Source organism: Eupeodes corollae, chromosome 1, assembly GCF_945859685.1.
Source record: "Eupeodes corollae chromosome 1, idEupCoro1.1, whole genome shotgun sequence".
Lineage (NCBI taxonomy): Eukaryota > Metazoa > Arthropoda > Insecta > Diptera > Syrphidae > Eupeodes > Eupeodes corollae.
Genome location: NC_079147.1, coordinates 310,717,975 through 311,002,127, shown reverse-complemented (window position 1 = coordinate 311,002,127; position 284,153 = coordinate 310,717,975). Strand labels below are relative to the sequence as shown.

Sequence of the window (284,153 nt, the reverse complement as noted above, 5' to 3'; positions counted from 1 at the left end):
TTCTAAAAATGTGGGTCCAAGACGTTTTTTTTCAGCCTTCCTCTTGCCAGACGCATTTTAACACTTTTTAACAACATTTTTCAACTTAAATCCTTAATAACTTTTTTTCTGCTATCCATAACCAAAAGAATCATATACCAAAATATCAGACGAATTCTCCTGATTCTAAAAATGTGGGTCCAAGACGTTTTGTTTTCAGCCTTCCCCTTGCCAGACGCATTTTAACACTTTTTAAAAACACTTTGTTATTAGTTATTATTAAAAAAAACATCATAAACACTTCATGATTGCAAAAATGTAAGCACTCGAATTTTATAAGTCATACTTTATTATATCGATTATTGATATGAGTATTAAACTTTGTAGAGGTTTTAGTGGTTATTATTCAAAAAGACTTCAATTTTAATATATTAGTGGTAGCTAATAAATTGTAAGGCATGAGTGTTAAGTGTTGTATACACATTGATAATCCAAATCAATGTGGAAAAATTATTTTGTTTAGTGAAACTACCTTAAAAAAATGCCATACTATTCTAAGTTTACGAAAAGCTCTTAAATATAAATTTGCCAATATAAACCTTCCAACTGAAATAGATAGTGTAAGTGGTTATCATAGCAGTTGCTACAGACAATTTACTGCTATTCCAAAGCATTTGGTATCTTTAAATCAAACCATCTCCGAATCATGTAAGTCTTAAAATTTTCCACTATGACCAGTTGTACAAAATAACTAAAATATTTGTTTGAGATTGAACCAGAACACTTTCCAGCAAAGTTTTTTAAAATTCCAAAGTGAAATTCAGTGACCAAAAATGATGGTACATATACCAAACGAAGTTTCGATTGTACAGCCGGTCATTTTCTTTTGGTATTTTCAAAAGCAACTATATATAGATCCTTATTGTTTGTAGCAGTTGACGGCCACGTTTCATTAGAATCCTGCTTTCAAACCTCTGAAAACAACACTATAGAACCAGACACTATAACAGAGGCTTTAATTAATAATTGCATCTTTTGTGATCGTGTTAAGAAATATTTAAAAAAAAAACAAAAAAGAAAATCTTATATTCGGACGAAAATCTACTTTGGAGGATGTTGTTTGTAAGGCTATTTTACTTGAAAACGATTCAGTTTACAAAAAATTAATAAGTAGTTATAAAGACGATGTTTTAAAATACCACAAAACATGCCTTGCTAGTTTTCTGCAAGAAGTTAAAAATCTGGAAAGGGCCTCAAAAATATCCGGATTTACTGAAGCACATAAAAATGCATTTTATTGTGTTTGCGCTTTTCTTGAAGAGCATTTATTGAATTTAAAAGAAGTTCACTCTTTTGAAGACATCGCGGATTTATATAAAGAAAAACTATGCGAAAAAGGAAAGTCATTGACTTATTCAAAAAACTGGTTAAAGAGAAAGATCCTTTCCTATTATAAAGGCAAAATAGTAATACGAAAAATTAGAAGCGAAATACTAGTTTTAGATGCACTTATGGACGACTTCCAAGAAAATATACTTAGCGATAAATTTGCTTCGATAAAATTGCAATCGACTTTGAGGTAGTTATATAAAGAGTTGTCCATTAAGGGCGGGTCGATTTTAAAATTGAATAAAACAAGTTGTATATGAGATATCAATAAGGTTTTATCTTTATTTGAGAGCCCTATCAATGGCATTGTGTGTAATATAACATAGTTTAAATGGCCGTAGCGGCTTCGCTGGGTGGCGCGCATTCGAAAGTTCCAGTTTTCGATGACGTTGGTTCATAAATCAAGCTGAACGCTGTAACTTGCCACGATATTATGTCTTTAGTCACTGATTAAAAGACGATATTTTTACAGAAAGTAAAAGAAACCCCCACAAAGGTGTCAAAATCAACCCGTCCCTATTGGAGAACATGATATTATTATATTGCTCTAAGCTACTTACTTAAGTATCTTCATAGAAATGTTGCCTACAAAATAAGGGAAGAAATTGTCAAATTAGAGAGTACAGCCTTGCCTGATCATGTGTCACTGAAGGCTGTTTTGGAGAATGATGTGAAGATCCCCCAGATGCTTGAAGAATTTGTAAGATGTCTTCTTATAGGCCCGGATCAGCGTTATGGAAAAACTAATGATGTGAATAGAAAGGTTAATTCCCTCTGCAATGACGCAATTTATTCTATTACAAAAGGTTTTGTCAAACCAGGAAAGCACATCCAATTAGGTTTGTATAATTATTGAGGTTACTCAACAGAATTAAGAGTTTGTCATCAAATCAATCATCGTTGTAGTAGTACAAAATATAAAATTATTCTTAACAAAAAACGAAACACACGAAATCAACGTATACAACACATTATGTACAATACATACAGGCAATTAATGAATCACCCCTATTACCGATGTCGAATACGACTTCGAAAAAAACGACACGACACTATCTGTATTCCATAAGTCGTTTTCGATCTTGTACACTCGTTTTGATGTCGTGTGTAAACGTCAAACGACGTTGAATGCAGTCATTCTGCATTCCGTTCGACGAAAGGATACGACGGCGACAAAAAAAAACCTTTATTTGTCTCGTTCAAAAATTCGATCCCGACATAGAAATGGAAGGCCGCAAAACAGTAAGTAACCTGTTAAATGAATTTATTTTGAAAAATTTTATAATTATTAAAACATTTGTTGGACTTGTAGTTGAAATTGACAAACCAAAATCAATTCGAGACGCTCGTCGAGTTGATGGGGAGGAACGTGGAGTTAGCGAGAGGTTTTTTGAAGGGAATTCAAAAAACCGATGTTAAAAAGGAATGGGCTGCGATAGCGGAGCAGCTTAATAGCAAGGGTCCTCCAGTAAGAGACGGAGACGGTTGGCAAAAGGTTTGAATTACTTTTTTTTTTTAATATACATTTTTATAAATGTTTGCTTTATCAGGTTTGGGCCGACATGAAGCACAATGTAAAAAAAAAAATGATACACAATGCGAAAGAATTAAATGCGACTGGAGGAGGTCCAAACAAGCTTAAAATTTTATCTCCACTGGAAGAACAAGTATCAAATTTATTGCATATAGGAAAAGTGGTAAACCCGAGCGGAAACGCTATTGGTATATCGCAGTCCATTTTGCTTCCTAACTCCTTGGCAACTGCCACATCAGTTCCCTCATCATCGCAAACCCACACTGAAGACACATCGATGGAATTTTTGGAATCCATTGTCTTAAATATGGAAGAACCGTTAGTCGGATCTGAAGGTGAAGTTCTGAAGAGGGAAACACAACATCAGAGACCCCAGAATGAGACCCTTGGAAGGAAACGAACTCGAGCTTCTGCGTTTAAACAAGACAGAGCAGAGCTTTTACAAAAGCAAACTGTAGTTCAGGATATTACCTTGAATGGAATCAACGAAAGCCTTGGTAAAATAGAAAAATGTACCAAAGAGATAGAGAGATACTTCAAAAAGTGTTACCGATTAGAGGAGGACAAGGCCAAAAGAGATGCAAAACGTCTCAAAATTCAAGAAGAAAAACTTCTTATATATAAAAGAGAAACGGAAAGAAAAGAAGCGCAAAGAAAAGAAACAAACAAAATAAAAATGATGGACCTGGAAATACGGAAAAAACAAATAGAGATCGCCGAAAAGAAGCTATCTCTTAAATAAATCATCAAGTCCAATCTTATCCAAAGTTTATTTTTGTTATGAAGTTTTTTAGTTTCTGTTTTTTTTTTTTAGCTTTTAGTGAAATGAATTGATTGTTTTTGGTTTTTTTAATGTTTATTTAGTTTTTAATAAAAGAAAATTTATGAATTAACGAATATATTCATTATTTGGTTTCTTATTCTAGCTTCTGTAGTGTTATTGTCACTAAAGTCCTGAATACTGTTTTCGACTTCTACATCGTCTGACAGATTTGTTTCTGTTTCATCTGTTATGTATCCGTAATTGATTGCAATGTTGTGTAAAGCACAGCAAACATTCACAATTTGTGTTCCTTTTTCGGGACTATAATGCAGCTGTCGTGCGCTGAGAAGGCAACGAAACCGATTTTTTAAAATACCAATCGTCCTTTCGACTATATTTCTTGTCAAAGCGTGCTTTAAGTTGAAAACACTTTCAGGGCTTCCTTCTTGCGTGGATCGAAAAGGAGTAATTAAAAAGGGTTCGAGTGGGTATCCTGCATCACCTTTTTGATAAAAAGAGTGTTTTATTTTCAAGATTTATTATCAAAGAATTTCAATTACCTAAAAGCCAACTATTTGTTTCACCACTATTGAAGTTATCTTGCAGCATTCCCCTTACTTCACTTAAGCTCCAAACCATTGCGTCGTGACTAGCTCCTGGTTGTCTTGCATCAACATACCGAATACGCATTTTATGATCGCAAATCTGAATTTTAGAATTAAAAAATTGCTTTTAGAAAAAAGAAAAAAAATACTTACCAACATCGTATTGAGGCTATAGAAACCTTTTCTGTTGTAGTAAGAGTGTTGGAATTCTTTTTTGGGCGTGAATATTCGCACATGTGTGCCATCAATACATCCGATGACACCAGGAAATCCCGTCTTATTAAAAAAGGATAGCTTCGCTTCTGATTTTTCAGCCGGTGTCATTTGGAAGCGAATCCATTTGGGGCAAATATGTCTTTCTATGACATTGATAATTTCTTTTAAAAACTTGCTAACTGTTGGTTGAGCTAATCCCAAATTAAAGTCATTCCCGGCGCCGTGTTGGTAACTTCCTTCAGCTAAAATTCTTAAGGTGACTGCGAGCCTCAATATAATTGGAATTGATGATGAACAATGTCGAATGCTTATTTTATCACTTATTTCATCCAACAAATACTTAAATGCTTCTTTTGTCAGTCTGAAGAACTGCTTGAATCTGTTAAAACGTAAACAATTTTTATTTAAAAGCAACTTTTGGGATAAAAATGTGAACTCACTTTGAATCAGGCAAGTCGAATGGATTTGAGTTGTGCCGTATCTGTTTTCTTCTTATAATAAATTTTTCTTTCAGAATTCTTTCCTCTTCATCTTCACTTTCACTACTTGTGCTGTAATACATTTCGATACTTATCATTTTAATATCCTCTTTATTTAGGTCCCAATAAATCAATAAAACCGCATTCGAGCTCTAAACAATGATTTTTTATTGAAACTTTATTTCAATTTCTTTTGATTTTGACAGATGTTTGTTACTTTTTCATCGTTTTAAAATCTGTTACAAAATCATCGCGTCGAAGAAGTTATGGAATGCCATTTAAAAAACGAGACGACAGTGAAAACGAGAGACGTCGAAAAAACGAGACGACATCGGTAATTGGGGTGATTAAAACATATTATATGAAATCTTCTGATATTTTGGTATATGACTGTTTTGGTTATGGTTAATAGGAAACAAATTATTAAAGGATTTAAGTTGATTCTGTTAAAAAGTGTTAAAATGCGTCTGGCAATGGGAAGGCTGAAAACAAAACGTCTTGGACCCCCATTTTTAGAATCAGGGGAATTTTTCTGATTTTTTGATGTATCATTCATGTGGCTATCATTTCGACCGAAAAAGTTGATTTTCGCGCATTTTGGCGGCCGTCTGGCAAGGGGAAGGCTGAAAGTAAAACGTCTTGGACACACTTTTTTGACACCATGGCACCACCCCCTATTGTTTATATATGCATTTAAGTGGTTATCACTTCGACCCCAAAATCGGAAAAATGACCATTTTCGAACCCCCACCCCCGCCCCCGGCTGAAAAAAAAACCTGCCAGACGGTTGAATTTGGCATAATGTTGCGTATATCTACACATATATGTATATATATTTTGGTTATCACTCCACTCCCAAAATTTGCTGCCGGCTCTTGGTCTATACGTGTGCAATAACTATGCCCAACCACCACTGCAAAGCGTGTCAAAATGAAGACAATGACGATATGGTCCAATGCGACACGTGTGATGACTGGTATCATTACGTATGCGTAGGTGTGAATGACGAAATCAAGGACCACGATTGGAACTGTATTAATTGTCGAACTCCTGCCCCAGAAAAGGCCCAAGATTCCAGTCTTACAGGCATAGGTCAATTCACACCACTAACGTTCGATTCAATGCAACATTCAAACCCTCCACATAACACCTCTGCAGCCCAATCTCAATCGGCAGCCGTTTCAGCTCCACAGGGTGGTTCTACAACCCAATCTCAATCGCATGGTAGGCAATCGGCAGCCGTATCAACTCCACGAATTCAACCCTCCGATTCCATCGACAGTCGTACAACACCTACAAACACGACGTGTTCAAAACGTCGTGACTTATTGCTTCAACAATTGGAGCAAGAAAGGCTTCTGCAAGCTCAACGTGACAAGGAGTACATCCAAAAGAAGTATGCCCTTTTGAAGGAGTTCCAACATAGTGGTGACGACAACAAGATGTTTCAACAAGATTCTACAGTACAACAACAAACAAGCGATAGCACTTCTCTAGCTATGACGAAGCCAAACTCCCTCGTCAATTCTCAGGATACCAGCGGGTGGAACAGCACATTCTACTACAAAGCAAGTGACCAGCCTCTCATGTCAACCAGCCAGCAACATAGTGGTTCAGCACCAACTACAACGGTTAACTCTAGGCCTTATGCGGAGGTTTCCTTCGGCGACAGACCAGCAACAAATCAATTCAACTTTAGCAAATCGAATGAAACGCTAATACCGAATAAGCAGCAACTGGCAGCCAGGCAGCTAATGTCAAAGGAACACATAACCTTCAGTGGACGCATCGAGGAGTGGCCTAGGTTCATCAGCTGGTTCAACAGTACCACAGTGTCGTGCGGGTATACGGACAGTGATAATTTAAGGCGGTTACAACATTGCTTGAAAGACGATGCGTTCAAAACAGTCGGAGTTACACTATTTACGCCGCAACAAGTTCCAACCGCTATGAAGTCCCTTCAAATGCTTTATGGCCGGCCCGAAGCAATCATCGACAGTCTTATTGATCAGATTAGAAAAGAACCAGCACCTCGGATCGAAAAGCTACAATCACTTATACGATTTTCTCTAGCAGTACAAAATGCATGCGCTGTGATGATAGGAAGTGGCTTAAACGACCATCTGTCTAATCCATCACTACTTCGTGAGCTCACCGAAAAGCTACCGCCTCAAATTCGTTTGAACTGGGGAAATTATCGTCGGAACTTAGATTCTGTTAGCCTTTTAACCTTTAGTGAGTGGTTAGAAGACGTCGCACAGTCGGCATCTGAAGTTGCGCCTTTGAATAACATCCGAACAATGAAATCGGAACGCCTCATGCAAAAATCTTCGCTTAATGTTCATCAAGGTTCAGAAGTACAACAATCAACGCATTCACATCCGACACAGCCACAACAGGCGCGGTCAACGGCGGCGGTACAGTCACAGGTGACTCAACCAAAGAAATGCCCAATATGTGATAATGATTGCAAAGCGATCGATAAATGTCAGAAATTCTTGAATCTGAGTCTTAATGAGAAATGGAATGCGATAAATCGATTTTCCATTTGTAGAACTTGTCTTCGCAGACATGGAAAGAACCGCTGTCACCTTTTAAAGGAATGTGGTGTTGATGGGTGTACCTACAAACATCATAGGCTGCTCCATAAAGTGCGCGACACCATAGTTACAAACGGTTCATCCAGGTTGAATTGCTACCACAAATTGGATAACTGTTCGATTTTGTTTCGCATAGTTCCAGTGACATTATTCAATGGTAAGAAGAAGTTAGACGCTTTCGCTTTCCTCGATGATGGCTCATCGATTTCCTTGATTGACGAGGAGCTAGCAAACCAATTGGGAGTGACAGGAGAACTCCAACCGCTGTGCTTAAAGTGGACAGCCAATACACACCGCACTGAAAAGAATTCGAGAGTTATAGACCTTCAAATTTCAGCAAATAGCGCCAGCAAGAAATACAAAATATCCAACTTACATACCGTCAAGTCACTGGAACTACCAAAACAAAGTGTGAAAGCCGAAGAACTAGCTCGACAACACAGCCACCTGAAAGGAATTCCCATCTCAACGTATACAAATGCCAAACCACAAATCCTATTAGGCTTAGACCAATGGAAACTGAGTATCCCACTGCGTTCGCATGAAGGGAAGCCTAACGAACCAGTTGCATCCAAAACACGTTTGGGCTGGACAGTATATGGCCCATGTCCATATCGTCAAAAAACAAACGAACAAATGAAGCAACACGATCTGTCAAAGAACTTTTTAAATTTTCATAGCTGCGATTGCTATGATTTAGAAGATGAAAAACTGAGTACACAATTCAAAAAATTCATGGCGTTTGACTTAGAGGCCACTACAAACAAAAAAATTCTTCGTTCCTCTGACGACGAAAAGGCTATAACGATAATCAAAAACAATGTGAGCAGAAGGCCCGATGGAAACAATTTTGTGGTGCCATTACTGTGGAAGGGAAAGTTGACTCAACTTCCTGATAGCCGTCCAATGGCCGAGCGAAGACTTATACACTTAGAGAAAAAGTTGTCGAATAATCCAAAACTGAGTGAAAATCTAAACGGACAAATAGAAGAGTATTTAAGAAAGCAATACGCACGTAAGTTGAGTAAAGAAGAATTAAGAAAACATTCTTCGCCTGTATGGTATCTGCCAATTTTCCCAGTGGTCAATCACAACAAACCAGACAAGGTCAGATTAGTATGGGATGCAGCCGCGGCAGTGAACGGAGTTTCACTGAATTCAATGTTACTCTCTGGACCGGATATTGTACCTTCTCTCCTATCAGTACTTTTGCGTTTCAGGGAGCGTAAAGTAGCCATATGTGGAGACATAAAAGAAATGTTTCACCAAGTGTGGATACGAGATTCGGACCAGCATGCTCAACGCTTCCTGTGGCGGAATAAAGACACGAAAGAAGTTGAAGAATTCGTAATGCAAGTGATGACATTTGGGTCAACTTGCTCTCCCTTCTGCGCTCAATTTGCAAAAAACACCAATGCCAGGATCTACATTGAAGAATTTCCAAGAGCCGTGAAGGCGATTATAGAAAATCACTATGTGGATGATTATTTAGATAGTGTTAACACAGAACATGAAGCAATTACGCTCGCACAAAATGTTACCTTCATTCATAGACAGGCAGGGTTTGAGATTCGAAATTTTTTGTCAAACTCTAAAAAGGTTCTGAAAAACCTAGGTGAAAGTTCTTCCAACTTTGAAAAGAAAATAAATAGCTGGCATCCTCTATCCCATTCCGAAAAAATACTAGGCATGTGGTGGTCCCCTGTTTCTGATACATTCTCGTTTGCAATTAAAACGAATTTTCTTAAAACCAATATTTCTGATGAAAGTGGTTGGCCAACAAAAAGAGAGTTGCTTAAGGTCCTAATGTCAGTTTTTGATCCACTAGGCTTAATCGCAAACCTTTTGGTCCTGTTGAAGATTTTGCTTCAGGAAGTGTGGAAATCGGCAATTGCGTGGGATGAACAGATTCAACCACAACATTTCGACAAATGGTGTAAATGGACAAAGCTAATTCCTCAAATACAAGCGATTTCTATTGAAAGGCCATACACGAACAAGTTAATAGTGGACAAAGAGCTTACAGTGCAGATGCATGTATTTGTCGATGCGAGCGAAGCAGCTTACGCAGCTGCTGTGTATCTTCGGTTTACAGATGGAAAAGTTGTCGAAGTGACCCTGATAGCTGCCAAGACTAAGGTAGCACCCTTGAAAATCGTGTCAATTCCAAGACTAGAGTTAGAAGCAGCAATTCTGGGAGTGAGGTTGGCAAAAACCATTTCTGAAAATCAAACAATCGAAGTGAACGAAAGATACTTTTGGTCCGACTCGAAAACAGTTCTTAACTGGATTCATTCAGATCATAGAAAATACAAACAGTTTGTCGCCTTTCGTGTAGGCGAGATCCTAGAAGAAACCGAAACCAAAAACTGGAGGTGGATTCCAAGTAAGAGCAATGTAGCTGACGAAGCAACAAAATGGAGGTGCAATCTGGAATTTAGTTCCAAAAGTCGATGGTACAAGGGAGTAAGTTTTCTTTATGAATCCCCTGATGAATGGCCTGGTGAATTCAGAGTCACAGAGACAACGAACGAAGAAATCAGACATGTCAACATACACCACGTATCAAGTTTCGAAAAAATCGTCGACTACACACGATTCAGCACTTGGGAACGAATTTTTCGAGTGATGGGACAGGTTTTTCGCTATGCTAGAAAACTGAAAAGCAAAGTCAAATCTCAATATTCACCTCCATGCCTAACTTCGGTCGATCTTGCTAAGGCTGAGAATTATCTATTTAGACTATGTCAAGCGGAATCCTTCCCTGAAGAAATCTCAGCTCTTAAGTCAAGTGATAAGGAACCGTTCAAAGCTGAAGTCGTCAGAACAAGCTCCATCTATAAACTTTCACCATACCTAGACGAAAACTCGACAATGAGAGTAAAAGGCCGAATTGACGCAGCCTACGGAATACCACTAAACACTAAACGACCAATTATACTACCAAACAATCACTACATAACCGAAATCATCATCTCATCATACCATTACCGATTTTGCCATCAAAATGACGAAACGGTTATAAATGAGCTGAGACAGAAGTACTTTATTCCAAGACTTCGTTCCTTGATATCAAAAATAAAAAAAAATAAATGCCAAACATGTAAAAACCAAAGATGTCTTCCTCAACCACCTAGGATGGGCGATCTACCAGCCGCAAGGCTTCAGCCATTCACCAGACCCTTTTCCTTCATTGGAATGGATTACTTTGGTCCACTATTTGTCACCGTTGGAAGACGCTTGGAGAAACGATGGGGAGTTCTCATCACATGTATGACAGTACGAGCGATCCATATTGAAGTTGCACACTCATTGTCCACAGACTCCTGTATAATGGCTTTGAAGCGATTTATTGCTCGGCGAGGTTGGCCGTTGGAAATTTATAGCGACAACGGGACTAATTTTCGTGGTGCAAGTAACGAATTGAGAGAGGCTATGAAGAGGATCAACGTGGATGAATTGGCAACCAACTTTGTAGGGCCAAACCTGAAGTGGAACTTTATTCCACCGTCTTCACCTCATATGGGCGGTACCTGGGAGAGGCTAGTTAGGTCGGTCAAAAGGACATTGACATTTATAACACCTACAAGAAATCCTTCCGATGAACTCCTGTTGACAATGCTGGCAGAGGTAGAGAGAATTATTAATAATAGGCCTTTGACTTATTTTCCCTTAGATAGTCCAAACGAAGAAGCCTTGACGCCCAACCACTTATTACTGGGTTCTTCAAATGGAGAAAAATCATTTGGAACATTGACTGATGACGGTGTCTTATTGAAGAAGAACTGGTTGACCAGCGGTCAGTATGCTAATCGATTTTGGAGACGGTGGGTCAACGAATATTTGCCAGATCTAACTAGACGTACAAAATGGTTTGCTGTTACGAAGCCCTTACGAGAGGGTGATGTTGTCATAATAGCAGATCCTAACAACCCCCGTAACAGTTGGCCCAAGGGAATCATTCTCCAAACCATACCTGGAAGAGATGGTGAAATAAGAAGCGCAATAGTGAAGACGTCGACTGGTGTCTATACCAGGCCCACCGCAAAGCTTGCTGTACTAGACGTTGGCCGATTTGACGATAGTGGAAAACCAGTTCCAGAAACAGCCTTACCAGGGAGGAGTATTGTCAAATCTGGCAATGCCAATAATAGTAAGCACTGAAAAATATCTATCCGGCGCAGCCATCTTGCTTTTGCACAGAAAAAAGAAAATGTGCAATAACCTCACTAGAAGAAGCTTATAACTAGACGGAGCAAGTTCCCGCGATTATTATGTACATACCTACTTGATAATAAGAAAAATAAAAAGATTGTAAGAAAAAAACCAAATGTAAGTTAAACAAAAATATTATTAAGAAAGCAAACTATAAATGTTATATCTACAGGAAATAAAAGTCACTTATTGAATTAAAAAAAAAAAAAAAGCTATTTGACCTAAGTGGCTTAGTTTTCAATGGAAACAACAATCTTTGAAAACACAAGATTATCAAAAAAACTTGAGGAAGTCTTTTCAGGATGTAGTTGGAAATCCCGTCCATTCCAATTGACTTCTTGGGCTTCAAGTTGTTAATGATCTCAGCTATCTCCTCAGGATTACAGTATTTATGTGTATTTGCTGGTTCATCGGCTTTGCAGTTGTCGTCAAATTGAACTTCAATGTTTGGCTGCTGAATCAACTGGATGGAGGTTTCTACTTCGTTGAGGAAGGCTTGGTCCGTTGATGGTTTTGGAGTTAAACTCTGTTCAAAGTGTTTGGCAAAAGCTTCCACTTTGTCATTCGTTGAAGTTAGCTCGATGTTGTTGCTCATCATGACTTCCGGCAGTGGTTTTCTCCTACCGATGAGGCGGTTTATGTCCTTGAAATCGTTTGTATTTTAGACGGTTATCATATGGAAAGTCTCACGTACAACAGAAAACTTAAAATATAGGTATACATATTTGAACATGAACGGAATAGTTCTGATTAAAAAATAGAATCGCTATCAGAGATTCATACAGAAAAAAACATATTCGTAAAGGAGGGTAATAATAAAGCAGCTTGGAGACGAGCATTTCAAATCAAGTACCCGGTACTTGGTTCTTGAAAATAACTACTTTCACTTTCTTAAGGCACTTTAATTGGGCGCCAATAACTTTTTGAGTACTTTTAATGATTAATATTATATTGCCAAGTGCTTTTGAAATTGTAACAAGCCTTTTAGAATAAGAGATGGGTAGTTAAAAATGTAATTGGATAGCAGGTTTAAAATGTTTAACCTAATGTATTTCAACTGTTGGATATAGCAAAATGAAAAAATGATTCGCTTCTTTAGTTTTCGTTTTCATTGAATTTTTAAAAAATAATTTACATGTTTTGCATCATATTATGCAGTTTAAATATTTAGTACGTATTAATTTAAATTAAAATTAAAAGTATAGGACAAATTTGAAGGATAACAAATTGTTTGTTGATATCGAGAACAAAACAAGAATCTTTTTAAATGTATCAAAGCTGCCAAAATTATAGAAAGATTAAAACTCGAAAAAAATTGCAACTTAATCGTTTTGATTTTAAATAACCTTAAGAACCCAAGGTTCTTTCACTGTGGTGAGATCTCTGGGACACCCTATGTATTTATTTGGGTCATAAAATTAAAACACGATGATTATGGAATATTTGTATTCTTTCATTTATTTTTAAAATTGCATTTATGCACATTTTTCCGTAGTAAAATTTTTAAGATTATACTTCTATAGGTATATATTATTTGTAAAGTTACATAAATACTAAGTATATAAATATAATATAATAAAATAATATACAAAATAGTTCATACGTACATCTGCTGTTCCCAATATTAAAAAATCGTGTATACACGTATTGCTACTGAGTTGCATCAAATATTTACTTTTTTATAGTAATTATACTTCTTGTAAATAATAAAAAAAAGTTTTTGTGTTTCTATCATACATTTGAAATTTTGCACCGGTTGATTAAAAAGAATTGGTGTTTGCTTTAGAATATGCTAAAAATAAATATTATAGTTATGAATAAATTAAAGCGAATAATATCATTATTTTTTGCGGCTACTTCCTTTGGAACAAAATATAATATGTATGTATAAATAATAGTAGGTGAATAATTTTTTGAACTTAAAACATATTAAGATTGGAGTAGCAATCCGTGGCTAGCGAAAATTATGAACGAGTTTATTGTTTTCTAGCGGTCAGCTCTCTTCTCTCTTAGGGCGCAATATGAAGTTTAAATTAAAGTTAGTATTAACAGCGTAATAAACATTTGCGTTCTGCGGCATTACAAGCTCTTTATCTGGGAGAACTTGAGCCAGTGTAAACCGATCAGGATCGCCCTCAAGTCCTAGTTTCACCATTGCATTCCGAATAACGTGAGGAGTGCGTTCATTGTTCCCTAACATTATACTTTTATAAAGCACTATTCCATCAAGTTCAATATTATTAGTCTCATATGTAACTCGAATTATGTAAAAATCGGGAATATTGTTTTTATCACCAGCTGATTGCACCAGCTATTATAGTTATGAATAAATTAAAGCGAATAATATCATTATTTTTTGCGGCTACTTCCTTTGGAACAAAATATAATATGTATGTATAAATAATAGTAGGTGAATAATTTTTTGAACTTAAAACATATTAAGATTGGAGTAGCAATCCGTGGCTAGCGAAAATTATGAACGAGTTTATTGTTTTCTAGCGGTCAGCTCTCTTCTCTCTTAGGGCGCAATATGAAGTTTAAATTAAAGTTAGTATTAACAGCGTAATAAACATTTGCGTTCTGCGGCATTACAAGCTCTTTATCTGGGAGAACTTGAGCCAGTGTAAACCGATCAGGATCGCCCTCAAGTCCTAGTTTCACCATTGCATTCCGAATAACGTGAGGAGTGCGTTCATTGTTCCCTAACATTATACTTTTATAAAGCACTATTCCATCAAGTTCAATATTATTAGTCTCATATGTAACTCGAATTATGTAAAAATCGGGAATATTGTTTTTATCACCAGCTGATTGCACCAGCTGTGCGTTTATCAATGGTACTCCATTACTTTGAGTTTTATCATTTCCCATATATTTTGGGTTAGCTCCCGCAGTCTTTTGCCCTCCAGAATTACTCGAACCAACTGATAGGTTCGAAACACTACTTGATGCGGAGAGTAATGATGTATTTGGTGGTTGAGTATCACGATCTAAAGAATTATGTCTGGAATTTTGCCTCGAAGCCCCAAAACTACTACTTATTTCACAGTAGAACTGGGAACCAGCACCGCTACTAGAATTTGAAGCTATGGAATCAGTCTTACGATGGCCTAATGACGTGGATGTGGTCGAAGTTGACTTTCTTGGTTCTGTTGGTGGTTCTAATTGACATGATAAGGCATGAGCTTCTCGCTCGTCCAGGACTAACATTGAAGCAAACCATCGATCGAAGTTGGGGTCTTCGCGGAGGTTATATGTATTGGCTGCACCCTGCAGCAATTTTATTTGTGCCAAAACTTCGAACTCTTTCCTTTTCTTATCAAAATTGATAAGATTATTTTCTGTTACTCGATCCGGTATAGCGGCATGAATCATCGTCAAATCGGTGAGAAATGTCCCCAAGTATGGAATTGTCCCGTGTGAAGTTTGGGTACTCTATAAAATAATACAATACAATTGTTAATTAATAAGATGCTCTTTATAGGATTTAATAAACACAGTAGATTTACGGATCTATTAGACCTACAAAGATTAATCACTTTGTGTTATCTTCAGTTTTATAATAAAAGCAAATGTTAAATAACTAAAATTTGGACTCATCTTTTTTTGTTCTAGGTCCCAAATTAATAAATAATAAAAGAGGCTGGGATGCAACTCACAATGATAACTTCCCATTCCGTCTATCGATTTGACTTGCTTAAAATTAAAACTTTAACAATATATTCATAATAATATTTTGTGTGAGCAAATAAATTGAAAACCATTCATCAATTTTTTGTTGTTGTTTTCAAAAAAACTGTTTAACTAAAAATGACCAACAATATTATGCAATAGTTTGATTTCAAAATATATATTAATTCACGACATATCGAGAATAGAATATGAATGTTTACCAAATATTGTTACTATTTTTTGTAGAATTTATTTTTTATGAAAAAACTTACGGTTATATTTAGAAAAAAATTCTAAATGGCGAAAACAATATTTTATATAAGATGAAATTATTTTGAAGCCAATACCTTAAAAACAATATGTGAAGCCCAAAATCAATTTTTACCAAGTTTTAGTATTATTTTTAAAACTGTTAATTCAATTTTTCACTAATATGTTCAAAACATATTGTCCCTTCGGTATTTCCCAAAACATGATTGAATGTTGAAAACTATATTTTTCAAATTGCTATGGTAAAAAAAGACAAACTCAAATTTTTTGAGAGTTCTTTCTACATTATTATCTGTATAACAAAATTTATTGAATGGATATAAATGACGAAAAAGCTTCCCGAACTTACGAACATACGGACGTATGAACATGAGCATAAAAACATACGTATGTACACACGTTCGCACAGACATACATATCTATTAAAATCTTTTATTTAGATTCTAGGGACCTTAAAACGTCGAGAAATATCAAAATTTTCAATTTGAAAAATCGGACCGATTATAATAATTTCCTATTGGAAGTTAAAAATAATCTAAAATTCAATGAATTTTTAAGATGAGGTAGAATGAGCGGATTGATAAACATTTATTTTATATTAGGGGCAATACAAAAACCAGCATGGTTGATTTCTTGGAATAAATGCAGGGACCAGATTCTATAAGTTGGAATAAATAACAGACGTTCCTTTTTCAAAAACAAAAATTGTGATACACAATTGTAAAAAATTCTATAATTTATTTTATTTCATGAAGCAAGTCATTCAAAGGTAGTACTAGTGGCATGATGGTTAGTGCGTTGAACTGTGTTCAGTAGGGCTGTGTCCGAACGGGACCGAACTGATATGGTGAAGCAGGAGAACCAGTTTTGGTGGCTTCAATCGGCACTTGATATTGGGTAGTCGGGATGGGGTTTTAAGCCGTGGCCGGCTTACATACTTGTTTTATAGTTTTAGGGTTTAGTTTTAAGTAGAATAGGCATGGTGGCACAAAAAAAAATACACAAAAACAAGTAAAAAAAAACAAAAAAAAACATGGAATATAAAAAAATATTAAAAAAAAAGACAATAAAATATAAAAACAAAAAACGTTAGATTTGCTGCTGTGGTTGTTCTAGTTTTAAGTAGTTTATAGGTAGAATAGGTAGTTTAAGTTAGATTTAAGTTTTATATTAAGGAATTTAGGGTCTTGATATTATTTTTTTTTTTTCAAAATTTTCTAATAAATACAGAAAATAATAAATTTAAATGAAGTAAAATAGATCTAAGGGCCGATAGGTATTAGTAGTTAGTGTTATAGTTTAACTTAGAGTGTCCGTATGGGACCATTAAGTTAGTTGTAAGTTATGGATAATTAGGCTAGTTTTATGAATTTTTGTCTAGCTTTAAGATAGGTTTAAGAATGAATGGTTTTCAACGGACTGTTGCGCCACCTAATTTAGTAAGTCATTCAAAGATGTTCGGTCTTTTTTTTCCCTCTCTGAGCTTTGAATAAGGTTTAGCTTTAGGAAGCTATAACCACGGGATCGATGCCCGTATAAAATTTTCGTTTTTTAAATCATATTAATTAAAAAGCTGGTCTTATCTTAAAAATTTAGACTTTTGGGACGCAAATCATTAAATGATGTACATTCTCATTTGTCTTCATATAGGAATTGATTTCTCAATTTGTGTATATAGACTTTTTAAAGCATAATTGCGATAACTTTATTCACCAGAACTATCATACTCGTGTTAATTTTGTTCAACCACAATGATAGTGGCGATCTTGATTTTGAAATGAATTATCTTATTAATTTATGTACATTGGGGAACCTTTTTTATTTATTGTAATAGCAACGGCAACCGAAGTTCAATTAGACGAACACATATACATATGTAGATACGTACTTGCTTTTGAATAATTTTCTGCAAATGTCTGTCGTGTTCCCCTACGGTATCAGCAAACTTAGCTGTCCCTTCTCTCATAAGAACTTCACGTTGTGCCCACGCATTGTTGTCTTCTGAGAAAATTCTAGCAAGTTCACTAAAAATTTCCATCTAAAAGCAAATTTTGTCTTATGTACTTTTTTTCCGAAGATAGCTATAATATTAGTATAAATTACCTTTTCTTTGGCAAGTACTGTCCAGACTTTTGACAAGCGGTATATAGCATTAGACTGAAGGCCTGAAATAATCGCTTTAAGAGATGAAAAGTTTTTTAAAAGTCTTAACTCCTGTGCAATATCAATCCAGGTGGATATAAATAATGCTCGTTCCTGTAAAGAAGAACAGAATACATCATTTCCTGAGCTACTTTTTTGTGGCATAATTTAACTTACTTGAGGCTTAAGTCTTGGTTCAATTATTATACTGGATATTACTCTAAAAGACACTGCATTAAATTGTGTTACTGTAGCTACAACAGTCTCAGCACCGTTTTTATCCCGCCGGGCCCATGTAGCTCCCAAGCACTGGTGAGGAATCAATCGCTTGAATAGTTCCGAATCCATTCTCGTAAGCTGTTCAGCAAAATGCTTGACATCGATGTGCGGGAAACGATACGCTTGAAGCAAATGACTTGGTCCTCGAAAGGCTGGAGCTAAGCAAAGGCCAGAAAACTGTTCGGCAAAGCTGTTATACTCATGATTTCCAGGCCAAGGTGAGTTTTCCTCCGAAAAAATCATTTGGGCTTGAACACGTAACACTCGTTCCAAACGATGCAATACTTTTACATGAAGATCTGATCTCGGAAGGCGCCTTGAGGCGAAATTTAATATGTGCCTCAAGTTAACTTCATTCCAATCTTCAGGAAAACCATCTAGCCAAACGTGTAATGCTGAGACAAGGGTTCGTTTGTGTTGCTCATACACCGAAACATCATGTTCTCTGTTGTTAGATCCAACTTGAATCTCGTGCTTTCCAGTTAAAGTATCGTATCGTTTGACTAAAAGGTCAAAAACATCTTTTGGTGTTGAAAAAGTTCTATACGTTGACAGAAATACGTTTATGAACGTACTCTCTAGTTCACCGTCATCCGTGGCAAGGGCTTCAACTAATCGGGCTAAAGATGCAGCTTTCACGAAGCGGACTCTTACGGTTTCCCATTCCAAATGAGAAATTTCATCATCCGAGTCCTAAACCGCAAAAAATTAAAATTTTTAAAAAATTGCATTTATATATGTGTACTTGTTGATGTAAAGTTGGAGTAAGGTAGTTTAGATACTTACACTACCGGTGCGTGGTGTTGGCCTATGGTATCGTACTTTTTTAAGGTAAACTGTAAAAACTGCATCCTTTTCACGCTCCTCACCCCAAAGTCGCCACGTGGGCTGCTAAAAAAAATGAATGCATTAAATAAATTTTGTAACCGTACATTTATTAGTTTAAATTATTGTTTCGAGATCAATGAATTCAACAAAAAATATTTTAGCCAAATTTGATCTTATACCGATAAATGATTATTTTTTTAATAACTAATCCCATCTCTAAGTGTCCCAAGTTTAAATGGATAAGTGAGTTTTTAAAGTTTTATCAATACATTAACCCAAACCGAAATCTCCAACGCCACCTGTCAAAGATCTCCTAGCCAAAATCAAAACAAATATGTGCTCGTTTATTTGCGTAGCGAATCATGTAGGGTTTTACTATTTTAGGCACATTTTTTAATCCGTTATTGTTATTTAAAAACCAAACAAATTATTCTAAAAGTAATTGAGAAACTAAAAACATAGATCTGAATTGATTTGTAAATTCATCACAAATTTAATTGAAAAATTACTTCATCATAGCTTTCATAGAGCCCTAAAATAGTAGATTTCTTCACATTTTAAAAGGTGGAATTTATTCCATTTTTGGAGATTTTGTCCTATAATGATCTTGGTTTTTGGAGATTTCCTACGCCTCCCAAATAAAGTTACAAGAGTGACGCCTTATAAAAGTTTAAAACCCCAGTACGATGGGACTTTTATAACTAAAACAAAATCTTTCCTTGTAAGTACATAATATATGGTATTTCTTTAAAATATTCAAAACAATAAAGGTATCAAAAAGAATGTAAGCCATTGAAAATGATTTTCGATTAACAAAAATAGTTACCTTTATATACCACTTCACATTGGAATTCGGATTGGATTCTTTTATATTAAGAGATGAACTCCTAAGGGTTCCGCCAATGCAGTCGCTCAAATATGATAAACCACTCTTAAGATCGTTTTTGAGAACATTTTCTGTTTGATCGGTGTTGTTGCATGATATTTGATTTTGTTGAATATGTTGCGAACATTTTTGGGCTATATGCTTCGTTTTTATTGTCAGAATCTGAATTCTCTCATTAGTACCACAAATCATTGGTCCCTGGTGGATATTGTAAATTCAAAATACCCAAACTATACTTATTTCTTTATTGGGATGACAATACATTAATAGAAACATTAAAATTTATATTAAAATCAACCTATACAATGATATTCTATATCGTACATAAATTTATTTTAAAGGAACTAATGAAAAGAGACATCCATCCCTGATAACAGTACGCGCACACAGGAATGGTTGAGACTTTTAAGTCACTAGGCCCTAGTTCTCAGCGGACTATTGCGCCACCTAATTTATTTTGTTAATTAATGAAAAGAGACGCTTGTTTTAAACTTCTAACTTTATTTCCTTCTAAATAAGGGCTACAGTCATGTTTATTTACTTTCACAAAATGAGAGTGAAGTTCATGGACAAAATATTTTACTCCAAATTATTGGTATTTGTGTGTAAAAGTGATCGAGATGAACAACCATGCCCTGACTTTGTCAAACTAAAATCCAACACAATAAACATTTTTAATATTTCACATGTTGACAATATTGTTGTGTTTAAAGTATTAACGTACTCGGGAACTAGACCCAGCATCAGAATAAATTTATTGACATGAGTAACTGTTTCCAACATTTAATGTTATACTCTCGTAAGAAATAGAACTATATTACTAATCCAGAACATATAATATTCAATGTTCTTTATGAACAGTCAGTATTCAACAAAAAAAACTCTTGATTTGTTGACAATATTGAACTTTAATAAGCAAAATTAATTCTTGACCTTAAAAATGTTTGTTAAAATGTCTAATGAAAGCTGAAGCTATTTGTACACACGATACTTGTTGTGTCACATGCCAACTTTCCACAACGAAATATGTGAGAAATACAATCAAATTTACTTTCTTGAAGACTTTTTGCTCATTTACCACAACTTGCAATTTTTGAGTAAGATCACTTTCATTCTAAGGGTGTGATATAATCTTAGGTGCAATTGTAAATATTAATTATGCTTTTGTTTAATTTTGGTCCAAGCACATCAATAATTGAAAAAGAAAAAAAAAAAACAATTTGTAAATTCCTTAAAACGCATTTTAAATAGTTGTGTATGTAAATCCATTGCGTCAAAAATGGATGTGAATTTCAAAACGAAAATTCCGGTTCTTAAGCAATTTAACAGATGATCGACACAAACTGAGATTTTTCAGGCAAATTAAACTGACTGTCCATAACATTGAAGTCAATAATAATATTTAAATTCAAAAATGCTTAATTCTAGTACAATTTTCAACGTTCCAAATTGTAATGTTTAAGAAAAATATATATAACTGGTATTTTAAAATAACGGAGTGTAATTGACTATGGGAACACAAAAGGATATAAACATAATATTTAACATTCAATAACAAAACTGCGTTTTCAACCGCAAAGAGTTGTAGTAAAATATAATAATACATAAATGGTTAAAAAAGACACTAAATGGAACCCTCATTACCGATGGAAATTTAATAACAATATTAATTTTCAGACATCCAGTTAAACCAAACAAAATTGCAACCGATAATCCAGCTTTTATATAAAAAGAACACTACTTTACATCCCCAAATTTCAATTTAAAATTTAAGTAAAGTTAAAAAAATTAAACTTGTTTCTCTTATTAATTTAATTGAATATAAAAATAATACTTTGAATAAATAAAAATGTTTTTTGAGGACAACAAAAAACAAGTATACGCAACAGTGTACAATGGTTAGCTTGATAGAAAATCACTTTTAGTTTTAATATGCGGTATATTCAAAAGGGGGGAGGACTAACATACATTTTTAACTATGGGAAAAACAACCATAAAATCCCAAAATAAATATAGATTTACTTTATTAATATCTCTTTTGATGTACGTTGCTTTTCATTTGCTATTTTTGCCTAAGTCACTGGTTGTTTATTTTTGAGCGGAAAGTAATAAAGTAAAAAATATAGAATTATTATGGACTATTATAGAAAAACTTTAACTTAATCAGAAAAATAAAACAAGAGCAAAAGACAACTTGATTTAGAAAATATTTATATTAAAAAATTTGAAACAAAGCATGATGATCGGAAAATTGATTTGATTGATTATGGTTATGAGGTTAGGTAAAGGTCTATGTCCTACCTATGCTACTTATTTTATGATACAATAAGAAGAGACAAACTAAATTTGCTTTATTTTTACCAATGGAAAACACCATTATTAAGCAACAAATTTTTGTTTATGATTTGCTTTGAATTTTGTATAAAATGTTTCGTTTTGCATTAGCAGCGTACTTATCGATCACAGTTTCCCAGACAGGTACTTATCTACATATTACCTCGTATCTATGAATCACTTTTTTAAAAAGTCAGTGCAATAAGAATCTTTCTGAACCTTAATTACAGGAGGGTGAGTGTACACACCTACAAGGTAAATAGCACATAAAGAAATATATAACATCTAAAAGTTAATGTATTGCCAAACCTATAAATTAGACAACTTGTTTACAAATCAATCAGTTAATTATTGCTTTTTTATTTACCACCATTCACTTTAAATTATATCCTTCGAAATTTATCCAAATTAATCTTAACATTTATTGTATGCGGTAAGGGCGAAAAATCGATAAAAAACAAAACAATATCTGAGAGTAAAAATTCTTCAAAACATGTATTATTTTAAGATGCTAAGATATTTTTGTATCATCGTCGCGTCGGTGTAAATACTTTTATCTAAACAGAACTATGCAACAGTTGCAATTTACTTTAAAAAAAGAATGAAACAATAAAAAAAATAGTTTAGAATATTAACAACAAAACAACAGTCAATTTGCCCATCCGAAGCACACGCTATGCAATCCGTGAAAGAATATAAATATATGCGCTTAACTTCTATATGTGAACGAGAACTCCCCAAATGTTATGAGTGCTCTGAAAGATTCCCAGAGAATCTCGCAAAGGGCTGACACTTTAGTGCAATACACATGTAGATTGCATTAATCTGCTGCAATAATTTTGTTTCTAAAAACAAATCTTTGTCTTTTAACTATTGCACTTGGTTTCTTGAAAAAAAAATTAAAAATAAGCATTACTTAGCAGGTATTATTGTTATATTGCACAATAAGGAGTGCAATGTGCATCTTATATATGTATATTTTGTTTTATGTAGGCATTAAAGGAGAGTTGGCTTAACTTTCCATTACCGCAGCACGAATTTCGACTCGCGTTTTTTTTTATACGATAGATATGTGTAAATAAATAATAACTATAGCAATTTTAGAGCGAGGAAACATTTATTTCTATTTTTAATTAATTTTTAAAGTTCACTTTTTTACATACAAAACACACAAAAATGGTTGATGTCAAAATCTTCCCTGTTTTTTGTTCAGTGGTGAGATACTTGTTTTTTTTCTTGGTGATTTCTTTTATTTTAGTGCTCAAATGAAAAAGTACTTTGCATATACCCAAACTCGCACCCACCCCAAATCCTATAGTGACCCCAAGCAGGGGGGTTGCAGGGGGGCAGCATGGCCCTACCTTTAAATATAAAAATTATATTTTTTTTATAATTGCATTTTCGTGAAAATCTAATACCAAAAGTTTTTTGGGAAGTGACAACCCTGTTTCGGACTTGCGCGAACAATAAACTATTGTTATAGTATGTTAGCACAGTGACGTGTGCTCTAACAAAACATCGAATAGGTTAGCATCTGAAATGCAAATTGTATTCACAAAAAAACTAAGGCCAGGTAGCACCAAAATCTTAGCAATTCAAAACTATTTCCTTTATTAAATGTTTTACTTATTCAAAATCACAAACAAACATTGTCTTTGCAAAAATCGAAAAAAGTAAAATTTTGCGCCTGAAATATTGTTTTTTTTTTAATAATATAAGAAAAGAACCAATTGGTTCTTTATAAAATATCGCCAACAATTATTTGGACAAAAAATAAAAATAAATACGTTTTATTAATTATTGAAAAAAAAATTGAGATAATGTCATGTTAATTCTTCAAAACTAGATATTTTTTTAATTTTATTTGCTTAATTTCGATTTCAATAAATTTAATTACTAATCCACTGGAAGCCGACTTCTTTGTCATTGGATATATTGTCGTTCTTGTAAGTGACACTAGAGTTTAATTGGTTTTGCTTGATGCACTTTAGAAAATAAAAAGAGCTTAATATGTCAACGAAATTATTTAAAACTATTGGTACTTAGTTATATTTTATAAATTGCATACTTTCAAAGTTTTTAATTTAATCTAAACTTCATCGTTATTCAAACAGACAAAGATTGAAGTAAAATGTTCCAAACTTTAATAAGCAAACGGTTTATTGAAGACTTATTCTATACTTAAATACTTATGTTAGGTATGTATAAGCAAAAAGGTAGGTACATAGTCATATAAATATATCTCACCAAACTTTCAGCTGCATTTTCATTCATTATTAATCCACCGCACTGCCATACAATTCACTTTATCCCATTTTGTGAAACACAAAGTTAAATTTCTTCGATTTTTGTTATGATTGATTACCATTGTAATAGTTGAACAAATAATATAACTCTCTTTAAACTTCATACGTATTTATGTATGTAAATTAAAACAGTAATTCAACTATTTACGTTTCTGTACACAATGCATGATTTTTGAGCAAATGCAGCTGTTTTCTTGTTTTAAACTTATGTAAGTAGTATTTTCAAACTTATTTAAAGCCTACGTCAACATATATATCATAACTTGTAAGCACAATTTTTTAAACAAAATCTCTCCCTTTAATACATGCATGTCATTTCCACATTAAGCTTTTTTAAATTATCACTAATGAGTAGTTTAATCATTAATTATATAAAACTTATGCGAACATTTTGTTTGTTGTACTAAACACTTTCGATCTTAATACGTGAATAATAATTAATAAATAAATCAGAATTTGTTCACATTTTTCTCTACCGGTTTTGTTGTAGAACCTTCAAAAAGAAAAAACTATTCATGTTCATAATTCTGGATCGCGAAAGAAAGTATTCGAATACTTGTGGGCCTATATCTCTGATCAAAGAGAAATTTACTAATTGCTACTATTTATATATTTTTGTACCCGATCCAATCCGAACCCCTCCCTTGAAATATAATTTACTTGTTGTTTGAGTAAACATTTCCTTCAATTAAGAGAGCTGCGCTAAAGAGTTGGTTATTTTTAAAATTAACAATCCCAAATACTAATGGGATATTAAGAGAAACAACATTTCACATTCACAGGCATTAATACTTTTCTCATATAAATTTTTGCCAGCACGATCGCTTTTCACTTTTTTCCGGACTTGGAATTTCGAGATCCTTATTTATATTGAGTTTTGCTTTGTATGATTATTGAAATGAAAATTTTAAAAACTTGGAAGGGTTGATCGAAAAAAGAATACAAAATAAATAATGAAATCATTTAGATCTTCGATACACTACGCTTATAGAGGCTTCCCTTTAATTTAACCAACATCTCTCGAAAACATGTATAAAGTAACTATTTCTATCTGATTTTTAAAATCTCTTTTTTGTAGCTTGGCTTGAAATGAGTTAGGTTAGTTTTTGTAGTTCTTGTCATTGGAGGTTTGACGTTTAAAGATTGAGCTGGGGTTGAGGCAGTGATCTTTATAATATACATTTAATATATAATAGGTATTATAGAGATCAGTGGGTTGAAGTTGAAGTGACTTAAGGTGAGTTTACATATATTACTGTATACATCCTATTTTTTTTTTGGTTAATTTTAAAAAGTTGTGATAAATAGTACTTTTGATTGAAGAATTGGCCTTTGGGTTTCGGAATGAAAACTAGTTTTTGAAATAAAGCATATTCATATTAAGTGAATGGATAGTTTTAAACTTTTGGTAAAACAATAATTTAAAATTTACATTCCTTTAAAATCAACGGAAATTTAAAAAAAAATGCTAATATCATTCATAATTTGTAATAATACGAAACAGTTTATAAGAAATGTAATCCAGAATGGCAGTATTTTTTTATTAGAAACTAAATAGTAGAAGAATAGAAAAAGGAGTAACAGAAAAAAAGTGCGAGCAATTGATATGAAATGTTTGAGATTTAGAAATTTAACTTAAGTATTTTAAAATTGCCGTACTTTATTTTTCAGAAGTTTCTTTAATAAATTTGGATTTTTTTAAATAAGTTTTCACTTAAAAACTAACCAATAGAACAGAATGTTGGCTTTGAAAAAATGTATAATACTTCATTGTAAATATTACCGTTATAAGAAGATTCCGTTTCAATATTGATAAGTTAAGAGTCCTTCTCGGCTATCAATCCATTTCCTTTCCCGTTCAAGAATTGTTTTGTTTTAAAAGAAGGCGAAAAGAATATTTATATTAGTCAGGAGTTCCTCCGCGGTGTAGATATTTACCCCCCTCTTACAACTGACCCCACGTAACTATTTTTTTTCATTTTAAGTATTTAATTTTTTTAAATCCCCTCCTACCTAAACGGAGTGAGATTGACACCCCCCTCCCATAGTACAAAATGCTTGTTTTTAAATACTCTTAAGAAATCCGTTATATTATCTTGTAGCCTGAGTAATCGTACTCTTGCCGTCAAATTTATTGTATTCATTTGATAAATATTTGAAGAATGTTCCCTCCAATCAACTTCGATCAAGTTTGTTTGTTTTCATTCTAAATACGTCAAAAAGCTGTTGAACAATGTTTTTAATTTTGTATTATAAATTTTATTTTAAAATTGTATTTAGAAAAGAAAATTACGAACATCTTAAATATTGAGCATAGCATTTTCAACACTGTTATCTGTGCTATTGGTACTTCATGCTCCTAATTACTTAACATTAACTTCTAGTTAGGCCTACTCAGTTATTGTTACACACTATAGTTTGCATTTTATCTGCTGACAAGGTTCCAATAGCACAAAACTCAATTTGTATTTAAACTGTGTTTGTCATAATTTACTTTTTATTTACACTCAACAAAACTGAACTTCCACCGAATTTTATTTTGTTTTTTTATTGAGAGATTTTTCAACTATTTCATCAAAAAACTTGAATTTTAAAATTATTTTATAATATAATATTTTATGTACGCTACATTTATTTTATTGAATAACTCGTTTTTAAGTTAACAGGGATATAGACGATGTATAAAGTTAAAATGTCCCTAACATTTTGTGTTCTAACATTTATTATAGCCATAATTTGAGTGGTAGGTGTTTCACTTCACTCACAACTATATTGGGATAAGTTAGAAAATTATACTTTTCCTTATTTTATACATATTATACCTATATTTTATTTTCATCGGGTTGTTTTACTAGTCAGAACTAAGTACTAAGTCAGAAAGATGAACAACTAAATCCATCTTAAATATCAAATTGTTAAGCTCATTGTTACTTTAATACTTTTCATAGTATGCTCTAAAAAATCATTTTACAGAATTTCTATATCACCAAGAAAAATCATTTTTTATATGACAGCTACTTTACTTTAAATACAAAATCCATACAATTTTATAAAAATAGACAAAAAGTCTTAATTTAATTATACACGATTGGAAGATCTTCCAATATTGGTTTTAGTTTTTTGCATAACATTTTCACCAATTTTCTATCAACCATGTAAACACCTAATTTTATCTTTGAAAAGTGACAAAAAAATTGGTAGTCAATTTTCGGCAAAAAGCTTTTAAATAGGAAACAATAAAAGTTTACAGTATTTCTAAAACTTCGAAAATCGTTTGTCAAAATAACCAAAAAGAAGTTATACAAAAAAACGTTGAAAAGGATGGGACCCATGGACAAATTTTAGAAGGTATTTATTATTGCCTGCTTTATTATTCAGCTCTATCACAAATTCCATCGCAACTAGAAACTTTTACGAATCCCGAAAAAAATGTTTGCCAAAAACGTTCGTAGTGGAAAATCTTATACAATTTTGCATTACGCTTTTTCGGAATTCCTTAAATTTTTCTATTGTGATCAAATTCATGATAGCCTTGATTGGTTCCCTTTTTTATATTTAATATTTTTATTAATGCTGTTCTTACTTCTAAAATACATTTCATGTTCTCTGTCATCTATGGACAAAATTGTCTTCCACTGACTATATCTTTTAACATGCGACCCTCACTAATAACTTCCCATCTCGTCTATCAATTTGGGTTGCTTAAAAGATTTGTACATTTTCGTGTTTTATTAAAAAAGTTATCAGTTTAATTATTCTTAAAAATTTTAAAATAACTAAAAATATTTTGCATATGATAAAAGAGTTTGATTTCAAAATCTATTTTCGTTAACGAGATTTTTATTCGAAAACCAATTTTTTCCAATTTTAGTAGCATTCCTTAAAAGTTTTTATATCTAATATAAATAAACACAAATTGAATGAATGAAATTAAATTGAAGCTAATGTTTTCTATTATTTACGAGATATCGACAACCGAACATAAAGTTTTACCAATTTTGCGTAATATTTTTTGTAGATTTTAATTTTTTATGAAAAAACTGACTGTTATTTTTTATTAAATTATTGAATATTGAAAACTATATTTCTTATAAAATAAAATTGATATATCTTAAATTTTTGAAAAGATATTTGAGTCGAAAATCTGTTTTTATCAACTTTTATTATTTTTGTACGTATTTATTTCTAGTTTAAATATTGTCGATTTGATTTTTCTCAAAATTTTACCGAATGTTCAAACAATATTTCTTATTATATAAAATAAGTTGGAAGCCAAATCTTAAACTTTTGAAAAGATATTTGAGTCGAAGTTCAATTTTTTACCAACTTAAATTAATGATTTTGTTAGGTTTTTGATTTTTAATAAAAAAAAACTGTCAATTCGATTTTTGCACCTTTTTTAAACTGCTACGGTAGAAAAACCACCCACGCAATTTTTTGAGAGCCCTTTCTGCATTTTCTGCACTATTAATTGCTTAATAAAATGCATTCAAAGTCGATATCTCTTCTGGTTCTTGAGCTATGGAAGACGAAAAAAAAGTCACGAACGTACGGTCTACGAACCTACACAGACAAAGACATCTCTCTAAAAATCTTTTATTTCGACTCTAGGGACCTTGAAACGTCGAGAAATGTCAACACTTTCAATTCGACAAATCGTACCCATTACAATAACTTCCTATAAGAAGTTAATAATTGGAAGATGCAAAATTTTCGGCAATTGTCAGCCGATTTTCAACCACAAAATTGTCTAAAATTTGGATTAAATCCACCAACCGTGTTAATGCATAGTTTTCACCTGATCTTTGACAATTACAACCTTATTTGATGTTATTGGAAGGCTTTTGACAGTTTGGGAAATATTGGAAGATCTTTGGATCCTCTTAACTTGGAACTATATTTTTTCAGAGAAAAAAAGTTACTTTTATTAAACATAGATGATCTGGAGCCTTGAGAGGAGAAATGTATGACTTAAATCATTTTCCTTTAAGTTGATAGTAGCTGCATGTTATTATCAGTTTTAGAACAGGAAAGTTAGTCAAGAAACATGTGGCTTCTATTTTGTGTAAGTGTGAATAGTTCTTCTGAAGAAAATAATATTTTGGTATCTATGCGAATAACTGAAGTTGAAGGCTAGTGAAGTGATGTAAGCAGTTTGAAATGTATGGCAAAACTAACTAACCTGAATAAAGTTGACTGAAAATGAAGTCTCTCGTGTTGTCTGAAGCTCCTTATTCTATTGGGCAGCTTATATTTCACAGATATTTGAGAATGCTTTCAGTCAGATTGGCAAAACAGAAGAATGAAATACATATAAACAGAATTCACAATTCATTCTCACTTTTAACCATTATTTTTTGTCCTCCCTTTTTGAACCATAGAGGAAATATATTATCTAGAGTCCCGACTTAATGGGTTTGCTCTCTTTCGGCCTACAAACTAAATTTAGAGAATTTTGCCCGTTAGCATAAGCATGTGTTAGTTCTCCCGTGCATTTCTTATGGGAAAATCCAGATTCTATGTAGTAGTTATGGGCTTTTGGTGAAGTTTGCACAATTACGGGGGAAAACAATATGAGGTGAACTCAGACGTTCAAAAAAGAAATCCGTTGAATTCAAAAATTGAAAAATTAATGCAATATTTTTAGAAAAATGAATTTTACACATTCTTTTTACTGAAAACTGTGCTAAAAATAATATTTGAATGCTTTTGGCACACAAATTCCATGTATTTTATGGAAAATTTCACTAAAAACAGAAAAAATCGTGCTGAAAGTATAAGCGCACCCTAGAACTGTAATGCGAACGTGGCCCAATTTGAGTAATGTCAAGTTTTGACAAATCAACAGCGAGGTGAGTATTTTGACAATTCTACGAAAATGTAAACAAAAGAAAATTCAGTATCAATAATGCAAATGAAGGTAAAACAAAATATTAATTTATTGAAATAAAAATATATAATGAATTTAATGAATTTAATTTGATCCTCAGATAAAGAAGAAACCAAGGATTACGTTGCAACAATAAAAGTGGAAGTTAAAGCCCCGAGCCAGCAACGCCGACATATTTATTGTGGAGTGAATAGGTACAAATTGAAGGTAAATGTGTTCATATTAATTTTTAACTCAAATTATATGAATATTGTTTTGTTTTCTTTTTTAGTAAAAAATTACACTCCTCAACAAGACTTTGTTCCTGGCAATCAAATCGCTCTATTCTGATGGCTTATATCCTCATTTTAAACCTTGTAGGAATAAGAAGCGGCGACTCCAGCGATGTCGCAGAAGTCTGAAAAGCTTTGCTTTGCAACCTATCCGACATGCTTCACTTGACGAGATGGATATACAAGTCGAGAGTTGTTATAAAGTTAAGGAATCTCTTTACTTGGTGGTCATTTAATTGCAGCGTGTGAAAGCAGTAGCACATTCACGTAATGTGCCACCATCTTTGCAATGCAAAGCACTTCTTTCAGCCAGCTACGGATAGGCGAAAGATCGCAATGTATGCAAGTCCTTCCTGATCATGTAAACAATAGTTAATTTAATCTACAGTCAGTTTTTCAAGACAGTACCTACCACCGAGGATTGGACAATTGATCTGATTCACTATGTTCTTTTTTGCAGAAATGCACATTTTAATATCTTCCTTTTACATTTTTTGGCGAACTCTGTGATGTAGTTGGTGAGGATGTGTTTATAAATAATAAAATAAGAACTACCTTAATTTTCGCTTTTTCTAATTTAAATTGTAGGTCTCTGGAATTCAATTGAAATACCTTCCTTCATTCATGATTTATTGCTTTCAATGCGTCAATATCTTTATTTCAATTCTGCCTCTTGTTACCAACGAAGAAGGAGACAAGTTCGGAAAATCTGCTGGCGATGGTATTTGGCTGGACGAAGAAAAACGTCGCCTTTTTCTATTTATCAGTTCTTTTTGAAAATGCCAGATTCTGAAGTCGTTAAGATTTTTCCAGAGCCTGGACTATCCAATCTTGATCTGGCACTAAAAGCTTAATGATTTACAACAGAGAGTAAGTGAAAAGTGTTATGTTTTTGCTTGAGGTAATTTATTTTATAATTAAAAATCTTCTTTCAGCTGATACGATGAGAATCATCACAGCTGGAGGGTTCTATATCAAGCAATAGCGAACTTAAAACTTCGCACTAACATCACACTAACTCATCAGCACTAACATCACATACCATTTCTATCTATTAGTTCAAAATGTTAAATGTCTCCTTTTTGTTGGCAATGATGAGCATATGGATAAAAACAATTTGTTTAGCTTATATCCATATTCAATTTTACATTAATTGAAAATCATTAATAATAATATTGTATTCTTTTTTTTATAAAAAAAAAATAATTTGAATCATTAAACATGTAGACTTCCTGGTTTGTTAATCATGTTTATATATTTTTTTAAATACAATGAAATTAATTCAAATATGTTTTTAAATTCCATTCGGTACTCAAATTTATAATTAGTGACATAATATACATACATTTAAGGCTTTTTAAGGCTCACTAAATTCATGAAGTAGTTTTTTTTTCCAAAAAAAAATGTGATGATTTCCAAATCTACAATATTTTTTTAATATTTCGCTTAAATTTGTTTCGTACTTTTCATCTTGTAGTACATTGAATAAATAAAAAAATAATGTTGAGAAATGGTGTTCTTCAGTTTGAGCACATGTAGCTAAAATCGAAGTTTAGATTCGTAATCAGCATCAAAAATTATTTCAAACGAACTATTTAAAATTTGTACATTACCATTTGTATATTCTTCAAAATTCACATGATTCCGAATTCAACCCCTGAAGAAAAAAGCACCAACATCTTTGAATTCAAAACAAATTCCTTTATTATTAAAGTAAAGCAAATCATAAATAATTTTGAATAAAAATAATCCTAGTCAGCAAAGAAACAGTAGAATATACAATATATACAAAATTACACTATAGCTCAAAATAAATAAACAAGTTGTTTGAAAAAAAAGATTATTTTCTAGATATACATACATAGAAATAAATTTAGGAACCTAGCTGTAATATACATTTTAAATAAAACCTATAATCTATAATGGAATTGAATTTTAAAAACAAAAAATATACTCAATTACAAACAATTTTGAAAAAAATATAACTTAATTTAAAAACTAGATACGCAACGACGACGTATCATGGATGAGATTCGAAGATATCGTCGAACCAACTGAACGGCATATCGACTTCTTAGCTTCGCTTTGATTTGTAGCTGAAAAAAAACCATCAATTAGTGGTTTTGTTTTGTTGTTAATAAGAAACTTACTGTGAAGTAGTTGTTGGGGTTGACAAATTCCAATCCGATATTTTCACTATATGAAGGTTGCCGGCTCGCGACCATTTGCGCAGCAACTCTTGGAACATCATAAGGGCAGTTTGTAGGGGCATTCTTGTGTCGTTTCCAGTTAATTCTAAACATGGAATTCAGCTTCATTTCGTTAGTCTTCAAGTTTCTTAAAATTGCAGGCAAGTAGTAAATACAAAACTGCTGAGATTGTTTTGTATTTAATTTATTTATAATTTATTTTTTATGGCTTACCAATGACTTGCGACTCCCGTCATTGAGGAGGTACTATACTGTCCCAACAATTTCCTTCTCAACCGGCATTCGTATCACCTACCTCTTCCAGGCGGTGTCAGCCTCAGCGGCTGCAGTAGCCGCTGCACCGCAGTTACACTGATCTTCGCGCGCTTTTGCAATACAAGGGTCCAGGTTGGTACTCCAGCCTAATGACATTGTGTTCGCATTGTTGACACGCAGAGATCGCTTGATCCACAAACACTTCCACTGCGAATAGAGATGGTTTGGTTAATAGGCAGGTTGGCCATGACGCTGCTGAATTTTCTTGACTATAAACAAATTAATTTTCATTATATAAGGAAATCTCAATTGGAAGTTGACTTACTGTTTTTGATGTTAATTTTCTGTGTGAAAATCGATGGATTCAACTCGCCGACATCGTCAGTGGTCGCCGAGAGACTGATCTGAATTTGTTTAACTTAAAGGGGATTCTTGTCAGGCCAGCCCATTTGCCTCCGAATGATTGCCACCGTTAAGCCAGTGCAATCCTTAGTGTTTGAATTGAATTCACTTAATTTACAGTCAAGGCTGAAACTTTTGGGATTGTATTCTTGCTTTTCTTGCGTCTCTGGTAGTACTCTTTACACCTAGAAGATGAGGATTAAGCTAGTTGGCAACGATATGACTGTTTCGATACGTACTTACGAAATTGATCGAAAAGGGCGTTAGCGGTCGACTATTGCATGGCAAAACTTCCTCTTGTACTTGTATCATTGACTTGGTGGTGTTTTTGCTGATGGTTTTTGATGGCGACACCTCCACCGTAAACACCTGCGGCAGCTATGGACATTGAGAACACAATCTGTATCTGTCGTTAAAAACATTAATATTATTTTTTAAGAGAAATATAATATACACAAAACTTGCCTGCAAATCAGCACCTTGTTGCTTTGTCTCCCAGATTTCTTCAAGGAAAATGCTTCCTGCATTATAGTATGTTATTGGCAGCATCTAAAATGAAAAGACAGACCATAAAATAAATCGATTATTGTTGTACCTCCTTCACTTCAATTTGACTTACTTTTTATTTAATTAAGTGAACTTGTATATCCTCTCTTCATTATAAAGATTTTTGGTCTGAAAAATATCAAATTATATTAAAAATCAGAACAATTAATAAATACTTACTCTTAAAATCCGAAACCCATTGTTTTGTTTTGCAAAATTGATTATAATTTTTGACAGGTCACAAAATTTCCATACATTTCTTTATAAGGGAAATCCCACATTTTGCTTTTTTTCACCACTCACATGTATTCACCGATAGGGAATTTGAGAGAGTTCACCTCGAATAAAATTTGAGGGTGTTTCAGGTAGGACGGGTACCGGTCGGGACTCTAGATAATATATTTCCTCTATGTTTTGAACTATGCAATAGAGAATTATTAAGAAATCATAATAGAGAATTCTATTCCCAGATTCCTCACAGCAAAAGAGAGAAATTTGGTTTATATTTCTCAGAACACAGAAATCTCTGAGATCATAAAATTATAAACTGGCAATATCCTAAAACAAAACAAACTAAGCTAAATGTCATTTACGTACAAACAAATTTCGACTTTGAATTAATTTTCGAATATTTTTGGCGCCATCTGTCAAAACCTAAATACTTTATAAGCAGTTTATCTTTATTCGTTTTAAGTTCAATTAATTGTATATTCTTGTATTTTTTGCGTATACTTGATTTTTGAAATTGCACTAAATAAAATGTCTATACCAAATTTGCCTAATTTCTTAGAAGATGAATCTCGTTACTTAAGTCTTTTGCAAAATAATGAGATTTGGCGTAAAGTACCTTTACTCAACTATACTCCTCTGCATGGATTAACAGACCTATCACTCGTGCGATTTCGAGGGATGATACAGGATATGCTAGATCCGGAAATTTATCTGGAAAAGTACCAGGTAATTAGTTCTGAAGGTCAGGGTAGATTTCAAAATGGAAAGTATCGGGACTGTTTAGCACTGCAAGGAAATGAAAAGGCAGATTTTGAATGTAGAGAGAACGTGCAAGCAGAAAGAAGGACTTTATTTGTTGTTTCTGTGCCCGGATTCAATCAATGGGCTTCAACATTTGAGGAATCTAGTTGTAATAACAGTGATTTATCAAAACATGAAGTATCGACTTCTCAGAGAGTTCCAAAACGTTCGATCCCTGAAGAACTAGACTCAGAAATGATGGATGTAAACGACAATTCCAGAGATAACAAATTGAATAAACGGCAGTGTACGGAGAATGAAAATTCGCGGCCTTCAAATGTCAGCACTTCAGTATTATCTGCTGAATATCATTTAAATTCTCCTATTCCTGACCGACCTAGCAAAGCTTGCTTGATAAAACTGTACAGTGACTTTGACAGTCACATCTTAAATTCGATTGTCGATATTGTGGGATTCTTATCCGTAGATCCGGCCCTAGATGCTTCTACAATAACTGACTCTTCCTACGACGAATTTGATAGCTGTGGGGAAAGACAGGCCCAAAACCCTCCGCCTTCACTTATACCACGACTGCATGCAGTCGCTGTGCGAAAGTTGGATCACACTAATCCTTTGCTCGATTCATCAATTTGTGAACCGATATTTTCCAATTTTAGTTTTGAGTCCGTGTACAAAGACCTCAAAATCCTCCTGACTCAATGTTTTTTAGGTGATGACCTTGCAGCTGAATATCTTCTCTTACATCTTATATCGACTGTGTGAGTTTGTTTTGGAGCTATTGCACTTTTTTTCATTTATTACGTTCACTTCCCTTTTTTAATCCTAGATACATCCGTTCTGATCTACACAGTCTGGGTAAATTTGCACTGAACATATGCAATATACCTGCACAGTTGCTACCCATTTACACGAAGCAGCTCTATGATATTTTGGAGCTCTTTATACCAGCCAGTCATTATTTACCAATGACCCTCGATAACATGAATACCCTCCAATTTTTTCCCAAGTAAGTTATATTATATTTATTTACTGAATTTCCAGTTACCTACATAAACAAACAAAGCAGAAAACAAGATAATTCTAATTTACCAAAACCTATTGAAATAAAATGCACGGCTGGATCGCAAGAACTTTCTCATGTATCCAAAGAGTATGTTTAAAAATATTTCTGTATTTTTAAATCTTAAAATAAATGAAAAATAAAATAATCATTTTGCTTGTGCAGCAAAAAAAAATAAATCGGTTCATTAGTTATTAAGAAAACTTAAACAAAAAATAACGGTTCTATGGGGTACTCGTCTGGAACAATTCAAAAATGTGTTTTTTTTTAAAGAAACAAAGTCAATGAAAAACAGTTTAGATAAATTTTATAAAAATCTATCGGTTTGGTTTTGAGAAAATTCGAATTTTCGATTTCAATGAAAAAAATAATACCTAAAGCAAATCGGGGAGGACAGACGGACGTAGTCGGTTCATCCACTTTTTTAAACTTCCCTGCCATGGAAGAAAATCACAATTTTTAAAAAATGTCTCAAGCCCATTTTTGGTTTTAAATTTTGTAAATAATTGCAAACAACGTAAAAATATTTAAATCAATACATTTTGTGGCTGACATATTTACAATACAGAAAGACGTTGATAGATTGTATTGTTTATATTGGAATATATACAAATGTACAATCGTGTCCTTTTCAAGTATAAAATGTCACTTCAAAGATTAACAAGCCGAAAGTCATTTTTGAATTACATTTAACTTTTCATATGCATTTTGAATGTATCATTTCTAGAGCAATATAAGGTAGTTTTTTAGCAACTGTTATAAATTTAGAGATAATTGTGTGCCCTAGTTATTCCCCCGGATTCGTTTGATTGTGGAATAATGTTGTATGAAATGAATTCAACAAAGATTCAAGAAGTAAACGTTTAAATACCTAGATTTGATAAATTAGCCTTTATTACTCGTCGTGCAACAAACTATAGTCCTAACACGAATGCTTGTATTTATTTTACACGTTATGAAAATATGATTAATATATAATAACAGAGAAAGAGTTTTAAATAATATATTTTTTTTTTCGAAATAATGATTTTTATTTATTTTAGTAATTTTATTTTGTGGAGCTTATAGAAATTGATAAATAAATAACTTTTAGGAAAGACTACCAAACTAATAAACTTACATCGGGGATTCTTCAACTGGCTCCGCATACACATTTAGTCTTAGACGAGACTCGGTTGGAACCAGGCAAGTTGGAAAACAACGGAGTACGAGGAATACAGAGTCTAGCACACTTCATTAAAACTCAGCAACTGAAATGTGACTTCCAATATTACGATATAGATTTCAACACAAATATACCAGTGTTGGTATTGAGTGAAGGGAGGAGTATGCTGCCTGTAAGCAATTTTAATCCTTGTTCTCTTTATTTATTAATTTACCTTACAAAAACGGTGTTTTTTATAGAATGATTTCCAAGTTCCCCTGAGCGTTGATAATGATAGAATAAGTTTAATCAGTGAAACTTTGAAAGCAGCAAAACATTATGCTCAGCCTAAGTTGGATGCCATTAGGTGTTACCTCACCGCTGCCAAATTATCTTCGTTCGATATGAATCCAGCAGACAGTGATATGATACAAACGGATTTTGTCGAAATGCGTAAAGCCAATGCTAAAGTTGGTGCAGATGAACTCCACAGACTTCTTGTACTATCGCGGCTATTGGCTATAGCCACTGGCAAAACACAATTCGACACGGAAAGCTGGGATAAAGCAAAGCAAATGGAGGAGACGCGCCTGCGCCGCATAGTGAACATCCACAAATCGACTCAAAATAAATAATTTTGGCTTTATTTTACAAATTTTCTTATATTTAACTTAAACAAAATAAATTATTCTATCCATTTTCACAAATGATTATATTTAAACAGAAAATTATAAATGATATCAGTCACTCCTCAGAAATTGGGGGCAAACTTACTCGTATTCCAATATGTTTTTGTGATAAAACAAAAGATAACTGAAAAGGCATTTTATTTAAATAAATACAGGAGTTACTCATTGCAAGCTTACCCTTCGCTGTCAAGTACTTGATTCAACGTTGCAGTTGTTATAGTGTGATCATCGCACTTGACCCAGGTGTCTTTGTGATGGCGAACATATACAATGTAGTGCCCAGTGTCAATGGTACCTAGGTGGTTTACAACGGCATAAAGGGAGTACCGGTAGTCACCGTAGGGATTATTTTTTTCTGACATGAACGGCTTCATATCGAATTCCGCTGGAAATGAAATGAATGTCGAGATTTTCTTATCAATTACGCTCGAGTGTTCGAATCGTTTGAGATGAAAACTTGCAACACTGGGAAGTGTTCGCAGGGATAATTGCTTTGTTGATTCTTGATAGCTTTTACAAGTAGAACATTTTATTTTAGCAGTGGACCCAAGATGTTCGGCTCTGGTGTAGCGCTCCAGGCAGTCAATAAGACTTTTAGGAGATGTCCCACCTTCCACTTCACCTAGATCCAGTGATATATCCCAAAAAGGATCAATTGTAGTAGACACATTCTTGCAGGCCTGGCACACAACGTCACTCTGCAACATTCCAGTGAAAATCTGGTCGATGATGCATTTGCATTGAGTGGGACATGTTTCGCTAGTACTGTATGTTGGCACTTTGTTTCTCTCATCATTTTTAGAGTTTATGCAATGTAGATGCAAAATTTCTAGTGTTGCGATAAAGAATTCATGGGCATCTTGTTGTTCATATCCGGCTAAGTGCTTGGCATGATTCCATATGAGATGTAGAAAGCGATGTAGAGAAAGTGGTCCCCGGGAACCAGAGTAAAACTCCTGTTGTTAAATAGGCTCTCAACGCTAAATGTTTAACAAAATTTGTATTTTTTCAATCTTACCTGAAATAAGCGTGAAACCTCACAAACCAAACATTTTAATGAAGACTTCAAGTTACATTCATGTCTTTCTGACAAAAAATAATCACTCAAAAGTGGTGTATGGATAAGTGCCTGATTGGTAATATAAAATGATGACACATATTTGAATAAAAAATCGAAACCTACTTGCACTATACAGTTCATAAAACAAGTCGATCCCAGATTCATAAGTCCCCTCAGGCCGATTGTTTGGTTGGCTTTTATCATTCTTCTTCTTGGGTTGTTTAACAAGAGGTTTATTTCTGTGGCATTCGGCTTCCAGCACCTGTATGTGAGACTCTTTTTAAGATCTTTCGCTTCCAGTCGCCGGTTCTTGTCTTGAATTTCTTGGAATCGGTGATCATAAGTGTAGTCTCTACAAGAATTGCAATACACTGCACCATGTGAAAGTTCCAGTGAAAGCGGATGCTTGGAATATTTCGAATGGTCAATAATATGGGTTCCTTTGCAGCCAAAATAAATGCAGTGAAGGCAGGCAAATATCTGCAGCCCAAAACTGCCACATTCAAAGCAGGAACACGATAGAGCCTTCAATTGACAATTTTGTTTTTTACTATTAAAGTTTTTCAATCAAATTATTAATTGAAAGAAACTACCTTTTTGTTTCGAGCGTCCTTGGAAATACATGATGAAAAAAAAGCATCAACAACGCTCAGTGTGTCCAATCCATGTTCTTTAATATAGGATTGAAAGTGTCGACATCCTATATCTGCCATTTTTCTTGAACATATAAGAGTTAATATTTTTATAAATATCAAGAAACCAGAAACAAATGTTTTATCAAAAAAAAAATATAAAATCTACCCTGCTTTGGTTTTAGCTGTCACTGTCAAAAAAATGTAGTTCGAGCATTCAACCCATTTGAGGTCAGTTATAATATTGAGTGCGTTCAACACAGCACAAGAAAAATAAGCATTGCACTTCAAGGATCTGTTAATTTATTTTCTTATTTTACTGGGACATACTTATGCAACTTTGTTGCCGGTAACCATGAGCAACTTAAATTAAAAAAAAAAAACAAATAGTCTAGGCCTTAAAATGTAACTTAATATTCAACTACTCAATCAATAAATTATTGCTGTAAAATAATGAACACCACTAATAACCAGACAAATCTTGGTTTTTAATGAGAGTATCACTGAATGGCAATTCAAATTAAATAACAATAAATATTTTTGACATGTAATACTGCTCTTAATTTAAGAATCTGCCAAAAAAGGACTAATCGTAGTTTTGTCTATCTAGCACGAACAACTTAGTTCCGGATAACTTAAAGTTGCCTATCAAACATAGTGAGCAACAAAGCAAGCTTTCCATTATGAAAAAGATAAATTTTGTAAGGTAAATTAAAATTTTGTGATAAATTTAATAAGAAATGTCTTCTTGACCACGTCAAGAAAGTTTTTAATCGAAAAACTGATAAATATATAAATCATTTAATAAAGTATATCAAAATATAATGCTTTACTTGAAAAATAAAGCCATACCCTTATAAACGTATTCTATTTTAATGGAAAATGGAAACGCCATATTCTCATCTTTTGTTTTGAAGAGATAAAGTTTTGGAGGGTAACAAAAAATGTCTGGTGTGACAATGCAAGCAATTCTTATTGTAACCAAGTTCAACAAGCAACTCAATGGGTTTCCTCTCATTAAAGGCAAATAGTATTGAATCGTGACCAACTTTAATTTACCTAGTCGGCAACTAGCCTTACCGAAAACTATACTTCAAATGGGAGAATAGAAAAACACAAATATAGTGTGTTCGTTTCCTTATGTTCGAAAAAATATTATCTTTTTACTCATGTAACCGCTTGTTAATAAAACTGCAGCCAGTTAATTTTTGACATTTCGAGCCGTTGTTCCCATCTTTGAAGTTCTAGTGCACCTCTTCGTCTTCGCGATCATTCAAATATTCAAATTTAAAGGAAAAATTGTTTTTTTTTTCGATCACTGCCGCGTTCTAATGATTTTCAATTAATAAAGACAGATCGAATAAATTTTTATTCATAATGAATTCCCTAGATCACACGCCCTTGCGCTACAAAAATCGATCATCTATGCAACATTTTTTTAATAAAAATTTAAGTAAAAGCTCCTATGGCCAAAATCAGCATTTGATGTCCCATTCCCATGGCCACCACTCAAGAAGGTTCAGGGAAACAAACAATAGTTACGATGTATTTCCAGTTGTAAAAACCCCGCCAACCAAACGCTTCTCAAAAGTTGTGAATCCATTTGAGGCAGCTCTAACAGAACGCCTGCATTTGCCAATTATCGGAAGGTATTTATTTATCAGCTATGTGTGGTTATTAATACAAAATTTAATAAATTTCAGTCCTACGCTATTCCAACGTCCGCCCACGCCACAACATTCGTCTACTCAATTTGCATGGACCATCGACGACGTGTCTTCATTGCAACCCGCCAATGTGGAACCTCATGAAACACAATTTCACGATTCGCCCGACCCGGAGTTTGAAGCCAAAGCTCAGTCGGCTATTAGTTCGTTCTTCAAAGAGCAACAAATTGTTCCTAGCCCAATTGACTGTCCGTTGCGCAGCCAACGCATTATTCTCTCCGAAACCACTGGCACCACTCCGATCTCCAAGCCAGGACGCCGAATACGTGATAACTTTGCTCAAACAGTCCTTTCCCTTCCACCAACATTACCAAAGGAATTGGAGGCTGCATTGGCTCCGTATTTCATGTTTACTGAGTGCCAGCAGAGCACAAGCAATTTGGCTGATACTTCCATCAGTGCCATTGAATACGATATCCGGGACGCATCTCTAAGACGAAAGTTGTTTGACTACCAGGGCATTTCGTCCATTGAGGATGAAACATTCGCGGGTGTAGAAAGTTGCCAGCTTACTACCAGCAGTCCTCCACCGCAATCCCCGGAAGTCATAAAATCCAAAGCCGCCAAAATTGACGATGCTTTCTTCAAATCAAGACTATCCGATCCCATGGAAAAGAGTTCTTTTGGGTCTCTCTCACCAATTGCCCAAAGCTCTTCGCCTACAGATTTAGAGCCCAGATCACAAATTTGTGTTTCCAAGAATGTGGTTGCGTCGTCATTGCGCCAAACTTTTTTATTCGATAACTATAGATGCCCAAAAATGGAAGATTTTGCTAGTCCCCTTGCCAAGAGGTCGCCCGTATACCTTTTCACAACTCCAGAACGGAGCACGGCTTATCAGGGCTCTTCGCCACCTTATCGAGTGAGTGAAAAGAGCGACTCTGCATTTAGCATTAGGATTAGCGGGCTTCTTGTTGATACAACAAAGAGATCACGTGCATCTGCAGAACTTGACTTATTTGCTGACGAAACGCAAGACATCGACGAAGACGAAATGCAAGTTAGCCAGTTGTCTGCTATAAGCAACATTTCCTCGGAATCTGACACGCCGCGAAGCAAACGACGTTCGGCAAGCAGAAAAAACCTCTCCCAGTCGTTCACAAGCCAGCGCGTTTCGAACGACATCACAAATGAGAGTCTACAAATAGATTCTTTGGAAGTAAATAAGATATATGTTCCAGCACATCAGAGTACCGAAGTAAATACGAAAACCCATTTATCAGCTTCTGGACACTCGGTGCTTTATCGTACTGACAGTGGATTCAATGAGATGACCAATACTAGCAGCACACAATTTGATGGAAAGCCCCACTTTCAACTATCAGGAGAGGAAGAAAAGACTACACATCAGAACGATTGTGATGCTGATGTGAGTATGATTTGCTGCTCAACGCCATCTAAGCACTCCGCCATGCCTTAACGGCGAGAGAAGCGCTAGACATAAGTTATCTTTAGAATAATAACATTTTTGTTGCAATTAGAATAATTTTTATATGAAATAAGTTGCCAACGATTGTAGAGATTTTATTATTGAATTTGAATTGTTATAATGAATTATTGCAATATCTAATTGTGTTTTTACTACTAGCAACAAGTGTCATACGTTTTAATGTTTTTAAGATACAACCACCATTTTATTGATCAATCAATCAGTTTAGGTTGAAGCTACTTAGATACTATATAAATTGAGATTAAATAAGAAAAATACACGAAATATCCGTTTCAAGATTTTCTCATTTCATTATTATTAGAAAGTTCTCACAAAGGGTACATTAATATGAACAAGAGAAAAAAAAATGGCGACGGTTAAAATGACGCCACAGAAAAGGTCGCTTTTCAAAACCAAGAAATTTGGAAGGCGAACAAATATTTTCTATGGAAATTTGGCAATGCGTTAAAATTAATCTTGAATACAGTTCATTATTCTTAAAACGTTGGTGGGAGAATCCCAATGGAGCGTGATCGTTATTTTGAAGAAAAATATTTTTAGTTCTGTAATGTTTTAGGTTTTAAGATTGTTGATTGAAAAATAGACTAAATACAAATACAATGTTCTAACATTCCAGTTCGCTCTTGATAGTCCGGTATTCAAGGTTCACCCTGTTGAGTTCCCTGTGATGGATCCTCTAGAGGCGCTTTCTCAGCCTTTGGAATATTTTTAGTTCTTAAATGTTTTAGGTTTTAAGATTGTTGATTGAAAAATAGACTTAATACAATTTTTAAAAATCTAGCTAATAAGATTATCATAACTAGTACCACCCAGAGGTACAAAGGCGACCATACTAAAATTACATGTAATCAGACCTTAAATTATAATTGAAAAGAAATTATATTTTTTTAATTAAATTTTTGAATTATAAGCTTTGCAAAATACGTCTTAACAAAAAAGTGTGTTTTAAGAAACAAATTTATTTTGTCTTTCTTTTTTTTAATTCATTTTTATTAATTCATTCTTAAAAGCTAGACAAAAATTCATAAAACAAGCCTAATCCATAAATTACAACTAAATTAATGGTCCCATACGGACACTCTACTTAAAACTAATGCCTTTCGGCTCTAAGATCTATTTTACTTCATTTAAATTTTATTTATTTTTGTATTTATTAGAAAATTTAAAAAAAAAATAATATCAATATCCTTTTTTATCTTTACTTACAAACTACTTAAAATAAGGTCCTTAAATAAAACTTAAAACTAACTTAAACTACCTATTCTACCTATAAACTACTTAAAGAAACTTGACCTTAAATTTTGTCTTTCTTTTTGTTTAACATACAAACATTGTAAAGACAACATCGTAAAAGTTTCCGATTTATGATGAAATTTACTAGATTTGAAATGCAAATTTATATAGCTTCGTCTTCTCGTATTGAATTATTTGATTTTATTTTTTTCGGTTTGGAAGATACCAAATATTAAAGACATTTTAGACCATATAAACTTCACTCCTAAATAATGGCGAAACCCTATATTAATGCCCCTGAGAATCTTTAGTTGCAAAGCTACATAAGAAGCACTTGAAATTTGAAGTATTACTATTATGATTAATATAACTACTAGCACAAGCTACCAGAGATTTTAAAAAGAGATTATAAGGCTATTTAGATACAAAATCACAATGCCTAGGGCTATCAGAGCTCGGAAATAATCATCGGCTGATATTATAATCGAAGGAACATAATATGTAAGCACTACGTATAATATTTTTTCAATTATCTTTAAAAAGTCAAATTTTAGTATAAATAAAAGTTACAAAAATGCAAACAGAATATAATTCCGGTAAAATTCACTAAAAACACGAACGACATATGTACACACATTTTCAAATGTATTTTATTTGAATTCTTTCCCTTATGAAATAAGGTTTGTTTAGTTTCTGTTTAAAAAAAACTTATTTAAAACGCAAAGAATTGCAGTTTTTGAATCTACAATTCTATAACTTAAAAACCTTTCCTCGATATTTACATATAACTTTTACAGCGGATTATGGCCTTTGAGAAGACTTTTTTATTCAATTACGCATATGTAAAATGTATGGTAGCGTTCTTATCCTCATAAGTATACAATTATTTTTACTTTCCATCTTATTGTCATTGTTTAAGTCTATTTTGCGTTTTGGCATTGTTGTCGCGCACGTAATGGGTGTAACTTTATGTTATATGTATGTATATAATGATTTCGAAACTATCAAGTCTGATTTAAATGCATGTAAACCTTATATAATTTTGTGGTTTATGAAGGTTAGTGCATCATTGCTTGTTCTAACAGCCACATAAAATGAATTTAAACACTCTTCTCGTTATTTTTATTTGCACGGATATTACCACTACTGAAAGTCTACGGATTAAACGAATTGTTGGTGGTAGAGAAGCAGCTAAGCCGCCACCGGACGATCCAGTTGTTTTCACGAGAGTATACAATAGATATGCGCGAGTAGAAGGGATCCGGAATTCCATAACTGGAGTTTATTCATTTTTAGGACTAAGATTCGCATATCCGCCGGTAGGTGTGAACCGCTTCAGTCGGCCCAGGTATCGGAGGTTAGAAGGTGATATCAATGCCACAAGACACGGGCCACCTTGTCCACAACCACACTACGATAAACCAAATTTCGTGATTGGCAATGAAGATTGTCTTCTCCTTAATATATATACACCACAGATGCCTGACGAAACTACGGGTCTTCCCGTATTTGTATGGATTCATCCAGGGGCATTTCGGTACGGATCTGCAGCCCAATATGATGCCGAACCTATAGCTAAGAGTGGATTGATAATTGTTGCCATTCAATATAGACTCGGGACTTTGGGCATCATTGGCGATGGAAGTAAACAGTTCAATGGAAACCTCGCTATGTTTGATATGGCGGCAGCGTTGAGATGGGTAAAAGAGTACATAGCGTTTTTTGGAGGGGATCCCAGGCAGATAAAACTTATAGGTCACGGATCGGGTGCAGCAAGTGCTATGTTTTTATCTATGTCGCCTCGTAGTGGGTCAGTTACAGGCGTGGTAGCCATGTCAGGATCTGCTCTGTCCCAATATGCTAAGGACGACACACCAGTGCAGTCGCTACAAGAGATTGCTAAAATAAATGAATGCCCCACAACGAATGAAACGGAAGTTGTGTTTTGCCTCAGAAAGGTATAGCCAACAAACTTAAATTCAACAATGCAAAGTTAATAAGTTTGTTTTAATTTTTTCGCAGAAAACTGCCGAAGAAATTGTGTTAAAGGATTCTCAAGCGCAAAAAGATCGTCTGTATGGACGGGCGGTGATTAAAAAATTATCTGGATGCGTTGGATTCAACCCCCACGTAGAGCAGCCGAACGATGAAAGAGGGTTACCAGGAATTACCACGGATCAGCCCGAAGAGTCAATATCAAAAGGAAATTTTTCAAAAATACCCCTCCTGATCGGTGTTGCTAAGCAAGAAACAGCCAATGCCATTAATCTTAACTCTACAAATGATTTGCAGAAATCAGCAGAGAGTATTTTAAATTCTCTTGTTGATACGTTACCAAGCTTAAAATCATTTCTTCGTGTGGATGAATTGACGGAAAATATTATGAAACCGATTTTGCCAGGTGCTGAAAGTCTTAGTTTTGGATTAAAAGATTTACTTAAAGTGCCTGCATCTCTTGACACTCTTCAAATAATTTCCAAGGTACGGGTAGTCTGTTTAAATTTTGTTAAGTTTCTTGTTTTTAAGCACAGAACTTTTTTTTAAAGATCACCAACTTAACAACTGATGTTCTTTTCAACTTGCCTGCCGTATTAACTGCACAAACATGGGCAAAGACATCTTCAGCTTATCTATACAGTTTTGAATACGAAGGTTCCACGTCTAAAGGTGTCAATTTTCTCCGTGGCCTTCCTATTGTTGCTTCGGAAACGAATGTATCGTCTATTGGCCATGGGGATGAACTTGGTTACATTTTCAATGCAAATGATGTTGAGGGCAATCCTCTGCCGAATACAAGCTTAACGAAACCTGAAGATATTCAAGTCCGACACAATTTTATATCTCTTCTAACTAAATTTGCCAAAGCGAATAGTGACGATGAGGCTTCTTTTTTTAAAAGTTTGATCGCTGGAGGCGATGGTACACCTTTTATAAAAATCGATACGAAAATTAAACTTTTTCCAGATTTTAGGGTTTGCGAACTGCTATTGTGGGGTGTTCCGTTGAAGCCATTACAATCAACAACGTGCCAGGATTTTGCAAAAACCATACTTTCGGTGAAAAATGTATTGAGCAATTTTACATCAGATTTCACTGATACGATCCAGTCAGGTCTTGGAAGTGTCGGTAACGCTGGGGGACTGCCAAATGTAGGTGGTTTACTCGGATAAGAAAGCTGTTTTTATAGACCTTTGGTTCTCATTCATCTTAGTATATATTTAAAACAATAACAATTTTTGTTTACAACCAAAAAATATATTTTTGGAAAAAAAAAGTAAAGATATTTGCCTTGAACTTATTTTGTAATTTAAAGGGCATTGGCAAGAGTTTACCAAAGTTTTAAAATTATTCATCAACTCTTCGTAGTTTAAAAGAAAAAATACCGCATTAAATTTGTTTAAAGGAAATAATTATAAAAAAAAAGTATTTTCTACCACTTGCCTTGAAAAAATAAGAGAAACGTTTTATGAACAGTTTACTTCTACCAAAGTTCTTAACTCTCTTATGCATTTGTGTTATTTGGGATCAGATTCGAATTTCTTCGTAATCTGATGTTATACTTTTTCCATAAATGTATGTTTATTTTTATAAATATAAGATATTTATTCAAAATATTCCTATTTGCACAGTGGAATTATTTGATTGAAAAACTTAATTCATGCAAGAAAACTTGGGCAGTAGCAGCTTATCAAAATACGACTTCTCTTTTCAGCTTTGTACCCTTACGAAGGACAGTGGGCACTTTCTTTTTTTACCTCTTCAAGACCTATACTATTAAGTCTATTGTTTCATCATACTTTAAAACTAGTGGAATTTAATCAAAAATCCCTTTTTATTTATTTTGAAAAAATGGTGTTTTAGAAAAGGGCTATTTTATAAAAAGTAAAACGAATAATTCTTCAGGATCACAAGAAAAAACACTTTGCTTTTATTATTTTTTCCAGACAAGGTTCGCATATTTTCAATATTTTACCCTAAGTCCAAACAAGAAACTGATGACAAATTGCTATACCGTTTTTTATTAAGTGTATAGCGTAGTTAAATTATGAAAACCTCACTTTTTAATGCCGTTATCAATTTTTGAATAAAGTGGAAACCTTCGTTTCTGTTATTTTATCCATCACTACATACACAAACCAAAATGTGTGAGATATATTTTTTTCCGAATAGAAGATGATACATATGTATATATGCATGTATATGTAAATAATACTTAATGAAAAGAACGATCGGTATTTTGCTCGTAGAATCAACCGAATTGAAAGCTTAAGACTTCTACATACTTTTATTCTATGGGGACTAGTTTCAAAACCGCTGAAGATCAGAGTTTTTTTTTCAAATTGTATATGTTAAATGTTTTTGTATATTATATATTTGGTTTCCTGTACCTTAAAGTTAAATTTTCTATGTAAATACTTAACGGATCTTGATGATTTATATATTAAACAAAAAGTATCATTTTTGTCAAAAATAGTTTTCATTTGATATATAAAACCTCCAGTTCCATTCGGTACATAAGAAGGCTTTGTGTCTCGTGCGTCGTCATAAAATGCAATTTTTAAGTAGTGATAAACTTTTATTTGGTAGCAATTTCAAATCCGTTGGTCTCACGCCCTACTCCAAATTCACATTTGACATAATCCTTTGTTTCCTTTATTCTAAAATATATAATTTTTCGTTTTAAATTTGGACAGTGACTGAAAAACATTGAACAAAACAAAATATGAACGACAAATAACTCTTATTGGATTCATACTTTTAGGTTGTTTTAAGAGCAATCTCCACAATTTTGATGAGTTTTTGGCGCATGTCTAAGTTACTGTGGTGATGTGGGCTTTTCTAAAGAACAAAATTTTCTAAATATTAACGCAAATAATAATTAATTCTGTAATGTATTTTTATGTATAAAAAAATAATAATGCAATATATTTACAAACAAAAAGAAAACTTTATACCAAAGGTTATGGTTTGATTTTTTTTTTATTTTAGATGTAAATTTATATATAAATGTATTCCTTATACACATATATATTAATTTTTAAATAAAATGTATGAACTTATAAGTGATTTATATACGTTTTTACTTTAATGAGCGCGGGTTGTCGGATTTTGGTTGCATCCATAACTTTACTATTACGATGTTCTTATAATAAAGAGAACAAAAAACTAGACAAATATTATTTTGTTTGCTAAGTTAATGTTACACAAACAAATCTGATATTTTCTCAGAAGAAGGTATGTATTATTATTAAATGTATTATGACTCGCACATTAGAAAATCACGTTGTTGCATTATTATTTTCGGTGTTGTTCTCATGGAAATTGGCTCCGTTTACAATAAAAGATGTACCCAACCCATATAGGTGCCCACAGTATTTAGCGTTGTCAATATTATCCTCGAAAAACATCTACGGAAATAGAAAAAGATAAACAAAACAAATAGGAATATGATTTGAAGATTCGATAAATTAATAATGTATCTCTTTTGATGATGATGGTGCCTTTTTGGAATGAGGTTAGTAATATGGGAATAGAATTGAAAGGCAACAAATGAAAATCAAATTAAAAAAGAAACCAAATTATTGTGTTCATTTTGTTTAATTTAATAAATTCATTATTAATTCCAAAATTTAATGAACAAACAACAATAAGAATGTAGATATAAAAAAAAATAAAACTCAACAATGCAGATGAAAATTTAAAGTTTCATCAGTTCAAACAAAATAAAACTCAAAAACTTCAAAATGAGGATTAAAAGAAAGAAATAAAAATAGTCAACAAAATGAAATGAAGTTAGTTGAAAAAATAAACATAGTACTTTTTCATTTTATGCTTCATAAACAAAAGAATTAAATTCAATTGTACGATCAAGGTATGGTGGGGTGATTTCAATGTTAAAGTTTTTATCATTTGATGATAATTTTTGTACCTCTCGCATTTTAAAGAACGCCATTCCAGTCAAAAGCGCATCAGACCCTGCCTGATGCTGTGGTCCGACGCGACGAAGCTCTAACTGGTCGGCAACTTCTTGAAGGCCACCCTTAAGATTTTTGCACGACTTCATCAGATACTTGATGTCGTAAATGTTCGGAAAATACAGGCGAAGCAGTTCGAAAAATTCACTCTCATCGGCTGGTAAATTCTGGTCTGTTAACAACTTGAGCAGATATCCAAAATCATAGCCAGAATGGAAACATAGCCACTTAATATTGTCAACCAAAACAATTCCCGACGACATCAGCAGTTCGGCAAAGTCCAATGGGTCGATACCGTCTTCTTCGTGCTTCTTGAATTGAATGCCAGAGTTTTGCAGCAGATCAATGGAGTCCTGTGCATACATGTCTTCTCTATAATAGAAGCTTTACTATTAACAAGTTCTGTAGTACTATACTCAATTAGATACTCACGAAAGATTGAATTTGAAATTGAACTGCCATGTCGAATAGCCTGGTGGGGTCTTGCCTTCGTCATCCATAAAAGTCAAGCCAAGTTGAATAATGCGCAGCAAGTCCACATTGCATCTGAGTAACTGGTAATGATAGTCAGCTGTTGACCTGAACTCTCCTACCGGCCGTGCAACAACACCAGGGAACTCTGTGTCCATTGCAACATAGTGATACTTTTGAACCACTTTTCGGATAGTGCGGAATTCATCTTCAAGATTGTGCTTCCAAACGTCTCGGATGCCGCATTCTTCGTTGCTTGGTATACTTACCGTGTGCGAGGAATGTCCACCGCCACCACTTATTGCTGAAGGCATTGCCTATAAAATATACATCAAGAAAGATGGCATGAGGAGGAGTGGCTAGGTATTGATAACTAACTAGTCAACAATAAGCTTTCTAACATTTCGTGCGGGGCAGTGGATATAAATATTTATAAAAAGTTAGTTGTCGTTGTGTTTGAAAAATTGAATTCAAGTTATAATTATGTAGGTATTTAAGAGTATTTGATGGAGTTGAAATAATGATTGATAGCCAATTGGTAAATAATAACAGAATTAACCAAAAAATGCAAGTATCTAGAAAAGGTATAGGTACGAAAACAAAACATCCGAACGTGATTTGGTATGTAGGAGTGGGGCATAAAACTTAAAAAATAATGTTCGTGTAAAATCATTTTGAAAGGGGACCGTAGCGGCAGCGAAAGAACAACAACAAATCAATAGCAATACAAAATATTTACTTACATCAGTTGTTGAATTAGTGGTTACTTCACTGGCTTCAGCCACGGTGCTGTCAGCCGATGTGTATTGAGAGTTTCTTTCTTTTTTGTGATTGAATTTTCTACAAATTCCTAAAGAGGAATTCAAATCAAAGATTTTTTACGCTCTACGCTCTATCAATAGAATCGCGCTTGAAGTGATAGATTTTGTATTATTATTTTAATTATAATATTATATTTCCCAAATATCCAGTTTTGGTTATTGCAGTTAAGCAGTTAGTTTGCTATTAATGCATTTTGTCTTTTAGTCCTGTTGTTTTGTTGTGTTGAAAGATATTACAAAATGCAACATTTTTGAGCAATGTTACGAAGAGAAATGCAAGAGATAAGTAGTTTTCTTTAATTTAAACTTACGAAAAATCAAAGAATAAAGAAGGCATTTATTGTTCTTTTCATTTTTACTTACCCATTTCATAGTTGAGTTGAGTTATTGAAGATGTTTTATTGTATACCTTCTGGGGAATTATTTTATTCCTTTATTTCTGTTCATACAAACGAAACGTAATAGACAAAAAACAAATATTTTGACATGAAGCCACCATAAAATACAAAATTATTTTCCAGAATTTTGTCTTTTTGATAGTTCTCTTTTTTACGGTCTCGGTCAACTTCGACTCGGTGTATTTTTCTGTGTTGATTTTTGTCTCAAGCAGAGCGAAGTTAAAATGTCAGATTGAATTCGCCGCATTCAGCTTGGCGGGATTTGATTGAAGTACATGTCATCTGTCATTCTATATCGCATTGCTTTTCAGCAAAAATTTCATTAGGTCTGTTTAATTGTTCAACAAGGCTGTTCCGAAGCAGAATATACATATTAGAGATATTTAGTCCTATTCGGTGAGATATTTTATTTGTTATTAAGTTTTAAATCCCTATACGATATTAAAAAATCTCTTATGAATTTTGAACTTGGTTTTCTGAATGCCAAATCTATTACGAAATGGTCGAGTTGACTTTCGATCATAGTAGAACGAGTATCCTTCTGATTTTTTTTTACAGTTAGTTAGGACTCTCAATAGAACAGGTTTACAAAAATAAAATTAATAATAATTAAAGGTGAGGAAAAAACGTTTTTTTGTTTTTTAGATTTAACACTACCTTTTTTGCTTTTAGAGCCACTACTATTTTGAATTAATAGTGCGGCGTAGTAACCGAGAGGATTTGGGTTCAAGGTAGGGTATATGCTAAGTTTCTTCTGCATTTGAATACTAGAATCTCTTTTTTGATATCTTTTGTTCTATTTAAAAAGAGCCGACCTTGCATTCAATTAAATTTTCTAAAAAAATCAAGTACGGCAATACTTAAACAAAAAAACAGGGAAGAAATGTCACATTTTTAGTATTCAGCATGAAATGTGCTATGCATCCTAAAAGAATAAAGACAAATTTGTGTGTCTTTTATCAAACGTACACAATTTCGTTAAGTTTGACACAAAAAGGAGTACGAAAACATTACAAAAGAAATCAATTTTTTCTAGTTATGGATATTATATGCATATCTGTATTACTTATTTTGAGTAACAGCTGATTAAGATAACAGATTTAAGGTCTGTTCGGGTATGATTTTCGTTTTCGAAAATTCAACTGCTGAATACGAATTAAATAATATAATTGATGGTGATAATCTTTTACCGTGTTTACAAGGAGAATTGAATCCGAGTTGAATCAGGATTTAGCGCCGTATAGTCCTGGATCGGATCGAAATAGGATTACTCGACCCATTTAAATGGAGTAATTTTAATTCTAACCTGAATTTAATAATAATATTAAAATGTATTTCACGTAGCAGTTCGCACACAAATAAAACCCAAATGTAATTTCGATTCCATTTGAATTCGATTCAGTGCCACCATATACATGGATCGAAATCTCAATTCGATTCCGCGATCTCCTCAATCTGAAGCTTCCTTAAAACAAGCAAGTTTTGTACTGCCTTGGCTTTGTTTTCCTCTTTAGAGTCCTTTAAAAAATGTTTCTATTCTATTCTGGTTAAAAGCGTATTCGTTTAACCATTATTCAAGCCCCCTATCACATAGTTGTTGAACAACTTGTTAACTTTTGTCCACTTTCATGTTTTTTGAGGTTTGAGCATGATGATGTCACCTAAATTGTATCGCTTTCCTAAAAATAAGTTCATTCAAATTTCTACCATGCGATGATAAAAGCCGTTTGCTTCATTACACAAGAACTTTTTAGAGCAAGTGTAAACGAATGATGTGTAGTGCGTGGATAGCTCTTTATGTGTAGATGCTCTCTAACATAGAAATGGATCTTCAATTCTCTGGACATTATCTTTCCTTTCCGAAGGGGATTAACATAGTATTTTTTCAAACACTGCTTTCTTAACTGTTAAAATACAATTTTAAAACTGTTATTTAATCATGGAGATATAGCGAACCGACGCGTCACGACGACGGAGAGTCCGGTGTTTGAACATTATCGCGGTTCCCAGTTCCCAGTGGTTTTTGAGCGGCTATATCCATGTAAATTATATTGTTTAAGAAAACAAGACAACAATTTTTGATGTTTTAAAAGTGAAATTATAGCACGACTACGTAAAACATTTCTTACCGCTTTTTCCATTTTGATAAATATTTAATATTGCAATCTGCTGTACTTTATTTTAGAATTGTAATTAGGAAGTAATAGGTGAGATAAATAGTGGTTGTCTATATGGCGTTAGTACAGTTCTGCATCAGCTATTAGAAAAGTTTTTCTCTTACCTTCTTAGATAAGGTCTCCACAGCCGTTTTTCAAATTTAAACCACAAAGTTGATGTTTCACCCAATAAAAAATATCCAAGCACAAATTTAAAAATTGAGCAACCGAAAAAAATAGATAATGACACTTGAATGATTTATAAACATTAACAAAATAAGATCCAATTAACCTTAATAAATAAAAACTATCTATATAAATTAAAAATACATAATAGCCTGCAACTAACTGTATTCAAACAATCGCTATGCCAGGTTGTATAGTTTTCCCCACGAATTCTTAATATCTCTTAATTTAAAAGCGAATCTCCAATGGAAATAAAAAAGGAAAGTGAGTGAGGTGTTTTGTGTTTATGTTTCCAAGAATACGGAGAGACACTTTGACTAGTCAACAAGGCATTTTGTATGTTCCGACAATCAATTTTTTAATGTCATGCAACCACTAATCACAAAAGTACTGCGCAAAATCTAAAATCTCTTGATGTATTTAAGAGAATAGAAACCCTTTGTATAAATTTTGCCGCTTTACGAAGATATGTACGAAAATAGCACAGAATAGCTAAAAGAAGCAAAGGTGAAACATTTGCTAAAAATCCATAGATACAAACGGATTTGAGTTTTGTGTGAATGGAGAAACCCAAAAACTTTAGGCGTTCAGTACATGAAAACAGTTTTTTAAGTAGTATTTTGTAAATTTTGTACGTTAATGTCTTTTTTAATTTGTGGTTTAATAGTTTATTTAGTTATTTAATTTATTTAATATGCAATTTCTTGTGATAAAGCAATATTTCCATAAAAAGTGATAATAATTCTTCTTGCGCTGCAATAATATATCTTTAAAAATTCCACTGAAAAGTACAACATAAATTCGTATAGTACAGGCCATGGTCATGACAAAACAATAATTTTCCTAAAAAAAAAGTGTAAAAATGTATCATGGAGAGTGAGCTGAAGTGTGCCAAATATTTTAGTTTAAAATGTATGTTTAAATTTTTTAAACTATTAAATGTTTTAATGTAAGTTGCTTCAATTTAATGATTAACTATCCTTTTTATAGTGACTATAGATAAAATTATAATTACAGAACAAAGAGTAGTTTATAAACTAAATGTTTTAAACAATGTGCCTACCGTACATACACACCTAATAATTTGATAGTAATTGAATTTAAAATTTATATCTTAAAAGCTTAATTTCGAGTTAAAAGAAAATAGATAAAATAATACACATCAAATTGTTATGGTATATATTTAGGTATAACAGGATTAATTGTTCATATATAAAGAACATCCTAAATATAAGCAAAAAACGGAGTATGTCAACACCATACTTATATTTAGAATGTATGTATACCGCGAACACTGAAAACAAATATTTCCTCATTCTTACTTTTAGCTTTATTTAAATATATAACATGGGTCCATTTATGTCATCTCATCGACAATTTTCTTCAAAGCAATAAAGCTGGTAAATATTTTTTCCAAAATAACTCCAAGTACTGAGTTGGTAAAGACCTTTAATCTACGCTAACCTTGAGTTTTCGAAATCAATCAAATTATTGTCTTTTTTAACCTTAAAGCAATATCAAAAGATAATTAGATTGGTAGATAATAAGTGCACAGAACATACATCAAAGATACTAAACGATGGAAGCATAAAGTGAGAGTAGAATTTAAGTAATACAAATTCTTGAGTATCTATTCTTTAGTATAGTAAATATAGTAGGCCCCTTCGACTTTCATATTTGAAAAATTCTTTGAAGATACTCGTAATATTATGTTTTTGATAAAGAGTAATTTTGTTTTTATAATTCCATATGGACCATTGCGACGATTGGTGACTTATATGTATATAAGTGGCCTATGGCCTTTTAACGTCACATTATGTAGAAAATGAACGAAAAATAAAAACAATTGGAACTTTTGTTAAATAATTTATTTAAACAGTTGTGCCACCTGACAATCAGCCGGTATTGTTTAGTATTTGATATTTTTAAATTATTTCGATATGATCGTTAGCTACATATCACAAATTTATTTTCAAGAGAGATTATCAAAAACTAGAGAGATTATCAAATACATAATCATCGCCATAAGCAATTGTAGAGAAAGTGAAAACAATTCGAATTGTAAACATTGGATGGTTGCCAAGAAGGTAAAAGCGAAAGGAATAATATTATACAAATTAATTTACAAAAATTATTATTCAATTCATTAAGTACCTACTTATATTCAATTATGTTTATAACTCTTTCACGCACAAACTAAAACTGTTTTTTAATAATATATTTCAATAATATCATACTTAGATAGCTATTGCATCAAAATAAGACGTAAGTCTTTAATTAATACAAACATTTTGTAAACTGTCTAAAAGATAACGGTAAATGTCAAGTAAAGCAGGACATAGAGTAAAACAAGCATGATTTTTTAAACATTTAAATTTTCTTTTTTCGGAAGATAATCTTCTGGTATTATAATTTAAATACAATTTCTGGCATCTCACACCACGACTGCCTCGGACGTAGTCTAATCGGGTTTCCGTTACGTGAAACGATGCACTATACACTTTAACGTTCTGGCCAGCATCATATTTAAAAATTAATAGACCAGTTATTCCATCAACCCATAATGCACACCAAACATTCAGTTTTTGTAAATGAAAAGTGTCTCAACATACACTTGAGAATTATCATCACTCTTATCACTAAAAACTAAATACGGAAGTATGGACTTATCCTATTATACGTATAAACAAAAATTAAGTTTTGATCAATTTGCAAGTGCCATTCAGGCATCAGTATATTCATTTTAAAATGGCAAACCAAACTAAAAATAAATCACTTGACAGCTGAAAAATGGCCTGTTAAAATAGTATTGTTTACTTAAAGTTCTATGCCTTTAAAGTAAACACCCGTTACATCCATACATCTATCCTCTCAAACTAAATCGTTCATATTTACCTACGAGTATAAAAGGGATATCAAAGTAACTTTGTCCGTGTGTTATGCTTTTAAGACAAAGCAGTAGAATCAATTTCATGATTTTTTGTAAAAAGATGGTTATGGAGTCTTTTAGGAAAGAAAGTATTCATCCTGCGTAGAAAAAACCTCTTGCTGGTACATATAATAATTAATTTAATTTAAATAACAGCAATCGAAAATAAAAACTTTTAAAGAATTTAAAAATGTAATAGGTACATAATATTTAAACTTAAGCAAGCAAAACAAAGAAACAAAACATTTTGATTTTTGTACACGAAAATATCATTCGATCTACTATTGAATGAAAGTTTAAAATATTACTTTTTTATATGAAATAGTTTATGTTACGAAGGAAACATATGTTTTATGGGTTTTCTTGGATAACAAGAGTAATCGTTTAATCACAACATAATATCGTAAATCAGCGTTGCCATGATGTGTTATTTTTATTATTAAGTTAAAGTCTAATTGTAAGGCGAGAGTTCGTGCCTTATACATAATAATTATACGATCAAAAATTAATAATTAGTCTTTTCACACAGGTACATACATACCCGCAAAGGGTATGATAGAATGATATAATGGGTATAGTAAAACAAACAATTAGGTGGCGTAACAGTCATTAGTAACCAAGGCCTAGTGACTTACAACTCTCAACCATTCTTAGGTGCGAGTCATTTTAGGGATGGAAAGGACCTACTGTTTTAATGCCGAATCTTATTAGCTAATTTGAGACAGTACCCGTGGAAATACTTTCACGTGGCACAGACAAGAAATCGCCGAAGGGCTCTGGCATGACAGCCCTTTAAACTTTATTTAAATTTTTGTTTGTTTAAATTCATTTTTATTAATGCAAACTTATTAGTTATAAAGAGCTTAAAAATAGAAGAAATGTATTAAACTAGTCTAATTAACCATACCATAAAACTAACTTACTGGTCCGATACAGACAATCTAAGTTAACGTTTAATACTTAATACTTAGATATACTTAGCCCTTAGATTTATTTAACTTCATTTGATTTATTATTTTATATTAGTATGCATATGTGTATATATATATTAGTTTATATGCTATATGCTACGAGTATTTAATATACAATCTTTTTAACAAAAGAAACCTAATTTCTGTAAATATGCATTTTTTATTTATTTTTAGTTCAAGGACATGATTGGTTCCTATTCTGCCTTTGCTTTTTTTTAAAGGAAAATGCAATAAGAAAACCCTTGCATGCATTTTTGGAATATCTCTCTAAACGTTCATCAAAGCTCATCGTCAATTACTATAAAAGCAATGGCCTGCACTTATCGCGGAGAAATAATTTTATTCGAAACTAACTAATTTTATTTCGTGAAATAAAACCTAAATTACAAAAGCTATTGCATTTATCAAATTATATTCGAATCTGCTCTTGATGATATCTATATATTGGAACAATATTTAAAGGCAGAGGTGCATCATAATTATAGTGCTTGTGAGTGAAATGATGCTGAGAAGCTGTGTATGTTTTCGACGTGATAAGCGTCGAAGCTCAAGCTTTGAAGATTCATCTTCGTGTCGATCATCGGAAATAGAAAGAGGAGGGGGAGAAGACGGTGGGGGCCAGCACTCAAGTTCCAGTTTACTTAAACTATTACACTCAAAAGGATGGTATCGGAAGTGGCGTAAGCCTGGAAGAGGCATGAGCATGACCAAACTCGAAAGAAGTGAGTTGCAAATTTTAAGTTCAGTTAAAAGGTTAAATAATGAGTTTAATAAAATCGTCCCTTTCATGTTTAATATTTGTTCTTATATTTTATATGTAGATATGCTATGTACATGTATATACTTATGTTTAGATACACACAATAATGCGACCAATGTTCCAAAATTTAAATGAATCACCCTTACTATGTACGATTGTAGTTTTATAAGAAAAAAGACTTCAAAATGACACAGCTCTAGAAAGCAATTAGTTTTTTTTCGAAAAAAAAAAATACTTAAGGAAAAAAGACACCAACGCGACACAGCTTTCGAAAAAAAGTTTTTTTTTTCGAGAAAGAACTTAAGGTGGCAAAGGCAGGGTTGAACCCACAAGACCTTTTTCATGAATACTTCTTTCGAAAATCAATGAAATTAAAAAGAAACTTCACATACACCCAACCTTGCACACGTCCTCCTAAATCCTTAAGTGTATCCAAGCGGGTGCTTATATTGACATTTATGTAAATAACATACCATCCTCTCTGTTATTGTAATGCCTTTTTATATATTTTAAATTTTCTGAGAAATTAATAAAATTATACTATTCGGTTGTTTTTTTGATTCGAAATCGATCAGAAAAACTCGTTTTGTAGTAAAAAATGCTATTTCTTGTTATCACTACACATTTTCAATGAAGACCAGGTTTTTTCCAATTTACTTCTTATTTCTTTTTAGAAAACTCAATAAATAGTATTTTTTGAATTTGATCATATTTTGCTTGGCGGTTTCTTACGCCAAAAACCATCGCTTACAGATTCTTGTCGTTTTGATAAAACGAAAACAGCAATAAGTTAAAAGAGCGAATATAAATGCCACCTGAAACTGAAGAGCCTTATGTTTGCTAAGGCCCATATTTCACAAAATTGCAAGTTAGTACATTTACAAATTAAATTAAAAACAAAATCATTAAAGAGAAAAGAATTAATTGAGTACTTCATGTTTTTATTTCTATTATGCAAAAAAATGTTGATAACAGCACTAAAAAATATAAAGGTTTTTAAAAGATGATCTTGTGGCAAAAAGGAAGTCGCAAAACATTTTTAAGTAAAAAAATTTATAAAATGTGTGAATTTTACATGATGCAAAGGATACAAATTTATTAGAAAGCTGATATCAAAATTTTAAAATAAACAGAAGCAGTCAAGTCGCTTACAAATATTGAAAGCGATAATTGTGTATGTAATTCTTTAACTAGTATTTGTACCTTATTGTTTTTGAAGAATAAAATTTAAAAGTAGATTTGTTTAAATATCTACAAAACTTGAAAACTTTAATATTAGCTTAAGCTTTCCGATAAAAACACAAAATATTTATTTCGGTGCTACTATGACCTGGATGCAAATACATTTAAAGGTTTGATTGTTAAATATTAACTTTTGGTGAAACGAAAATAATAATGAAATGTCTACAAGTTTCCCTAATTGTAATCAACAAATACAATTTTCTATGCCAAACATTTTGTGAATTATAGAAAATAAATTTTCCACAAATTTGGCAGGAAATATAAAAAAACAATAAAATTTGTAAGTTGGTGAAATAAGCCAGTGAACAACGAACGTGCTTAATGGGTGTTTATTAATTCAATATTCTGACAGCAGTCGCAGTAGAGGTTCTAGTTGCAACTACATCCCTAGTGTCTTCACCTAATAAATTCTCATTACAATTTAGGTTCTGCTATTCTGAAATTTAAATAGCTGGGTGTGTACTGAAAATTATAACTGCTTAGAAACTCTCTGTGGGAAAGCTTATTGAATAATTTACAACACATGATCTTTAAAGCCAAACCAGAGAAACATGGCTATGATATCTACCTAAAAAAAGTAATAAGTATGACTGCACCATCACCATCGCCATCATTATCATTGCTCACTTATTTAACCCCATAAAAAGTGAAAAAAGAAAGTAACACTATTATTGGACTTGGCAAACTGTGAAAACAATTACTCACGCGCCAGTCCAGTCCATTTCCAACATCCTTTCTATGACTATGACGTTATAAAATAAATTGGTCATAATTTTGTTTTGTTTACATTGTTAAAATCTTCTTTCTTTCCTTTTGTTTTTATTTTATTCTGTGAACTTCCACCCTTATTATACGTCATTCCAAAACAGTACAGCAATCGGATGAACTTATTTTACAGTACACACATAATGTAGTTTCTATGCAGCTTGTTTCAATGCCTTTAGGGGTAGACAATAGACTTTTTTGTTGAAAATTTGTATGGCTATTAGTTCGGACGTGGTTTTCATTGTCTTAGCATTCAAAATAAAAGTTTTCTTGCTTAATACAGAAATATTGTTTTGTTTAATGATATAATTGACAGTCTGCCCGTTGTATTTTCTGATTGTGCATTTAAAAGAAGTAATATGGTATTATGAATATATAGGGTTCCTTTTTTAAATTAATACCCTGCTTGATGGATCCTCAGTGTAGTATTATTTCAAAGTTTAAAACAAATTTAAAAATGATGGGTTGTTTGCCAATTAAGCATGAAAAACCTGCCGCGGTTAAAGGTAATTCGTGTTTATAAAATAAAGTTGATTTAATTACGTTGTTTAATTTAAGCCATGAAAGCGGCATTGTTGATCCAGCGTTGGTACCGTCGTTACCTGGCTCGCATGGAAGTTCGACGTCGATACACCTGGACCATATTCCAGAGTATCGAATATGCTGGTGAACAGGATCAAGTAAAGGTAAGATTAATAAATATCAAAGGTATTGTGGTATTCATCTACATGTAACGGTTAATCGGGAATTTAGTTTATAGGTAGGGACTTACAATAAAATAATTTATTGATTTATATCATTTGTATGGCTTCAAAATGTGTTTGTACACATTTTTCTTTAACCTTTAATTTTTTCCACAGAACATGTTTAATTTATTGTATTTTGGTATCGAGTGTTGAACTTGTGAAAAGTGGAATAACCACCTTTAAGAAATGATTATAACAACCTAATTTACTGTTTATGTGTACCACTATTCTTTCTCGTTTAATACGTACGCAGTTGAAATAAAACTGCTGAAATGTTGCACAGAAAACATTACTCAATAAAATCCAAAACAAACAATTAGGTCTTTTTTTTGTTTTTTAATAATCAGCAATTCAATACGCAAAATTTATATTTGTATTATTTTATTAGGTAAATTTTCTATTTCCGAAATGTTTTTACCATCAAATTTGATCTTACTTCGAGTTTGGTTGTGTTGTTTTTTGTCCAGTTTTTGTACATAAGTCTTATTGCAAAATAGTTGTAGTAATTTGCAAGCATTTTGCTTCTGTATTGGAGTCAAATTTTGTTTCGTAATCATAATATGCTCTATTCTATAATATGATGAAATAGGGTCTTACGTTTTTAAGCAATCATTTTCAATGTACGTTATATTGTACCTTATTACGGTACTCGCCCATTTCGATGTTTGGGTACGAGCGTTATTAAGCATGAAAACATAATTAACGCCAGTAAATATGGCGACACGGATTCAAAATTATTGTAATAAAACCCTCTCCAAAAATCCATTGCACAAAACGCGGCGCCGCGTTATCGTATACTCACCCCAGTGGGCGAATTGTATTACATGTGACTTTTTAAGATATGCGTCACTCTGCATCCGGAGATCCATTTTCGATGACGACCAACCTTGTGTTTACTCCACAACATATGTATGTACTATGTATATTGTATATGTCCCGCTTAACAATTAAAGAACCCTGGAATGGCCATATGCCACCTGTTTCTTGCAATAAACAAATCTATTGTATTTTCCTCAATACGTCCGTTTAGGTTTTTGGGTTTGAATGTTACACAACAATAATTGACATGACTTGGACTGTTTCACGATTTTCAATTCAATCAGCCAAAAAAAGTGTTTTTTTTTTTTAAACTTCAACAGCCTTATAGAGACTGCTTGGGCCTTATTATTTGCACCAATAGTAACATTTTACTAATAAAGCAAAATGAACATAAACTAAATAATGTTTATATAGATAAAAAAAAATTGTTGTATCTACAGTATGCTTGCTATTTTTGAAAGAAGCCTTTTTTCTCAGAATTGAGTGTCTAACTTTTCCAAGGTAAAAAACGTCTTAAGTTTAAACGTTAGTTTGTTTAACGAATTCACTAAATAAATAAATAAGCCACAATAGTGTTAGTGACAAATTAAAAGTATAACAATATTTTTAAAAATATTTTCAGAACAAATCGCAACCGAAGCTTAATTTGATTTAGTCCTTCAAAATGTGCTATTTTTCACAAACTTTGAAAATACATAATAAAGTATAAATTTAAAAGCATGAAAGATATTTCCTGACAAAGATTAATCAAAACAGATACATAAATATCTTAAAAATAATTATCATTTCGATGAATGCTTCGTGTTCAAAATGATGACGTCTTTAGCTTAACTTAGAAAAATTATAATTTTAACTATCTTTTCAAAAAATTAATTGCTCTGTGCTTTAGATAAAATAAAATAAAATAAAATAAAATAATAAATAATTATATTATGCAATCTTTATTTATCGAAAGCTTTACAACTTCTTCAATGCACTTCTAACTCATATCCCAGATGCTTCTGGGAGAACATCTGAGTCACAACCAACATCAAGAGCTTCGTCTACTGGTAAGTATAAGAATTAAATATTTGGATTTCGCATGTTCAACCACTTTTTAAGACAATCTAGACGCAAAATATTCGGATGAGTCTGACGATAATGCAGAACAAAATGATGGAAATTCCTCTGAAAAGACTTACCGTGGTCCACACCTAAAATTTCCTCTGGAGAAAAAGGACGTCCATACTTTGATAGATTTGTTTCGTAAGAAAAAAGTAAGTTTGACATAATTTTCTTCATCAAAACAATTTGTTCAATCTTTTGTTTTGTTTAGTATAACCGTTTGCATGCTAAGTATGTAGCTGGAATATTAAGAGAGGCATCGAATAAACTAAAGCGTCTTCCAAATCTAAATCCAGCATCGACCGCTATTTCCAAACAAGTTACAATATGTGGTGATTTGCACGGAAAGTTAGATGACCTTTTGGTAGTTTTTCATAAGGTATAGAACAAAAACAATTTAATTTACCTTAGGTACGTAAAAAAACTTTATTTTATATATATGTAATAATTTGGCAGAACGGTCTTCCTTCAACTGAGAATCCCTACGTTTTCAATGGAGATTTTGTTGATCGTGGCAAAAAAGGGCTAGAGGTTTTTCTTTTGTTGCTGTCGTGTTTCCTTGTCTTCCCTGGTGGTGTTTTTTTAAATCGAGGCAACCACGAGGACACTGTTATGAATGCTAGATACGGATTTATTAAAGAAGTTCAACAAAAGTACAAGGTAAAAAAGTTTTAAAACTAAAATCGTCATGTTATTATAACTTTCTTTTGTTTAAACAATATTTTTTATTCTATAGCATAATTCTGAAAAGCTGTTAAAATTAATTGAAGAAGTTTATCGATGGCTTCCTTTGGGAACGGTTGTTAACAATAGAGTTCTTATCGTTCATGGGGGAATATCCGACACTACTAATTTGGATCTCATTAAAAGCTTAGACAGAGGAAAGGTACATTCATAAATCATAATTGTTCAAAAGTATCCTAGTATCTAAAAATTTGTTTTTAATATTTTTGAATGTCCTGTTTTTTTAGTATGTATCAATTCTTCGACCACCAATTGCTGAAGGTGGTGCTGCTCCTGGTGAAGGTATAGACAAAGTGGAATGGAAGCAGGTGAGTTGAAATTTACTCTTTTAAAAAGCAAGCATTTTTACCTGAGGAGGTCAAACTATGAATAATGATTTAATTAATGTTATAACTTTAATATTTTCGATGCTCCAGCTTCCATTAAGTTTTGAAAAATTAATTAATGTTTGTTCAGTTATGTAAACTTATATTTGTACAATAAACAGTCAAAAGTTAGTAATATGGTTCCGTCAGAGTTACGGAAAATTGCGGTTTACAAGTAAAAATTCTTTTCGCTACCATTGATATTTTCTGCGCCAATTCTGCTGAGGAGCTGTGAAATATATGAACATAGTTCACAATTTTCCGTGCTTCGTTAATTAATTTTGTTTGACGTCTAAAGGCACGTAATTGGCGATGTTTTACTGATTTGTGGAAGTTTGTTACATCCTTTGAGATTAAGTATGTGATAATAGGATTTTTGGCAAGTTTAACTTAAGAACTTACAAAATAAAAATTGTTTATAATATTTTACGTGCCAAGATTCTTGTGTTTTGGATTAGTGTATAGCTTTTCTACCAGTAAATTAGGTTATGATGTTTTGTATATAATATAGTCCTTACATAGCCTTACAATTTGATAGAGACCTGATTATTGCAACTTCTTCGTAATTATTAAATTTATTTGTATTAAGGTGTTCGATATAATGTGGAGTGACCCACAGCATTTGGACGGTTGTGAACCTAACAGTCTTCGAGGTGCCGGAACATATTTTGGACCTGATGTAACACAAACTTTTTTGCAAAAATATAAACTGTCTTTCTTAGTTCGCTCTCATGAATGCAAACCCGATGGACACGAACTCACTCATTCAGGAAAGGCAAGGGACAATTTTATTTCTTTTGCAAAAATCATATATTTACAAGATTATATAATAAAATAATTTAAAATTAAAATATTAACTATCACTAGGTCATAACGATTTTTTCGGCATCAAACTACTATGCTATCGGATCTAATAAAGGGGCTTATCTAAAGCTTAATCCACAACTCGACACACATTTCGTGCAATACACCTCAGCAGCATCGAAAACCCGAAAACTTACTTTCCGCCAAAGAGTTGGCTTAATTGAAAGTTCGGCTTTGCAGGAGTTGGGAGCCAAATTGCTTGACAAACGCCAAGAGCTAGAACGTGAGTTTAAGAAAAGGGATACGAAGGGAACAGGTAAATGAGTTCAACAAACGTAATAAAAAATAATATTTCTTATAAACTGAGGAGCTATAACATATTTGCTCTTTTAATTTTTCAGGCAAGATAAGCCTTTCAAAGTGGTGTGAGGCAATGGAAGAGGCTACTCATTTAGGTTTACCATGGAGGTTGCTTAGAGAAAAACTTGCTCCTTCGACAGTAGATACGAATACTGCGGCATATGTTTCGGGACAAACAACAAACGTTACAGAAATTTGCTATAGAAATACTCTAGAACTGTTGGACACAGATATTATAGTAAGTTATTATGTTGGAATTAAATTTGACTAATTTTAAATTTAACTGAACAACTATACAGAAAACTGCTCAGGCTGGGAGTACATCAGTGGCAGATTCTCTTTACAAGAACAAAAGTAGCCTCGAAGCTATTTTCCGTATTTTAGATAAAGATAATTCAGGTATATTAAATTAAAAGATAGAGTAATGTCCTTAATTGTAAAACAATGATATATTTCATCCATAAGGTTATATATCCCTGGAAGAGTTTGGTGAAGCATGTGATCTTCTTGAACATCATTTACCTGGTACTGATACACGAGAACAATTACTAGAAATGTGCAAAATGATGGATATAAATAAGGACGGTTCGGTAGATTTAAATGAATTCCTAGAAGCATTTAGATTGTGCGAACAAGCTCGACGTGGAGAAGTACCTAGCTCAGTAAACTCACCTTCTGAGGGGAAAACGATAAATATTGTTTGCGATAAAAGTAAGATAGCAAAATAAAATAAGATTAATCCTTTATACCTAAAGAAGAACTATTATAAACTATATAATATTGGAAATTGAGTTAAATCCAATCGGAAAATTAAGTAAATTTGTTTGCAGTAGTCTACAGTTCGGTTGATTTTAAAAGTTCTCAATTCTCAAAATAATTTAAGTGAAATTAATATGAGCTGCCATCAGTCTTCAAATTTTGTTCCATATCTTTCGATTTAAACTCTGCAATTGGAAAATATATTATAGTTATTAGCATATTTTAATTTTAATAAAATTTGTATTTTAACAGATGGTCGAACAGTTAAGGGCCCTCGAATCGCTTCAGAAGATGATGATGGTGATATTGATCCATACGACCACGATTCAAAAATGCTCGTTACTAAATCAAAGCAAAAAGATGCACTGCCTAAGAATAAAAATCGTGCAGACTAAACAAATACTATATTGTCAAAAATACTATAATATATTTTACTAACATACCTAAGAATTTCTTATTATGCTTTATGAATTTACTTAAATAATTTTTTACAATTTGATCTACATGATACACAAAATTTATTTATTTAATTACTTAATCTACGAGTAAAACAATTTTCAGTTACTTATACATGCATATATTTATAATATTATATTTATGTACTTATATTAATTTCAAATATTTATAAAGACTGTGTTATTGTTTTAATTTTAATGTTGCCTATCCGTCCATGGGCATTAATTTTTTATATTGTTCATATAGATAATACAATACCTATAGCTTGAATGATGACAACAACTCTTGTCGTCCGTCGTTAAATTAAGTAAAATAATTTCTATTATGTAAGTTTTAACAGTCAACGATGCTTTAACAGGAAAAAAATTGCAATTGCAAAACACAAGCTTTAATTAATAAATTTAAAACAAAATCTTAAGATAAAACTATCAAAGAAAACATATAAAAAATAAAATTTATGCGTCACCGGTGTACCTATTGAGTATCTGGTTTTTAATGCAATTATCAATATAAAAGGGATCAAATTATTTATTTAATATATTTAGATTAGTTGAAGTATATACAACTTAACCGTAGAGATGTATTTTGCTAAATCAAACCATGAAAGCAATCGTTAAAGAACTTTTTACAAATAAAAAATCTATAGCTTTTCAAGTTGTTTGTTCATGTTCATCATTATTTAACTGAACAACTTCTTTCTATTGAAATACAAGAATAAAACATTTTAGCAGTTTTATTTATACCAATTTAAAATGTACTTATTGTAATTGATGAACAGCAATTATTTTGGTACAAATTTATAACTGTTGTAAAATTGATGAGGTAATATAATATTGCCAAATTGATTTAAAAAAGAAATTAATTCATTCATGTAATAAATTAATTTTTCAATTTTATCTTACATACTCTGTAAAAACTCAATTTAAATGTAACATTCCTTCTTTAAAAATAATTCTTTGAATAAACGTTAGCACTGAAAGCTTATCATTACATTAAATAATTTTTAGTGTTTTATTACTTGGACCATTGATTATATTAGGTTTGTATATGTACTTCAAATTTCTTTCGTAAAATATTTTTTTTAGCACTTTTTAAACATTAATTTTGACGCTTAAGTATCCAATTATTCGAAATGGAAAGCAGAAATTAACTTCGCTATAAATAAAAATATTCGCGAAATGTACGCGCTATCTTCCTTCATTAGTAATTTGACTATACTTTTTGTGAAAAAAAAAACATTTTATATTATTTTTCATTAGATATAACTTGAAAACCCTTAGATCTACAGACACCATCTTAAAAATTAGTTTAGTAGCCTTGCAATGGTTAAATACAACAAGAATTTAAAAACTTTCCTTCAGGCTTAAAATAACCAACAATAGAAACGCGGAAATATCGTGATTTTATTTCTATTGCTATATCATTAGATATAACTTGAAAACCCTTAGACCTACAGACACCATCTTAAAAATTAGTTTAGTAGCCTTGCAATGGTTAAATACAACAAGAATTTAAAAACTTTCCTTCAGGCTTAAAATAACCAACAATAGAAACGCGGAAATATCGTGATTTTATTTCTATTGCGTCCAGCTTTTGGGGTAGGAAACTCGTTTTTTATTTTTCCAGTCAACATCACAAATGACTGACTAAAAATAAGAACTATAAGATATAGATTCTTTATTAATAAATGTTATCCAAAAACAAAAATGTATTTGTTATGAGATATAATTATTATAATTGACCTGACCTTATTCCGAAAAACCGTCATGAAACTTGTATTGATCAACTTATTCCAAACATGTTTGCTTGCAATATAGCCATAATACATTCTTCATTCCAAGAAAACTTAAGGGTTTGAAAAATATCGCCAAATTAAAAACGAAAAAGACTTGTCCCTATTCATGAGAAACGAAGTGTATTATTATTTCTTACTTAAATTATAGCCATTCGTTAAAATGTATTCAATGTGTAATCAAACAAACCTTACCAGAAACCAGAAATGTCACTTTTGTATATAAATCTTATATTATTGGATGCATTCAATCTTGTGTTGGATAGGGTGTCCCGGATTGATGAATTGATATATCAAATTAAAATTAAAAACAACTTTCAGCTGTTCACAAAAAGCAGGCAATCATTTAGATTTGGAGATCCAAAATTTTTGTAAAATAAAGTTTTCAATGGATAATTCTAATAATTCACTGCATTTTTACCAAAATTATCACCCGAATGACAGTTGAAGATGAGTCAACGTGGTGTTAGGCAGAGAAAGAATATTCCCAATTTATACATTTATATAAGCGTGACTCTTAATTTTTGAGGAGTTTTTAATGAGATCCATAGAGCCCGTGAGAAATTGATTTATTTTTGTTTTTTCCTTATAGGCTTTTCACACCAAACCCAAAACCCGGTTTTCGGCAAAAAGTTTTCGAAAACACGAAAATCGTTCACACCGAACATTTACACGTTTTCATTTGACGTTTAAATTTTAAATGAATTCTGAAAAATTGAAATTATTTTTAATATATAAAAAGAAAGATGAACAAAATATGAAGATTTGGACAAAGGTAAGCTTGTTATAACAATTCAATTAATAGGAAGCTATGTATATATTTAAATATTTGATGCAGGTACGCACCAGCACTTTTTGGAAACATGAAATGTTAAAAAACGATGATGAGTATTTCAAACAACATTTCAGAATGAGCCGCAGAACTTTCAAATTACTCTGCAATGAACTAAAGGATCTGGAAATGCAAGATACAAACTTTAGGAAGTGTATACCATTACAAAAAAGAATAGCCATTGCAATATATACACTGGGATCATCCGCTGAATACAGGACAGTTTCAGCTATCTTTGGGGTAGGAATATCCACAGTATGCATTATTGTGACAACATTTTGTCAGGAAGTTTGGCGTGTTCTTTTCTTTGATGAAACCATTTCCTTTCAGTACCACAGCTTCCGAAGAAGAAAAGAACTTCAACTACGCACTTTCGAAATGTCGAAGAGTTGTTGAAAACTGTTTCGGACACCTTAAATCAAGATTTAGGACAATCGGAAAGGGACTTGATAAAATCAACATCCAATGCTTGCAAAATGCAAACAATAATTCGCATAGAGAGCAACCGGAACAATCAACACAGGTAGATGATGCCAGAAATACACCTTCCATTATCCGAAATGCCATCAAAATGCAATTAGGTAAGATCACAAAATACCTGTACAACAAATGTACACATACTGCACATACTTAAGTATATACACATTACATATCTACAATACGCAACATATCGACGAACGCAACGTCGCGACGCATGGTGAAGTGGTGCTTTTGTATAGCTCACACTACACCGTCTTCTCCCATCGCGCAAAATACTTCTTGTATGTACATACATACATATGTACATATAACATTTTCAATATACTAAAAAAACACTAAACAAACATTTATTTTAAAAACTTTATTTTTGGAACAATTTTAAAAAATTAGAGTTAAAGTTTTTTTCTTTTCTTTGCAGCCCGGAGCCTTGACGGAGTAGCCCGCGATGAACTAGATGCAGACTCGGCCGACGGAGTTTCTACATCTTCTTCGTTCTGGGATGAGGTTGCCCCGCAGCTCAGACTCCTTTTCAGCCCAGAGTTCGAGCAGGTACTCCTCATCCTGGCTCCCCCACAGTTTCCTTTTTTTATTTTTTTTTTCTTCCATATTCTGTAAATAAAAAAAAAAGCAATAATTCTTATTTTGTAAAGATAAATTGTATAAATAATATTACTTACCACGGCCAAATTGTTTTGATTGTTTAAATATATGTATATGTATAATTGTTTTGAACAAAATTTCAAAATAAAATATTTGTTTTGACAGCAGCCTGTTTTGTTTCCATTTATTTGATCGCTGAATGTTCCGAAAGGTTTGTTTGTTTTGTTCAACTTTGAATTCCAACTAGTTTTCGAGAGGTTTTATATAAAACATGTTGTTTACGAAACCTTGTCGTTTACAAAAATGTATGGGAAAACTTGAGTTTTCGATGTAGGTTTTCGGCGAAAACCGATAATTTCTCGAAAACCGGGTTTTGGGGTTGGTGTGAAAAGCCTATTAGTCTCGGTTGCGATTTTGTCACTGAATTCCTAGGCCAGTCGCTATTTCAAGACTTATAAAACTGGTAAGAATTATTATCAAAACATTGAAACAAAAACAAATAAAATGTACCTGTAATTTTAAATTAAATTTAAAAACAATTTGTCAAATTTATTTCCACATTTTACGTTGATACAGAATTACATTTAAAGTACGCGTTGCCTCTGCATTAAATTCTTTATTTAAACTAAATGACGAAAATCCATTTTGGAATCACATTAACTGCAGAAGACGGAAATCCCATTTTACATGATAAAAAAGCTCTGAGCAACTTTATGTTCTTTGCCTTCACCTTATCAGCAATATTTTTAAATTTTTGGCTTTCAGTTTTCTAATTTTTAATGAAGACGTTAGAATATTTGTTTAACCTGTCGGCTCAACTTTCCACTACTACAGCACGAATTTCGACTCATGTTTTTTTTTATTTGATAGATATGTGAAAATAAATAATAACTATACTGCTTCTTTATAGATTAACAGAGATGATGTTTGTTTAAAAAAAAACTGACAATTTACACATAAAACACGAATTTTTAAACATGAAAAGCACTCCTAAATTGTCGGCAACTAAATTACTCAGTTTGCTCCAGGCCCAAGGCTGCCTTACGCACTGCATTCCCGACTGTATGTTACTATTCGAACACAGCCCGACGAAAGTCAAATTGAACCGATTTGTTTTTTGTCAGCCATTTTTACCTTCCTTTATTATAATACAAAAACAACAATGAAGGAAGAAATAGCAAAGAAGTGTTTTTGTCAAATTGTTTGCAATCCACCCGTGAAGCTTTCTTGAAAAATGTAAAATGGTGATATTTAGAATATAAATTTAGCCCTAAAATAATGGTGAGTTTATTCCTAATATGTCCACCTTCAAGAAAAACAAAAAGTATTTAGGAAAAAAACAATTTAATATCTGAAAATTAAAACTTTGTGATAGAGAAAATTGTGATTGCAAATGACAGCTGTGTGTGGCACAGTTGCACAAAATTTACCGATGAATATAGGAATCTGTTGACAGTTCCCCTTGTTGAGTATTTTTAACCTTACTTTGGTTCTGCGAACTTAAATTTTTGTTGCAGTTTTGATAAAAATAATAAACATCTTTTTAACATTTGTTATATTCATTCGAATTTTAATTTGATTTGCTACAAAATTAAAGTACCCCTAAAACTGGAATGGCTAATGGATATCTACGAATTTCCAGCATTATGTGTACCTACATACCTGGCATCTAGTCTGGACTACCAAATTAACTGGCTTTGACAAAAAAGTGTTAGCTATTCAATGTTCATATTAATAGCAAAAGATTTTGTTATTTAAACTAACCAGATTAAAAACTCGTACTCGTCAGATAATTGGAACTTTTAAACCCTATGATCAAACTATTTAACTCTTTTTTTCGAAACGTACCTATAATCTATCTTTTTAGACGTCCTATAACGTATATACATTCTTTAGGTATACTATATAGGAAATCTAAACAAATTGTATGTACAAAATGAATGTAAGCAAGATTGCTTTTTTTTGTTTATAAGAACCACAAACAGTTTTTCAGAGAAGAAAGTTTTGTTAAATTTGATGTTGGGCTCTTAAAGTTTGACTGATATTCTGCATTTTGACTACCTTTTCCTTTAGTTCTAGATCATTTTTTTTTTCTATGCTATTACTTGTGGTTTTGATTCACACAGTGTCTAGATTGTTTCTCCTACTACACTATTTTTGGAAAAAAAGGATTCAGTCTATTCAACAGTAGCCACCCTTTTCAGAATTGTATCGTAATCGAAATGTGATCCTTATACATGGAGTCATAGAACTTATTGTCAAATTTAAGTTTAAGTACACTTAATAATTTCCAATAATGAATTAAATATATGTGGTTTTATGGACTAGAAGGAAACTTTAGATTTATCATTAACGATACAAGTTTTTTTGGCGCTTGTGGTAATTTGGCAGAAAGGGCTCGTTAGGTTAATTCTGAAGAGTTCTCTTCGGATACTACTTCTTCCACATAAAATTTTCCAATGCGATAGTCGTTATTTAGGCGAAACCATCCGACTAACGTAAACACAATCCAAGAACCCTATAATTGTGAATTTAACTAATTGTTTTTGTTTTTAAATGGAAATGTATTATTGCAATCTGTTGTAGACACATGTTGGTTTACATTTGGTTCTTTTTTTGTATAAACCACGATGTTAAAGAATCTTAAACATTTGAAAAAATTAGTATCTTAATTATATGTAAATATTTTTTTCTAGATTATTTATATTAGTACTGGAAAGAAGTTACTTATTTAGCAAACACAAACTCAAAGTAGGTATATACATATATAATTTGGTAAGGATATTCGCAACGTAATTGCAACTAACTCATAAATTATACTGCATTATTATTCTGCAGAAAATCTAGAATAGTTTTTTAAACTGAAAAATCGAAATGGCGGAGAAGGAAATGCAGGCCCATGACATGGTGCGTAGGCGTAATTGGTCGCGTGCCATCGCTCTGTACGACCAAATTCTTGCTCAAATTTCCGGTTCGACTGCTGCCTTAACCAAATCGCAGAAAGACAGACAAATTGCATGTCTTCTTGGGCGGTGCGAGTGTCTGCTAGAACTAGCAAAATATGAAAACTGTTTAACAGACGCTCGCAGGGTGCTAACATTGCTTGCTGCTGATCAAAATGACTGTATAGCCAGTGTTTCGAGAACTCGCAGATGGTTGATTCATTCCTTATGCAAACTGAGAAAATTTACGGTAAGAAAGCAATAAAAAAAAAAAAATTCAAACTATTTTCAAAAAATAATTAAAATTTGTAGGAAGCGGAGCAAATAGCAAAAGAATGGATAAGTGAAATTTCAGGCCAACCAAGTTTCGCAGATATATCGAAAACCATAGAAAGATACAGAACTATAATACAGATGGTCAGTGGACAGAAGGCAAATCAAAAAATTCCGTCGTCTCGTCTAGATGATGAAATGTCGATGCTTGATACAAAACTTGATCATTGGGCAACTAACAATTTGCCCTTGGACAAGTTTAGCAAGTTGTTGAGCAATAAAGGGCTTAAAAAACGGGAAAACAGTGGCCACAACGGAGTAGTGAACAACAGCAGCAGTAGTTGCAGTAGCAACAGCAGCAACGGCGCTGGAGTTCCTCTGAACACAAATACCGCCATTATTCAAAAGACCACGGAAATGTTGGATAATATAAAAATTGAAAACAGCGATGGAACAATTTCATGCTCCTACTGTGCGATATCGTGCATGAGTAAGAACGAACTGCGACAACATTGTCAAACCGAAAATCATCAAAACGTCATCATGTCCGACCAAGGTAAGTACTCTCACGCGAGGTTATGTCCAAATTGTTATTTATTTGTAAAATTTTTCAAAGGTCGCGATTGGAAGTGGCGGCCCCCTCCCCGTGGTTTCACATTGGACACCTACATATTGTGTGAAAGTTTTTCCGAATCACAATCTTGTCATTATGGCAACCAGTGCGTAGAAGCTCATGGCTTGGAAGAACTTAACGAATGGAAGGAGAGGTTCGAATATCGAAGAATGAGATTGCAAAGAGCGTGTGAAAAAGAACTCTATGGCAAAAGCTACACAGAGGAAATACTCGAAAAATGGATACAAGCAACTAGTCCGGATCGTATTATGCGTGAAAAAGTAGATGACGTGGAGGATGTTTGCAACAATGAACTTGTTACAAGCATCAGCTCAAAATCATCGAAACGTGAATGGATTTTCGTATTAAAGTCGACGAAACCGCTTAAAGCTGTGGCACTTCTGCAAGATGCCCATCGCAACCACTTTGCGATAAAGTCGATAATTTCCGCAGACAGAAAATCGTCTGACCTAAAATCCGACCAGGAATGGGTATCCACAACGTTCAATGATAAGAATGTAACAAACTCTGTTGATTTCTCGCAGCATCGTTTGGAACAAAAGATAACAATTGAATTTAACACAGATATTTATGGAACGTTTCGACAGTCGGTATGTTTTGATTTTGACGTCGAGCCGTTATTGGTTAAGCATCTGTGTGTGGACGTTGTTCCAGTTGGAGATGCAGAGAAAATCGAAGAAATCAAAAAGGATATAATCAATTCCTCATCAACTAGATGGGATGATTCAAATGCTAATTTGGTAAAATTCGAGACCACAATAGGAACTCATTTGAAGACTGAGGCATTTTTAAGTGATGTGAAACATGAAAAGGAAATGCTTGAGCGTTACCCTTGTCCCCGAGCTGCTACTTTTACACTTACCCAGTCAACAATAGTAGAGAGACGTCTTACTCAGAACAACTATAGTTCCCGCATACACGAATTACTGTATGTGGAAGAAATAGCTCGATATGAACAGATTGCACGCTACAATCTCACTACAAAACTAAAAATAACTTCCAACTATATTTTAACACCCGCCGGAATGGCCACAAGTACAGCTAAGTATTCCCTATCTGGTGAGCTTTTTGCTCTGATGACCTTGGGCAAAGATATCTCAGAGGACACATCTGCAGGGCGCTTGATTCTATCCAACTGTTCGAGTGTCCACGTTTCGGCTCTGCAAAGTAACGAAACAAAAGACGTCAACAAAAAACGTGACGTATTTGAAGCAGTTATTGAGGACAAAGGGAAAAACGTCATCTATCTGAAACTATCGGCCAAGTGTGTAGAGAGTATGGCTCTTAAAGCTGACACTGATGCCGAGGTGGACATTCAATTTCAGTTGAATCGACTTCCCTACTGCGAATGGCACAATGCCGTAGACAAAATCACGGATTTTAAAATAATTTTCCCAGACACCGAAATCGAGCCAAATATTCCATGGACCCCGAAGAAACAATGGTCCGAAACCAGTGATCTTAGGCTGAATGCTAAGCAGAGAGAAGCAGTGAATGCTATAACGACCCAGTTGGGAGTTAAACTGCCACCCATTCTTTTGATTGGCCCCTTTGGAACTGGGAAAACGTACACACTGGCACAGGCTATAAAACAATTGTTAACGCAACCGGAGGCGAAGATTTTGATTTGTACTCATTCTAATTCAGCTGCTGATCTCTACATCAAGGAGTACCTGCATCCGTGGATAGAGAGTGGAATGGAGGAAGCGAAGCCTCTCAGAGTGTATTATCACAAGCGTTGGGTAGCCACGGTGAACAGTGTCGTTCAGAAGGTAAGAATTTGTTCTATATATTGATTAGTTATTAATATTTTTCCTTTTAGTACTGTATAACAGATGGTGTTGGTAACTTTAGGCGCCCTACGGTGGAAGATATAATGAAACATCGCATTGTTGTTGTCACATTAAGTATATCGATGGAGCTCTCAACATTGGGCCTTCCCAAAGGCTACTTCACGCATATATTTCTCGATGAAGCTGCCCAAGCAATGGAATGTGAAGCAATTATGCCTTTGGCTCTAGCCAACGAGAGTACGCGTATTGTTTTAGCCGGAGATCACATGCAAATGAGTCCGGAACTCTTTTCGAATTTTGCTAAAGAACGTAAACTTCATATATCGCTACTAGAGCGACTGTATGATCATTATCCGTCGAATTTCCCATGTAAAATTCTACTCTGTGAAAACTACCGAGCTCACGAAGCTATTATTAAATTTACATCTGAACTTTTTTACGAACAAAAACTAATAGCGTCTGGAAAGCAACCGCGCCACGAGCGTTTCTACCCATTGACGTTCTTCACTACCAGAGGTGAGGACGTTCAAGACAAGAACTCAACAGCTTTCTATAACAACTCCGAAGTGTATGAGGTAGTGGAGCGAGTATGTGAATTGCGGAAAAAGTGGCCTCTTTCATGGGGTAAAATGAACGATGCCAGCATTGGTATTATGACTCCATATGCCGATCAAGTATTTCGGATACGGTCCGAGTTGCGTAAGCGTCGTATGGGTGGAATTTCAGTTGAACGTGTATTAAATGTGCAAGGCAAGCAATTCCGAGCAATATTTCTTTCGACAGTTCGGACTCGGCGCACTTGTATGCCGAATAATAATTCTTCTAGCACATCGGTTAGTGACGACGCCGATTATGGATTCCTCAGCAATTCAAAACTGCTTAACACGGCTATAACTCGAGCACAGAGTCTTGTGGCGGTGGTAGGAGATCCTGTGGCTTTGTGTTCGATAGGTCGGTGCCGTAAGGTTTGGGAACGTTTTATAGAAATTTGTAATGAAAATAAGTCTCTCTTCGGAATAACATGGTCGTATTTACGTTCGCAGCTCGACGGAGTTGAGTTAAAGCGCAGCTATGTACTTAATCCATTAGCTCCTGAATTTATACCGCGTGCTTTGCAACCCGAAGCTTATTTGCGTGACCAAACAGCAATGTATTTATTAAGTGGCAGCAATCAGCATAGCATAGCAGGCGCACATCATCAACCCAATAATCAAATTCCTTCCATGTACGGTAATTTAGGTGGTCCCTATGCTATGTTGAACCAATCTCAGATGGCTCAAGTTGCAAAATCTGCACACCACACCCAGTTTCATCATGGCAACATTCCTATGCGACCAATCGGTCCACCGCAACACAATCCAAGTTTTAACATGCAAGCCCAGAATCGGCCACCAGCGCACATACCACAATCACAACAACAGTTTCCTCCTTACATGATTTGGCCCCAACAACAACAGCCGCAGCAGCAACAAGCCAATGCTAACGTCCCCAACCAAATGATGCGACCAGCTTATCCGGGCCAGCAGCCTCCCATTCAGCCGCCTCAAACCCAGAATCCCAACGCAAGCTTGTGGGGACCCCCACCGCAGAATAATCCATGGGGAGTGATTCCAAAGTCAGGTGTGCCGAATCCCAATCACCGCCTCCCAAATCAAATGCCAAATTCGGTGTTACCTCAACAAAATACTTCTCATAACTTAACTATGTCTAATGTACCACGCAATCAAGTCGGCGTTCAATCACTGCAACAGCACCAGCTGCCAAACTCTGGACCGTTACCAGTTCCAAATCAATCGCAACCCCCGATTCGAGGTCAAAATGCGGATATAGGCTACATTAAGAAGTCGCTATATCAGCACCCAAATCCGTCTGCAAACATTGGGTACAACAACCCAATCAACCAGCCGATTTTGCTTAACAATCGATTGAACAACTCGTTTTCGAATGGACCCATAAGTCCTGCCACTGGCGGTCCTGGTCTGGAGCCTTTCGTAAGACAGGGTCAGAATGTACCTCTGAATTTGCATCATCAAAATAGTGTGATCGCCGCCAACAACGGTGGCGGCCATAAAGACAAAGATTTTCAGTTCTTGAACAACGTACATATTCCCGTCAATATTGGAGGATCTCTATTTCAGGCACCGCCTACAGCCTCGGCTGTGCAAAACCCAACATCTCATTTGCCAACTTTTCAGGAATACAGCTCCCTTTTGCCGCCCAATATGACGATCTATGAAATGGCTTTCGAACCAAAGGAGTCCCAGTACAAATGGTACCTAAAGCTTCTTGAAATTCATGGTCAAGAGTCTGCCAACAAATTCACCGAAATTTTGCGCCAGGCAATGGGAATAATGCATAACTCGAAACCCAACAGTGTTCCTTCTCTCCAAACAAACCAGCAGCAACAATTATCCATGCAAATGACCCAGAACCAACATCATCAACATCATCATCAACAGCAGCAGCAGCAGCAACAACAACAACAGCAACAACACTCACTTTCAATGCCCCGATCTTCAAGTGGTTTCGCAGGACCACCGACAAATCTCTTAGCATCTAACCGCGGTGGCTCGCCACCTCCATCCACTGAGCCTTCAATGAACTTCAATCAACAAATTGACATGGTATTTAATTCGTTAATGAATGGCAACGATATAAGTCAGCCGATTTTGCGAGAAATATTGGGAATGGTAGGTAGTGCTGGTGCAGGTACTGGTGCTGGTGTTGGACCTAATGTTGGAACTGGTGTTGGAGCTGGAGCTGGAGGTATTAACAATACAAGTATTGTTCCTAGTGGAAATATGAATGCTGTTAATATTCAACCCAATGTTAATATGATGGGGAAAGAGTTCCCTATTGCTCTCCAACAAAAGGCTGCTCCTTCACCACTATTTCCAAATCAACAAAACGTCATGGCTGGAAACAATGGTAAATAAATTTTGTAGCACTTTATAATCTATGAAATTAAAATATCCGCACATTTAGATTTTTTGTTAGGAAATGATCTCCCAGGTACATCAACACCACGAGTTGAATCAGTGCCCCTCTACCGTCGGCAAGTCATGAACAATGGAAACTCTAGCTATCACGGTTCCAATTCGTCTTCGTCGACTGCTCACTCCATTGCATCGTCCACACCCGACAATCTTTTGGACAGCGGTATCGGCAGTAGTAACCAAATGCACTCGTCCGGCAATCTTATTGACACTATTTTTAACATCACAGCATCTAACGACTTGTCAGCGGCTGCTGCTGCAGCAGCTTATCAAAACAGTTCATTTCAGAAGTTGTTTTACAATAACTTTCCCCTAAAACTAAACGATTTAGATATGAGAAATGAACGATCTCTGCAACAACAGCCGCGGCAGCATCATATCTCAGTTATGCATCCACAACAGCAGCAGCAAGTCCAAATGCAAATGCATAACCACGGCGAGCCACGCAACACAACCTATGCAGCTGTGCTGAGTCAAGGGAACGTCGTTCCAAACTCTCAACTTCATCAACTCCATCATTCGTCCCAAGGACACGTGGTCAGCGACGAGAAAGATCCATTTGCTGCAATCAGAGAGCTTGGTCAAGGTACCAATGGCTTCTACAATTATTTTCAATAGACATTATTTTATTTAAACAATTATTATCAATATTCTAGGCCTACAATTAGTTAAACTCTTAAGATAAAAAATTAAAGCCTAGTAAAACAAAAACAAAAAAAAATCAACAAAAAAAATGAAAAATAAAAAAAAAATATTGTGAATATTTTAAAACTAATAATTATTATGAAATAGTTTATTTGCATTTCGCTTATGTTCTTTTCAGTAAAAAAAAATTAAACAAAAAAAAAAAAACATAAATACACAAACTGAAAGAATATAGTTCATAGAAAGTGATTGAAAATCATAAATTGGCATAACAACATATATTATGTACTTCAGATAAATGTAGTTATAATTTGATTAAATAAAAAGTAAAATAGTTTGTAAAAACGAACATTAAAATATTTATATATATGTATGTAGAATTTTAAGTACAAGGAAAACCCTACTATATAAACATACAAAAATATAATTATTATATATAAAATATTTGTATTCACAACAAAATAAACTGAACAACCAAGATCAACAAACAAAAAACACAAAATACAAACAAAAATTATTATTGGATATGCGCACTTTAATTGTTGACATTTTTGTATTTAATAGAACGGATTGATATGCAAAATGTTAACCGATGAACAAGAAAAAGTTACAGAATCATGTTTCAAGATTATTAAAAAAAAGCAAGTAAAAAAACGTGAACAAATATTTTTAGGTAAGATGATTAAAATACAACATTTCTAAATGTAAAAGATATATTTAAATATATTTAACCTACATAGAGAATTTCAAAGTTGTTTTCTTTTTTTTTCTTAAGTTCTTGAACCATAAATATTTAGTTTTGATTATTATTCTGAGAAAACAAATTACTTGACGACTGATGAATAAACAAAGTGCCTGAAAAACCATTCATGGGATGTGATATCATGTGAAAGTGTCAAACGGAAGGATGTCCAACAATACTTAATGCAGCGGCACGTATACATACATATGTGCATAGCTTGTAAGGTAATTTTATTTTATTTCCCATTGATTAAATTATTTAACTGCATTTTATTAACAATTCATAAGGTTTCTGGAATGTGTATCTTACAGAGAAAATATTCCCTTTTTCTATCAAGATCTTTCATATTCTTCTCTCTTTGAACAATTCTACTTATATTCTATTATGTGTTTTAAAGTATCTTTTATAAGTCAATTTTATTTTGAAATACCATATCCTTTTTATATGATTTGATGTAAGTAAATATACGAATGGCTTCTTGTTTTAATTACTTACTTAAGTACTTAGTTTGTTGTGCATACGGAACAGAGACCAACCATATTTGCTTTTAAAATAAAGTCAATACTAAGTCCTTGTCTTAATGACAATATAATTATTTCTCGAGAAAAAGTGTGCGTGTGCGTGTGAACAGTTGTGCAAGGAACCTTCAATAGTTGAGTTTCAGTCTAAATAACATCGATATCGATCAAAAATTTAAATCGATGTTTTAATTTCTATTTCAATGTTTACGAATTCAATTCAAAGTATCTTACACGAAACAGTAGAGAATATTATACGGGAGAATCTATTTCTCTCTAAATTTTGACCGATCCGATTGCACTAACTTCAAACCTTCTAGGAATGCGTATCAGATATCCCTCAATCCCAACTTTCGGCAGTACTCTGAAGTACTACAGAGATTCGCTCTACCATATTAAATTTATACCATTGAATAATTACAAAGACCGATACAATTTTTAAATAACTCGCCGTGGCGATACTAGCGCAATATGAACAAAAGTGTCGCCATCTTGAGAAGGATATGCCCAGTGTCCTTCTAAAAATACATACATTAGGTGGCGCAACAGTCTATGAAGAACCAGTGCCTAGTGAGCATTCCTGTGTGCGAGAAATGTTGTCAGGGATGGAAGGGACCTACAGTTTATATGCCGAAATCCGAACGGGTAATTTTGAGAAAGCACTTTTCATGACAAGAATTACTCTTAAGGTGGCATAGGCAGGGATTGAACCCAAGACCCCTTGCATGACAGTCCAACGCACTAACCATCACTACCGGTATCCTTCTATTTGTTATTCAATGGTTATACAAAAGTCTTTGATCGTGTGCATTTTAAAGAAATAAATAAGTTCTATTAAACATTGGAATTTTCCACAAAAAAAAAGTAAATAGTTTTTTTTTTTAAATATATTTTGTGTTGGCAATGTTCTAAAAGTAAGATCCATTTGTAACATTACATAATAATAAAAAGTTAATAATAATATTGTAAAAAGTGTTGGTTTGGTTATTAAAGAGATTTTGATATAGTGTTTGTCTTATTTGGAAACATTGAGGTGCTACCTTACCTTTTTTTTCGTGAATTCATGTTTCTAGTGAAGGCGATATTGGCTCCGATTTTGAATAATTTGATGCCTGAATAGTTGGAGATAGGCTTAAATTGGTAAAGTAGTTTAAGTTGGAAACGGGTGAGTTTCAGATGTTTTAGTATCAATGTCTACATGTTTGTTGCATAGGTTTCTAATATGTCAAGGAGTCCACATCAATTTTTATTTTTCGAAGATCTTATAAGCTTTTATTTATTACGATATGATGGCAGTATCAGTTGTTCATATCGTAATAGTATTGAAATTCCATCGAAAAATGTGATGTATTTGAGGAAAAGCTAAGCTACGAAACAGTTAAGTTTTTAAAATCTTTAATTCACAACATTAAAATTTAGCTTAGAAACATACATTTCTAAAATCGAAAACAATCTCTTTCTTACAAACATTGTGGCAATCTAACAACTTACTTAATTTGCACTGGTTTTGCATTGATGAAAAAATAATAAAGGCTGGAAGATTATAATTATAAAAAAAAGTTGCTTTTCTTATTTTTTTCATTTTACAAAATTTATTATATGCTTTGATAAAGTGTTATTACTATTTTTATTACTATTATATTTAAGAGGGTATGGGAAGTGCAGACACGTCTGCTTTTAGGTCGTCATATAAATCTTGGTATTCAGGATTTTCTCGGACCAACAATGCTACTGTTCCACGTTTGACACCCATAGCCGCTCCTAAATCGGCTCGACTGGGAGTGTAAGTGTATGGAATACCTTTTTCTTCACACACTGCAGGCAAGTGGCACATGATGTCAACGGGTGTTACATCTCCAGCAAAAATTACAATACTAAAACAAAAGAATAGTTAAAAATACATCAAAACGAGATAGGTATTAATTTTTGATTTACCCTGTTTCGCCTTTCCTTATTCTTGTCTGAACATCTTTAAGGCCGTTCCGGATGTAAGTCTTGTGTACCATTGCTTTTTTAATCAATTTGTAGCATTTTTTGGCAAGCTTCTTCGATGCCATTGGTTGCGATATGGCATTAACATATCTCAATTTGTCCTCGTAAGTTCCTTCTTCTTTGATGGAAACGTTCTTGAAATCTTCACCATCTTCGGGTTCGGTCTTTATTTTGCCCATTTTGATTTATTATGCAGTTAAAAGATAAACGAAGGGTTTTAAAAAGTTGACCAGAAAGAAAAATATTTTCAAAAAGAAAAACGCTACTCAATGTTTGAATGCACGTGTATAAATTGACGTTTAAGAAAACGATGTCAAAATGTCAGGGATGATTCCAAAAATACCCACCACTTTTAGTTCAGGGATGAAAAATCTTTCAGAAACGTATCAAAATAATTATAACTAGGTATTTAGAAATTTTGTCAAAAACCCTCTGAATTATAATGATGGATTTACATGCATCTGCACATGGAAGTCTGCAGTGCAATATGATGAAATCACACTGGTTGGAGAGAGAAATAAATGCCGACGTTTTCAAAAATGCAGTTTATAAGAAATTGGATGAAGATTATAGGGGAGACGAACATGTTCATATTTGTAATAGCATCTTCGTCTGCTTCAGTGAAGCTTCAATGTTGTAAGTGTAACGAAAATTTTGGCTTAACTTTCCAATACTGCAGCATAAATTTCGACCCGCGGATTTTTTTTTTTATTTAATAGATATATGCAAATAAATAATAACTATAGCAATTTTAGAGCAAGGAAACATTTATTTCTATTTTAAATTAATTTTCAAAGTTCACCTTTTCACTTACAAAACAAGCAAAAATGGTTGCTTTTCACAGTAATTCCAAGTTTTTTGTTTAGCGTTGAAATACTTTCTTTTTTTTGTTCGGGATTTCTTTAGTGCTCAAATGCAAAAAAGTACTCGAACTCGCACCCACCCCAAATCCTATGGTGATCCCAAGCAGGGGGCGTTGCAGGGCGTCAGTATGCCCCACCCCCTAGTATACCTAGCTGTTATTAATTCAAAAAAAACTTGTTTAAGGTTCAAAAAATGAAATACAAAAAAGTAGGGTTAAGTCCGCAAAAGAAAATATTTGTCCTATGGCTTAAATGTGTTTCCTCGGCTTAATATTTAAAACATGTTCTATTGATTTTTCACCCTTTCTGATCTGGCTATAATCTACAAAGCTTTTATCCGTCCAAAGCTTGAATATAATTCACATATCTGGGCAGGTGCCCCCAAAACAAGTTAAAATCTCTTGGATAGAATTCAAAAAAGGGCTTTAAAAATGATAGGTGGCAGAACTATAATCGAAACATTTCGTTGTTTTATAGATATTTTTACAAACAATGTTCTGTCGAATTAGCCAGTTGCATTCCACCCCTTAAACAATTCAGCCGTAATACTCGCACTTCTATAAATGCTCATCAGTTTACCCATGAGCTAAATTTCGGGAGTACTGTCAAGTATAGAGATTCTTTCTTAAATCGCACATCGAGAATGTGTGCCAACTCTGTTTTTCCCTCCCATTTTGATGTTCAGAACTTTAAAACCAATGTGCACCGGTATCTCCTTTTAAATCCTTCCCTATTTTCCTAACGCTCACACTGTGTTTAAATATAAACATATAAAGGGTACTAATAACCCCTTGAGTGCTTGTGAATTAAAAAAATTGAGACACCTACCTAACTGTATTTGGGAATAAGAGAAGTATATCTATTACTAAAAGATTTGGGTTGCAGCACTGATTGTCCCAATTTTGACCAACTGTCAACAACAACTGTTGCGAATAATTTCTTTGGATATCCGACATCCGAACTTACCATGATAATTGAATTTAAAAAAATACAATGCAAATGTTAACATACTAGTATTAAATTTATTTTTTAATGTTTGGGAAAAATATGAAACAACTGATAGGCAATTTAAAAGTGTGCGACGAATGAACCAATAACTCAATGTTTTGATTACTTAGAGTTTGGGTTTTCGTGATATTTGTTTTCAGCATTGACGACAGGCAAATGATTGATGATGCTTTGAGATGAACAAATTTTGTTTGAATCATAAAGCTGACCACTGTTTAGTTTCTGGCTAATTGCAAGAAATGCATGGTATATTTACCTTAACGATTTTGTAGAACGCGTTTGAACCAATGCCATTAAACTGTTTCCTAACACTCATTCTGATCCTGCCACAACAACCGAGTTAAAATCATCTTCAAGAACCTTGCCATCGAGCCTTCAAGAACCATTTTTTGTGTAAATAAAGGAACACGAAGTAGTTTCTTTTTTTTTTTTATTTTGTATAAAAATCATAAATTAGTAAACAAACATTCGAATTTATTTTGTACCAACATTTATAAGTCTTTGAAAACATCAATGATTACCTAAACTCTTTAAAAATTGTTCTTTTTCAGTCTCATTACAACACCCAGCAATTCCTAACATGAACAAGTCCATAAGATTTTCATCTGGGTTGTGGGCAAGATAGCAGACACCATACCGAACAAGTAGTTGAAAGAAAAAAACGTGGTCCTTTCGACAAAGTTTGGTCATTGTGAGAATTTTGACAAGATTCTTCCAGTCTCTTTGCATTAAACACATTCGAGCTTCCTCTAATAACTTTGGTTGTATACTTTTGAAACTATTTCGATTAATTGACGTGATATTTGAGATTTGAACTGAACATCTTGGTTTAAAATATGTCTCAGTTTCGCCATCGTCGTCATCGTTTAGTAGTTCCATAACTTCATTAAACTTCTCTTTTGGTATGTGTAGATTTACAGGCTGTGCAGGTTTAGATTTTAATGTTTTTTTAAGTTTTGATTTTCCTGATGCCATTGTTAAAATCCAATAAATACAATATTTGAATAATAATTTCAATTTCACTTATATCATTTTCTAACTGACAAGCAACTAAACAAATTGCTGCATTATAAAGACAGTGAATCTCGGCTGTCATTCTTAATTCGGTTTCCCGACAAGCTATTGAAAATTAATGTCAGATAATATGCTTAAGCCCTATTTACACTATCAGCCATGTTTTGTTAAAAAATTGGTTCAATTTTTAAACTAGATTCCTGATTGAATTATGATGTTTCTAAATATGGAGAAAACATCAAAAAACTGAGCTAATGAACAAAAAAGCAAAGAACTTCTGCGAAACTGTATATTTCATATAAATTTGAACATTTTTAATACAAAAAATGTTTTTCTTTTCTTAAACCATAAAAGAAATCAAGAATTTTGTGCCAAATATATATATAGTATGAGTATATTTGCTCATTCCAATGATAAAGACTATAGCAGCAGTAGGTAAGTTGCTTAAGTTAAACATAGTAACAATTATTACACAAGATATTTTTATTTTAAGTTTAGCTCAATTTGATCAAATATTAAACCAAACGTTTAATATGAAACCAACATTTTGGAGCCTACCAATAATCAAATTTAGAGTGGACATTAAAATTTGTGAAAAATAACCATATATGTATTGCAAGGATCACAAATAATAAACCATAAATGTTAAGTCATTTGTTATATCAAATCATAAATGGTTGTTAAGAATAATAAGAATCCATGGCAATCTCACAGAAGTTTTAACCTCAACATTAAATTTAATTATTAGTAAAACTCTTTAAGTCTTAGCACTAGTCTTACACGGCACATACAAAAAATGGTATCGATCATAATAATAATAAAACATGATTTCATTCTAAGAAGTAACAAATCAAGAGCTTCTAATGAAAATGCTACAATATTTGAAATAACTATCCAAAGTTCTCAAAATTGAAACAAAATTCTTATACATATTTTTTTAATTGTATGCGATGCAAAACGACATTTAGATACTAAATAGTTTATTCGGCCTTAATTCTCCTTTGATTCTTCATGCATTCTTATTTGATTTCGAGGGGGCGACTTTCAATTGCCGCAGCACGTATGGTTAGGGTGTTAATAGAACATGTTTTAAATATTAAGTCGTGGAAACACCTTTAAGTTATAAAAACAAAATATTTTTTTCGGACTTAACCCTACTTTTTTGTATTTCGTTTCTTGAGCCTAAAAAAGTTTTTGTTTTCAATTGATAGTACGGCGGTGTACTAACAGTATGTAGGCTGCAACCCCCCTGCTTGGGATCACTATAGGATTTATGGTGGGCTTAAGTTTGGGTATATGCAAAGTACTTCATGCATTTCAGCACTAAAATCAAAGAAATCCAAAAAAAAACACAGGTATGGTAGCACTGACCAAAAAACGGGGCAAATGTCAAAATCAACCATTTGTGCGCGCTTTGTATGTGAAAAGTAAACTTTGAAAATTAATTTAAAATAGAAATAAATGTTTCCTCGCTCTGAAATCGCTATAGTTATTATTAATTTGCACATATCTATAAAATAAAATAAAAAAAACACCAGTCGAAATTCGTGCTGCGGTAATGAAAAGTTGAGCCTTTTTCCCGGTTGATATCAATGAAAGCTATAACTCAATGAAATTTACTCCCGTGATAATTCGAGTTAATAATTAATGCTGACAATTTTTCGCGTTGTATGAGACAGCCTTATACGTGTGTGCTTAACCTTAAACTATACTAGTAAATTTTTGACAGAAAAATTTGATTCTAGTTGACAACTGACAGTTTCTGTTTCGCTTTTACAAAACAGAAGAAGTATGCTCGTATATTGTACTCGTTCTCTTATATACATACTAGAGGAGTGCATATTTATTTCGTGGTCTGTTTATTAATTTTATTTTGTTTTTGGCTACGGAACGGAAAGTGGGAAGTGGTTGTGTTGTGGTACTTCGTCTTCGACATTCTAAATGCAAAAAAAAACTATGATTTGTATTTCCCTTGTACACAATAACTAGACAAAAAAACATACTTAATTATTTTGCTTGCATTGTTGATTTCGGATTCGGAGGGATCAATGAACGACACCCTCTAGAATTATTCTTTACATGCAGTGTAATTGACCATTAAGCCTGTGATTATGGATAGCAATTTATTCAAAGTATTTTTGTGGAAAAACTTCTTATTCCTTAAGTTCAGTTGGTTATCAACAACGATAATAAACTTGGCTTGTTTTATTATCCTTTATGTCTTCTTGAAAACTACCCACAATGTAGTAACCGCACCCAATAGTAACTATGAAAAGCAGAACACGGTAATAACATTATTGGTGTTTGAATATCTTTGATTAAATATTCCTAATTTATGTGTCCTCATTTTACCTTAACAAGTTTACTGGGTTAAACCAGTTAAATAATTCAATTAAAATTTGAATGCCCTCTTTTTCAAATAGGAGCTGCTTAAAGAAAGAGTCCCGAGCAACAATGAAGACTTTATTTTTTACGGTCCCTCAGACAATGATTATCTATATGAACTTATGGAGAAAGTACGGACAGATCTGTATATGTCAACGGAAAGTACGTAATTAATACTTTAAGCCAACGTAAAGTGTTTTGCAATAACCGAACGAACTGTATGTTTCAGGATTTAAGTCTTTTAGCAATGTATCAACTATGATTTCTGCTCTCGAAAACAATCAGAAAGCCAATTGCTTTGGAATTTTCTTCGAAGAATGGCCAGATTTGAACAACAAAGGCTCACTACGCTATTCTATTAGTTCCACTATGACGAAGGTGTCCCCAAGCAAACGCTTTGTCAATGATGAAGATCTTAATGGCATTATTCGTAAGTATAATGTTGGTAGATACGTAAAACCAAATATCCGGTATTACAAAATTTGAGTTAGAATTTAGTTCTTTTGTTATTTTTTGAACTTGATTCGGAACAAAACTACTCTGACATTTCTTATGGATCTGTACAATAAATATTGAAATTTTAATTTTTTCTTAGCTGAGGACGAATACATCCGCACCGGCTTCCTTTCTCTGCAGCATATACTCGACTTGAACTTCATTAAGTCTTCAACAGGAACAAATGCAGGACTGCAAGTAAGATAAAAACACATGCAATCATTTTCAAATCCATTCTAATGCCTTTTCTTTTACTCTTTCCACATACATTAAGATTGAGATATCACCACTTCCAAGCATCGGACACGAGTCTGCTGACGGACAGCGTGTGAATTCATTCGGCCTATTATTTGCTGTTTTATTTAATGTTCTGCTGCTTAGTACAAACTTAATTCCACTTGTGGAAGAAAAACACGATGGCATTAAGGTAATTTTATTCGATTGATTCGGTTTATAAAAATGAATTATAAAAAATGAATTGTTTCAGGAATTTCTTGTTTTGGCTACCCCTCAAAACTATCTTAACGGACTCACTTTCTTTTGTGTTCGTTTTCTGGCGTATATGCCTTTTACATTGGGATGCGTTGTAGTAGCATATACTTATGGAGCCCTAGGCCTTATTCCAGCAGTGTATTTTATTGTACTCTTTGTTTTCTATTGTTCAACTGCTATATCTTACACGTTCTTGATATCTGTCTGCTTTAAAACAGGTAACTATCCAGTCGCTTATTTATTTATCATTTAAATTAATGTTTCTTATTGTGTAGTAGAAATACTACTAATAAATTAAATGTTCCATGAAGCAAAGACGATTAAATTAAAAATAACTATTTTAATAAAATAATAGAACTAAAACGTAAAATATTTACACATCATATGGATGAATTTCAGTCCCAGCCTTTGTGGCTTATGAAATAATGATATATTAATAGCAATTTCATGTTTTTCTTACAGTTTTTTATGCAAAAGTTGGCGGATTCATTTTATTGATAATTCCATTTCTGTTTCATTTGATTGATGGGAAATTTTCAAAAGTAGCAAGTTATTTATTTTGTACGACAACGCTTTTGAAAGGGCTTAATATATTTCAAGTATTCACAAACAAACGTAAGACTTCAATCAATTTTGCTTTACCAGAATCAGTTCAAAGTATTTTTTTAATTTCAGATCGGTTATTTTCTGGAGATGATTTGTTTTTCAATATAACAGAGTCAAGTCCCAATGTTTTCACGATCATGGCCATTTTGCTGTTACAATTCGTAGTTTATACCATTTCTTACAACTATTTTTCTAGAATTTTTCCGGGAAAAGGTGGACTCAAGCAGCCAATATTCTTCTTTTTGAATGTGAGTTCTATTTTTGATTTATTATTGTGCTGTTATTAAATATAAATTTTCTACAGCCTTCATTTTATAAGAAAAAAAATCCCAATCAATTTGTATCGACTTTAACTGAGACTGAAGGAACTGCTATTATCATCCAAGACCTTGTAAAGACTTTTACTTCAAGAAACCAAGTTATCAGAGTGGCGGATCGCTTAAACATGGAAATCAAGGAACGAAGAATAACTGTCTTGCTTGGACATAATGGCGCTGGAAAAACTACTACCTTAAATATGATCATTGGTATAAAGAATTTAATGTTTGCATAAGTTCTTCTTACTCTTGTTTTTATTTTAAAACAAAGGATGTGTTCCCAAGGACTCTGGCAAAATAATTGTATGTAGTGAACGAGACGTAACATCCTATAGACATTTGATTGGGTTTTGTCCGCAACATAGCGTTTTTATGCAATATATGACTTGCTATCAGCATTTAAGATTTTTCGCTCAGGTAGATATTGTTTTCCTTTGATTTTTAAAGCTTCATTGAATATTTATAGTTAAGAGGCAAAACAGTTGAAGAAGCTAACTCGCTAGCTTCGGAACTGCTTACGCAACTGCGGTTGGTGGATAAAGCAAATGAATCCGGTAAAAATCTTTCGGGTGGGATGAAGCGTCGTTTGTCACTTGGAATAGCACTCTCTGGAGAAACAAAGTATTTGAATAAGTTTAAAATTTTGTTTTGTAACATAACGCTTTAAATATTTAGAGTCGTCATTTTGGATGAGCCATCATCTGGATTAGATGTAGAATCAAGACGTGAATTGTGGGATATTCTTTTGGAATTGCGAAAATCTAAGGCGGTTCTGATTACAACCCATCATATGGAAGAGGCAGAGATACTTGGTGATACGATTTCAATATTATCAAATGGCAAATTGGAACAAACTGGTACTCCCCTGGAACTGAAACGTAAATTAGGAAGTGGTTACATATTGAAATTACGAACTGATGGTAATTTCCATGAACAAAGTACATTAGATATTATCAAAGCAAGTGTTCCTACCGCTAAACTAATAGTAATATATTCAAAAGGAATTTGTTGTAAATACAATAGCTTAAGGGACTTTTTTCCATAGAACGCTGTTCCCCCAACTGTTTTAATAAGCATGCCGTATGCCTACAAGGATAAATACACAGAAGTTCTTGAGAAACTTGAAACAAACCGAGGCAATCTTGGAATCAACTCACTAGCTGTTACGGATACATCGCTGGAAGATGTTTTTCTCAAGTATTTGAGTGTTATTTTGCATTAATAAATAAATGTTTCTTAAATTGATTATTATAGTTCTCAAGGCAATGACAGTGTCGATTCCCCATGTCGAAATAAAGGGGAAGTGATAAACATACCGTACCAAAAGTTATTGCCAGACGCAGTTACGTGGACGAGACATGTGCGAGCAGTGTTCTATAAGAAATTTATTTTTGTTAAAAGTCAATTGATATACTCTGCAATCATGGTGAGCAATTTATTTTGAAAGAAATAATTAAACATTTCTGGTATCAGCTTATTTTAATTTGTCGAAAATAAAAATTAAAAACTCGGCATATTCTGAAAAATAATATCCCTGAAATTAGAAATTAAGGCCAGTTTCGTGTACATCAATATAAGATAAATTTTATTAAATTCTATTGGAGCAAAAAATACTCAATTTAATTCAAAGCTGTCTTTTTAGACTCAAATTAAAAAGAGCTCGAGGCTGTTCTAAGGGTGTATTCCATATTTTTGTATAATATCGTTGCCACAAATGTATGTTGTATTTTTATATTTTTTCTGAAATCTAGGTTATGAAACTGTTGCATCAATATATAAGGTCTTTTGATTAAATTACAGTTAGAGTTTTTAAACTGGTTAAACATTATGTACTTGTTCTTAAATGAAATATCATCAAATCCATATCAAGTACATGGTTACATTTTAAAATAACTCAATTTTCTTCCACAGTTTTCTTTGCCCTTTTTGGCGATTGGAATTGCTGTTTTTATAATGACTTCATTGGCATCCAACAAGAGCGACGGAAATATGCACCTAAATCTAAAACATTTAAAAGATGGCTATATTTTCATAAATGTTGCAACCGAATTTAAAGCCATAGAAAATAACATAAAGCAAGAGATCCAAAGCAAAGGCATCGAAGTAAAATATATTCAAAATCCAGATGCCATTGAAGAAGGTTTGTTCACTAAGAATCTTTTATCCTATTATTATTATTAGAGTAATAAAATTAATCTTATTCCCAACAGAATTGAAATCTATACAGTCAACAAATCTATATGAATTTTATGAGAAGGCAATCGGAGCCATTGTAGTCAAAAACAATGAGAACAATCCAGAGTTTAGTATATTGTACTCTGCAAATATTATTCATAGTTCAGTGATAATGGTCAACTTAATTGATAATGCCATTCTCAAACACGTGGGCAACTCGAATGAGAGCATCAACACAACTTATTCCCCCATTAGAAGGTACATGCATAACAACCAACCTAGTAAAATTACTATTTTCTAATTATTTTAATTTCAGAATAATTGATATAAACCCAACAAGTCTAGAGTATTTTGCAGCTATAGTTCCTATCGGTAATTTAAATCATTTATAAAAAAAATCATTTCACTGACTTCTGTTTTGTTTTACAGGTTTCTTTTTCTACATGTTGTACTATATCTCTCTGCCCTACATCGAAAATAAGAGCAACTTTAAGAGTCTCCAGGCTATTCCACGTCCCACTTACTGGGTCTCATTTGTTGTATTTGATATGCTTTTGCATTCGCTTGTCTGTACGGGCTGCTACTTCTTTCAACAAGCAGTCATGCCGAAGACATTGTACAGTAGTTCCGATCAAACCGAGCTAACTTTTACTTATCTTTTCTACGGATTTTCGTACCTTCCAATCATTTATTGTATGACTATTGGATTTCGTTCAATATCCCCTATTTCCACATATCTTTTATTCATGTTGATTATTTCATGTAAGTAGTCTTATGCTTCCATAAATATCGCATTCAAAATAACTACCTGCATACTTAAAATTTCAGCAATTGTGCCTTTCATAACGTCTGACAACGTGCAATCAATGCAACATTTTGACACTACAATCTCGATAATGTCTCTGTTGCCAGACTTTTCTTTAAATCACCAGTTGCGTGCTATTAATGAGCATTTTTTTGCAAACCGTCGAAAAGCGGGTAGTCGAATCGAGCTACCGAGTTTGTCGAGGTTTTTCTCTTACGCTGTAGTCTTGTATATTTTTGTAATGGTAAGTTCGAAAACACGATTTCTTTTTTTTAACTAGATCAAGTAAAATTGGGTTTCTGTAGTTGTTTCTTATATATGTGTGGGACAATTTGCAAAGAAGACAGTATTTGAAAGAAGTGATAATGTGCTATCGTTTTAAGCGCACTGGACAGCTAAATCAGCCATTGGAAGATGTTGACGAAGCGCTTGTTCGAAAGGAAAAAGGAAACGTCGAAGAAATTTTCCGATGTACGTTTACTATAAAAAAAAAAAAATCTATGCGCATTTTTAAACCTCAATTGAATTTTTCACAGCTAATACCAAAGATTCATACCCCCTCATTGTTCAAAATCTTCATAAGTTCTACGGACGAATTCACGCCGTTCGTGGCATTAATTTTGCAGTTAAGCGCCAAGAATGCTTCGGACTGTTGGGTGTAAATGGAGCGGGAAAAACATCTACTTTTCAAATGATAACCGCCAACTCTCTAATATCGGGTGGCCACATTATGATTGATGGAATAGATTTAACGAAAAGCGAGACTTTGGTAGATTATCACCGTGAATTGAACCCGTACATAAATAACACACATTTTAATTTTTCACAGTACAAATATCGATTCGGATACTGTCCGCAAGGAGACTGCCTCAACAGCTTTATGACATCATATCAAATTCTCAAGTACATGGCCATGTTACGAAATATAAGCTCTAGTGATTTAGGCACAGAAGTTATGTATTGGCTGGCTCAATTGGACCTGACACGGTATAAAAATGTTCCTATTCGTTTTTATTCTGGTGGAACAAAAAGAAAACTCAATGCAGCAATTGCGATGGTATACATAATATTTTTTTGTTGCTAATTCACAAATTAATTATTTTTAATATGTATTGTCAGATTGGAAATCCAACATTAGTTCTCTTAGACGAACCCACAACTGGCGTAGATCCGATTTCTCGTCGGTTTCTATGGAAATGTATTAAAGATTTCCAAAACCGCGATAAAACGGTTGTACTCACATCCCATAGGTTAGTAATAAAAAAAAAGTTCCGCTTGGGCTCGTCCGGGAATTGAACCCGGGACCTCTCGCACCCGAAGCGAGAATCATACCCCTAGACCAACGAGCCATATGAAATCCGTTGCTCTTTGTTCATGATATTGCTTTTGCGAAATTCTTATCAACATGATTATAAACATTTACTTTTCAGTATGGATGAATGTGAACACCTTTGCAACAGACTGGCCATAATGGCAAATGGGAAGTTGCAGTGCATAGGCTTCATTCCAGATTTAAAATCTAAATATGGTTCTGGGTTCACAATCAACATTAAACTATTAAGTAATTGGTCTGACAACAAAATAAATATAATTACATCATCCTTACAAGAGGAATTTACATGCGAGCTTCGGGAGCAACATGCAGTATGTTTACATTTTTTAAAGTATTTTTTGTTTTTAAAATGAAATGTTTCAGGGCATGCTGACATATTTTATCAAAGAAAAGTCAATGGAATGGTCAGAGATTTTTAGGAGAACAGAACGTTTTATGAGCTGCAACAAAAGTTTAGTGGAAGATTATTCAGTAAACGAAACCACATTGGAAGATATATTCCTCAAGTTCGACAAAAAAAGTAGGGGAGCTATGAGTGAACTTACTGATGACTGTTGACAGTCAAAACAAAACAGCAGATTTACTTAATATAGGATATTTTTTATAATAACAAATATTATTTTGCAATATTTATTTTTAAATTTGTATAAACAGTTTCGAATCATTTAGATGTATGTATGTAATTATAACAAAATATTTATTATGATAGTTGTAATAAACACAAAAGTAAAACTTGAAAAAAACTGTTTTTTTCCATAAAATTTTTATTTAAAAATAAGATCACTGCTACAAGTTAAAAATAGCAGATGGTTTGAATAAAAATGGATTTTGAAAGTGAAAAACTGGAATTTTACTTATTTATAGGAATCTTATCTTTTTGAAATATTTTCCGAAAACAAGTTAGATGGGGGTTTGCTTCCAAAGAGTATATATGTACATAGCTACATATGTATGTACATTCAACTGGTTGATTTTCTCATTTTTTAAACAAATGTGTCATAGAATTTTGAAAGGATGCAAAACGAACTACATATTTGAGGCACGTGCAGTTCGAGTAATGGGGTGACGTTTTAAGGCGGAGGGCTCGTTTGAGTTTTGATGAGAACCATTTTGACATTTCATCCAATTTTTGTTTCTTTTTTCGTTCGAAGGAGACAGATCGAAAATTCTTAAGCCATTGACAGTTCACTTTTCCGGTGCGTTTCATAAACAAGTCAAAAAGCTCTGATCGAACTTTGCTCTGCTATAAAAATAAATCTAACCATTGACCAGTTTATATTTCTAGGATTTCTGAAAATGTTCTAGGTCGGATTGAGAGAGCAGGATAGTGAATTATAAACTTAATTGACTTTAAATTCTCACCTAGGAATAAAATTAGCTTTGCATCTCTTTTTCAATCAATAAAAATCCATTCTCTGATTGCTGACAAGAGTGAGAAATTTGTAAGAAAAATGTTGTTTATATTCCTGAGAGTGCGAAAATCTCTGAGATCCTAGATATAAACTCGTCAAATGTAAATAGTGTATGCTTGGCAAAGTTGTAAAAATTAAGGTTAAAAAATGCTGATTGTAATTAAATAAATAAATTTTGTTTCTTTTCTCGCCAAAAAATGCGTTGCTATTTGATAGATGAATCTTAATTGTAGCAGAAAATAATAATTTGGGAAGAAGGCAGTACTTTAAGTTTATGCAAAATTTATTATTTGACGGACCAGTAAGCACATACATACACTCCAATTAAATTGTCCAAGGTGCTGGAAGACGTCAGAATTTTGAAATATTGGGTAGGTTCTGTAGATAAATTTAGTTTTTTGTTGATTCTCGAGTGAAACGAACCCTTTGTCTCAATGCTGCATTTCAAAGTTTTCGATTAAAAATATTTCATGGTTTTTATCTTTGTAGAAATTGAAATGCCGACTATATACATAAACAGTGATTAAGGTCAAGTTTTATTTAAATATTCATATTGATCATTTTCAATTCTTTTGTTCTTTTTAAGTGCTGCTGTCGTCTTTCCATGTTAAACCTAGAGATATTAGCTTTTGCAGTTTTGTTAACTTCAACTTTGTATGTACATATATAAATCTATTAACACTATATTACTGCTACAACACATATTATTCTAAGGACATATTTTTAAAATTCTTTCCTCAGAATTAGCATCTATTTTAGTCGGTTCTTCGACTACTCAATTAAATCATTATGCTTTATTTAGATTTGCTGGGTTTAAACCGAAGTTCAAGATTAATATATGAAATTGGCTTTTAGCACATATAAAAATCTTGAACAAGGATCGAACTTCAGCAGAGTCATAAAATGACTGACATTAATTTACTGCGAGCTCCAAAACATTAAAGCTTTTCATTTTGTTTAATAATCTTTTATACCTATAATTTTATTCGCATTTGACTCTTTAAAAATTAATATTTTTTCCATTTTGAATCCTATTATTTTTTTTTTAATTTAAAATGTTTGATGTTTAATAAAACAATATCAATTACATCAAAATGTAACTTATATTCATTATGAAACGTTCAATAGAAGCATTTTAAGCTAAAGGCATACATTTTTGTTTTTGGTAAATTGTATAGATTTAGAATAAATTTACCCCTTAAGAGGTTTCTTAATTCTTATTAAATAAAATTGTTAATGTACATCCACCTTACGATGATTAGAAAATTGTTGAATGTAAATGTTGATTAACAAAAGACGCGGTTTAGCTCATACACAAGTTGTGTTAAGAACTATCAAATATTGCCACCTGTTTAAAACTTATAACTTATATTCATTATGAAACGTTCAATAGAAGCATTTTAAGCTAAAGGCATACATTTTTCTTTTTGGTAAATTGTATAGATTTAGAATAAATTTACCCCTTAAGAGGTTTCTTAATTCTTATTAAATAAAATTGTTAATGTACATCCACCTTACGATGATTAGAAAATTGTTGAATGTAAATGTTGATTAACAAAAGACGCGGTTTAGCTCATACACAAGTTGTGTTAAGAACTATCAAATATTGCCACCTGTTTAAAACAAAATTTACCGTTAACGGTTTGAGCTTCAGGCTGCTGTAAAAAAAAAACTAAAAACTAAAGAAATATGTAACAAGCATAACAGAAGCATCGTTTTTTCGTTATTGTCGTTTAACCATTTCTGAAACTCACAATCTACGTTTTTTTAGTAATTAAGCCATCTAACAAAACCTATTTATATAATTAAAAATGGTTTCAATACAAACAGAGGTAGAAAATATAAATGATTGTATATGCTATCGGGAGCAGAAAGCATTATTTTGTACCAAGTGCGTTACGTTTTCCTTCGGTCGCATCGCGCGTCAATGCAATAAGCATAAGAAGGTTTGGCAAAATAAAACTTTCTAAATAAACGAATACAACATATTATTTTGATATTGATTATTTGATCTATAGGTAAAATTTTTAATGGATTTGGCAATTTGTCCAAATTGCAAGGTCTCCAAGGAATTCCTAAAGGAAATCAATGCAGATCAGCTCAATGCAAGGTCATTGGGTTCAATGAAACTTTAAACAAGTGTCAACGGATGGATTCCGGTGTCGATAAAGATATAAGTTCTATTTTATTTAATTAACTTCCATAATTTAAAAATATTGTTTTGAATTATATGTACGAATACATATTAAAGAAAATAATACTAAACAATGTTTAAAATATAACAATTCAAGACTAGACTATTATTTACTGATATATTTATTTATGTATATCGAAAAGCGATCCGAACATTCCAATCGAAGCAGAAGTTTGAGAAATCAATATTCAGATATTAAGATAAGTGAACTTCGACGTTCAAATAGGCTAACATCTTTTTTCCAAAAAATGTGACATTTGAAGTGAACATTGAAATGGGATTCGCAAAAGAAAATGTTGGCTTAAGGTACGACGTTTTATTCGCCTATAGTTTTGCAAGTTAATAGATGTGTTAAGAAAAAATATTCCTTCTAGAAGAAAATCATATTAAGTTGGCAATCAAAAGATGTTTGCTTTGTTAATATATTACTGTGCATATTTTTGCCTTATTTTTTGTTTTTCTATTTCAAAAGCTTTGGAAAAAATGTAATACAAAGGTGACGATTTTATTTTTGGATTAATAGGGTAAGTACAAACCGTGTTTCATAAGGAAACATTTCAAGCTGCTTCATTTAGCTAAGAGGTAAGTTATTTTAAAGTCATTGCATTGATGGGTTTATATCTTTTATTTACTTGTATACGTGACTCGATGTACCAGAAAAGATCCATGCTCCAGAAGATGTTTTTTTTCTTAGACATTTTGCGATTGTCATCATATTGATTATAAAGGCAATTCGTTTTTTGCTGATTCATTTCTACCTGAAGGACCAAAAGTTATAACATGACTTGGATTGATTGGTAACATGACTTAGATTGATACCAAAATGTCATTTCTCGAAAAATAATTTCTTATCATTTGTTTTTGTAATATTATTTACCTACATTTAACTTTAAGTGAAGTCTGCATAAATATTATACATGGGGTTTCTAAAAAGAGGTTTAATTTTGATATTAAAAAAGCTAGTATTGAATATGGAAAATCTCTGAATATTTATTTCATTGTAAAGAAAGCCAAATGACTGCTATCCGTATCCTTTTTCTGAAATTTCCCGTGACCAATTCGCATATCTGCTCATCTAATGTCTTGAATCAATGTCTGAAAAAGAAACTAATTGCAAAGTATCAAAAATGTCAAAAAACAATACCTTCTAAGCTCAAACTGCCGAATATTCTAGTCCAAATAAAACATCTACTAATAACTAAATTTCTTCAAAAAATTGTTTGAATGAGAATGAACACACATCGTGACAACGACACTAAGGGCCAATTATGAATGGATACATGATTGTGTGTCCCTTTGATAAGAAAAAAAAATTCTATACCGATCAATCGGAAATCACACAAAAAATATTTGTTGAGACTGAGATTTTTGTTTTCTGATCATACAAACATACATACATAAAATAGATACAAAAGAATATTTTCAAATCTACTTTACCATTAAGAAGGTAATCATTAAAAATTATGGACTACATTTTTAACAATATTCCGTTTATGAAATTATAAAACAATACAAATAAAATTTGTCACTAATGTAGAACTCTATACCTACCTATATCTTTTTTTTATAATAAAATCACCAACTAGGTGTCATTTGTGGCTATCGAGAAGCTACCTACTTTCATGGAATAAAGAAATTCTTACAATAAATAAATAATTGTGTTATAGCCACAGAAAATAGAAATTATATTTTTAAAATTTCACTATCAATTTAATACCACAAGAGACAAAAGTCCGCTCAGTATTAAATCAAATTTAAACCACATATGTAAGAAGATAATTTCGATAAATGCAGATATTCGTGGTGGCTGTCTGGGTTGTAATTGTGACTTTCCTGGCGTTCATTATTTTGTCATTTTTATGTACACTCCGAGTGATTTTTATAAAAATAAGGATGGAAACTAATGGGACCTTGTATTAAATTTATCATTTTTGTTTGCGTTTAATTATGCGGGTAAAAGGTTTTAAGATTACTGATTTTAACCTTTCAAGGCGCGACATATTTAGGCAATGTATATATTATGTATTTTTAAAAAGCAATATGTACCTACCTACATGTTTGAACTCCCACAAACGTAAACTTCAGTTTTTGACTTGGTTGAAGAACTGTTTCTCAAAAAAAGCAACTAAGGATATTTATGTATGTATGTACATATTTCTTTTCAATTTATATTTCAACATATTTTTGTAAAATTATTAAAAACTAATTCAACAAATTTAAAAAATCTCTTGTTCTTAAACAGATGGTCCAGAGTGTATGAGCAATATATGTATGTACATAGTACAATGTACATGAATATCTTTATCTTATGGTATCGGTCGTCACGGTGGTGTTAGTAAGCAGCTATAACTGAAACAGAAAGCAGATTATAAAAAGTTCTCTTCAGCTAGACAGTAAATTAAAGTTCAGTGTAAAGAGAAATCTAATTACGTACGGACGTCTTCCAGTTAGCGTTTAGCTCAGTATCCAAGTATCCTTATATATTGAACTCGTTTCGAACAGTGAATTAAATACATAAAAATGCCCGAGCTTCCAAATGTTCTTTGCCAATTGTTTGGGTAAGACTTTTTACTTTTATTTTGGTGTGAAAGACATCAATATTATTTTGTGTGCTACTTTCACATTGATTATTGTCAGTCTATGTTCGTTTATATTCATTGTTGCAAATGCCTTTATTCACTGTGAGAGGAATAAAAAGTGGATACTGTTTAATAGACTATGATCACCGCATAATATGCTCTTTTTATGAATACTAAAAGATTTAAAATAATAATACCTATTAAGTACCCGTAATCGTGTATAAATATAATTGAGTTGTTATTGAGATTTGTAGGTATTAAAATTTATGATACCTATTATTAATCTGAAATCGGTATCAGCTGTCAACTAGCATATCACAGTTAAGTCAGTGTTACTTCAATAATTTATTATTAAAATTCACAGATTAAGGGGCATAGCTACAAGCTTATTTAAGTTGATTTTGTTTTAGTGACTCATAGTTATTCACTGGTTACAAGTGCACTTCCAGATTATATATTTTTGGAATCGCTTTATTACTGCAAAAGGCTATAGTTATACTATACAAGTTAAATGTTTCTTGCCACGATACAGTGTTGTTATTATTGACAGTAATTATATATTTACTGTTGTTGATTTGAGATAGGAAAACAGATCTCTGCAGATTTTCACGATCTAAATTACATCCCTTAAATTTAATTCTGAGACATACTCTTGGCATGTCTTTTTGCTTGTAGCTAAATATTGTATTTTAAAAAGATAAGTTAATACAGAAAAAAAACATTCTCTTTATTATTATTAATATTAAACTACTTACTACTATTATTATTATTATTAATATTAAACTACTTACGTCACAGAGAAATTGAGCAGAATAAGTCACGCTATATCGAAAACCTTAAAATAGCGTGTGCCATCAAGTCAGTTTCAGCATGGCCAGAAACTCGATCAGAAATTCAGAAAATGGTATGCAATCATTCTAGAGTAATTTTATGTAACTAATCTCAAGAAATAAATATGATCAAGGTTGAATGGACAGCTGAAAAACTAAAGGCTTTAGGAACTGATATTAAACTTGTCGATGTGGGAAAACAAACGCTGCAAAACGGATCCGAAATTCCATTGCCAAATGTTATACTTGGGACTCTGGGAAAAGTAAATGATGCATATTATTGAAGACATGTATATTTATTAATAATGTTCGTATTATGCTTCATAGGATCCCAAGAAAAAAACAGTAGTTGTCTATGGACATCTTGATGTTCAACCTGCCTTAAAAGATGACGGTTGGAATACTGAACCTTTCGAGCTTACCGAAATTGATGGAAAGTTGTATGCTCGTGGTGCTACCGACGACAAGGGTCCAGTTCTCTGTTGGATTCATGCCATTGAAGCTTATCAGAAGTTGAAAATCGATTTGCCTGTTAACATTAAATTTGTTTTAGAAGGAATGGAAGAAAGTGGCAGCGAAGGATTGGATGAGCTTCTTATTGCCCAAAAGGGTATCATGCAAACAAAAATCTAATTAAAAACTTTATGTAACAAGAATTTAAATTCTAGATGATTTTCTTGCTAATGTCGATTTTGTCTGCATTTCCGATAACTATTGGTTAGGCAAAAACCGTCCATGCCTAACTTACGGTCTTAGGGGAATAGCTTATTATACTATCGAAGTGGAGTGTGCAATCAAAGATCTTCACAGTGGAGTATTTGGTGGAACGGTGTAAGTTTTTTAATTTAGTCATTATTGTATATAAACATTTAACATTCTATAATGAAGGCATGAAGCAATGCCCGATTTAGTATACCTCTTGAACACGTTAACTGATAATAATGGAAAAATTCTTATTCCTGGGATATACAAGGATGTAAGTTTAATGTTTCAAGCTTTTGAAGAATTATCGTTAATAGATATTAAATACATAGGTTGCACCACTATTGGCTAATGAAGATGAAATTTACAAAAATATAGATTATGATGTGAACGATTACAGGTAATTTTATAGTGAGCAGCGTTCGATGACGCAATGTTTTCATTTTTCTTTATTTTTTGTATTACCAGGAACGATATAGGTGCCAACAAGTTACCTCACAATGAAGATAAAACGCAATTGTTGATGCACCGATGGCGTTACCCAAGCTTATCGATTCACGGAATAGAAGGAGCTTTTTACGAACACGGTCAAAAAACAGTAATTCCAGCAAAGGTGGTAGGCAAATTTTCAATGCGTTTGGTGCCTAACCAAGAACCAGATCAAGTTACCCAGTGTGTCATTGATTATTTAAATTCTAAATGGGCGGAACGTGGATCTCCAAATAAATTCAAAGTCGAACTTGTTGGAGCTGGAAAGCCATGGACCGAAAATCCTAGCCATCCCCATTACGAAGCTGCAAAAAAAGCTGTAAAACATGTTTTCAATGTTGATCCCGACATGACTCGAGAAGGTGGCTCTATACCCGTTACTCTTACTTTGCAAGAAGCAACTGGAAAAAACGTTATTCTAATCCCAGTTGGAGCAAGTGATGACGGTGCACACTCACAGAATGAAAAAATTGATGTGCGCAATTACATGGAAGGAGTTAGTATATTTACTTTATTCATTATTTTCGATTTTTAACAATTTATTTTTTTATAATTTTTTTAGACCAAACTTTTGGGGGCATATCTCTATGAAATCGGCTCAATTAACTAGGATTTATTTTTCAAAAAGCTATATAAAAAATACGCAAGCTTCACAAACAACAAAACAAACTTTTATATTTAATAAAACTATTAGTTTGTCCAAGTATCTCCATATTTGTTTTTTTCCCCTTCTGGTTGTCGCTGGTTGTCTAGGCTACTATTGGTTTCATTTGATCGCCTTACTGTTGGAGCCACTGGCGGCAATGGTTTCGAATATGGATTCAGTGATTTTTTCAAATATTCCTCACGATTTTTTGCACGCAATTCATCATAGGTCACACTCTGTTTCGGAGCTACCACAGGGAGTTCTGTATCAAACTGAGGGAGTGGATCTGAAATGTTGAATCGTTATTAAAGAAATATGTAAGAGTATAATTTAAGAGTTTAGTTTATACCATCTACAGAAGGTCGATAGATATCGTCAAGACCTGAGAGCGATGGACGGCTTTCGGTGTCCAACTCTAACGAACTTGACTTTCCATATTTAAATGTGTCATCAGAAAACACATCTGCGTTGCTAGGGGTGAATGGAGAAAGTGCTATTCCAGCTCCTAGGTTCTGGTCAGGAGTTAGCACGCCGTACATACTATTATTTTTTTTCAGTCGTAGCATCTCGCCCAGTTTTGAGCCTGGTATTCTCATTATTTTTTCAGCACATTTTTGTTGATAACTGAACTTTCCCAGAAAATAACCAACAACTATTCCAACCATTACTTTTGGTAGGGGGCCGAATTTCACATTAGGCTGAAATCGTAAAAAAAAATAGAAATCTATAAGTACGACAGTATGCTGCGTCTAAATGTTTGCTTGCTGACTTTTAAGTAACCATGTTTAACACCAAAATATGCGGCCAATCCAAAGCCTGTACCAAATGGAAGAGATCTCTGAAAGAAGGATTCGACATCACACTCTTTAAGAACCCTTAACTCATCCGATGAAAAATGGTAGTTTGCCTGTGAAATAAATTGAATTAAATGTAACTTTATTAAAAAATTTAATTTTTTACTAAGGGATGTTGGGGCCGTTGAGATCCATTGGGATCCAAAATGCCTGGTGGCTGTGGTGTATTCATTTATGAAAAATTAGAGTTCTGCTTCTTTTACAAAATATAATTTTTTTAGAATTTGAATAACTGAACCAAATCTATGAATTACGTATTTCTTCGAATATCGTATTGTATTATTTCTTCGTACAAAAGCCGACACAGAATGTCAAAGTCATATGTTTTTGACAAATAACAGCAAGTGACATCTGCTTGTGAGCTGTGAACCACTAAACCAAGCCGACAGGGAGTTATGATTTAAAGACAATTGTTGTTTTTTGTGTTTTTGTAGCCCAGTGTGTTTTGGATTGGTTCTACAATTCTACGAGCAATCGATCAAAATAAAATAATTATGTAAATTATGAAAAATATTGATTTGTTGCCTCTATATACCTTTGCATATCTTATAGCTGCGACTGTGTTACAAATATTAGAGCATTTCTTCGAGTCGTCTTGCCACTAAAGTTTCGTCAAGTACACATCTTATTATAATAAAGCTTTTATTATGGAAAATACAGGGTGCCCCACAGTCCATGGGTTCCTGAAGTCATTTTAAATAGAAAAACATGCGAAATAATTTTCTCGTTTCCACTTCCTTTTTAAGTTATAAAGGTTTTTATGATTTTTGGAACCCTTTCTTAAATTGGTTCTAATTTTGCCAAATAATAACTAATTCTTTATGTTTCTGTTTTGTTTAAGCATACTTAGAAGACGACAAATGAAGGTGACAAAACCTTTATTGAAGATCTTCTGTTGAGAACGCAGTCGACGCATGCTGTTGTCTTACATCCACCGAAGAATCATGTTTCTAATATACAAAACCTTAAAAATTAGCAACCCAAAGTCAATCAGGTTTTATGTTATAATGTAGCTAGTCTTGCAAATAAATCAATTTTATGTAAATTTTTTAAATATATTTATATCTGAATTTCAAATCTTTTTTATGTGAAACTTTTATAATATCTGAAAACATCCAATACTATGCAAAATTCTTCAAAGGTTTTAAACTACACTGGATTCCAGCAATAAAATTTCAAAACTTCGGCAGAGCAAGCGGAGGGTGTTTATTTGGGTATAATAAAGGTATATAGTGTGAACACCATCTACAATTTATAAACTATAATGAAACTACCACTCTGCGAGATATATTTCAAGGTGAAACTGTCAATTTAGTTCCATGGTTTACCAAAACTGCAACCATTGGAGCAGAGATTTCACGATTTTGAAACTGCAATAATTGGAACCTTGCTGTCAACTTAGAAAAGTCTGAAATAGTAATTGTAAGAAGTGGAAGTAGAAGAGCAGCAGCTGAAAAAAGGTATTTCAACAATGGTGAGATATGGATAACTAATCAATACAAATAGCTTGGCGTTTACTTCTCTTACAACATGTCCTGGTCATATCACTTAACAAAAAGACTTACATCATCGAAAAACTCAATCAACTCGACATGGTTGAAATTTGTAAAGAAAAAGAGGTTGGGATGCGAGCCACACTGATAACTTCCAATCCCGTTTGTTGATTTGTCTTGCTTAAAAGTTTGTCTATATGTACTCGTATCAATTTTCACCAAATTTGCGTACCATTTTTTGTAGATTTTATTTTTTATGAAAAAATGGACTGTTGGATTTTTATATAAAAATTACTGAATATCGAAAACAATATTTTCTGTGAAATAAAATAAGTTTGAAGCCAATATTTTAAATTTTTGAAAAGCTATTTGAGTCGAAAGTAAATTTTTGTAAAAAAAACTGTCAATTCGATTTTTTTCAAAATTTTATCGAGTGTTGAAAACAATATTTCTTATAAGATAAAATTAGTTCGAAACCAATATTTCAAATTTTTAAAAAGATATTTTAGTCCAAAATCAATTTTTACCAACTTTTGTTTAGGTTTTTAATTTTTTGTAAAAAAAACTGTCTATTCGATTTTTCTCAAAATTTGCCCTAATGTTGAAAACAATATTTCTTATAAGTCAAAATTAGTTAGAAGCTATTATCTCAAATTTTGTAAAGATATTTGAGTCGAAAATCATTTTTCACCAACTTTTATTAATTTTTTTTTTAGGTTTTTATTTTTTGTAAAAAACTGTCGATTCGATTTTTTTCAAAATTTTTCAGAATATTGAAAACAATATTTCTTATAAGATATAATAAGTTTGAAGCCAAAATTTAAAGTTTTTGAAAAGATATTTGAATCGATATTCAATTTTTACCAACTTTGAGTAATGTTTTTTTAGATTTTTATTTTTTATAAAAGAAAACTGTCAATTCGATTTTTCTCAAAATTGTATCAGATGTCAAAAACATTATTTTTCGCTGCACAAAATTGTTTTGGAGATGAAATCATATTTTAGTCCTAAAATTTTGGAGGTGACAAATTTATTTTTCAGTTTTTTTGATTTAAAAAAAAAATCGTTAAATGGATTTTTTTCAAAAAATATACTTCTTTGATACGCAATTTTCTTGAGAGCTCTTTCTGCATCTTTCTGCCTTATTATCTGTATAACAAAATTTATTTGAAATCGATATCTCTTCTGGTTCTTGGGCTATGGACGACGAAAACAACGTCGCGAACGTACGGACGTACGGACGAACGAACGTACGTACACACATCTTTCTAAAAATCTTTTATTTCGACTCTAGGGACCTTGAAACGTCGAGAAATGTCAAAATTTTCAATTTGACAAATCGGACCCATTACAATAGCTTCCTATGGGAAGTTAACAAGTTTGTTACTCACTTTGCTAAATATAAAATGCACGATGCAGCAACAAATTCAATAATGCAATACTGTGCGCAAGTGCAAGGAACACATTCAAACTAAAAAACTACAACGTTTTTTCAACATTAAAGTTAAAAAAAGTTATTAATAACCGCTTAAAGCGTATCCTCTCTGAAGCAGTCATTGAGAAAAATATTTATTTGGCCCAGGAATGGTCAGGCCTTTTCAGTCCCGAAACTCAGTTTCATAATGGAATCAAATACACAAATTGCTGCTGACAAAGCTAGTAGGAAAGCATTAGGGCGATTTTACCTCAATGCAATGCAGTCACAGTTTCACGACGAATATTGCAATCTTTTTTATGCGGAAGTCCCTTTGAAGATAATAATGTCCGTGACATGATCAGCATAATCTTCAAAGCAAGGTGCGGTCTTTTGAACTTAAATGCTAAAGCTTTTCGCAACGACTTGGTGTGTGCCCCATCTTTAGAGGATACCGACAAAAATATCTTGGAAATGTAACTTTAGATCGGCCAACACTCCTAAACATTTTAAATGGATCTTGCTACCCAAAACTCTACAATTTTTTTTTAAAAAGACTCTCATAAATATCGAAGTTTAATAATAAACGAATATTGTTAATACTTGCTAAGCTTTGCTTTAATTTAATTAACTAATTTTTTTGAACCTGCCAGATGACTTAAAAACAAGTTATTGTCTTTCTTAATTTTGAATACCAGCCTAATAATTTTTTTGTTAAATTTTGTAATGGAAATAAAATTATACTATCTATCTATCTATCTATCTAACTACTTCTCTTCTTTATTGTATGCAGTTTTAAGCTGAGCTTTTCAATGTTTCTACTATTTATTTTTAACGAGATTTAAAATATTCTTATATGTTTATTCATCAACCTTTTGAAATCGTTCTTCCATTATTGAAGACAAACGGTTGTTACATTCAGTTCTTCACTCAAATATCAGATATTAACTAACAGGTCTAAAATATGTAAACAAAAACAAACATTGGAACTGAAATGAATACTTTTCACTTTTACAGGGTTGAGATTGAGAGTAGGTATATAAGAAACATCGCATATGGCCATTCAACCCCTAAAAGAAACCTACCATGCACAAGTTGGAACGAAGAACTTACCCAAAAGCTTATTTACTTATTGAATAACATAGATGTCCAAAATATTTGTTTGTAGTATTGATCATGCGCTCAATTACCATTTACTTTTGTTGTCGTCGAGAATTAAAGTCGAAATAGTTTTTTATACGAAAATTTTTAAAAGATTTCATATAATTACATTTATTTAAATAATTCAAACTTAATATTAATACAATTTAAATCAAAATCATTAGATTAATTACAATAATACAAAACAAAACAAAAAGATTCCTATTCTAAAAATGATATCATCATAAATCGGTATTGTACAATTGTGTGTACGAAGAATATTTTCTTTTGTGAATTGTATTGTTTTTCTTTGAAAGAATTTTTCAATACTTGAATACATTGGCAAAAGTGTTATTGAAATTTTAGCTAAACTTCAGTGATACCGAGAGTGGTATGGTCACACAGTGTTTAGGACTTCAAACGAATACTGTCAAAACTGGCACCTGTTCTACCGACAAGTACAATTTCTGGGACGGGGACAGCTCAAGTACCCCCACGTCTTCAGGAAACTGCACTTATTATTTTAAAGCATTACAATTCAAACGTTACAACGAAACAGAGCGCATCACCTCCGTCGACTTCTATTGCTTATCATTCAACATCTTTGACACCATCTTCCGTTGTTTTGTCCATACCTAGTAGTCTTTCCAAGCCAATTGTAACCGGAAATGGTCCTAACATTGGATCCAACGAGCGAGCCTCAATGGCTTACAACACATCTTCAACACCTATGGTTAATCACCAATCATTACTCTATGGATCCAGTATGACATCTCCAGTTCTTTCCCCAGCTGATAGAAAATCTCACGGCTTAGCGGCGTTTAACAAAGCAAAAACTCTTAGCCCGCTTCAGCATTCTTCAGTATCATGCTTATCAACATCTTCCGCTCTAACCTCAATCACATCTCCGACTTCTGGAGCAAGCTTTTTGAATGAACTCAAAAGCGGAATGGACGCTGCTGCTCATCGACATTTTATGAAAGGAATAGGATTCCGTCGAAGTTTCGATGATAAGCTAACGTCAATAAGCGCTAGTATATTAAGTCAATCACAGCCTAGACAAACGCCACCTCTATTTCCACTTTCATACCGTGAAGATTTTTTACAACAAATTGGTTACTTGCCTACAACTCGAATATTTTCGGGTACATCAAAAAGCATTGATGAAGAAAAGGCCCAGCAAGACTTCTTATCCCTGTCTTTATCACCTCCTTTGAATCGTCGACGTGATATGCCTGCCTTAAGGGGTCCATTTGTGAGCTTGTAAGTATACAAAATTTAAACAAATATGAACTCTTGATCTAAACTTTAGAAAACAATCAATTTTATATGTTTTCTTAAGACACTATATTAATAGCAATTGTTATAGAGCAAACTAGGTATTGACATTTTTCTTGAGGAGTGTAGTATCGCAATATAACAAAGATTTGTTTTGTTTGGAATGGAAATCACTTTATTTTTGTGTTTATTGAAATGGTCCTCAAGCAGGATACGACTCCAGAACAATGATTTTGCACCCCATAAGACCAGAATAAATTTGAATGGCAAAAACAGCTTTGCTTTAGCTTTTTCGTTTTTAATATGTTATTTATGTATCAGCTATTTTTATGGACATCTCCTGAGTTTTTTTTTTCTAATTTATGTCTTTTTTTATGATATTATTATGATTACTTTATTCGTTACTTTATTAAAAATATAAAAAATACAATCAATACAAATAAAATGCAAATGTAACAAACAGTTAATGTATGACCACTCGAGTAGATAGCTTAATTCAATCTGAATCTTAAAACAAACTGTTTATAAAAAGAATCTGTTGAATTGACAAAAATAATAGAATTATAGAGTGTAGGTGTGAAGTTTATTTGAATTTGATGAGTTGGTACATAACAATATCTTCTTATACCTTGGTGTACATATATGTAGCATTGAGTAGCGTTCGGACTTACGGGTGCCTTCGTGTGTTTGCAGTACTTCGTTGTACCTATTTGTATATGGCACATTCACAAAAACTCTATTTCTAAATTTTAAAATCCTAGATCAAACTAATTTTTTCTAAAAAGGTCAAATTTTTACTAAAACGAAACTACTTGTCGTTCCTATTACTTTGATGACCTAAATTGTAAGTAGCTTGAAGCTATAACCAATATCGTTTCGTGTATTAATAGTTCAATTAATAATTTATCTAATCGTTAGTTTAATTAGATTGGGCAAGTTCAGCCGACATAAGGGACTTGAAAGTTAGGTAAGTTTCTAGTATCTGATTGGCCTGCTGCCAAAAAATGTACTTCCAATTAAGGCAACTTTAATGAAAAGTTGACTGGAAAGTTAGCCAAGTACAATCTCCCAACTATCAAGTCAAGTCTACTTCTGTCAAGATGACGTTGATCATGTTTTTTTCATTTAACTGAAAGCTGAACTTTTTCAATCTATGATTTATTTATTTTGTGCACAACTTCTTTTAATGCTTTCTGTAAGAGGGTTCCTTGTGAATATAAATAAATAATAATAAAAATAAGTAATATTTCTTTACAATACAAAATACAAATCGTGATGGACTTGTATTTGGCCTGAAGAGTGTTTTCTGCGGCAATAATGTTTTTGATAGTGTTTTTTTACTATGTAATTAAAGTAGAGGTTGTGAAGTAAGGTTCTGAATTTGATACTCATGACACTTGAAAAAAAAACTAGTTTCCTTGGTCAAAATGTATGTTCAAAAAATTAAGTTGATTGCAAATTAAGTCCCTTATTTTGTCTGAACTTGCCCATTGTTTCACATATAAGTTTTTCTTAAGTGTGTGCTAATAAATATACGTTTTAGATTTTAATTTCATAAAAAAATGTTGACCCGTTTTTGAGATATCCAATTTAGAATATACTATATGTTTTAGGCTGTAGCTGCAAGGACAGACAGACATATGGACGAAATAACAGCTTCTTTCCATAGTAATGTTCCGTTTGGTTGAAATCTCGAGTTTGAAATTTTTACGAATGTACAGCTCGCTAACCAACTTTTTCTAAATCGCTTAATTTTTAGACGAGATCCTAATAGTTCTGATTGTTTTTTGAACAAATTTAGATTCCGAACTAAATCATTTAAGTCTTCTTAAGTTATGAAATGTGGCACGTTTGCGATTCCTTTAAACTGAAAGTCATCGTCCTCGTCAACACATTAACCTGAAGTGGACGGGTGTGAATGGTCATTCTTAACCGACGTAGTTGCAACTAGTAATAGTTCTGGCAATTTTTTACAATTAGAGACTGGTCTTATAGCTGAAGATAAGTAAGGGTATTTATTTTAGTATTTTTTTTTTCTTTTATTTTATACCGTTGATGTCAGTGAGACAAAAATAGCAATCCGAAACGCGTTCTCGCTGTTTAGTCCATATCATGGGTACTGCAAACGGCATGCATAGGTCGTGCGCCTTTCTTCCAGTCGGTTGAATTTTTCACACACGTTATGCAACAGACATAAGGAGCCCAGGGTTTCTCTTGGTGGGCGACGGAAAAACCAAAATATTGGTGATAACACTCCAACACAAGATTCGTAAAGTTTCGGCTTTGTTTTTTGAATGTCAGTTCTTTGCAAACATAACATAAATAGATAGGATCATTGTTACACTTCCTCGACATGTTCACAGGGTTAATAACAAAAAAATGCTAAAACAAAAAGGTGTTAAAATGCAACCACAAATATTTTTAAAACGGTTTACTTGGAAGCGCTTCTGTTAATTTGCTGCGTAGTACAAGTTTTGAGTTATACCGTATCACAACAAAACTGAGGCTAATTGACACTTGACAATTGTGATTTAATAATGAGACTAGATTGACAAAACAAAATTAGCTATCAAAGTTCGTGTGACAAAACCAGTGTTGACCAGTGTTATTAGATCGTTGACATTTCAATCACCAATTTAGCAAAATATATACATTGATACAAGTAACGCACAATTTTTTTTCAAAGCATATTGCATTTGGATACATTGGAAGAAGAGCATCTGTAGCCTTTTTAAATTGTAAATAGATTTGAAAAAAAGGAAAATGTTTCTTTTAACCAATTTTGTTTTTATAAATAACACTTCCTAACAAAAGTATAATAAAAGTGTGAACAAGTATGCTTATTTCATCAGAGTTTGTGGGCACAATTTTCGTATTTTTTGCTACCGTTAATGACATAAGATTAAAATCCCAAATTCAAAATGTCTTGGTCAGTAAACTTTTCACGTAAATGCACATTTAATTTTCACGTCATTATTCGCTTTTTTCTTCTGATGATGTCTGTCTAACAAGACTAGCACAACAAAAATTACTGTCACATTTTTGCCAGCTAATGAAGTCAATAGAATTGGTTTCGTCTTTGACCAAATGGGAGTATTTTTAAAGGACAAGGACAAAAGAGAGCAGCATGTTTACGTTCACGCACTAAACATTTAGCTTTGGCAGCGGTGAGCTCAAAAATAAAACATAATAATTAGTACCAGAATAGAATAATCATTTTTGAGTCAATACTTCCACTCACGGTGAGTGCATATATTTTTGTATTTTTGAAATTTTCTTTTTTTAATTTTAATATTTAAAATAGGCTCTCTAGACTCTTAGTTGGAGGTGTACCATGGTTTCCCCATTTTCTATTTTTCTGTTACTCAATGACGACAGTTCCTGTCGTTGAGCTTAAGAATAAAGATATCTGCAATATCTTTTCGGTGACCGCGAATTTGGTTTAGTATAATAATATTATTTAAATTAGTATAAACACAAACACCACATTGCTCCCGAAGTCAAAAATCTAATATTTTGTTCATAAATTTACTTAGTATTGATACAGACGAAGATAAATAATATTGATGATTATGCAATTTAATAATAATTGCAGCTAACGCAAATCAATTTCTTTGAAAAATATGCTTTACTTAAGAAAATAGCAAATTTGTTCTTGAAATATGAGTTATACGTATATCAGTGATGTGACCTGTGAAAATGTGAATTGGAAAACTCTTATTTTAAGTGAATGGGGTGATACGGCTACGAGTGCGAGTATTTGCTTCTATAAAGAAAATACAACTTTGACAGAGCACAATTTGGTTTTGATCGTTTGGTCTTTTTTTGATGCAGTGTTTAATGAGTTCTTTGAGTATTTTTGTCGTTACTTGAGTCAAAAAGGCACTCAATTTCTTGAAGTGGTATACAACTTGTGCTTGGATTTCTTTAGTTGGATTCTATTATCAGTGAAACTCCTTGAGATTGAGAGTGATGTATTAGTACAAGCCTCATTGAAAATATGCCTCATATTATTTGTCATATCTACTGTCCGTTGGATTCGGAAAGCTTTAAATAGTTTTCGAACAGAAACTAGTTTAGAAAATTCAGCAGACATTTCGCCGGTCATATCTGGTTCGTCTGTGAAGCAAAATAAGGATGGTACTGAAGTCACAGATTTATTAGAAAACAATTTAACTCTGGAGATTAAACACGAAACATTGGAGTTGGAAGAAAAAAAACGCAAGAAGCCCACAATTTCAAAAAGGCGAAAATGGAAATCTGCCGGGCCAATACTCGTATCAAGAAAAAGAAAGAAAATAGCGGATCCTTTTATTTCGGAAATAGTACCTTCAGAAGCTCCACTGTGTAATAAAATGTACGTACAATTTATTTTAAGAATATGTACATTAAATTCAATTCAGAAGTAGGTGCCTTTTTAAAACAAAATCAGTTAAAATAAAAAGTGTAAATTCGACATTTTAAAATCACAAAAACATCTATTCTTTTCGAAATTGTTAGAAACAGTTTACGTATTGTTTAATCCTTATGAAAAACCAACTGGCAACTAGCCTTGAAAGCAATGAGGGAATACTTACCATATCAGAAGTAGAAGTTAAGACAAGTACCATAAAAAACAGGTTTTTAAGCTTTTGTTTAATTATTGGAATCTTATGTATGTACATAAATGTTTTTAGTAGTCCAGACTCCGAACTGAGTGTTTGCACTCTATCTATCATTAATTTGTTGGATTTAATTTTATACGTTTTTAAATGTTCTAATACTAGGTACATTGAGTTAAAAATAAATACATTAACAAAATTATTTTTATTTAAATTTATTATACTTCAGATCAGAGCCAAGGGGAACTCTAAGCACGACAGATGAAATTTTCCCAGAATCACCAGACTCTAGTCTTTATGGATCAGACGAGGAACAGGAGGATGCGTCACAGTATTGCCGTGGGGGTTACCATCCTGTAGTAATTGGCGATGTCTTCGATGGTCGGTTTAGAGTGGTGAGAAAGCTAGGATGGGGCCACTTCTCCACTGTGTGGCTTTGTCGAGATATTAAGTATGTAATTTATTAGAAATTGAAAACAAAAAAGTAACGTTTTCTTTTTGTTTTAAACGTTATTAGAGAAGAAAAATATGTAGCTTTGAAAGTAGTGAAAAGCGCTCCGCATTACATTGAGACAGCTGCTGATGAGATTCGCCTTCTCGAAGCAATACGAGACGCAGATCCTGCTGATCCTAAAGGCGATCGAATCGTTAGACTTCTGAATCACTTCACAGTTCGTGGTGTCAATGGAGTGCACACGTGTTTAGTGTTCGAAGCACTTGGTTGTAGCCTATATAAACTTATTGTTAAAAACAATTATCAGGGTTTGGCATTATCACAAGTCAAAAATATCATAAGACAGGTTCTAGAGGGACTCGATTATTTACATACGAAATGCAGCATCATACATACTGATATTAAACCGGAAAATATTTTATTAGTGATCGATAATGCAGCAGCAATGAACCAACAAATCGACGATGAAATCAACAGTTTGAGGGTTAAGGGCATTGAGTTTCCGGATTCGTACAGTAAGTTAAAAAATTATAATTAATATCATGTGTTATATATTATAACTACTTACTTTTAATACTTTTATAGTAAGTTCCATTGAAAAACAAACTAAAACCAAAGAAAAGTGGCCACTAATAGACAGTTCTCCGACATCTCTCATTTTATCAACTCACATTCAAAACAAGAACAGTGAATTAGAGTGTGCACTTCATAAGGATGATTCCTCTACTTTAGACACATCTCTAATTTCAACAATTTCCAAATTCTCTGGAGTGCTCGATAGTGACCACAATGAAAGCTCGTTAGTTTCCTCATTAGGAGCTACGGCACCAATTAGTAGTCGCTATCGCACTGAGAAGAAAATCACTGCCAAGGTAAGATGAACTTTACCTTTTTTACACCAATATGTTCCCCTGTTACACAAACTTAGTATCGGCACACATTTTTAACGCTTGCACTCCAGTCAGGTGACGACGACGAGCGAATCGAACCTAAAGACTTAATAGCACAAGAGGAGGTAAATCTATCTACTCAATAAATATGCCAGTTTATAATTCTGAGATCTTCACATATCTACTGGAATTATTATTCACTTAATTCTTCATTTCATTGTTACAATTGTTGCTTAATTTTGATGGACTAAGATGTAGAGCCTTACAATAATATTAAATCTAATTTGTTTTATACTTTATTCGATTGATTGCTGCAAGGCCGTAGCCAGAGATATATATTTTGGAGAGGGGTGTATGATATTTGAAGAAAAGGCATAGTTTGTGCTTGAAATAGGAACAAATTGGCCTCATTAAGACATTGTTTGCTATCGCGTGCCACCCAGAGAAAGATGTGAAGCTATGATGATTGCTTAGTTAATATCTGAAACATTTCAATTTAAACTTATTTGTAAGCACAGTAAAAGGGCACGAACTTGAAACCAAATGATAGATTTTGAATTCATTAAATTACTTTTTTAAACACGTTATATGAACTTGTCAGTCTTGCAAGTTCGAAATAATTATTGTCCCGTTATCATATGTTATCACTTAATTACTAAAATTTTGTTTTAAAGGTCTAAGTCAAAGTAAACGGTTTCGGTCGGGTATTTATTTTTACTATAGGGCATCATTTATTTCTCAGAAATATAAACTGGTCTTTTAATTTTCTTGGTTTGACTAATAGACATTATAGTAAAGTTAATTATAAATCAATCTTATGAAGTTGCTTGGGTAGTTTAACAACTCATTTTTGTTTATATTTACTAACAATTAAAATACATGTAAAACCATAGAACATATTTTCCTAATATGGGTTTTGAATAGTAATAACCGCCTCCCCAATAAAAATTACACGCTGGGGTGTTTAGCAACACAAGATTTTCTGCGAGTTTTTAGTTTGTGAAAATTACGTATCCATTTCTACCTAATATGACTTCCATAGTTGATGTTCCGTTTTTTGATAAAACCGCTATTTTCAAAAATTTAAATTATTTAAATATTAACCCGAGCCTTGTGAGCTTTCGTCTTCTTTAACGGTATTTTTTGAATCTGCTAAGCAAAAATTAGAATGTAGTTTATAACAACCATTAGCAATTCAACTCAGTAAAGAAAAATTGACATATGCTTTGAATTCAATTTTGTTACTATTACAAGTAGAAATCATGTTTTTCAGCGATTACTATATGGGCGCAAAAAATGGTACCGTTTTGGCCAAAGACCGTTAAGTTTATAAGCATTTGTTGCTTTTCACAGATAGTTCCCAGCAATAACTATCTTCAAAAACAAATTTTTACTTTAAGGACATAGGTATTTGATGCTATGATTCCGAGACTTAAGTGTATGACAAAGCTTATGCTTAGTGAATTATTTTATACATTTTAGTTTGAATTTAAAATATACCTATATTACATACATACATAAATACGTTGCTTAAAAAAAATTTAACAGTGAATACAATTAATATATATTAATTTCATTTGTTCAAAGTGCTCATTCAAATCAAAATCATCTTGTAGTTAATTTTAATGCGTTTTTGTAAACAATTTTTTTTCATTTTACATGTAGTTTTTATTTAATTGTGTATTTTTTCTAATACTTTTTTTCAATAAAAAAAAAACAAAAGAATATTTCAAAAATGCATTAAAATGTTTTCCAGCATAACGATATGGTAGCCGAAAAGGAACAACCTAATAACTCTCAGATTAATCTTCAGATGCAGTCGTACACAAATTCTATCCAGGCTCTGATCAACAACAGCAATGTTCGTGTTAAAATTGCGGATTTGGGAAATGCTTGCTATGATGTAAGTTAGACACTTTTGTTTTATAATACAAAAGAAAAAAAACTTCTTTAAGTACAATTTTTCAGTATCATCATTTTACTGAAGACATCCAAACGCGACAATATCGTTCTATAGAAGTTCTTCTAGGAGCACCTTACAACTTTAGTGCTGATGTTTGGAGCACTGCATGCTTGGCTTTTGAGTTAGCTACTGGTGATTATCTATTCGATCCACACGCTGGTGAAAATTATTCCCGTGATGAGGATCATTTGGCACACATTATAGAGCTTTTGGGCACAATTCCACCTTCTGTTATATTTAGGGGGAAACATGGCTTAAAGTATTTTACTAGTTATGGTAAAACCAAGCATACACTTTTTCCTCAAAACCCATTTTCACTTCATATTTTCCTATTGAAGGTGGCTTGCGGAACATCACCAAACTCAAACCCTGGAGTCTTTTAAATGTTTTAATAGAAAAATATGACTGGGACCCAATAGAAGCGAAAAAATTTGCAGATTTTTTAATGCCAATGTTGGAGTACAACCCAATCATACGAGCATCGGCTTCAGAATGTCTAAAACACCCCTGGTTAGAGGAATTCGTTTAAATACTTTTATATATACCTGCATACATATGTAGTTGGAAGAAAACAAATATCATGAGAAATTAATTTATTCATTTTGAAGTTTAATAAAAAAAACATCTGACTGAATCTATTAACTATTCTATAATTTATTTAAATTTTTGCTATAACTAACTTAAGACATTTTAGAACTTGAACAGGCTTTTAGATCCATTCTAGTTTCAAGCCTATAAAGACAATGGTATATATAATGTATGTATAATCATGTAAGATCAATCATATTGAAAAGTGAAATTATATTCGGACCTTTATACATGACATATGAGTGTATAAGTAAGCATATAAATTATGTTACTTTGACGTATCATATATAAATATCGCAATAAATTTAATAACACATACATAATATATGTAATTACGTATATATAAAAAATAAATTATTCAGACAAGTTTATAAAATAAATCAGAAATAAGTAACAGTTATTTGCAAATTGGTTTGATGGTTCAATATTTTTTACAAGAACATTTATAGGAATGTTAATTTAGATTAAATTTAAATAAATAACACTACACACACGAAAAACTCAATTCTTTCATTCAAAAGTGTTCCTATTTTATATTGCGATATACTTTCGTTACGACATTATAATGTGTTGTTTATTGAAACAGGAGAATAATATAAAAATATATACACATGAAAATGAAACTATGGGGAATTATGAAAGGGCGTATGACCCGACTCGAGATTCCCAAACTCTAGGTCATATAAATAACGTAAGTATTATGTATAGCTGAAATACATCTCACCTATATTTTTGACAATTTTATAAATAGTAAACGGTTTTCATTTGTTATCAGCCCGAGAAAAACCTTTAATAATTTGTATGGAGGTTTTTAATTTTGGTTACTTGATATTTTCAGAACTTGACTGAACTTAATTTCGCGATACCGAATGACCTCTGGTTAAGCTTGTCTAACCTGTTTTTTTTTAAATAACTTTTCTAATGGTGGTAGGACCAATGCTGACAAGGTTATGTTGTAGAAAGAAGATGGAAAAAAGGGTAGCCATACCTAATATTTTTTGTGGAGTGGGCTGTGAAGTTCCATTCTAATTTTTTTTTATAGAGTAAACTTCACAATGGGACATCAAAAAGGCATATATACATATTATGCAACACTTCTGATTGTGTAGGATATTGAAACTTAGAAAAAAAGTAATTACAAATAATTAAAACTTAATACTGAAGGCTTTCAATTCAGAAAGCGTAACATCCTGTCAAAAAAATTCTTTGCGTAGGAGTGAAGTCGGACTAACAATATTAATGAAAAAAGGATCCAATCCCTTATACGAAACTAATTAAAACCAATGAGTCGTCATCCATTAAGTTTAATAAGTGACAAATTTACAATCGTGTTATTGAAGTAATGTTAATATATGTACCTACATACAGTCGCTGGCCATATTATAAAATTGTATGCAAAATCTCAATTTTCAACTATTTTAATCAGGTTTTCGAATATTGTAATGCATTTAAATTATTTTGTATGCAGAATATAAACTTTTTCATTCATTATTTTCAGTTTTTTTCGTTATTTTTGTAATTTTTTTCAAAATTTTGTTGAACCTCCTTTTGCTTTAATAAGAGCCTCAATTCTGCGCTGCATACTGTCAATGCATAATTTGACTGTGTCCTGCATTTGTGCACTTCCATCTTTAGCTATTTTCCTCCTTGCATAAAAATGTATGGAACGTTAAAAATATTGCGTATAATCTAATAATTATAAAAATTCTGCAGTGTATATTTTAAAGTACCTGTTGTTTTCAATCATAACTAAAGAATATAATTGGCATAGTCACCTCGGTAAAAAGAGGTTAACGCGCTAACTGCCACATAATCGTAATTTTGAGCTACAGTTCACTAAAACTACACACACGCCTTAACGGACTCTTTCTTTCCTCTTACGTACTTAAGGTTGGACTACTAGATGTCTCCAGTTTCGCACTCCAAGTTGGGTAAGGTCACTTTCCACTTGTCTATCTTAGTCGTTGGAATTTTACCCTTCTGGCTAAGTTTACGTGGCTGTACAGCCCGTAGAGCTGGTCGTTCCATCTTCTCCTCCAATCCCCTTCGATGTATACGGGACCGTAGATCACACGAAGAACTTTTCTCTCGAACCGACTCAAGGTGCTTTCATCCGCTTTTGTCATAGTCCATGCTTCTGCACCGTATAGCAGGACGGGGATGATAGGGGTCTTATATAGCGACACTTTGGTTCCTCGAGAGAAGACTTTACCACTCAATTGTTTTCTTAGCCCAAAGAAACAGCGGTTAGCAAGAGTTATTCTGCGTTTGATCTCAGCGCTGGTGTTGTTTTCTGCGTTTAAAGCGGAGCCTGGGTAGACGAAGTCCTTGACTACCTCAAAGTTACGTCTGTCGATGGCTACATTTTGACCAAGACATCGGTGTTGTATGTCCTTTCTTGACGACAGCATGTATTTTGTTTTGCCCTCATTAGCCGTTAAACCCATTTTTGCCGTCTCTGCCTCAATACTTACAAAAGCCCCATTGACATCACGCTGAGTTCTTCCGATTATGTCAATTTCATCAGCATATGCTAGTAATTGGACAAACTTTTGAAAGATAGTGCCTCTAGTGTTGACTTTGAGAAGATTTTATAGGTGTTGTTAAGTAGACTGATTCCTATATAGTTGATGCAGTTTAGAGGTTCTCCTTTTTCAGGATCGGGCAAAAAATACTTTCTCTAGAGTACGACTAAACTAACGGTCAACTTACCTAACCTTTACTCTAATTATAACTAACTAATGACATCAAAAATTGCGTCCAATGAATAACTTGAGAAAGTACTTTTCATGACAAGACTTTCCCTAGGATGATTTGTCAATTCCTAGCTGGAGGCAGTATCCGCGAAGAAACATTAGTTGATACAGTCAGGAATTGAACCCAATACCTCTGGCATGACAGTCATACGCACTAACCTTCACGCCACGGGTACTACTGTTTATGATGTTATACCGACAAATAATCCAATATAAGCACAAATTATGACGGACATTTAGTTTTGGAGGTTCACTTACTTTACTTCTTCACAAGTAAAGTATTCTTTTATAACTTCAGATCTTTATGTTAAATTTAAAATTGTGAAAATAAGTAATTTGTTTCATTACCATTTTTCTAAAAATATGGAAGCATCAAAAATTTAGACTTAGTTTACTTTGCTTCTGAGAGAACGATGTATTTTAAAATGGAAGTTTAAAACCCTGAGTAGAATAGTACATCTTTTGTAATGAATTAAAACCATCTAGTTTCATTTGTTTCCCCGAATAATTTCTTTGAAACACTCCCTTTACGTAGAACAATTTAAATAAGGTTACTTTTGTTTTTAAATAACTATTTCTTTTATAAAGCAAACACATTAAATTGGTACAACCAGGTTCCATTATATCATTTATTTATTGCTGTTTAATATAAATGAATCCAAAATATTTGTTTGCATACTTGCTGTGGCTCAAAGCTTCCGATGGTTAGTGCATAAAAGTTTTTTTTTTGGTGAGCAGCAGTGATACGATTTTGTTTCACTCAACTGAAATAAGCATGATTAAAAAAACAAGAACAGGAAGAGAAATTGAATTTTAATTTTGTTTTATTTTATATTGACTTTAATTTTAAATTATACTACACATACATAATTTACTCTTGTTTTTACAATTTTGGGGTAATTTTGTTGTCCAAATACAGCCATTTGCTGTCATTTGACATAGTGATGATTTCAATGACAAACAATTATTTCGATTTGGTAATAATAACACGATTGATTAAAATATACATACTTGTAATATTTATTTTAATTAAGATTGTATTTAATAATTAAAGAAAGATAAAACATTTTCGGCTCCCACTCATGGAATTTCATTTATTGTGGAATAATTAGTTCTTTAATTAATTGCTAAAGATACAATTTAAAGTGACCAAATATAAAAAGATATATATATATTCATATTATGCAAAATGTGTATGGTATAATATGTACCAACACGTTCGTTACAAGTTTTTTTATTTTATTTCATTAATTTTTACATTATATGGAAAAAAAGCGAACGATGCGAAGTACCTATTTGTAATATATATTGAGAATTGATATTAGTCATTTAATTACGAAGAGGAGGAGGAGGACAAACGACAAACATTAGTTGCGCACAAGAAAATAATTTTTTAAACATTCCATAGATTTTTTGGATTAACAACATATAATTTATTTAATAATTTAATATGTAAAATAACCACCCTTTTATCAACAAACTGTTTATGTGCAGTTGTGAAGAATGGGCTTTTCGGCTGCCACTTACTAAATAAATAAAAATATTTAAGGTTCAAAATACGCTAATATTATTTTCAATTATGATAATATTGGAAATACATTTTAAATATATTTATGTATTTATGTATACTTTGATAAAAACGTACATTTTTTAAGGATTTACAGTTCATTACTATCTAAGCATGTATCATAATTACTAACAACAGTGTTAAAATAATGCATGTATAGTCTTTGATGAATGAATATGTTTAACTTATTATTTCTTATTTATTTAATTGTTAATTGTTCAATTTATAAGCGCAACGCCTGTTTAACTGCAGTTTTCCATTTACTAGTGCATCGAGCTATGAAAAATTATCTAGATGCATGCGTCGATCCGCTCATGTTTGATTATTTTATTTGCATTGCATTTCAGCTATTTTGCTTGCAATTAGTAATTTTTCTTTTTATTTTTATTTTTATTTTTATTTTATTGTTTTTATGCGGTAAATCATATTTGGTATGATTTTAGTATTTTTGGTTAAATATATCTAGAAAAAAAGGTTTTAAATTTTAATTCATATTCATCTTCATCTTATAAATAGTTTCATTATGGAATTTTTGGTATAATGAACAAACGTAAATTAATTTAACTATATTCCTTTAGAGGTGCATATTTAAATACCGGGGAGGGCAAATTGTTTTTATTAGATACATACATATTATAATATAAACCAATTAAATACGTTTAAGAATATTAATGTATACCTGGCGTGTATGTTGGCTGTTCGGATGAATTGAGCGAAGTATTTTCGGTTGCCCCTCCCGTGAACGGATTTGTAGGATTTGGTGGTTGTGATGATGGTGGGGGCATAGCAAAAACTGGCATACCAGCTCCTGATGATTGCCCCGCTGTGGGTTGTGATGTCACCGGTGCTGATCCAGCAGGTGTGTTAAGATCCTCAAAATCGTTGCCATCCTCCTTAAAAAACAAAAATAAAACATATTTTTTATAATTGCTCAAGCTTTTCTTCTGCAATTAATACACTTTAATGAGTAAGCACATTTTCTATATTGAGCTATATATGCATATGCATAATGCCAAACGCATGCATAACACGATCGCACGTTAGTTATACCAGGTGTATGGTGATGTTGATTATTATAATAGAACACTGATGTAAATACGTATAATTGTTTTTGGTTTTACTGAACACTCAATATTACAAAACTTTTTGTATTAGATTTCATCAACTTTTTGACACAATAAACTAAAACATTACATTTATACGACTTACCAATCTTCCTTGCATTCGAGGCCGTTGCTCTGGTTGACCGTCTCTACTAGCATTGCCACCGTCCCGCTAATGTACGAATAATACAATTATATTCGCAATCGAATGATGATGAATATTAAATCAACAAAGAAAGAAATTACAAAAAAAATAAAACTTAAGCTTAAAAAAGGTCATGGAATGATTATAATATTGATGATTTTCGTGAAGGGTATAGAAAGTATATATGTATGCATATAGAAAAAACTGAAGTCGTATTAAAATAAGATTTCGCAAAAATTAAAATTTAAACTACGAATAGTAGAAGAATAAATAGAAAACAAAAATAATGTTCTTTTGTGCGGTCTAACACTTAAATTGAGTATTTTTATTGGTTAATTCTTTTATAGAGCTTGCGACGGTAATTTAACATATTTGAAATCATGGACTTGCCAATTGGTTGATTGAAATTTAAATTGTAATGATGAAGTATTTGATTAGAATTAGAAAACGCTATTATGATGGAAAAGCATGTTTGTTTAAGTCAAGAATCAATCAAAACGGATTGATAATGAATGAATTGATTTCAAAATCTTAACATAAAACAGAAAATTATTGTTTACTGATTAGTTCATAAATCTTTAGTTATTCCAGCCAATAAAATAAAATTGATTAGTCAATGAGTTAATACGTATCCAGTATTAAGTAGGACACTCAAAAACTGTATATGTACATAATATTTGCTATATTAAAATTGTATGGTTCTGGCATAAGGAAATACAATATGTACGAAAATAATATTGTGCTTGTGCATGTCAAAGTAAAAGAAAAAATTTATTTGTTAGACCCAGTTTTACACAGCCAGATTAGGAATTATTGAAAAATGTGTTGGATATCCACGTTTTTTTTCTTCTTATTGCAAGATTGTTTTAAAGTAATATATACATTAATGAGAGCTAACAAGTGTTTGGTATGTTTCGATTCAAATTTAAAAAACTGGGTCTGCATAGCTAAGAAAAAAAAAAAATTTACAAAATAAAATTGTATTTTCCGTTAGCTACATACATAAATACGAGTTTATTATTTCGGTTAATATTTGGATTGGCTATTTTACACGCTCATATAGTAAAACTTACCTCGTTTGCATTTTGGTTTTGGGTTAGTTACATATATCTAAGACTAACAAAAGATTAATGTGCTAGTACAAAAATTCATGCAAAATAAATACCAATGTGTATGTTTGTCAAACAATTAAAATAGCTTCACAAAAATCATCATTGATCAATATATAAACTGTGCTTTTTTGATTTTTGCAATAATCTTTTTAGTAATGAGTTCCTCACGAATAGGTGTAAGCAAAAAGATTTATTTTTAATCCGAACCATAGCTTATAGATTAGTTTTAATTGTATGTAAGACATTAGGTTTATGGTTTCTGAGAATGCAATGCAAGAATATTTAAAACCAATAATGAAGTTTTATATATGAAGGCGTAGAAATATTTAAATAACGCGCAAGCTAAACTTTATTGTGGAACTATGAATGAATATATGCGACATACTATATGATGGGTAAAGTACGCGTTTCAAGTTACACCTTTTCGTAGATGCTTCACCGTTCTGAAAATACTTACGTTCAAATGCTGATAATCACCGGTTGCTTCGTTTGCTGGAGGCTTGTATTTGCCACAGCAGAAATTACAGCAGAAGCAGCAGCAGCAGCAACAACAGCAACAGCATCCGGACAATATGGCGCAGCAAATAACAATAGTCTATAAAGAAAAGATACATCGGTTTAAGAGAGAACGTATGCTTTTTTTAAGATAGAAATTTCATACCTTCACTGCTGGTGACGTAACAACAAAATATGCGTTGACATTTTCTTCACCAAATTGTTCGGCAATGTACAAGCCCAATGAGCCATAGTTGTCATATATATTTCTTTTTGTCAAATCGCTTAAAATCGAATGTGCCCTGTTCACTTCCTTAAACTATAGACACCAGTATAAAGCTTGAACATTAACATATTTTATTTTAGTGAGAAATTACCTTATCTGAAGCATCCACATTATCTGGGTTCTTGTCCGGATGGTACTTAAGGGCAAGTTTTCTGTAAGTCTTCTTGATTTCATCAGCTGTAGCTGTCTTAGGAAGTCCTAATATTTCATAAAGCGAATCGCCAGAAGTGCTAACAAAGAAGCATACGTAGATAGTTTAAATAGATATTATAAAAGTAATTGCTTAGAAACAAGATAAGAATTAATCAGTATAAGCTTTTGTGTATATTAATTTGTCTTAACACAAACAAACTATTTTGTTTGACTTTAAAATATTTTACGTTTGAAACAGACATTTCTTAGCAGTTGAATACAATTTAAATTAAGTATGATAAACAAATAAAAATGCTTGATTAAATATCACGTCCATGGATAAAGTCTAAACGCAATAACGAATTCAAAATAAAAAAATGGTATGTCCTATAGTGCCATAAGGGTTTTTGTTCTTAACAAGCAATACACTTTGAATTAAGTTGTTGGTGTGATAGATCAACACAAATTTTAATGTCCGGTAAAGATCAGTAACAAACTATGGACTAATATTTTAGAGCATTTGAATAAAATGGAATATTTAACAGTAATTAATAAACTTTTTAGATGGCGCGATTCATTACGAGATGAAGAATAATTCGTAATCTTTCATTGTTTTCAATGTATGTTAAACAGTGCAGTGTTTATTAGAATTCAATATTATCATTAATTCCATTGTTATCAAAAGTTTTTTTTATGAATTACATCGAAAATATCACGATTTGGCATTACAACAGTTTCGGTGGTAATTTTGTTTGAAGTTTTGTACAAATTTCTATGGCAGAACAGATTTGTACATATTCTATGGAGTATATAAATAATTTGTCAACTCATAAATTATTTCAGTCTTTCTTCTTTTTACTTTCCTATAAGTTATCTTTGTTCGTTTAAAGCACATTTATAGTCCCTGGCTATGTTATTAGACGCACTTAAGATTCTATGCAAAATCTTAATTTCCAGCTATTTTAATCAGGTTTTCGAATATTTTAATTTTTTAATTATTTTGTATGCAGAATATAAACTACTTCATAGAAATAAAGCAACAGATTTAAAGATTTATTTTTTTAAATTAATATTTTCAGTTTTTTTTTTGTTATTTTTGTAATTTTTTTCAATATTTTGTTGAATTTTCTTTTGCTTTAAAAAGAGCCTCAATTCTGCGTGGCATACTGTCAATGCATGATTTGACTGTTTCCTGCATTTGTGGGTTGTCATTCTACACGTGAAATACTCTTTCAATAAGTAACCGCATATTTAGCTACTTCCCTCTTCATCAGCTCCAACACGTTTTCAATAATTATAAATATGGCCAGGGACTGTACATAGCTATCATTATTATTTTAATTTTATTTACAGTTTTCTCCAATTAGTTTTGTACTAAAAACATACACAAATTCAAATAACACCTTCCTAAATGTAAAAGATTATTATTATGTATTTACTTATTATTAAAATAAAAAACCCATGATTTTCTTATGGATTGTGTTGTTCGTATAGGAAGTTAGCTTAGTTGTTAATTTTGGTGATGTTATTTAGATTGATTGTAGAGAGCAGTGAGAAAACTGTTGCATTAGGGGGCAGGATTAAGTTAAATTTGATGGATATATTGCAATTGGTTAAACCGAGCAAGTAGGTCAAAGAACGAAAGAACAGTTTTCAGCTTCAATTTACATGTTGGAAATAATAACACAAATTTACTATAAATTATTCCTGATATTTTCATAACATGTTCTCTTTAAAAATGTGAATTTTATTAGGTTAAAATAAAATCAGTTAAATTCACTAATTTTGTTTTACATTATTCTGGCAAATGTTTGATTGTATCAACTTTCAAAAATAAGTACTAGACTACTGCTTATGAACTTATAAATGGTCTTTTGTTTGAAACTTCTAATCCACTTAATTACTTCGGTTACGGCAGTACGCTCAGGTGTTCATAATCTATTTTAGATTCACATCCTGGTGCTTTAGAGGTAAACTACCAACGACAGCAAATGGTACGCTTATTGAATTCTGATCTCGAAAGTATGTTTAATGGGGAATCAAAAACTTTGTACAATTTAACGCTTCGAAAACGTAAGTATACTATTACTTTAAAAAGGTTGTGCAACTGAAACATTTGCATCTTTAGAGCACAGCCGCATGTTATTTGTATGATTATTTTATCGCTTATTAAATTCTGATATCTACTGTATATTTCATGGGGAATCAAAAACTTTGTACAATTTAATGCTACGAAAACGTAAGTATGCTGTCACTTTAAAAATGGTAGGTAGCCGTTGTACAACTGAAACATTTGCATCTTTAGGCACAGCCGCATGTTTTGTATATGATTATTTTATTGCTTCTTTCTTAAACAATGATCTAGTTAAATAGCCAGTTGTATTCCTCTTTTCAAACAATCCTACCAACCTGTACTTCTAAGGCTAATTATCAGTTTACCCTTAAGCATAATTTATTGCGCAGTGTAGTTACTTTGTTTAGTCACACTACACGAATGTGGAATGCTTTACCTGTTCAATATTTTCCAATCAAGGGAATGTGCAGACATTCAAAACCAATTTTCATCGATATGTTCTTTCTAATTGTATCCCCTTTTCCTAATTGTTCACACTGTGATTAATCGTGTGCGCGTACTTAATTGACTTTAATTATTTTGAATCATCTTCACTTTGAAATTTGGGCAGGGCTTTGAGAATATTTTAACCATATAGAGATATATTCATGCATATGGACAATATGTACATTATATCATCTTGCAGTGGATTGTTCATATTCTGCTTTTGGATTGGATCAAATTTCATTCAAATCAAAATGTTGCAGCTACACATAGTTAGACTATTTTCTTGTTATTTGTAACCATATACTCTGTCAAACGAAAAAAATCAAGATTTGTAAAAGGTTTTTTATTGCACAAAAATGTCTGCCAATATATTACAGCAGACTATTTAAATCTACCTAACTCCTTTGATACATATTGTTATAATGTGAAACCTGACTGGTTCACAACATCAACGCTTTTTCATGATGATCAATTTTGTCGTGTCCCACATCACTCCAATGACTTACATTTATAATGGGATGCACCCGCGATATGTTTTTTGTTTTTTTTTTTCCTGGCTCCCATCCAATTTATTCAAAGGGAAATCGTAAAAGCAAATTGACTACTCGCGTAGGGATATGAATTGGCCAACAAAAACAAATACGTCCTTGACTTCAGAGCAAATCTCCAACGAATATTTTTCCAAAGTAGAGAATGATCAGTGTAAGCAAAAAACCCATATAAATGTAATTACTACAAATGTGTAGTCATTTAAATCAGTGCAAAATGAAATGAGGTAGGTTTTCAATATTGAATTCCAATTCCAAAAGCATCTACGAGGAAATGCTCTTTAACTGTACGAGCAATTTATTGCAGTGCATATTATACGAAATTTAACACCCGGACACGCAGCATATTTGTCATTCCATAAAATATGTAGATACGTATCTATACAGAAAAGTACAACTTTGTTGATGAATTACTGTTAAACGTGTCGCACCCTATTCTTTCTAATAAACTAACGAAAGGTACTAGTTAGTTCAGTCTTCAGTGCCCATCACTTTCATGCTTTTAGATAATTGAAAAGATAAGAAATACTTTTTCCATACTTCAATTAATTCTGTCATCTTGAATAAATTCTTTTTAAAATGTCGTAGTTTAAGAAATGCTTGGATTTATCCTAAAACCTTGGTTGAACATCGCATCATTTGTAGAAAAATCAATAGCTACAAAATATCTGCCATATTTTTTCTACAAATCATTTTTCTTTTACACATCAGATAGTACACAATAAGCGAAGTTTAAGTTTTTCACCAAAATTGCTTTGCATTATCGAATAGAAGTTCGGGAAGCAGCTGCCTTTTGGTTAATTCTTGAATTTAGGTACACCAACACCAGCTACCACAACTTAAGGGTCTTTGTCGGGAAAATCAATTTTCTGGCTTTAATATTTTGTTGTAAATACTTACGACAATTTTCTTTTGTCCATATTTAAGTTGTTTTAACTATTTTATTTAAATTGAGAAAAATGAATTACTGCAATAATTTCACTGGGTACTTTTGTGTAGGTATTTAATATTTTTATTGAAGGAAAAAAAATGATGAAGCACCGCAAATCTTCGTTTCGTATGCTTCTCGATTTCGAAAACCTTTGGATTTTTCGCCCTTTTGCAAAACGAGATGAAAAAAATAAGCTCAATAATTTAGTTCGGCTTGTCAACGTAAAACATTTCCCTAAAAAGTGAAGCGCTGCAAGTGACTGAAGGCATAACCGAAAAGATAGGCGTGTTTAATAACTTTGCACCATGAACGTGAACTTTGTTTATTGCTTCAATCCAATCTAAAAATTCATTGAGAGGAAATTTGTTCATTTCAGTTGTTAGGCAATGGCATACAATATAATCTCGATTGTTAAATGTTAATATAATTAAATATTATTAAACATTAAATTGCTAATTGTCGTTTGTAAGATGACGAACAAGAATTTTTCCCACTGCTAATTTTTTCAGCTAAAAAAATTATGTCAAAACCGTTGTGAGACATTCAAATGTAAATAATGTTCCTCATTTCTATCCCTAATATACTCTATAGGACTTCTGCTTCATTTAGTTTTCCATATAATAATGTTAATTGACAAATGTTAGCCACTGTCTGTTTTTTTTTATGTCAAACTGTTCTGAAACAATTCTGTCCCCCATTCGAGCAACTTTTTAGTTTGTGTTTTGACACAAACTAAACGATTACCTCGCGCCAGTTCATTATAGGGCACATACACTACACAAACTGTTTGAGCACACGAATGAATTTTGTGTTTTAAAAATGTTTGTGCAAACTGTTTGAGTAGTGTGTAGCGATGGTGAGTGTTTGCGCAAGCAGTTTGAACAAAATAAAAAAAATGAATTTTCCGTGCCTGCACAAACATGTTTGTGTGCTGTGTATTGAATTTTGCTCAAACCGATGCCAATTTTCATAGAGTTAACAAGGGGAACAAATTTTTTGGACACCAAATTCTTTTTTTTTATTGCCAAGGCAATAATCAAAGCTACACATGCTAAATCACTCATTGCTACGTGTCCGTAGGTAGGTCTGATTAAGATGAAAAACGTCACGCAACTAATATCTCTGAAACATGTTTGTGTAGTGTGTGTCGAAGCTATGTTTGCTCAAACACACGTTTGAACAAACGTGTTTGCGTAGTGTATGGACCCTATTAGTTTTTGTCACTCAGACATTCAACTAAATCGTTCAATGATTTTCTGTAAGTGCAAGAGGGAGACAAATTTAGTCAAGGTCTCCTGTCTATTGGTTTATTTTGTTGATTACTTTCGGAGTTGCTTATATGCGCGATGTTTGGGCAACTAACGATCGAACTATTTCAAAAAAGTTACACGTGCGTGCCTAGCCTTAGACATTCAATGTGAAAAAAGTCGTATTGAATGCATTTTGGGTAAAGAAGTTAAAAAGATAAATGAAAGATGGCGTTCTACATCACTTCCACAAACCGAAATAGTGAACTTGTACTAAGTGACTTACAACTCTCATTTGTATTCACATGTGCCTCTTATGTCAGAGATAGAAGGGACCTACAGTTTCTTTGACGAATCCGAACGATAACAATTAATCTTGAAAGATTTCTCAAGAGGCAGTACCTGAAAAAAACTATAAGTAACACAGCCAGCGAACGAACCCAATAAGTGCGTTTTTTTGGTATTCCATAGGTGTAGGTGTAGTACAGTGAGAAATTGCCAACAAAACGATCCGCAGTAGCCAGATTATTGTATTTAAAACTTGGTACAACTGAAAGAATATCTATCATAATAATAATAAAAAAAAAAACACAAAAACTGAAGAAAGTTTTGTGAAAATCAAAAGTTAAAATTAACTTAGCAAAAAAAAAACTAACTGAAACTAATAAAATGGATAATTTTCAAGAAGAAATGGTAAAAAAACATCTGGAAATTAAGGTTCAATAAAAAAAAAGTTCATTTAACAACTGTTTCAAGGAGAGGGTTTGTTCGTAGACTACTACATTAACATGTGGTATTGAAGCGAGCTGGGCTCAGTTCTTTATATACCTGAATCGAGTTGAAATAAGCTTGATTCGCCTCGATTCCGGTCGGGGATCGGAGTCGAGTCAAAATTTGCGAAGAAAAACCTGTGTGGAGGAGTTGGTTTTACCGATAATACGTTATGGTCTGTTTATTTGCATGTTTATGTACAAAAAATATAGTTGTGGTTTAATTATTTAAAATTGCTCATGAGGTAGGTAAGTAGCATATTCTTATTTGGTGCTGAACTATTCAGTTTTTCATTGTTTAACACGAATCAAACTATCTCACTTGCACTTTTTAAGAAACATCGAAACGCCATTTGCATTTTAGAAAGTGCTGTCAAATATAATCATTTTTATCTTCTTGTGTGATAAAAACACCATGAAGATTTATTTAATCTTAACTGAAATGAACCTTTCGTGGAAACATAGAAAAACTTCATTATCTTTTCTATTGTTTTCTCTTGCAAAATAAGCCCAGTTAGCCCATTTTCACTAAACAAAACTAAATAATATCAACAGCAATAGATAGATATAGAGCATACACCCGACCCCGAATTATCCATTATACTTGGCTTTATCGTAAAGTTAAAGCAGAATGTTTATGAACACTATTTTTTTTAGTATTAAAATCTATTCCAGACAATTTAACAATTCTATTCCAGGCATAAGTTGAAACTAATAAAATGGATAATTTTCAAGAAGAAATGGTAAAAAAACATCTGGAAATTAAGGTTCAATAAAAAAAAAGTTCATTTAACAACTGTTTCAAGGAGAGGGTTTGTTCGTAGACTACTACATTAACATGTGGTATTGAAGCGAGCTGGGCTCAGTTCTTTATATACCTGAATCGAGTTGAAATAAGCTTGATTCGCCTCGATTCCGGTCGGGGATCGGAGTCGAGTCAAAATTTGCGAAGAAAAACCTGTGTGGAGGAGTTGGTTTTACCGATAATACGTTATGGTCTGTTTATTTGCATGTTTATGTACAAAAAATATAGTTGTGGTTTAATTATTTAAAATTGCTCATGAGGTAGGTAAGTAGCATATTCTTATTTGGTGCTGAACTATTCAGTTTTTCATTGTTTAACACGAATCAAACTATCTCACTTGCACTTTTTAAGAAACATCGAAACGCCATTTGCATTTTAGAAAGTGCTGTCAAATATAATCATTTTTATCTTCTTGTGTGATAAAAACACCATGAAGATTTATTTAATCTTAACTGAAATGAACCTTTCGTGGAAACATAGAAAAACTTCATTATCTTTTCTATTGTTTTCTCTTGCAAAATAAGCCCAGTTAGCCCATTTTCACTAAACAAAACTAAATAATATCAACAGCAATAGATAGATATAGAGCATACACCCGACCCCGAATTATCCATTATACTTGGCTTTATCGTAAAGTTAAAGCAGAATGTTTATGAACACTATTTTTTTTAGTATTAAAATCTATTCCAGACAATTTAACAATTCTATTCCAGGCATAAGTTGTTGTCCTTGTTGGATGCTGCCACAATCGGAATGTCAACTTACCATTAATCTAATGTGGGATTAAAAATCACCAACTGTTATACAAATTTCATAAAAAGAAGGTCAGATGGAGGTTATTACAAGAACCATGGTCACTTCGGTTTAAATTGTGATTTAAAAAGGGTGTTTTCTAAAATAAAGAAAAATTTAATAAATTTGAAGTTTTGAGTTTCCTTTTATATTTTTTTATAACAAAATCAAACTTTTTGTGCAGAACATTTTGGTCCTTCGTTGCCTATTAAAAAGCGAACCATAAACACTTAATTTTGCTACACAAATCCTCAAAAATTAAAAGAGTGTGTGCCGACATCTTGTCGTTTGATAATATATATTTAAACTTTTAAAATTACAAACAACATTGAAACAAGTTTCCATTGATAAAATAATTTATAAAAATAAAGAAATTCGTGCAATCCATCGCCGATCGTCTGAAGAGTAATCAAATCGCTACCCATCGCAAACAGCTACCCTTCGCCAATCGCTGCCCATCACCAATCGCAACCCATCACAAAGCGCCATCAATTTTAAGCAGTCATTTATCTGGAATAAGTACAAAATCACAGTGAGTACACTTTTCGTTTATTTGTTGAAATAATTACAATTATAGAAATACAATTTGTTTTATAAATACAAACAATGAACGCAACCAAGATCGTAAAACACACCTGCACGCAAATTTCAAAAGATTTTGAAAATTTTAAAAAGACTGTGAGCCCCACTCGGAGAACCAAAAATTATGTAACCACACGTCTCGAAACCCTTGAAGGCAATTGGGTGAACATAAAAAACCAATATCAAATAGTGATTTGCAGTGATGACGTCAAAGAAGATGTAGTAAAAAGCACCGAAGAATTGTTTAATGAAGCAAATGAGATATATACGCTCTACAGATCTATGCTATTAGATGAGTTGGACAAGTTTGCAGAGGCGAAAGCGAAAGAAATACCTCCTGCTGTTCCTCCAGTTGCAAAATCTGACGATAATAAGCATCACGATGTACGCTTACCCAAAATTAATCCTCCGACTTTTACGGGTGAATATCAGAATTGGCGTTCATTTAGAGATCAATTCGTTTCTTTGGTCCATAGCAATAAATCACTAACAAATATAGAAAAGCTTCATTATTTAAAGTCATGCTGTAAAGAAGGAGCAGGCATTTTGCTCGAACATATAAACGTAGATGATGCTAGCTATGAAAAGGCATGGGAATTATTAAATTCACGGTATGATTTTAAGAGAATTCTTGTTAATAACGAGTTAAAGTTGTTTTATGAATTACCAGTAATTCATGAGGAGAATTCGAAAGGTATCCGCGAATTGTTGGATAATTCAACCAAAATTTTACACGCCCTCACAAACCTAGGACTGCCAGTCCAACATTGGGATGCAATCATCATTTTCATGCTTTTAAAAAAGCTTCCATCAACAGTACAAACGAAATGGGAAGCAACACTTGGAACTAAGAAAGAGATACCCACTTATAAGGAATTTTCGGATTTCTTAGAGACAAGATTCCGAACACTGGAAATGGTTGATGAGCAACAAAATGTGAAATCAACCTCAACACATAAAAAACCATTAAAAACAGTATTTCATGTTAATGCTGAAACAGCAAATTTTTCATGCAAACTGTGCCATAAGGGTGCACACTCATTAAGAACATGTACAAAGTTTTTAAAAATGGATGTCAACACAAGGCAACGAACTGTAAAACAATTAGGGAACTGTTTTAACTGCTTGGCATATAGCCATAAAACAAATAGTTGCCCTAGTGATAAAAAATGCCATTTTTGTCAAAAGCAACATAATTCATTGCTTCATTTCGGTAACGCACAAAACCAACTCAACTTACACAATCAACAAAACACATACCAACGACAAACATTCACTCAAGCTAATCAATTACCACCCAATTCAAATAACACAATCTCTCAAACTCAAACCAGAACTATGCCACACAATAAAACAAATTCATTCAACAACACAAATCCAAACACATATAACACAAACAGCTCACATGCACACCATATATCAACAGAATTCAATCCAAATGCATCAGCCTTCTATCCAAACGATCCACCACCATCAACATCATCAAATTGCTTTCACTTGAAGGACTTTAAAAATACACAAATTTTACTTGCAACAGCAATCATAAAAGTCAAATCAGCTGATGGAAACTTTATAAAATTAAGAGCTTTGATTGATCCTGGATCACAAGCTACGTTTATAACGGAATCAGCATCTCAACTTTTGCGACTCAAAAAATACAATACTTCATTTGATATTTCGGTATTAGGGCAGAACAAAAGCGGTTCTTGTCAAAACTATATTGAACTTACCCTAAGTTCAAATTATTCAGATTTCACTATGTCGACAAAAGGTTATGTATATAAAACATTAACAGGGCTTTTACCAAGTCATGAAATTATTTCAACAAAATGGAAACATATCCAAGGTTTAAAATTAGCCGATCCAACATTTCATCGACCATCAAACATCGATATTTTGTTAGGGAATGACGTTTATTGCGAAATAATTTTGAATGAAGTCATTCGTGATGATGAACAAATATGTCCAATCGCTCAAAAAACCGAATTTGGTTGGATCATTTTAGGAAAAGTACCGCTTGAAAAACCCAACTCTATTCAAGTCTACACACAAATTGTCGACATAGACACACAAATGCGAAAGTTTTGGGAGATTGAGGAATCTCCATACCAAAAAACCGAAACAGAGGAAGATGAAGCGTGCGAAAATCACTTTTTAGAACACGTCAAGAGGTTGCCGGGAGGGCGTTTTGAAGTATCGTTACCTTTCAAGGCAAATCAACGGCCAGAGCTAAAATCAACACAACAAACAGCATTAAGGATGTATTACAAGCAAGAAGAAAAGTTACTTATCAACCCAACATTACACGAAGAATATAATAAATGTCTGGCAGAATATCTCAAACTTAACCAAATGGAAGAAGTGGATATCACTCAAGACAGCATCTACAACTCACCTTTTCACAACATCGTTCCACATCATGCCGTCATAAAGGACTCCAGTACAACCACAAAACTGCGTGTAGTCTTCAATGCATCATTTAAAACTTCGAATGGAACTTCGTTGAATGACCATCTTATGACTGGACCTAAGACACAAACAGATATTATAGCAATAGTTTTAAGGTGGAGAACACATAAAATTACCTTTACATCTGATATAGAAAAGATGTATAGACAAATCTACATTCATCCAGATGATGCATATTATCAAATGCTGTATTGGCGTGAAGATACAACAACACCAGTTAAACTCTACAAGGTAAAGGTTTTGATGTTTGGTACTGCTCCAGCTCCATATTTAGCGAACAGAACTCTCAAAAAACTTGCCTCTGACCAAGAATCAGCATACCCACTAGCCGCCCAAATGATCCGTGAAGACATGTACATAGATGATTTAGTTTCAGGTGCTGACACATTAGAGGTAGCCAAAGAAAAGTACCATCAAATTTCAACATTATTATCTTCAGCTGGATTTCATCTTCGTAAATGGATGAGTAATGACAGGGAATTTTTGAAATCCATTCCGGAAGAAGATCGAGAAACAAGTGTTTCTTTGACTTTCGGATCTCTGGATCACACGAAGACTCTTGGAATCAGTTGGTTCCCATCTACTGACTCATTTTCTTTCCAAAAGATCGTTCTCGACAATATCGTTACAAAACGTTCCATTCTTTCAACCATCGCTCGTCTTTTTGATCCATTAGGATGGATAGCACCTTGTATTATCAAGGCTAAGATCATCATGCAGCAATTATGGCTGAAGGGCCTCTCATGGGACGACAAGATTCCAGTTGAATTACAACAAGAATGGCTCTCTTTTCAAGAAGAGTTAGACATTTTAGAAGACATACACATTCCAAGATGGATAAACACTCAAACTGACATCAAACAAATAGAACTCCACGGATTCAGTGATGCATCAATTAAAGCGTATGGAGCTGTCGTCTACCTTAGAGTATTAGACAACCAGAACCTCATACACACTCATTTGCTCATTTCTAAAACAAAGGTAGCGCCTGTAAACACAATATCGTTACCGAGATTAGAACTTTGCGGAGCTGTTATGCTGGCAAAACTTCTCGATTATACCCGATCAGTTCTTCCATTTAAAACCGTCCAATTATTTGCATGGACTGATTCTACAATAACCTTGAGCTGGATATCTGGATTACCATCAAAATGGAAGACATTCATAGCCAATAGAGTCACCGAAATTCAACGGTTGACCAATATAAGTATATGGCGACATATCCCCACCAAATTAAACCCAGCGGATTTAATATCTCGTGGTATCCTTCCATCGAAATTGAAGATCAATACACTATGGTGGAATGGACCACACTTTCTTCATGAAAAATGGGATTTTTCAGTACCTAAACAACCTGCCCAATTAGAAACGGAAGAAGAAAAGAGACAAATCAAGATTCATGTCACCATCAAAGATGCTAATGGCATTCTTGATGTAGTTTGCAAAAAATCCAAGCTTATCAAGGTATTAAGAATCGTCGCCTTAGTAAACAGATTTATCTATAATTTAAGAAAGGATGATGTTTTAAGAATGAAGTCAGTTCTTTCACCCATAGAACTTGACATCGCATTGCGTACAACCATAAGGAGTGTTCAACAATTCATGTTTCCCGATGTCATAAAAGAACTCGAACTTACTAAGAGAACAAAGCTTAATAAATCTCTAAACATGTTTATTGATCGATCTGGTATTATAAGAATTGGTGGCCGACTACAAAATGCCAATCTTACATATGATCAAAAGCATCCTATTGCATTGAAACCAGATCATAACTTCTCGAAACTCATCATTGAAGATGCTCATGAGAAAACCCTACATGGAGGTATCCAGCAAACAATCGCTTTTATTCGAAATCAATTTTGGATTTTCAATATGAAAAGAACAGTGAAGAAGTGGTTGAGTAAATGCTTCACTTGTTTTAGTAATCAACCCAAATCAATGCAACAACTGATGGGAAACCTTCCTGCACCCAGAGTAAATATGTCACGACCATTCACTCACACTGGTGTAGACTATGCCGGCCCTTTGGAAGTTAAAACTTGGAAAGGAAGAAATTCCAAGAAATTTAAAGGATATTTTGCAATTTTCATATGTCTCTCCACCAAAGCAATTCATCTTGAAGCTGTAACAGATCTCACAACTCAAGCCTTTATCGCCGCGTTCAGAAGATTTATATCTCGAAGAGGAATATGTTCAAATATTTATAGCGACTGCGGTACTAATTTCAAGGGTGCTAATACCGAACTTCAAAAGATGTTAAATGTAGCCAAACATGATTATAAAGAAATAGCTGACTCACTAAGTAAATTGGGTACCAAGTGGAACTTTATTCCTCCTGCTTCTCCTCACTTTGGTGGTTTATGGGAAGCAGGAGTGAAATCAGTCAAATACCACTTAAAACGGGTTGCCCGAAACCAAGCCCTAACATTCGAGGAGCTCAGTACGCTTCTAACACAAATAGAAGCTTGTCTTAACTCGAGACCCCTTTGTCCCGTTACAGATAGCTTGGATGATTTTAACGCCCTAACACCAGCGCACTTTTTGATCGGCACATCAATGCATACAGTCCCTGAAGCCAACCTACCAACTGAAAACATAGGCTACTTGGACAGATGGAAACGACTACAAGCATTACTGCAGTCATTCTGGAAGGAATGGAGCGGAGAATATTTAACAAGGCTTCAAAATCGACCGAAATGGTTGAAAATCGAAAAACAACCTAAGATCGGAGATTTAGTCTTGCTGAGAGATGAAAGACTTCCACCGTCACAATGGTCCCTAGCAAGGATTGTTGAAACCTATCCAGGACAAGATGAATTGATCCGCGTTGTAAAAGTAAGAACCCAGAACAACGAATTCAAAAGGCCTATCACAAAAATCTGCCCACTCCCATCGAACAACATTGATACAGAAACCACAACAGTGTAAAGATCAACTTAAATTGAAAAGAAAAAATTAAAATACCGCAAAATTTGTGAAAAAAAAAACTTAAACCCAAATATATAAGAAACTGATAAAAATTATATCCAAACAAACCAGAATATATATATATCTGTAGATATGTATAAATATATACGCACATACACACGCACACACACATATATTTTCAACACAATCAAAATTCGGTTAAACCAAATTACAATGTACTGAAAAAATCTTATATTATATTAAAATCACATTTAAAACACATTTACAAATCATTTAAATAAACTCAAAACATATACATCATATAATCAACACATTTATATAAAATTAATTATCAACACATATTTAAACAACTTCCACCCAAGCAAAATAAAAAAAGGGGTGTTTTGTGCTCAAAATACAATCCCACATATATATCACAACTCAACTCAACACATACAGTCCACTAAAGAAATGCTAAAAGAGAAAACATACTAAATAGTCAAAATAAATTTAAAATTGATAAACTCATAATATATCCTAATTAAAATTATTAATATAAAATATAAAACTCAGTAATATAATCTAATTAAAATTATTAATATAAAATATAAAATCAAAAACAAACAAAATAAAACTCACATAAATAAATTCATCAAATTAACTGAGGTGGCAACCATAACAACACCTGAAAAAGAAAACAAACATATATACATATATTCAAACCATTATTGCGAAAAATAATTGCAACTTACCATCGTGCGTCGGCATCAGCAGCTTATCTATGCTTAACTATAATAATCACCAATCAACCTGTTTAAGAATGAAACAAAATATATGTACAAATGTATGTATAATAATTCACATATAAACAAAATAAATAGGAGGTATTCAATTAATAATGCCGCATGAAATATAAAGATATACACAGCTAAAAGTAAATTAAAATCACAACACTGGACAAAATCTCAATGACGCGAACCTCTTCAAAAGAAATTACACATTATGTACATAGTTAATTGAGGATCCAAAGTAAGAAATAACGGAAGAACATTTCAAACATATAGCACATAAATTATATTATACAGATTATGGTACACAAATTAAACACTTTAGATTGAATTAAATTATTTATTACTTACTGAAATATCAAAATAATAAGGAACAATTAACATATACTTACCAAACAAATAAATGAATGGAAAACGGAACACACACCGATCGCGATAATTATGTTTTTTATTTTTTTTACCAACAATAAAATATACATAAGTACTGCACAAAATAAACCTGAATGAAAAATAATGTCGGAATCGAAAGGAAACTGCATATGTTGTCTCGAGTATCGAACTTTCTTAAGCTTCGATTGCAATATGCAATTATAATTCAGGGATGTCGTACAAAACTGACGTTAACTTTTTGTTAGGGTTTACATGATGCAAGGCAAAACGAAGGTTGAAATTTATTAACCATAATAGGTTTTGGTGAAGTAAATGAATTTGATACATACCTATATTGTTTAAAATAAATTTTAATTGAAAAGATAATTAATCACATCTCTCTTTGCATGTAATTTTCTAAAATAATACATTTGGTACCTCTTTAACGCTTATGGTCGACCAAAGTGATATGACCGTTTACCTTGTGCACTGGGGGGGGAGAATGTTGGATGCTGCCACAATCGGAATGTCAACTTACCATTAATCTAATGTGGGATTAAAAATCACCAACTGTTATACAAATTTCATAAAAAGAAGGTCAGATGGAGGTTATTACAAGAACCATGGTCACTTCGGTTTAAATTGTGATTTAAAAAGGGTGTTTTCTAAAATAAAGAAAAATTTAATAAATTTGAAGTTTTGAGTTTCCTTTTATATTTTTTTATAACAAAATCAAACTTTTTGTGCAGAACATTCAATAAAAAAAAATGTTAGTCAAAAACACGACCCTAATTCAAGTTGAGCTTTTGAGCTTTGAAATTTGGGATGCTTATCTCTCACTCGTACTTATTGGTTTTGTATGTGTCATTCTTACTACAGGCTTTCACAGGGATGCCATACTTACCATTTTGAATTAGTAAAAATATGAACTAAATATCAAAAGCTCATCAACAGAAACGCAAGGATAAGGAAAAAGAAGCGCACGAACAGGAGTTTAAATAAAAAAATTAGTTTGTGCAATAGCCCGTTGAGAACTACGACCAAGTGACTTACAAGAACAACTCTCAACCATTCCCGTGTGCGAGTAGTTGTCAGGATTGGAGGTTATTAATATAATCTATATGAGTTGCTTAGCCGAAATCAACTGTCAATTAGTGCGCAGCGCACCCTATTGTGCGCTAGTCAGTTCGTGAGATCTTGATTTGGAAAAGCGCTCCTATAATTTTGTCCAGAGTATCTATAAATATTTATCTGATATGAAGATTTCAACAAATCAAACTTCAAGAAAAGAATATTCCAATGCACATTGCATATCTCTTAAAATTTTATTCTTGAGTACATTACATCGTTTTTTGTGTTATTTAATGATACAAAGTTATCAACTTCTTGCAAGTAAAGATATGTTCATTATTATAAGAAAATATAAGAATTACATCGTAAATTCATTACACAGAATGAAAAATAAGATTTTAAAGTAGGGAAGTTAATAGAGATAATTATATTGTACGAACACATTTTTTTTAAGATACATGTAAATCTGTCAACTCCCAAGATGGCAAATTTTCAAAATTGAGAAAACCAATAACTTAGCTTTAAGTATACATATATTTTGTTTTATTCTTTGAAATTGCAAACATTGCAAAATGTATTGCGTAAAATAAAATTGGTTTTAAAAACTGGAAATTTTTAATATTTGTCTTATTAGCAAATGTCAAATAAAATAATAAATTTATTTTTTTGCTGTTTAAAGGATTACACTTGGCAGTTGACATACACGTTTGTTAAAAAAAATATGCAAACTTATCATTATATTATTAAAACTAAGTTATAGAGTGAACTTTGGCAGACAGGCAGTTGTGCAGAACGAAAACAACTGGTTTAGGGCAACACTCCATATCTAGTTCCTGTAAAATAGAATACGATTAATTATAATATAATTAACTAAAATATATTAACTAATTTTATCAATAAACTATTTTAAATACGAATATAAACTCCATGAGGACGATTGGCAATTGTCAATAGTATTAACTTAAAGACTTAATCCGGATTACGTTAATAAAACACAAATGTGTTGTGAATCATTAACTTAAAGACAACACACATGATTTATTTATCAAAGTTATGATTATCATCCCAAATAAAATTGAATGTCTAATTTTCAACATTTTTTAATGAAGCAGAATTCATAGTCATAGTTGATTGATTTTCATCATTGAAAACAATCATTGACATTTTTGGATAGGTCGGTTATAGAATCATCGAAAATTTATACCGTTTCTACTTAATGATGAGTTAAATTTTGCCAAACAATTTTACCTGGTAGAAAAATGTCACTTTAATTGTAAAAACATTAAAACAAAAATCAGACCATTTTTTGACTTATGTCAGATTTAAGGAAAATAGATTTCCATCAGGGAAAATAGACGTATACAAAAATGATTGTGCAGCTAAATTTTCCCTTTTTTGAGTGATTTCCAATCGATTAGTAAAAAATTTGAATTTCTAATCAAAAGGCCATTCAAACTTTTTTACAAATTGATTTAAATGGTAGCTTTAAATGGCGTATTATACGAATAAATAGCATAAGATATGTCCATTTCTTCCATTTTCATTAAACTATTGTATTGTTCATCTGCAAAAAGAATTCAGGAGTAAATTTAACGAAAGTTTATTGTGTAGTTTAAATACCAAATGAAAACTTTAAAAATATAAACATTAACAAAAAAGAAATAAGTTTGAAATACTCTGTCACTTTGATCTTTTCTTTTGACGGTACTTGACAGATATTCGTGAATATCGGTATTAGAAAAATAATGAGTAACTGAGAGTTTATGTTACTTCATTAAAAATGTTTAAAATAAAATAATAACTCATAAATTGAAGTAAAATATTATCACTAACTATTTCACCATCATCCCCAAAATCTAGATAGAGTAGTCTGTTTCCGTCATCTGCTGATCCTTTCAATTTATCGAATGGAAACTGCCACATCTGAGACTTGGTTGTAGCTGGCGAATTCATACCACATTCGTGAAGTGAAAATCCTCTATTTAAATGAACTATTAATTGACTCTGCCTTCCTTGGTACAAACATCGAAAAGAAAATTCTCGTTGGTAGTTTACTGCATTGTGGCTGCCCTGAACTAAGGAGCGGGCCCAAGCTGCCATATCGCGATGAGTTTCTGACCTTAACCAATAAACTAGAACACCACGAGTAGTTCCACAACGTACACAGAAAACTGTAGTCTGTTGACCCTAGGGAAGGTTAGCATTATATGTATTTTAGTAGTTCCTGGAAACTTTAAGACATTTAAATTACTTACATTAAGTGATGAATTATTACCAGCCCCTGCAAGGCGAGTCGAAGCCAGTGTACAGCACTCCAGCGGTCGACTCCATGCTTCGACAGACCACGGTGCACCTTCATAAATTCTGTATAAGAAAATTAAAATATTGGATTTAACTAATTGATTTAGAAGTACGAACGATAATTTGAAATCTATAAAATGTATAAATACTATTAGATTTTTGGAGGATGGACTATGGAGGTAGTTAGTTCCATTTAACCTATTATTCGTAAAATAATGTAGGATAAAATCTTCCGATTCCGAAATGTATATTTGTTAATTTTCTTTTTTTCGGCCAAGAAGGGACCAATACAAATCAATGAGCCAAAAAATATCCTTTCATTGAAGCAACTTTATTGGAAAGTTTTTAAAAAGTTAATCTCCTTTACTTCTAAGTACCTACAGTGTATTTGTGTCAAAATCTCCGCTGATCACATTTTTTAATTTTACTTTAATTTAATTTTTTAATTGTTTCAATAAGTTCTTTAACATTTTAGTGAAGAAAGCTTCATTGTGGAATTGAAAAAGAAAAAAGAGGCTGGGATTCTTTGTTGAAAAAGTCATCCGTTGAATTTTTCTTTAAAAAAGATAAATAAAAATTAACAACAATGTGTTGCATAAGATGAAATAGTTTGATTTCAAAATCTAGTTTGTTTACTAGATTTTTAGTTGAAAACCAATTTTTACCTAATTTAATATCGTACTATTTTTTTGTAGGTTTTAATTTCTTACGAAAAACTGACTGTTGGATTTTTATAAAAAAATAAGTGAAATATTCGAGGTAAAAATAATTTTTTTCAGTTTTAAGAAAAAAAGTTTTTTTTTTTTTAGTTTCAAAAACATAATTGTTTGGTATCACATTACAGTGTATAATATAAAATTTAATCCATTCATGAGATATTTTGGGTTAACCATTATTCTCACCTTTTTTTAAATTGATATGGTAAAAATGACAATATCTGAAGTGGTTTTTGAGCTATGGACGACGAAAAAAACTTTCCGAACTTACGAACACACGCACACACAGTCATTCCCTAAAAATATTTTATTTAGAATCTAGGTACCTTGAAACCTCGAGAAATGTTAAATTTTCAATTCGATAAATCGGACGGAGTACAATAACTTCCTATGGGAAGTTAATAAATAACATTTCATTATCATACAAATTGACTGGTTTATAGCTTGTGCGAGGAGCTGATCGAACAGCTCAAGGTAATGGTAAGTTGACTGTAAATTAAGTCAAGCCGCCCTTTATTGACAAGTTTAACTTTTTAATAGTGATATTACACGATTAAAATTACATTTGCACAGCACTAGTCAGAAAGATAGGTTCTTGGCATGGGACCTCTGGGGGTAAAAAATAAAAAAAAAACAACATCGTCACAATGCGTCGCGTCGGCTATAAGTTAAAATTACAAGTATTAATTATTTTATCTTACCTAAATTCCCTTTCAGTTACTGCTACAAACACCGGTTGCCATTTATCATTCTCGTCAGAACTTTCAGAACTAGATCTGCCACTCTTTGATGAGATAAATTATTATTAATAAATAATAAAATATAGTTTCTTTTCAGTTGCATGAAGTATTTTTACCTGTTCGCAGTTGCTTCCTATTCGTCGACTTAACCAGCCAATATGTTTTAGTTCACCAATAACATTGAGTAATGCTCGGTTGGCATCATTTAAGGCTCTCTGTGTACTACACGCCATTGCTGAATGAAGAGCATTAAACCACATAAGTGCTTCCTGCGAGTCGGCAGCCCGAAGGATACATGAATGGATACTGTCAGGAGAGTGTAGTTCTATGCAGCGATTTTCTGTGGAATATGAGTTTTCGGTTAAGAAGAATTTTGGTTAAGAACTTTAAAAAACAGTCTTCACTAATTAAATTTACAAATAGATGTTAAATCAAATAACAATTAATAATTTAAGTAGTAATAGATTCAATATGTAAAACGAACTAGTTTTTCTTTAAGTGAATCTTCGAATTTAAATCAAATTTATTTTGTATTTGTCATTTGAAACATTGAAATAAAAACATGCAAACGATTGTATTAAGTACATTATTTTGCCTACCTGGATCAACGTATTTTAAATTTCGTGCCAAATGCGTCAATTGTAAAGGAATGTAACGTGTGTCAGCTCTCGGTGGGCTTTTTGGTGCTGGTGGTGATGTTGGCATTCCAGAACCCAAAGGACACAGAAAGGCTCTTTGCAATTCCCAACCAACTTCAGATATTATACTGGCTTTTCGAAAATATGGTGTCACTTCTCGAAGGAATTTTACTAAGAAAAGTGAGTAAAAAGTAAAATAAAATATTTATTAACATTAAAAATTTACGAATGATATTTTTTCATATATGTATGTACATAATGTATGTAGGTACATACATTTATAGGCTTTAAAAATGGCTAGGAATCAGAACCATTATCATGAACCAAGAACCAAGAAGAACCAAGTTCACGAAATAATCAGTAAAATCCTTCTTCCCAAAAACACTTAACTCACGCTGAGAAGAACGGTTGAAAATATTCAGGGTACTTGGAATTTTTGGCAAGCCCTTCAAATTCGTTCTGGTTATAGAGAAATATTGTATAGCAGTTTGTCGGGGAATCGTTTGTTTTTCTTGGAAATTTATATTTTGCTAAACATAACTCAAGCGGGGACCGTTATATTGATAGTAAATAACCAAGCACTCAATTATACATTCGTGATTCAGGATTTCTAGTGGAGCCTTTTGGAGTTTGAAATTCTTAATTTTTCTGTTGTAGTGTATTGGACAGCTCTTTTCCCATCTAGAATCTTCCTTATAAAGGAAGGTTTGTAGTAGTTTTTACTAATTTGTATTTTCTTCTGGAGGCCAATTTTTTTAGAATTCTGAATTTCTTAATTATCTCAAATACAATGCAAAACGCATTTTTAAATACTATTAAATTTAAAATTTCCAACACCCAAATAACCTAGATCAAGGCGTTTGAGTTTAGCATAATTTTGTTCACAGTATCTACTTAAATAGTACTGCGCAACGATGGCACAAGGTGTTTTTTTTCGTGTCTTTGTTATAATTTAATGTGAATAATTCACTGTTGAACCTGTCTCAATGTTGGCACGGTTGAGGGTTCCGCGTTTGATAATTCGAACACAGAAAATTAACTCACCTTCTAGGTCTACAACACGTCCTGCTCGCTTAAGAGCTCGAACAGCTTCGTCATGAGTCGCATCTCGTAGTTCCTCTCCATTTACTGTTAATATCGCATCACCAACGTAAAGTCCTTTGGCTTGATCAGCAGCCATACCCCGAAATATTTTTGATATTAAAATGGGCATCCGATTCTCTCGACCGCCTTTTATTGATATACCTAAGCCATTATTATCAGATTTTATGATACGCACCTATTATAATAAAATTAAAGATACAAGTTGAACAGAAGTTTAGAATAAAATGTAGGGATTTAAATAAAAATATTGTAAATACTTAATTGATGTCTTTGTATGCAAAACCTATATTAATATCATCGTGAGACTCTACGATGGTGGAACCTAGTGACAACGGTGACATTAGCAGTCTTTGTTACATAACTTTTGCATTTAAAACTTCCACCTCCTTTCCATTGCGGCTACGGCTACGAACATACAAAAAGTAGCTCCATGAAAATACTATAGGTTTTACATACAAAGGTGATATCTCCATTCTTCAAATTCTAGAAATCAATTGAAGATATGTCATACGTACATGTCTCTTTTGATTGGCCACATGATCAGGCACATCACATATTTCATTCATTCCATTGTCCGCAGTGTTATTATTATAAAGATGATCCCCATTATCGATATTGTTCTCTTCTGATGAGCCGCCGGTTGTTGATTTTGCCAAAGTGCCGTTATGACTGCTATGGTTACTACTGTTAATTTAGGTAAATATTGTAAATTCATTCATAGGAATTCATTTTGTATAGCAATTACCCCAAAGTCCCGTTTAATGTTGTTGAATGATCCCCCATAGTTGACTCACATGACTCATCTAGGCTTATAGAGAGAAAGTCGGTTTGAAGCGTTACTAAGACGCGATACCATAATCCCCTAACGCGAGTTTCGAGAACTCCACAGCGTAAGCCCGATGGTGAGTGATGAGGGACAGTATACTGCGGATTTGTTGCCGGTCGGCCTAGGCTTGATGATTCTACCATTTTGTGTTTTGTGTTCTCTTAGAAAATAACCTAAAAAAGAAGATGGTATTTAAAACCATGTATATGGCAACGATTACGTAGTATGTAATAATTTTGGTTCAAAAGGCTTTGTTTCCTATTTTTCGAGCAAGTTTTTTTACTTTGCATTGAATTGTGTCATTTGTAGAATTTAAATTTTCAACGTGAAATCTTAAAATTCTATTCAGAATTCAAATGAGATTTATATTTTATTTCTTTATATTTTCATCATGAAATCTTTGAATTATTTACAAGATACTCAAAGATACATATGTATATATACAGATATGGACATTAAAATAGAAACACCAAACAGAGTTTTAAAAATTCAATTTTTGATTGACGTAAAAAGATTTTTTTTTTCAAGTTTGGTCTTCATTTTAATTTTTTTTCTTTCAAACCAAAATTACCCATTATTTTTACTAAAATTATAACATAAAATATTTTAAACTTATTATGGTAAAAAAGGAACAAATTTCATGGACACTAAAATAGATACAAAGATTTAAAAAAATTAAATTGAATGCAAAGCTATGTTGGATTTAAAAATTATTTTAATATCTGAAAGCCTGGCCTTTAGCTTTAATTACAGTGTGATATCTGTTGGACATTGATTCAAATAATCGACGGCATTTGTCAATTGAAATATTGTGCCACTCCTGTTGAACCATCCTCCACAGTGCGGTTCAATTTTTTGTTAAATGTTTTAAAACTGCACATTTTAAATCCCCCCAAAATGTTCTATGGGATTTAAGTTAGGCAATCAGGATGGCCACTCCAATACGCTGATTTGTTGGCCCTTAAAATACTTTTGAGCAGTTTTGGATGCGTGCTAAGGGTCGTTGTCCTGCTGTAGAACACATTTGAGAGGTTGGTTCTCGTCCGCATAAGGCAGCATCGTATCCTTCATGATATTCACCTTCATATTTTGTTCCATTTTACCCTCAATCAAATGTATGTAACGCCATACCAAGAAAATTAACCCAAAAGTATGATACTGCCGCCACCATTCTTGAACGTTTTCTAGATGTATTTGGGATTCAGTTCTTTCAAATTAGGCCTTCTAACGGTTATTCTGCCATCACTTCCGAACAAATTTATCTTTGTTTCGTCCATTCACAAAAAATTCCTCCACTTTTTGCCTCCTTCTGGCCCACTCCGACCAAAATGATTGTGGGCGAATTTAAACCTCTTTGTTTTTTTTTGTTTTCTTTAGAAAGGGCACCTCTTCTTGCGATCCTTCTGAGTAAGTTAGCTTCAACAAGTCTTCTACGAACAGTTCTTGAAGTTATTGGAAGCTATAGTTTGTTTCTTATTTCCCTTAAAGAATTGTAAGAATCTTTTTTTGAGGCGTAAATTATCTTTCAGTCTTATCTTGGGGTTGTTTTGTTGGTTTTCGCCTCTGTTTTTCGGCTCTCAGCGGTCAAATTGCTTTTCCAATCAACTTGAGAGATCTGCTCATTGTTCTGGCTATTTCCCTCAAAGATTTTCCCTGACTTCGTAAACAATCTTTACCGCAACCCATATTTTCCTTAGAATTAATTGTAATATTATAAAAATAATTTGAATTTACTTCCTAAAGTGAACTTATTGTTTTATAAAAATAAAAAAAATATTAAAAACTAATATTAATACTATATACTATAATAATACTAGTTGCATATTAAGGTATCTGCGTTCAATGTGTTTCTATTTTAATGTCCACCAAAAACACAGTCTTACACAAAACGGTTGATCTCCATACAATCAACAAGCAAACAAAAAATAAAACCTATGTTATTTTGCATAAGAAAGTCTAACTTTTTTTTTATAACGGTTAAAACTACTTCGAATGCATGTTGCTCTATTAATTGGGTTTTACTCTTAGCAACTATCTCTGTGTCTATTTTGATGTCCATGTCTGTATGTAAATATGTTGTGTATGTTTTAAAAAAATACGAATACCTCTGAAATCCTTAAATGTTAAAAAAGTCCGTTTTTGCACCACTAAATTAGACCTAAACTACATACATAGCTACTAGTTTTCATTTTCTGCTTCAAGTTTAAGGTAAAGAATGAACTACCAAGTGACGTTATATGCAAATCATTTAACTTGATTGCAAATTGTTATTATTAACAGTTATGGACAGACAAACAGTCAAGACAGACACAATCAAGACTTTTTTGTAACAGCATAGTTTATTTCTTAGTTAACAACTTAAACATTTATATTGCTTTATAGAAAATTCAAATAAGAATTTAAGATGATTAAGAACTATAATTAATACTAAACTTCTGGGGATTAAAATGAAAAAAAAAAACGAAATCTTGCTTGTGATGACATTATATATGTACATATACAAATCTAATAAAAATCAAAGGTTTAGAAATTAAAACTTTTCTTTTATACAGTCTTTCTATTTAGTTTCTTCTTACTAGTCTGCTGGATACGTTAACACCAAATTCCATTAATTTCGGCCGTAATGATGCGGAAGGATTTAAAAGGATCGGACTTACACTTTCTAACGATGACTCTGTCAACGCGTACTGAAATCTTGCAAGGGGTGGGCTTGCGAATTTTATTTTTTAATTCTGAGTTCAGGATTGGTTTTTACCAAATTTATAGCATTATAGACCATTTTCCGCGGACACTTCATTAATTTCCTTATTACCTTGTTCGTAAAGTTCATAGATGTTATTCCTTTTTAAATTTTTATATTATATTTTTGAATTTTTTCGCAGTTGTGTTATCGTACACAATACAAAAAAAAAACAACTTTCGTCTACAAAGTTCGATAAACAAATGGAAAGTTACAATTTAACTAACAACTGTGCTATTTCTCTGTCCACTATTTTTGTACAGTCTAATGTTCTAAGCTACCAACAGCAAAAGGTTATACTCGTAAGTACTTTTGTTATGTTAGTTGCAGTAAGCAACATAAACACAAAAAATTGCAATGATCATTCAAAACAACGGACATTTTTCTACATATATAGAAATTAATAAACATAAGCTAACAGAAAATTAAAATAATCAATTATGTTCAAATAAATGTTAAATCAAATATGGTATCCTACTCTCGAATTTTTCTTAAAAATTGAAATAAAGAGATTTAAACTTACTGATCTAAAATTATGTCTTGAAAATAATTGTTCTTACTATTTATGTTTTTTTGGATTAATGATTTAGGACGTTTTTTAAATTTGAAAATTACTTAATTTGTGATTTATGTACTGTCAAAATCTTATGAAATTAGGAATAATCAGTTTATTTATTATCAATAAACAATTAAACTTATATACACTGTAGGTTAACATTTTAGGGTACTTTTAGATAGAAAATCAGTTAAAGTCGGTTTTTCTTCATTTTATTTTAATTTTTATGTCTTGAGAATACAAAGTTATTAAGTTAAGCTAAGTTTTCCATACATGCTTATTGTTAATTTGCAACCAGTTTTTTTAATGTATCTGGACTCAACTTTTAAGCAATGCTCTATAAACCATATTGAACTAATAATTTTAAACAAAAACGACAATGTAAATTTCAAAAACTATTTAATATAATATCAATTGAAGAGGGTTGAGAACACACTCAACATTTTATATTGTTTACTTACTGTCATTAACTATACTAATTTGAAACGAATTCTTATCGATAAAAATACTTTTGCCAAGCCATCTATAAAAGGTATCTCAAAAAATAGTTTAAAAACGCCACGATTTTCTAAATTCATTTGAAACTTTTGGTCTAGGAGCCAACATCAATTTATGTATAATAGACCTATCCAGTATCCATATCAATTTGGTTTGTAGTATAAAGCATTTAAAATAAATTAAGAATACAAAAATTATTTGAATTTTCATGAATCCATATTAATATTTAAAAACACATTTTGAAATTTTTGTTTGATAAATTAAGGGTCCATTCAACTATATCTTAAATTTATGAAATTAGGAAAGGGCATATGTAAAATAATAAAAATATACACACATTAGTATATTTACCTGTAATGCAACCATATTTTAAATTTATCCGTTTTGTTTAAATTTCTATTAATGTCCTGGCATCCAATTAGAATTAAACAACACAAACAGTCGGCAAAATTATTTTTGTATTATATTAATATATTTGCATATAAGCACTCGTATCGTAAACTTAAAATTTCGAAATATTTAACGAACGCAATGTTTACACACTTTTCTGTTTCAACAAATGTGGTACTAGGCCTTTCTCTTAGGATAAACAGTGATAAGACCACTGAATAGATGAATGAAGCGTTACGTGATACTTGGATAAATCGAAAGCCCACGCGCCGACGCGCCCCCAAAGCCGTGCCGTTATAGAAACTTGCACTTGGTATTCGCCGCTCTTGTTATTTTGTTTTATGTTTTTGGGGAGAGGTTCAGATTTTGCGGTTACAATGATACGATATTACTTTAAGAACTTTACTAATATTGTAAAAGGTCGAACTTTTTTATTTTTCTATCAGGGTTGTATTTTTGTTTAACTCTAGAGTATACAGATTTCACGCAATGTAACTATTAACACTTTTAATATTGATAAATTTAAATGAAAAATATCACGCATGCTCCAGGCCGCCAGTATCTCACAAAAATTCCACTAAAGTAAAACATTATTTTTTCTATTCTTAAAATTTCCAACTTCAAAACTTTAAAAAAAAGTTGCTTTGAATACTCGTAGTCTGTCTACAATATTATGTTTAATATGTTTTGGTTTGTGCACTTATTGATTTTATTTTTTATGTGAAATTATTTTGAAAAAAAAAACTTAAAAATCCCAGAGCCAAGTTCCGAACAATCTACTCTGGTTTCCAATACGATACTAACTACAGTTGCAGAAGGCTACCCTTACCGAATTATGGTAAGGGTGGAGAAAATAGATATCGAATTCATTTCTAGCATATACTTTCTAAATGCTGAAAAATCTTGATGAAATTTGGGAGATTGAGATACAGATGTAAAAGGAGAGATTGAAGCTCACTGCATAAATAGATTTTCCAGAGAGCAGAGGAAATTTTTTTGAACTTTGAGGAGTTTTGAAAGTTGAGCTTTGAGAAAATCCAAAAAGAGCGGATAATATAATTGTGGAATTTAAGTCAGGAACATTTAAGACTTCAACCTTAAATAAAGAAAAAAAAGGGAAAAGTTTTTTTTTAAATATCCTCTGCAACAAATTGGGAGAGAAATATCGCTGGCGCAGGAAATATTCCACATTATATCATGAGAAAAATACTCTGGTTCTTTTGAGGGTAATTCAGGTAACAGTAATTTGATAAGGAATATCCCGAAAATAAAGGTGTATTCACCAAGAAGATTCTATAACATATTCGAGAAACGAACTAAAGCACTGTATGTCAAAGCTTCGAAATAAGAAGTGCTTTTCTTTGCCTTACGTTTAAGCTTTGTATATGAAAACTATATAAGTTATAACCACCTAGGTACTTTATAAACTCAATTATTTGTATTAATTTTTAAAACAAAAGATTTTAAAAGTTCCTCATCCCATTAAAAAAATTCACAACCATTAAAAAACGTCCAAGCTAAAATTTCCTTCATTATAAGTTGTCAATAATTGTGTAACCAGCTTTTGAATTGCGTTTAGTTTCAATCAACAAAATTATTTATTTAAAAAAAAAAACATCGTTCTAAGACTTTGAAGATTTAAACTTCTTTATGCTCGATTTGAAAATAAACTGTAAGAAATGTTTAGGCGATCAAATTAAAAAAAAAATTATGTATTATCTTTTATTTCATAACAATACAATACCTGCATATTATTTGCTTGCCTATAATAGTTCAAGTTAAAATTCCCTAATACAGTTCTCAAATCATCAAAATATAAAATATCAACCAAGAATATAAAATTCCTACACGAAATCGGAATTCACCTGCTTTTGTCTTATCATCTTTGTATAGAAAGTCTACCGTTTTGCGTATGCAACAATACAACCAAACGAAAATACAAAAACAAAGAAACAAATGTGTATTCCCCTCGCACTCAGACTTTCGTTAATTCACTATAGTCTTTCTCTACTGCAAATTATAACATTTATAAGTCTCCCAACTGCAATCGATTTCTCCATAATGTCTTTGCTAGACATACCACAAAAAATATGTAGATGCCGCCCTATTCGACTTCCACCATGAGAGTACTATGGTTTTCATATACAAAGGTTTAAGTTTTTATTTTGTCCTCTTATTAAAAAAAATATTAAATAATCAATTTCTATCATTGATAAGAACAGCAAAAATAATAACAATTCTAAGTTTTCTAAAGTCAAAACACGAATCGTTTATTAGAATTTAAGAATATAAAAGCTTTCGTCGAATCGCTAAAGCTCCCACGAAAATCACCCTTTAAGCCTAGTACATACAGCCTAGTACATACTTCCTCGTGAAGTGAACGTTCGCCAGTGGAGAAAGTGAACTTTTAACATTGCTCACTGGTACACACTTGTGAGTACACGTTGTGAACATTTGACTTCAGCTTCACCAAAAGTTCCCGTACATTTTGCACGTGAATTGCCCGTGAACGAAAACTCTCCACTTTGTTCTCCACTAAGCTTCACGAGCAAGTTCACGGGTGAACCAAAAACTGAAATTTGTATGGGTTCACGAGATGGTTCACAAGTATGTACTAGGCTTACTTGTGAACCATCTCGTGAACCCATACAAATTTCAGTTTTTGGTTCACCCGTGAACTTGCTCGTGAAGCTGAGTGGAGAACAAAGTGGAGAGTTTTCGTTCACGGGCAATTCACGTGCAAAATGTACGGGAACTGTTGGTGAAGCTTTGACATTTGGTTTGTTCATGTTCACAACGTGTACTCACAAGTGTGTACCAGTGAGCAATGTCAAAAGTTCACTTTCTCCACTGGCGAACGTTCACTTCGCGAGGAAGTATGTACTAGGCTTTAAAGCCTAGTACATACTTGGGAACCATCTCGTGAACCCATACAAATTTCAGTTTTTGGTTCACCCGTGAACTTGCTCGTGAAGCTGAGTGGAGAACAAAGTGGAGAGTTTTCGTTCACGGGCAATTCACGTGCAAAATGTACGGGAACTGTTGGTGAAGCTGAAGTCAAATGTTCACAACGTGTACTCACAAGTGTGTACCAGTGAGCAATGTCAAAAGTTCACTTTCTCCACTGGCGAACGTTCACTTCACGAGGAAGTATGTACTAGGCTTAAGCCTTTAAGCCTAGTACATACTTGTGAACCATCTCGTGAACCCATACAAATTTCAGTTTTTGGTTCACCCGTGAACTTGCTCGTGAAGCTGAGTGGAGAGCAAAGTGGAGAGTTTTCGTTCACGGGCAATTCACGTGCAAAATGTACGGGAACTGTTGGTGAAGCTTTGACATTTGGTTTGTTCAAGTTCACAACGTGTACTCAGAAGTGTGTACCAGTGAGCAATGTCAAAAGTTCACTTTCTCCACTGGCGAACGTTCACTTCACGAGGAAGTATGTACTAGGCTTAAGCCTTAAGCTTAAGCCTTAAGCCTAGTACATACTTCCTCGTGAAGTGAACGTTCGCCAGTGGAGAAAGTGAACTTTTGACATTGCTCACTGGTACACACTTGTGAGTACACGTTGTGAACATGCGGAAACCAAATGTCAAAGCTTCACCAACAGTTCCCGTACATTTTGCACGTGAATTGCCCGTGAACGAAAACTCTCCACTTTGTTCTCCACTCAGCTTCACGAGCAACTTCACGGGTGAACCAAAAACTGAAATTTGTATGGGTTCACGAGATGGTTCACAAGTATGTACTAGGCTTTACTGAAATCTGATATCAAATTTAAAGATTCTGTAGGTTTTTAATAAGTCTACATTAAACCTTATATTTATAAATTATTTTGAGAATACTTTCAATACCTACACGCAGCCCTATGCTCAGCAAAGAAACTATCGACAACACCATAGACGTTTTGAAGTAAGACAAATGCATGAAAAATGACAAAATATCATCAGAAATTTTTATTTATGGGAAAAACTCCCTTTCTAACATTTCAACAAACATATTTAAGAAATATTAAAAACAAAACAAATTCCTGAACAATTGAAAAAAACAACGATAACATTAATACACAATAAAGGAACTAAGGACTAAATATTATAGACCCATAAGTGACATTTCGACAATTTACAAGCTGTTCTTCAAAACGCCTTATAGGACCATCAAAGATAACAATCAACCAAGATAAAAGCTGGATTTAGAAAAGGATTCTCAACAATAGACCACTTACAGACAATGAAACAGCTAATAGAAAAATGCAATGAATCTATATTGCCGGTTGATTTTCTATTTATTGACTTTAGTACAGCTTTTGACTCCGTTTAACACGAAAATGAAAAATAAAAACATGAACCCAAATAAAGTAGACGTTAAAAAATATATACAAAAATAACAGCACGAATAAAAACAGAGAATAAAGGACTCAAGTTTAAAATAACAAGAGGAGTTACACACGGAGATCCCCTTTAACCACCTCCATTCAGTTCAGTTCTGGACGACACTAACTTAAAGACAAAATATGGAGTTCTTAACACTTTAAGACTTTCAGATGGTATAGTTCTTATTTCTACAAAAGCTAAACACATTCAAGACATGTCGACGGAACTAACTACCTTGTGTAAAAATGATTTACTTTAAGTCAACAAATGGAAAAATAAAATCATGTCAAATCACATAAAAGACGACATAACGTTGGACGAATACAAAATTAAGTAAGCAGAAGATTATTTATGTATGGGTATTTGGGACAGCTTAAACCATTCAGGGGCCAAGAAAATAAAATAATAATAGGAACTAACAGACACATCAAAAATAGCTGGAAACAATTTTGGAGTCTAAACATATTTTACAATTGGACCAAAATGCAGACACAATGGAATTTATCATTTACTCTGCTATTGTACCGACCCCTACTTACGGACTACAAACAATGAGCTTGACTGCAAAAACACTTGACCACCTAAGGATATGTCAGTCAAAAATTTAAAGGAACATTCTGAGCACACGACCATATCAAAGGGTACGAAATGAAGATATTCGCAATAGAACCAGAATTATTGACGTCATAAAAAGGAACAGAAGGCTATAATGGTGATGGCTAGGAAACATGTCTAAACTTCAAGAGCAAAGGACAAAAATGTCAATGAAATGGAGACCAGAGAACAACAGACCGGCAGGACAACCCAATGAAAAATGATGTGGTGAATTTATTGAAAGTCAAGTGACAATTTACTGCAGTTATACACAAAAAACATTCTAAAAGTTCTGCTAGGCATGCACCTGCACCAAATGTATAATGCATATAGTTATACTTTCCGTAGAAAAAATTCCCACCTACCCCAAATCCTACAGTTTATATTTCTGCACAAATTAAATGATTTACTAAATGCACTTAGTTTAACCACAGGATCGTTGAAAGTAATACGACAACAAGTGGATTGTGATTATCGAGATAGAGCATTGGAAATTAAACTAAGTTTTAAGTATCTGCAATCACACAGCTATCAAAATAGTCTTCCAATTAAGCATAAAGAAATATATCTAATTCTGGATTTGACATTAAAACGAAACTATGTATGTATATTCTATTACTTATACTTATTGACATAAATATATGCACAACATAGTGAACGCCCGAAAAGCAAATAAAAAAGCAAGGTGTTCTTGCAACGATTTTTGACAGTTGTGAGAACAGCTGATTATTGTTATTTTTATTTTTATGTGAAATTCAAAAGTTTATTTTGGTTTTAATAACTGAAAAAAAAAACAAATTATTGATTCGCTTATAGAAGAATCTGCTGCTATAATTATTGATGAAGGTAAGTCAATTATTCTTATACATAATTTCGGCAATTGCCACTTTTATTCGGTTTTTCTCTTTTTTTATTTATTTTAATTAGATCAGCATTGTTGATTATTTAAATATCACCTGATTTATTGCTGTCAAAACAGTGTTGCTCATGATTGTGCATTTGTATACTTTAGGGTTTCAGCGAAGTAAATTTGCAATACTAAAGCATGTTCATATTCATATATTTTGTTAGTGTAGAGCATCTGTATGCACAAAAAATATGCACATGCACTGATGCAAGACCAATTACACCCGGTCGTGAATTCCCCTATTGATTCATGTGCATTTGCAGAAAATTCATTGCAAAGATTTTTGTTCTGAAAAAATATTAAATTCTGTTAAAATATTCAAACATTTCAAATAATTTACAAAAACATGCTATGAAAATCTCAAAAAGAATATTTTTCTTTTGTAATTGTAATTGTGGAACTGTCAGTTTTGACAAGTAACAAAAATTCTATAATTTGTTCTTGTAGTCCACTCTCAAAGATTGTTATTTTGGTAGCGATATGTTTAAAATGCCAAAAGAAAGTGCTAAAATAAGTAACCTTATAAGAGTTTGATTGGCCAGTTTATAGTTCTAATATCTCAGAAATGTCTGTATTCTCAGAAATATAAACAAAATTTCTTATACAAATTTTCACTTTTGCCGAGAAAACCTGAAAGTAGAATTTTTACGATTCCTTCTCTCAAGAATTCTCTTTCGCGCAATTAAAAAAAAAGAAAAGAAATGCGAAACAATTTTGATTGCAAGTTGAGAATGAATAGTAAATTCTTGAGAAAACAAAATTTAATTAGACTGTTATTTTTCGCTAAAAATCTATTTTTATTTTAGGTTCCAGTTATAGCTATCATTGAAATCGGTCCGGAAACATTTTTGAATCGATACTTGACGGTATTTCCCTTTGATTAGAAATGAAAATTATATATTGATTGATCGGAAATCACATTTCATTTTCCTGAACAGCTGATACTTTTATGTCCAAAAGTGAAACGAATCGTTCCAATGATTTGTGTTCCAATTTAACACAATTTCAATGACAGATTTCTGTCAGTAAACATTTTTATGTGGATTTCAATCAGTAATTTTTTCCAATGACAGAAATTTTTAATGATCGCTATAAACGATCTGCAGAAAAAATTCCAATGATTGGCCCCTCTATATTATTCTCCTGCTTGGTTAATCAGGCTAAAAAAAATCTCAGAAATCTTCGATTTATAAACTGGCCAAATGTGAACAACGTCAAGAATTTAGTTGACTGCATGTAAGGTCCCTTAGGATTTCCTGAACGTACATAATGTCAAAATTAAACGTCATCGAATTTTCTTTTTCCATTTTGAAAAAAATTTACTGATGATAAACAAAAACAAGTTGGAATTACCAAAACCAGCCAAGTACATATATTTGCAATCATCTACTCTAATCCATACATAATATAATATTAGTTTTAGCACTACCTGTTAGGTCAAAGATTTTATGTCTTTAATAAATGTTAAGATTGGAGAAATAAGATATATACACAGTATAAGTAATTATGATAGCCGGTGGTCATGGAGATCCTAATCCCAACAGGTCTTGGTTGGGTGCAAGAGGGATGTGGCTAGCCTACCTCCTCGGTGTACTATCTCTTCATTTGATATTTCTTTCAGTGCCATTGTTAAGCATTTCAATGGCCTGGACATTTACCAATATTCTCCATAATGCCGTAAGTAGTTTGGTTTTAATTCTTATATTAGCTTAATCTACAATATAATGCTTACCATTGAAAAGGCACACCTATATTTTTTACACATCATAAAAGGCGCCCCTTGGATAAGCACGGAAAGTGACTGTGCTTCTCAACTTACGCATTGGGAACAAATTGATGACGGCGAGCAATTCACTGCAACTCGCAAATTTCTTACAGCTGTTCCCATAATTTTGTAAGTACATAAAATATTAAGAAAATAAGCAAACATTGTAGAGAATATGCTTTTTCCAGATTCCTTCTTACGTGCCTTTATACTAGAAACAACACTGAACATTTCATTGCCAATTTCATATCGCTGATTGTCATAGTTCTGCCTAAGCTCCCACAATTCCATGGAGTGCGTTTGTTTAACATAAACAAGTACTAAACACCGTCGATCATTGTATATTACTCTGAATAAAGAAGCAGTTTATGTTTGTATTATAATTTATAAAATGTAACCTAAGATATTTTCTTTTAATAATTGCAGTTTGTAGCCATTTGGGCTAGCATGAGTACTTTTTCAAAATTAAACCATCGGCCTAGGTTATCCTTTGCCTGCCGAATACAATTTTTAAACATGTGTCTAATTTTTTAATTTGAAAAAGAACAAAACAAAAATGTCAGGTGCCCCAATTTTAAGTCCTTGAGGAGAATTAAGGTCTTTTAAAAATCTAAAGTATACTATAAATTAAAGGTAGAACAGTTTTACCTGCGACCGCAATTATGTTTTTAGAACTCTTAGAACTGTCACTCATGTTCTGCTAAACGTTTAATTGAAGGAACTGTACACAACTATTGTTCGGATCAGTCCAAAATTGGTAAGAACATTGTTAATAAATAAATTTACCAAATGGACTCTCCATTGAATTATAAAAATAAAAATAAGCTTTCGAAAGGAAAAATCCAAATTTCTAAACTCTCGCTTTTACTTTTTATTCATTCGATTCGGATAGCAGAGCAAGGTTGTGTTTCAATATTGGTGTCGGTTCGCTACAAGGAGTAGGTAATTCTAGTTGCACCTATCTTTCAAACTTTTAAAAACGATACCATGAGAGTTATTAAAATTTGAAAATAAAACATGTAATCCTATATACATACATTTCAGGAGGGGATCTTAAAACAATTCGATTAGAATTAAATTTGTGACAGGCTAATTGTGTTTCACCCGGAAAACTTCAATCATTATTGCAATAAGAATTTAGTTGTACAAAGTAGATTTTTTTAAATATCACAGGAAGTTACGAATTAGACGTGTTCATGTTATCCTTCGTTTTTGATCGTTTATAATGGACATATGTACATAAATGCCAGAAGGAGATATTTGGTTTTACTAGGCTTCAAACTTATAAAGAACTATTTACTTTACTTATTCCAATACATACTATGTATTTAGATATTTTTTTAGATATTTACGAAATCATATATTTATAAGAAAGAAAACAAAGTGGTGGTTGTTAAAAAAAATTGGAATTTTGTGGAATATAATAATAATTAGTTCTTGCATCCTATATATGTTGTCTCTTTTCCAGTTTTCTTTAAGACCGCTAATAGTTCATCGCTCGATAGGCTCGATTTTATCTGCACTGTTTTTCCTTCTAAGTCAATGGTCATATCTTCAACTTTATCTAAAGAAAGAGATTATTATATAAACGTTGTTACTAATAAAAAATTGTTAAGATAATCAAAATTATGTATGATGAATTATTTTTAATTGAATAATTATTATAATATAAAATACACTAATTTATATGAACGTACCACCCAACTTTTTTAAAACACGTTCTACTGCTCCTGAGCAGCCGGTACAAGTCATCTCCACCTTGAATTCGTGAACCTAAACAAATTGGTTTTATTAAAAAAAATTAATAATTCCGATTCTAACTTAACTTACTGGCATTTTAATTAATACGTATACTTAATAAATAGTATAAGAAGAGCAGCGGATACAACAATCTCAATGAAGAATTTAATTTATCTTTATGCAGAAAAAAAACACCTGACTTGACATACTAGTGCTAGCAGATGTATATGGAATCAAAATTGAGTATTTTGACGTTGCTTTTACACGATGACTTACTGCAGCTACAAACTTCATATTTCCTTTTCGCACGTGAAATATGGTTTCTGAGAACTTTTTTTTATAAAATACAAAATATCCAATAGATAAATAAGTACCTATCTTAATATTAAACAAACTAAAATATGCAAATATTTTTCTATTGTTTTTAAAAGCGTTTCGTCTTTGTAAATAAAATATATACATAGAACTTTATCGAGGAGACATTAAGGGCGACATTTCATTGTGAAGACTTTTTTGCATTTGTGTTTAAATTGTTCCATAGGTTTGATATATATATTTTTTTACAAAATAAGCGCACACTCAAAGCGATAATACTACCCTTAAGTATGTAGACAGACACAGTGTCAGCACTAGGAAAGGCTGACAGGGGTTAAAAGGAGGGGTCGGTGCACATTGGTTTTGAATTGCTGAATATTGCAATGGCTGGGAAAGACAAAGTGTGGCAAGGCATTCCATATTCGCATAGTAGGCTAAAAAACGGATTTCTGTACTTGACAGTACGACCGAAGTTGGGCTCGAGGGTATTTTGATGAGCATTTTTAGAAGCGCGAGTATTACGGTTGAACTGCTTAAGGGGAGGAATGCAGCTGGCTATTTCTCTAGTGCATAAACTATTTAAATAACGGTAAAAGATGGTGAGACAAGAAACATTTCGAGGATGTTCAAGCGACGTAAATGATCTAATGGTGGTAATATCACCAATCAATCTAAATGCTCTACGTTCAATACTAATTAAGAGGCTTAAGTAAGTTGCAGGAGCACCAGCCCAGATATGGGAGTTATACTCAAGCTTTGGACGTATATAAGTCTTGTAGATAACAGCCAGATCAGAAGGGGTGAAATATTTCTAGCATCACCTAAGGAAACCCAAACAACTTGCGGCATTTTTGACGACATAGCATATGTAATCATTCCACAAGAAGTGGTTGGTGACACACATACCGAGAATATCGAGGTGTTCAGTTTTATTGATGCAAGTGCCATCCATGGATATGGAGGTATATCTCGCTTTAACGATACAAGACAGAGCATTGGGTTTTCGGAGCATTAAAGTCCACGCGGTTTCTTATTCCCCATTGTACAATGCTTTTTAGGTCGGAATTTAATGAGCTTATCATATTTTGTCGTTAAAGTTCCACATCCTAAGAAGAGGGATGTGAATCTGAAAACGAATATGAAAAGCTAAGAGTACTATCGTCAGCGAAACAATGTATTGGATTAAAAGTTGCAGGCAGAAGATTGTTAATAAAAATGAGAAAGAGTGTTGGAGATAGAACAAAGGTTTTGTCTTTTGTGCTGTAACTAACTGCGGAAGAATCTAATTAATAAGCCCAATTGGACTACAGAACATAGTTCTCTGGTGCGAAATAGTACATTTCCACAAAAGAATTCCAAGATTGATATTCGGTTTAAAAATCCAAATTATCTTTTTTTTTAATTATAGATGTAGACAAATCGTCAAAATTGCAATCTCCAATAACATCAGGGCAAAGCCAAACAATTTAGGTACTTACTACATTTTTTGGTGACTTATTTTCTTAGAGATAAATGTAATTCTATACCCTAATAAACTTAAAGCTTCTGTATGAACTTTGGCCAACAAAAAGAATAACATCGAAGCGAGGTAAACGTAAGGAAATATAAAATTTCAAGATAATATCAGAAACGGAGTTTATCAAGGGGGACCATTAGTAAGGAAACTACGAACAAGCGTTTTCCCTTCATGTGAAAATACGAACAAATTCGATCTCAATTGTTGCAGAATTTCGTTTTAGAAAAAACGATCGATCGTTTTCGTTTCGCTTTTTATAGAATCTGCGCCCTTACCCCCTTTTTATTGTATAAATACAAGATTGAAATCATTTCAAACAAAAAATAATCTTTTATTTTTGTAAGTATGTACCTACTGTTTGGTCGTATTCTTCGTCGAAAAATAAAATGGCATAAGTCCTTAAGAGCATACACATTTTTTACAATTTACAAAAATTAGCGCCAGTTATGCAAACATTCTGGCCTATTGCGAATTCCATCGTAATGGGAAACTTTTACGAATTCCGAAAAACCGTATCAAGAAATACGTTCGTAATGCACAATTGTTTAAGAACTCGTAAAAGGAAGGAGTAACAATAGTACCAAACGATAAAGAAAATACAATATGATTTTATTTCATTCAACATTGTATGAAAAATGAAATAGGTAATGCTCGTCTAACTGCACCAACGAATCTTAAATCATCAATCTGTTTCCCCATTTGTCCCCATCAATCTTTCCGTGTGAAATTGAAAACATCACACGCATTTACAATAGAGAAAGACATCGGCCAATGCAAATTAATAATTACTTGACACATACGGATCTTAAAAGGTACAACTGGTAAAGTAGGTAAGTATATTGAAAAAACTCTTAAAGTTAATCTCAAAGCACATTTTTTTCTTTTAAAGGTTCAAAGATTTTATTAGAAAATTTTAACAGGATTTATATCTTTTGAAGACTCGTTTACTTTTCCCACAACATCTATTGAGTTGATACGTATCATCGTATGCGGGGAGCGTTGGAAGTTGATTCGCGTGTATTGCTTCCTTCGCTTCTTCTTGAAATGCGTTTTGGTATGTGATAAGGTTTTCTCGATAATAGTTGCTTGAACATCAACTAAGCCAGTTTCAAGAATAGGCCTTCCGAATAAAGTGAAGTTATTGCCTCCAACAGCCAAAACCTTTTCAAGGTGGATGCGCTCGGAGTTGGTCGGCGGCCAGTAACCCTCAACAACTATTATGTCACCAGTAGTGATCTTAAACTGCTTTCCGCACAGGTGCACAACAGCAAATAAACGTCCATGGCTTTTCGTTGATTTTATTTCACTATTAACATTGTCGAACAATTTTTTATAATGAGTTCCAAGTCCCACCGTATTTAAATTGTCTGAGGTTTTCGCTACTTGCGACTGTGACTTCGGAACCAAATGCAATGAGTTGAACGATGCTGAAGACATTGAAAATGTAAAAGTCAGAGATTCCCAGTAAAAATATCAACTTACTTATTAAATTTCCTATGGCTAAGGGTTTAATTGATCGAAGGAAACAAGAAGATAAAAGTGCCATATTCAGTTTTAATTTATATTTTCAATTTCCATTCAAATCAAAACCTAACCCAGACACAATTCAGAAACAGATTTTTCTATTTTGCTCTTCTTTCTTATGATTTTGTTAAGTCTTTCATTTCTTTAATATTTTGACAGCAAAGAATAAGAATTGAAGCAACAATGAAAATGAACTAGTTCAGAGGTACACAAATCAGCTTATTGTTCAGACTTTGACTCAGTAGACAATTTACACTTAACACTAAATCCAAAAACACTCTATATAAAGATATAAATCCGCGGTAGACATATTGGTTTGCCTACAAGCTAAACCGGAAATCAGCCTCATAAACTTTTTCATAGTATGCGTGTAATTTCTCCTCTAATTTATTAAATTTCCCAAAAAACCTCAGTAAGTGTGTCTATGTATGCGTGAAAACACGTCAATTTTTCTCGTTGAATTCGTCCACATTACAAATACAACAATGTAAACAAATGTGGAAAGAGACGTCCCAATAAATGATATTAACAGATGCTGAATAAATTTGTAATATTTGTCTTAATAGGTATAAATTTAGGCTAGGCGCAATGGAACTTTTTCGAAACCAAATAGTTCGATCGTTAGTTGTCCAGACATAGCGCACATAAGCAACTCCGAGAATAATCAACGAAATAAACCAATTCAAGGGAAACATTTATTCACCTTGACTAAATTTTTCTCTCTTGCACTTACATAAAATTATTCAACGATTTAGTTGAACGTCCACTCAGTTACCTATATTTCCTTGTGACACAAACTAAGGAATTAATTCGAGGTGATCGTCTGGTTTTTGTCAAAACACAAACTAAAAAGTTGCTCGTTGGCGACAGAATGGTTTCTGCATGTGCGCGGACTCTCATATATGTCTATAGTACTCAGTTTTGAGACCAAACAGTTTCTAGGCACGCACATGCAACTTTTAGTTTCGAAACTGTTTGGTTTCTAAACTGAGCACTATAGACTTATACGAGAGTCCGCGCACATTCAGAAACTATTCGGTCGCCCATTCGAGCAACTTTTTAGTTTGTATTTTGACACAAACTAAACGATCACCCCAAACCAATTCCTTAGTTTGTGTCACAAGGAATTATAGGTAACTGCGCGCACATTCAACTAAATCGTTGAATAATTTTCTTTAAGTACAAGAGAGAAAAAAAATGTAGTCAATGTTTTCCTTTCACAAAAAATTCTGAGGGAAAGGTACCACCTTACATCTCAATTTCACTAGTTTTCTCTTTCATACATTGATTGCGAAAATTTATTAGTTGCTTAAACCCATAAAAAATGTCTGTATCCTACTATGATACACGTAACTGCGCGCACATGCAACTAAATAGTTTCTTTCGTATGTTTGTATTGGTGCATTTCAGTCAAATGATTCTTTAAAGTGTGACGAGGTTAGTAGGATACTTCCAGACGCGCAGAATAATATATCCTACTCGTAAGTTTGTTTTCATATTTCAATTTGCTACTTTTTAATCGTCAAATGTATTTATGTACTGAAAGGAGGTGGTTATTATTATTTGTAAACATATTTTTAATTTTTTTTATTTTCAGATTATTATGTACTTCAATCATATCAAAGTGCGTCATCGTTTAAAAAATGGAATAAAACGTAATCCCTCATCAAACGGTACAATTATTTCAAATGGAATTTTGACTCTCACAAATGGGAATGTTAAGAGTAAAACAACGCTGTCGCCATCGAATCCGAATGATATTAACTAAATTGCAAATGGAAATTTATACAATAAAAAGTAACATAAACAATATTGCAACGGAAAAGCAGCCACTTGAGCAGCAGTATCAGGAACATAGAGGAGCAAATCTTCATTCGAACATATCTTGGATTTTACCTGCTCACGATATTGGGCTACATCAATCAATTGATGTGTGACCCAAAAGTCGCGTAAGAAAATAATCTAGAGGTAATATGACGATTTGAATCGATTTGAAATCCACGAACTGAAATTAGATTTGTTTTCAGGGTTATGTTACGTTTTACGATGCCTTCGAGAGCTTCTAATCACGCTATATCTATTGGAGAGCTCGATATTGCTGGAATCCACAGATTTGCAGTGTCCCTGGGCGGAGGTAACTCTCAAGGATCTCATAATCAAGGACTACGGTTGGACATTCGAGTTCACTGGAACTGAAACACGATGTCTGAACCTGAAGTACAACTACTTGGGAAAAGAATCATGCATCGATTATACTTGGCATTCGATTGTCAAGAGCCACAACAAAAGTATTCAGAAAACAAAAACATGAAAGATCTGGACAGTGTTCTGCGACAATGTACAATTAATGGTGAGCCAAAAACAGGCAAACCATGGAAAAAAATGTTGATTATTATCCAAGGTGTTTTAAGTATGGAGAGTTTGATTGTCCGATTGCCTGAGGTAATTGCATTAATGAAGAAATACAAAGCTTATTTGTATTTGGATGCGGCGCATAGTTTGGGAGCGATGGGACCAAATGGTCGCGGTAGTATCGACCATTCTAATGGGCTTTGGCAGTGCTGGCGGTTAAATTGATAAAATAAGTGATTAAGTAGGCCTAAATTATTTACGTTTACCACGAGATCTTAATCTGATTACTTATTAAGTTAAAAGGAACAAATAAATAATAATAAATGAAGCAATAAGTTCATTTTATGATTCGTTAAATAAGAATGTCATTTATTTCAGGTATGACAAGGTATAAGCATAAAGTTCGTTACTGTAGATCTATTATATTTGTATCACTAAAAATAAATAAGTAAAGTAAAATTGAAAGATGTTTTATTTTCATTGAAAAAAGTTCACATCCATTAAAAATGGCAGTGTTAAAAAACGTTTTGGCAAACGAAAAGAAACCAAAAAAATTAAAATCGCAGTCGTCTAGTAGCCACAATTTCGTTGGTGGTATTTTGCTTTGTGCCAATTTGTAAAAATCCATTTCCAGAAATTTGTATTGACGTTGTAATAATAATAATACGCACATCTAAATGTTATAATGTACACATATCAATTTAAAGTTAACTTCCTCTGCTGAGTTTTTATTGTATGACTAACTTCTGAACTACCTTTTGCTTTTTGTATTACAACGAATTTCCTGTTTGATATACTTACTTAACTTTTGTACACTCCATCTTTTTCCATCATGGGATGCTAAAGCAAAGGAAGGAATTTTAGTTGGTTACACAGAAAACACAAAAGGTTATAGAATATACCTGAACGAAGAACAAGAAGTAGTGACAGCAATAAATGTAGTATTTAGTTCAAAAAAAATGGACGTAAAAGAAAACAGGAACAAAATAAATACTAAGGAAAGTTGCAAAGCATCGATAGTAACAGAATATGCACATAATGCAAACACAGATAGAGAGAAAGAACAAAATGAAGAAATAGTCGAAGAAAATGAATCTCTAGAAACAGATGATGAAATAAACAGGGTTGAGTGCAGAGTAGATATTTTTAATGCTGACATTGACATAGATGGAGATAGAGGTTTGGGTGCAAACAGCATGAACATGGAAGGTGAAGTTGAGGTGAAGGATAGAGAAACAGAAAGTTTGACACGAAGTGGACGGTCAGTTAAATTACCAACAAAATATAATGATTATGATATGGGGTGTTTGTTAATGGCCAAAGAATTAAATCAGATAAGTTATGAGGAGGCAGTAACAGGAGCAGACGGACATTCATGGACAGCAGCGATCCAAAACGAGTTAGATTCCTTAAAGGAAAATGAAACATGGACAGAAACAGAATTGCCTAAAGGAAAGAAAGCTATAGAAACCAAATGGGTATTTAAAATTAAATCGGGAATGAAAGGCGAAAAAGAATTTAAGGCGCGATTAGTAGCAAAGGGTTTTCAGCAAAGAGAAGATTTTGATCATTCTGAAATTTATGCTCCAGTCGCCAAGTTACCTACACTAAGAATTCTATTAGCCATAGCTTTGAAATATGAAATACCAATATATCAAATGGATGTAAAATGCGCCTTTTTGAATGGTTCCATTGACGAAGAAGTATACTTATTTAAACCAGATGGTATGAAGAATGACTCAAGAGTATTAAAGTTAAATAAATCATTGTATGGTTTAAAGAAATCACCCAAGTACTGGAACCAAAAATTCAATAGCTTCATGACGAATCTAGGATTTGATCGAAGTAAATCTGATTACTGCCTTTACTTCAAATCAGCAAGAAAAATGTTCGTGTTATTATATGTTGACGACCTGATAATAATAGGAGAGCATGAAAGTGATGTCAAAAAGGTAAAAGAAGAACTTAACCAAACTTTTAAAATGAAAGACCTAGGAAAAGTTTCAAATTATCTAGGCATGAATATAGTACAATATAAAAATAAAATAACTATTGATCAAAAGGATTACCTAAAGAACCTGCTTGTTAAATTCAATATGGAATATTGCAAGGCAGTTACAACACCAATCGAACCTAATACAACCATTACTAAAGAACCGTCTAATGATTCAGAATTAACATCCAGATGTAGACAGTTAATAGGATATTTAATGTATTGTATGTTAACATGTAGACCTGATTTATCTTTTTCAATTAGCTACCTCAGCAGATATCAATCATCCGGCAACGAGCAACTTTGGCAAGCACTTAAGAGAGTCCTTCGCTATATTCAAGGTTCCTTGGACTTAAAATTAGTTTTTTGAGAATCGAACTTCTGAAACATTAGTTGGCTACGCAGATTCGGATTGGGCAGGTGACAAAGAAGATCGCAAATCAACATCGGGCTATGTGATGATGGTATATGGTTGCACAGTTTCCTGGTCATCGTCGAAGCAGCAGTGCGTGGCCCTATCATCAACAGAGGCCGAGTTTGTGGCATTGGCATTGGGCGTATCAGAAGTTTGCTGGATTAGAAATTTATTAATTGAAATTGGACTTAATGATAAAAATGAACCAGCTGTAATATTTGATGATAACCAATCTGCTATATTTGTTTCGAAAAACCCAGAAAATCATAAACGCCTTAAGCACATTGATATTAAATACCATTTTGTTAGAGATAAAATTTTGAAAAATATTATTGATGTAAAATATATTGAAACAAACAACCAAGTTGCTGACGGACTTACTAAACCGTTTAATAAGAATAATTTAAAGAAATTTTGTAAAATGTTAAATCTTAAATAACTTTTAATTGAGGAGGGGTGTTGTAATAATAATAATACGCACATCTAAATGTTAAATTATAATGTACACATATCAATTTAAAGTTAACCCCCTCTGCTGAGTTTTTATTGTATGACTAACTTCTGAACTACCTTTTGCTTTTTGTATTACAACGAATTTCCTGTTTGATATACTTACTTAACTTTTGTACACTCCATCTTTTTCCTTTAAACAATTAATAAAGATAAACTAATATTAATAATTGACTTATGATATTAAAAAAAAAATATATAATTTTGAATTCGAACAATATATCTACTCTTTTCTTTCATAATCAAAAGAATAGTACAGATTTGAAACAATTTCGTTTCGTGTATATGAGATAGAAAAAGTGAATAAATGTTTCCTGTGTATTGGTTTATTTCGTTGATTGCTTTTGGAGTTGCTTATGTGCGCGATGTTTGGGCATTTAACGATCAAACTATTTGGTTTCGAAAAAGTTGCATGTACGCGCCTAACCTAAGTTTCATCTGAAATTTTGAATGAATATTTTTTGGGGATAAATTTTGCTTATAAAAAGTATGGTGCTTTTCTTTGATATTTAAAATGTATGTTATTTGCGTTCAGTGTTCAATTATTTTAGAAAAATTAGCACTGAAAGCAGTTTACCCTTCTCGCTTATAAGGCTAGGCGCGCACATGCAACTTTTAGTTTCTAAACTGAGCACTATAGACTTATACGAGAGTCCGCGCACTTGCAGAAACCATTCGGTTGCCCATTCAAGCAACTTTAGAGTCTGATTGTGAATAAGTTTAAAATACTTCAAAGTTTTGTTTTTAAATGTACCCTGAACATGTTGCTTCAACTTATTAAACAAACCTGCATTCACGTCAGGTGGGTTCAATGTCAATAACCATGCCAACCAGTTTTAGTTTAAAATTTAAAAATTGTTTAGAAGTTGCTGTTGCATCGTTTTTCGTGTTATTTTCTTTGTCTGCGTTTTTCTTGTTTTTAAAAGTTTAATTGTATTTAACAGTTTTGCTCATCATCAAACAAATAAATACTTTGGAGTTACAATGGAATCGAATAGTGAACCGTGCTTAGAACGTCACTTTACAGGACATAGCGGAGATATTACACAAATATGCTTTAGTCCTTCCTCAAATTATTTAGCCTCAAGTTCCTTAGATTCCTCTGTGATGATTTGGGACTTACAACAGGCTGCCCGTTGCATACGATTTAGTGGTCACACCGAAAAAGTTCACTCCGTTGCTTGGGCACAGGCTTGTAATTTAGTTGTATCTTCGTCTGAATCAGGATTGATTAAAATATGGGAACCAAAAATACGAGGAATATCCAAAGAATTTATTGCTCATAGTCAGCCAGTTCGCACTGTAGATTTCGACCCAACAGGTACATTGGTAGGTATTTTAAAAAATGCTTCATCTTGTATCTTAACCGACAGTTAATTTCAATCTTAGATTTTGACTGGCTCCGATGACAAGTCTATGAAGTTGTGGAAAGCTTCGACCAAAAAGTTTGTTGCCTCGTACACTGGCCACAAAAATTGGATTCGAAGCTCCAAATTCAATCCTGCCGGCAATTTAATTGCATCCACTGGAGACGATAAGCATGTTAAACTATTTGATGTTAATAAATGTGTGTGTATTTCTTCTTTCACCGAAGAAAAAGGTTCGGGAAAACAAATATCGTGGCACCCCGATGGCAACTTAGTAGCTGTTGCTTTGACAAGCAACAGGATCAAGATATACGACATAAGAACTGAAAGCCTGATCCAACTTTATCAGGTGCATGCAGGGCCAGTTAATAGCATTGCGTTTCATCCCTCTGGTAATTACATCCTGTCTGGGAGTGATGATGAAACCATGAAGATGTTGGATTTATTAGAAGGAAGACCCCTATTTACACTAACAGGCCACACACAAAAAGTAACAGCGGTCGCTTTTTCCTCAGACGGGCTACAATTTGCATCTGCGGGATCAGACAAACAGGTTAACTTGAATATTTTAAATCATATTAAGTGAACTGTTAACATTTCCCTCTACTTAAAGCTCCTGGTGTGGAAATCTAATTTGAATGCCTCTGAATCGTCAATATTGGAAATGACCCCAAGTGGTGCAAATAACAACAGTTTTACTGAGGTGCTAATTGACCCCAAGAAAAAGGATGTATATGGGGCACAGGATGAAAATTTTCATATTGAAGATATCGCATCCCAAAATGAATACTAAAAAACCTTTATAAGGATTTATTAAAAAATATAATCTTATTATTTATTCAATACAAAAATTACTAAAACATCTTATACACCTGAAGCAAATCTTTACAAAAATAATCCAGTGATCCTCTGATCATTAATTTTTAATTAATAAAAAGTTCCAGATAAAATAGAAATTTTTAAACATAACGACTTTTTTAGTTGAAACCATCGATACCTTTTTTTGAATCACTAGCGATCAACCATTTTTATTGTTAATATTAATTTAATAACCGATCAGGAGCGCATCAGTGATGCCGCACCACTGCACATACATTTTACGTTTGTGAATTTACTCATAAGATTATTTTATACGGACCATGCTCTGTATTTCGTACCTAAAGTGAAAACTTCCAAAAATTAATGCTTAGAACTATCTATGCGAATGAAAAAATGGAATTTTTATATCGGTAACTCGTTTTCAAATATCAAAAGCATTCTAATACGTACAACTTGTTTCTCAAATAGACATAATAGTGGAATCCGCGGTTAATAGAGGCTGTAATGTATTATTTTTTAGAAACGTTTTGATGCCTTTAAGATGTCAGAAATGGCCTAATCATTCAAAAAATAAATTAGTCTTTGTTTCCAATAAATGTCATTATATATCTAACATTTCTCTAAAATTTGATTTGTATCGTACAATTTTTGTTAAACTCGTTTTGATTATTTTTTTCCCTAAATAGTGCAATAAATTAAATCAATCAGCTGTGTTTTACGTTTCATTGAAATTGGAAAGGTTTAGCCAACATAAGGGGCTTCCTTTGCAATCAACTTCATTTTTTGAACGTTAATTTTGACCAAGGCAACCTGTTAGTTTATCAAGCGTCATGAATTTCAAATTCGAAACTCTACTTCGCAAATCTCTACTTTAAGTTTATAGTACAAAAAGTACCAACAATATTACTGTCTTCAAAACACTCCTCAGGCAAGCTGCACGTCCTGTATTGTAAAGAAATATTAGTTATTTCTTTTCCAAATTGACAAGGAACCCTTTTACAGAAAGCATTAAATAAAGTTGTGCAGAAAACAAATAAATATAGAGTAATTAAGTTCTGCATTCAGTTGAATGAAAAATCATTACCAACTGCCATTTTGATAAAAGTAGACTTGACTTGATAGTTAGGGAGATTTTTCTTGACTTACTTTTCAGTCAACTTTCCATTAAAGTTGCCTTAATTGGAAAGTAATTTTTTGGCAGCTCAGATACTAGAAACTTGCCCAACTTTCAAGTCCCTTATATCGTCTGAACCTGCCAATTGATTCAAATTAAAAATTAGAGTTCTGAAATTCACTTTTATCGATATCGATATTTTTTTTTGAAGTTGAAAATAATTTATTCAAAATTAAAAAAGGAAATGTTTTGAAACAGAAGTAATTTGAATAATAAAAACCAAGCATTTAATAATATTTTAAAAAGGCTTGGCCATTGGAAAGATGCAGCTTACTGAGTTAAACAATGTTCATTAAGAACTTTCAAGACATTACTTGAACTGTGTTTTGGCCAAACATTTTCAAAGCAAAAACACAATTTAAGCTACCTTAATATTACTTGATGTGATTTCGAAAAGTATTCGAAGCTATAAAATGGATAACTGAAAATCGAGTGATTTTAGTGTTATACACTGAAATCACTCGATTTTCAATTAAGATTTTGATTTCATTTTACTCGATTTCAAGTACTTAGCTGATAGACTCGATTTATGAAATTTTGCAGCTTGTACTTTATATTTGAGGGAAATGCTTTTAAAACGGTTTTTTGGCATGACATTCCAGTAAAACAATTTTTTTTTTTACTTTCAAGATACCTTTTTGGTTGTACTTCGTTCCATCTGCAACTGGCAATGATTAACTTTGACACGATTCAAAGAAAAAACATTAATATTTTCTATTTATTTTATTTAAAAGTAAAGTGCAAATAAAAACATAATAAAAAATACAAATTAAGACAGTTAAAAAAATCGCTTTTTACTTTTGTGATTTTAAATTTCACTTGAAGTGATTTCAAAAAGTTATAATATCAATCGAATGATAGAACTCTGAAAAATATTTCATTCAATTTTGATCTCGATTGCATTTCATTCGATTTCGGGAACTTAGCTCATAGCCTTGATTTATGGAAATTTGCAGCCTTCACTGTATATTGAGGGAACGTACATAACATTTAAAACGATTTTTTAGCACGACAAATATATATTCCCTTTAACAATTCCAAAAAAACGATGGTTTTTTTAAAGTTCCAAATACATTTTCGACTCTGATTTTGCTTCAATTTACTTCTCAATCTCATTTCAGTCAATTTCTTATTTACTGTGTTTTCAATATCTTTTGATTTCTTTATTTAATATGACGAATATACCTATCTACGTTACTGATCAAACAGGAATTTTCTCAAGTTGGTATGAAATGAGCTGCAGAAGTAATTAGGAGAATATATGTGATTTCATCCAAAGCGTGGCAAGAAAAGGAAAGTTTGCGAAATCTTTTCCAATTATACTGATTTCGGAACCTAATACAAAGTAATTTTTTTTTTTCATTAGAAGATCATAACCACCCTCAAACATAATATGTAATGCAGGTAACTACACTGTACATTTTCATTTATGAATTTCCATACAAAGTATGACATTGGGCAGGTTCTGACAACATAAGGGCTTTCATTTGCAGTCAACTGCATTCCTGGAACGTAAATTTTGACCTAGTTAACTATTTAGTTTTTCAAGTGTCATAAACTTCAAACTCAGAACTTTACTTCCCTAACTTCTACCTTCAGTTTACCGTACAAAAACTACCAACAATATTATTGTCTGCAAATTACTCCTCGGGCAAACTACAAGTCCATCCCAATTTGCATTTCGTATTGTAAAGAAATATTACTTATTTCTTTTCCAATTTGACGAAAAACCCTTTTACATAAACACATAACAAATTGTGCGAAAAATAAATAAATCGTAAAAGAATAAAGTTCAACTTTCAGTTAACTGACAAAAACATGATCGATTGTCATTCTGACATAACTTTCCAGTAAAGTTTCTAATAAAGTTGCCTTAATTGGAAGTCAATTTTTTAGCAGCTGGTCAATCAGATGCTAGAAACTTGCCTTACTTTCAAGTCCCTTATGTCGCCTGAACCTGCCCATTCTCGTACATTACTTTTTAATTAAATCTCATTTCCTTCGCATTGAAATAAACACATATTTACAGAAAAACGCTAAAATAATACATTTTAAGTAAGCAGGCAGCCAAACAACGTTTAAATCTGCAATTAAACAAGTTGAATGGGAAACGCAAAACCACACTGGATCCCACCTTATTAAACAAGGTTCGATGGAAAATTTTGACAGCTGAATATGCCAAAAATTTTAAAAGTTTCTTGGTGACGTCTATTTCTTCTTACTTTCAAAACAAATGGTTTTTCATTAGATTTGGTCCTAGTTAGTAAAATTTTGGGATAACTATTTCCAACGAAAATACTTTTGCAAAAAAGGTCTTCAACAATGGCATCCTTAATGTTGATGAAAAACACTATTGCTGCAAGTAAGGATTATTTTTGTTTTAATTTTTTATGCAGTAGACGCTCATTGCGTAATTGAGTCAAATGTGAGGTTACAAATTATCTACATAATAACATACAATCGTGAAATTTTAGGGAGCAATATACAACCATTGGGAATTTTGATCCTCCGATCACCTTATTCCACTGACGGTCCTCGACCACTGAAGTCCACGAACCTCTCATCCATTAAAAGAGGAACAGGCGGTCGTAGCAGTTTCAATGGAATTGTTGCCACTGTCTTCGGTTGCACTGGCTTTGTCGGGCGGTATGTGTGCAACAAACTTGGCAAAGTTGGCACTCAAATGATTCTTCCCTACCGAGCCGATCACGGTGAAGCTATTCGCCTAAAGGTCTCTGGGGATTTAGGACAAGTTCTTTTCCATTTTTACAACTTGAAAGATGAGAACTCCATTCGCGAAGCTGTGAAGTATTCCAATGTGGTTGTCAATTTAGTGGGCCGTGATTTCGAAACTAAGAACTATAAGTTTAAAGATGTACACGTAACTGGAGCCAGGAATATTGCCAGGTAAAATCAATAACATTTTCATTAGTTGATTTTTTTTGATTTGTTGATTTCTCTTTCAACTTTAATTTTAGAATTTGCAAAGAAATGGGCGTAGAACGTCTAATTCATCTATCCGCACTCAATGCCGAAGCAAATCCTAAAGGACATGTTTTGGAAAACGGAAGCAATTTCTTAAGAAGTAAATATTTCGGGGAACTTGCGGTGAGGGAAGAATTTCCAGATGCAACCATTATTCGCCCATCCGATATTTACGGGTCAGAAGATAGGTTCTTGCGTTACTACGCTCACATTTGGCGACGTCAATTCCGTGCATTCCCTCTTTGGTATAAAGGAGAACGTACTGTGAAACAGCCGGTTTATGTAAGCGACATTGCTCAGGCAATTGTCAACTGTGCCAGGGATCCGGACACTGCAGGAAAGGTGTACCAAGCTGTGGGGTATGTTGCCAATAAATTTTTACTAATTTTTCAATAACTATTTATCCGTATGTACTGTATATACACCCATTTAGACCTAAGCGCTATCTTTTGAGTGATTTAGTTGACTGGTTCCACCGTGTTATGCGAAAAGACGAGAAATGGTGGGGATATATGCGTTATGATATGCGTTTTGACCCAACTTTTTTAATGAAAGCTAAGTTGACGGAACTTATTTGTCCTGGCAACCCAATTGGAGAACTTCATATGGAACGCATTGAGCGCGAGTGCATTACTGATAATGTTTTGAGTGGTGTCCCCACTCTTGAAGATTTAGGTGTACAGTTGACCACTATGGAAAGCCAAGTACCATGGGAACTTAGGCCATATAGAGCTGCTTTGTACTACGACGCCGAATTGGGAGAATTTGAAACACCGGCACCTCCCAAAACTCTAAATCCACGCGAGGAAATGAGACTTTTTGGTTAAACGAACATACACAATTTTAATTGAAGCGGTTGAAGCGATCAATAAAATAAATTATTAAAACACACTTTTTGCTTTTAATTAATTTAAATGGACTTATATAAGGTATGCATACTTAAATATTGTTTGCTGTGGAAAACAATGGTCTATATTAAGCTTACCAAACCATCTGAGGCATTTTAAAAATCCTATTTTTTAGAAACTTTTTCAAGAATGAATAAGTTTTTAAAAATGAATAAGTAAGCTACACCAATATTTGAAAATATTCAGTTTCATAACTTCACTTAACGATGCAAAAAAAGTTCAAATTGATTTAAATAATTTAATTAAATGGTGTAATATCAATGGGTTATATTTTAACAATAAGAAATGTAGCGCTGTGACATTTTCTAGAAATCACAGTTCATTATATTATAATTATAAACTTGGAAACGACATTTTACAAAGACAAAGATAGCCATAAGGATTTAGACGTAATCTTCGATTCTAAAATTAATTTCTCAAATCAAACTACGATCTTGAAAGCAAACGCTATGCTTGGGTTTATTTTTCAAAATTAAAAAGATTCCCAAGACCCCTATACATTAAAAGCTCTTTATTTTAGCCTCGTCCGGCCACATTTAGAATATTGTATGTTATATGGAGCCCCTTTATGGCGTCTAGCATTTTTCGTATAGCAAAAGTTCAAAAAAGTTTCACAAAGTTTACCTTACGCAAAATATTTTGTTATTTAAATGTTCCATCTTATAAGACGAGGTGTATTTTAATTGATCTAAAACCTCTAGCTCAGAGAAGAAAATTAAACTCAATACATTGTGCTTTTGATGTCTTGAATTTTAATATTGACAATCCAGTTTCGTTATCTGCTTTTTTATTTATGCGCCTTCTAGAAACTTGAAAATTTTCTTTGTTGATTTTTTCTCTGTAGTTCATCGCTTCAATTGTAAATTTGTAGAGCAGAGAAAATTCTTCTTGTGTGAGATTATTTTCCCAGAAGTGATAGCGCATAATCTCCTTAAGTATAGGGCAAGTCGCCACAAAGTGTAATATGTCTTCACTTTCGTGTAGATTGCAAATATTACATGTTTCAGCTTTCTCTGTTGGATGTGGCAGGTAATTCAATTTTAACAGCTCTCCTCTTATTTTGAAAACTGTGCCTAGCCTATTACTGAACAAGAGTAGGCATTATATATTATATAGTTGTCAGCATTCATGTCCAAGAAATTAATCGTCATACCGCAGTTGGCAGCAAGATTAATCCAATCCTTACGAAATAGTTTTTTTTAAGAACTGCATGCTTAAGAATAAGCTTGGGCAGCCTAGTGTCCTCCATTTTTAAAACTTCTAGCAAATAATCTGCATTTAATTTAAGTGTTGAAATGAAAAGCTTTGGGAGTCCTGTTTCCAGGTAGTTATATATGGAGTACTTTTAGGCAGGTAGAAAATTTGTCTGAGAAAAAATCTCAATAGATATTCTATTGGTTCAAATTCATGCACTCCCCAAACCTGGGCTCCGTAAAATAAGACCAATTTTGCCGTTGCATTAAAAACTCGGTACTGAGTGTCGACAGATATAAGTTTATTACTGAAGATTCTTCTCCAATTTGCGCAAATCGCTGATTTCGCTTTATTCAATTTTGTTTTAAGATGCGAATCTACATTTAAATTGAATTGTACCTCCATTCCCAGGTAGTTGTACTTTTTTACTACTTCCATTTTTCATTAGATACCACTCTCTCTGATCCATTTTCAAAAATCAGATCTTTGGATTTATCTGTGTTTACCTCCAGTCCCCAAACATTGCAGTATTCAGCAAGTTTGTAAATCATCAGTTGAAGTGATGATGGGGACTCAGCTAAAATCACTATGTCATCCGCGTATATAATTTCTTTATACTTTCGTCGAGAAACAGTGCAAAAAGCAATGGGCTTAAGGTACAACCCTGCCTGACCCCTCTTAGTATCTGAAATTTATCTGAGACATCACTTCCATTGTAAATTCTTGCTTCTGTATTTTGATACAGTTTTTGAATCGCTCGAGTAAAAATGGTTGAAACTTCTTGGTTATGTGGCTTGTAGAATAATGTGTTTTTGTTAATAGAATCAAATGCTACTCTGAAGTCAACAAAAAATTAGAACAGTTTTTTATTCACTTAATTTCCTGTGAGCTTGAACCCATTTGTCGAGTCTGTTATTAAGCAGAGGTGAATACATTTTTAAAGTTGCATTTATTTATATATGATTGATAATTAATTTTAATATTAATAGAAATGCTTTAAAACATAAATTAGTAAATTTGTTTTAATGCTATACAACAATTTTGCAAATAAGTTGGAAATAATTTAAATATAGAAATCAACGAAATATTTGTCTTAGTGTAAAAAAAATATTTTTAAGCAACATTTTATATTAATCATTATTTAAAAGGAATGCACACGCAAAAAACGATACTTTTTTAAAGTATTCAATTGTCCTGAAATCAAATCTTGCGTTCCAATTTTTCTATCACTTCAGGTTCTTAAAATATGCAACTTTAAAAAAAAACGATATCGCAAAATTTTAAACAGTTCTCGTTTAAGCAATAAAATCGAAAGGTTTAAATTTTTCTCAATTTAAACAACTCTTTTCCACAAATAAAGGCTGTCAACGTTACATAGCGCACTTGTGTGGGTTTGTATGTGCTCTTGTAGAGCAATTCATTGCAGATCGAGTGGTCCTCTTTTACCTCACCTTTGGTCAATTCGCCTTTCCAGCACCAGCTAAGATGATGAGCGATGTTGTGAGCAGAAAATGCTTTCGTGATTATTGATTTACAAGCTCAATACGCATTTTTATTTAATTTGTTTGTAGTAAGTGAAAAACTTAAAAGTATTCTTTAAAAAAGACAAAGAAGCATTTTGTTGCTTTTAAAGTAAGACGAGTCCCTTAGCGTTAAAGTATACTTTATATCGTTTGAAATTATCAAAGAGTCAACCCTGTAAAACTCCATTTTAGAGTCGGCTCCGAATTTTAAAATGATTTAGAGTAAGTTGAAAAATTTAAGCTGATGTTTTTAGGCTAAGGTGAAACACATCATAGCCCTTAACAATAAATTGTAAAATATTTTTGCAAAGGACAAATCTTTGCCTTTATTAGTTATGCGTATTTATTTGAGTATATATAAAGTTTATTGATGAATTCTGGAGTCGAATTTGAATTAATTCTGTCAAGCCCCATTGGAAATGTGGAGTTTGATTGCCACGCTATCAAATCTTGACCAGTATAGTAAGTTAGGTTTTAAATCACGACCTGGCCACATTCCATTCCAATCTAAATTCTATCCACCCTTTCAAAAATAATAAAAATCTTGAAATAAATCCAATTATAAATAGATACATAAACATTTTAATGTTATCATAAAAAGACGTTTTGTTTTTAATGAAAATAAAAACTGCAATATGTTATTTTTGATAAGCAGCAATTTATTTCAAAAAGGCTTTGGTTATCCTGTAGAAAATCTGTGTTCTTAAGTTATTGTGCTTGTGATGATGAATGTGATGAAATGTTTAAACTGTTCGTATGACTGGTGAAACTTTCATTATCATCTTCGCATACTGAAGTATTTAAATCGTGTTCGAATTCATCCAACTGCTCATCACTTATATCTCTGGCTATTTTGCAGACCTCCGCACTCCCTGTCACGTCCAACAAACGACTTTTCAACCTTTCTGATATTTCTTCAAGTTCTGTGAATTTCCGTTTAATTGCTCGACAAAGATTCATGTTATTTATATCTAAGCTTGATTCGAAGTTATGAAGCAAATTATCAACTTGGTTATTGCGCAGAAATTCTTTGAGCTCTTTTACATCGTCAACTGGTTTTGCAACAATGTGTATTTGACCATTGATGTGTCCACTGAAGTCGACGATATCAAACCAACCATTTATGACGGGCTTATTTTCTACTAAGTCGAATAAGTCTATTGGCGCAAAGCCAATTATTGCATCTTCCATGGGACATGGTATGGTTTGACCTTGTGCACTAGTTTTGCCAACTCTCTTCCAAACCTTAAGAATAAATCGTTCGTGTTTCTGGAATGGAAGCGATACACAAAATTATATACGTAGCTGAAAACTTATGTGAAGAAACAATCGTTGAATCACTAAGCTCATGAAAGAATAGATTTTTAAGAGATATATCTTTTCAAAAATAGATTAAAAGTTCTCCAGACTACTATTACACTTATTGCGATGTAGGAATTGTAACAAAATCATACATACAACCTTTACAAAGAGTTTGTTTCTTTTGAACCTCATGAGCTATGCAATTCAACTGTAGATTATATTAACATTCATTATTTTAATATTTACATTTATAAGATAGTTGACGGAAGCCGATACACAGAACTCTACATTCCAAGCAGGATTTGAGTTCTTTTCAACTACTACAGTAGAATACACCATTCCTTCGTGAGATTTGACCATAGGACCGTCTCCTTCTTTAGCTTGAAATGTAACATAGGTACTTGGCTGCTCACCCGTTCGATCGGTATTTTGGCTTCCCTTTGTGCCCAAAGATCGATTAATCTTTTTCTTAAGTTTATGAGACTGAATTGTTGGTAAATTCCGGGCGCTTTTAATTTCCAAAACTATCCTAAAGGAATTACTTTCTGCTAATTTTATTCCTGGCTGTGCAGGACTTATATAAGACGTTGATGATAGTGACTTCTGAAGTACTGCTAACAGATCGGATGTTTTGCTTGTTTTTGAATTTATAGGTAAGATTGAATCATTTTGCAACGATTTCTTTATGGGAATATAATTAGATGCGCTCTGCCCTGTGGTTGATTCAATGTTCCCTGTTTTAGCTGAATGTATTCTTGAGTTTTTAATATTCTCGATTTGCTTTTCAGTGCCCATTGCTAGAAAACATTCCAGTTCACCTATTTGTTCACCCGACATTGAACTTGTAACTGAAACCCATTTGTTTGTTGATATCACTGGAAACTAAAAGGCAGTATTAGGTATCAAGTTTTTGATTCTTTTTTTGTTAGTTCAGAAAAAAACGTACCTGCCCGTCGTTAAGATGATTTGTTAAAGATGCGTCACGGTAAGCGATGTAAAATTGATGCAATGGTAATCGCAACGAACCAATTACTTCGGGATTTGAGTTAGCTCTTATTTTGGATAGCTCAATATTTAAGCAATTGTTTTGTACTTTTTCTAAAAACTGGTTATTGTGTGTAACACTAAATGTCTAAATAAATGCAATGATTAAAATACTTATATGATAAAGTCATATGTGGGTTATTTATGTACTTCTGTTAGATTAGCCCCTTTTTCAGAAACAGGTGCAAATAAAGCTTTTTCCTTCCAAAACGTTTGGCAAACTAAGAAAATATCATCGTTTTCCAAGGGTATAGTGAAATTTCGTTGACCGCTTATTTGCAAGATCCCATTCAAAAAAGGATGTTTTTTGGGAGCCGTCGTCGCTGAGAACATTTTTGTTGTTAAAAAGAAGCTGCCAATATTTGTTATTTATGTGCTGAAAAGAAAACAGGTTTGAGAGAAATTTGTGTAGATTTCTACTAAGCACAAGAAACATCAGAGCTATTTTTAAAAATGTAGGTAATTTAATAGAGGTTTTTAATAGCAAAATAGACAAAAGAATTTAATTTCTTTTTTAATAAATTATAAGACAAAACAAACCCAAGCCATTGGTTACAAAAAATGAAACTCACTTTAAAACAATTTCATGCAGGGTTCTGGAAATTGTTGACTCTCAATGTAAAGCTTTATTAATATATTATACTTTTTTACTTAACTAAAAATAATCAAAATCACTGGAAATACGGTTTTTGTTTTCTTGTATTTTGATTTATAGAGTTTATTACTAAATTATTTTTGTCACACAATAAAAACAGATTTGCATTTGACGTTGATGGAAAAGATCTGTTCGTGTACAAAATTTTTTTTAAATTGTTGAAATGGAAATTAAATTGTATCTGACAGTTACAGAACAAAAATTAAATAGAATTTTAGTTGCGTTTTATAATCGAATATAATCCGTATGTGTCATCTGTTAACACGTTATGTAACAATTTGTGATCCAGATTTCTATAAATAAATAAATTGGGTGGGGCATCAGTCCGTTTGAGAACTAGGGCCTAGTGACTGACAAATCTCAACCATTCCTGTGTGCGAGTCCTGTTGTCAGGGATGGAAGGGACCTACAGTTTTAAGCCGAATCCGAACGGAAAATATGAGAAAGCACTTTTCATGACAAGAATTACTCTTGGAGAATTTGTCAATTCCTCGCAAGAGGCAGTACCCGTGAAAAAAGCTTTAGGTGAAATAGGCAGGGATGGAACTCAAGACCTCTCGCATGACAGTCCATCGCATTAACCATCATGCGTTACGGGTACTACGATCCTGATATCTATCTGTGTCAATTTCAGAAACCCAAACAAATAGTTTTCATTAAGAGGAATAGATCGCTTTTTTGTGTTACAAATGGCAAAGCAGTTTGAACTTTAGAGAAAAGAAAAGAGACATCAATATTTTGATTTTTCGTTTAGAAAATAGGAAAAAAAAGAGATAGATGTATTAGCGTTTTATGTCTTTAATTTATATCGATTTGTTTGCGTGTTTGTAGGATGGTCATATTATTTAGTACTACGTTTCTACCTGTAATGTCCGATTAAGAGTAGTAGTTCCAGAAAAACCTGTTTCATCACGGGTTTTTTAAACAAAAACTGTAAGAAATGATATATATGTATGTGTGTGTGACTTCCCGGAACCACTATAAACAAAGACAAATGAAAACTATAAAGACATAATATTGAATATGTGATAACTGTAAGAGAAATGTAGGTCTATTTGGTGAGATTTTTTATACTTTATTATAAGTTTTAAAAACAATTTACAATTATTTAAAGGAACAAAATAAAAACGAGATAGATAAATACACAATATGTGACCAAAGGTTTAATTTGATTTGAAGTACGTAATTTGTTAACGTCAAAAGTGACAGCAACATCTACCCGGTTTATATGAAGGGTTCTATCTCTTTTAACACTTTAGTTTAATAGCTCAATTACCAGTCGAATGGTTTTGGTTTGGCGATAACTGCAGAAGTATGTGAACATAACATGGGTGAATAACACAGCAAAAAGCAAATAAAATCATTGATGAATGCCATGGATATTATCGCTTGGTCTTGTTTTCACTTGATGATTAAAAATAGAGACAGTGAAGTGAAGCATGCATTTTCAAAAACAAAATTAGTCGGATTGAGATAAAATGAAAGAATTTCAAAATGAGTCGGTAATCACCTCAAAAGAGTCCAATGTAAGTGCATCTTTTTATTCAAATTCATATTTTGAACAAGTAAATAAACAGTCCTTAATATATTTTATGGCAAACGGATTTTACGACTTAATATGAGTATTTCATTTTAAATTGAGTTGAATGGTTTTGAGTGATATTATAGCCGGATGAATGAGGTGAATTTCACATCAAAAAATAAATACAAATGAATAAAAAATATACTTATTTATAAGGGATGCAATGTATCATCATATTAAATTTATTCATTAAAACAAGCTTGATACTTATAACTTATTCGAGTTTCATGAAACGATGAACTTTCTTTTTATTCTGTTTTATAAATATAATTTAATAACACATAACTTGATATCCATAAATTTATGGTTCTCAATGATGTGTAGTTCACTTCGATCAAACAATCCCCCCCTTCTAACTTCTCTTTGCGGACGCATATGTACATAATTATTAATTTTTCAGAACAAGATATTTTATATATGATTATTAAATGAACTCTACAGTACACTCTAGGTAAACGTACATAGGTACCTAAATACATAACACAAATTCGCTGGATAATAATTAGAAACATCGATTGATGTTTTATCACAAAAAGGTCTACGCATATGACTATTCTCTCCCTGTTGCCTATCCCCTTATCATTTAATATAATATTTAAATCAACAAAAAAAAAAACAAAAATACAATACGACGACGATGACAACGATCAGTCACTTTCGTTTTCATTTTCAGTTTGCGAGTTTGTTTGACCAAAATAACACATAAGTTGTAGGTGGTGCGTGCTATAAAATTATACGAATCAATGAACATCAATGAGATAAAGATTTCGTGGATTAAGTTCAAAAACACATGAGCATTAAAAGAAAATAATTGTTTCTAGGTATGTAGCTACCTATCAAATCAGATTCCCGTACTGTGGCTGAAAATAGAACAATCAACATTTTTAAATTTTGGTGTTTAAATACATACTTTTATAAATACTTTACATTAATTTTACTTCGGTTATAAGCAAAGCAACTAAGTATTCGGCAAATAATACCTCCATGTTAATTGAATTCAATTTATTTAATAACCTGCTACTTGTGATATAAACTGAAAGATGGATAAGCGCGGGTATATAATATTATGATATTGTACTTTTACGTTAAATTGTGTATATGCAAAAACGGGCAATAATAAGAGGCATTATTTGAAATCTGCACCAAGTAGTTAAGCAGATTTAACAATAATAGACATTCAAAAAAAGAAACATCTTTTTGTGAACGGCGTCGGCGGCAGAAATATGTATATACTGGATAACTTTCGACTTTAGAAAATCTTTTTGAATAAATAAATTGTAATACACTTTTTTTGTGGAACAATAAACAAAAAAGGCAAATACTCAAAACAGATAAGTCAATAAAAGCAAAAATAGACGCAAAGTGGTGATTTTTAGGGTGAGTTTTCATGTCAATTTAATTTCAAAAGGCTACAGGTAGGCAAACACATTTTGTTTTTTATAAAAAAGGTTACTTAATTTATAATTGCAATAAAAAACGAATTCCATTTTTGTCGTTAGTTTTTGTTTACTGTCTGTATACAAAAAGATTAATTTAGTTTTAGAAAACAAAACAATGGGTTATTACGTGCTTTTCGTGGAATAAAATTGTTATTCAACATCCATGAAGGTACATTGTAGATAAATCCATTAGCCATTTTATAAATTAAGTATTTCGAAAAATTATGCTGCGATTTAACAATTTCGAAATAAATAAGGTAGATAAGGTTGTACCTCTCACATTTGTATATACATATGTCTTATGTATTTATTTAAAATTGGTTAGAGTTGATTTTTTTGGTTGGATTGGGTGAATGCGAATACAAAATTTACAATTTTTTGACCAACCGGTGGTATCGTTATAATGATTACAATTATTGACTTCTCAGGGCCTATTTAATAAGTATCATTAAACATTTTAAATGTTGGTTTTTGAGCATTTAAAAGGAAGATCCTGCTATTCTTTTCATAGCAAGGTAGGTATTAACACAATTAATATATGGCTACTTTTTCTGGTTGGTTGACTTTACACTGGTTGTTTTCAGAAAGTTATCATTTGTGTTTAGAGTAGTTTCCGGAAATCTGTTTCATCCCGAATTCAGATGTTTCTTTTTTAAATTATAAGGAACAAAACAAATTCTTTCTGGCAAGGAAGTATTCTTTTAAGTTGTAATCTTATTTTGTAATTGCACATTGATCAATGTTCGACATCAAAATGTTGTTGTTTTTTAACTCTTAAGTTAAAAGTTTATTTTTTCGATTTCGATTTTAATGCTACTCGTATTCATCAAAGAGAAACATTATTCCTGTCATATTCCAAACTTCAATAGCTCTGTTCAATCTCGAGTTTAATAGGCTATCCTGGATATGTGGATTTTTAGATACATTATTGAACGAGTTGGATAGCTTTTCAGAAAAAGCAGACAAATATTTAGATTTCCTGGTCCACAATTATTGTAAAATAAATTTCCCTTTACACGTAAAACATTAACAAAAATGTATTCGGATACCCTATCTGTCTGATAATGAACGCAGCCAATGAATGCTATATGCCAAACTTGTCAAAAAAAGTAACAAAGCTAGGCTTTTAAAATAGTATGCACCTAACCATTTTTGAGATGCTTGTGAGAAATTTAGTTTTTACAAGTTCGTTCACTATAATGGTATAAGCGGCCATCACATTTTCTATGTTTCAACTTCCTAAAATGTGAATTCCTAAACTTAAAGACCTTATTGCGGCCATATAGTTAAAGCTACATCTGTCAAATTAACTATTTAAAAAATGCTGAACTTGCTTATTAATAACATACAAACTTACATATGTATGTATGTTTACTAAGAACAGGGTAATTATATTGCTTCGTTAGCATATAACTTCAAAATTAATAACATATAAGGATATTGAGTCTTCCCTACTAAACTTCTAAGTATTCTGTGACAAGAAACCATAATAACTTGTATAAAATGTATGTCAAATTGAATAGATATTTTGTTAATTTAATTTTTAAATTTTCAGATTATCAGTCTGTGGCCTTAATTTTTAACCATGTGGAGTACATTACAGTATATTACTTTGTTGATTTTACTAATCGTAGGGTAATACTCGTACAAGATTGGAAGATATTTTTACATTTAAATTCCATAGGAATAAGTTAATTAGTAAATACATTTTGTTGATACGATAAGGTTACTTATGTATGTAGATTTTTCTAAGAAACAGTAGGAATGTTGAAATTAAAAAATGTTGGACCTTGTTTTGAAGACAAAACGTATGCAGCTTAAAATTGGCTAACATGATCAAAACTTCATTAGTATTCCAATCGCAATATTTTAATGATCTTAACACTTAACCATGGAGAGTCTATACAACGGGTGTTTACAAAATGTAACCATAACCGAGTTGTAAACTAATGTGTACGATAAAGCTAAAAAAGCTGGAATTGACGCATAACGTTAATTAAGAATACCTTAAACCAATAATAAAAGTTGAACAATTCAATGAATAATGATAAGGGTAACAAATTTGTTTGTAAAACGCTTTTCTTAAGGGTAAAAAAGGTTAGGTGGGAAAACAAATATTTAGACATACCTAAATTAAATTGGGAAATTGATTTTTAAAACGCTGGCCAAGAAGTTCGAAAATAATAATGTAAATAAAAAATTACTTTTTTGAAAATCTTATCTTTTACATTATGTAATTTTATATTTTAGGAACTTCGAAATATCTTATCCGATTGAGCCACTAAAAAACATGGTACATTAAAAATTACAGATTTTGAGTTTATATGTTTATTTCCATTACATTCGAGGGGTGTCATTGGGCAGGTTCAGACGACATAAGGGACTTGAAAGTTAGGCAAGTTTCTAGTATTTGATTGGGAAGCTGCCAAAAAACTCCCTTCCAATTAAGACAACTTTAATGGAAAGTTGACTGGAAAGTTAGTCAAGAAGAATCTCCCTAAGTGTCAAGTCAAGTCTACTTCTTTCAAAATGACAGTTGATCATGTTTTTTTCAATCAACTGAGAGCTGAACTTTATTACTCTATGATCTATGATTGATTTATTTTCTGCACAACTTCATTTTATGCTTTCTGTTGAAAGGTTGCTTGTCAATTTGGAAAAGAAATAACTTATATTTCTGAGGAGTGTTTTGTAGACAATAATTATTTTGGTACTTTTTGCACTATAAAATTAAAATAAAGGTTTGTGAAGTAAAGGTCTGAATTTGAAATTCATGGCACTTGAAAAACTAACTGATACCTTTGGTCAAAATAAAAGATCAAAGAATGAAGTTGACTGCAAATAAAGTTTCTTATGTTGCCTGAACATGTCTATTATTATATCAAACTAGCAAAAAGTTTTGTAAGAATTTGGGTTCACTTAGTTTTATAATTATTTTTGAAAAATACCGAGAACGTTATTATAAACATATTCAAATCATAAAACCACTCTTTCTTTCAGGTTGCAAATTCTTATTTATATTTAAAAAAAAAACCTAAAATCAAACTTTTCTTGACGGGAAGCTTGAAAAAAGCATAACAATATCGACAATGGCAATTAAGGATATACTCCACCAATGTCGGCCTGTGCAACTTTATGTGGTTTTATTTTTATCAATTTGCTACTTCAGTCTTCAGATGGTTTTGAGTCATATGACGCATGGCCTTACCTTACTCATGTCGTCGTATCATATGCTGTGCAACATATTTGCATTAACTGGATGCCTAATAACGATGAAGGTGAGTTTTTTTTCATGTTTTATCTTATTCCGTTATTAGTTCGCAGTTTTTTAATGCAGTAGGTAACATAAAAGATTTGACTTTCTACAAACAAAAAAAAAACAGTCTTCATTTTTGAAATACCAAAAATGCGAGTTAATTTTTAAAAATAGAAATTTTTGATTTTCAATTTCAGCAAAGTCACTGTACAGCCTTGGACGAGAACATGGATTACGCGCTTGCAAGAAATTCAAACTTGGCAGCTAAAAACGATCAAGACAAATTTACATGTGTGGATCTTAGTGTTGAGGAAAAATCTTTACGCAATATTGAAATCCGAGAAAGAAAACTTCGAAACACATTTGGCTGGACTAGAATAGATATCCTAACAATGTTGATAGTGTGTATCTTCTTGGCTTCCCTCTCATTTTCACTGTTGGTAGAAGCTCTTCAGACCTTAATTCACATTGACCACCAAGATACAATGCATCTACCGGTTCCTGTTATGATTTTGGGATTCATGGGTCTTATATTGAATGGAATTTGTTATCTATTTATTGGAGGATATACTACCCGCCAAGGTAACTTCTTGCACATGACCTCTAATGGTGATGTTATCCTAGATAGTAAAAAAGGAAACGACGAAGGAGAGCAAACTGAATGTGGTATCCCAACTTTATCTGTTGCAAATAACATGGAAGAGAATAACCCAAGTTTTAGGAAGGAAAAACAAAGCTTAGTTCAAATGTTCCGCGACATATCCAGTACAATGTTCGTAATATTGTGCGCTGTAATAATTTATATGTCAAAAGATGACCATACTGCTAAATTCATCGACCCCATTTTATCCATATTTTCTTGTGTGGTGCTTGCAACGCTCAGCTATCCTTACAGTAAGTATTATCAAACTATTATTAACATTGGCTAGGTTCAGGTGACATAAGGGACTTAAAAGTAAGGCAAGTTTTTTGCCCAGCTGCCAAAAAATTGCCTTTCAATTAAGGTAACTTCATTGTTTTTTTTAAAGGTTAGTAAAAAAAGTTCCAAGTTAAAAATTAACGAAACTTGAAAAACTAGCTTGTCAAAATGTATGTTCGAAGAATGCAGTTGACTACAAATAAATTCCCATATGTTTTCTGAACCAGCCCATTATTCCAAAACAATTTTAAGGTTTTTAAGTCTATTGTACGTACATATGAATAATTTTTGGTTAGACACTTAAAGTGTGTGTTTACCACAATGGGTACAAAAGTGAAGAGGTTTATACCTATAAGTCTTAATAAAACCGATTACTAATTCGCACATGTTTTAATGAAAGATAAGAGTGAATGATAGGCACACTTTTGAGTACCCCATTTATCTAAGCACACACTTAATTGCTTTTATTGGAAAAAATGTTCAATATTAGTTTCCACAGAAAAAAAAACTAGACATGCAACATTTAAATGAAAAAAATCCAAAAAAATCCAAGAAGGGAAATAAAAAATAATTTTAAAGCTTTTAATAAAAGAAATTAATAAAATAAGGCTTCATTATTTGGAACTATATTAAATGTATTTCCTTACGCAAAGCTTTAAAAATGAAATGACGTATGTTTTTTTGAAAAAAAAAACTAAAACTAAAAAGCTATCAATGTACAAATTAAAAATATGGGTCGATCTTAAATGATCTCAGGAAGGCATGGCAATAGTATTGTGGTTGAATGTTCAAAATGTTTATATCCTCAAAATAATCTAGAACCGAAACTTTCCCTGTTTGATATTTTTTAAAGACGCTTTAAAATTTAAACCAAGGTTTAAATACACGACTGAAAAATAATGTATTATGTACCATTATATTAAAAAAGTAATAAGTATATATTGAGCCTTAAATTTAAGGAAATAGTTTGTTTTGTGAAAAGTATAAAGCTAAATATTTCCACATACAGATGACTTCAAATTTCAAAAAATACACCTGGGAATTATACTATAATTTTAAAAAATATCGTCAAATACATGAATTAAACAAAATGTGTGATATACATATATACCTACCGATTTAATAACTCGCCAAAATTATTCTAATGAGTGCATTAACTGAAAATAACTTTTTATAATAATTGTTCGCATTATTTCTTGAATAATTTTATTTCAAAAAGGTTGTTAAAAAGTAACATAAATGTAGAATTGCTTATTTCGTAAAATCATTTTGTATAATTTAATTTAATTTTTATTGCTTTATTTCAGTGAAAGAATCGTGCCTAATTTTACTTCAGACAATACCAGCATCCATCGATATAGACATCTTTGAGAAAAATTTGGAAACAAAATTTCCTGAGATCATCAGTTATCATGACCTCCACATATGGCAATTGACTTCAAATAAATTCGTATCAACAGTTCACATAAAATTCAAGAGTCAACAGCTTTACACTAAAATAATTGACGACGTGAGAAATTTTTTTATAGAACAAGGCATAACAATTGTTACGATACAACCTGAATTTCAAGATATAATACTACCAAGTTCAATAGAATGCTTAGTACAATGCAACGCAATTGATTGTGTTGAGAAAGTTTGTTGCCAGCAGTCAAGGAACGATCTTCGTGAAATAATATTACCAAGTAATCAAGTAGAAAAACAACAAGAAATTAAACTAAAAAACCTTTCAAGCACTGGTAGCATGGCAGAAAGATCACAGTCGGCAAATAATATTGCCTGCTGTAACTCAACTGATGTTTCCCGAAATATAATTTATAAACACAATTCAACTGATCGAACAAACAATAAGAACTTAATCACAACCGTGATGTCCTCATCTCCTAATATTAATTTTTGAATTTAGATTCTTAAATTATGTGTATATATAAGATGTAGAATAAAAAATAAAAGTATAAGTTTATAGATTTATTAATAAATGACACGAATTTTTATTAAATAACAAAAACTACATAATATTAAAATAACTGCATCATGTTTACTAACTTACTTACTTACTTCAGGTGGCGCTACACTCCTGTGTGAACTAGGGCCTTACCCAACAAACTTCTCCGTCTAGCTAGATGTCTCCAGTTTCACGCTCCAAGTTAGGCAAAGTCACCTTCCACTTGTGCGCGCCATCTGGTCCGCGGTCTTCCTCTACTGCGCTGTCCCGTGGGTGGATTCGAAGACTTTCCGGGCCGGAGCATTGGTTTCCATGCGCTCTACGTGACCCAGCCATCTTAGTCGTTGGACTTTTACCCTTCTGGCTAAGTCTACGTCGCTGTACAGCCCGTACAGCTCGTCGTTCCATCCTCTCCTCCACTCCCCTTCGATGCATACGGGACCGTATATCACACGAAGAACTTTTCTCTCGAAGCGACCCAAGGTACTTTTATCCGCTTTTGTCATAGTCCATGCTTCTGCACCGTGTAGCAGGACGGGGATGATAAGGGTCTTATATAGCACGACTTTGGTCCCTCGAGAGAGGACTTTACCACTCAATTGCTTTCTTAGTCCAAAGAAACAGCGGTTAGCAAGAGTTATTCTGCGTTTGATCTCAGCGCTGGTGTTGTTTTCTGCATTTACAGTGCAGCCTAGTAGACGAAGTCCTTGACTACCTCAAAGTTAGGTCTGTCGATGGCGACGTTTTGACCGAGACGTGTCGGTGTTGTATGTCCTTTCTTGACGACAGCATGTACTTTGTTTTGCCTCATTAACCGTTAAACCCATTTTTGACGCCTCTGTCTCAATACTCACAAAAGCCCCATTGACATCACGCTGAGTTTTTCCGATTATGTCAATGTCATCAGCATATGCCAGTAATTGGACAGACTTTTGGAAGATAGTGCCTCTAGTGTTCACGTGTGAGCTCTGCACTATTTTGTTTAAGCATTTGATTTAGATTAGTTAACTTGCGTCAGTGTTTTTTGATCTTTGGTATCATTACATAATCACGAGTGTTTAAAATAAAGGAAAAAGAATATTTTTGAATCCCAAATCAACAATAATCTCGAATGCGCTAAGATCTAGTTGGAGTTTTTTTTTGTTTAGTTAAATCCATTTCTTATAATTGAGTGAAATGCATATAATCACGTGTATATTTAAGCAAGTTAATAGATCCCATCCTACAACTTACGATCAAAAATAGAATATAAATTTGTTCCAACACCTTTAATAAGTTAAGCGTACCTATATTCTATTACAAAACATATTAAAGTACTCTTGCCGGTAGAATAAAATGAACAAATATTTTAGAGTCTCATTGAATTTTTAAAATGCGACATCCAAGTGAAAAATGCTTGTATCGGGGTTTCAAAAATCTGATTACCACACAGGACTTTTATTTATGGAAAAATGGAATTTGAATTGGTTAAGTTTTTACATAGGTTATTTTTGTAGTGAAAAAGGCACAAATAAAACTACATTAGGTACACATTGTTTATAAACGAATTCTAAAATAAAAATTAAGAAAGAGGGATGAATGTTTCCCATCCACAAAATACAAAAATTACCGTTATTGTCCACTCTACTTTGTAAGCTGAAATCTAACACATGGAAATAAGAGCCCAGGTAAACCAGAAACTGAATTCTTGATTTAAATAAATTCCAAAGGATAATCTTTACAATATTCACGTTTCCAATTCTCAAAGATTTGTTTAAATGTATAAAACAGTTAAAAATAATTTGACAGCCTTGGGTGCGCAACTCGGTGGCGTCGACTAACAACAGGGAAAAGTGGAGAAGCATGTTGAACGAGGCCCGGACCGGATCCCGATTGTTGCAAAGATGACCGAGCCAGGCCGATGAAGTAAATTAGTCATTGATTTAACAGACAAACACTTATTAAACTGAATAGGATATAAAAACTTTTAAATCTTTTTAAAAAGTAAACTCTTAGCTTGGTAATTCTTTTAAAATTCTAAGATTGACCTAATAATAATTAAAGGCTCTTTTTAAAAATTCCCATAATACGATATAATTAAATATTCTTTCTTAATATTGAAGCCTTTCGATACAAATTTTTTCGAATTGGTCTTATAGGGATAGTTTAACTCGACATTTCTCATATAGCAGTTCGTTGTTAGCTTATTATTATACTTGACTTCTATAAACGCTGCAAAGTAACTGGCATTGTAAAAACATAAAATTGCTTTACAAAGGACACTAGTAATGAGTCGGGTTAGAGTCGATGACAAACTGACTGACTGACGAAAGGAACCAGGGACACATAATCTATGTTTAACTATGTTTTAAGCTATTGTAATAATGCAATCGTTCATCAGAAAACAGAAACAAAACGAGACTGTCTTCCCCAAAAATATACTCACCAAATGTTGATATGGAGCAAATCATCGCATAAAATAAAAATGTGTTTATTTTTTTGAAAAAAAGAACTTATATTACATTTCTGGAATAATTTGAATCAGAGGCGAATAATACACTTAATATACTAATCATCTTTTTCGGATTCCGTTGTCACAAAATATGCCCTATAAATGTATAAACCAAGTCCTATGTGTAATGCAACAACAGCTCCGACAGCCGAGTAAATGTTACTTTTAACTTCCTCCAAAACAAACAAATTATCAAGGAGCAGGGATTTCATAAAGAAAAAAGTAAGAATAGGGAATATTACTATGAAGGAGCAATAAAGTAATACTGTTTTGAATGAGCTGTAGTCCTTTAAGTCCTAGAAGAAAAACTGCTGAGATTGTTTCCAAAACTTATAATTTATTCATACTTACTGCTGATTGACTTCTGGTTTTAGTTTTCGCCATTGTGAATTAATTAAACTATATATATTTTTGTAAAAATTCTCAAAATTATATTTTTTACCAACAAGAAAACCGACTTTGAGTTTTGCACATGATACACCTAAAAAAAGTTGAAAAATTGACAAATCAAATGACAGTGACAATCAGAAAATGACAGTTCTTTTAAATGCATTAGGTGTGTTTGTATTTATTGCTATAAACTAGATTCTGGAACTGGAGATTTTTAACAAAAAGACAAGTTTGTATGTGGCAATTTGAATGCGAATTTAATAATCTCATCAATATTTCGATGAAGACACCTTTGAATATAGAACATAGTAATATCATCGTGAGTTTTAATGGGGCAGAATCTAGTGGCTACGTCGAAATCACTAGGTATTGTAGTTTTTTTTAACTTAATTTTATTATATAAACCTTCCAACGTCATCTTAAGGCTACGGTGCAGGGTAAAAAACAGTTCCATGATAATATTTTAGAATTTATATACAAAGAAGACATGCGAACGAAGAATGATGATGTTTTTTTTACTAATAAATCGAATTCTAGAGTAAAGGTTTTTACTTCAAACAAATTCTTTTAAACTCAGCACAGCATTACAGAGAGTTAAAGCGAGCTAGAAGTTTCTTAAATGTCATTATGTCAGCGAAATCATTGGCTTATATGGGAGGCCATCCCGTATGCAACTAAGTTGCTGACAACTTAATATTGCTATGAGTAGCTTGTTGAACTTTTCAGTAACCTTGCATATTCTTACCCTTGCTCAAATGTCAAAATAGTGTTTTCACCAGTTCTATCAATGATTATTTTGTACTTGGCTTTTATTCTCTTTTCAATTGTTATTAAAATTGTTCTTTAAATTTCAAGCCATTATTACATACCATTTCACATTGAATAAATTTAAAGTTAAACTAATGAGAATTTGTGTAGAATATGCAAAACATATTTTTCTTAAATGTAAATAAATAGTTTGTTTAACTGTTAATTATAATACAAGTATGAAATACTGGAAAATATTTCATCAAAAGAAATGATTGTGTATTCGCTTAATTCGTTCAAATGGTATGTTAACTAGATTCTTACATAAAAGACAAAACTATTTCTATTCATAAATAAGTTTCCCGGTGCCGGTATTTCATATATTTTGGGATGCAAAATTGATTTATAACGAAAAATTTAACGTGAATTAAAAAAGGCGATCGGTTGCAACACTTCCTGTTGATATTTTTTCCTGCAAAGACAATTAAAAAATTGAGATGATCTACAAAAAGTTCGAGAGTTGTACGTTAGTGTGATTATAAATTGTATTGATTTGTCAATTAAGGTTTATGTTTATCTTTTTCATGTTGTTTTATTTAATTTTTTTTAAAACATTTGTTAGATGTACAAAAGCCAGGATCTTTTATTTCTTAAAGAGGCTGTTTTCAACCTTTATTTAAATTATTGTAGGGTAAATTTTGCTCGGAGTGCAATGGTTATAATTTTGAATTAAATTAGTTTTGTATGAATCCTTTTAGATTTTTATCTTTTGAGGGTATCAAATTCGAAACGTTAGCAGATCCACCTTCATGTTTGGTATACAATTATTATTTCAGAATGCGGTAACACTGGCTCTGAGTGTAACATGACAAAATTAAGTTCATACCTTTTAATATTGCCGAAGTGATGCGGGTAGGAAAATCCCAACCACCATGAATAACTTCTGACTCATAAGATGGGTTGTACGTTGTACGTTGTATTTTGTATATCTTACTTTCTTTCTTCTTTCGTCCGATCTTTCGCAAACAATAAACAGCAACATCAGGTTTAGTATTTTTTTGTATTTTTTTGAGACTTTTGAACCTGTATAATCGAATAGAGATAAAAATACATTTCGAGTTTATTTAAATGAGAGGGTGCCTAAATGATGCCGATCAGTAAACATCAGTATCTAGAGTTGGAAGAATATAGCAACAATTTAAATTAGTGAAAAAATATTTCAAATTTTAACAACAAATTTAGAAAAAAAGGACCAACATGTTTATTAACATAAAAACATTAGCAATTTGCGTGATGATTTGTTTACCTCTTGTGGATTGTCAACGACCTTCATATGCTGGAAGTAGGCCACCAAATGGTCACAAAGATAAATATCGTCCAACTAAAAATCCGGAAACCTTCCAACTGAGTAATAGATTTAGTGAAAATAATTTAGAGAATGGTGCGACTCAGCGACCCCCACAAGGTGTTATTGTCGTAAATGCTGAACCTGCGTTTGTCCCGATTCAAAATAACCCATCAGTGCAGACGTCATCAGTATCGAAAGATACCAGCAATAAAACAAATCCAGATAGATCCCCAACTGATATATCAAACAGAAATGGCAGCAATGGCGGTTCAAATCAAGGATCAACAGAGACATCTCGGTTACCTTTGGACGCACATGGTGATCAACAGCTTATCGACCATCTCAGTCGTCTGCCAATTGATAACCAGCCCTTCTGGTTTATTAACTACCAAGCGATTGAAGCGCATAGAAATGGCAGTGGAAATCAATTTGGACCTATCGCCTCTCGGTCATCATTTCTAGGGAAATAAGTATTTAACGAAAATAGAAAACCAACTGCTGTCCTTAAACTAAGATAATATTTATATTGTATCAATAACAAACCTTGTAACACAGTTTTAAACTGAGTAATAACTTAACTTAATTTTTACTTTCAACTATGTATTCAAAAACAAATATTCAAAATTTATATGACTTTATAAACAAGCTTTAGCCGAGAAAAAAAAAGATAGGTTAACCGTTTAATTCTATATCTTTGAATAAATAATTACCTCACTTTTAATAAATTTACGGAAATCAAGTTTTTTTCTTCATTGATGTGTATTCATTGGAATCCCCAGTGCTGATCATTTCGTACAAGATTTAAATTAGGAGGTGCTCATGAAAAAACTTTATTTAATCCAAAGATCAGCTTGACTTTTAAAATGTTCTTAACGAAAGTAATGATTTTTCCGATTTTATTAAAATTCTCTTAGTCTTATTTATTCCAATTCCATTAATGATTACCAAAAAATCTTTGTTTTAATCTTGGAAATCATCTGTTCTTTAACAGTCTTTAAAATTGGTTTGCGGAAAAGGAAGTTTTTGTTGTTAGTTTCAATAATTTCTACTCTCAACAAACACGAATTTCGTTCAAGGTCTGTGAGTAACCTCTGTATTGTATGTTATGACCAACAACTGAGATTTATCGCTTAAAGAAATAATGAATCTTATTTGCAAATGTATCAATCGCGATGTATTTACGTTAAAGTTTTAGAACACTGATGCATGCGGAAATGCAAGTTAATATTTAGGCACACGGTATCCAGATGCAAATTTTTTGTACATATGTGTTTGAAATTATATTAATTTATTAAAATTTCTTTGCATAAATATGTTTTTAAAAATTAAAAATAAATCCCAACCGAAAATAAATGTTGACAGACTTTTCGGATCCCTGTTTTACTCAGTGATTTCGCTTAGGGGGAGCAAATGTCTAGGTTTCAAACATTCTTTCTCGGTTTTATTTCTCAAGAGTTTATTTAAAGGGTGTTCTTATAGATACTTTGGATTTACTTAGGCATGCGTAGAAAAATAAATATTAAATGTTGAAATAACAAACAATAAACATAGAACATTTTTTGACAATTTTTACGAAACTTATATTTTTTAGAAAACTAACTAGTTTTTTTTAAAGTCTCTAATCTGATCTGTATGACTTATGTAAAAATTTTTAAGACTATTACTAACATACTAATAATAAGCAAATAATCGAAAATTTTAATATTTCAGTGATGTATGTATCTGAAAATTGTTGAAAATGTTCTTTGAATTGATTCTGCAAAAATAAATACGTACTATCATTCACAAAAAAAGTTGTTGTTTTCAAAACAGTAGATACGAGTATGTAGTTAAGACTACGAAACATCTATTGTCAGTTCTTATGATGGAAAATATTTTTCAAGATATCGTTTGAGCATTTTTCTTTTTACAATACACTTTTTAAAATATTTCACATAAAAATGCGGCATTTATTTAGTTGTTGCTTTCAAATCCCTTAAACCTCATATTGAATTTGTAGCTTGTAAAAGGAGTATTTTTGTAGATAATAATATTTTAGTATTTTCTGCCAAACAGCTGAAGGAAAAGGTTGGAGTTAGAAATGATTGACATCTGAAAAACTAACTTGCTGCCTCCAAAGAATTGAAAGTGTGAAAACTAAATTATATTTAGGTCATGCACGTTATTCTTCGGTCTTACAAAATGTTACATACTTTAATATGAACAATTCAAGCGCAATAAAAAGTCATGATTTCGAATTTTTATGTGATCTTTATATTAATGTTTTTTTTAAATTTATTTTAATTATAAATTATTGTTAATGAAAACTAAAAACAAATTAATATTCACGTGAAAAATCAATAAAGTTTCCCATCTATTAATACTTTATTACATTTAACGAAAGGCCACTACTTGACTGGCAGTTTGTTTCTAATAATTTTAGCGTGCTTTAAAAAAGTTTGAGTTCGTTAAAAAATGAAAATTAGTATTTGAATCAATCCGAAAATATTTACATTTCGAAATGTGGTAATCTCAAGTAAAGTAGTGAATATTTAGTGTTAAAAATGTTCGTGGAGAGATTATTTTTAATGTTTTTACTGACGGATGTTTTGTTGCTTACTTATTTTACATATACCTTTGAGCATAAGTATATTTTTTTGTTTAAGGAAGAAATAAACCAACAAATATCAACCAGGTTATCAAAATATCATGGATGGAACAGATAATAGATAAAACCCTACATTCCTAGTACCACAATAGAAACTTGATAAAGTTATAATACTGACAGCATAAGTATTTATTATGGGCAAACTCATTTTATTTTTGTAAAACCATTATGTATCCCCTTAAACAGAAACAAACAAAATAATGACGTCAGTCTCGTGGGAGTTGACAATGCAAATTTAAAAGTTCTGTTGTCCTTATTTCGTTATACAAAATCAATATTACACCAGACTCAATGGCGCCTAGTTAACATTCAAAGACACAAATTCAGTACAACAATGGAATAGCATTTTTTTCTTGATCTTGGCATTGCATTGCCTATTTTACTATTACCCATTACCCATTTCTTGAACCCTATTTTTGATTTAAGATTTGAATTTAATCCTTTCGTGATACAAATTAAGTTTCTGTCGCTTTCCCTTGTATCATTAGATGGCTTAGACTTTATCTAACAGCCGTTGAATAATAATAATAAAAAAAAACAAACCATCATCCTTGAAGCTCTATTGTGAAGTAATTTATCCGCTTCTAACTTCAACTTAAAAAATAGTCAACATAAGGGTGGAAGTAGGTGAGTGAGGTGGAATTTATAGGTAAGAAATGGTGTGGTGTGGTCAGACTTGACAACTTGCACTTCGCTCGCAGCCTCGTTACTCAGGAGGATTCAAGCATCGAGCGAGAGTTGATAAATCTCTTTTATATTCCAATAATTTCAAATAAAATTCTCCCGTAACGTCATTACAGTATTCTAGGTATTCTACTGTCACATCAGTCTTGAGTCTTCTTCAGTTTCAGCATTAAGTTAGGTCCGTCAGACGTCAAAGATTACAGAGAGAATTCACCAAAAGCAAAAGCACAGTCATGTTGAATTAGAGACAAAACTTTTAGAATCTAAAGCTCTGTTGTATAGACGGAAATTAGTTTGAGGAAAGGAGTCGTCTTAAGAACAAGTAAACGGTATAATTTCAACGAGTCTGTGATAGAAAATTAAATAGATAGAAAAAAAAGAAGAAATTGTTAAATCCTTAAAATTCATAAATTAACTAAAAAAGACAAACTTCCTAAATGGAAAGCACCAAGCTTTGCCAATAACTACACGTTATTTTCGTCGAATATTGATAATTTTCAGAATAAAAACCTATGGAAAAAATCAGTATCAAAGCTTTTTTTTCTCTAGATACACCATGATTGAACAAAAAGGATTTGTCAAAACCAAATTAAAAACGTCGCTCAACTGATACTTAATTTGCTGTTGAGTGATTTTAATGTTGAGTTATATGTTAAATCTAAAGAAAACTACAATTCAGTGCATAGAAATAAATGTGAATAATTTAAAGAAAAACCTTTATTAAAGGCGTACCAACCCCCATTCGGATCGAACTAATTTAAATAGAAAAAGAAATAAACTACATCATAAGTAGTTATTTTCCAAACAGTCAAACGGGAGTGCTTTCGTTCAATACAGAAAAGGATTGCTAACGCGCATTCCATTGAGTTCAAGGTGATAAGCTACTAACAAAAAGTCAATGAGTTTTCAAAAGAAAAAAGCAATGTTAAGATAATAATAACACGCAAAAAATCCTAAACAATTGTGAGCTGATTTGGACTTACGAAATAAATGAACTCTGATATAAAACTCAAGTCAAGTAAGTCAAGTCCCTAGAAAGCTTAAATCCTTAAGGTACCCAGATAACTAATAAAAATACAAAAAAAATTAAAATCCCGTGATTCATCTATTTAATTTAGGAAAACTGCTTTCGTGACGATAACGACAATAATGCGCTTGAGTAATTACATTTTCATTTGCCAAGAATTTAGATTTCACCAGCCCATACTACGTATATTAATATTTAATTAAAAAATCAATACTCTTGTCATGTGAGCACTCTTTCTTTAGGTGAATGAAATAGATTGTAAACAATAATCTATTTATTAAAAAACAACCTAGGTACCCACTTTCCTATGTATATTATTTAAAATAAACATATTAATTATTTGTCTCCAATCTGCCAAAAGGATTGAAATACTTGTTTTATAATTAATAGTTTAATTACTATAGGTGAGCATTTATAAGATTGAAGTGGGCAAGAAAGGGACGTGATTTTTAATCATATCATTATGTTTAAATTTAATTTTTGTTAAAGTAATTAATGTAGTTTGTTTTCATAATTCGAAAGAATAGTTTAAAACATGTATTATTTGTATCATTTCTAACTTAATCCTTTTTTACATCTTTTTCAATATAGGTTAGGTATTTGAATGCATATAGGTTGTTTAAATTTTAGACTTTAATTAAAAGACCCCCAAAAGAATAAATAAATAAAAATTATTATAAAATGTATGCAAAAATAAATGCAATTTTGATATTTATACTTTACCAGCAAAATTGTCTGTTTTGAAAAGTTCGTTTCTTTGATTAAAGTTAAAATACGTTTATTTATTTCACTTTGTGCGGTGAATATGCAAGCCAAGTCCTTTCATATTATACATAATGACACAATATTCGAATAGTTTTCCCTCAAAAATTATCCATCTTAAAAATAACTTTATAGAAACATCAACCATTTTTAATGTTTTCACCCTGAAACGTTCTATAAGTTCGCAAAAAAAACCTTTAACTTTTTTTTACTCAGCAACCCCTTTTCAACTTTTTAAACAATAATTCAATAACTTTATTTAGTAAGTGGCAGATTATGTGAAATTTGATTTGTCAAAAAAATAGTTTCATAATTCTAAAATATTGTTCATTGTGTGTTGTACATAGAAAGTTTTGAAGTGACATCTACGAGTATAATAAAGTTATTTAATTTAAATCTTAGATAGACTTAAGAAAAGTTTTTAATGTGAGTCAAGTGAGGAAAAACTTAATAAGAACATGGTAAAAATGTATGTTTAGGGAGCGATTTGATCTGTAAGACACTTGTTGAAAAAACAGGATTTAATTTTGAAATGAGGTTGGTATTCAATTTTTAAGATTTGAAAATATGTAGATAGGTATGGAACTATGGAGTGAGAAAGTTGTTTTGAATAAAGTTGAAATACTTTTATCAACTAATGTAAAAGAAAATATGATGAGTTATTTAAAATACATAATTTAAAACTGAGGATAATAAAGGTACATGTCGTGCATGTGGGTATAACACACGTTCTTTGGCCATATTCCTTAAAACAAAAAAATAATAGCAAGAGGTCAATATTGTTCGAGTGGTGCTTTTAAATTTAAAAATAAAAGTTTTATCGGAAGGTTATCCTTCAAGATAATTTTCAATGAGGGTTGTTACATAATTTTTGTCAAACAGAATGAAAAATATGCATAACAGGATCGCATAAACCTGCTCTTATATATTTTAAAACTATTTAATAATGTGTCTCTAAACTACCTTATTCAATTATAAATGTTTATAACATTCCTAACCGTAGTTGAGGAGTTTTTAAATTAAAATAGAACAACTAAAAATGCCCAAGAAATGGGATATGAGAAAGTTTTATCAATAAACGTCAGTCATAAGAAATTTATCATTAATGTTCTTTAATAGGTTTTTTTTTGAAATTCTGAATGTGAGTTTACAAATTCGGAATGTAATTGAATAAAAGCAATTGGTCTCGTTTAGAGGCTTCAATTTTAATAAACCTCTATTCTAATAAGAATCTCTTCAACTGCTCAACACTTTTCAACTACTTACACTAGCTAAATAACTTATGCAAAGTAGGTTTAACTTTGAACTGCTTGCACAATATTCTATGAGCTAATAAACTACAAGACACTCCATTGCCTTTAACCTAATTTAATAGCTTGTTCCACAGCAATTATATCTTTCGCACAATTTATTTAATATAAACGCATTGCATAAATTAAAACAATGCAGTTGTAATAAAAATAAAGTGTATGTCCATAATGCTTCCCTAACAAATGTACAAAAGGACAAAAAGTTGCAAAGTTTGCTATTTATACATATATACATTATACACATAGATCTAGAAATAACAATATTCTATTAAAGATTCAAATAAAAAACGCAAAGGCGCAAAATACCAGAAATAGAATCAAACTGCCACCATCCCATGTAAGTAAGGCTGTTCTATAGACCTTGAAGGATAATGAAAATGCAAAAAAGGAATAACTGCGGTTGAAATAATAACGAAACTAGTAGACATTGTTCTGGTGATGGGTATACATGTACATACTACACGAAAAAGATTATAAAATATGTAAATGTAAAAAAAGAATTATGTTTTTAAAAATAACGAATGAACTTTTAAAAGGTTTATTCCTTTAGTCTACAATGTCCTATCAATATTCTTAGTGTTTTAAAAAAATACTTATATAATCTATTATAGGTGTGAGGCAATGCGCTTAGGGGGTGCCCACGGTGGCGGAGACCCCCTAACGATGAGCGCAGCTGGAAACGACTATGCTGAATTATGTGACTTAGGCCCTTCACGTTGGAGTTCTAGAGGATACCATCCCTCACATAGCTCATCACTACATGCGTCAGGTGTTGGCCATTCTACATCCATATTACCACCAAACTTGGGACTGCATTCGAGTCATCACCGTTCGAATAGTTTTGAGGCAGAAGACATAGGCGGCATTCCAGTTGCCAATACCATTCCCCACAATGGCCCCTACGGTATAAGTGCTAATAGAATTGCTAATAGTACCAGTTCTTTGCGAGGTGGCCGATCGGGTCTTTACTATTCACCACCCGGAACATCATACACAATAGTTGAGCGGCCACATTCACCACATTATTATTATAACACCGCTGGTGTTCCTTCGAAGGGAGGTTCTTTACCTGGACGCGGATCTTCATACTTACAATCTTCATCCTCCAGCCACATACCAGCTTCGCTAGGCATTTCTGGTTCAGGCACAGTTCCAAATTCCACTCGTCATAACGGAAAGAAGCGTCCAATTTCTCCAGAACAGGTGTTGCGAATGTTCGGAGCAACAACCTCATCTTCAGTTCCTACAAGTTATCATTATAGTAATGGCACAAGGGATAGAAGTGGGCGCAGGAGCCCGGCCAGTAGTCCGCCGTCAACAACCCATCAGGTATGTAAATATTTATAATTTTCACTCAAGATATTTGAAGTAAAGTTTTAGTATGGCTGCTACCTTTTCTACTTCTGCTATAAATACAAAATTCTATTTGATCGTTTTTAACTTTGTTTTATTTTATTTTTATTATCGTATGATTGCAGGTGTACCGAGATCGAGATAGGGACCGTAGCATACAAAATATTCAGGAGCTTTCCACGAGAACTGTTACAATGTCTAGAGACCAGCAATCAGATAGTAGTCATGGCTTTGGTATATGCGTTAAGGGTGGAAAAGACTCAGGTAAACATTACATTAAAGTATGATAATAACTGTTTAAGGTTTTGAATGGGAGCAATTGTGGAGAGCTTATCATCATTGCTGGACATTTTAATTCTAATAGAATATATACAAATTTCATAGATGGCAGACCTAGAATCAATGTTTACTTTTTGCGATTTTATGCAGAAAATAACTGTAAGCCAATTTAAAATTTGGCATTGCTACCAGAAGGTGCTATTCGTCATTGAAAGCAATTTACTCAATAATTTCCAATGGTTGTAGAAATGTGTGTCAGTAAAAACAAATAAAAATACAAAAAAAGTTTTAATCTTATTTAAAAAAATATGAATCGCGTACCACGACCAGTAAAATTAAATAAATAATAAATAAGACATCCGATGAGTTATGAAAAGAACCAATGAAGTGCATATTAATATTTAATCAAAATGGCAATTCAAATTACAATGTAATATAGAAGTGGACAATTTGCCGAAGGTGTAAAATGGTTAATTGAATTTTGGTTCTTGCAATAGTTATCTAGAATGTGCTTATAAAATTGGCTTTAGATAAGGAGGATAACAACATGTTTGGGTCTTTTGTTATTATCACAGTAACCCAACACATTCAAAATTTGTCACTTAACACCTTCGCCACTATTTTTATACGATTGGACCCGGTATTTTTTTAAAGAATATAATAGACTTATATCCGATTTCATAATCAAACACTAAGCACTTTTATCTAAAAGCTTTTTAAATTTGATCAGGCCTTTAAATTTGTTCAGTTTCACTTAGCTCAAAATTGGAAAATTCATGGATATTTTTGCTAAAATAGAGTTCTCCTAAGCGAATTTTGTGAGAAAAAATGAGAAAACATAATATGCTAAAATAAATGACAAGAATCTCGAAATGCAACAGAGTTAATTCTTCAAAATCAAAAACAACAGTTTAAATAATCTTGTGTCTTGAACGGCGCGGCGAATAAATATGATGCTCTTCTTCGTCAGATAACGATGACCAATCTAATATTCTAATTAAAAATTAATTAATAATTTGGTATCTCCAGATATTGAGAATACGAATTTAACAAAGCAAAAAATCAGCTGTTTATCTGTCATATTGATTTTTTAATGACACTTTTAAAATTTAATGAGTCAAAAATGGATATTTAGTTTTAAAAGGTTTTTAAAAGCTTGTTTACTTTAAAAACGCTTGGTAAAACAAAAATATTCCATTTTACAGCTTAAAATCCTGTTAAATGCATAAAAGTTGTTTATGAAATCGGGCATTAGGAAGTTTAAAAAGGGTTTTGTATTGAATTCCCAAAAAAAAGAAGTCCTACGGGATAGTATCCCCAAAAAATTTAATCATTTCTGAAAATATCCCCAGAAACGTAAAACAAATGGAAAAAATCACCAACTAATTACTTTATTTTACCAAAATCCCCACGAAATCTCCAAATCCCCCGTATCCATGCATATCTTAATTTAATTCCGATATTAACAAATGATAATTCTAAACAAAAAATCACTGAAATCACATGCACTTCTCAGTCTGACTTTAGTATTCATAGGGAGTCATCGTATTCGTAGTGCTTGGTTAGTACTATCTTAGCGTTGATTTGTAGTGCCGAGTATTTCTTTTGTTTTGGAATACAAATTAAAATAAGTGATGTTATTGCTATCTTTGGATTGTATTTCATGCAATATAAATTAAATTTAATATATTCTAAATATTTATGTTCAAATCGCGCGCGCAATTTAATCGCATGATTCACTACTTGAACATAATTGTTTTGGCGATATTCACTTGGGGATTTTCGCCCTGGGTATTCTCTCTTTGGGAATTTCGCTACTGGGGTTTTCATTTTGGGGATTATGGATTTGGGGATTTTCCTTTGGGGATTATATCTTAGGGGAAAAAATCTTTTTAGAAGTAGGCATATGAAAAAAATGAAAACTGTTTAAAAAATGTTTGTTCCTGGCAATCAAATAGCACTTTTTAGATGGGTTTTGATGCCCTTAATTCAAATCCAAATCCAAAATTACTCTTACCGGTATTTCCGATACCAATTTTTAAAATAGGATAAAAAACACATGTGTATTGTATGCCTATTTAGGCTATCTAAATTAATTAAGTATTTCTTTTAAATACAAATCGTGATGGGTTTCCGAATCTATGATCCCTATCTTCAATATTCAGTTGAAACTTTTAAATTATTTAAAAGAACGTTCAAAAAAGCTTCATAAGTTGTTAAATTTCATCTGTCGCAAATAAATATTAAAGAAACGCTTAAGTATTTATGCTAAAACGGTTTAAAAGTATTTTTTTTTGTAACGAACCTGTTCTGTAAACAAGGCTACAAGATCTATTTTTTAAAAATTATATTGCAAGAATTTTTTTTTAATTTAAGGAAATAATTAAAATCGAAGTTTGGAAACGCAATCAGCACTTAAAACTTAAAACCATGAAAAAGTTAAAACCAAGATTTCTTTATTTCTCTTACCCAATGTGATAGAACAATGTAAGCGCAAAATTAAAATCCAGGACAAATTAAGAACTTTAAAAAGTTTGTTTGTGTGACAGAAAAAACGATATTTTGTGGACTAATAATTAATTTGCAACAACTTCAATAAAAATGTAAGCATTTCAAATTATATAAGAGTTCAAAACATAGAAGATTTAAAGTAAGAATCGCAGCCAAATTTATCAGAGACATTCATGTGAATGAAATAATTCGATCGAATCGGATAACAGAATGGAGCTGTGTTCTTGTAACTTGGACTTGCGAAGAAGTTTTCAAAATAATAAATAAATAAGGAAAATAAAAATGTTTATAATTAAAACTTAATACGAGTAGGTATATAAAAACTGCCCATCTGATTCGTTCGTACTTTAGTATATCACAATTCAAATATGCTATTGCAGATTAGGGGCGAATTTATCCCTACCAAATATTCCATTATTGATTTATGCTCGGCTTTGAGCATTATAGGGTGGCACTTTGTACACTACTTATAATACATTGTGAACGTATGGCTCTTTTGATTGTCAAGTAGTTTTATAGATATGATGGTATTTATGGCTAAAATGCCATTGTAATACGAAAAATCACAAGACGCTGCAGAATGAGAACAGAATACGTACTTTTATCCGTGCTTTAAAGATATTAAAAAATGGTATATATGTATATTTATTGATTGCAATTTAAGAAAGACAAGAAATCTAGACGTTAACGTTGTCATTATACTTAAATGCTTTACACATGAAAAAAATCATTTGAAACCTATTGCTGCACATTACCTAATAACTCTTATTAGTTCTAGAGTTAATAAACTGATATTAATTTTTTTATAGGTCTTGGCGTTTATATCTCTAGAATAGAAGAAAACTCTGTTGCCGAAAGAGCGGGCTTACGTCCAGGTGATACTATCCTAGAGGTGAATGGAACGCCTTTCACTTCAATCAGTCACGACGAAGCCCTTAAAGTATGTACCATATTAATTTATATATTTGTTCTTATTTGCTGTTTATCATTTCATTTATTTAGTTTTATGAATTTTTTAAAGCTCATAATCATCCATTTAATTTCATTTTATTATTCCACAAACAAGAGTTATAAAAAAGGTTCCTTAGAGTTCAATTTTACATTTTCCCTGTTTTCAATAAAAAATCATAATAAATGTGAAAACCATAATATCGCAATTTCATTATTTGACATTCCAGAAATATTTACATATGTGTTTTTTTGTTAAAATCTATGTACATAAATAGATGTTTATTTAATTCAAAGAAACATGTAAATTATATTAATGGAACTCTTTTTCAGTGTATCAGGTGTTCTTTAAGGGCTTGAGAATTTTAAATACTAAAACCAGACAGAAATATTGACAAATGACAAAATGCCTATGAACTCCGCACACTGTATTTTTTTTTAAAGCAATTTTCCACCATTTGGACGCGTTGTTTTGGCGTTAAAAGATTCAAGATGTTTTGGCACACCCTAGGCGTTTTCCTATTTAAACTCAGATTAGAGAACTGACACATATGTGTTCGTTTTTTAGTTTAGACACATCAAAGCGCTCATGTTGTCTTCCGCTTTTTAATCTGACCTAGCTCAGAGCAAGTTCTATAAGCTTTATATGAAATGTCCGAGTTGATGGAGTAAAAAGCTTGACTGGCGGCTAACTTAACTTTGGCATGACATAGACAGTTGGTAAAAAAAACAAGCAAATGAAAATCCAAAACCTTTTGACAGTACAATGCTCCAATTTGTGCCAATATATGTAGTTTGACATTCTCAAGTATCAAACTTTAATTAACAACTAAGGACAGTTCTCATGCAGTTTAAAAGAACATCTTTTACGCAGACTCATTTTTCATCATTTTTATAACTGAAAATATTTCATAATGTGTTAAGTCAAAGACTAATTGTTTTTATATTTTATTATTCTTTCTTTTATCTGTTAATTTGTTTGTAGTCGAAAAATGTATGTTCCTACTAATATGATTTTCTGATTATAAACCTTTTAAAGTTAATTTTATTTAAATACTTATTTTGTAAAATTTGGTTAGTCTAAAGTAGGTACTTTATAAGTCAAAATATTTTAAAATTGACTCTGAATTAAATGTGATCAATTTACAAATGTTTCCACCGACATTAACACCGATTAATTATTTGTGGACGTTAATGCTTTTGGAGAAATTGAGTTTCAGAACTATAGTTTTTGAAACTCGCTACTTTATTTCTTAAACATCATTTAGAGGATTTATTAAATTCATGCTTTTCTTTTTTTGTCCTACACTTTAAAGGTTTACTATTATGAATAAAATGCATATGTCCGCAGCATTCAAATAAAATTCGAATTCAAAATTAAAACAAATTTTAATAGGAATTATGTTAACTTAATTTTGTTTACAAACTTATCTTACATTGCTATTATCTCGCAAGTCTTTCATTAGTTAGTTTCTTTATTACGTAAAAAGTATTTTAAAAAAAGTGTATGATCGCTCATTTTACAATTCAGAGATGTGATAATTATATCTAAACATTATCTAGGGAGGAAAAAAATATATTAAATAGTTAAGAGGAAAATCGAAGGAAAATACGAAAAAAAGTATTCAAAATATTACAAGTCTTCTTTTATTAAAATGATATAATGACATAACATATATTTGCTATGCAAAAAAGAGTTAAGCCTTTTATTAAAATGTTGTAAAGATCGATTTGCAGTGTAAATTTAAACCATAGTTGTTTAAAGTTATATTCAACTATTTACTAAATACTAATCTGATTATAATCTAAACTCTTATTTAAAAAATATTTTCTATATATTGTTCGTATGCATTTTTTTATTTTGGTTAGCTTTGATTTTTTTTAAAGAATTCTTAATGAAAAATATTAATACACAAATTAAAAATTAAGATTTAACAACAGAACTTTTATATAAACATAAGAAGTTCAAACTATCTATATCCGGTATTAAAAAAATTAAAGATCTTTCGTAGAAAATGTTTGAACTTCGTAAATGATAGAAGATCCATCCATAAAGTATGTTAAGTAACCGTCTGAATAGAGGCCAATAAAATGGAAATTAGGAAATATTTTATTTGTATTAATTTTTATTTTTTAAATGCGTTTTAGTTTTTATTATTCAAGTTGTGTTATTATTTCCTCGTCTTCTTCCGCGCCTCTTCTATTGCTACATTTTTTCTTAATGCAGAGATGTGTGCAGATATTGAAATCGTCACGCCAAATCAGCATGACAGTTCGAGCACCACCTGCACTTAACTCAGCTGCACCACTCCACGGCTTTGGACCACCTTCACGTGATCCAACGTACGCTTCAACAGCTCCTTTGCTGCAGCAGTCACAATCATCATCAGTAGTACAACAGCCACCACCGTTTTCCGGATCTCTAGGTGGTCCTGGTTCTCCACCATTTCGACAAACATGTTCCTGGATGGATAGACAAGGACGACCCGCTTCTCCACCCATGGAGTACGGAGGACGTCGAAGTGATCGCAGAGATAGGTATGCGTAAATTTACAAATAAAAATATTGAGTATTTTTTAAAGAACTTTTAATCATAGAATTCGACGGGTGGAATTACTAATTGAACCGGGGCAGTCATTGGGACTCATGATAAGGGGTGGTGTGGAATACGGTCTTGGTATATTTATCACTGGAGTCGATAAAGAAAGCGTCGCTGACCGTTCCGGGCTTATGGTTGGGGACGAAATTTTGGAAGTAAACGGGCAATCGTTTCTAGATGTTACTCACGATGAAGCTGTCAGCCAACTTAAGTACCATAAAAGAATGTCATTAGTGATACGTGACGTTGGTAAAGTTCCACACTCATGTACATCGATAGAGTTAGAGCCTTGGGACGCCTATAGTCCAACTGGGACAAGGTATACTGTTACTGTTTAAAAGTGTTTGGTTACTACTACATAGATTGAAATTTACAGAGCTCGAAGAAAAGGACAGATTTCTGTAATGGTGGAGGAAAAAGCACGCTCGCTACTGCCTAGACATCAGTTTGCAAGTCTGTCGTACTATATAAGCGAATATGGTGCGCGAGCAATGACCATAGATGCCTTTGTTGCCGTCTTATTAGAAATGCTAGACACATATGAAAAAGTAAGTGCTGATTTTATTGTTTTTAATTGTTATTAATATTATAACCGAGTTCTTATTTAAATTTATATAATTTTAGCACTCTTTAGTTACGGAAATTCGTGAGCTGGTGTTTCCTGAAGACCGCATTAGATACGATGAACTTGTATACAGAAGGGAACGCGATCCTTACACCGTTGAGAGACATAGGGTAAGATGATTAAGTTTTCTCTTACAAACCATGAACGTTACCGCCGTCATGAGCATTCAGTTATCCCATCGCGATCCATAATTATACACCTATTTTCATTTAAATTAAATTTATTTATTTTTCGTTGTTTATTTCCCAAAAAGCTGTACCGCTACAATCAGCATACTACCCAATTTTGCACTACGCACATATCAAACGTTTACGTTTTAACTTATCCGCAGGTACTGTCAAATTTGGTAAATTATTTTCAAAACAGATTCAGTATTTGATCTTAAAAAACCAAACCGAAATAGTTACATATGTATATGTAATATGTATAAATGTTGTTGTATTCATTGTTAACTATTTGGGCATCGTTATTATAATCAAGAAATTTATTTAAATTGCTTTAAAGTTCTGTAATGTCAGGGCTCATTTAGCTTCGTATAAACTAAAAAATGATGAACTTCCGCCGAATTTGTGTTTAAAATATATTTTAAAATGGTGAATTTGAAGCTTAAGTTGTCAACGATAACATTTGAAAGAATTAATTTATTTTTATTTTTTTAAACTTACTTCTATTTAAAAAAAAAGTTAAATGTGTGTGTGATTGACTCGAATTTGTCAAAATTTGACTTCAGTAGGAGATCACATGGTGATTTATACATTTCAAATCAAAAAACAAATAATATTTCACTCCGCGTATCCTTTACGCATGTTTTTTTAAGTCAAATTCATATTTTAACGAGACAATTAAAACTGGATTTTCAGTAATTTTGAACCCTCGTTGCTCGTTGCTTGAAGCGGGTAAAATAGAGCTCAATTCAACTCAATAAATGTTTACAAGAATTGGAATTGAAACTTCAATTTGAAGCCCATTTCAAAGCGGTTAACAACATTTAAATATTTTCGTGACTTGTTAGTTTAACATACACAATCCCAAATAATCGGAAAAACAAAAGGCTTATGACCATTCAATATTTTATGTAACTTTCAGATGTAATTAATTAAAATCTTAGTTTTAACGATGCTTATAATTATTACTTTTCCTTTAATTTTGTAAATAAATATAATTAATGTGACTGTAGTGAGTTTTAGAGCCGGACTTTACATCCAAAATATATTTTTCTGAAGTATCGTTTTCGTTTTTATGCAAGTACCTTTTTTATGGAATATTATTACCTTTTTTCTAAACCGACTCGATTTTACAAAAGTAATTTTGCTTTCTGGGGTGGCTTAATTGGCTTAATCGATAATCAACTTTAAATTTGTTGACTGTGACAGAGACATTTATAGCCAAGACGAGAATGACTTATCGAGCGATCGTATTTGTATTATTGGTCTCGGACCATGTATTGGTAAATTTAAAAAAACAATCCAAAATGTGTACTGTGAATACTTTTAGTATTATAAAGATAGAACACAGCGACTAAATATTTGGTTAAAATATTTTTTTAAACAGCTGGGCTATAAAAAACACTTTCAGTACAAAACCCAACTTTGCTAAATACAAACGAATCCATCTTCGACTGATATTTTAACGAAATTAATGATTATGTTAATGACAAAATAAAATGTACACCTTTAATACTGAAAAAATCTTTAAAGATTGAACTTACAAAACTCATTTCAATAAAAAAGAGGGCCCACCAATTTTGTTTACTAGTTTACTAAAAACGAATGTCCTTAACGTTTAGTTCAAAACAAGAATCAATGTTTCAGTTTTAAAAACATGATTATTACCAATATGTTTTCAACATGTTTCCACTTTTGTAAATATTAAATTGGCTTAGTTGACTAAAAATATTGATCAACTTATCTAAATTGTTAAAATGCATTGTATATGGCTTGGGTATGTTAAACAATGAATGTTTATGATGTTTTTGGAAATATTATAATATTTTGCTAATTGATGTTATTTGTCTGCTTTTAAAGAACATATCTTGTTAATTTTTTTTATGAATATTTAAAAAAAAATATAGTAACTAATTTTATCAATAAATGCAAAAAGATGAGAACTCAACAATTTAGTAAGCAAAAAATGATTCCTTATGACTTACCAGAATCTTTTCAACTATCGTATCGTCCCGTTTCTACTTAAGAGTGTCGTGTCAGGTCATTTTATTTTTTTGAATGCTTTATGCTTATGCTTACTACTAGTTTGCTTACTACTAGTTTTTAAAGATTTTATTTTTTTTATGAAAAAACCGACTGTTACATTAAAAAAAAAAACTGCTTAATATCGGAAACAATATTTTCTGTGCAATAAAAAAAGTTTTAGGACTATATTTTTATGAAAAAACCGACTGTTACATTAAAAAAAAACTGCTTAATATCGAAAACAATATTTTCTGTGCAATAAAAAGAGTTTTAAGACTATATTTTTAATTTTTAAAAGCTATTTGAGTCGTATAGGCACATGTCTACCAAGTTTTAGTAATGTTTTTTTTTTGTTAGGTTTGCATTTTTTGTAAAAAAAACTGTGAATTCGATTTTCTCAAAATTTTACTGAATGTTGACAACAAATTCAGTTTGTACCAACTTTGAGTAATGATTTTTTAAGTTTTTATGTTTTATAAAAAACTGTCAATTCGATTTTTCTCAAAATTTTACCAGATGTTGAAAACTTTATTGTTCGTTCAACAAAGTTGTTTTAGAGATAAAATTATTTTGTATTCGTAAGATTTTCGAGGTGAAAAATTTTGTCTTCAGTTTCTTTTTTGTTTTTATAAAAACCCGTTAGTTGGATTTTTACAAAAATATACTTGTTTGGTATCTCGTTAAAATATATAATATAAAATTTAATTCAAGTCTCTAGCGTCATTGGTTCATGAGATAAAATGTTCACCTTTTTTTAAACTGCTATGGTAAAAAAAACCACCCACGCAATTTTCTTTTCTTGAGAGCCCTTTTTGTAACTTTCTGCATTATTATCTGTATAACAAAATTTTTTTGAAGTCGATATCTCTTCTGGTTCTTGAGCTATGGACGACGAAAAAAACGTCGCGAACGTACGGACGTACTGACGAACTGACATGCAGACGTACACACGCAAGCACAGACATCTTTCTAAAAATCTTTTATTTCGACTCTAGGAACCTTGAAAAGTCGTGAAATGTCAAAATTTTCAATTCGACAAATCGGACCCATTACAATAACTTCCTATGGGAAGTTAAAAAATTACTGTTTAGAGTGAAAATATATGGTCAACATTAATTTTTTATAATAATTTGTTAAAACAATGAAAAAATTCAGTGCACAAAAAAATTTTGGGTTTGCAATTTATAGTTTAAAAAACAATATCCCACATCGTTCATATTAATTCATTCACTATAACTCTAATCATAGGTTTAATTCATTCACTATAACTCTAATCATAGGTTTTACAGTTCTGAATGCTCCAGGCACTCCACTTTAAGTGGAGAATGATTCTGACGTTTCAGAATCAGCTGCTCGGTAAAGACACAAATTCAAAATGAAATAAATTGTTCAGTATTTAAATACATATATAAATCATTCAAATTGTGTCTCAAATTTTGATTTTATTGAATTTAAAAACACAAAAGATAAGTTAAAGTTATCAAATTAGAAATGTTTCTTATTTTATATATTTGCATTTGTCAACAATATGACAGTTCCAGATTGACCAGCTTTGTAGTGTAGTTTTGCATTCACAAACCTGGTTGAATTTTACCTACGTAGCCACTAGGTTTGTGAATGTGCCCAATGTTGTGTTTCACGAAGAGAAATCATATGATGTTGCTTTACAAACTTCAAAAACTACAGTTTTGAAGATTCGAGGTATACATACGTAGAATTGGTAAAAGTTATTAGCAGATATGGGTAATAAATACGGAAACGCCAATTAGTTCCTCCACTGTTTAAGTGAAACTTTCACCATTTAAAATTTGGTTGGAATCAGGCATTAATCTATTGGTTTTTGCGCAGAAACGTTTAATATATCCTATACATTTATACATCACATTATTGTATCGCTTTATTGCTTTCTTTTGCTATTAAAATCCTACAACAGGGAACTTTGCCTATGTATGTACATAATAAAGTGTAGTAAAATGTATGGATTTTTATCATAACATTAACATATCGTATGTTATAAATAAAGGTACAAGAAACAAATAGTTGGAATACATTTTTGAAATATAGAATCATGCGTGGGTCATACACATTCAATTCATATAAACATTCACTTCACATAACTGCAATTCAAATAATTTTATGTATCATTTCATTTTTTATTCACCAACCATAATTTCTATATAATTTTAGCGAAAAGGAGATCCAATGCGCGATTTGCCGGTAAGCTACTATGACTATTACCCTAGCTATGAATGTGATTATTATTTCAATGAATCGCCTTGGTAGACTTCATTTTTGTCTTAGCTATAGTTTTAAATTTTTAAATTTATTTATATATATATATATATGTCCTTAGAGTGTGTAGAATTGAACTATCCAAGAAAAATTTTAATTGTGTATAGTTAATTTCGAATGTCGAGTTAAAAATATTTTGTTTAATTGGTTACATTTTTGTTTTAAAGTAAATCTTCTTAACTCAAAACAAACATAAATAAATAATTAAAAAATAAAATAATATTATGTTGTATAAAATACGATACTATTGTTTGTTTAATATCAAACAATTTTTTTGTGTGTGCATGCATACATTGCATCGAAAATGTTAAACAATTTCAATCGGTATCAGACAATAAATTTCAAAGAATATAGTAAAAATATGTTGTTTTCTTAATACCTAGAAAAATATTGATTTTTTACATACATAAGAAATAATATCCGGATAAGAACATCGAATGTCAATTTTCTTTTCACATAATATACTCTCGGGTTTCGCTTTTTTATAAACTTGGTATTTAATGAGTTAGAATTTATCAAACTACTATTAAGTCTCACAAAATATTTCAGAAATTTACATGTATTTAATTGAAGTTAAATTCGGAATGATGTTTAAACATTTCATTCAGCAGTTAAACACGCCAATTACACGAATTCGCTAAATTTTGAGTTCTTACAAAGTTGAATACAAGCTTTTAAATAGTTGTATGCAAACTTTCTATTAAATACTTTGTTACATTTTGAACTATGATTAAGTTTTTGGCTTTTAAGTTATATTTAAATATGGACCAACATATTGCGCGAGTTTAAGACAAAAGATGGAAGGTACGATTAACTTTCGTTGAAAAATGTAGCGTTTGTTTTTAAAGTGTTAAAAAGAAAAAAACAATTATTACCTAAATGTACATGAGTGAATTGTGTATTACATCTAGTAAATCAATTCTTGTCATTATTATTATTTTTTCAATAATAGAATATAAGGCCGTAATAGTGATATTTTAAAATCCCAACAAATTATTTTGTCTTCTAAGAAATCAAAGTTCGATTCTTCTTTCCAGTTTCCACAAATATTAATTTTATTAGCTCAATAATAATAGAATTATACTCCGATTAGTACAAAAGTCGACATAAAATTTTGGGTGTTTTTATATGGCCAAAAATGTGTGAGTATAGGATTTTAGGAATCAGCACCTTAATATGGTGAGGTATTGAAAAAAGGATTTTTTTTTAAATTTTAGAAAATTGGTTTAAACATTGCGATATACTAAGATATTAGAACAAAACTCCATATTACAGAAATGTAGAAAAATATATTAGAACTAGAAAAATATAAGTGCCAGACGTCTCATTTTATTAATTTTTAAAATTCAATTCTTTACATATAATCACGAAAATATCGATTGGATTATTTTTAGACGCCTTAAAAACATAAAACAACGATAAAACAGTGTGAATTATAGTTGAAAGAAAAAAGGCTGAAAATGTTTGAAAAGTAAGCAAACATACGAAAAAAAGATAAAAAAGAGAAATACTATAAAAGAACAAAGTTGATATTTACATAACAAATAAAAAAACAGTATCACGAAAACTGGTCGTAATGCAAAATTATATGACAATTTCCACCTTGAATGTATTTGGTAACAAAGCTGAATAAGACGTTTTAGATCGAATTTTTCATTTATCTCATTTCCCGCTTCTTTTGTTTGAACTGCAGTTCACACTACCTTACCACACTGAAAACTAAGTTTTGACTAATTTCATGAATCAACCCAAAAAAAAACTAAAATCCCAAAGCAACATGTAAATTAAATTGCAAACAATGTTTGATAAAAGACTTAAGGACTTTGAAATTTTGTTTGTTAAGCCTATGAAATGTTAGCAGCAGCTTATTTGTTAAAATGATGATTAATTCAAACACAAGAAAATTGTTAATAAAAACCCACAAATCTAAATCAGCAAAAATAATTATTCATATTCATAATCTATAAGTTACAGTTATAGTTTTATTTTAAAATATTATTTTCATTTTTGTTGTGTACATATTTGAATGTACCTTTATGATATTATATATTTACTTTTGAATTAAAAACATAATAAAAGTGCTTCTGAGAATTTTAAACGAATGTTTGTTTTTGTTTATAGATTTTTGATCAATATTCCCACTTAATGCACGTTTTATAGCACAATTTTGTTTTATTTCTTCTTTTTTATCTCAGGATATAAAAATTACTTTTGAAGAACTTTTATCCATATAACATGATTTAGGGTAAACGTAACGTTAAACAAATCCTTTTTAATGACGAAAAAATCACAGCCGAGAATTGTCTTTGCAATTTAAGTACATTTAAAGTTTTTTGTTTCAATGTAAAAAGCCGATTGTTATTAAATATTTTATTGAATTCAATTTATGGGTTCAATATATGTAGGTGGTAGATTTTGAATTATCGATTCTCGGTCACACAATATACTTTGTTGGCCAAGCGAAAATGAAGCGGAATATTGGGAAATTTCAAACACTTAAATTTTTTAATATCAGCAATAGTTTTCTGCAACTATGAACACACAAAAAAAACAAAAATGATGCGATATCCAGCTTCATATGCAAGACATCATCAGTAACGTAACTAAAGGGATATGTACTATAGTATTTAAATTTGATGGAGCTTGTGCTTGATTAGCTTAGAAAACATATTCAACATAGTTTATCGGTTTTAAAATAACTTACATAGATATTTTCTATTTTTACCAAATTGATTAAGACTCCCAGCAGATTTACACAAGTTTTTAACATTTTGTGTAAGACCAAAGTATTTATAAAAAAGTATAATAGCATAAACCATAAACAATTGAATTAAAAAATATCGTTTCTTATAAATCACGTGCCGAATAAATTTCGAATTAGTTTAACAAAATTATTTATCAAAAGATTGCGCTGTGACTGAAATGAAAATATAACGCAAAAGGTACACATTAACTTAAAAATAAATAATTTGAAGCTAAGTTTCGAAGAAAATTTTAACAATAACATTAGAACATTTTCATTGTCTATCTTCAACCCTAAACCTTATTTAAGGGTGGTATTTTTCGGGAAATAACAATCAGTTCATGAAGTATATTCTATGGTCTTAGCAGCTTTTTAAGCTGTCTCATTTATTTTACCTATCAACAAAAATTTGAATATTTAAGAACATTTATCAGTAGGTACAACATTGCACTTTTTCAAAGGATTATACACACCAATAGACAATTTGAAGCATTAATAATTGACGAAATCAAATATCACCTATATTTTTATATGAAACACAAACTACACATTTTCTTAGTTTTGCACCATTTAGTCCACACGATATATTTTTTTGTTAGTCACACGCAAAAACTTCTCACAATTTGTAAAAAATAACAGGATAAACGACAAAAACAGTTTTTGTTTTACAAACAAAAGTAAAACCAGCCTAATGTTAAATACTTCGTGCTTGTCGCATTGTAATATCATCTTCAGGTAACTGACGTGGATTTGGAAATAATAGCAGCAACCGGGCGAAGTCCATCATCGGACTCGGGTCTCGGAATGACGGTTTCGGACATTAAGCATCGGTACCTTCTTTTTAAATCTTTGATTTGTATTCAAGATTGCTTTAACTTACTTTTTTTTGAATATCGCAACATTTCTGCAACTCTCATAACGATAATCCGTTGTGAAATTACATGCAATTCAAACTCATTAGACCCGCATATCCACTGCCATATCGACCGTTATCAGCAGGACCCATTCTACACCGCTCACATTATCACCATCATTCATCACTGCGCCATTTGGGAGGATCACAGTTGCGATTGACACCCACTAAATCAATCGGGACTAACACGCCGACTAAGAATGTTCGAGGACAGATTAAAAATAGTTGCGACGAGAACAATGATAAGGTGAATGCAATATTTTCAAATCTGTACATAACTAGCAACCCCCTTACAAGCCTCTATTTTTAAAACATACATACATAAAATTCTTATCACCCTTAAAATTAAATGTATCAGGTTCAAATAAAAATATCCGAATAAGAAAAACAAAACAAACAACTTGATAAAATTGACATTCGACGATCACACAATCTTGCAATTAACATAAAAAAAAGAGAACTGATTTCGGCACAATCCTTGAATCCTTGAATTCTTAAATCGGCTATAACATTATATATACTTCTTTCTGTCTATCTTGTTTATTCTTTTCTATCCTAATCGTACAAAAATACTTTCTTAGTGTTCTTAAATCCGGAAAATTCTAAAAGCTAAAAGAGGGCATTGATTGATGCAATTTTGTTTTCAATGTTTTTGGTTTCTGATTAATAATTTTGTTCTTTGTACCTATTGGTTTATTTTTTGTCTTAATTATGACCCTGTTGCTTTCTTGTTTCGGTTTCGTGAAAGAAAATTTCTGTTGTAAAAATCTCACTTCTAATAAGTTACAAGGACTTTATAATTCGAAAGTATCTTCAAAATTTGACAGGAATACAACTGTGATGAAGCTCGATCGAGGAGAGGCAGTGAAACGCAATTACCACGCTCGGAATATGAGCAAGATGCGGTGAGTAATGTTGTAGTTTTTCTTCCTTTTCTTTTAAATTAAAAATATACATATTTGCAAACAACCTGCATAAGATTTTATTTTGGAAATTATGTAAAGCCAGTCGTTCTATAAGATAAACGCAGAGAGGAAGGAATTAAACAGTTTTTGCATTTTAGATAGATGATAGATAAATAATTTATTTTTTCTTATTTAAGTTTAACAATAATTCTTAATTAAGAATAAGGATAAGGATGGCAATTCTATCGTCTGCCTGATTTGACATTTCATAATAAAAGTAAAATATTAAAAGTAAAATTATTGGACTAAATAATTAATTTATAATTTTAAAATGTTAAAAATTTGAAAAAAAAACAATAATAATAATACAACAATTTGGTTGCATTCGTATACTAAAATAAAATAGCTAAGCAATAGAAAAAACTTGATAAGTAAAAATTAATAATTTTGGTATGATTTTAAACACAAAAATAATATTAATTTTAATATGATTTGGAACATAAAAAAGATCAATTTTAAAGTGATTTGAAACACAAAATTAAAAAGTTTTAAATAATGGTAACTGGCCGAATGATTGAAATTTATACGATGGGAAACTATTTTGGAAATGTAGGGCGTGCTTACAGAAATTATATAGGGTGGAACATCCTAGCGAACCATTTAATATCCCATGTAGTCTGTTAACAGTGAGATGGCTCTCATTTAAATGTCTCATAAAATCGACGAATTTCCTGTAATATCGGGCTTACCGGAATCAAGTGGTGTATATCTATTCTATTTCTCTTCTCTTACATAAGTTACAAATTTGTGGAAGATCAGCTCGATGAGGCACATAGTTAAGATTTAAAATTTCAACTTGTGCTCGGTCGATAATTCATTATTGAAATAGTTAGCTTCTGGTGGTAATTGGTGATTAAGGTTCCTATAGGTGTTCCTGGAGGATATTGACGGTGCTTTAAAGAGATGCTGATTGTAATTTCTTTTATCAATTTTAGCAGTAACATTTGCAAACATAGAGCTCCATTCATCTGCATTTGATTCCAATAAAGTTAAGTTAGCTTCATGTAAGGTAGCTAGCTGACTCCATTCTTTGAAAGGGGTGTCATTAGATTGCAGTAGTCTTAGCAAGATGGTTTTATGAAGACTTCTTTCATCCCTCTTCATCACTCTTCCGAGTTCATTTTGAGGTTTTGAGAATATATTGGCGTTACTCCAGACTTCACGTAAATAGCATAATTTGGTGTTGAATTTGGTAATCTAATCAAGGGTTTGAAAAAATGTCTTTGAATTGCTTCAAACTCCTCGAGAGCCAAGTATAAAAAAACTTCAGCACCATAGCACATACAAGTGTAGACAGTTGCTTGAAAGACCCGATAAACCCGACAAAAAACTTTAGCCATAATAAGCTTAACGCAATTTTAGCTTCTTTGCTTTTCTGTTTCACAGGCTTAGACAAATTTAAATTATGCGTAAACAAAACTCCAAGATATTTGAACTCTTGTACTACTTCAATACGTTTATTATTGAGTGACCAATTTACTTCCGGTTTGCAAAGTCAAACCCAAGACACATTTTTGGCCGACGCAGCAGAACAGTAAGACCGGAACGATTTCTGAATATGTATGGGTTTATTTCAAGATTTTTCTTTATATCCTAAAATGAATTTTTTCTTTCATTGCGATGATAGCAATATCGGATCTTAGACAGACAAATTTGTTTTGTTTGTACTCAGCGCAAAGCGATTAGATTTATTTACAGAAGAAAAACTATGCAGACAAAAAATGTATGAAATTTGTGTTACAAAACTTGATTAATACCTTTTGTTGCATTTTGTAGAGCATTTAATTTGCTACAATTAGATACAAAATAGAGCAGTTAATTCAAAATACAAAAGTTTATAAATCGAGTAAAGTATTGATTAGTGGATTTGTTAAAAGCATTTTCCTACTAGTTTTCTATAAAAATCGCTCACAATTTATTGATATTTTAAATTTTCCTTCAATTTGTCACTTTTTTGTCTTAAGTATTCTAGTATTGAGATAAATATGACAAAATAAAAACATGATCTAAATCGATTGAGACAATCTTGACCTTTTATCTGACATCCGACAATTAAGTGGCACGTACAACAGTGACTTACAACTCTCAACCATTCATGTGTGCAAGTACTGTTGTCAGGGATGCAGGGCCGGATTTAGAGGTCCAGAGGACCCGGAGCAATAAAGAAGCGGAGGTCCCCTAGCCAAATTATTTTCAAAATAAAGTAAAACCATTTTTTTCCCTCGAGTTTTTCAATAAATAAATTATTGTGAAACCAAGTAGATTTCTTTAGTATTGAACAAACACATATAAATTATTATAAACGGAAAAAAAGAATTATCTAAAATTTTAGGGTAAACGAACGGAACCTTTTGAGCTTCTTTCGCCGGAAAATCGTAGATGATTTCGTTGAAAGTTCTTGGAATAAATCGCTTTCAATGATTAGAAGAGAAAACTTCCAAAGACGGTTTTGTCCCATCGTGGTTGGAAGCCTATTTTTTTTATAATTTCAATTTTTGAAAATGAGCGCTCTCCAGTACAATTTGTTACCATAAAAACCAAAAACATTCTCAATGTAATTTCGAGGTTTGGGAATGTAGCTATGAAGTTTTGATTTTCGAGAATTTGGTAGTAAAATAGTTCCGACGATTGATCTGTTCCATAGCTCCATTACCAAGACTAGGCTCTAAGTCATCCGGATACACTTTCACCAATGCATCTGTTGCAGCGTGCAAATTTTTAGCATCCATCTTCTTGAACGTACAGCTTTTAAGGAATGCAATCTTTCAGTAAGAGAAACGGATAGCTGGTCAATCACTGGGATGAAGGCGAATACTTTGTATTTATTCTTGGGTGACAGATTTGCGTCTTGTGGTTTCCCGTAATCGAGCGGATTCAACCTCACATTTTTCGTTCTTTTGCGGGTGCGTGATTGATGCTTCCTCGTATTTATCACAATCATTTCGTTTGGATTCCACGAATGATTTCAATGATTCTAGTACACTCATGGCCGATTCAAGAATAATTTTGGGTCTTACAAAGATCTTGTTTAAGGCGTTAAATCGCTTCAAGATATCGTTCCAAAATGATGCCAACAAACCGGTTTCGAGCCCACTCATCTTCTGTAGATGGTGCGTTGCTTCATTCCTCACTATGTCTTTTTGCTCCTTATTGAAAGATATGCTGGTTAGAGCTTTACCGATTTCCGAATAGCCGTTGACTAAGGCTTTCGTAGCTTCAGCCCGACAAGTCCAACGAGTGTCGCTGATCTTTTCAAGACTAAAAACTGGCCGCTTTTCTTCTCCGATAATTTCTTAATCAGAATTCGGTGTCGCTCTGCACTGGCTGCGAAAAACGTGTACAAATTCTGCACGATAAGACCATTCAATGCATGGTGATTGATATTTTTCTTCGGGGTAGGAATATATTAGAAAAGTCAAAAGCATTTTTTTTCTCAAATGAGTATTAATAATTCCTCAATACTTCATACTGACATATCAGATAAAAATGTTATATTGACCTAATGTAACGTATTCGGACCGACTTTATTTAAAACCAGGATTTACTTGAAACGTTAGAGATGTAAATTTTGAAGTGGTGTGTCCAATATTTAAAACCAATATGCATTGGAATATTCTCTTTTATTCCACCCTAACTACTATTCGATAGCTCTGTGCTCATAATTTAAAATATAAATACATATGTATTTCTAGTGAGTGTGCACATAATTATTAAGAATGATCATTTAATGAAATATTAAAATTAAGTACTATTATAAAAACATTTATAACTAGGTGTATTAAAATTGAAAAAAGGTGGAGTTTGGTCTGAATTTCTCAGCTCCAAAACAAGTAAAAGTACATCCTTTGGAAAACTGTTCACTTCTCAATGCAAACTAATTGAAGTCATTTTGTAAACTACTTTGTGTTTTAATTACACGGTCACATCTGTTTACATAAAATAAACAAAAACAATTATTTGTAAAATGTATATTGATAATCAATTTTTAAATTCAACTTACTCTAAATATATGTACACAAACAACATAGGTACCTATCATTTTTTCTTATGCTATAATTGAATAAACTTTATCTTAACTAAAAAATCTTCGCTTTGTTGGTTAAAGTTAATATTTGTCATGCATCATCGACTGCCTTGCTTCTCGTGTGCCAGATTGATATTTCATGCTACGACTTTGAATCTCTTCGCTAATGGGTGAAGAGTTATTATAGTCACGTGGTGGTTCACAGGGTCTTCTATAACATCTTGAAGTCGGCGGGCTACCATTTGGACCGAATTTCGGACGGGGAATCCGCAATTGTTTTACATCAGTTAACCATGATTCCATCTTAGCTGCTATTTCCTGTTTTTCGAAAAAAGAGACAAATGTGTAAAAAATGAACACATTAATGTTAACTGAGAAGGAAAATCAAAACAAGAAGAAAAGAAAAATATTGGATTAAGATTGTTTTTTTAAATTACATACTTGCAAAATGTTAAAGTTAAAGAAGTAACATTTGTGGGAGCAATAGCATTTAAAATATCATAATTTCAAATTACATACACTAAGTCGTATACTGTATCGGACAGCCTCATGAACGGTACGACAATGGAAAGTTCCCTGACTGTAAAGTGAAAGTGTTTTTTTTTTTAACATGTTTACATATCTAATGTCTACCTATTCCCGTTTACATAAGTTGCAACATTTTCCAGACTACGAGCAGCCACATATTATACTGATAATCGTAGGCCTATCGAATTTCTGCAAACTACCAAGTCACAAAGTAACCGTTGCAAACGATCTACTTTGTATTTTTTTCTTTAGTAGATAGGTAAATATTACTTGCTGAATAGTAAAGCGATCGTTATCTGCATGCATTGCATACAACATGTGTGCACTGAAGCGCTCAAGGAGAATTAACTTAAAATTAGATTAAATAACATTATATAACTTCTATTTTCTTCACTGAATCGCAATCAATCTGAAATTCTTCTTTCGCACTGTTTTGACTATGTTAAGGTCTTCCTTCTTTTATGAAATGGATTCTTTTGATACCAATTATTATAATAACCTATAAATAATTGCATACTAATCGAAGCATAATTTATAACATAAATTATGGAAGTAGTAGATTAATTTTCTGATGTCTTTAATTGCAGTTTAAGCTATTAACGTCTTATTAACAAAAATACTAATTTTGTGCATTAATTGTCGTGTTTTTCTATTCATTTATTATATATTATAACTTGTCCTTGATTTCCCAAACATAATTCTGTTTAATACCTAAGAAGTTCTGCCAAAGACAAATAAAGGTGTACAAAATTATAAATTTCAGAAAGAAGTAAATTTAGGAAAGTTATTCACAAGACATCTTACTTCACATTGCGACGACTTGAAATTCTGTTATTGTTGGTTACTATGAAAACAAACATAACCGGACAGCCAGCAACGCGGTGGGGCATCGGCGGCGGCGGCGTCGAGCGTTCAGTAGACAGGTATCAATCGTTTGTTTAAAAGAAAGCATGGCAGATTCTGAACAACGTCATGACCTAGAAACTACCTTAAAACCAGAATTTTAAGAAAGAGTATGAAGAATAAAATACACCCAAACAATAAACTCTTTCGCCCATTTCTCTCTCTCTCCTGACGGTTTTAACTTAAACTTTCTCATGTAACAAGCTTCTCAATAGTTTCGTAAGTAAACACCTCATTATTCGTTGGACATATGTATAATTTAAAACAGAGTAGCCAAGCGGCTTTTTAAAAATGTACGTATTGGAAACATTTTATTTTTAATTTGAAGTTTGTGTAAAAGTCCAAACATTTAAAATGTTTAATTAAGTTATCTAAAGTCAATAAATATTCAAACGAAAATAATTTTGAAAGTTTATGCATACAATATGGTTGTTAATTTCTCAAAAAAAAAATCTTTAATATATCCAATACGGTGGATTTAAGTGTTTCTGCATTTAATTTCTGCAAGAAAATTGATTTTAAATGTGTTGCATATTATAAATATTATTACTATTAATGAAAGTATCGCAATGTAAAGCTTAAAGCCATTGGGAGATCTTGCATCAATTAATACAAATATAATAAGGCGTTGTTTTAATAATGATCCAGAATAAATAAATAAACTTCTTAAAACTTTTTTAATTTCTTCAAATTTGATTTGATTTTGTGCGGGTAACTAATACAGAATTGTATTAGGTATTATATTTTATCAAAATATCTATAGAACCAAATATAAATCTTGCTTAGTTTTCAATATCTTACGAATTTATGGCCTGTATTTTCGAAAATTTTTTTTAATAAACAAGATATTATTTGTTGTTCTTTCATGATGTTCGCATATAATAATTCTGTAAGTTGGTTTGAATTGCTTTGGACGTGTAGTTTTTGTAAAATGATACTTCTTTGATGACAAGTATGCACATACACACATTTTTGTTTGTGGTATATTTTATTCGTAACAATCTCTCGTTTGCTATTTTACAAGGTTGAGGTATACAGTTTTGGAGGCCGTATAAAAGGTCATGTTAAGACTGACCGCAAATTAAAAATACTATGTTTGTTGGAATATTACGAGTATTAGTGATTAGTTGATTTTATGATTGTACTTGACTGCGTTTTTAATGGAAATAATCACATAAGCATATTCTTATTTTAGTTTATCTTTTGTTTGTGGTCACTTATTTAAAGCAAAGATGTTGTTTGCCTTTGGATACAGTAATAAAACTTAATTAAAAAAGGTTTAAAAAGTATGGGGTATGCTTTCTAAATTACATTCTGGAAGGAAAATATTTTGCAATCTCCAATCGAAAAAAATAAAATGTATCATGAATGTTTTCGCACTGTTAACCCCAGAAAGATAACCGTATTTCATAGATCATGAGAGAAACACGTAGTTTATCCGCCGATTGAACTTAGCTCACGTAAAAAGCAGAGAGACCTATTTTTTTATTGTTATTATGCAACGGTAACGGATATCATACCAACTTTTTTGCAATCAACAAATTACAGAATATGAAAACTACTGGTGCGTTTTATATACATAATCTTCTTAAAGAAATTGTTTAAGCTTCTCATATCGTTCAATTTTCCAAGCCGAAAACTATGTTTGGAAATAAACGCGAATCCCAGTTTAAATTAAAGTTGAAATCTTAAGTTGCGTATTGCAACAATCGGGAAACACTTTGAAAACTTTTGCTGATTAACAAATGTTGCCGAACGAAAAACCGGTTAGCAAGTAAAATGATTTGTTAATTGGAGAAACAAGTATTTCTTTTCAAAATTCACAAAGCTAGCGCACTCAACTACAACTTATTATGTGAAATATCAGCCCGATTTAATGTAAACAACAACAAAAATAGGGTCATATTAATTTATAAAACAAAAATAACATTAATGGCATCTTTTTATTTCTTACTTTTTCTCTAAAATTGTAATGTAATGTGAATGAATTTCTGAGAAATATGAAACAAATAAAAAACAGCGGGTAAACAGAAACTTTCCCGCACGATTTTAACTCAAATTTAACAACGAGATATCACAAACCAAACGACTCAAGCTGCCGAAACCATACTAAAAGAAGGTGTGCAGCCACTAACAATCTTTACTTAATGTAAGAGCCCAGCCATGAGATGAAATATATAGATACTCGTACATAAACAAAAAAAAAAGAAAACAAAAAAATAATAATAATAACAGTCATGGAGAAAAGACTCAGCTGTTTGCAATCCGTTTGCACTCGTACCTGTAGTGATTGCGTTTTATTTATGCGTTTGGGGGGATTTTATATAACTATGGCCTACCTGTGAAGCTTTTATTCGGATTTGACTATTTGTTGATAAAGCTGGATCTATTTCATGGATTGAATCAAGCTATCTGGCTCTGTATGTTTCAAGCAATAATAATTTAAAACAAATTATAATAAAAATAAACCTATCTGTCTATATTGAAAAGCTTCGGTAGTAGAAATGCGATTGGCTTTGGGCTCAGTAGGGCTGCCAGGGCTGAATAAAATGCACTCAGAAAAGAAACACAAAGTCACTAGTATCCAGTCTCTTTAAAAAAAATTTCCTTTAAAAAGATCATTTAAAAAAATAACGATTAGAAACACTGTATCAATGTCAAATTAAAATATTAAATGTGGGAGCGTGTCGAAATTCTGTATTTTAAAATACTGCGTATTGTAAAAATTCTGTATGATACTGTATGGTTAATATTCTGTATTTCAAAATACTATACATTTAAAATGTCTCAAAATGCTGTATTGTCAAAATACTGTATCTCGTAATACTGTATAATACTGGAAGTTTTGACAGATCAATTAGTTTGGTGCAATTGCTTATGTAATTGTTGATTACGATTTAAACAATTCATGTACAAATGTGAGAGAGATACAAATAACTAAGAAGAAAATGAGAAAGAGAAAATAAAAAGAAGTTACCATTTGTATTATTTTTTTTTTTATTACTTCAGAGACTTATAAGTTATTAGAGGTACACGTGTTATTGTTGAAGGGAGTATATTAAAATATTATGCTAATGAAAAATTATAATGATGTTTATTTCAAAATGCTGTAAACAAGGCTGAAAAATAAAAGAGTGCGTACAGTATTTCTAACCCATTAAATTTATTTAAGTCCCCTTTTTTCATTTGGCAAAATTTTTCGAATTTTCCAATTCAGAACTTATTTTTTAGCAGACAATTTGGAACTTGATAGTTTCAAATATATTTCGAAAGCTTGATTGTGAGTCTTATCATGTAGTTGAGAAGAGCAAAAGAAAAACTTTGATTTTAATGATTATGAAGATCATTTAAAGATAATACTTAAACTTAATTAATTTATAATTATAAAAATTAAATAGTGGTTGGTTACTAGACCTAAAAAAAACTAACGTGCTAGCAACCAAATTTTTAAATAAGTGTGTAAAAAAATTGAATAAAATATATTAAATAAGATATTTTCTTTCGTGGTTTCAATCATAAAACGATGTGTAACTTCGCATTTTCTTATCAATTAAACTTTGTAACAATATTTGTTCTTAAAATACTCGTAATAGACGTTATTACTTACATTAAGTAAATACATCAATTATAACCGAGTAAGAGTAACTAACAAGAACTTTTGGGAATAATTCAGCTCTATTAGGTTTGATAAATTGTTTTTTTATTTTTTTTTTTTTTATAATTAAAAGCAATAACTTTCTTAATGTATTTTCAATAAGGATTTTAAAATTGATTTCTAAGAATACTTACGTTTTAAAGACGCTGATGATGAATATTGAATGCATATCTTACTTCAAGTAAGAAAATGCGTTAAATAGCCGAGTACTGTTAAATTTATAATAGGTATTTAGCTAGAAATCAGCAGGCAAATTAATAATGAAGCAAACTTAGAGGGGAAGCATTTAAGACATTTAAGTACTATTGTAGGTTGTTTGCTCATTGCATGCTTTAAATTAAGTGTACACGATTGGTAGATCTTACATTTGTGTCCGAACGGTCAGTGAAAAAAATCTAATCGGGTTATCTGTCAGAAAATGTTTTTGATTAACTTGCACTAATCATTGCCTTTTCTGAAAAGTTTTGAGGTTGTGTTATATTTCTTAGAATGAAGGATTTGACAGATGTACTTTTTTTAACATGTTACAATTTTTTCATTATTGGAAAATTATCTGCCAATGAGGTGACTATAATGTTGTGTGTTAAATTGATTGGTATAAAATCTAATAATCTTTTACAACTTATTGGTTTGACCAATCGTGAGCACTAAGCCTTACGATAAACCAATCTTTACTTTTTGTTTTATTTGAAATTTAAAACCATAAATATATTAGATATTTCTTATTTAAATTGTTTCATGCATTCGAATTAAACATTTTTAATAAAGGAACAGGTAAGGCATTTGAAAATTAAAAACTAAAAACGAATTTATTACTTAAAAGACATTAAAATTAAATATACAAATTATACATGAATTACAAACTTGAGGGTTTTCTTATTCAATAGCTTAGGGAAGGATAAGACCAATATCTTATAACTGATTAAACACCAAACACACAAGTCTTAGGCTCAAAAACAACATAACATAAAAATCACTTACAACCGATTGCATAAAACATTCGACATTACATTAATTTAATATTTTGCAAGTCTCTGTAGTGAATATATATGTATTTAAAGTAAATTCTTATATATTTAAACATCATTTTAGTCAAGAAGTTATATCTAGTTATAACCGTTACTTAGACGCCATCATAGGTAGTATTTTATGTGTTAAAAAAAGAAAACATACAAAACATGCACTACAAATCGTAGGGTTTAGTGTTGATTATTATTAAATTGTTTCTTTTTTTTGTAGAAAGAAAAAGTAGAGAATACGGTAGACACACAAAATAAAATTATGTTTATAGAAGACTTTTCGTAAAAAATAATTGTTTATAACTGTAACAAATTATAAGTAGTAAAGATTTCATTTTTGTGAAATAATATCTCGAAAATTACTTTTGTTTGGTTTGTGTTCTTTTCGTTTTTCTTTCTTTGTTAATATTTATATTACAGGGTGGCTACTTAGACGGACTTCGTTCGCATTTGGGTGGCTTAACGCAACGTGTCAAGTCGTGGTATTGGGGACGGCCTCTTGTAAGTGCAATTGTATTTTGTTACTTTTTTTTAAATAATATTTTAAGAAGCCATCCAACTTAAAGAAAACTGTTTTTTTAATTCTTGATAACTTGTTGTGGAAAATGAAATCGTTTGCCAAAAAGCATTGCTATTAAAATAGGTCAATGAGTTATTATAATTTGTTTTTTTTTTTTTGTTTAAATTTATTTTTGTTATGTTTTATAAATATTAAAACATTCGATTTGGCCTGATTTGTGTGAGTAGAAATTTTTATTAGATACTTACTTATATCTACAGTTTAATTTTGTTTTGTAATTATAATGCTTATTTTGCAAATTGTTTTATTAGCAATGCATAGAACAATGAAAAATGAGTTTTAATATATTAAAGTTGTTGACATTACTATTAATTGAATTTTAAGCTTAAAAAATATAATTGCACTGTACGCATGAGTCACCCACTCTTATAACTCTTAACAGAAAAACTTTCGTAGACCCACATTTGCACCTTAGAGTTGTAGTTAAAACATTATTTTTTTAAATATTGAAATTTTAAACAAATGTATACCTAGTTAATTCGGTTTTGTATAAATTTTTAGTTCGAGAACAATAATTGGCAACAAATTTTTAAATTAATTAGAATCATATGGTAAAGTGTTTTTATCTAGGATTTTTTTTGTTAGTTTCTCTCCTTCATTCATCTCGCAAAACACAGACAAATACAAAGACTTATCATGAACTTTACAAAATGATAGGAATTTTTTAATTTTGTGAATGCAATTTCCTATCAAAAATAGTCAACTTTTTATAAAGGTGGATATGTATGCCAAACGATCTTTGTTAATTATAAGTGTTCGTTTTAAAATTCCTATTCTTCAACCAACACTGTCAGATACTTATATATTTTTTTTATAAACTCTCAATTTAAACGTAAGTATACAGTTTAATTTTTTTTTGTGTCACCCTTTCAATATCTCATACGAGCTCACGTCACAATACCAATTGCTACTTGGCAAAAATCTTAAGATACCCACTTTTCTCTCTCGCTTTATGTTTGAGTGTTAATTATTTCTATGTAAGATTTAATTTTGTAAAAAAAAACAAAACTTAACAATCTGGGAATATCAAATTCGATTTCAGGACAACAAAATTACATAGAATAGGTAATAGTGACATTTATGAAATTTAAAAAAATCGATACTAGTATAGTATCAACTTATGGAGTGAAAACTTAATTGCATTTGTATTGAAAACAATAAGTCTATTAAATTCAAATTTATTTTGTTAAGTATGTACTTATTTTCTTCCCATATACTTACTATTTCAGGCACGGTACTTTATCTTAATCTTAAGGAAGCTATTTTAGACCTATTTTTTAATATATACTTATAGAAAATTTCCTAATTTTGGAAAAGTCCGTATAGTAAAACTTATTTTTCTCTAAGCATTGTTTACAGACACAATAGTTGTATTTTTTCAAAATCCTATAACAATAGTTACTTGATTGGTACTTATAAATTTTCTAGTTTAAAAGCAGTTTGATAATAAAACAACTTCATATATAATAAACTTATAATTCAAATCCTTAAAAAGGTAGCTTATCATTGATAAAAAGCAAAGCTTAATATTTTACAAGTCAATTGGTAAGAGTGTCGATGGTTAAAAATGTTGTAAATAACAAGCAAAGGCATAATTGTCACTAAATTTTGTTTAATCTTTTTACACATTACAGTTTAAAAGCCTGAATTTGAGTATTTATCAACTTTCAACTGATAATTGATACTCTCAATGTATCGTATCGTATGTTGAGGTGTAGGTTAAAAATAAAGAATTAAAGAAACTTTTTATGGCGAGAGGAGGACGCTGAAGATATTATTTACTCTAGAAAATGAATAGCATTTAAATGTTTATAATTGTTAAATAGCCCCTAAAAAGACCGTTTTACGAAATCAAACACGTAATTTTGACCAGCTTGTTGGAGCTTATTCAAGATTAGATATAATATTTGTATATACAATGTATATCAAAATTTGTCATAATTGTAAGCAATTCTTTATCATTTTACTAATTAATTTATTACTTAAGAAAATATGATCATGAAACAAGAGAGTACCAAGACAATGGCTTGGGTTGTAACCGAAAAACATACGAAAATATAGAACAGTCAAATTCTGCGCTTAAAAAGCTATAATCCGTCAAATTAACATACAGAACCAATTTTGAAATATTTGGCAATTTACTAGCTATTCCAAAATTGTAATCCGTTTCTTAATATATCCATAGTGTTATATTGTTTCCCCTTTTTTAAAAAGGAATCATCTGAACCCGTAATTTTATGACAGTTCGTAAAAACAAAACATGCCTAAATTTGATAAACGGTCCTATTAATTTGAAATGTCAAAAACTCTTAAGACATAATATGGAATTAGCAAATTATACTTATGTTTGAAGCTGTCGTTTCATGTTCTTAACGTCAAAAAATTGTTAAGAGATAATTAGATGGTAAGGTCGTTAAAAATTAGAAAAATCATCTTTTGGCTTAAGAACTCACTTAAATATTGGTCCACCGCCGATCTTCATAAGTACGGGACTGTAGATTCAACCGGTCGCATGAATAGAAAAAATTCAAAGTGAGCTTGACTTTCTATATCAAGAAACAATTAACAATTTTTTTTAGAATTTTTACTTTAAGAAAAGCTGAAAATGGAATTTAAATGTAGATGGACATGATTAAAATGTTAATAGAGATGCGCATGTAGGTTTTTGATTAGTTTTAAATAATTTATGTACATTATGCAGGTGCAATTGAGTTTCCATTCAAATGAAATATTACAATGGTTGAAAAAATGTGATTTCCCAGGTTTGGCACGGTAAACAAAACTCCCCAACGCCCTTTCTTACCTAAATCTTTCAAAATTCAATTATATTCTTTACCTTAAATAACGCTCTTTCGAGACACGAAAAATAAAAAGAGACAACAAGTGTTCTTCTTGCATATAAAGTGGTCTTTCCTTCAGCTATATGTAAAAAGAAAACAAAAACACAAATGCACGCTTTCTTTTTATTCCGATGCTTAAGCAGTTTTTTAAGTTTGTGAAAATTTAGACTGAACTCACACACAGTTTTTTAGAATATTAACTTTTTAAATGACAATGAAAAAAAATAAAAATAAATAAAATTTATTCTTATGGCAACTTAAAAATAAATTTTAATCACTAAATAATTCGGTCTTATGCGAAAAAAAAGAAAACTAAATATAATATAATAAGCAAAAGCAATTTCGTTTTAAGAACATTGTTTTCGATTTTGATTTTCGTTTGGATTTTTCGATTTTGATTTTTGAATTGAATTTTCTCCATATTTCAATCAACAAATTTCAATCTAAACCAACCAAACAATCAACCCATTAAACCATGTTACTCGTAATTGCAAACTGAAACTAAACTATAGGAGTTGGCAACTAAACTCTCTAGAAGTTTTGATATGAAGGAGGAGGGAGGCGCGTTACTTGGCGAGAAGGGAGTTCGAAGGCATCAGGTGAGTACGCATCCCCTTATTTAGAGATCCCATACATTTCTTTTTTATTTGACTTCATATGATCGCCATTGAGAAATTTAAATTTAAACTACAGATTAATATAATTAGCATAAAATTAACCAGATAATGTGTAACTAATTGATTCTCTAACTAATATCAAATTGGTGTTTTATTGGTTAATACAAAATTAAATAGGGTTATATTTAAATTTGTGCAGACGTTTGCCTATCGCCACTAACATCCTTGCCTATTCAAGCCAGTTCAGATTAATTAGGAACAGTAGCAAACATCTATCCATTTTTGACACTTAAATTATTGGAATCAAAATAGATACTTCTTTCGAGATTTAAAAGCGACTAAGAGATTCAAATTTGCATGTTTGGTATCAAAATAAAGCTGATGAGTTGTAAATTTGTTTGTACTTAAAAAGAACTTTATTTAAACCAGAACTTGTTCATTTTTAGTTTTCTAATGATAAAATCAATGAACAGCTAATTTTTAATTATACAATCTAGAGAATAATCAGGCTATTTCAATAACCAACTGTAACTTCAATCTAATTACAATCAGAAAATGTTGTTTTAATGATAGAATTTTTTTAATGATAGCTATAACCGACCTGACAAAAAAATTCCAATAATGGAAACCAATGGCAGCCATTACAGGTTTTGATATTTTGTTCCGTTAAAATGTAGGCCATAATTGTAACAGAACGCTTAAAATCGTCATCTTCAAATCTCAAGTTTGATATTTTAACAATACAAAATTTTGCATTTATCATAAAAGTAGTAAAAGTTATCGATTAAACATTTGAGTCAATAAGTCTAACTTATCTTAGTATATACAAATTATGCTTTTTATTGAATCACAAGGCATTTATTTCAAAAATCACAGAGTAATTGTTGTATGAATTTTAATTGGATCTATCTTACGTTAAGGTTAGGTTATAGTGGTTGTCCAAGATGGAATAACGGACACACTTAGCCAGTTTTTTGGCCCATTGTGATAACACATAAATCTTGAGGCTTCCTCCTCTAAGCTCAATGGAACCAGTTTTTACGAAACGTGAGAGGCTGATGATTATGCTGATATGATTTAGATCGTTTAGATCTTTAAAGAAGAATTCTCCTAGATAATTCTTGCGTTTTCGAGCCAGAGAGTATATAAAGAGAAGATGAAGAATTGTTTCCTTCTCTTCCTCGTCCATACAGCTTCTGCAAAAGTCATTTGAGAATACGCCTAGTGGCGTGCTTTTCTATTAGACAGTATCCGGTTATGACACCTATTATCGAGCTTATATGCGATCTGCTTAGAGATAGCAAGCACCTTGAACGTTTCAAATCCAGTGTCGGCCAGATGTTTTTTGTGGCCTGTCTTACAATCAGCGCAGTTCACCCAAAATGTAGAAAAACTGTTATAATGAAATGAGATTTATTTCGATTAAAAGATATGTTCATTGGTGAAAAATGCTCAAAAGTAATACCTTCATATTCAACAAGGCAAAACCATAAAAGTTTTATACTTTTTCATCGGGTATAATACAAAACATAACTGAGGCAAATTTAATTCTTCTAAATAATCTTTACCAAAAACTGTACGTACACATTTTACTTGAAATATTATTTTTGCAGAATCTCACCATTTTTAGTTTCAGAATTGCAATAAAAGAGTCATTTTTAAAACTAAAACGTGTATATAAATTTAAAAAAAAGAATCTACAATTTGCTGAAAATATATTTCTCACAGCTATTCCTATAGTTAATGTAGTCTCTGTTGTATTCAACAGACGATTTTGTTTAAAAAAAGCTTTCTATATGGAGTTTTTGCATTTTATAGGCTATTCCTTTACACTTCACACTATATTCCATTTATCACGCAATCAAGCTGATTTTCTTAAAAATTCAATTTTTGTTTAACGAATTTGTTTACACTTAGTTATTTTATTCCTCTTATAGAATGATTGGCTGTTAAAATAAAAATCCTTTCTGTATTATTGAATTTGTTTTCGAATTTGTTTAGATTTGCTTGGTTCTGAATTGTTTACAAGAAAAAAAATATCTAATCTCAAATCTTATTTTGTATCTTTTGTTAATTTTTTACTCGGTGTATATAAAAAGAATAACTTGAAACGGTTCCTAAGCAACAAAAAATACAGTGAACAAATAAGGGTCTTATGTTTATAATTTAAAACAAAAATCTTTTATATCACACGAGCAATAAATCTTTTCAGTCCATGCAACGTCTATCAACTGAACAAAACGGCTCCACGACAGACCAACCCCGTGAACACAATCCCAACGTCGTACCTGATCATAGAGGCAACTTACATATTACTGTTAAGAAAACTAAACCAATTTTAGGTATTGCGATCGAAGGTGGTGCTAATACAAAACATCCATTACCAAGAATAATAAATATTCACGTAAGACTTCCCTAAAGCCAACCTATTTAAATGAAAAGGGAGTTTCTTCAAAAATACTGGTTATTTCTTTGCAGGAACATGGTGCTGCTTTTGATGCGGGAGGCTTAGAAGTGGGACAACTTATACTCGAAGTCGATGGAAACAAAGTTGAAGGCCTGCATCATCAAGTGAGTAGTTTTTTAAGCAAGGGTCAAAACTAAACTAAAACATTTCCGGGTATTCAGGAAGTGGCCCGTCTTATAGCTGAATGCTTTGCAAACCGGGAAAAGGCTGATATTACATTTTTAGTTGTGGAAGCGAAAAAATCAAACCTAGAGCCTAAGCCAACAGCCCTTATATTTCTAGAAGCTTAACATTTGCTTGCTTTGCCAGCCAGTGATCCAGCGATAACGCGCGAGCAGTATCAAGAATGCAAACATGGAATCGACTTAACGAAAGCTGCTGAACCTAGTTAATTAATTTACCAATATAAAACATTCCAAAATAAAATTGTGTATATAATTATATTCTTTTGTTTAATTCGAACCTATAGTTAATTTCGTTGGTACGAGTATAAGTTATGTTTAAACATTTCAATTAATATTCAAATTAAATTTTCTAACAGTCTCGGAATTGAACCCACATTGTCAAAAACAAATAAATCAATCATTCACTCAAATGCACTTCGTACAATTCCTTATTGTTATTACAATAGACGATTTTTTAACTTAAAACGACCTATTGAAATACTCTTATATCCTTAACAGCTTTTCTTTATCACCCTTTCTCTCACAACAAGCTCTGAGGAATGGTTAGGAGTTACAAATAACTACACTTTGGTTTCTTAGGCCTGTACAAAATTGCACATTATTTTATGATATTGAGTATGTCAAAAGGCTGGAATTTTCTTTTCTTGCACTTGTAAACAACTTAAATTTCTCAACAATTTAATTAGTTTTTTTGAATAGAAAGAAGAAATAAAGTGATTTTTCTAGAATTTTGGCAAATTTAAAATTTTTCTTTCAATAATAATCTCCAGTGTAACTTTTCAGTTTCTCACTTTCGTGGAAACTATGGCCTTGGTCTCTATTGAAAGTAATTACGCACCAGACAAAACAAAAATATCAAAACATGCATATTTGCTTTAAATCATAAATATAGGAAAATTAAAAAGAACCCTTCATATCATTTGGGACCAATTAATTATCATATATAGTGCAGGGCGTATTTTGTAGAAATTTCATTATGTGTTCAACTAAATTCTGAATGCAAATTTTCTCCTAACTGCAAAAGTATCAAACAAATAGGGCTCATAAATAAACTACCTATAATATTTATACAACCCATTATCCACAAAATTTATTTGTTTTATGACTGATCAAATCATTAACCGATCGCTTTGCAGAAAAATAATAGTTAAATAGAAATATGCAAAAACGCTTGATTACTGATATAAATGTAGGTGTTTTAAACAAGCAAAAAGATCAAGGCCAAAAAAGGGGCTATTCCGATATCCGATAAGACTTAAATTGTTTAAGAGTTAATTTTATTATGTTTCATTATTAACTTAACTTTTTCAAAATAAATTTGTTAATTTGTTGTTTCCTATACTCGGATTAAGTCGACAAGACTAAAATAAACAATTCAAAAAACGTGGTTATAAAAAATACAAAAAAAATATGATTAATGAACATTCATAACGCCAATACTTTTAAATTATTGATAACTAACGCAATACACATTATAATATTACTATGTATATTTAAACAATGGAAATACTTTATACCTTTAATATGTAAACCATGTTTTTAAAGCGATATTAGAAAACCATATATGTTATGTATATGAGTGAAAACAGAAAATAAATAATGTAGAAATTATTATTTAATACGGACGAAGGCAGTTGTACAAATTTGAAAGAGGACTTGCACGGTTATTTATTTATTTTTTAATTTCTTTGTTAAATATTATCCACTAGATAAAAAAAAATCAAATAAAAACCCACCTATTTTTGAGACTTATTTCAAATTTAGATTGAATTTAGTAAGGAAAACGATAAAATTTAAAAATAAAGTAAAATATAAATAAATAATGCATACAAATACCTGCTATGTAGAATTCCTTTTGAATCGACCCCCAACTAAATTGCAAAAAAGAACTTTTAAAAAAAGGTAAATTAATGATAGCTAGGCTGGTTTACAGCTGACAGGGCATAATATTAACCATGCAACAATTTTTATTTCTATATAATTAAAAAGTTAAATTACAAAAAAAACACGCTAATTTTATAATTTTTATTTTGATTATAATTTAGAGAATACAGAAAGAAGCAAGTGTAAACAAATGCAAAACAAAACTGGCAAACATACAGATATGCATATTTTAGATCACACATAAAGTTAATTACATTATAAAAATAATCAGAAGTACATAAGTGGAATTCTATTCTCTACACAGCCATTCAAAAATGATCTAATAATTTTGAATATTTATAATTTTATGATTACCAAAGTGTTATGGCTTAAAGTTATGATAACATTTTATATATAAAAGCTTTAAAAAATTGCTTTTTATTTTTGCTTGTTAATCGTTCACATAAATCATCTCTAAAAGAAAACACAATAATAGGTTGGCTTTTTGTATCATATACGCAATGCTTTAATTTAAAACAAATTACTAAACATATAACTTTGAAGAAATTCTATAAAAATTACAATTTATTAATATATATAATTGCAAACATTTTCTTTATTTGTTTTATATAATTCAATATAAATACAATGCATTATTCACATTTCTTAAAAAAAAAAAAAAAACAAAAAAGTAGATACCTACAGTTAAAACAAAATATGAATAAAGTTAATACATAGTAACATTTGCACTGCTTCTGATCTCGAATATATAACTGACATTGTTGTTAAATTCTGGAAATAAAATTATATTGAAAATAATTTCAGCCCAAATACAATGTAAGTACTGTAGATATGTGTATAAAATTAATGAAAAACAAAATACTTAGTGATGAGAAAACAAACCAAAAATAAATTTAAATTAAAAAAAAACATAGCAAACATTTTGTAATACTGAGCTAATTATATATATATATATATATATATAATATATATGTAAAAAAAAAAACAACCAACTATTATAATAAATTATTATTATTATTGCAAGTTCTTGCAAATATACAGGTAATAAATTTCCACGTTATTAAAACAAAAACAAAAATGAAGAAGTGATTTTTAACATAAATAAATACAAAAATGCTTAAAAGATGAAAAGCAAGTAATTTTCTTGAATGCACTCGAAATCTAGTGATTTATTTAATATATACTTTATAATTTTCAAGTTCACAATTTGCCATAATTAAGTCAAATACGTCAAATAAAAGTTAACATACATTCAACCTCTGATAAGAATAATATTTTAAATTGTTATTTGTATTTAAAAATAAAAAAAAACGAAAATTATTGATTAACTAAGTAATTTTTAAAAGGAAAAGTGTTATGTATATTCATTATACAACCAGTAAATTTTTTTATTATCATTATTATTTTTGTATTCATCCAGTTATGTTGATATCATGTCATTATTTCTAAAGACATTATAACTTGTTATATATAAAATGATATTGTGTAATAAATTGTTTTTAAAAAAAGTATTTATTTTGTGTATGTTTTAATTAAGAAAAAAACATTAAACCGTATTATTTATTATACTTTCGTTTGACAGCAAAGAACTCATGTTTACCTATCTAGTTTTATACTTGATTTAAAAGGTTCGAAATGCTTGATATCTTGAAGCATAATGTAGGTTAGGTTAGGTTGGAGTGGCTGTCTAGATATCATTGACACACGTAGACCTCAAGGGTCCATTGTGATACCACTAATGAGGTTACTCATGGGAGAGTAATGAATTTAAACAAACCATTTTGTACTTTTAATAAAGTTAGAGAGACGTTTTGTGTCAATATTTGCCAGTTCACTGGTATTATCGAAGAAGGGATTACCGAGAAAGTAATTCCTTCTAATGGAGAGTGCTGGACATGTACATAGAAGGTGTTGGACTGTTTCCTCTTCCTCCTCGTCCATGCACCTTCTACAGAAGTCATTTGTGTAGACCCCTAGCCTCAGAGCATGTCTACCTATGAGGCAGTGTCCGTTATTACTCCAATTGTAGAGCTTATACTTTGTCTGCTTAGTGATATCAAGCCTTTTGACCGTTTTAAGTCAATACTTGGCCATATTTGCTTGGTTGCCAGGCAGGTGGTACTTTGTGACCATCTAGTATTTGTTGTTTCTAAAGCATATTGCTTGAGAAGATATTTGCATGTAGCAAGTGGTGTTCCTATGTTATGTTTTTGTCTAACATAAGGCAGAAGTGTTCCGTTTTTGGCGAGCTCATCGGCTTTGCAATTTCCCGGAATGCCTCTGTGGCCCGGCACCCAAATGAGGTGAATGTTAAACTGTTCCGTCATCTCCTTCAGAGATGATTGACAATCGTGGACTGTTCGAGAGTTTGTGGAGACAGACGCGAGAGATTTAAGAGCGGCTTGGCTGTCCGAGAAGATTCGTATATCCTTACAAGATATAACGTTTTTTTTGTGCCAGGATAGTGCTTCTTTGATCGCCATTACTTCTGCCTGGAATACACTACATTGATTGGGAAGTCTATAGGATAGACTGAGATTCAGTTGTTCTGAAAAGATACCACTTCCAACTCCGTGATCGGTCTTTGAACCGTCAGTATAGAAGTGTACCGCATGGTTTCCAGGGGTCCCTCTTCTTCCCAGGAGGATCTTGAAGGGATGGACACATGGAATCTTTTACCAAATACCATTTTTGGGGTGGTATAGTCTAAGCGATCTGGGATAGATCTGAAATTGTCTAGAATGGTTGTATGTCCAGTATTGTTACTGGTCCATTGAGAGGTGGCTCTAAGCCTTACACATGAGTTGGCAGCCACCTTTTTAGAGAAGATGTCAAGTGGTGTTAGGTTTAAAAGCACTTCCAGTGCTGCAGTTGGTGTTGTGCGAAGTGCTCCTGTGATGCACATACCTGCTGACCGCTGGCCTTTAATGAGTTTATTAAGATTTACCATCTTATCCAGTGCGGTCCAATGTCCACCATACGACGGCTCCATAAATGAGTATCGGCCTGATTACCGAAGTGTATAGCCAGTGGGCTATTTTTGGGGAGAAGCCCCATTTTGATCCTATGGCCTTTTTACAAGTAAAAAGCGCTACAGTAGCCTTTTTGACTCTTTCATCAATATTTGCCTTCCAATTTAGTTTTTTGTCTAAAATGAGGCCCAAATATTTAGCTTGGTCGGAAAAGCTTAATGGTATTCCTTTAATCTTGGGTGGGCTAATCTGAGGAATTTTATGTCTTCTCGAGAAGAGTATTAATTCTGTTTTGTGTGGGTTGACGTCCAATCCACATTGATTAGCCCATTTAGTTAGCCTGTTTAGGGCATTTTGTAGGAGTTCCGAGAGAACTTGGGGGTGCTTCCCAGATACGGATATCGCAACGTCATCAGCGTAGGCAATCACCTTGAAACCTTCTGTTTCCAATGTTGTAAGTAAGTCGTTTACTACCATGTTCCATAAAAGAGGCGAAAGGACTCCACCTTGGGGAGTGCCTCGATTCACCGATCTGGTGGTAGTAAAACTTCTCATGTTAGAAATTATTGTCCTGCTTTTGAGCATGAGACTTATAAGATCTATGAGTGACTTCTCTAATTTCAGCTTATCCATTGCTGTTGTGATCGCCTGGTAACTGACGTTGTTGAAAGCTCCTTCAATATCTAGGAACGCTACCAGGTTATATTCTTTGTATTCGAGGGAATGTTCAATAGTACGTACCAGTGAGTGAAGTGCTGATTCTACTGATTTTCCCTTAGAGTAAGCATGTTGAGCTGTGGAAATGAGACATGGTTTTAAATTATGTCTGATATAAATTTCAATCAATCTTTCCAAGGTTTTAAGAAGGAAGGATGATAGGCTGATTGGTCGTAGATCTTTAGGGTTAACGTGTGAGGGTTTCCCTGCTTTGGGAATGAAGACTACTTTTGTCATTCTCCAGGCTTTGGGAATATATCTCAACCTTACACAGCTTGTCAGAATGATTTCCAATGGTGGAATAATCATGTCTGAGCATTTTTGTAGTTCGGCCGGAATGATTCCATCTGGTCCTGGAGATTTATATGGATCAAAGCTGTCTATGGCCCATTGCAGTTTTTCCCGCGTTATTAGATCAACTAAATCGCTTGTAGAAGCTTGAGACTCTGATGTTAAGTCGTTGAGTATGTTAGAACTACCTGGAAAGTGGGTGTCTAATAACAGATTAAGAGATTCTTCATCTATGATAGTCCACGTGCTTTTTCTGTCTTTAAAGCACTAGGTATTGTTGGACTTTTTGAGAGAATTTTCCTGAGTCTTGAGGCTTCTGAAGTATTTTCTATTTTACCACAAAAATTTCTCCAAGAAGACCTCTTTCTCTTTCTTAATTCTTTTTTATATTGCTTTAGAGCTTGTTTGTATAAGTCCCAGTCAGAAGGAGATCTAGTGTACTTAGATCTGTTGAAGAGTTTACGACAGCTCTTTCTGAATGGTTCTAATTCTTTATGCCACCAATGAGGTTTCTTTTTACCCTTTAAAATGGTTACAGGGCATGAAGATCTCATTGATTCATTTAAGGCTTCGGTGAGATGATCTACAGAAAGGTCTAGTTCATCTTTACTGGAGGAGCTTTTAAGAAGGTTGTGATTAAGCAGTTGTGCTAGTACCTCCTAATAACGCTCCCAGTTGGTATTCCGGTGATTTCGAAATCCCGTAGATGTATTTGCTACATCTTTGAGCTCAAACTGAATGTATTTGTGGTCAGAGAAGGAATTCTCTTTTGAGACATGCCAGTTTGAAATCATATTGTGGATCGAGTCAGAGGTAAGTGTAATATCAAGTACCTCTTTCCTATTTTTGGTTACAAAAGTGGGTTCATTACCAATATTACTTATGAGTAGGTTAGTGCTTAGTAAATAATCAAATAAGTACTCACCTCTCTCATTTATATCAGAGCTACCCCATACCGTGTGATGGGCGTTAGCGTCTGAACCAATTAGGAGACCAACTTTTTTCGATTGCGCGTCCGCAATTGACTTCCTCAAGGTGTTTCCTGGAATTGGGCTGTCGTGGCCAAGGTAGGAGGATATGAGCCAGTAGGTGGCTTTATCTGTTGTTAGGACAGCGGTGGTGGTGTCCTTGTCGCTGTAATTGTTGAGTAAAAATATGTTTAAGTCATTTTTTACTAACATGCATGACCTTGGTTCACCTTTCTCCGATGCATACAATATTTTATAGCCAGGAGTCCTGAGACCTCTGATGATGGAGTTTGAGACCCACGGCTCCTGTATTAAGACGATGTCTTCCTTGTTCATATGCAGTCGGAGTATCAGGTTGTTCGTGGCCATGATGGCGTGATGGAGATTAATCTGTACTAATCGCAGCATTGCTACTATTAGTCAAATCAACCTCCACCACTGTTTTGTCGGCGTTTTCCTCGTCTGAGGAGGACCTAAGCAGGTCTTCCTCACTCTGGGTGATGCCTAAGGTGGCGTCTTCAGTCTCCATGTCGGAGTTACTGTCGACTTTAGTTTTAGCCTCCACGTCGGATGGCTTATTTGGGGCAGTGGATGTCGATGGTTCCACTTTTGGTGTTGCATCGACCTCCATTTTCGTTGCCAATGAATCGCTTCCCTCCGCTGAAGAGGCTTCTGTGGGGGGCGTGTTTAGCGTATCTTCATCTTTTTTGTATATACGCATCATGATTTCATCGAAACCATACCTAATCACACCTTTGGTCGCGGCCAGTGGAGCCAGTGATTCCCTATTGATCAGCACGAGAGCCGAACTATAGTGACCCACTGTCTCCTTCTCAACCTTTGGTACTTTCCAGTCGTGAGTAGGCAGGTCCGGATTACTTGTTTTGATCAGTTTCATGATCATGTCTGGACAGTTGTGAAGAGCCGGGACCATTATACGTGCTCTTGGCCGGCAAGGAATATTCTCCCTTGCAACAACCTCGAGCTTGGCACCCGGCCAGACTTCTGGCAAGCCATTGACAGCAGCCCTGTATAGATCGAAAGATCTCTGATCACCACAGGCGATGAGTTTGATACGATTTTGGTACCATCCTGCATCGGCTGTGTCTGGGAGAGGCCCCGGATTTTCCTCGATAACAGATAAAAATCTGAAACCGAGGTGAGCCTTGACCTCTGCCCAATGATCATGAGAGATGTTACCATCCACATGACTCCTGTCAATGACCGCGGCAATGATCTTACCTTTGAGCGCGTCGCTGAAGGAGAGATCTTTGTTGACGGCTGATGTGCTGTTGGAAAGCACCTTCTGCCTTTTTGGTTCGGGCTTGTCACCCTCGAAAGACCTATCTCGCTTTGACGTTGAGTCGCGGCAGGTCGGTTTAGCTTTTTTGCTAAGAAAGCCACTAGCCCACTCGAGTTTACGCGTTTGCTCTGGGGTTCTTTCCGCCGCCGGTATGACACCGACTGCGGCTAGAATCCTTTCGGCATTGCGTTGGTCTCGATTGGCCTGTGACTTCTTGGACTTCTTTTTGGCCGGCCCAGAACTATGTCCGTGTGTCACAGATGTGGGTCCACCTCCAGATTTAATCGCTACCGATGCCAATCCGGGTGTGCCCTCACCCTTTGAGTCAATTCCACATGTCGCAGATTTTGTCTCTCCGGATGAGGTGTCCCTTTTTGGGGTCGCTTGCGACGTCCTAGCAGGAGCGGGGAAGAGGTGGGGTGTGGAATTTCCGCCATTGGGACTGCCGAGCGTCACAGCTGTTCCACTGACGGGTAATTCCTTCAAGTATATGTTGCGGCTAGTAGAGGGAGAAGGACTCTCGCCACTAGTAGCAACCACAGGGTTGACAACACGTTCACACACCTGATTTGGCTCGACAGCCTTTTCAGGTGATGTGACCGCATTGGCAGCCTTGGTGCGATTTTTTTGTTTTATAATAGTTTTATTTGTTTGTTTATTTTTAAATTTTTTCATTGTATTCCCACGAGTAAAGCGGAAAGACGGTCAGCCCCGGCAGAGCCGCTTGCCGGGGTAAGGCAGAAATATGACGGACCTTGCCACAGCATCCGAAAGAGCTCGTTAACGGCTGGTTTATCCCCCAGCCTTTCATTCTTCGGCACGGTTTTCGTACTAGTACGCTCACACCACCACTGAAATTAGGAACCTCTAAACTATGATTAAATTGGGTTTCCGAACGTTGCACTATTGAGGAGTTACAACAATTCAGCGATCCAACTCAACCTTAGCTAATCACCATCCTGCCAAAAACGCACAGGGCTACTGTGGTGATCATTGCCCGCCTGGCACCCACTTGGAGGGTTTGAATGAGGATTTTGCCGGGCAGAATGTATATAAGCTCGTTTATTGGTGCCACAAATGGGCAATGTCTAAAAGGAAGGCACATTCGCCGATGTTTTACAGGAGTATCTGCCTGATTTCAGGTGAAATAATTGGGATTTACCTAGAGCAATTCTATCATAATTCATGTGGAATCAGTATGGACCGGAACTTGGCCTGAGTGAGTCTAATTTTACACCTTACATCCACTTCAACCCAACTTAATATAAATAAAGCACTTTTCACATGAGTACGACCAACGACCAACGAATGAACGAATATTCGTCGATATTGACATTTCTTTCACACGAGAGTTTTTAATTTGTCGCGAATGGAGGTTGACTTTGACAATTGTTTTTTTGTGTGTTTATCATTATTGTGTTTTGTTTTGAAAACAAACGATTGCGAAAATGCGGTCAAAGCAATATTTGTTTAAAAAAAGTGTCCTAAACAAAACAAGAAAAAAATTTCATGTGCATCCATTTAATGCAAAACAAAAACGATTTTTTTAGGTTAAATACGCGCGATGATTTTATTCGTTGCTACTGCGAGTGTGGATAGCGTGGAACGCGAATAAAGTTTGACAATTCGTATTAACTACAATTTTTTCCGCGACGAATAAATTTGTTAGTTAGTTTCTTTATTACGTAAAAAAATGTTTTCAAAAAAGTCTAGGACCGCTCATTTTACAATTCAGAGATTTGATAATTATATCTTACAACTGAAACATTATCTAGGGAGAAAAAAAAATATAATAAATAGTTAAGAAGAAAATCGAAGGAAAATACGAAAAAAACCTTCATTCAAAATATTAAAAAAAAAAAATATTACAATAAGCAAAATAAAATTAAATTAAAATAAATTAACACATAAATAAATTAACAATAAATAATTTAACAAATAAGCAAATTAACAATAAATTATCAAACAAACAAAAATAAATTAACACCTAAATAAATAAGCAATAAATTAATTCAAAAATAAATTAATCAAGAAATAAATAAATAAACATACAAATAATAAAACAAATAAATAAATTAACAAAACAGATAAAAAACCATTAACATAAACCAAAAAGGAAAAAAACGCAATAGTTTTACTTAAAATATATCACAGATTATTCAAGAAGTTGGTTGATGAGAAAATTCTCAGAACTTTCACAGCTGATATTAAAATTATTTGTAAGCTTACGAATTCTATCAGAAATCAGTTCAACATTCGCTTTTCTATAGAAACTTAAGGTCGAGTAATGCCAAGGAAGGTTTAGCATCATTTTTAAAACCTTGTTTTGTGATACCTGTAACTTCTTTAAATGGCATCTGGCAGCGTTACCCCATACTGGACACCCATATAACAGTATTGCTTGGAATATAACCTTGTGAATGATAATCTTATTTTCATTTGTGAGGAGGGATTGTCGGTTAATAAAAGGGTAAAGCATCTTAATAGCAATACTCATTTTTTTAAGAGTATTTTGAATATGTTGTTTAGTTTTGAATCGAGATGAACACCTAGGTACTTAACAGACTGCTCCCATTTAATTGTGGTACCACTTACATCTAGCTGATTGCTGGGAAGATAGCAAGGTTTTCTTTTTCGTGTAAAAAATAAATTTGTTTTATTAAATTTATTAATATATGATATTGAAAAGTAAAAGTATGCAATTATGCATCATAAATCAAATAGAAACTATATTGCTATCGTTTTGTTAAGAATATTTGTGGAAATATGTCTTCAAACGTATATAAACTCACATTTTGTAATTCATTCGCTTTAAAACGATTATAAAAATTATATCTGAATAAAAAAGTTGTATTTGGATTTCAAATTAAAAAGAATTTAAGTTCCCGAATTTTTAATAAATATTTCATTAAACAAAATTAATTAACTAAGGCAAGCTTTTGGAGCTCGAAAATTAATTTTGCGGTTTCAAAAGTAAACGTAAATAAAACACATTAAATAATTGTTTTCATGATATTTCTTTTTTTCTAAAAAGTTTGAATGTGAGCATTATGTGTGAATCACTACATCATTTATACGACCGCCACGCGAATTGTTGCGAGCATCGATTCTTTTGACGTGTTTTCGACCGCTTTTTGACACATATTGGGCTGGTTTTTTAGCCATAATTTGACGAATGTTGGTTTTTGAAGTGCTCAAGAGTTTAGGGAATATCTGCATAAATACAGTCTTTTGGTGCATGTAGCGTCGGGACGTCTTGTTGAATCCACATATTCTCCAAGTCGTATTCTTCAATGGCAGGAAAAACAAGGTCGGAATTGGCGGCGACAATCGTTCCATCGTCGTTTTCGAAGAATAAATGTCCAATCACATCTCTGGACCAAAGAGCGCACCAAACAGTGAATTTTTGTGGATGTAATAGCCTCTCTTCAATTATACTTGAAGATTCTTAGAACCCCAAATACGGCAGTTTTGTTTATTTAAATACCTAAGGAGTGGGGTTCAAAAAATCGCGGTCCACCGCCCTGTTGTTCCAATATCAATCGGCGTATTAATGTACGACGTTTTGAATGCTCTGCTGGATCAGTTGTTGTGTGAGCTGGACTTTATTTGAATGATCCAAAGGCAAAATACGCCTTAATGTACCGTAAGAAAGTTCTAATTCCTGAGAACGACGAGGAATCGACACATTCCTCGGTAACACTTTCACTTACAGCAACTATATTTTCAGTGGTACGAGCGACACGATGACGCACAGGCCTTACAATATCTGTAACCAATCCAGTCTCTTCAAATTTCTTCACAATTTTGCCAATTACTTGCGTCGCTGGCAGAATCACCATTTTTGTAGTATGTTTTAACAATTTTTAAGCGTTGTGTGATAGTTTTCGTTAACGTCAGACTCTCAACTGAAAAAAAATTGGTTTAACAACTTAGACAGATGTCGAATTTCAGTACGATACTCTTGAAACCGCAAAATTGATAACCCATTATGATCGCAAATGCTACAAGATATTAAAAAGGATGAGCCGTACTCAAAACTCCTCAAACTGCAAAACATTATGTAGCAATAATCAAAGAAAAAACACTTGTTAAAAACAGTAAACATCTGGAAAACGCTTGGCAAGGAAACACAAATTGTTTCAGTTAGGTTCTAGAAATCGATCGAAATCGAATTTAAAAAAGTGTTTCACACCTCGATCCCAAATTATTTAATTCCAATCAAAGCAGGTTTCATCAATCTCTAAAAAATGGATAAACCAATCGTTTCAAGTCAAATTTGTCCACAATTTTTCTATTCCATTATAAGTGAAAGTGAAATGCAAAACCTATCTGATTGTTTTGCATATTTAAAAAAAAACATCCAAAATGTGGACTTATTTACATCGACACAGTGTTTATCGTTCTTGAATTGCATAAGAAAGAGAATAAAGCTTTTTTATTAAAATAAATATTCATGAAAATCAATAAAATGAAAATGAATCTCTAGAATCAGGGAATCTCAATATCGGCGGGTAAAAACAAATTTACATTAACATTTCTTCCACACTAGAAATAAACAAACGAAACTAGTTTCATATTTAAATAAAAACAAGTTTTCTGATACATTTTTAATTTTCAAGCTTGAAAAGTGTTTGGTTAAAAATCAAAACAGTCACAAAAAAGCGTCAGCATGAACAAGCCATTTTTTCGTGAGTGTTTAACTGAACATGATCAAAAGGTATTGGAGTCCCTATTTGTTCCATTTGAAGGCGTGCCTCCAAGTACATTTGACATAGATATTGAATCTGAAATAAAAGATGCTCCAGAAGTTGAAAGTCATTCTGTAGTAGAATCCAAAAAACTTGAATTGGAAGGCATTCAACTGGCCGAACAAGGATTACTAGACGAAGCAGTTGTTAAGTTTGAGGAAGCAATCAAAATATCACCAAGCAGGTGCTCTGTTTACAATAACAAAGCTCAGGTGTTACGTTTAAAAGGCGATGATGATGGTAAAATACATAAAATAGAACAAAAATGCACATCTTTCGTTATTAGTATAAGTAAAGAGTTTATTTAACAGACAATTATTTTTAAATATTCATAGGAGCGTTGAAAGACTTGGAAAAGGCGTTGGAATTATCTTCACAACAAGCTCGTACCAGGTGCCAAGCCCTTTGTCAGCGGGGTTTACTGTATAGGAAAATGGAAAATCTAAGTGCTGCTAAACAAGATTTTGAAGAAGCATCCAAGCTTGGCAGTAAATTTGCAAGAAATCAGGTACCTACTTATTTGATGTTTAATTTTTATAACTCAAACATAACATTGAATTTTTATTTTTTCACTTGTGATTCTAGTTGGTGGAAATAAATCCATACTCTGCTTTATGCAATCAAATGCTGCAAGCTGCCTTTCAGAAATTGCAATAAACAATTTTTTATTTGAATAAATATGTACATACATATATATCGATTTTAATCTTGTTAAACTTAGTCATAATTTGGTAGATTAAGATTACTACTCTGTCAATACGTATATTTTTTACTTCCCATAGGAAGTTATTGTAATTGGTCCGATTTGTCAAATTGAAAATGTTTACTTTTCTCAACGTTTCAAGGTCCCTAGAGTCAAAATAAAAGATTTTTAGAAAGATGTGTGTGCGTGCGTGTGTACGTACGTTCGTACGTCCATACGGTCGCGACGTTTTTTCGTCGTCCATAGAGATATCGATTTCAAATAAATTTTGTTATACAGACAGTTATATGCAGTTTTTTTATAAAAAATAAAAAAAAACATTACTTAAAATTGAATATCAATTCAAATATCTTTTCAAAACTTGAAATTTAGGCTTCAAACTTATTTTATCTTATAAGAAATATTGTTGTCAACATTCGAACAAATTAAAAAAAAAAAAAAAAAATTGACAGTTTTTTTACAAAAAAAAAAAAACAATACTAAAACTTGGTAAAAATTTACTTTCGACTCAAATAGCTTTTCAAGAATTAAAAATATTGGCTTCAAACTTATTTTATTTCACAGAAAATATTGTTTTCGATATTCAGTAATTTTTATATAAAAGTTAGTGTGGGTTGCATCCCAGCCTCTTTTTTTATATTTTAAATGAACTTAAAAATGTCGATCAGAAATCTTAAAACCTGACTTGTTCGTGGAGTTATTTAAAAGCGGGACATCACATCCATATGTAGCGGAATGCGACTCGGAAATCTTCAAACCTCTTGGAAAAAGGATAGACCACTTTCGTGTAAATATTTTTTGTGTAAATCAAAGACAAAGCGACATTGAGTTTGGTGGCGCCATCTAGTTTGTCGTATAAGTTCTAAATTATCAAACTTTTTAACTACGCAAGCAAAGTCGGAAACCATTTTGATTTTGGTACATGTATTATATACCGGAAGTAGTCAGTTAGTCAGTTATACAAACATTCAATTTAAATTTGAATAATTGACCAGTTAATGTTTTCAAGATTTTTGTGCATTGACATACTATACATATATAGTATAGTATGTCAATGTTTCGTGTTTTCAAAATTAAACATAACTACTCATACTCATTCTATATAATATAATACTATATAATAAGTGCGTATTTTTGGTATTCCAAATATAGTACAGTGAGAAATTGCCAACAAAACGATCCGGAGCAGCCAGATAATTGTATTTAAAAATTGATACTCTGTCAGAAAAATAAAAGAAAGTTTTATGAAATTCTAATGTTAAAATTAACTTAGCAAAAAAACTAACTAAAACTAATAAAATGGACAGTATTCAAGAAGAAACGGTAAGAAAACATCTGGAAATTGAAATTCTATAAAAAAAGTTAATTTAACAACTGCTTCAAGGAGGGGGTTTGTTCGTAGACTACTACATTAACATGTAGTGTTGAAGGGAGCTTGAAGCTCGCCTCAATTCTTTATATAGCTGAATCGAGTTGAAATGGGATTGGGTTTAATTTGAGTTGGAAAATATTAATTTTATATAAAAAAAGTAAATATATCTTTTGAAACACATTATTGTTGGAGACTATCGACTTTAAATTTTTAGTTTCTTTTACTGGAAGTACCTTATATCCTGACTTTCAAGAAAACAGACGGACTTTTTAATTTTCTTGAAAGAAAAAGTGAAGAAGAGCTGCTGGCTGAGTTTTGTAATTTTAAAATCCAAATGGCTCGGTCGAGATAACTTAAAATTGAAGTTCAGATTTTCAATAACTTTTAAATGCCAATGCCTAAACAAAGACCAATGACCATTTAAATAAAATGATTAAGTTGTTTTTCTATTTTCTTTATCTGGTTTTTTTCAGTCTTAATTCAAATAAAAAGCAACAAACTTTCCAAAAACGAAAGTCCTTTAAAAACTAGACATGTATGTATCACGTTCAAATATATGACTACCTAAAGTGGGCTACCTTAGCATTTCGTTAAAGCTTGCCAATGGGTATCAAAAAATAATTTTATTTTCCCAGCTTGAAATAGAAAATTGCGTACGATGCTAACAGTCCCAAGTATAATAAGCCACCGCACAGCAAAGCAAAGATAGCATTAATTGAGAGGGGCACACCCGATTAGGAAAATATAGGAATTTGGATGCCGCAACAACACAGTGCCACACAAATAAGTCCTTTTTGAGCAAGGCCACACTCTTTTGTGTGTTCATGATAACAGGTGTCAATTTATTTCACTTAAGTAACACGTTGCCACCATGTTTCTTGTTTTTGTATCGTAGGTTTTGTGCTACAAATTTTCTCTTCCTGTTTGCGATTGTTGCACAAGAATTAAACGAGATTCAAGTACACGATTGCAGAAAAGGACAAAAGCACTCGAACCACACGTCGAGTCGCCGTCCGTCGTCGCGCCATCAATGGAGAAATTAAACTTTTTATCAATCGGCGCGGCGGTTTTTGTAGCCAAACATGGCTTGCTTGGCCGGACAAAGTTCATTTCCTCCCTCGCGCTCGCAATACCAAAATCAATAGGTCCAAAACTCAAGACTATAGCGAGTCAAGCGAGACAAAGAAAATTTCCTTCCAAAACAATTAAAACTTCTTGAAAACTGCAGCTCACAGGTCATTTTGAATGTGCGCAGGCGCACTCTGCCAGCACAACGTTACACGTTGACGTTACCCGCCTTAAGATTTGAGAGTTCCTTTGCTGCTGTGTTCCATGTTTCCTCTAGGCCTCTACTCTAGGGCTACGAGAAATACAGTGAATACAGAAATACAGGGCTACAGTAGATACAGTGAGTACCTTACCTATAAACGTGGATACCTACTATTATGATCTTATATCTTTTAATGTGTTCCTAATTGAATATTAGCATGATTTTTCGTTTTCATCTATGATTGCCTTGCGTATTATTACACAAAGACGATTGTCGACGGAACAATGATTTCGAGATTGTAACCAATTATTAAACGACAACAGTTTTTTGCTCAAATCTGGCTATCGAATTTCGACCATCAAATGAATAATACTTTTTCTCGCATTTATTGCCCTGAGATGGTGGGCTTTGGGTTGGGGTTCCGTTTAGCATATGTTTATCGTGCCAAGAAGCGAAACGGGAAGCCATGGCGAAGGCTGTCGTCGACATTGCTACTTTAAAGCTGGCAATTTGCAAACCGCGAGATAGCCAACAATAAAACGAATTAATTTTATGAGAGGACCTTCATGCTGAACTTTCTTTCTGTGCAGCTTTGTCTGATGGTGCGCTACAGCCATGCAGCTATGAGTTGAGTATGCTAGCTAAGAATGACGCGCATAATGCTTGTGCCTCCCCCGCGGCAAAATGCTAAATGTTATGCTTCTTTATCTGCTGTACGGGTATACGGTTGAGACCACAAGGATTGGTTTTGTGCAGAGCTCACGACGACGAACGCGACCAGCGACGAGCGACGTGTGGCCAATTCGAGTACCCACTGTTTAAGGACGCATGATTCAAATCTGCGAATCTTTCGATTGGTTGTTGTACAAAGTGGCCATCGCGGGATCGAAGCCAGGCCAAGCCAAGACTATCCAAAGCAAATTCTAACAGACGCAGACAGTAGCAAGGTATGTATAAGACATGGCAAAACAAATCGCAATAATTTGCATTTCAAAGTAAATTTATTTCAATTTTATTTGATTTTAATTGCTAACTTCTGTTGTTGCGGGAGCAAACTCATAAGATTAACATGAGCGTGCTTTGACTGGGATGTGGATAAGAATAGGACTATGATGCTGTGATACAAATGGGATTATTATTCTTCAGAGAGAATTCATGCGGTGAGTTTTTTTTGTTTATTTCCATGTTTATAGAATTTAGGGAGAAAGAAAATCGATTTGTACCGTGGATTGGTTCCATGGGCTTGGGAGTCTTTTGTATTTCGAGTAGGAGGTATTCGAGTTAAAGGTGCAAAACTATACAGTAAAAATATTGAAGATGTTTTTCTCGTGGTAAATGGCAAGCTTACTTACTTACTTATATAACAACAACTAACCCCTATATCGTTGCCATTCTATTAAAACTCCCTAAGTATTTTTTTTAGATATTTGTATTTAAAGTTTAAAGTTAATATTTAAATTATTAGATTGCGGGATTTTTTATTTGTTTTTTATGCATTCATTTTTATTTATTGAAATAGAAGAAGAAGATGGACCATATAATAATATTTTATAGGAAACAAATTAAAGTCAATTTGAAAATACTAACAGTGTTAAATCTCTTCAAACTTCTGGTGGTCAGATAAGGTGGGTAGTATTAGCTTTTGAGGGATTTAGGCGAGAATATAGGGTCCATTGTCACTCCACCAAAATGTGTCAAATCGCAAGAGGAACGTATAAAAATGTTTTTATTTGCATAAAAATAGCGTATTTATATTATTTTTACTAAAAATGGACTTAGAGAATTTTCATAGAAGGATGACGATATTTTGTTTGGACTAGGAGATATTTTCTTTTTCAAAAGTTTTATAGAACTTTCGATTTTCGGAACAGAATATAAAATAGATATTGGAATTATCTCTAAAAGAAGATTCGTCATATAAATCCGTTAACGTTCTAAAGTACAGGTGGATCATTGTAGCCGCCACCATTTCGTAGTGTTACGTACGTTTTTAACTAATTACCAAAAATGTTGCAGTGTTTTCAGCCATAATTTCTTCTTTATAGGCTTTTCTAGCTTTTTTAACTTATCCCTACGTGTTACGTACGTTTTTAACTAATTACCAAAAATGTTGCAGTGTTTTCACACATAATTTCTTCTTTATAAGCTTTTCTAGCTTTTTAAACTTATCCTTTTCAAAATTATTCTGTTGTTCTAAAAATGATATAAAAAACTTTCTGAATATTAAAGAAGTAACTGTTGTTTTATTAGGAGCATTGTTTTCAAAAAACAAATCGCTGACAGTATCTCTCAGTTTTAGTTAAAACATTGAACTATAAATAAAAACCCGGAAAAGACAGCACTAGCATGCCACACCATCGAAACAGGACATCAACCAGACTTTGAAGGAGTCCAAATTCTTGCAACGGAGAAACATACATCCAAACGCTATACATTAGAAACACTTCACATAATAAATAACAAAAATAATATGAACCCCAACATTAACATTATTTTAAGATTTTTTTAAATCTTAAAAAGTGTTTTACAATAACCTTTAGTCATCCACAGGCATTGGATTAAATATTGAATAATTGTAGACACCCAGGATCTATTTCCAAAAAGGGACGTTACGAATAATGATTTTTTGTTTATTTCTTTCAGTTGATATAGCGATGACTATTTTTATGCTTTGAATAATAATTTATAAACAATACAATATGAAGTTTATTACTATATGCAATAGCCCTTCGTATGCCTTTGTACTGTTTTTTTTTTAACTTAAAATTTAAAATAAGATTGTGCGTAAATGCAAGAGTTCGAAGCTAAAACATTGAATAATTAAACAAAACCTATTTCACATTGACATAGTTTAATTATTATGCAACAGTTCTTTCGAAGAATATAATAATAATTACATTTATGTTACTTGGACATGCATATTCAATACACACTTCATCCACTCGTCTTCGAAGATGCATGCTGCAACATGGAAATCAATTTTCCATCTGCTTAAAAGTGTCTACAATAACTCAACGTAATTGCGGATGACCCCTGCAGATAAAACGTTGACATTTTTATACACACACAGTTCGATTTTAAAGGACTATCCTGCTGCAGGAGCAGAAGCACCGAGCACCAAGCACGAGCTCTAGTCGTTTATTCAGAGGGACGACGACGATGACGACGCATGGCATACGGCCACGATCAAAGGATACTTTTTTGAGAGGTAAAGAAAGTTACATCACTTTCTGTGGTAAAGCTGTTTAAATTCGAATGCAGTTTCACTTTGTCAAGGAACCAATAACGCAGATGTGGTAGTAAGTAACCTGCTACCTGATTGCCTGGTTTTTGATGGCACGCGAGGAAGAGATGCATGATAAACCCAAACTGCAAGCGGCTGTTAGGCCAACATTGCAAGCAGTGCTGTATCAACAATATACACGTTGCTTATCTCGTAAATTCATTCACATTCACATTTATTATATTAATATATATCTACTCACATGTAGTTTAATTCAACTTTAAGGGCAGGTGGATGAAATGTTGTGTTTGTTGCGATTATATCCTTATTATTTTATAATAAAGCACTGATACAATAAGCTTTCGGAATGCAATCAAAACCTTAAACCAACCAGAGAGAGGTTTCTTTACCTTAGAACATAAACAAACCTTTCTCTGGTTGATTTAAATTGTTTTTTTCCTCAGTTTCTTTTTTCCTTAGTTCGTTTTTTAATCAGTTTCAAAAAACAATAAATTAAATTATCTTTTATTCATGTTAGTATTGTTTCTGTTAATAAAAAAGTTCACGAAAGTAAATGTACTAATCAGAGACAATAGACAAAAATGTATTGTTTCTTAATACGAAAGAGCTGGTATACGAACTTTATTTTAACCATAAGATTTGTAATTTTTTATTAAAGCGAGTGTGCTTACATACAATTTTGACTGAGGAAAATCTGTTAAATAAGAAGACTAATAATGTAAATATGATAATTTAACATTAGTTTTCTGAGTCAACTAACACTGAAAATAATAAAAAAAAATGGTTTTCATCAAAAAATTAAAATAATCCAACGTTGGCGTTAACTCTAATGATTGAATGATTTTAATATCTTAAAACAAGATTTCAATATTAAAAAATGAATTGTTCTTCACATCAACAAACACTATCAAATAAAAAGTCTTAAATTTCCACAATAAATGTTTTGTTATCAAAAAGTCTTAAATAACCACACCAAAAGGTTTTGCCATATGTAAAACAAAACGAATATGAATTTCAATGATGACCAACAAATTTCATCTAGAAAGGTTTGCAAAACAAGTAGTTGAGATTGAAATAGACATAAAGACGCACAATAATCCATAACTGGGCGACTTAACAATAACTATATTCATCATATTCTCTAAATGCTACTGCGTAATCGTATAATGCGGCTTCATTTTTGTTATTAATCTCCAAAGGAGGGAAAGCATAGCAAAGATATGAGCGCGACACATATTAATTGCATCGAAGGATATTCCTTACAATTATTGAGCACAGGGGAGGTACGAACACTCACCTACTCGTCTTTTCGAGTACGATGTCCATATCCAAACAAAACGCCATCGCCACATAAGGTTTACATACCGAGACATAGTTTGAATGCGTCTGGTCTCTGGTGGTCACCATTTAACGTTTACGTTAACATCAAGACACACATGACTGGAACTGCTACCGCTTCGACTGCAGAAAAAGTTCTCTTAGGATGGGAGCAATCCCAGCTCCAATCGACCAGAGTTAGTGTGTTCGCATTCACAGTCGCAGAGAAATGAGTAAACAAACGAGCATCGTTTGTAACCAATGTGTCATGTGTAGTCCTAGCCCGCGCGGTCTTAGTACCACAAACAGTCTTCCGACTCAATGGGAGTCTAAATTATGCAACAAAGGAATTTTTTTTTAATTTGTAAGGCTACTCGTATTCATATAATATAAAAACGTACGTACCGGAACTAGTTTTAAATTTATATTTTTTTGTACATTTTACAAGTCAAGTTATTCACAATGATTTTTATAATTTCAAAATTTTGCACTCTTTCAAAATTATGCTTCAGATGACTCAGATTTTTTTCCTTACTATAAAGTGCTGAAGAAATTTGGGTGTCCATGGTTCGGTTTTTGTGTTATGAACAGTTGGTTTGGTCTGCTGCTGTTTCTCAGGTTGCTTTGTTTTGAATGTGCGTACCTTTACGTTAACTCGTTGTGTTCTCTTGCCAACGTTTCATTCTCGTAGGCAGACCTTCTTTTGTTGGTAGGACAACAACATGTGGACCCAAAGTGTACAACCATCAGTTGCAGTCTATTTTTGGTGCCGCAAACAGATTTGCATGCACGGGGAAATAAATACAAATGAGTTTATTGCATTGGTTCTATGCTAAATCGTTTTACTGCCAAGACACACTCCAATAGCAGAGTATGGGGTTATGCTTTCTATACCTATAGACCGACCAACTACTTTTGTGTGTGGGTAATTTCGGAATTATAACGCATTAAGATACCTTTAATCAAATTATTAGATGTGAAAATGTTAAGATAATTTGTATGACTTATTTAATAATTTTTTAATTTTGTTACGTTATTAAAAACTAGGTGGTGAAAACAACTCAATGTCAATAATATGAATAGCAATTATGTAGTACAACAAATACATATTTATGCAATATACATATGTGTTATATTATTTTTAATTGTACACCTTAATGTCAAATAATACAGAACGGACTTTTCAAAATGATCAGTAGATGCTTTTTTCTATCAATTTATATGTACTAGCTTACCCGAAACTAAATTTTGGTTTAAAGTTCAAAATTTATATACATATCTTAAGCTTTCTGTAATATAATATAAGTCACATTTTTCCATGCCTTTTTTAACGTAAGCAGAACCGTTTTTAATTTTTGGTATACATTTAGTCTTAAGTATACAAACACTTGCCGTTTCCTGGCTGTGAAAAGGAAACATTTTATCACTTAAGTGGTTTCTAAAAATCAATTTTCCGCTCTAAATTGTGCGTATATGTCTACCACATTTCATCTTCCTAAAATTGACCCCAATCATTAAATTTGTTGACACTGACAAACCTTTCTACATCAAACTAATAACTTTTTCTTATCGTCACAATCTTAGTTTCATGGTAATTCGTCCTAAGCAAAAATACACAAATTTCAATAAATCAGTACAGTTTGGCTTAGCTGATCCTTAGACTGACTGGTACCGAGTAAATTAAATAAAGTCTAACGTTCAGCTTGCCTATGTATAAGCGGATAGCTTTGCACGACTCCATCTGCGGCACTGGACACCTTACTCTACCTAACACCTCTTTAGCAAACTAATAGCTGCAAGCTCTGCTATTCGCCTGAAAGCTTCGTCGCAGTGGACTAACAACAACATTGGCCACACCGTAATTCTTAGGTATTTAGAATCAATTCCAAAGCACACAGACTACACCATCCCCAAACAGCATTTCAAGAGAAATTTCCAAATTTCTGTACTACCCAGATCTTTCTGGGAGGATAGGAAATTCCTGGAAGATCAATCCATTTTTATACAGATGGTTCAAAAACAAAAGAAGGGGTTGGTGGAGTTTTGTACTCTGAGCTACTGAAATCAAGACTCTCATTCCGCCTTCCCAATCACTGTAGCGTGTTCCAGGTTGAAAGTTTTGGCGATAAAAAAGTCTTGTCCTGGCTAAAAGAAAACGTGATATTTACATCTGATATCCGTATTTTCTTAGTCAGGCTGCTATCAAATCTCTAGACTCTGTCTCTATAAACTCTATAGCTGTCGATCATCTCTAATGTAGATGGGACAACAGTTTAACATTCACCTTTGTTGGGTGCCGGACGGACCATAGAGACATTCCAGGTAACTGTAAGGCAGATGAACTCGCCAGGAACTGTTGCTAATGCAAGACGCTATGAAGAAGGCAAACACCTGGTGGAACAACATCACCACGTGTCAGGGCACAAAAAACATCTGGCCAGCACTAGATTCAAAACGTTCAAGGTGCTTGATATATATGCAGATCGCATATAAGCTCGACAATAGGTGTCATAACCGGACATTGTCTAATAGGAAAGCACGCCACGCGACTATGCGTATTCTCAAATGACTTTTACAGTAGCTGTATGGACGAGGAAGAGAAGGAAACAATTCTTCATATTTTTTCTGTACATGCCCTGCTCTGGCTCAAAAACGCAAGAATTACCTAGGAGAATTCTTCTTAAACGATCTGAATCATATCAGCATATTCAGCTTCTGACGTTTCGTAAGGGATTCAAGCAAAAAAAAATTGAGCTTAGGATTAAGCCTCAAGATTCATGTGGTATCGCAATGGGCCATTCAACTGGCCTAAGGGTGTCCGTTTAAATCTTGAACAGCCATTTAAACCGAACCGAACCTAAGACTGGTCATAACGTAAGAAGGAACTCTTCCAAAATAACACGAAATATCGGGAAATTGACAAAAAATGGTTTGTGTATTCGATTTGTTCGTTCAAATACACAAACAATTTGTTTTGATATACATATATATTAACTCCCAGTCTTTCATACTTTTATTATTATTAAAAGCTAAGATTCTCAACAAATTGTAAAAATGTTTACTTCATCAAAATACAACTCGTAAAGTCTACATGAAATTCGAATATCTAGTAACTTATTCAAAAAATTGCTTTATATGTATGTCTCGATGTTCTAAGTTATACATTTAACTTAAGTGTTGAACAAGGTTGTTTTCCTCAACAATTTAAATGTGCGGAGGTGATCCCCCTTTATAAAAAAGATGATAGAACAAATATGTCTAACTACAGGCCTATTTCTCTTCTTCCCAATGGTTAATGAGTGAAGCTCGATATATACAATCTGGAGTACATCAAGGCTCCGTACTCGGACTCTTGTTTTTTCTGGTTTATATTAACTCTCTCTTTAGGTTTCAGTTGAATGGCTTTGCTACGACTTTTGCGGATGATATATCGTTTACCTACCAATCGAACTAAACAATTTAGTATTATTGCACTGATTGTCACCCCACATCAGTTTTTAATTTATGAAAATTTAAATTCGCTATGTATCATTCAACACTAGCTTTAAAACTAAAGGATGATAACTTTTATTTATTGTAAAAATGTTATTAATTAGTTTTAAAATGAAAATGGATGAATTAAATGTATTTCTAATACTAATTCTAAAATGATTGGGCTTTAAATAGTTCAAACTTTATCATGATCGATTTGTTCATTCGTTCAAATAAATCATATGTTAAAACTAAACACATTCGAATGATTAAAAAAATCTATTTGGGGATTTCTTTGGGGATACAAAGCAAGCCAACAAATTTACCAATGTGATTAACATGATTAGAACGACTACTTTTTAACAGCTTACAATGTTATAGCTGTGATAGAATTGATTGAAACCTCAACCATTTTTATAAATAAAAACGCAGGTTTTATTATGAGTTGTTTTTGTTTGGCTATTATTTGGGCCACTTTTAAAGCTCCGATTTTGATCTAAAAGCATGTTTAGTATCTTTTACTAGTTCAAGACATCATTGCAATCCTGCAATGTATACTCACCTGTGAATTATAATTAATTAATTAATTTAAGTAATCTTATTTTTATAAATAAGACAATGTATTGACTTTAACGCACTTGTGTTTATTTTATAATGAGAACAACAAAATATCAGATATTATCAACTGCCAGGACATTATTTTGTAAACATAATATAGAGCTAAGCCGCCACTAAACCAGTTAGCCCTAGCATAACCCAAACCCAAAAGCGATTCACCCTAAGGTGCATTGTTGTGGCAAGGTGTTTCTTTTTTAACGTTTAGTGGCACGTGGTTAAGCACGCGACTTAAGACAAATTCAAGAAGAAGGTCAGACAAAAGACAACCAACGGTGGTGTGGCTGTGAAGTAAAGTAGTTATCTTTTATACTCACTCGTATATACGATGGAGCAAAAGGGACATCTAACTGCGGTAAGGAAAAATAAAATAAAGTTGGTTAAAAAATAAAACATAAAACGGTTCAAAAATGGACAAGGGCACAAACCTTCGGTCTTGGATCTTATAGTGCGGTGGTTTCCCCAACTAACATGTCTTTGCCTCCTCTTTGTTGTCATCTTTATGATATCGGAATCTTATTTCCTTTTTCTTCTTTTCCTCATCTCAACATTTCAGCCGTCCTTCTTTGATCCTCTGATGAAGTCCGTGTGTGGTTAGGACAGGTGCACAGTCCACACTCCATAGTATCGGTTCGGTATGTAATTTTTTGTTTCGTGCCTCGTACCAGATCGAGTCTTTTAAACATATGTAGCCGCACTGAGGTACCCACAATCCACAAAACGTTACATTTAACCAAGTCAAAAAAAGGACCAGAGAAGCAATGCCGTTTTATCAATTACTAGACGTCTCTCCCTCCACGCGTCAGTCTTCAACACATGCACGCACAAAATTCGAATTAAAAACCGTTGCTTTCGATCATCACTTTATCAATTTTTTAGAATAAGGATATAGGCGGTAGGGATATAGGGACCTTGCTTCTTCCAATTTTTATTTTTTTCTGATCCTTTTGGCTTCTCGTACCTGCATAAATATCTTCCCGCCGCTGCGCTGTAGCTGGGGTTAACATATGTTATTGCAAGTCAGGGTGTTAGGTTATTCCTTTGGAAAGAAAAGAAAGAAATAATATAATGATACAGCGCCTCCATATGCCTTTTTGAATTATTTTCTGAGGTCAGGAAACTCATTAGAAAAAGAAAAGAAGAATTCTTCTGCATTAGAAGTCAACGGCTCAATTCTTAAAATAAAACCTTAATATCATTGACATTGGAATGGAACTTGAACTTGTGTTTGTAGTTTCAACAAAAGTTCTTATCCAATTTACCAATACAAATAAATAGACATTTTTGAAGCTCGATTAAGCTCAATTTCTTATAGTTTTGATCAATATCATTTTTGTAAATTAAGTATAAGCAGAGCTAAGAAATTATGTACTTTTAAATAATACGGCTTTTTACTCTTATGACTCTTGTTAAAGAAAAGGAATGATTTTTGAAATTTGAAGGAATAGTTGGGCCAGATATTTTTAAATCTCAAAGTAAATAGTATAATGATATGATTGATGTATTAAAACTCTGTATCTAAATTCGAAGCCTTTAATAATATATATTCTCAATCAAGCCATAAAGATTCATTTTTTCTCCATTGGATATAACTACCTTGCCATATGTTATTCTTTCTTTTCAAGTATGAATTATTTTTAATTTGACAAGATCCAGGATTAATGTTCACTTTCATTTCTATGGAAAGTTATTGAAATAGGTCCGGCTTATTGAAATGAAAATTTTGACATTTATCGAGGTTTCAAAGTACCCAGAATTTAAATCAATGCTTTTTAGAGAGATACGTTCATATCTTATTAACTTGAATAGCATTTTACATTATTAATTTACATCAAACAAATTAAATTCTTAAACTTCAAAGGACACCAATTTATAAATTATTAACGTGAGTTGCATCCCGGCTTCCTTTTGTAATTCTTCGAATTTTAAAATTTATAGAGAACATAACAAAAATGGGTAAAGTGCAGTTATACTAAAATTTAAAATTTAACATAAAAGATTAAAAAATTAAACGTTAGGGATGGTTTTTGAATTTAACTACCACTTTTCCATAAACTCTTATAAAAATAATACAAATAACGGTTATTCAGAAAGATTCAAACTTTATGAACCTCTGTGGATGCAAGTATCTTTATTAGCTAAATACCAAAAACCTTTGTCGTCGAGTTGAAATGGAATAGATTTATGAAATACATATTTTTATTCACCATTATTATTTGGTTGAAGTGGAACAAACTTAATGCAACCGAGTTCGATGTTTGGAAGGGTCCCATACTGCAACAAAAGTAATTTCATACCAAACCCGTGCATTTCATTGGTCAATCCGTCTAAATAATACTGCGCAGCTCCGCCTTTTTTACTCACATAACAATGGTGAATAATAAAAGTTAACCCCAGATCCAAATTCCGCTAGAGAAGTGAGCTCTGCTTATTTTTGATATATGATTTAACTAAAAATAAATATATAATAATATGAATATGAATAAAGAATTTTTAATAAGGTACATACATACATATAACTACTAATTGAATCAAATTGTTGAACGTTGAACAAAATCAAACGTAAAATTTTCCAACACCGTTTGTTTGACTTAGCCGAAAAGATGGCATGCGTTGGAATCCATTTCGGATTCCTTTGTGTAATGTTACTATTACTATGTACCTATTCACCCCTAAATCAAGTTAGCATGACGCGTGCCTGCAAATGTTGTTAAGCATTTACCTTTGTTACATACATATGATTATCGAGTGCAGCTTGTCACATGGCATGCATGTTGCCCTCCCTACATAAGTAGACTACAGGTAAATTGTATATCAGTCGCGTCTTCTAACTGCACCGCATGCCGCCAATTTAACGTTCAGTTCAAAGATGGCATTTCGAAAATGGGGGACTTAGTATTTATGGCACGTGTCCGAAATAGTCAGTTTTCCCGCCAATTTTCAGTTCAAGTTAGTAGAATTTAGGTTTTGTTAGTAGCTAGGAAGGTAAAATGTTCACACTTGTAAAGCTAACAATTTAATTTTTCCCATAGGCACCTAGGTACCTACCTACATGAACAAACGTTTTAAAAAATATATGAAAATATAGGTACATATAGGTAGATGGGTGCTGGTAGATTATTATGGGCTTAAATATTGGCTTTTCGGTGAATTGATTTTTTTTTTAATTTGAAGGTAAAAATAATAATTTTTATTTCATCTAGGCGAAATTCTGAAAATAAAATAAAATTTAAAGAAATTAATGAAATAGTATATAGTTATACGATAAAAATGTATCATTGACAATTGTATTTTTTTTGTTGAAATATTCAGGTCAAAAAATAAAATTTTAAGAAAATAAGGATTTATAGGTATTTATTTTGAAATATTCAGGTCTAGTTTTTCAGTTATAATTTAAACCATTTATTTTTTTTTTCTAGAAATAAATTAATGTATAGATATATTGAAATATCTACAAAATTGTTAAATCAAAAGGATGTTTTTGATTAATTGAATCCGTTAAAAAAAACTAACGTTAGAACTTAAGACTAATATTACATTTATTCCTAGATCTATAGATTTACAATGCTTTAAGCAATTTCCAAAAAAAATCTAAACTGAAGTATTGCTTTAAATGTTTTACTTTTAAAATCATCGCTTATGGAATATACCAAAAAGTAATACTTGTTGTAAACTGAAATCAATTGGTTGAGAGCACTGTTTTTCCCATAGTTCGATCTGCTTGATCGATGGACGTTAAGGAATTTGTTTTCTAAAACTTGAACGGCTATAATTGAAGTTTAATTGTTAACCAATTGATGTTGATATGACTGACCCATTGATTAATTTTATAAAAAATCTTCTTTTTACTCCTTTTATTCTGTTTATATGGGATGAATAAAAGGGAGCCCATATGATATATAAAGAAGTTTAAGAATATAAGGGTCTTGAAAATCATGTGGAAGTCATTTTATAAATCCGAGTGTCTTATTTGCTTGTTTATAATAATAAAGTCATAACGATTTGTAAAATTTAATTTTGAGTCAAGAATAATACTTATAGGTCAGAGAAAGTGGAGAGTTTAGTCAAATAAGAAAACTATTTAGATCATCTTGTAGGAGTAAACAGTCGTCAAGTGAGTCAATACGTTTAAAAATTTTAATGTCATCAGCGTCAATTAAAACAGATGAATGTTTTATAATAGAAGGTAAGTCGTTAACATACAAAATAAACAGTAAAGGTCCTAAGTGGCTACCTTGTGGAACGCCAGAGTTGGTATACAAATATGATAACCGCTCATTCCTAAAAACAACGCTGTATGATCTTTTATATAAGTACCGCGAAACCCAACTTACAAATTTATCGTAAATATCCTTAGGATTTAAGTTTGGAATTAAATATGACACAATTTATAAAAGGCCTTACTGAAGTCTGTGTCACAGTCAACTTGTTTCCGATTTTCAAACGAATCTAAACAAAAAGAACTGAAATGAAAGAGGTTAGTAACATTTGACTTATTTTGAACAAAACCATGTTGACTGTTACAAATTATAGATTTACAATTGACGATTTGATTTTCAAATAATGACGGACAGTTTTGCAATGGGACAATAATTTGTTATTTCATTTTTAATACCCTTTTTATGTATCAGTGTTATGTACGAACTCTTCCAAATTCCAGGAAAAATTGAAGAGTTGAGCGATTCATTAAAAAGAACACGAAGAGGATAGGATAAATAGGATGCGCATTTTTTCAAAATATAAGAAGGTATACCATCTGGACCAGGGCTATAACAAACGTCAAGTTCTGAAGCTTTGCGAACGATTTCATCTTCAGAGATCAAAAGACTATTTGAATTCAAATGAGGGAAATTTTGGGAGAGGGCTAATGACTGAGGCGTTTGACAGGAGTTCGCTACTTCGAAAGCATCTTTGAAAAAATTTGCAAACATATTTGAAAATTTTTCAGAGTCATGGCTAAGTTAATTGTTTAAAGACATGTAGTTTGTATACCCATCAGTATTTCTTATGTACCTATGTATGTGCCAGTTCAAGTTGGCCCTGCACTTTTAAGTATAATTAACTATATTCACTGTCGAATGGAGTCTTCCCAAAAAATTGGAAAACCTCGGTTATAGTTCCTGTTTCGAAAAAAGGAAGTTCAAACAAATGTGAAAAATTTAGAGCGATTAATATATTACCACTGCATGAAAAAATCTAAGAAAAAGTAGTGCAAATACAACTAGAGAAATAAGTTGATGAAAACGACTTATTAAAGGAAGAGCAATCGGGGTTAAGGCAAAAACATTTTTGTGAATCTGCTCTAAACTTCATAAAAGCACACTGGAAAGAGAAAATGCATGAGAAATATAAAATTGCAACTGTTTTCCTATTCCTTGGCCTAAAGAAAGAGTTTCAAGTCGGTTGACAGAAAGATACTATTAACACAATTATATATGTATGTATGGGGTAGGAGAAGGAGAATATATTTGATTTCAGTCCGATTAATGGACGAAGGCAAATTTAAAATTTATTAAAATGTATCTGAGCCTATTGGAATAAATCAAGGATTACCACAAGGTTCAATCCGGGTCCCACTTTTTAAATGTAGACAAAACTTTACTATGATATTACCAGAAAATATTGAAATCAACTTAATAGTAGAATTTGAATGTGTAAATGAAATTAAATATCTACGAATTATAATTGGTAGTAATGTAAATTAAAAAAAAAAACATTTTCAATACATGTTCAAGTACATACAAAAAATGTCAAAACCCTGTTTTTTTTCCTAAAATAAAAAACATAATTATGTATTCTAATGGCAATACAAATGAATAATACCATTGTAAGATCCAACTTTGAGTAATGTCTAACAAAACTATTGATGGGTTCTGCAGCTATGCTGGAAATGTTACAAGAGTTACAAAATAAAGTAAAGCGTTCAATTCTATACATTGTAAAAGATATACACCTAAACAAAGTTCCCACTTATCTAAGCAGAAGATTATCAACTAAAGCCTCTATACAACTGTATAACCTAAGAACAAGTGAAATATGAACAAATAACTTTAATGTGCTATATTTTAAAAATTTAAGAACTTAAAACATGCTATTTTATAAAGGACTCTACATTTTAAATGCACTTCCAAATTATGTAAAAACTGAAGCAAATATTACGTATTTCGAAAATACACAATATTTTTTGTAAGAAGAAATTATTAAATTTAAGAAAATGTGTACAAATAAGATACAATTTTGTACAAAAATATAGTAAAGTACAAAATTGTAAAAAAAGCTAAACTAAGCTAAATAACCCATCTATAATTTAATCTAAGTTAAATCTTACTCCATAGTCAAAGTTTAGTTTGTATTGTAATATTTTATAAGTAACAATTGTCCAATTTGATGTTGAAATTAAATTAAAAGGATTAATCTGAATAAAAACAAATTCAAGAAGGAATTTATTGAAGGCTAAAATTAATGAATTATAAAATCACAAGGTTTACAATCGTTTCAGTTAGTGTAAGAACAATATCTATACTATTCGCTCTAAAATAATCAGTAGAAAGACAACTGAATTCATATACTTGAAAAACGATACAAGGAATGCCAACATTTTATCGTTGGACTCAATTTCGGATGTTCTACAGACATTTTTTTTTTCAGCAACATCAAGAGAGTGATTTGCTTAACCCAAAACCCAAATCTGTTTTTTCCTCCCATTAAAATATTTAAAACTTTATCATTGATGTGGATCTGTATCTTTCCTGAAATCATTCCCTTTGATCCTAACGTTTGCATCCTGTTTGATTGTGTTAACCCTAACACATGATTACTATTACCCAATAGTAATCATCACTTAAGTGTGTGTAAATTATTAAAAAAAAAACAATACAAATACTGTAATTGTTGTGTTCCGAATACTCAAAAAAGCAATTTTCATTTCATTCATTGACTTTCTGTACAAAATTAAAACATCCCGTTCATCATTACAAAATTGAAATAAAAGGATGGTATTGACTAACAAGTGTAAAGAAAAAAATGTTTGCATTATCACAAAATAACAAGTTCTTTAATTCCCATTGCATGTTAATTTTCTGCTTATATCGCTGAAAAAAAAGTAGCATAGGTCAAAATTAAATTATTGTTCATTAAATTCCCAAAAACATATTTCTTTTCTTCAGCCACTTTGATTTTCCAACGGCCATATAGTTTTATGTTACTGTAACCAAAATTTAGTTTGTACTTTTTAACTTAAAGAATTAAAACGGATTCATTTTTTGCATGTAGGTATATATTTTTTTTTACTCCACACTACATTTTGAAAAACGATGTCAAACGTGATCTTTCACTTCCATAATACCGATATTCTATTTACTGGACTGAATTGATCTAAACAAAATTAAATCGTCATTTTTTTCATGTTTTAATAAATTAATCATTTGTTTGAGGACTGAAGGCCTTAGAAAGTTGATAGTTTTTCAGTAAAATGATTTCTCTAGTTTTTCCTAAAACCAAGATTTTTTACTTAAACTATTCATTGACTCAGCGATTTGGTTTTTGTTTCAATTTCCCAATGTCATGTGAGACGATTTTACTTTATTTTACTATCAGTACAAAATACATAAATCAGCTTCAATGAAATTTAAAAAAGGAATATAAAATAAAATAACTAAAACAAAATAAATGAACTGCCTTTAAATAACAACAACAGATAAATATTGGAAGCTAGTATGATACATTTCATTTTGAACTAACTTTTAACAACACGTTTAAGCGTTTCTGTAAACGTTTGAACAGCTTAAAATGTCAGATTGAAGATGCTGCTTATAATTCACAAAACTCAATTTACAGTGCAAAAAAGTTTTTGAAAAGAACCAGGATCTATCGTGTACTATTTAATATTTTTAGTTTTTAATATAATCAAATTTACTTGATATATGTATTTAGGTATCATACGAGTACTTATATTAATTTGAATACCCTAGAGTTCTTCACGTGTGCCACTGTCGCAAATTATTTCTGTTTCAATTTTAAACTTCAATCTTTTTTAATAACAGCTATTTACTTACAAGTTGTTTTGTTATAACGTCGTTATTTACACTTCTGTTTCTATAAATAAATATGTACAGAACCCCGGTATATGTATATAGTTATGCGCATATTACAATTCACCTCCAAAACAAATCTCACCTCTTATCCAATAGAAAATTAAGGGAAACGTTTCGTGCTAGCAGCAGAACAAATCAAACACAAATGTACGAGTTTATTTCATCTAATTAAATAAATAATACATATATACACTTGTATACTCAAATCGAAAGTCGTTCAGCGAACAGCAAGTCAAGAATTAAGAAGACGATAACTTACCCTGAAGTATCTATACACCTTTCGTTAATCATGACTTTTTTATAATTTTTATTGAATTTAAAAACTACCTATAGAAAATATCTTGAGAGTGTGTCTTGACTTTATTCCGCTGTTTTGGCGGCAATGCCAGGAGGCACAACAATAAAAAAAAAAGAAGACGAGTATTATTAAACAGGAGTTCCATCATCTGTGCCAGTCGCCAGTGTCAGTGCTACCCTTCGTCATCAGATCAGACTCACCTTTACTCATTCTACCTGTATACTCGTACTCGTACATAAAGTGTGGCTATGAACTTAGGTTCGATTTGTTTTGCTCGACTGTGATACAAGAAGCAAGATACAAGAATCAAACCAGACCCCAGGTTGGAACCTGGCTCAACAGTCAACAGCCATCCATACTACACTTTAATACAAGGGATCTTACATGGTAAGGTAAAGGTAAAGGTAAATCGAAGGAAGAACTAGAGTTGAATTATCAACCAGGGCTTTTTAGAATCGAAACAGCACAAGACTAAGAGTTTCAGTCAGGTGTCAAGCACCGAGTTGAACGGTCGTGTTTTTTAGCCTCCTCTCTGAGTTCCCCGGCAATTGAACAAACAGACTTATATTTATAATTTTGTTAATCATTTCAACAAAAAAAAATATATTTTAACAAAACATCAGATTAAATCCGAAAGAGATTTTAAAATGTTATTTAACAGAGTTTTTGCCAAAATGAGCTAACATTAACATTCAAAAGCAAAACTATTCAATAAAAAGATACCAAAAGTGTTAACTTGGAAATAAAAAACAACATTTTATTTATTTTAAAAAGGTAAGATGTGAGCGATATCCTTAAGGATTTATAAAATATCAATGCGTTTTTTTTGGTCAGTGGATAGTTATTTCTTACGCAGTTTTGGTTCAAAGATATTGAAACTTCTTTCTTAACGAATTTGTATAAGCCCTGAGTTATTGAAGTCTGCAAGCTTAATTTGTGACCTATGTCTGATAAAAATGCATTACCTACCTAAGTGGTTTCGATTTTTTTTCGATTTTTAAATAAAATATTGTGTTGGTGAATTATTTGATAATTTTTGAGTGTTAGAAAAATATAAACACAACACCGCTTATGTAAAAATATATGAAGGGGTGTTTTTAAATAATAAAATATGATTTGAAGCCATATAAATGTGTGTTTCTGTAATTGTCGACAAAACCGAAGAAAGCATAATTTCCATTCAGCTGTTAAATAATACCTATGATAACCAAAGACGTATTTTGTTTCAGCTAAGTGCTGATCATATACAAATAAAATGGATCATCTCTCTCCGCCGCCATCGCCACACTCTCATCAGGGGCAAATAACACCTTTTAATACGGTTATTGATATGAGTTTAACATCTTCAAAACAATGGATACAACGAGCTTCAGCATTCAGTTCGGCGTTAGCGACGGCTGGCCATAAACTAAGTAATCGAGGTAAGAACACTTTACATTGTTTAAATGAATGAAACTTAAATTTAGCAACAAAATGCGCACCTACTATCGGCCAGATTTGATTTGTATTTCTAAAAGGATGTTAATTTAAAAAAAGGTTCGAAAACATGTGAAATTTGTTTAAATAATAGTGGCACTATGAGAACAAATCTGGGCTTTCTAAACTATACTAATTCGGATTTTATAAAATTTTTACTAAAAACTATTAGACAATAAATATGAAGAAAAATTTGTTTTCAAAACATTTATTCATAAATTATTGATTTTCTAATCGTAAGGAAATATACTGTGCCGTTGCCATTTGAATTTCGTTTTCAATTTCTTTACGCTTAACCAGTTAAAAAATATGGGGAGAAGAAATCTAATTCCTTATTGAGGATGAGAAACTTGACCATGATTTGAATTTCAGTTAAAATGCGAAATTCTCTAAACTAATTTTACATTTTTAACTTTAAAGTAAATACATACATATGAGTAAATCTCATTTTTGAAAAAAAAAATGATTTTTTGAATGATATACATACATAAATAAAATAAAATATGAAACCCATAACAATTAATTTTTCAAACTCTAGTTTTGTAGATGTAGGTTATTACCTTCCCTGCTTTCTTAAATCAAATTAAAAATTGATCGACATCAGACCGTTTAAAACTTTTGCAGAAAATTTGAATTAATACAAATATTTAATAACAAATTAATATAATACAGAAAATTACAACAACAAAAAACTGAGCGAAAATGTGTTTTTTTTTAAATACGCCCCTTCATGAAACTGGACGTTACCTTTTTTCACTAAGCTATTTTGTACTTTTCTTAAATTGACAAAATAAATATACATATGCATGTATGTTTATGCAAATTGTTTTCAACTAGAATTCATTCGGGTCACAATTTTATTATAGTCCTCTATTCTTATGCATATACTATAGCCAATCATTTTTTTTAATTAGATCTGCCCTTTTTGTACAACCCACTACTGTACTCGAGTGCTCTGCTGTGGCCCCAATTTTTCTTCTCATCAACATCAGGCCTGCCAACACCAACAACTCCAACCACACCAAAATCTCCCACCAATTCAAATCAACGTGATCGCGAATTCACTTTGACTCCCGAAAAGGAAGACATCAACTTTACCGAAGACATGCCGCTTAATCTATCCACAAAAGCTAAGTCCGAGTCTTCAACTACACCCCCACCTTCCTTTCAAATCAACAACCATACTTCAAATATTTCCAAAGAAGATGCATTAATTCTGTGTGGCGGCGGTGAAAAACAACGCTCGCAGCAGTCTTCAATAATATGGTCCCCAGCAAGTATGTGCGAAAGGGAAGCCACAAGTTCATCCTCCATCAATATTGATCCCATTGCTAAGAAGTTCCGATATAACAAACATCGTTCTCACCAAATTGCAAATATAGCTTCATCATCGTCGAACGACTTTTGCCCGCCTTCGTCAACTACCTTTGCTCAGAGAATGTACCATCCACAGTTGGATTTCCTTTCGCGTCAGTTACAAGCACCGAACAACAAACGTGAAGTGGATGTTTTACGCCAAAGTCGCACCGACATCTTCCTCCTCAACAATAACAACAACACAATCCATGCAGCCAATAACAACAACAATAACAATAATTCAAACAACAGCAATGCTATTGGTGGTGATGTTAAAAGCGGATTTGATCCTACTACAAATTTCGAAAACGAATTGCTGCACGAACAACATCCAGATTCCACGGCATCGCTCATAAATTCCACAAACAATAGATGTTCGTCGTTTAAGGAAGAGGACTCGAAACGAGGATATCGTAATTTCCAGGTAAGCGCAATAAGCACCCCAAAAACTAACGAACCCTATCAAAATTATATTACTGACAGTAGTGCCATAGTAACTTTACTCCCCTGACAGAGGGAACACTACACTCACCCCTAAAAACGGTTTAATTTAATTATGAAAACAAAAAAACCAACACTATTCACTGCCACACGATAGGCACTCGCCATAGTTCAATTGTCCGTTATATGTTCGTATCTTCTTCGAAAATCCATTGCGTGTGGGGAAGAGGTTAAATTAAACAAATTAAAAACACTTTCATAATAATAATTCCTTTATAGAGTTGTCGTTATTAATGTCCAATAAACATTTTATAAGCGCATGGCCCTTTAAATAAAAATATCTATGGTACAGTGTACATACACAAAATCATTGTTCCAATTAAATGAAAGCCGAGTGAGGACAGCGATTTCCCTTTTAATTGATAAATTTCGTGCAAATGATGTTTCCTTCAATAGGTCACGCGTTTTTATTAACTAAAAGGATAAAATTATAAAAGGATTAAAGTATTCTTGCTCCAGATATCACAAATATATTTTATTTTTGTTTACTTAATTAATTATTACGATGAGAAAACAGTTATATTTATGTATAGGTAATAGATAACCCCTAGAAATATAAGGAGTTTTCAACTGAATGCGACAGGAGAAATAGAACCTCCTTTCTTCCTCTTTGAATAGGTACAACTTAAGCATTGATTGAGATACTAATCTTCAATGAATCCAAAATCTGCAATCAACATTTTAGAAATTTTACAAAATTTAAATAATTATTATGTTTTTAATGAAAAGTTCTTGAGGGAAACCTATGATTCTAATACTTTACACATTTATGTCTTTATTAATAGTCTTTATTAAAAGCCTATATGGTGGATAAAGTTTTAATAAGATTATATTTACCCGTTTCTTTTGGATCTATAATTAAATCCGTATATGCAAGTGAAGCTCATCGCGTGGGTGTACTGGCCTCATAATTTATGGTAAATGCTTACTAATTATTATCATTTTATTTCAAAACACACAAACAAAAAACAAAGGCTGGCACACGACATAAAAAAGTGTCGCACACGAAAGGAAGGCATACGGCTGAGACAAACAAAAAATCCCACACTCATAATAGTGTCCATAACCATCAGTATATTCGTTCCCTATCAACAGCTTGGACAATTATATCGGCTGTAGGTATTAAACATAAGTAGAATGGATGAAACTTGACACGGTTGAGAGGCTTCTTTCCTTATGGGAGATCTATATGTGCACGCGTTTTTTAATTTACTTTTCGTCTCTGGATCAGGGACTCTGGGTTTGAGCTGTGAACATATGTTAGATTTGGGTACTTGAACAAGTTTTAAATGAGGGCCGAGTCTTTAGGCAGTAATTTTTTTAATTCAACATAGATTAATGATGATACCTAAAATATCGTTTTTTTTTCCAAACTTCACCTGGTGCGGAATTTTTGAATGCATATGTTCGAGCATAACTTTTTTAGTTGAATTGTTTTTTTATTGTTTCAATGTGTATAGTGCCAGGTTTTAGGAAAAATTAAGTTGTTGTTATCAATTGTAATATTGTAAACTGATTTGTTTGATTTCACAATTCAACTAAAATTTTAAAACCTTAAAAGTTCTTCATATCGATAAAACGTGGTTCCTTATTTGTATCTCTCTTAGTGGAGAGAATTGAATTGAAATTTATAATTATTAAAAGTTTCTACTTTTCGAATTTTCAATGATTTTGTAAAATTATTAAAAATCATAAATACGTCTACGCCTCAGTGAACCATGTTTTTTTCCTTCTAGGTGCGAGCCAAGTGTGAGAGTTAGGAAAATAAGGAATATTTTAAGACGATTTCAAGTGCACGCTAAATTGTTTTTTGTTTTTAACGCTTTACAACAACTTCTTCCATTGGCAAGTTTTCGGAACAATTTATTGGTTCCTCTATTTATCTAAAGGAGTTCATTAGTACCTTTAACATGTTAAACGTTAGAATAGTAGAGAATGACTTATGAGTTAAGGAATTCGATATTCTTGATGTGCAGCAGAAAACTTAATCTCCTTTCTTGACAGCAGAATTTCAAAGCTTTATGGAACTGGCATACTTATATAGCAAATTGCTAAATAAATATCGAAAAACCACAAAAAAGCCATTGCTTACACCACAGCATGTATACATTTTAATGACTTAACTATATACATTTTAATATATTTGCATTCGAAGTGCTTTGTTAGAGCTTTGATCATGCACTTAATTTTGATTCTTCAAGTAGATTGTTTTAAATCTTTTAAGTTCAACTATTTAAGATGTGCAAATTCAGCTACTCGTTTGCATATTATTCTCCTGACATTTTTCTATAGCGATTGTTGCTCTGTTTTTATTTAAACTTTGGTGATGAACTTATAACGTGTAACAAAATTATTTAACCTATACGTGTTCATTTTTAGTTTCCCCTTTCAATTCGTATTTAGTTCTTGTCGTAAAATGAATCATAATTGTATTGATCGGAAGTGGAAATCCCAGTAAATAGAGAGCATGCTAACAACCGATTGTTGTAAATATAACAATAAATTCTTAATTAGTATTTAACTAAGGACACATCAGACGTGTCATCATAAGTTTCAGTAGCATCACAGTCAAATAGTTCGCCATCAGAGAAAAACAAACAGAAACAATAGCAGAGATCAACCTAATCCCGCAGCTTCAATGAGCGACAAAGTAAAGTGACCAGGTTGACAAACAGGCAAACATAGATGTCGTTGTCATTGTCACTTCTCACTTCATCACTTGTGTCAACGTGCTTATTGCAGACATTGACTTAATTTTGTACCTGTTTGTTTTTTGTTTTGTCGTTTTTTTATTTTTTTACGATTGAGTTAAATTTGTATCAAAGAATCGAAAAAATCTGTTTTCTTTCAAGATACATTTATATCTCTAAAAGCATCTACTGCACACCAAACAAAACTCTAGATCTTTTTGGTCCTGTGTTTTAAAACAACAGAAGTCAAAGTAGACTTTTTGGTCTTAAGAATGCTTGTCTTTTATATATGTATGTAGATTTATGTGATGCGTATAATATTTGAAATCTGTCATATCATTCCTATTCCAGTAGCGTCAAATTATTGACTGAGCTGTGTTTGCTTATGATTTTCTTATTGTGTTTTCTGATCGAAAAGCAATGTGATTTGTGATCGAATCTATCTGTTCCTATTCAGATGTATAAATGACTGTTAACGAACAAATATTATAAAAAATCATGTTCTTGTTATTTTCTGACTGCCGGCATATTCATATATGTACATGTGTACACATCCATACCCAGTAGGAAATTTCAAAAAATTCATCGGTGAATCACCAACTTATTCCTTGGTGAATGGAAGCTACACCCCATGAAAACATGGTGAAAACATCAGTGAAATTAACATGGGGATTGGATTGGCGTTCACCAAGTTGTGAATTTCATGGTGACTGTTCAGTGAGGAAATCACCAAGCAAGTGCATTTGGTGTATTCCAAAGTGAATTGTAGTTGATGAAAAATACCGCGAATTCACACCGGGGAAATCACTGGGTTAGTGGAGTTGCTGATATACTTGTGTACTTTACATTGGTGAAAAATGTGATGAATGTTCACCAAGGAATTCACTTTGCAAAATTGAACGCCTTTTTCATAAAAGAATATTGACCAGTGGTTTCCTTAGGGAAGCCAATGTAACTCATTCACTAATGCAAATTGACCTGGTGAAAAATTTCGTGAATGTGCATAAATGAAGTCAATCATGTTTTTATTATCGAATTATTTTTTACTCATACCTAAATCTTTGGATACAAATATTTAAAAAAAAAAACAGTCATGTAAATTTTTATGATTTTATTGAAAAAAATGCTGCCAATGTGCAGATCCCAATTTTTACCTGCTCCGTGGTGACACACAAACGTTTAATGTCCGCTTTCATTTCGTCTATCATATCTTGTTGATTCTATACAAAATGTAAAGCAGATATATAGAAATTTAATTTAATAAAATAATAATAGTTATAATTACCGTTTTCTTAAAAATCCGCCTTGGCTGCTTTGTGGGTGAAAATTCAATGGAGTCCATTGCAGACTGTTTAGATCCGGAAGCCTTTAGAAAAAGAGCAAAAAAATAGGACTAGATAATTGTAGAAAGGGATTTGTAATTTAAATAAAATTACCTGAATATTTTCCTTGTCCATTTGAACACAATTACCTACCAATTTACCTAAATATTCACTTTTTTACGCTTATAATTTATTTTCTAAACTCTTTTTAATAATTTTAAGCTTTACTCACTTGTTGACACTATGAACAATGGAATTCAACTGAAAAACAGTTTCTCGAAAAAACAACAATGCTTTCAAAACAAATCACTTACCCCGAACACTGTGCGTTGTTGTTGGAAATAACTTTGTTTCTAAGCAAACCAGGCTGGGAATCGCGAATCGAAGTTTTATGATATGTAAAAAACCCGAACATTGCAATCCTTCAACCATGCGTCGCCATCACCGTCGGTCGTTGTTGTTGGAAATAACTTTGTTTCTCGAAGCAAACCAGGCTGACGAACGGGAACGGCAATTTTTTATTGTATGTAAAAAACCCGAGCATTGAAATTCTAAAACTGAAGCCAATCTCCGTATTATTCAGTGGCAGGTAGAGAAGAAAAAGGCAAATATAAACAAAAACAAAACACCCATCTCGTGCTTCATATCGGGAATGAAATATTTTACAAGGAAAAAGATAGGGTGGATTGTATAATCATAGGAAAAACGCAATGCCTTTCAGTAAGGATTTCATTGCATGCTATTCCTCAATGATTCGAGTAGCTGATTTCCTTGGCGATTTCACACAAAATTTTCATTGGTGAGCAAATTTCCTACTGGGTATATTAAGTATACATTATGAATATAGAAAATAGGTGACTATGTATACTTGGGATGTGTGGATTTAGGTGCTTTGCCTACATTGTTTTGAAAAAAGAAATATCAGCTATTATAGCTTAAATTTTAATTGTCAAGAACAAAATTTAATAAAACAGATTTCCACACACAAAGTCAGAAATATTTTGATTTTTGCGAAAAATGAATGGGTATATTGTGATTGTAAGTCTGATCAATTTCATTTATTCAGTTGTTGTTATTTTTTCTGTTAGAAAAAAATCTGTTTTTTATATACACACATATTCTTTCGAAAACAATAACATTTCAAATAAGAAGAATGAATTCTTAGAAATTTAATATTTGTTAAAAAATATAAGGGCTTTTTAAAATTGTAAACTGTAAAACCAACAAAAGAAATATAATCCCAATCAAGGTCACAAGTAACGAAATCAAAATGTATTTCAAAGAAGACTCGAAAGGAAAGACAGCTTTTTAGAAGCGAGAGAAGTCAAAAAGTACTATCAAACAATGTTTTTGTCTATTAGGGCTTCTTCAGTGATTTAAACAAAAATAATGTCTTAGACATTCAATGTATCTTAAATTTTTGTAAGAGCTTAATAAAATATCACCGTTTGTACGAATTTCAGATTTTTAGGATGATATTTAAAAATAACGTTTTTCTATATTCTAAAAATTGAAGTGCTTAAGGTTTTGGTTTTTGGGTTTTATAACTTAACAAACTGTTATACTTGAATCATAAATCAAATATTTTCACTTCAAGTGTCATTATTAATTTTAACAAGTGATCTTTAAAACAATATGGAATTAGTCATGAATTTCAATTAAACCTTTTTTTAACTTTTAAGTAAGGCCACAAATAGAAAAAGGCCTTATTTAAGGTTAATAAAATTTACTTCACACTCTCCTGATTTAAATAAAACAAGTAAAAATAAAAACGAATGTAGAATGTATTTATTTTAAAAAGTATTAATAAATGGGTTACTTAATAAAACAAGTTCTTAAATTCTAAAATATTGTATGCTCGTATACAATTTGTATTGGAAGCGGACAAATGCGACTTAATATCAATCTGAAAAGCTGAAATTGCAATATAAAAGTTTTGCAATTCAAAAGCAATTTCAATTATATACATATTCTGGTTCACCAATATACAAAAGTTGCTTTCCGAAAATAAAAAATGCCATGTGGTAGTATTTGGTCTTTTTTTTCGAATCAGTCTAATCTACGTGTAATAACCAATTACTATTCAAATATGTATATTATATAAATGTAGTTGTTTTCTATTATTATGGCATTCTAAACACATCAAACATAACAATTAAGTACATATCTTGAATGATTTAATCTCCTTACATCTTCATATTTATTAAGGTCCTCAGATATTTTTTTTTTTCGACGAAAAACCAAAAATTTTACTATAATTTGCTTATACCAAAAATCTTTAAGTTTTATTTTTATTGTTCCTAATGTATACTAAAAATCTAATATACTTTTGTATTCTTTTTTAAGTGCAAACAGTGTGGCAAAACATTCAAGCGTTCCTCTACATTATCTACTCATTTGCTCATACACAGCGATACTCGACCTTATCCTTGCCAATATTGTGGAAAACGATTTCATCAAAAATCTGACATGAAAAAACACACGTACATTCACACAGGTGAGTTGATGATTTTTATAATTATATTTCCACTTTCACACCCTCTCCTCATCCTGTTTTCGAAAACCCCACCATAAAAACCATAAGTTAATGATTGAATTTTGAAAAGGAAGCTCAAATAAAAAAACTGCTGCAAAAAGAACTCATGGTAAAGTGTCCTGATTAAACGGACAGTGAACATAAAATATATAAATGTATGTTTCTTATGTGACAAAAGCACTTCTATTTCCATCTAAATGCACGTTAGCTCCGTTCTTTCTATAACAATTAATATCGTTATCTGATTTAATTTAACTAATTGGTTATATGTGATTGCATGAATGTCCCTTGTAATGTGGAGGTTAAAACAATTTCATTAACATGATTTTTTATTTGTGATTGCAGGAGAAAAACCCCACAAGTGCACGGTTTGCTTGAAAGCTTTCAGCCAGAGTTCCAATCTCATCACTCATATGCGTAAGCACACAGGATATAAGCCTTTTGCCTGCGGACTTTGTGATCAATCGTTTCAAAGGAAAGTCGATCTGAGACGCCATCGGGAGAATCGCCACGGAGAGGAAAATCCAGCATCAATAAAAATGGAAGTTACAAGTAGCTGCTAATAATAATTAATTTTAACTTCAATTTTATTATATAAGTAGATATTGTAATTAAGTATAAGTGTTTAGTAAATATTTTTAAGCCAATAGTCTCTAAAACCAAAGTTTTTAATCAGTTTTATATTGAATCTCCTGTAAATAATTATTATAATTTTGTATGTCTAGTCTTATGTTTTATTTAATTTAATTTAATTTAATTTAATGTAAATTTATTTTATTTTATTTTATTTTAATTTAATTTCTTTGTAATAAATTATAGAGGGCAGAGCAGCTAATCAAACCAAAGAAAATTCATTTAACATTAAGGATTGTCTTCGTTTATAAAACCTTAATTCATTTAAAAAAAAAAGACTTTTGTAGAATAAATTAAATTATGAAGAATGAGGCGAATAAGTTTGAATACTAAAAAGAAAGATACTATGTTTGTTAACTATAGTTTGAACATTTAAAAAAATATTTTTAAAACATTTAATATAAACTAATTTAAGCTTAATATATAACTTGCGATTGTTAAGAGAATGTAAGAATGAATTATAATTTATATATGAAAATTTTGTTATAATAAATTATAAATATTTAACTAGAAGTTTTATTTTTTATTTTTCATAACTAGCGTTGTTTTACCTCCCGTAAAATGTTGTGAAGATGAAGTCCAGAAACTCCGACAGAGAGTTTAAAAAGCAATAACGTTGTTGCATGTTTAAAAAGAAGGAAATATTGCAATTTCTAGAATAATTTCATTTTTGTGTTCTTCAAGTAAGGAAAAGAAAGCTTTACTTAACTACGTACAAAATAATCTCAAAATTATTTTGAGAAGATTATTCCTGCGAAAGATTATAAAGAGAGTAAGCCTGCAGTTTTTTCAGTATAGAATATTGTTTATAATATATGAACCGGGGAATAAATTTGAGATTTAGAAGAATGAAGGTATTTATTGAATTGATTGTTTAGCCTTTTGATAAATATCATGTGATAATTTGTCAAGAAACATGTCTTGTTTTAAGCTTGGTATACTCATAAATCTAATAAAACTTTGTCAAGAATAAGTACAAGCAAAACGGTTTAGCTTAAATTGCGACATTAAAAAAAAGGGTCGGGTTGGGTATTGATCATTTCATTGCTGAGTTCGTAATTGTAAAACTTCGTCAGTACTACCAAAATTGCGTTCTTAAATGTAAACAAATTGCAAAAGCAATTTGCGGTTAAGTTGTCATTTTTTTAAAAATATTATTCTGTTTTCTTAGATTTTCATTCTCAGGACTAAATCTGAGTTCAAATCCAAATCTTGGTCCGAAATTGCTTAAGTTCGTTAAAAGCAAACTGCTGGAAGTTCTGCGCAATTCAAGAATCAGTTATTACTACAAAGTGGCTTACTTAAAAAGGTATGCCTGGTTTTAAAACTTTCATCCGGATTTTGTTTAACTTTTTGAAATATGCCTTATGAAAATCTTTCTTAAAGGTTTTCATATTTGAAAACATTTTCTTTCTTTCTTATTTTTGACAATTTTTGTCTAACGACAACGATTTCTTCCTTAAATATAACAACAATAAGTTTTAAAATATTTTTGTTGATACTTATTTTTTGGTTACATATCTCATTTTGTCAATTTACATATTTACATATACAGTGGTGGCCAAAATAATAAGAGTGAATAAATTTACAATTTATTCTAAGTTTGCTCTCAAAATTTTCCAGTGCTACTGGACAATTTTCATAAATATTTATCATATCATGAATGAATTTATTTATTCACGAAACTAATTTTTCAGTGGATAAAATAATAAGTGTGCACTCTAATATTTCTGCGAATTTATTATTTATTTTTTTGTTTTAAATATAAAATAACCTAAAACACTGAACATAACATTGTCTTGAAGAAGAACTCTGTTCCATTTTAAAACTTAAAGATGAAGGTAACAAACGTTATGCTTTCATTTGCAGAAGATAATACTCGTGTTTGTGGGAAAATCCATCCATAGTATAGTAGGATTTTACACGAATAACAAAAACAATATCCATAGTATGAATACTAGCGATAAGAGTTAGAGTAGAATCTTACTAGGGATGGGTTGTTGACATTTATACGAGTCTCGAACGGATCTTATGTGATTTCGTTCTCATATGTTGGTACGATTGATATTGCATTCGTATCTCGATGACAATCTTCGTTGAGTAGTTGTGCATTTGGAATCATGTGATTTCCATTGGCAAAAAAAAGTATCTGTTACTGTTGATATTATTTAGTTTTGTTAATAAAAATGGACTTACTGGGCTTATTTTGCAAGAATAGAACAGATAATTAAGTTTTGCTCTGTTTCCACTAAAGGTTTATCTCAGCTTAGATTAAATAAATATTTTTGGTTTTTCCACCGCACAAGAAGATTTAAAAATGATTAAGTTTAACAGCACTTTCTAAAATGCAAACTGTGTTTCGATGTTTCTTATGAAATGCAAGTGAGATAGTTTGATTCGTATTAAATAATGAAGAACTGAATAGTTCAGCAACATGTAAGAATACGCTACATACTTAATGTGCAATTTTTTTTAAAATTTGATTAAAACAAAACTATATTTGTTGTACACAAACATG

General features: G+C 32.1%; 30 protein-coding genes, 4 long non-coding RNA genes and 1 other non-coding gene across 60 annotated transcripts; 20 read left to right on the top strand and 15 right to left on the bottom strand.

The window, feature by feature from the left end:
* The first annotated feature begins 2,388 nt into the window (after positions 1-2,388).
* LOC129941982 (uncharacterized) lies at positions 2,389-3,682 on the top strand. Its single transcript, XM_056050772.1, has 3 exons — positions 2,389-2,610; positions 2,681-2,863; positions 2,919-3,682. The coding sequence occupies exons 1-3, from the start codon at positions 2,497-2,499 to the stop codon at positions 3,642-3,644; spliced, it is 1,023 nt and encodes a 340-aa protein (XP_055906747.1). The 5' UTR covers positions 2,389-2,496; the 3' UTR covers positions 3,645-3,682.
* Positions 3,683-3,753: 71 nt separating this feature from the next.
* LOC129941218 (putative nuclease HARBI1) lies at positions 3,754-5,303 on the bottom strand. Its single transcript, XM_056049797.1, has 4 exons — positions 4,927-5,303; positions 4,424-4,865; positions 4,226-4,370; positions 3,754-4,167 (listed from the first exon to the last, which is right to left on the bottom strand). The coding sequence occupies exons 1-4, from the start codon at positions 5,061-5,063 to the stop codon at positions 3,785-3,787; spliced, it is 1,107 nt and encodes a 368-aa protein (XP_055905772.1). The 5' UTR covers positions 5,064-5,303; the 3' UTR covers positions 3,754-3,784.
* A 561-nt stretch (positions 5,304-5,864) lies between these two features.
* Positions 5,865-11,729, top strand: LOC129952362 (uncharacterized). Its single transcript, XM_056064915.1, has 2 exons — positions 5,865-10,606; positions 10,682-11,729. The coding sequence occupies exons 1-2, from the start codon at positions 5,865-5,867 to the stop codon at positions 11,727-11,729; spliced, it is 5,790 nt and encodes a 1,929-aa protein (XP_055920890.1).
* Positions 11,730-14,098: 2,369 nt separating this feature from the next.
* Positions 14,099-25,346, bottom strand: LOC129942991 (ral guanine nucleotide dissociation stimulator-like 1). 6 transcript variants are annotated; one of them, XM_056052184.1, is made up of 7 exons: positions 22,559-22,888; positions 19,798-20,055; positions 18,930-19,034; positions 18,042-18,836; positions 17,826-17,978; positions 17,611-17,760; positions 14,099-15,215 (listed from the first exon to the last, which is right to left on the bottom strand). In XM_056052184.1, the coding sequence occupies exons 1-7, from the start codon at positions 22,562-22,564 to the stop codon at positions 14,283-14,285; spliced, it is 2,400 nt and encodes a 799-aa protein (XP_055908159.1). In that variant the 5' UTR covers positions 22,565-22,888; the 3' UTR covers positions 14,099-14,282. The 6 variants fall into 6 exon arrangements, with proteins under 6 accessions (XP_055908159.1, XP_055908160.1, XP_055908161.1 ...); XM_056052185.1 differs by having other exon boundaries at positions 18,930-19,031; XM_056052186.1 differs by lacking the exons at positions 19,798-20,055; positions 22,559-22,888 and adding an exon at positions 24,439-25,346.
* A 5,528-nt stretch (positions 25,347-30,874) lies between these two features.
* On the top strand, positions 30,875-32,267 carry LOC129942988 (uncharacterized). Its single transcript, XR_008781140.1, has 3 exons — positions 30,875-31,177; positions 31,248-31,529; positions 31,595-32,267. It is a non-coding gene; the product is annotated as an uncharacterized LOC129942988 (long non-coding RNA).
* A 72-nt stretch (positions 32,268-32,339) lies between these two features.
* LOC129942987 (uncharacterized) lies at positions 32,340-33,932 on the bottom strand. 2 transcript variants are annotated; one of them, XR_008781138.1, is made up of 4 exons: positions 33,450-33,932; positions 33,083-33,393; positions 32,810-32,954; positions 32,340-32,755 (listed from the first exon to the last, which is right to left on the bottom strand). It is a non-coding gene; the product is annotated as an uncharacterized LOC129942987 (long non-coding RNA). The 2 variants fall into 2 exon arrangements; XR_008781139.1 differs by lacking the exons at positions 32,340-32,755; positions 32,810-32,954 and adding an exon at positions 33,012-33,028.
* Positions 33,933-33,986: 54 nt separating this feature from the next.
* Positions 33,987-34,419, bottom strand: LOC129942986 (uncharacterized). Its single transcript, XR_008781137.1, has 3 exons — positions 34,253-34,419; positions 34,146-34,201; positions 33,987-34,075 (listed from the first exon to the last, which is right to left on the bottom strand). It is a non-coding gene; the product is annotated as an uncharacterized LOC129942986 (long non-coding RNA).
* Positions 34,420-34,723: 304 nt separating this feature from the next.
* On the top strand, positions 34,724-37,976 carry LOC129942982 (mini-chromosome maintenance complex-binding protein). The gene is made up of 4 exons (XM_056052175.1): positions 34,724-35,823; positions 35,892-36,071; positions 37,219-37,462; positions 37,530-37,976. Exons 1-4 carry the CDS (start codon positions 34,832-34,834, stop codon positions 37,902-37,904), a joined length of 1,791 nt encoding a protein of 596 aa, XP_055908150.1. The 5' UTR covers positions 34,724-34,831; the 3' UTR covers positions 37,905-37,976.
* LOC129942984 (ubiquitin carboxyl-terminal hydrolase nonstop) lies at positions 37,892-39,839 on the bottom strand. Its single transcript, XM_056052177.1, has 5 exons — positions 39,612-39,839; positions 39,142-39,543; positions 38,977-39,087; positions 38,136-38,914; positions 37,892-38,082 (listed from the first exon to the last, which is right to left on the bottom strand). The coding sequence occupies exons 1-5, from the start codon at positions 39,729-39,731 to the stop codon at positions 38,040-38,042; spliced, it is 1,455 nt and encodes a 484-aa protein (XP_055908152.1). The 5' UTR covers positions 39,732-39,839; the 3' UTR covers positions 37,892-38,039.
* A 1,040-nt stretch (positions 39,840-40,879) lies between these two features.
* LOC129942983 (protein aurora borealis) lies at positions 40,880-44,981 on the top strand. The gene is made up of 2 exons (XM_056052176.1): positions 40,880-41,299; positions 41,354-44,981. The coding sequence occupies exons 1-2, from the start codon at positions 41,028-41,030 to the stop codon at positions 42,795-42,797; spliced, it is 1,716 nt and encodes a 571-aa protein (XP_055908151.1). The 5' UTR covers positions 40,880-41,027; the 3' UTR covers positions 42,798-44,981.
* A 134-nt stretch (positions 44,982-45,115) lies between these two features.
* Positions 45,116-49,127, top strand: LOC129942981 (carboxylesterase 5A-like). Its single transcript, XM_056052174.1, has 3 exons — positions 45,116-46,018; positions 46,083-46,541; positions 46,607-49,127. The coding sequence occupies exons 1-3, from the start codon at positions 45,155-45,157 to the stop codon at positions 47,228-47,230; spliced, it is 1,947 nt and encodes a 648-aa protein (XP_055908149.1). The 5' UTR covers positions 45,116-45,154; the 3' UTR covers positions 47,231-49,127.
* Positions 49,022-51,934, bottom strand: LOC129942985 (CCR4-NOT transcription complex subunit 7). 2 transcript variants are annotated; one of them, XM_056052180.1, is made up of 5 exons: positions 51,691-51,934; positions 51,250-51,534; positions 50,468-50,823; positions 49,990-50,407; positions 49,022-49,468 (listed from the first exon to the last, which is right to left on the bottom strand). In XM_056052180.1, the coding sequence occupies exons 3-5, from the start codon at positions 50,818-50,820 to the stop codon at positions 49,340-49,342; spliced, it is 900 nt and encodes a 299-aa protein (XP_055908155.1). In that variant the 5' UTR covers positions 50,821-50,823; positions 51,250-51,534; positions 51,691-51,934; the 3' UTR covers positions 49,022-49,339. The 2 variants fall into 2 exon arrangements, with proteins under 2 accessions (XP_055908155.1, XP_055908153.1); XM_056052178.1 differs by lacking the exon at positions 51,250-51,534.
* A 2,635-nt stretch (positions 51,935-54,569) lies between these two features.
* Positions 54,570-67,891, top strand: LOC129942980 (serine/threonine-protein phosphatase rdgC). Of its 3 annotated transcripts, none has more exons than XM_056052171.1 (15): positions 54,570-54,979; positions 58,142-58,689; positions 61,293-61,420; positions 63,255-63,348; positions 63,401-63,555; positions 63,615-63,782; positions 63,860-64,063; positions 64,140-64,289; positions 64,375-64,455; positions 65,102-65,287; positions 65,380-65,632; positions 65,718-65,914; positions 65,976-66,075; positions 66,142-66,387; positions 66,688-67,891. In XM_056052171.1, the coding sequence occupies exons 2-15, from the start codon at positions 58,467-58,469 to the stop codon at positions 66,828-66,830; spliced, it is 2,328 nt and encodes a 775-aa protein (XP_055908146.1). In that variant the 5' UTR covers positions 54,570-54,979; positions 58,142-58,466; the 3' UTR covers positions 66,831-67,891. The 3 variants fall into 3 exon arrangements, with proteins under 3 accessions (XP_055908146.1, XP_055908147.1, XP_055908148.1); XM_056052172.1 differs by having other exon boundaries at positions 54,570-55,016; XM_056052173.1 differs by lacking the exons at positions 54,570-54,979; positions 58,142-58,689 and adding an exon at positions 59,899-61,240.
* A 3,855-nt stretch (positions 67,892-71,746) lies between these two features.
* On the top strand, positions 71,747-80,831 carry LOC129942979 (probable helicase with zinc finger domain). 3 transcript variants are annotated; one of them, XR_008781136.1, is made up of 8 exons: positions 71,773-71,876; positions 73,292-73,346; positions 73,434-73,787; positions 73,850-74,366; positions 74,427-76,216; positions 76,267-79,165; positions 79,223-80,551; positions 80,654-80,831. XR_008781136.1 is itself a non-coding variant. In XM_056052168.1 (7 exons), the coding sequence occupies exons 3-7, from the start codon at positions 73,470-73,472 to the stop codon at positions 79,849-79,851; spliced, it is 6,153 nt and encodes a 2,050-aa protein (XP_055908143.1). In that variant the 5' UTR covers positions 71,747-71,876; positions 73,292-73,346; positions 73,434-73,469; the 3' UTR covers positions 79,852-80,622. The 3 variants fall into 3 exon arrangements, 2 of the variants coding, with proteins under 2 accessions (XP_055908143.1, XP_055908144.1); XM_056052168.1 differs by lacking the exon at positions 80,654-80,831 and having other exon boundaries at positions 71,747-71,876; positions 79,223-80,622; XM_056052169.1 differs by lacking the exon at positions 80,654-80,831 and having other exon boundaries at positions 71,770-71,876; positions 73,292-73,370; positions 79,223-80,622.
* Positions 80,832-82,702: 1,871 nt separating this feature from the next.
* On the bottom strand, positions 82,703-83,432 carry LOC129939691 (H/ACA ribonucleoprotein complex subunit 2-like protein). The gene is made up of 2 exons (XM_056047799.1): positions 83,074-83,432; positions 82,703-83,012 (listed from the first exon to the last, which is right to left on the bottom strand). The coding sequence occupies exons 1-2, from the start codon at positions 83,307-83,309 to the stop codon at positions 82,781-82,783; spliced, it is 468 nt and encodes a 155-aa protein (XP_055903774.1). The 5' UTR covers positions 83,310-83,432; the 3' UTR covers positions 82,703-82,780.
* A 4,454-nt stretch (positions 83,433-87,886) lies between these two features.
* On the top strand, positions 87,887-95,360 carry LOC129942978 (ATP-binding cassette sub-family A member 17). Its single transcript, XM_056052167.1, has 25 exons — positions 87,887-88,300; positions 88,439-88,562; positions 88,630-88,830; positions 88,996-89,093; positions 89,170-89,322; positions 89,383-89,605; positions 89,850-90,002; positions 90,063-90,241; positions 90,298-90,520; positions 90,582-90,727; positions 90,777-90,931; positions 90,986-91,295; positions 91,356-91,507; positions 91,565-91,736; positions 92,222-92,450; positions 92,521-92,743; positions 92,802-92,857; positions 92,915-93,247; positions 93,314-93,534; positions 93,596-93,761; positions 93,827-94,059; positions 94,120-94,347; positions 94,410-94,540; positions 94,721-94,934; positions 94,987-95,360. The coding sequence occupies exons 1-25, from the start codon at positions 88,127-88,129 to the stop codon at positions 95,179-95,181; spliced, it is 4,692 nt and encodes a 1,563-aa protein (XP_055908142.1). The 5' UTR covers positions 87,887-88,126; the 3' UTR covers positions 95,182-95,360.
* On the bottom strand, positions 94,568-94,639 carry Trnap-cgg (transfer RNA proline (anticodon CGG)). Its single transcript has one exon. It is a non-coding gene; the product is annotated as a tRNA-Pro (tRNA).
* Positions 95,361-100,427: 5,067 nt separating the features above from the next.
* LOC129942973 (uncharacterized) lies at positions 100,428-101,600 on the bottom strand. The gene is made up of 3 exons (XR_008781135.1): positions 101,017-101,600; positions 100,664-100,908; positions 100,428-100,578 (listed from the first exon to the last, which is right to left on the bottom strand). It is a non-coding gene; the product is annotated as an uncharacterized LOC129942973 (long non-coding RNA).
* Positions 100,654-103,535, top strand: LOC129942971 (cytosolic non-specific dipeptidase). The gene is made up of 9 exons (XM_056052162.1): positions 100,654-100,787; positions 101,607-101,712; positions 101,773-101,901; positions 101,966-102,248; positions 102,307-102,469; positions 102,527-102,614; positions 102,673-102,740; positions 102,809-103,325; positions 103,392-103,535. The coding sequence occupies exons 1-9, from the start codon at positions 100,750-100,752 to the stop codon at positions 103,437-103,439; spliced, it is 1,440 nt and encodes a 479-aa protein (XP_055908137.1). The 5' UTR covers positions 100,654-100,749; the 3' UTR covers positions 103,440-103,535.
* Positions 103,308-104,620, bottom strand: LOC129942972 (OCIA domain-containing protein 1). Its single transcript, XM_056052163.1, has 4 exons — positions 104,436-104,620; positions 104,245-104,382; positions 103,825-104,173; positions 103,308-103,761 (listed from the first exon to the last, which is right to left on the bottom strand). Exons 1-4 carry the CDS (start codon positions 104,499-104,501, stop codon positions 103,520-103,522), a joined length of 795 nt encoding a protein of 264 aa, XP_055908138.1. The 5' UTR covers positions 104,502-104,620; the 3' UTR covers positions 103,308-103,519.
* Positions 104,621-113,067: 8,447 nt separating this feature from the next.
* Positions 113,068-118,200, top strand: LOC129942969 (SRSF protein kinase 3-like). Of its 2 annotated transcripts, XM_056052158.1 has the most exons (8): positions 113,068-114,011; positions 114,485-114,706; positions 114,773-115,224; positions 115,295-115,581; positions 115,671-115,724; positions 117,356-117,502; positions 117,568-117,838; positions 117,901-118,200. In XM_056052158.1, the coding sequence occupies exons 1-8, from the start codon at positions 113,317-113,319 to the stop codon at positions 118,089-118,091; spliced, it is 2,319 nt and encodes a 772-aa protein (XP_055908133.1). In that variant the 5' UTR covers positions 113,068-113,316; the 3' UTR covers positions 118,092-118,200. The 2 variants fall into 2 exon arrangements, with proteins under 2 accessions (XP_055908133.1, XP_055908134.1); XM_056052159.1 differs by lacking the exon at positions 115,671-115,724 and having other exon boundaries at positions 113,069-114,011.
* A 3,350-nt stretch (positions 118,201-121,550) lies between these two features.
* On the bottom strand, positions 121,551-129,974 carry LOC129942968 (dnaJ homolog subfamily C member 5 homolog). 4 transcript variants are annotated; one of them, XM_056052156.1, is made up of 7 exons: positions 129,755-129,974; positions 125,706-125,844; positions 125,495-125,647; positions 125,291-125,428; positions 123,683-123,748; positions 123,153-123,366; positions 121,551-121,670 (listed from the first exon to the last, which is right to left on the bottom strand). In XM_056052156.1, exons 1-7 carry the CDS (start codon positions 129,772-129,774, stop codon positions 121,663-121,665), a joined length of 738 nt encoding a protein of 245 aa, XP_055908131.1. In that variant the 5' UTR covers positions 129,775-129,974; the 3' UTR covers positions 121,551-121,662. The 4 variants fall into 4 exon arrangements, with proteins under 4 accessions (XP_055908131.1, XP_055908130.1, XP_055908129.1 ...); XM_056052155.1 differs by lacking the exon at positions 121,551-121,670 and adding an exon at positions 121,713-123,045; XM_056052154.1 differs by lacking the exon at positions 121,551-121,670 and adding an exon at positions 121,713-122,935 and having other exon boundaries at positions 129,755-129,973.
* Positions 129,975-134,005: 4,031 nt separating this feature from the next.
* LOC129952352 (uncharacterized) lies at positions 134,006-139,378 on the top strand. Its single transcript, XM_056064905.1, has one exon. The coding sequence runs from the start codon at positions 134,006-134,008 to the stop codon at positions 139,376-139,378; it is 5,373 nt and encodes a 1,790-aa protein (XP_055920880.1).
* Positions 139,379-141,804: 2,426 nt separating this feature from the next.
* On the bottom strand, positions 141,805-152,895 carry LOC129942967 (beta-1-syntrophin). Its single transcript, XM_056052153.1, has 10 exons — positions 152,056-152,895; positions 147,830-148,083; positions 147,600-147,768; positions 147,025-147,259; positions 145,942-146,151; positions 145,459-145,682; positions 145,304-145,386; positions 143,841-143,949; positions 143,419-143,772; positions 141,805-142,418 (listed from the first exon to the last, which is right to left on the bottom strand). The coding sequence occupies exons 2-10, from the start codon at positions 148,051-148,053 to the stop codon at positions 142,335-142,337; spliced, it is 1,692 nt and encodes a 563-aa protein (XP_055908128.1). The 5' UTR covers positions 148,054-148,083; positions 152,056-152,895; the 3' UTR covers positions 141,805-142,334.
* A 6,310-nt stretch (positions 152,896-159,205) lies between these two features.
* Positions 159,206-160,131, top strand: LOC129942961 (ORM1-like protein). 2 transcript variants are annotated; one of them, XM_056052145.1, is made up of 4 exons: positions 159,206-159,335; positions 159,387-159,646; positions 159,712-159,863; positions 159,923-160,131. In XM_056052145.1, the coding sequence occupies exons 2-4, from the start codon at positions 159,476-159,478 to the stop codon at positions 160,056-160,058; spliced, it is 459 nt and encodes a 152-aa protein (XP_055908120.1). In that variant the 5' UTR covers positions 159,206-159,335; positions 159,387-159,475; the 3' UTR covers positions 160,059-160,131. The 2 variants fall into 2 exon arrangements, with proteins under 2 accessions (XP_055908120.1, XP_055908119.1); XM_056052144.1 differs by having other exon boundaries at positions 159,273-159,646.
* Positions 160,132-161,061: 930 nt separating this feature from the next.
* On the bottom strand, positions 161,062-161,702 carry LOC129942963 (copper transport protein ATOX1). The gene is made up of 3 exons (XM_056052146.1): positions 161,565-161,702; positions 161,432-161,507; positions 161,062-161,298 (listed from the first exon to the last, which is right to left on the bottom strand). Exons 1-3 carry the CDS (start codon positions 161,568-161,570, stop codon positions 161,165-161,167), a joined length of 216 nt encoding a protein of 71 aa, XP_055908121.1. The 5' UTR covers positions 161,571-161,702; the 3' UTR covers positions 161,062-161,164.
* A 2,408-nt stretch (positions 161,703-164,110) lies between these two features.
* LOC129939475 (39S ribosomal protein L21, mitochondrial) lies at positions 164,111-164,957 on the bottom strand. The gene is made up of 2 exons (XM_056047498.1): positions 164,788-164,957; positions 164,111-164,732 (listed from the first exon to the last, which is right to left on the bottom strand). Exons 1-2 carry the CDS (start codon positions 164,849-164,851, stop codon positions 164,209-164,211), a joined length of 588 nt encoding a protein of 195 aa, XP_055903473.1. The 5' UTR covers positions 164,852-164,957; the 3' UTR covers positions 164,111-164,208.
* Positions 164,958-170,970: 6,013 nt separating this feature from the next.
* Positions 170,971-172,400, top strand: LOC129940161 (POC1 centriolar protein homolog). The gene is made up of 3 exons (XM_056048413.1): positions 170,971-171,428; positions 171,489-172,019; positions 172,080-172,400. Exons 1-3 carry the CDS (start codon positions 171,084-171,086, stop codon positions 172,257-172,259), a joined length of 1,056 nt encoding a protein of 351 aa, XP_055904388.1. The 5' UTR covers positions 170,971-171,083; the 3' UTR covers positions 172,260-172,400.
* A 3,257-nt stretch (positions 172,401-175,657) lies between these two features.
* On the top strand, positions 175,658-177,335 carry LOC129942957 (NADH dehydrogenase [ubiquinone] 1 alpha subcomplex subunit 9, mitochondrial). Its single transcript, XM_056052135.1, has 4 exons — positions 175,658-175,821; positions 175,934-176,366; positions 176,438-176,803; positions 176,878-177,335. Exons 1-4 carry the CDS (start codon positions 175,782-175,784, stop codon positions 177,269-177,271), a joined length of 1,233 nt encoding a protein of 410 aa, XP_055908110.1. The 5' UTR covers positions 175,658-175,781; the 3' UTR covers positions 177,272-177,335.
* A 3,372-nt stretch (positions 177,336-180,707) lies between these two features.
* On the bottom strand, positions 180,708-183,149 carry LOC129939335 (C2 domain-containing protein 3). The gene is made up of 5 exons (XM_056047311.1): positions 182,988-183,149; positions 182,566-182,791; positions 182,318-182,503; positions 181,618-182,253; positions 180,708-181,338 (listed from the first exon to the last, which is right to left on the bottom strand). Exons 2-5 carry the CDS (start codon positions 182,746-182,748, stop codon positions 180,778-180,780), a joined length of 1,566 nt encoding a protein of 521 aa, XP_055903286.1. The 5' UTR covers positions 182,749-182,791; positions 182,988-183,149; the 3' UTR covers positions 180,708-180,777.
* A 1,840-nt stretch (positions 183,150-184,989) lies between these two features.
* Positions 184,990-192,253, top strand: LOC129942956 (calcium/manganese antiporter SLC30A10). Of its 2 annotated transcripts, none has more exons than XM_056052134.1 (4): positions 184,990-185,473; positions 189,092-189,369; positions 189,545-190,241; positions 191,574-192,253. In XM_056052134.1, the coding sequence occupies exons 2-4, from the start codon at positions 189,181-189,183 to the stop codon at positions 192,164-192,166; spliced, it is 1,479 nt and encodes a 492-aa protein (XP_055908109.1). In that variant the 5' UTR covers positions 184,990-185,473; positions 189,092-189,180; the 3' UTR covers positions 192,167-192,253. The 2 variants fall into 2 exon arrangements, with proteins under 2 accessions (XP_055908109.1, XP_055908108.1); XM_056052133.1 differs by having other exon boundaries at positions 185,344-186,029.
* A 4,644-nt stretch (positions 192,254-196,897) lies between these two features.
* Positions 196,898-197,926, top strand: LOC129942954 (uncharacterized). Its single transcript, XM_056052128.1, has one exon. The coding sequence runs from the start codon at positions 197,097-197,099 to the stop codon at positions 197,655-197,657; it is 561 nt and encodes a 186-aa protein (XP_055908103.1). The 5' UTR covers positions 196,898-197,096; the 3' UTR covers positions 197,658-197,926.
* A 2,873-nt stretch (positions 197,927-200,799) lies between these two features.
* LOC129942953 (whirlin) lies at positions 200,800-240,003 on the top strand. 9 transcript variants are annotated; one of them, XM_056052119.1, is made up of 17 exons: positions 200,800-201,536; positions 204,229-204,946; positions 205,096-205,234; positions 208,570-208,700; positions 210,936-211,246; positions 211,306-211,626; positions 211,684-211,855; positions 211,932-212,042; positions 216,309-216,338; positions 219,892-219,986; positions 220,118-220,316; positions 220,897-220,974; positions 231,584-231,664; positions 235,096-235,182; positions 237,413-237,604; positions 237,679-237,771; positions 237,829-240,003. In XM_056052119.1, the coding sequence occupies exons 2-17, from the start codon at positions 204,239-204,241 to the stop codon at positions 237,955-237,957; spliced, it is 2,877 nt and encodes a 958-aa protein (XP_055908094.1). In that variant the 5' UTR covers positions 200,800-201,536; positions 204,229-204,238; the 3' UTR covers positions 237,958-240,003. The 9 variants fall into 9 exon arrangements, with proteins under 9 accessions (XP_055908094.1, XP_055908095.1, XP_055908096.1 ...); XM_056052120.1 differs by lacking the exon at positions 235,096-235,182; XM_056052121.1 differs by lacking the exons at positions 231,584-231,664; positions 235,096-235,182.
* A 10,627-nt stretch (positions 240,004-250,630) lies between these two features.
* Positions 250,631-251,727, top strand: LOC129939438 (tetratricopeptide repeat protein 36 homolog). The gene is made up of 3 exons (XM_056047451.1): positions 250,631-250,978; positions 251,074-251,246; positions 251,324-251,727. The coding sequence occupies exons 1-3, from the start codon at positions 250,660-250,662 to the stop codon at positions 251,393-251,395; spliced, it is 564 nt and encodes a 187-aa protein (XP_055903426.1). The 5' UTR covers positions 250,631-250,659; the 3' UTR covers positions 251,396-251,727.
* A 20,635-nt stretch (positions 251,728-272,362) lies between these two features.
* On the top strand, positions 272,363-282,035 carry LOC129940217 (zinc finger protein sens). The gene is made up of 4 exons (XM_056048477.1): positions 272,363-272,542; positions 273,512-274,377; positions 280,813-280,963; positions 281,348-282,035. Exons 1-4 carry the CDS (start codon positions 272,377-272,379, stop codon positions 281,563-281,565), a joined length of 1,401 nt encoding a protein of 466 aa, XP_055904452.1. The 5' UTR covers positions 272,363-272,376; the 3' UTR covers positions 281,566-282,035.
* Positions 282,036-284,153: the final 2,118 nt, after the last annotated feature.

What these genes read in the sequence shown, in the direction of transcription:
- LOC129942956 (XM_056052134.1), top strand. Translation starts at nt 189,181, where the DNA reads ATGGCAATTAAGGATATACTCCACCAATGTCGGCCTGTGCAACTTTAT. An exon ending in GATGCCTAATAACGATGAAG is followed by an intron (nt 189,370 to 189,544) that starts GTGAGTTTTTTT and finishes TTTCAATTTCAG; the next exon opens with CAAAGTCACTGTACAGCCTT. An exon ending in AACGCTCAGCTATCCTTACA is followed by an intron (nt 190,242 to 191,573) that starts GTAAGTATTATC and finishes GCTTTATTTCAG; the next exon opens with TGAAAGAATCGTGCCTAATT.
- LOC129940161 (XM_056048413.1), top strand. Translation starts at nt 171,084, where the DNA reads ATGGAATCGAATAGTGAACCGTGCTTAGAACGTCACTTTACAGGACAT. An exon ending in TCGACCCAACAGGTACATTG is followed by an intron (nt 171,429 to 171,488) that starts GTAGGTATTTTA and finishes TTTCAATCTTAG; the next exon opens with ATTTTGACTGGCTCCGATGA. An exon ending in CTGCGGGATCAGACAAACAG is followed by an intron (nt 172,020 to 172,079) that starts GTTAACTTGAAT and finishes CTCTACTTAAAG; the next exon opens with CTCCTGGTGTGGAAATCTAA.
- LOC129939335 (XM_056047311.1), bottom strand. Translation starts at nt 182,748, where the DNA reads ATGTTCTCAGCGACGACGGCTCCCAAAAAACATCCTTTTTTGAATGGG. An exon ending in ATCATCTTAACGACGGGCAG is followed by an intron (nt 182,254 to 182,317) that starts GTACGTTTTTTT and finishes ACTGCCTTTTAG; the next exon opens with TTTCCAGTGATATCAACAAA. An exon ending in CCGTCAACTATCTTATAAAT is followed by an intron (nt 181,339 to 181,617) that starts GTAAATATTAAA and finishes CTTCCATTCCAG; the next exon opens with AAACACGAACGATTTATTCT.
- LOC129942961 (XM_056052145.1), top strand. Translation starts at nt 159,476, where the DNA reads ATGATAGCCGGTGGTCATGGAGATCCTAATCCCAACAGGTCTTGGTTG. An exon ending in CCAATATTCTCCATAATGCC is followed by an intron (nt 159,647 to 159,711) that starts GTAAGTAGTTTG and finishes ACCATTGAAAAG; the next exon opens with GCACACCTATATTTTTTACA. An exon ending in ACAGCTGTTCCCATAATTTT is followed by an intron (nt 159,864 to 159,922) that starts GTAAGTACATAA and finishes TGCTTTTTCCAG; the next exon opens with ATTCCTTCTTACGTGCCTTT.
- LOC129941218 (XM_056049797.1), bottom strand. Translation starts at nt 5,063, where the DNA reads ATGATAAGTATCGAAATGTATTACAGCACAAGTAGTGAAAGTGAAGAT. An exon ending in TTCGACTTGCCTGATTCAAA is followed by an intron (nt 4,866 to 4,926) that starts GTGAGTTCACAT and finishes ACGTTTTAACAG; the next exon opens with ATTCAAGCAGTTCTTCAGAC. An exon ending in AACAAATAGTTGGCTTTTAG is followed by an intron (nt 4,168 to 4,225) that starts GTAATTGAAATT and finishes TTTATCAAAAAG; the next exon opens with GTGATGCAGGATACCCACTC.
- LOC129942968 (XM_056052154.1), bottom strand. Translation starts at nt 129,774, where the DNA reads ATGGACAAAAGAAAATTGTC. An exon ending in GTGATTATCAGCATTTGAAC is followed by an intron (nt 123,749 to 125,290) that starts GTAAGTATTTTC and finishes TTCGTACATTAG; the next exon opens with CGGGACGGTGGCAATGCTAG. An exon ending in CTCGAATGCAAGGAAGATTG is followed by an intron (nt 123,367 to 123,682) that starts GTAAGTCGTATA and finishes TTGTTTTTTAAG; the next exon opens with GAGGATGGCAACGATTTTGA.
- LOC129942971 (XM_056052162.1), top strand. Translation starts at nt 100,750, where the DNA reads ATGCCCGAGCTTCCAAATGTTCTTTGCCAATTGTTTGG. An exon ending in GCTTCTTATTGCCCAAAAGG is followed by an intron (nt 102,249 to 102,306) that starts GTATCATGCAAA and finishes TTTAAATTCTAG; the next exon opens with ATGATTTTCTTGCTAATGTC. An exon ending in TTCCTGGGATATACAAGGAT is followed by an intron (nt 102,615 to 102,672) that starts GTAAGTTTAATG and finishes TTAAATACATAG; the next exon opens with GTTGCACCACTATTGGCTAA.
- LOC129952352 (XM_056064905.1), top strand. Translation starts at nt 134,006, where the DNA reads ATGAACGCAACCAAGATCGTAAAACACACCTGCACGCAAATTTCAAAA.
- LOC129952362 (XM_056064915.1), top strand. Translation starts at nt 5,865, where the DNA reads ATGCCCAACCACCACTGCAAAGCGTGTCAAAATGAAGACAATGACGAT. An exon ending in ATAAATGAGCTGAGACAGAA is followed by an intron (nt 10,607 to 10,681) that starts GTACTTTATTCC and finishes TAAAAACCAAAG; the next exon opens with ATGTCTTCCTCAACCACCTA.
- LOC129942978 (XM_056052167.1), top strand. Translation starts at nt 88,127, where the DNA reads ATGGATAGCAATTTATTCAAAGTATTTTTGTGGAAAAACTTCTTATTC. An exon ending in CAATATTCTTCTTTTTGAAT is followed by an intron (nt 90,242 to 90,297) that starts GTGAGTTCTATT and finishes AATTTTCTACAG; the next exon opens with CCTTCATTTTATAAGAAAAA. An exon ending in TGATATACTCTGCAATCATG is followed by an intron (nt 91,737 to 92,221) that starts GTGAGCAATTTA and finishes TTTCTTCCACAG; the next exon opens with TTTTCTTTGCCCTTTTTGGC.
- LOC129942979 (XM_056052168.1), top strand. Translation starts at nt 73,470, where the DNA reads ATGGCGGAGAAGGAAATGCAGGCCCATGACATGGTGCGTAGGCGTAAT. An exon ending in GCAAACTGAGAAAATTTACG is followed by an intron (nt 73,788 to 73,849) that starts GTAAGAAAGCAA and finishes TAAAATTTGTAG; the next exon opens with GAAGCGGAGCAAATAGCAAA. An exon ending in TGAACAGTGTCGTTCAGAAG is followed by an intron (nt 76,217 to 76,266) that starts GTAAGAATTTGT and finishes TTTTCCTTTTAG; the next exon opens with TACTGTATAACAGATGGTGT.
- LOC129942957 (XM_056052135.1), top strand. Translation starts at nt 175,782, where the DNA reads ATGGCATCCTTAATGTTGATGAAAAACACTATTGCTGCAA. An exon ending in GAAAAACACTATTGCTGCAA is followed by an intron (nt 175,822 to 175,933) that starts GTAAGGATTATT and finishes GTGAAATTTTAG; the next exon opens with GGAGCAATATACAACCATTG. An exon ending in GGAGCCAGGAATATTGCCAG is followed by an intron (nt 176,367 to 176,437) that starts GTAAAATCAATA and finishes CTTTAATTTTAG; the next exon opens with AATTTGCAAAGAAATGGGCG.
- LOC129939438 (XM_056047451.1), top strand. Translation starts at nt 250,660, where the DNA reads ATGAACAAGCCATTTTTTCGTGAGTGTTTAACTGAACATGATCAAAAG. An exon ending in TTTAAAAGGCGATGATGATG is followed by an intron (nt 250,979 to 251,073) that starts GTAAAATACATA and finishes AAATATTCATAG; the next exon opens with GAGCGTTGAAAGACTTGGAA. An exon ending in GTAAATTTGCAAGAAATCAG is followed by an intron (nt 251,247 to 251,323) that starts GTACCTACTTAT and finishes TTGTGATTCTAG; the next exon opens with TTGGTGGAAATAAATCCATA.
- LOC129941982 (XM_056050772.1), top strand. Translation starts at nt 2,497, where the DNA reads ATGCAGTCATTCTGCATTCCGTTCGACGAAAGGATACGACGGCGACAA. An exon ending in AAATGGAAGGCCGCAAAACA is followed by an intron (nt 2,611 to 2,680) that starts GTAAGTAACCTG and finishes TTGGACTTGTAG; the next exon opens with TTGAAATTGACAAACCAAAA. An exon ending in ACGGAGACGGTTGGCAAAAG is followed by an intron (nt 2,864 to 2,918) that starts GTTTGAATTACT and finishes TTGCTTTATCAG; the next exon opens with GTTTGGGCCGACATGAAGCA.
- LOC129942981 (XM_056052174.1), top strand. Translation starts at nt 45,155, where the DNA reads ATGAATTTAAACACTCTTCTCGTTATTTTTATTTGCACGGATATTACC. An exon ending in TTGTGTTTTGCCTCAGAAAG is followed by an intron (nt 46,019 to 46,082) that starts GTATAGCCAACA and finishes ATTTTTTCGCAG; the next exon opens with AAAACTGCCGAAGAAATTGT. An exon ending in CTCTTCAAATAATTTCCAAG is followed by an intron (nt 46,542 to 46,606) that starts GTACGGGTAGTC and finishes TTTTTTTTAAAG; the next exon opens with ATCACCAACTTAACAACTGA.
- LOC129942969 (XM_056052158.1), top strand. Translation starts at nt 113,317, where the DNA reads ATGAGTTATACGTATATCAGTGATGTGACCTGTGAAAATGTGAATTGG. An exon ending in TGGCTTTGTCGAGATATTAA is followed by an intron (nt 114,707 to 114,772) that starts GTATGTAATTTA and finishes AAACGTTATTAG; the next exon opens with AGAAGAAAAATATGTAGCTT. An exon ending in ACTTAATAGCACAAGAGGAG is followed by an intron (nt 115,725 to 117,355) that starts GTAAATCTATCT and finishes AATGTTTTCCAG; the next exon opens with CATAACGATATGGTAGCCGA.
- LOC129942980 (XM_056052171.1), top strand. Translation starts at nt 58,467, where the DNA reads ATGATGCTGAGAAGCTGTGTATGTTTTCGACGTGATAAGCGTCGAAGC. An exon ending in AAAGCTTAGACAGAGGAAAG is followed by an intron (nt 64,290 to 64,374) that starts GTACATTCATAA and finishes CTGTTTTTTTAG; the next exon opens with TATGTATCAATTCTTCGACC. An exon ending in TGTTGGACACAGATATTATA is followed by an intron (nt 65,915 to 65,975) that starts GTAAGTTATTAT and finishes ACAACTATACAG; the next exon opens with AAAACTGCTCAGGCTGGGAG.
- LOC129942991 (XM_056052184.1), bottom strand. An exon ending in CAGTACTTGCCAAAGAAAAG is followed by an intron (nt 17,761 to 17,825) that starts GTAATTTATACT and finishes ATTTGCTTTTAG; the next exon opens with ATGGAAATTTTTAGTGAACT. An exon ending in AGAAAATTATTCAAAAGCAA is followed by an intron (nt 15,216 to 17,610) that starts GTACGTATCTAC and finishes ATTATTTTATAG; the next exon opens with AGTACCCAAACTTCACACGG.
- LOC129942983 (XM_056052176.1), top strand. Translation starts at nt 41,028, where the DNA reads ATGAATTCCCTAGATCACACGCCCTTGCGCTACAAAAATCGATCATCT. An exon ending in CATTTGCCAATTATCGGAAG is followed by an intron (nt 41,300 to 41,353) that starts GTATTTATTTAT and finishes AATAAATTTCAG; the next exon opens with TCCTACGCTATTCCAACGTC.
- LOC129942963 (XM_056052146.1), bottom strand. An exon ending in TGTTTTAAAAAAGTTGGGTG is followed by an intron (nt 161,299 to 161,431) that starts GTACGTTCATAT and finishes CTCTTTCTTTAG; the next exon opens with ATAAAGTTGAAGATATGACC.
- LOC129942984 (XM_056052177.1), bottom strand. Translation starts at nt 39,731, where the DNA reads ATGGCAGATATAGGATGTCGACACTTTCAATCCTATATTAAAGAACAT. An exon ending in AGGACGCTCGAAACAAAAAG is followed by an intron (nt 39,544 to 39,611) that starts GTAGTTTCTTTC and finishes TGTCAATTGAAG; the next exon opens with GCTCTATCGTGTTCCTGCTT. An exon ending in TTATGAACTGTATAGTGCAA is followed by an intron (nt 39,088 to 39,141) that starts GTAGGTTTCGAT and finishes ATTACCAATCAG; the next exon opens with GCACTTATCCATACACCACT.
- LOC129940217 (XM_056048477.1), top strand. Translation starts at nt 272,377, where the DNA reads ATGGATCATCTCTCTCCGCCGCCATCGCCACACTCTCATCAGGGGCAA. An exon ending in CCATAAACTAAGTAATCGAG is followed by an intron (nt 272,543 to 273,511) that starts GTAAGAACACTT and finishes TTTTTTAATTAG; the next exon opens with ATCTGCCCTTTTTGTACAAC. An exon ending in GAGGATATCGTAATTTCCAG is followed by an intron (nt 274,378 to 280,812) that starts GTAAGCGCAATA and finishes TTCTTTTTTAAG; the next exon opens with TGCAAACAGTGTGGCAAAAC.
- LOC129939475 (XM_056047498.1), bottom strand. Translation starts at nt 164,851, where the DNA reads ATGGCACTTTTATCTTCTTGTTTCCTTCGATCAATTAAACCCTTAGCC. An exon ending in AGCCATAGGAAATTTAATAA is followed by an intron (nt 164,733 to 164,787) that starts GTAAGTTGATAT and finishes CAATGTCTTCAG; the next exon opens with CATCGTTCAACTCATTGCAT.
- LOC129942982 (XM_056052175.1), top strand. Translation starts at nt 34,832, where the DNA reads ATGTCTATACCAAATTTGCCTAATTTCTTAGAAGATGAATCTCGTTAC. An exon ending in TTACATCTTATATCGACTGT is followed by an intron (nt 35,824 to 35,891) that starts GTGAGTTTGTTT and finishes TTTTAATCCTAG; the next exon opens with ATACATCCGTTCTGATCTAC. An exon ending in AAGGGAGGAGTATGCTGCCT is followed by an intron (nt 37,463 to 37,529) that starts GTAAGCAATTTT and finishes TGTTTTTTATAG; the next exon opens with AATGATTTCCAAGTTCCCCT.
- LOC129942985 (XM_056052178.1), bottom strand. An exon ending in AATTTCAAATTCAATCTTTC is followed by an intron (nt 50,408 to 50,467) that starts GTGAGTATCTAA and finishes CTTCTATTATAG; the next exon opens with AGAAGACATGTATGCACAGG. An exon ending in CGTTCTTTAAAATGCGAGAG is followed by an intron (nt 49,469 to 49,989) that starts GTACAAAAATTA and finishes CTATTTCCGTAG; the next exon opens with ATGTTTTTCGAGGATAATAT.
- LOC129942972 (XM_056052163.1), bottom strand. Translation starts at nt 104,501, where the DNA reads ATGAATACACCACAGCCACCAGGCATTTTGGATCCCAATGGATCTCAA. An exon ending in AACGGCCCCAACATCCCTTA is followed by an intron (nt 104,383 to 104,435) that starts GTAAAAAATTAA and finishes TTTATTTCACAG; the next exon opens with GCAAACTACCATTTTTCATC. An exon ending in CTATCGACCTTCTGTAGATG is followed by an intron (nt 103,762 to 103,824) that starts GTATAAACTAAA and finishes TCAACATTTCAG; the next exon opens with ATCCACTCCCTCAGTTTGAT.
- LOC129942954 (XM_056052128.1), top strand. Translation starts at nt 197,097, where the DNA reads ATGTTTATTAACATAAAAACATTAGCAATTTGCGTGATGATTTGTTTA.
- LOC129939691 (XM_056047799.1), bottom strand. Translation starts at nt 83,309, where the DNA reads ATGGGCAAAATAAAGACCGAACCCGAAGATGGTGAAGATTTCAAGAAC. An exon ending in ATAAGGAAAGGCGAAACAGG is followed by an intron (nt 83,013 to 83,073) that starts GTAAATCAAAAA and finishes CTTTTGTTTTAG; the next exon opens with TATTGTAATTTTTGCTGGAG.
- LOC129942953 (XM_056052119.1), top strand. Translation starts at nt 204,239, where the DNA reads ATGCGCTTAGGGGGTGCCCACGGTGGCGGAGACCCCCTAACGATGAGC. An exon ending in ATCCAATGCGCGATTTGCCG is followed by an intron (nt 216,339 to 219,891) that starts GTAAGCTACTAT and finishes TATCATCTTCAG; the next exon opens with GTAACTGACGTGGATTTGGA. An exon ending in TTGAAGGCCTGCATCATCAA is followed by an intron (nt 237,772 to 237,828) that starts GTGAGTAGTTTT and finishes CCGGGTATTCAG; the next exon opens with GAAGTGGCCCGTCTTATAGC.
- LOC129942967 (XM_056052153.1), bottom strand. Translation starts at nt 148,053, where the DNA reads ATGGTAGAATCATCAAGCCTAGGCCGACCGGCAACAAATCCGCAGTAT. An exon ending in TGGCCAATCAAAAGAGACAT is followed by an intron (nt 147,260 to 147,599) that starts GTACGTATGACA and finishes TTATTATAATAG; the next exon opens with GTGCGTATCATAAAATCTGA. An exon ending in TTGGGGATGATGGTGAAATA is followed by an intron (nt 142,419 to 143,418) that starts GTTAGTGATAAT and finishes TCTATTTTACAG; the next exon opens with GAACTAGATATGGAGTGTTG.